The 285,809-nt window shown below is 42.3% G+C and overlaps 1 protein-coding gene across 3 annotated transcripts; it reads left to right on the top strand.

The window, feature by feature from the left end:
• Positions 1 to 62,111: 62,111 nt before the first annotated feature.
• Positions 62,112 to 267,247, top strand: LOC143935351 (agouti-signaling protein-like). Of its 3 annotated transcripts, none has more exons than XM_077459158.1 (4): positions 62,112 to 62,269; positions 231,790 to 231,933; positions 232,034 to 232,095; positions 263,618 to 267,247. In XM_077459158.1, exons 2-4 carry the CDS (start codon positions 231,792 to 231,794, stop codon positions 263,786 to 263,788), a joined length of 375 nt encoding a protein of 124 aa, XP_077315284.1. In that variant the 5' UTR covers positions 62,112 to 62,269; positions 231,790 to 231,791; the 3' UTR covers positions 263,789 to 267,247. The 3 variants fall into 3 exon arrangements, with proteins under 3 accessions (XP_077315284.1, XP_077315281.1, XP_077315282.1); XM_077459155.1 differs by lacking the exon at positions 62,112 to 62,269 and adding an exon at positions 172,563 to 172,962; XM_077459156.1 differs by lacking the exon at positions 62,112 to 62,269 and adding an exon at positions 173,855 to 174,183.
• The last annotated feature ends 18,562 nt before the right edge of the window (positions 267,248 to 285,809 follow it).

Below are 285,809 nucleotides of genomic sequence, written 5' to 3'. Positions count from 1 at the left end.
AGCCAGCCCACCTATGCTGTAAAAAGGGGGACAGCTGAGGTCCAAGGGTTCACAGGTAGTGGCGGGGTTACCTGTGAGTAGGATCGTTTTGCGCTGCTGAAGATACTAAGATACTGGGGTTTTCGGAAGAGATCCATCCATGGAGAATGCCATAATGGACTCTCTCCTAACAGAGGTATGCCTGGGCCACCACAATACTTTAGTTAGAATTAGGGGAAAGACATTGTTCATTTTGAACTGTTCTGACGTGTTTCATTAGCAAAAGGTACATTTAACTTTATGAGCCTGGTCTGAAGTTATTCAAAGAAGTGCATGTGGCATTTTAAAAAAACTTGGGTCTATAAAGCACTATGGAGTATGAAGTAACACTACTACAAAGGAGAGTAGTTGCTATAAGTAACCACTTGAAGAAACAAGCTAAAAGAAATCATTCGTTAAGTATGGTACCTGGTTTTCCAGTAGTGAGGGGATCGTTGCCTTGCTTACTCTCTACTGGTCAGTATCCAATAGTAGACAGATTCTAACCCACGTTACGGAGATCTATGGCCTGGTCACGAGGTACGGGAATGAACACACATGAGGTCCGTGTTAGGTGGTTGGCAGGACCCCATTCTGTTACTAGGAGTAAGGTAACGGAGGTATGCTGGACTGGTGGAGTGGGTGCAGGCTCAGCATGTCTTTCTTAATCGAACATACACTATATTGTCAAACATATTTACACGCACATGAACTTTTAGGACATCCCAGTCTTAGCCCGTAGGGTTCAATATTGAGTTAGCCCAACCTTGGCAGCTATAACAGCTTCAAATCTTCTGGGGAGGATTTCCACAAGGTTTAGGAATGTGTCTATGAGAATGTGTGACTATTTCTAATGTGGACGAGAAGGCCTGGCTCGTAGTCTCTGCTCTAATTCATCCCAAGGATATTCTATTGGGTTAAGGTCAGGACAAGTTTCTCCAGCCCCTAAACTTGCTCATTCATGTCTTTATGGACCTTGCATTGTGCACTGGTCCAAATCATTTGGTGGAGGGGGAATTATGGCGTGGGATTGTTTTTCAGGGGTTGCGCTTGGTCCCAAAGTTCCATGGAAGTGAGCTCTTAAGGCGTCAACATACCAGGACATTTTGGACTATTTCATGCTCCCAACTTTTGTGGGAACAGTTTGAGGATGGCCCCTTCCTGTTACAACATGACTAGAGTGGAGGAACTTGAATGGCCTGCACAGTTGATCCTAACCAGATAGAACACCTTTGGGATGAATTCTACAGAGTGGGGAATTCCCTGAGCATGGCTGATTGGGTGCTGATTTGGAGGGACAGTGACAACTTGCACCTGGGTTTGGTTTAAACCTATGTTCAGACCAAACCTATGCTCATCCTTACTCCATAATAGCTTGAAGCAACATTTTGATTGCATATAGTATTTTTATCTGTAACATATTTATATCACTGCAGGTAAATACCGGTAATCCCCTTAATGCTTTTCATTGATGTTACCCATTGTAACATGGCTATGCACATCCATCTCACCAATATCATCCGTGAGTTTACAGCAGATGATTGACATGGCAAGAGGTGTGCTATTTGAGGATGATAGGCGTGTAGGTAAATGACTCTGATCAAGAGGGTCCACCCCTAAAATGCATCAACTAGGATGCACCCTATAGACCAGTGATTCTCAACCAGGGTTCCGTGGAGCCCCAGGGTTCCTCCAGATGTTGCTAGAGGCTCCTTCAGTATTGAGCCATTTCTGCCTCTTGGATAAGTTCCCACTGACACCATTGATCTTTGTAGCTATCTGTAAAGAGGTAATTCTTCCCAATGACCACAAGTGTAAGGACCATTCTTCCCACTCACCATCACACTAATGTATCATAAGTTGTAGATTTCTCATTTTTAGCAGGGGTTCCCCGAGACTGAAGAACTATTTCAAGGGTTCCTCTGTGTTGAAAAGGTTGAGAAAGGCTGCTATAGACAGCTAATGTTGAGTTGGATGGACCAATAACCGAGGATCTCTTGTTTCCATATGCTTGAGGGGGTCTCTTTCTAGATTGTTTTATGTAATAAGTTGTGTTGCCAATATTATTTGCAAGTATCAAACATTGCTATTTAGTAACATCGTATTGAAGGTATTTTATGATGCTGGTGCACTTGCTATTTTTTTCTTTAGTGTTCACTTCTATCACACTATATTAAATACAGACCAAAATCCTTTAACTGCCTGACACCAGTGGTATGGTTATCCTTGAACTAAAGCATGTGCAGAGTTATTTGCCATTGCTTACCTTCTTCTTAAAACTAATCTCTGGGCTAATCCTTCCACTTCCCTCTCCACACACATTTTTACCTGCCAAACCCTGCTCTAGCTAATTCCGCACATAGATATTACAAAAAAAACGAAATTGCCCAAATGCTTACCTGAATCTGTAGTCAAATAACATGCTGGGTCCTGGGTCTTCTTTCTTCCGCAATGAAGAATAGAAGGGTCCTTCTTTGAGTGGCCACAACCAAACCTGGGGACATAGAAAGTTCATTTTGATTATCCATCTGCAGGTTCCTTACAGGCTCTTGAAGACTCTAGTGGCAGTATAATAAAGTCAGGACAATGGGATGTAATAAGACCAATCAGTGGCAGGCTCAGACAGCAGCAGGCCCAGATTGTACTGGTGGATCACCAGTCTCCACCAATGAAATAGGTGGCCCTAAGGGTCATGTCACACAAGATTTTAGTTAAGTAAAAAAGGGTGTTAGAAGGGTTTCTCGAATGTGATTGGTTGGAATAGGTATAGTTAGAAGGAATTAAGGATGGGTAATATATATGCCAGTAGCTAGTGGCTACTTTTGGCTTTAATACTTTAAATCAGTGACCTACAAAAAGCGTGCAGCCAGTGTAGTCAAAATACTGATAGGGAAATCAATAACCTCTACATTACTGTTAAAGCGGTTGTATAGTCTTTTTTTATAAGTTTAACCTACAGGTAAGCCTATAATAAGGCTTACTGTAGGTAAAAAAAAATATCTCCTAAACCTGTACGGTTTAGGAGATATTCCCCTCGCAATACGCCGCTGACACCGGCGCATGCGCACAGGGGACTCTCAGCTGAAAGTCCGGAAGATGCCGGACCCTGCCGGAAAGAAATCTCCCACGCACACACGCGCGAGTGATGATATTGCGGCTCCGGCCACTCACAACGCCGGAGCCGCGATACCTTGAAGACACGCCAAGGGAACATGTCAGCTCCCTCTGCGTGGATCGGGCGAGATGTCAGGGCCCCGTTCTAAGGTAAGTATTTCATAATGAGCTAATATGCGGTGCATACTAGCTCATTATGACTTTTCCCTTGCAGGTCATAAAAAAAAAAAAAAGTCAGCGGGTTTACACCCGCTTTAACAATATTGAAAGTTTATTTAAAGAGAAGTGTTACAAATTTAAAGTAGATGTTAGAAAATAGGGAAAATAACGTGTGTTTGGATGCCAGACATAAAGAAGATAATTGTGTAGAGACCAAGCATTTTTAAGCTTCAGTTCTAAAGTGTTGCCCCATAGGACCTCTCAAAATTTAAATTTTTTATATTTTTAATTAAAAGTTTGCACAAGTGACATATGCTGTTTATCAATTACAAGGAACAATAATTTCTGTTATTTTGGAACAGCTTATTTGCTTGGCCCAGAGCGTTGTAGAATGTTAGGATTGAACACAACGCAATTTTGGCAGCTGATTTCAGCCAAGGATTTTGCCTGAAATCAACTGATTGGCTGTGTCCGATCACACGCAGAGTTCTATGTTTTAAAAAAAAAGAACTATGGGGTTTTTTTCCATTTACGAAAGCCGAATCCACTACAATTGAAAAGTGTAATTGAAATTGCACTGAAAGTGCACTTGGAAGCGCAGTTGCTTTCAATCCGAGGGGGACATGCAAGGAATATAAAAAACAGCATTTTAGCTTCCACATGATTGAATGATAAAATCAGCAGAGCTTCCTCTTATTTCAGATCTACCCCTCAGATTTACAGCAACTGCACTTTCAAGTGCAATTTCAGTTGTAGTGCAAAGTGGATTTGTCTTTCGTAAATAACCCCCATTGTGTACTGTAAAACAGCAACAAGGCTGTTTCTTTTCCCTAAAAAGCAGGGAGAAAAAACTGCCAGATCATAAAATAAAAGGAGCAAAAATTACAGACATTACACATTGTTAGGCAAACGATTGCCCCTAAATGTTAACCCCTTCCCAGCCACTGCCATTAGTACAGTGCCAGATGGTTTCTATGCCAGATTGCCCACCACTTTATTACAGTACCACTATAAATCGCTGATCACTGGCATTACTGGCATTATCATAGCTGCATAAATTCCAGTAGTATTCCAGTTTGTAGGTGCTATATCTTTTGCACAAACCGATTAACATACACTTATTAGGGGTTTTTTTCTTACCAAAGACATGTAGCAGAATACATTTTGGCCTAAATTTATGAAGAAATTCAAATTTTTTTTTTTTTTTTTTTTTATTGGATATGTTGTATAACAGAAAGAAACTAGTTATTTTTATTTTTTGTTTATATTAAATGAAGAGTATAGCCTGAAGTAGAATATTTTGCTTGAAGAAATAACAAAGTACCATCATCCAGGTTGATAGAGAAAAGGGATGAGAATGCGAAGATGGGACAATTGCTGAATCAACTGTCCCATCTTCCCGTTCGAATCCCTCTTATCTTTTTTTGTTTATATAATAAAAAACAAAAAAACCTAGTGTGATCAAATACTACCATAAGAAAGCTCTTTTTGTGTGAAAAAAATTACATAAATTTAATTTGCATACAGTATTGCGTGATTGTGCAATTGGCATTTAACCGCTTGCCTGTATGTTGTCCTTTAAGAGGCAGCCAGCAGGTGCGCGCGCCTGCGGCAAGCTCCGTGAGTCGGGTTACGGGTTCCGTGGACTTGACGGGGATACCCACGATCATCTCATGGAGAGGAAGAACGGGGAGAAGCTAATGTGAACAAGTATCTCCCCGTTCTGCCTAGTAACAGTGGCACTAATCTCTGCTCCCTGTGATTGGGAGCAGAGATCAGTGACGTGCCACACGTAGCCACGCCCCCCCCACAGTTAGAATCACTCCCCAGGACACACTTAACCCTTACACTGCCCACTAGTGGTAAACCCCTTCACTGCCAGTGTCATTTACACAGGAATCAGTGCATCCGTATAGCACTGATTGCTGTGTAAATGACAATGGTCCCAAAAATGTGTAAAAAATTTCCAATGTGTCCGCCATAATGTCGCAGTCACGATAAAAATCGATGATCGCCACTATTACTAGTAAAAAAATTATTAATAAAAATGCCATAAAACGATGCCCTATTTTGTAAATGCTATAACCTTTGCTCAAACCAATCAATAAACGCTTATCACCAAAAATACGTAGAAGAATATGTATCGGCCTAAACTGAGGAACAAAAATTTTTTTTTATGTATTTTTGGGGGATATTTATTCTAGAAAATGTAAAAAATAATGCGTTTTTTTTTTCAAATTTGTCGCTCTTTTTTTGTTTATACTGCAAAAAATTAAAAATGCAGAGGTGATCAAATACCATCAAAAGAAAGCTCTATTTATGGGAAAAAAAGGATGTGAATTTTCATTGGGAGCCATGATGCATGACCGCGCAATTGTCAGTTAAAACAACGCAGTGCCGAATCGCAAAAAGTGGTCTGGTCAGGAAGGGGGTAAGTTCTTCCGAGGCTGAAGTGGTTAAATAGCGCAGTGCTGAATAGCAAAAAAGTGCCCTTGTCATAAAGGGGTAAAACCTTCCAGAGGTCAAGTGGTTAAACACAAATCAACATATTAACTTTTGTACAGGATGAAATACAGCACAAGCACTTTGGACTGTAAAGACAGAAGTACATATAAGACAAATGGATGAAAGTGATTTAATGCTTACAAGTTGGAGAGCTGTTCAATTTCCCAGAGTGCTAAATTCATTATAACGGTCATGAATTCTTCATGAAACACTTTGTAAAGCAGGTGAACTGGCCTTGGAGGCTGAGGGCGTGTGGTTTAGCAGGATCTATAAACTTTTTTTTTTTTTTAATGCCTGGTACATATCTCAGCACCTCGCTAATAAAAGGGATTTCTACATAATAATCAGTCTTTTTGTCTTTTTAATATAGCACATGGTTAAAGCGATTCTGTCACATATGAACAACATTGGAAGTCCCCCTTGAAACAATGTACACATTTAATTTTGTACTAACACTGCTCTTCCTAAGTGGCCAGCAGACTCCTATTAACCACTTCAGCCCCGAAAGAATTTACCCCCTTCCTGACCAGAGCACTTTTTGCGATTTGGCACTGTGACGCTTTAACTGACAATTGCGCAGTCGTGCGACATGGCTTCCAAACAAACATTGCCATCCTTTTTTTCCCCACAAATAGAGCTTTCTTTTGGTGCTATTTGATCACCTCTGCGTTTTTTATTTTTTGCGCTATAAACAAAAAATAGTGGCAATTTTGAAAAAAAAGCAATATTTTTTACTTTTTGCTATAATAAATATCCCCAATATATATATATATATATATATATATATATATATATATATATATATATATATATATATATATATATATATATATATAAAACGTCTTTCTTAGTTTAGGCCGATATGTATTCTTCTACATATTTTTGGTAAAAAAGTAATAGCGTCTATGACATAGGGGATAGATTTATGGCATTTTTATTATTGATTTTTTTTTATTAGTAATGGCGGCGATCTGTGATTTTGATCATGACTGCGACATTATGGCGGAAACATCGGGCGCTTTTGACACTATTTTGGGACCATTGACATTAATACAGCAATCAGTGCTATATAAATGCACTGATTGTTGTGTAAATGACACTGGTAAGGAAGGGGTTAACACTAGGGGGCGATCAAGGGGTTAAATATGTGTTCCCTGAGTGTGTTCTAACTGTATGGGGATAGGAATGAGTAGGAGAGGAGACCTATTGCTGTTCCTACTTAGCGTTCGGTGCTATAAAAAACACTGATTACTGTGTAAATGACACTGGGAAAGGGTTAAACACTAGGGGGCGATCAAGGGGTCAAGTGTGTCCTAGGCAGTGATTCTAACTGTGGGGGGGATGAGCTACCACTGACATGACAGCTATCACTGATGACCGGGAGCAGTAGATCCCTGTCATGATACTAGGCAGAACAGGGAAATGCCTTGTTTACAAAGGCATCTCCCCGTTCTCCCACTCCGTGACACGATCGTGAGCCCCCAGCAGACATCGAGTCCGCAGGACCAGTGGGCACAGTCACGGAAATTGCGGCGGGTACCCACAATGCTGCGATTTGAAGGGGGGTGTACCTGTACGCCCATTTTATATATATTTGGGGGATATTTATTATAACAAAAAGTAAAAAATATTGCTTTTTTTTCAAAATTGCCACAATTTTTTGTTTATAGCGCAAAAAATAAAAACCGCAGAGGTGATAAAATACCACCAAAAGAAAGCTCTATTTGTGGGGAAAAAAAAGTACATCAATTTTGTTTGGGTGCACGACCGCACAATTGTCAGTTAAAGCGACGCGGTGCCGAATCACGAAAAATGCTCTGGTCAGCAAGGGGGTAAATCCTTCCGGGGGTTGAAGTGGTTAAAAATGAAAGATAAAAGTTAAATGGTTGCCATGCACGGCTGCTCCAGTTTTGAAAAATTCTCCACATTATACTATGCTCGATTTAAATATCTCACCAATGAATCCCTTAACCATTTGGATTCCCAATTTATAAGGAATGCTACAAAAAGAAGGCATTCAACATCATGGGATCCAAAAATGATACTCATTGGCACCCCTGTCTGCAGAAGGTGCATCATGTCCTTCACAAGGGATGGAATTGCAAAGACAGATTCATATAAAAGTTTGTCAATTGGCCAACCCTTTCCATCAGGATATCTGCAGTCTATAAACAATAGAGAGGCAGAGATATGAATATGTATTATAAAGTGTACCTGGGACAGGGTCATGAGTGTAGACACCTCCCAGCAACCAACCCCTAAACAAGATGACCAGACGATTGGTCACTGGTCGCTGTCAACACCCCCTTTGATTTGACAGAAAAGAGGAGAGGCCAAGGCAATAGTCAGTTCTCCTTTTACCATCAAAGCAGGAACATCTGCCAAGTTTGAGAACCGATTACCTTTGCTCATCGATTGAACTCTGATCAACTCTCGGACATTAATTGCAAGTATTCTACCTTCTCAATTCTACCTTATTTCTTTGTGGCTGTATATTGTCTTTATTTTTTGAAACATCCTTTTTCTGTAAATGTTTTATTCGCACCAACCTTGACCTTTTCATAATAAATCCTTATGTTGAAAAGTGTTAACCTTGTCTTTAAAGCTCTTGATGCAAACTATAAACGAACCTGTCTCTTAAAAGGGCGCTACTGTGGTAGAGTAAGGCACTGAGCAGACCTGTCTGTGGTGGCAGTGTGTGTTGCAGGCGCTTATTCTAAACTTATAATTGGTATTGCTTAAATTACGAGTCCCCCCGGCTCTGTCTTTTAAACGGGGGTGGTGGCAGTTAAAGGGTTAATTGTGTAATTAGCCCGGTGACAATCGCTCTCAGGCTGCCTGCACCTAGATTGTGGTCCCGCAAGCTGGAAAATCTTTGTGCTGGGTGCAGCTGAGTGTGGCATTGTTACGTAAGTGACAGCGTGGTGTTAGGTTGGCCGGTCCTTTGTCGCCAGTTAGCGAGGAGGGCAGGGATCTGACACCAGCGTTCGTCACATACTAGGCTACACTGCTTCTAGATTGAGGCCTGCATTAGTGGAGTTTAGCCTGACATTAGGGTTTGTCTTGTGTTGTGTCTTGCAGACATGGACGGGTTTAATGACTACAGCTTCCTCCCTCTGTTCATCGATAAATATCGAGACATGCCAATCCTGTGGCAAAACACGCACCCTTTGTATAGTAACAGAGCAAAGAGGAAGGCAGCACTGTTGGAACTGGTTGAGTTTGTGAAGCCGGTGGTCCCCAGGGCAGATGACAAATATATCAAAAAGAAAATTGGGAACCTCAGGAGTACATATATGAAGGAGAGGAATAAGGTGCTGAAGTCCATGAAATCTGGTGCTTCAGCAGCTGAGGTTTATGTTCCCACCCTGTGGTATTATGACAGGATGAATTTTCTGGCAGACCAGGCTGAGGCCAGAGAATCCCTCTCCACTCTTCCTTCCACGCGTCCTTCTATGCTACATTCCACACCTGATGAGTCTTCCGACGCCCAACCTGGGCCTTCCACTCAGGAAGAACTGGAGGAGCCCAGCTTGAGCCAGGTATAGTATTGTTGTACATATTTGTGGAGTCAAAATGAATGATGTTAACTTGATTTCTGATCCCTAATTGGTGAGTTTAGAAAGTGTTTCACATATCAATAGACAGTAGTGGCCAAAACCTTTGGGTCAAGAAAGAAAAATGCTGGGCTCAGAATGATAGTATTTTCTATTGGTTAACAATTTGCAACAGTGTTGATGTGAAAATTGTGTGTGTTTGATGAACTAAAAACTCAAACTATGTCCCTTTCATACACAGGAAGACATCAGCCAGGAGGAGGGTGTGGAATGCAGCAGCCAGGAGGTGGCTGTGGAAAGTGGCAGCCACCAGGAGGCGGGGGTAAGCGGCAGCCAGGCGGTGGGCAGCCAAAGGAGCCTCACCGAATGCCAGGTCCCTCCCCTCCGCCTTCCACGCAGAAGGGCGAGAAAGGGGGGGAATGTTGAGGAGTCGGCCCTGAGGCTGATTGGTGAGGCTTCTGCGGCACTCCAAGCAAAACCAACCTACCAAGAGGCCTTGGCCGCCTTGGTTGTATGCAAGCTTGAGAAAATGGAGCAGGGGCAACAGATCTTGTGTGAGCAGGTTATTCTCCAAACCCTCAACATGGGTCTGTTGGGCCAAATGACACCAGAAACACACTTGTGTCATTTGGCCCATGCCCCTGCTCCTCCTCCTCCTTCTGCCACACCTCCAGCACCACAGCCACAGCCTGGAAGGAAGCGTGGAAGGAAGACCAGAGTGTGATGACCTGGGTTCAGTCTGGTCTGCCAGAAGATGCAGCCTGTTGTAGTACCACAGCCTGGGAACATAGATGTCATCTGCTGCTGTTCTGGGTTTCATTGACTTCAGGACCAGACTTCTCTCCCTCAGATATATACTCCTCAGGCCACCAATTTTTGCGTAGAAATATTTGATGTGTGCCCTGGGGGCCAAAGGCTTCACAAATCTCCCCAGTTTCAACATTGCTGCCTCCCTCTTTATCTGTTACTGACACCGAAATAAAGGTATTTTTTGTTTGGATGAAATACTTGTGTATGTGTTTTCCTTCCAAAAGGCCAGTATATTTGTGAGCAGGCAGGTACATTTCCAAAAAACAAAGTGAAATAAATAACAAGGGGTGTTAACACTAAACAACCTCCTGTAGATTAAAAAAGAAAAACAAAATCTAAAAAATAGAATAATGTTGTTGTTGTAAGTTTACACAAAAAAATAAAAAAAATAAGGAGAAATAAGCAAAGTGTCTTTAAAGGAGATTTTTAGGGAATCCCCCCACAAAAACTTCCAAAAAAGAAAAAACCTAATCTAAAATTGTGTAGATGTGACGCAAACTAAAATTGTATTGCTGAAATGGTTAAAAAAGAGTAATGAAATCCGTTCGGGAGAAGTGTGTGTGACTATGAGCATCAAAAGAAGTTGGTTCTTGCAGCATTGTAAAGAACAAGAGAATGCGCTTGATGAATGAATTTTTAACATTGCAGCGTGACGAATGTGCTATATCGCTTACGAGCAGTAGTTTTACCTGAACGAGCGCTTCCGTGTCGGAATTTGAATGTGAGCATGCATGGCACTTGGTCCGATCAAAATGCTCTACACATGATCGGATTAGGTCTGACCGGCCCAGTTGGTCGGGAAATATTTCCAACATGTTGGAAAATTGGGTCGGACGGAGATTCGGACGGAATCAGTCCGATGCATACCACACACAGTCGGATTATCTGACGACACGGTCCGATAAGACGCATTCTGATGGATTCTCCGACCGTGTGTACATGGCATAAGAGGGATTTGGAGACCTTGTTTCACAAAAAGAAGGTGTCTCATGATAGAGCTTTCTTCGACTTACAGAAAGACATCGGAGTAGAATAATCAATTTCTTCTTGGTGTGGGACTTTGAATTAGGGCAGTCAGCGTTATGACAAGTAAATGAAGTAAAAAAGTATATACGATCTTTAACCACTTGCTTACTGGGCACTTAAACCCCCCTCAGTCCCAGACCAATTTTCAGCTTTCAGCGCTGATGCACTTTGAATGACAATTGCGTGGGCATACAACACTGTACCCAAATGAAATTTTTATCTTTTTTTTCCCACAAATAGAGCTTTCTTTTGGTGGTATTTAATCACAGCTGGGAGTTTTATTTTTTGCTAAACAAACAAAAAAAGATGCAAAAAAAATAAAAAAATAAAAATCATGTTTAATAGTTTGTTATAAAATTTTGCAAACAGGTCATTTTTCTCCTTCATTGAAGTGCGCTGATGAGGCGGCACTGATAGGCTGCACTGGTGGGCACTGATAGGCTGCATTGGTGGGCACTGATAGGCTGCATTGGTGGGCACTGATAGGCATAGTTAAGGCGGCACTAATAGGCACAGATAAGGCGGCACCGATGGGCACAGATAAGGCGGCACTGATGGGCAAAGACAGGCACAGATAAGATGGCACGGATGGGTGGCACAGATGGGTGGCACTAAGGGGCACTGATAGGTACCACTGATAGATGGGACTGATAGGTGGCACTGATAGGTGGCTCTGATAGGTGGCACTGCTGGGCACTGATGGGCGGCACTGCTGGGCACAGATATGTGGCACTGGGGTGCAGCACCTTTGTTGAGGCAGATTGTGGGCACTGCTGGGTGGCACTGTGGGCACTGCTGGGTGGCACTGTGGGCACTGCTGGGTGGCACTGACAGGGGGGACACATTTTTTATTCATGTGGCAAAGCAGGGGGCAGGTGGGCACTGGCAGGGGGCAGGTGGGCACTGGCAGGGCTGGCCGTGATCGGGACTGATGTCCCGATCACGGCCGCCGGTGATCGGCTTTTTTTTTTCTCCTCGCGCTGTCAGCTCAAGGAGGAATAATAGCAGATTACCGGCTCCGTTATATCACATGATCAGCTGTCATTGGCTGACAGCTGATCACGTGATAAGGGGCCGGGATCGACCCCTTACACGGATCGGTGATCAGCCAAGTCTCGTAGACTCGCCGATCACAGAGCGCGCCGCGCGCGCCCCTCAGGGGGCGCGCAGGCCGCTCGTGCACGGGACTACGTCAATAGACGTAGTCCCGCCAAAGGAGATCCGCGCTGTAGCCGTCATTCGGCTATAGCGCGGGTCTCAAGTGGTTAATATAGATTATTTAACCACTTTAGCCCCAGACCAATTTGCAGCCAAAGGACCAGGCCCCTTTTTGCGATTCGGCACTGCGTCGCTTTAAGTGACAATTGCGCGGTCGTGCGACATTGTTCCCAAACAAAACATTTTTCCCCACAAATAGAGCTTTCTTTTGGTGGTATTTGATCACCTCTGCGGTTTTTATTTTTTGCGACAATTAGAGCGACAATTTTGAAAAAAAATGTTTTTGCTATAATAAATATCCCCCAAAAATATAAAAAAAAAAATTTTTTTTCCTCAGTTTAGGCCGATACGTATTCTTCTACATAATTTTGGTAAAAAAAATCGCAATTAGCGATTATTGATTGGTTTGCGCAAAAGTTATAGCGTTTACAAAATAGGGGATAGTTTTATAGCATTTAATCTATATTAAAGATCGTATATACTTTTTTACCTCATTTACTAGTCATAAACGCTGACTGCCCTAATTCAAATCCCACACCAAGATGAAATTGATTATTCTATTCCTAGTTTGAAGGGATGTAGAGCAGATCAGCACCTCCGGTGACATTCAGCACAGTTTTTTCAATTCTCTACAGAAAGACATCCAACACTTTATGGAGAGAATGGAGTACGTGAAGCAAACCTATAGTGACAAGACTACAAGACTATATCATTGCTTCAGGAGACTACCCAAATATAACAATCCTACACTACTGCTCTCTGGTCCCACTTCAAAGATTTAGAAAAATCCACTTTGTAAAAACAATAGGTAGCCTCCCAGCCCCTCTGATCTCCCTTGTTAGCTGCTGGGTAATGAATCTGGCCACATGCCCCTTAGCTCTTAAAACAAGCAGGCCAACCAGTATCATGTTGCCCCTAGGATTTATTATACAAAACTATATTCCCTGGAATTTCACCAGCAGACCCAAGAAAGAAGATTAGATGTACCATACAGCAATGAAGGAAACAAGATGGAAGCCACTCTGCAGAAGTCAGGACTGGTATAAGTATCCATAAAATGTAGAAAAGGTCAGCAAAATAATTAAACAATCCAGGACACAAGTGTACTAAATCAACAGAAAACAACGATGATGCCTCTTGTACCAGGCGCTAATCTGTGATCTGGGGTGCACATGGCCGAACACATTACCCTGCAGCTGACAAAGAAGAGCAGGGAGGCTGTCTAACAATCCCAGACGCTACAGGGCCCAATGACTAAGAAGTGTTCCTTCACGTTAGAATACATCAAATTAGGTACACAGAACACACAGGAGCTCTGAACCCTAACTCTGCAGAGTACATTTCTTTAAAGAAAAACAAAACACGTGTCTGAAGTCTAGAAAGAAAACAAACTGTTAATTTTTATGGTGTACAGATTACAGACTTTCTGGACGTATCCCAATGTATCATATTAATAGTTGTTCAACCAACAACAAGAATCCTACAAGATCTAAAGATTATATATCAATAGGGCTTTTACTTTCTCCTTGTGGGCAAAAAGAAATTGGAAATGCACCATAATAAGATCACCAAATCACCTTCCTGATGAGTAACTTTTAGGCCCCTTTCACAGGGGGCAGCATCTGCCTGCTCAGCAAGGAATCTCTCTGCTGATCTTTGCTGATCCCTGCTGAGCAGGCAGATGACAGGTCTGTGTCCGCTCCGCTATGCAGAGCAGAGACAGACACAGCCCCATTGTACTTGATAGGGCAGTTAGATGGAAACGGACCGCCTGTCCATTTCCATCAAACTTTTATTCGATCCAATCTGCCGGATGGATGGGGAATGAATCCCCCATCTGTCTGTTTTTGGCAGACAGGATCAGATCGGATAATGGCAGATATTGTAATGATGTGTATGCTTTATGTTATAATTCAAGTTCAATTGTTATGCCTAGTTCCTTATGCATGTTAGGAAACAGTTAACAGTTTTGGTCATGTGATCTGAGGGCAGGGAGCTGTGGTTTGTTCTGTAAGATGGATGCTGCTGAATAAACACCAGGCTCATGTTAAAGCTCATGCTGTCTGCCTATTATTGGTGTTAAAACATTACAGGTATCAGCGGACACATGTCCACCAACATCCGCTGCTCTATAGAGAACAATGGCTGGTCTAATCAGGCCTGCCTGAAAATCTGACAGGCTGGCCTGATTGGACCGCCTGTGTGAAAGCAGCCTAAAACAGAAAACCAAAATGTTGGACTTTTAAGTCACACAAACATATGGAAAAAATATATCAAACATATAAGATAATATTAATATTAAATATAATTTTTATAAATTTCATAGCATTTGGTGTACCAAGTTTTTTATATTTTGGAAGTACAGAAAACAGAAATCTATGCCAAACGCTACACCTTGCTTTCCCACTGACCAGCTTTTAATCCAGGAAGTATCACACTGTAACTTTGTTTTACAACAATTTATTAGCATGTAATCCACCATATCAGGTCAGCATTTGGATGGTATTTCATTGATTAATGGGCAAACAAAAGGCAAAACAAAAGATGTGCAATAATAGAAAGAAGATGAGCAGTAGGAATATGCAGGAGTCAAACGTAGTGCCCCATGGAGCAAAGCAAAAAAAGAAAAAGAGAAGTCCAGAAATAGGTTTCCAAGATGTCCTAGGGATCATAGGGATATGTCAACATAACAATTAAAACTAAATAGAATCAATATAGAAAATATATTGTTTTACATATAACCATTATGAACAGGGCAATACTTGGTGGCCTGGTAGATCTATGGATTAAATGCATAAAGCCTAACAGAGTGAGGAGAAGAAGACAACCAAAAAGAAAAGAGGAAATCTGGTAGAAGAGAAGAGGACAAGAAGAAGGGAGAAGAAAAGAGGAGGAGAATCCACGGGGTGTGTGCCATGGGAGCATTAAATCGAGAGAAGTGTACTGTCAAACCGAGATGGTTGAATATGAGTAATCCATGGCTACCAAACGCTAAGAAACTCAAAACTGAGCGCAGGGGTTTTCCATGCCTTTGCAATAGTTAATTTAGTTGCAGTAAAAAGATTTTGGGCCAACTACCATTCTGGACATAGCAATACAACAATTGGTTTACCAAGGAGGGCTTGATAGGGGTATCTCTTAAGGTTAATGTGGAATAAATTACAAAGAAGGGTATAGACCTGACCCATTGCCTGCATTCTCTCAGGAATGACCCCCAAATATGTGCCAGGGAGCCTTCTTGTGAGCAACCCCCAAAAACAGAGAGGAGAGTAAGTTCCCTGAGGCGATTCAGTTCGTATAGGTAGAGCTATACAAGTCATTCATTCATTCATTCATAAAATCCGCCAATCTCTTGTATAATACCACCTATATAGTACTTTATAGGCATTCTCCAATATAAGAACATTTCTTGAACACTTGGAAAGGGCTATGGTCATAATCTGCCAATCCTCTGGATCTAACTGCCTCCCCAGTTATTTTTCCCATTGAAGATGATAGGGCCTTAATGGAGGCTTTTTTTTGCAGAAATTATGGATGAATATTTCAATGATATCAGGCCCAGAGAGTGGGGTCTGGCTCTGTTGTAGGTAGCTATAGTGTTCTCGCAAGGGGAAATCATGAGAAGAGCGTAAGGCATTGCATGTCAGTATCTTAGTAGGGGTAAAAAGGGAATGGACTTCCGTGAACACATTCATGGTCCATCATAAAAATTGGGCTGGGTTTTCGCAACCTGGAGGGAATAATGGACAACAAAGAAATCGTAAAAGTTGAAGGTGAGGGGAAATCAAACCCACAGAGTCCCATAATCATAGAGAGTGGGCTAAATGAGGCCCTATTGTAGTCGGGCGATGAATAGTAGGGAGCAAGGGTAGACACGAGACAGGTATGGGATCAGAATCAACAAGATCAATTGTGGCCCATTAAGGCAGCTGATACATTTCATGAAGATGATAGTGCGCAGCTATGCTTTCTGCAGTATAGTAGGCCTGCAAATTAGGGGCCGAAAGGCCACCATTGATCCGTTGGGCATACAAAACCTGCTTGTTGATTCGAGGACGGGTAGTTCCCCATATAAACAGCAAAATATTACGCTGGTGTATACATAAAATACTGTATGTGAAGGGAGTGGAACAATTTTGGGAGATGAGATATACAGATAGCAGTTATCCTACCGAACCAGGACAATGGTAAATGGATCCAGGAAGACAGCATATCAGACAATCTTTTGAACAAGGGTGGTAAATTGGCCTGATACCATCCCACATATGTTGATGTATGGCGAATTCCCAGTTAGGGCAAAGATGAGTGCCACTCAAAGGGAAAGGAAGCTTTCAAATCTGTTAATACTGGATGAGAAAGGTTGACCCGACAGAGCTTTAGATTTGAAAGGGTTGACACGAAGCCCCGAAAGACAGGCAAAAGTGTCTAGAAGAGATTGTTAAAGAGATGCTGGGCAAGGTTAGAGTTAACAAGATATCATCGGTGAATAAGGATATTTTATGGGAAGAGCCAGCTACAGCAATACCCTTTACATCAGGATGGGAACAAACTGCCTCCGCCAATAGCTCTATAGCTAAAACAAAAGAAGTGACGAGAGTGAGCACCCTTGTGAGTACCCCTCCCAATATTGAGAAGAGGTGACTCAAATCCATAGTATTTAATTTTAGCCCGAGGGGAGTCATATAGGACTGTCATCCATCGCAAGAATGAGGCACCGAATCCATAATGACGAAGTACGGACATAAGATGACATAAGATGACAAGGTATCAAAGGCCTTATTCACATCAATAGACAAAAGCATTTATTCTAATGGGCTATAGGTTGTAACTGCAATATTCGCCAGATGGCATCCCCTGCCTCTGCGGTACAAAACATACTCGATCTTTCTTAATTTAGCAGGGAAGAAAAGAGTTTAAATGGTTAGCCAACATTTTGGTCAGGATTTTCATGTCTATATTAATAAGAGAAATGGGCCTAAAATTATCCCAAGAGGAGTGATCATGGTCAGGTTTAGGGAGCATCACAATATTAGTGGTCAAAAGATCTGTTGTCAAAGTTTGGCCATCTTAAACGGAATAATACATTGCTATCAGATGTGGGGCTATAACGACAGCTAGCTTCCTATAATAAAGTGCCATTTAACCATCCAGTCCAGGTCGTTTACCCACTTGTAAGTCTTTAATACTTTGGAGGACTCCTGAAACTTGAATGTCTCAGACCATAAGGGCCATATGAGCATCAGTCAGTGTGGGGAGCGAGAGATGACTGAGAAAACTATCAGTGTCTTGACTGCCTGACTGATCAGGGGCCGAATACAGTTTAGACTGCCTGGATTTTTTTCTTTACACACAGACATTTCCCTTTGATCTAAGAAGGAAGAGTTAGTTACAATGTTTAATTTTAAAAACTTGGCAGACTGCCCAGATGTTTTCTTTTGACAGCTGAGTGAGCAGATAAGTCTCTCCACTTGTTGTATGAAAGAATCGGCAAACTCTGCAAACTCCACAATAGAGATCGTCAGAGGGGTTGAATCAAGATTACGATTTTTTAATGATTAATTGTGCAGCCCTACATTATATTGAATACGCAAGGTGATAGGGGTAAATTTTTTTTTTTTTTTAATACGAACTTTTATTGAGACTTAAAGAGAAAAAAATAGGCACATACATTGAGCGACTGAGTGCTCCAGAATACAAACATCAAAGTACAGTACACCGAGTAAACAATAATACATTGCTTGCAGTAATGGAGTAGCAGTCATTCAAGTGTAAAACAGAGTAATGGTTGGTAAATAGCTGCCATCCAACACAGTAGTCATTGTTCATGGGGGTATAAAGAGCGAAGCATCAAACAGAGATAAAGTATCCCCCACTATACCAAGCACTGGGGTAGTGACTGTAACATCGAAAAACATCAAGCATGGAAATGCCAAAGAAAACCAAAGAAAAACAGGAATCATAACACAAGACAATAACTAAAACTGAAATAATGAAATAAATGCTCCAAAAGGGTACGGAACTACAAGATCCTCAACCTAGGTCTGAACCCCGTTTGGGGGCGAGCAAACTCCCAGATAGCCCCAGCCCGAAGGCATAGGGTCTCAGGGGGACCAAGACTTCCATTTAAGGTCGTATACCGGCATGGTGTCCAAAATTGTATGGGAAATCCTCTCCATTAACTGTATTTCAGCCATCCTCTTGAGCACCCGCTCCCATGCAACCGTAGGCGAACGCCAGAATAAGGCAATCGACCAGTGTACTGCACTAAAGAGAGTATGGGAGAGCTTTTGCTCTGGGGGGGTAGAGCCTGGGATATCAGCAAAAAAGAGGCACATTTGGAAGGTAAGCGTGACAGGGGTGCCAATGATACCCGACACTCTGTCCTGCACTTTCTGCCAGAGGGTTCTGAGAGCTGGGCAGCTCCAAAAAATATGGAGATGAGTGCCTGAATCAGGGCAACCCCGAAAACAAGAACCAGAAACGGTGGGGAAGAAGGTATGCAGCTTCACAGGGGTGTAATACCACCTGGTATGGAGCTTCAACACCGTTTCCTTCACCGCCTCGGACCTGGTACACTTATGCATGTTAGAAATTCTGCGAGACCACTCCTCCGAGGAGACTACCTCTCCCGTCTCCAGTTCCCATTTAAGTATGGCCGCAGATTTCTCCGAAAGGCCCACATCCGTAAGGGATAAGTATAAGATGGAAATACCGCCCCTATCTCTAGATCCCGGTCCACATAGTCTCTCAAATAAGGTGTCCGCCCCCCAGGTGGCCCTCGGGAAATAAGTGTTATAATAATGTCTAATTTGCAAGTAGCGAAAAAATTCAGAGTTAGGTAGGGCATGAGAGGACCGGAGGGATCCGAAAGACCGAAAGGTCCCCCTGACATGTAGGGAACCGTAGGTGATCAGATCCCCCTAGTCCATAATGCAAAACCAGCATAATCCTGGAGGGCCGCAGGGAACTCAGGGTTCCCGATAAATGAGGCCAGTTTTGGGTTAGGGGGACGAAGTGAGAATTTCCCACTGTACAGGGACCATAGGCGAAGTGACTGACTCACAACTGTATTCAGGGCTGAGAGCTCTTTAATGTGTAAGGATTTATTCCAGAGAAGACCGGGGAGGTAATAGGGGATCACCGAGGCCCGTTCAAAGCGCAACCAGGGCACTGATCTCGGGGAATAGTGCCATTGGGCAAGCTGGAGAAATCTGGCTGAAAGATAGTACAACCAGATGTTCGGTAAACCCAGGCCTCCCCTGTCTCTACTCCTGTATAACATATGTTTGCCCAAACGAGGTTTTTTGTTGTGCCAGACAAACTTATTAATATCACTTTGTAAAGATTCCAGGGTGAGACGGGAAATATAATTGGGCAGGGATCTAAATAAAAATAATAGTTTAGGGAGGATCGACATCTTAACCGCCTGAACCCTGCCCAAGAATGAAATATGGTAAGAGTCCCAGGTGTGTAACAGTTGTCTAACTCGGGAAAACATAGCCGGGTAATTAGCAAGGTATATTTTATGGCTAGAAGCCGCTAGCTTAATCCCCAGATAAGAGAAGGTCTGGCAATCCATAGGAAAACCAAAGTTCGCTTGAATCTGAGCTGCTATCTGTTGGGGAAAATTAATTGGCAGAGCTGAACATTTCGTGAGGTTAACTCCCAGACCAGACAGACCCCGGAAATCATGCAGGACTGAAACTAAGTTGGGTATGGAGACCATGGGGTCCGTCAAAAACAGGAGTACATCATCCGCATACATGCTCAGCTTAAATTCCTGATCGCCCTTAACATAGCCCCTAATATCAGGGTTGAGGTTGATCGCCCGAGCCAGAGGTTCTATGGCGAGGGCGAACAGCAAGGGCGATAACGGGCACCCCTGCCTGGTTCCACGACCCAGTGTAAAATAGTCTGAGTTGCAGCCTGGCAGCTTGATTCGGGTGCGGGGGTGGTGGTAAAGTGCCCTAAAGCCATGCACAAAGGCTCCGGAAAAACCAAATCTCCCTAAAGCCAGTTCTAGATAGGACCACAACACACTATCGAACGCTTTGTGGATATCAAGGCCCAACAGTAACACTCTACGGGAAAATAGATCAGCATCCTGAATGACATTAGAGGCAAGCCTGATATTATCCGTGATCTGTCTGGTCAATATAAAACCCGTTTGGTCAGGGGAGACTAAAGAGGTGATTATCTTAGAGAGCCTGTCGGCCAAAATGCGCCCAAAAATCTTGAGGTCGGTGTTGATAACCGAAATCGGCCTATAATTCTGTGGAAGAGTGTGGTCCCTGTTCGGCTTGGGGATCAGAGACATATTCGCCAAGAGCATGTCATCCGGGAAGGTATTACCCTCAAGGATATGATCGAACATGGCCCTGAGGTACGGTGTCAGGGAGTCCTGAAATTTCTTATAGTACTGGGCCGAGAATCCATCTGGCCCGGGGGTTTTGGAGGGTTTAAGGGATTTGATAACTTTAGAGATTTCCTGATCAGAGCACGGGGCATTCAATGCTTGAATCTGGACCGTAGATAATTTAGGGAGCGGTATCTCCTCCAGCCAAGCCTCGAGGGCCCGGTCCGGAGGGGAGGCCGGGGGGGAGAGAAGGTCAGCGTAAAACTTGGAAAAAATTTTAAGGATCTCAGCTGGGTGGGAAACTGCAGTGCCTTGAGCGTTTCTTAATCTGTATGTATGCGGTGCTTGAATAGATTGGTTCAACTTTCTAGCAAACATAGCTGAGGCCGAGCTGCTGTGTAACAGAAACTTGGCCTTAGACCAGCGCAAAGCTTTCTCTGTTCTGTCAGACAAAATTCTGTCAAGTTCTAGTCTGTGCGAGTTGATTTGTAAGAGAATGTTAGGGTCGTGATCTTGAGAATGTAAGTGATAAAGTCTGTCCAGTTCGATCGTGAGTCTGCGAATGTCTGCCAACCTTTGCCTATTCCTTTCTGCCGCTAACTGAATCAGGTGCCCCCTGACCACTACCTTATGAGCGGCCCACAGTATGGGGGGGGACACCTCATTCGTATCATTATGAGCAAAATACTCTGTAATATGGGAGGAAATCTGCGTTAACACGCTTGGGTCTGAAAGAAGTGCCTCATTTAGTCTCCAACCCGCCACTGAGGGCTTAAGGCCCATGTGGGACAGGTCTAGGGATACCATCTGATGGTCTGACCATGGGCAGGGGTGGATGGATGCAGCCGTGGAGTTTGCCAGGAGAATTGCAGAACAGAATAAATAATCCAGCCTGGAATAACTGTCATGAGGGTGAGAATAAAATGTATACTCCCTGGCCCCCATGTTATGGGCCCTCCAAGAGTCTGTCAAGTTATGGGAAAGAAGCAATGTTTTTAGAGACTTCGAGAAGGCGTTAGCGGAGCCTCTGTCCCTACTACGGTCAAGCACTGAGTGAGCTACCAGGTTGAAATCACCCCCCACTATCATGTGGGGAGAAATATAACCATCCAGGACCCGGAAGAACGCTTTAAAAAAAGCTAGTTGTGAGTCATTGGGTGCATAAACATTTGCTAGGGTAACCTGTTTACCTTGCAAGGAACCCTGAAGGATGATAAATCTGCTCTCAGGGTCCTTATACATTCTGTCCATGTTAAACTGAACCCCATTGCGTAAAAAAATAGCCACCCCTCGGGATCGGGATGCATAAGTGGAGTAATAACCACGAGAATAAGCCTTATCGAAAAATGAGGGGTGATTACCCGTAGAGAAATGTGTCTCCTGGAGGAGCAACACATCTGCCCGCAACTGTTTGTAGGCACTAAATGCTTTTTTACGTTTTTGAGGGGAGTTAAACCCCTTAACATTATGTGAGACTATCTTAATCCCCATTGATCATTTTGAGGGGAAAGCAAAACCCAATAGAGGCTATTAACTCCGATCCCGAGGGGGGGGGGTGAAAGATAAACATACACACATTGGACAACCCAATAGGCCGCACTGCAGCGGAAGACTACTAGCGTATATAAAGAAGTGTTTCCAGAGGATCTTAACCTTAGGTATTCTAATGATATAACAAAAAAGTGTCCCGTACCAGAAAATAAAAACAACCAAAAAAAACATAGTGAACATATAAACCATTGGGGTCGGGAGGGGATAGACCATCCCGACATAAAGATAAACCATATCTGCCAGGTGAGTGACCTTCCTGAACAGTAGGACCTCCTGGTCCAACACTCTCGGCCACCCGAGAGGAGACAGATGGCGGGGAGGAGCAGGGACTAACTTGCCTCCACTCACCCCAACCCTCAACTCTCCCGCGGGGACGCAAGAGTGGGGGGAAAAACAAGCGCGGGCCCAATATCTCCGCACAGCGGGGACTAGGTAGAGCCAATGGTGCATCCAGAAAAGCGCATTGGGCCATAGGGGGGAAGGGTGTCAAAAGTACAGTGTTCTAAGAAGAAAACCCCCCCAGCTGGCCTCCACACCAGTCCACCAGTCCCATCAAATCTCAGGCCGGGGGAAAAAAGAGGAAAAGAAAAGCAACCGGGCCAACGGGTTAAATATCAAAGTGCAAAAGAAAACAAAAATTACAAGACCCGTCTTCACATGAGGTGGGCTCTAAGGTTTTGCCTTTGCCTCCTGCGGTCTCTGTTCGGAGAAGGAGTGGCCCATATGGCCGAAGGGCGAGGTGTAGAGGGCATCCTGGGCAGGTCCTCCTTCGCCATGAGTCCCAGCTTGACCAGGAGCTCCTTGCCCTCCTGAATGGTGGTAACAGAGTACGTGGTGCCGTTATGGATAACCTGAAGTTTGAATGGAAATCCCCATCTGTACCGGATTCGTGCTTCCTGCAGGGGAGTCGTGATTTCTTTAAATTTGCGCCTCTTGTCCAGGGTCGCCGGGGAAATGTCCGGGTAGATTTGGATCTTGACCCCCTCCAAGGTAATGTTGGGGGTGGCTCGAGAAGCCCTTAGGATCTCCTCCTTCACCAAATAATCTTTGAGACACAAAATAATGTCCCTTGGAGGTTTGTCTTCAGGGGGCTTGGGCCGCAAAGCTCTATGCAGTCTGTCACAGGTAAATGCAGAGATAGGAGAAGCAGGCAGTAGGGATTGAAACAGCTTCAGCACGGCAGGGGCTATATCAGTTATGGCCTCCGGGACCCCCCTGAGCCTCAGGTTGTTACGTCTGTTTCTATTGTCAAGGTCCTCCAAGTGGCCCTGGAGCTGGGAGACCGACTCTGAGAGGGTTTCATGATCCCTGCGGAGGTCAGAGTATGCAAGCTGCAGCTCATCATGCTTTGTTTCCAGTAAGTCAGTTCTGCCTCCTAAAACAGCAAGCTCCTGTTGCAATGTGCTGGTGGACTTATGGAGTTCGGTTTGAAACTTCTCCGCCAGTTTTGTATACATAGCTGTGAGGCTGTCATCTAGGTCCGCTTTGGTGAGTTGTAAAGAGTACTCACCATCCCTGATCGAATGTGCAGGGGAGGCTGCAGGGCTGCCTCTGAGCTCCGGCGTGCGTCCCAGGTCAGCGCCATCTTGGGAATTCCCCGCCATCTCCCGGGCCCTGAGGAGATAGTTTGTGAGGGACCGCTGTGCTGGTTTCCCGCGACGGGACTTGGCGGACGGCATGCACCGATCTTTCCTCCGGGGGTGCAGGTACTTCAGGTGCTCAAACAGTGCGTTAAATGGCCCCGGGGAGTGAGATAGCGTCCCCGCTGAGACGGAGCTCCGCTCAAGTGCGACCTTCCAGGTTCGCGCCGCGCATGCGCCCCCCCGATAGGGGTAAATTTAGAAGTAAAAGTATGAAGCTTGTTGGCCCACATCTGATTCGGCCTATTCACTTTAGCATACCATTTCTGTCTGGAACAATGTAAGATGTGCTCAGCTCCATCTGTGAGACAGAGGTCCAACTCTGAGTGGGCTTGATCCAAGAGTTTACGATTAGCAGGGGTGGGGGATTGTTTAAAGGTCGTAGAGAGTACCCCCAGACAGGCCTGTAAATCTTGTTGTCTTAGACATCGTTCCTGTTTACTCTTCAAAGCCAACTGTATAATGTGGCCCCTGAGAACATCCTTGTTTGCCTACCAGAGAGTTATAGGAGATGAAACCTAACCTACATTAGTGCGGAAATAGTCTACAGAGGCTTTCAGAATATCAGCCTGAACCTCTTTGAGGTATAAAAGCGGGTCATTCATTACCCAGGGGGAGTGCTGAGGTTTATCAAGAATAGAGCAGCAAACTACCAGAATGGCGTCATGATCTGACCATGGGGTGGCAAGAATAGAAGTAGATACCATTAAGGGGAGATGCTTCCTTAACATAAACATATTATTATTATTATTATTCAGGATTTATATAGCGCCAACAGTTTGCGCAGCGCTTTACAATATGAGGGCAGACAGTACACTTACAATACGAATCGATACAGGAGGGATCAGAGGGCCCTGCTCGTTAGAGCTTACAATCTAGAAGGGAGGGTCAAGTTGAAACAAAAGGTTTTAACTGTGGGGGGATGAGCTGATGGAGAAAATGAAAATACAGTTAGGTGGGGGTAGGGTAGGCTTCTCTGAAGAGAAGTGTTTTCAGGGATCGTCTAAAAGCTAATAAAGTAGGAGATAAGCGGACAGATTGGGGTAGGGCATTCCATAGGATTGGGGAGGCTTTGGAAAAGTCCTGGAGGCGAGTATGGGAGGAGGTGATGAGGGAGCTAGAGAGCAGGAGGTCTTGAGAGGAACGAAGAGGACGAGTAGGTTGGTATTTAGAGACTAAGCCAGTGATGTAGCTGGGGGCAGAGTTGTGGATGGCTTTGTATGTAATTGTTAGTATTTTGAATTTAATTCTTTGGCTGAGCGGGAGCCAGTGGAGGGATTGACAGAGAGGGGTAGCAGACACCGAGCGATTGGTAAGGTGGATGAGTCTGGCAGCGGCATTCATAATGGATTGAAGAGGTGCTAGACTATGTAGAGGTAAGCCAGTGAGGAGGGAGTTGCAGTAGTCAAGGCGAGAGATGACCAGCGAGTGAATTAAGAGCTTTGTTGTCTCATTGGTTAGAAAGGGGCGTATTTTGGAGATGTTGCGGAGGTTGAGGCGGCAAGATTTGGACAGTGATTGGATGTGTTGCTTGAAGGAGAGTTCAGAGTCCAAGACTACACCTAGAATCTTGGCATGAGGGGATGGGCTTATGGTTGTGCCATCAATTTTGACAGTGAGATCAGGGGAAGGGGCATATGGGGGAGGAAACTGACTAACTGACTATCTGATTATCTGACTGTCTCATCTGAGAATCTCTTCTCTCACCCTACAGGTATGTGCTAACTGAACCATCTCCACCCAAAAACTGAAACACTGCTATCTGCTTTCATGTTTGTCTTTAAAAATGCTGGTATGTGCTAACTGAACCATCTCCACCCAAAAACTGAAACACTGCTATCTGCTTTCATGTTTGTCTTTAAAAATGCTGGTATGTGCTAACTGAACCATCTCCACCCAAAAACTGAAACACTGCTATCTGCTTTCATGTTTGTCTTTAAAAATGCTGGTATGTGCTAACTGAACCATCTCCACCCAAAAACTGAAACACTGCTATCTGCTTTCATGTTTGTCTTTAAAAATGCTGGTATGTGCTAACTGAACCATCTCCACCCAAAAACTGAAACACTGCTATCTGCTTTCATGTTTGTCTTTAAAAATGCTGGTATGTGCTAACTGAACCATCTCCACCCAAAAACTGAAACACTGCTATCTGCTTTCATGTTTGTCTTTAAAAATGCTGGTATGTGCTAACTGAACCATCTCCACCCAAAAACTGAAACACTGCTATCTGCTTTCATGTTTGTCTTTAAAAATGCTGGTATGTGCTAACTGAACCATCTCCACCCAAAAACTGAAACACTGCTATCTGCTTTCATGTTTGTCTTTAAAAATGCTGGTATGTGCTAACTGAACCATCTCCACCCAAAAACTGAAACACTGCTATCTGCTTTCATGTTTGTCTTTAAAAATGCTGGTATGTGCTAACTGAACCATCTCCACCCAAAAACTGAAACACTGCTATCTGCTTTCATGTTTGTCTTTAAAAATGCTGGTATGTTTTCTTTGCTCAACAGTCTGTATCCCTGTCCAAATCACAATGCTTTATTATCTGCCTTGTCTTACCCAAAATTATGGCCCCTCTAACTTTAGTGCCCTCTTTCTAGCCTGTTTCTGAAGTTAGAATTTAGCCCTGTTAACCATCCAAGCTTTATTGCCTCCTGATTGATAATTGAAATCCACCCACACCCCACCCCTATCAGTATAAAGCTAACCTTCACTTTGGGGGAAGCTAATGCTGGGGGTCTTTCGCCAAGTGGGGGATTTCAATAAGTGGAAGCACTTCTGACTCTGCACTTCAGCGAATGCACAAAGCAAAGGTACACAAGAAAATACTTTGAACAACGCTGCATAGACACCAGGTGACCTTGTTTAACCCTTTAGCACTTTCTCCTTATAACATGCATTCTCTACCACTCCTTCTGACAGCTCTGTCCTCTCTACTAAAATTATCTCAACTCCACCCCACTTCTCCCCCCCACAGCATATATATATCACCCTCACTCCTGTCCTCTCCTTATTACTGCACCCACCAACTCCTGCTAATTCTAAATCCACACACACTAAAAGTCTCCAAGACCCTGGGGCATGTCCCTTCATATAAATCACACTCCCATATTGCCTCCCTCACCCTCCTGCTTCTCCTGACTTCTGGAGATATATCCCCAAACCCTGGACCTCCATCATTAAACTGTACCCATCACCCTGCACCCTCTGGCAGCAGCCGCAATCAACACAATTTAATTCCGATTTCTATTCTTCCCAAGTCCAGACTCCCTTTCTCTTGTGCTCTTTGGAACTCCCGCTCTGTCTGCAACAAACTCACCTCTCTCCATGACATCTTTATCACCAACTCATTTAACCTACTCGCCGTCACCGAAACCTGGCTCCACGAATCAGACACTGCATCTTCTGCGGCCCTATCCCATGGTGGGCTTCTTTGGACTCACTCCCCCAGATCCAATGGACATAAGGGAGGAGGTGTTGGAATCCTTCTAGCCTCACATAGCACCTTCCAGGTACTTCAGCCACCTCCTTCTCTGTCACTCTCCTCTTTCGAAGCACACTGCATTCGTCTCTTCACGCCAATTTCTTTAAGAATAGCCGTGATCTACAGGCCCCCTGGACCAGTATCAACTTTTCTTGATGACTTCTCTGCCTGGCTACCCTACTTTCTTTCTTCTGAAATCCCCACAATCATTCTCGGGGACTTCAACATCCCTATTAATACTAACACCTCTGCTCCTTCCAAACTTCTCAGCCTAACCTCCTCCTTTGACCTGAAACAGTGGATACATGAACCTACTCACTCCGGGGGCAATATCCTTGACCTCGTTTTCTCTCACCTTTGCACTCCATGCAACCTCTCTAACTATCCATTCCCTCTCTCTGATCACCACCTTATTAGTTTCACTCTCTCCCTCTCTTTCACCTCCTCTCCCTCCAACCGCATTAAAGTTACCCGCAGAAACCTACGTCATCTCAAGCCTTCCCTTCTCTACTCTGCTCTTGACAACCTCCACGACAAAATCTCACCCCTATCCTGCACCAACCTAGCCACTTCTGTCTACAACACTTCACTTCTGGCCTCTCTGGACTCTCTGGCCCCCCTCACCACACACAGGATCAAGCCCCGACCCCTTCAACCTTGGCAAACAGATGTCACTAGAAGTTTGAAAAAACGTAGTCGTGCTCATGAGCGCCTGTGGCGCAAGACCAAGTCTCAGAGAGATTTCAACCAATATAAATCTGCCCTCCAAAACTACAATTCTAGCCTCCTCTCTGCCAAGCAGAACTATTTTATCACTCTCATCAGCAACCTATCATCCCGCCCCCGTCAACTCTTCTCTACTTTCAACTCTCTACTTCGTCCTCCACCACCTCCACCCACCAACTCACTCACTGCCCAGGAGATTGCTAATCACTTCAAACAGAAGATTGATACAATTCGCGCAGAGATCTCTACTGTTCTAATACCCCCCACGCTTTACACTTCATGCCCACAGTCACAATCATTACTTCCCTCTTTCAACCCCACCACTATAGACGAAGTTGCTAAACTACTTGGTAATGTCCACCTTACCACCTGCCCTCTGGATCCTGTTCCCTCGCAAATGCTACATTCACCCTCTGACTCTATGCTACACTCTCTAACTCACATCTTCAATCTCTCACTCTCTTCTGGCATCTTCCCCAACTCTCTAAAACATGCACTTGTCAAACCCATACTTAAAAAACCCTCACTGGACCCATCCAATCTTAACAACCTACGCCCCATCTCCTTGCTCCCCTTTTTATCCAAACTACTCGAACGTCTGGTCTACAACCGACTGAGTGACCACCTCGCTGATAATGGCCTTCTTGATCCCCTTCAGTCTGGATTTCGTCCCCAACACTCCACAGAAACTGCTCTCCTAAAACTAACAAACGATCTACTAACGGCCAAAACCAATCGACATTATTCTGTACTCCTCCTCCTGGACCTCTCTGCTGCCTTTGATACAGTTGACCACCCCCTCCTTCTCAAAAAACTCCACACCTTTGGTCTCTGTGACCGTACTCTACAATGGTTCTCTTCCTACTTATCCAACCGCACCTTTAGCGTTTCTTACAACTCTACTTCCTCCTCTCCTCTTCCTTTCTCTGTTGGGGTCCCCCAAGGTTCTGTCCTTGGACCACTCCTATTTTCAATCTATACCTCCTCTCTGGGTCAACTGATAGCCTCCCATGGCTTCCAATACCACCTCTATGCTGACGACACCCAAATCTATCTCTCTACCCCTCAGCTCACTCCTTCTGTCTCCTCACGTATCACTAATTTACTATCAGAAATATCAGTCTGGATGTCACACCACTTCCTCAAAATCAATCTATCCAAAACCGAACTTATAATTTTTCCTCCCCCATATGCCCCTTCCCCTGATCTCACTGTCAAAATTGATGGCACAACCATAAGCCCATCCCCTCATGCCAAGATTCTAGGTGTAGTCTTGGACTCTGAACTCTCCTTCAAGCAACACATCCAATCACTGTCCAAATCTTGCCGCCTCAACCTCCGCAACATCTCCAAAATACGCCCCTTTCTAACCAATGAGACAACAAAGCTCTTAATTCACTCGCTGGTCATCTCTCGCCTTGACTACTGCAACTCCCTCCTCACTGGCTTACCTCTACATAGTCTAGCACCTCTTCAATCCATTATGAATGCCGCTGCCAGACTCATCCACCTTACCAATCGCTCGGTGTCTGCTACCCCTCTCTGTCAATCCCTCCACTGGCTCCCGCTCAGCCAAAGAATTAAATTCAAAATACTAACAATTACATACAAAGCCATCCACAACTCTGCCCCCAGCTACATCACTGGCTTAGTCTCTAAATACCAACCTACTCGTCCTCTTCGTTCCTCTCAAGACCTCCTGCTCTCTAGCTCCCTCATCACCTCCTCCCATACTCGCCTCCAGGACTTTTCCAAAGCCTCCCCAATCCTATGGAATGCCCTACCCCAATCTGTCCGCTTATCTCCTACTTTATTAGCTTTTAGACGATCCCTGAAAACACTTCTCTTCAGAGAAGCCTACCCTACCCCCACCTAACTGTATTTTCATTTTCTCCATCAGCTCATCCCCCCACAGTTAAAACCTTTTGTTTCAACTTGACCCTCCCTTCTAGATTGTAAGCTCTAACGAGCAGGGCCCTCTGATCCCTCCTGTATCGATTCGTATTGTAAGTGTACTGTCTGCCCTCATATTGTAAAGCGCTGCGCAAACTGTTGGCGCTATATAAATCCTGAATAATAATAATAATAATAATAATCAGAGATCCTCTACTTGAAATTATAGGGCATCCTGGAAGATCTTTAGGAGATTTATGGGTTTTAGAGCATTAAAAGACTGGTGTGACCAGTTCAAGTACCATCATCCAATGGACTACCTCTCTTGTAATCAGGGCCGTTTTTAAGGCAGGGCAAAAGGGGCAGCTGCCCTTGGCCCTGTCATTGTTGTGGGGCCCAAAGCAGCTGCCTCATACTTGCCAACCATTCTAGTTTAAATTCCCTTGTCCTTTGAAGGTTTAGTCCTGTGCTCTGTCCCGATATCTCAGTATGAAGTGCTGCTACTAATGCTGCCCATCTTCTCCTCACTGCAGGGGGGCATGATATATATGAATGTCACCTTTATTTACATATCAATGCCACCGGCCTCAGCTACTTACATATGAATGCCACTGCTGTTTACATATGAATGAAGGTTATTCACATGACAACACAGGGTCTGCAGGTGAGTCACCCATACACAACAATAGGGCAGAGCTACCCTATTGTTGTGTATGGGTGACTCACCTGCAAACCCTGTGTTTACATGTGAATAACCTTCATTCATATGTAAACAGCAGCGGCATTTATATGTAAATATCTGAGGCTGGTGGCATTGATATGTAAATAAAGGTGACATTCATATATATCATGCCCCCCTGCACTGAGGAGAAGACGTGCTGTAACCTATAGGAACAAGCGAGCAGTATTACTGTACAGTAATCTCTAGCAACCAATCAACAAGCAGAACTCATGTGCTGTAACCTCTAGCGACTAATCAGTGAGCCGTAATGTGTGATGTAACTTCTAGCAACCAGTCAGTAAGCAGTAATGATATGCTGTAACCTCTGGCAACTAATTGCAATCGCTGCCCAATCTGATACAGTAAACTGATTTTAAGTCTAGCTGCTATTTATTGTATGTCTCAGAAAAGGTGGAGAGCAAAATTGCATGGGAGAGGGGACCCCAACAAAATTTTTGCCCCGGGTCCAGTCAATGTTAAAGATGGCCCTGCTTGTAATAATGCCTTTGTCAGCTGCTGCCTTAATGAATAGCATTTAAAATGTTTCCTCTTGAATTGTCTCTCTTGGCATCATTTTTGTACCATTTTCCATTGTCGAAAACTCTATGACATAATGGGGGGGATTTACTAAAACTGGAGCACTCGGAATCTGGTGCAGCTGCGCATGGTAGCCAATCAGCTTCTAACATCACCTTGTCCCATTAAGCTTTGATAATAAAACCTGTAAGCTGATTGGTTACTATGCAGAGCTGTACTACATTTATAGTGATCTCAATCTAACAGAACAAGGTTATTACCCTTGTCAGATGTTTTCACCACAACAGAATTGTCATTATGCTACTGTATGTCTGTAATGCTATTATTTCCCTTTGGACATCTTGTCCGTTCTTTCTTTCTTTCTATTAATTGTTTCAAGTTCTAAACAGATAAATCTAACAAATCTTTTTAAATACGAAGTCTGGGATCGTTTTTGATTTATTGCTAAATCTTCTACTTTTTTCCCTATTACTTGTATGTTCTATCTCCAAAATACCTGTAGCTGCATCCAAACATTCCTCAGCATCGCCCTTATTTTCTAGAAGGTCTCCCAAACATTTCAACACTATATAATCTGTTCGCAATAAATCTGTCCCCTCTTGGTAAAGGCAATCCAAAAAAACTATTTTGTTTTCTATTATAATAAATTTTAACTGCACATTCCATGCAAAACTATTTTTTTCAAAATTTTAGAAAGATTACAATTTGATTTAGGACAAAAGGTTAATCCTCTCTTTAAAACGGCTCCCATTACAGTACTTAAATTATGAGATAATTATAAATTACATACTTTATTCTTCTATTCTTGTCTTGTATTTTTGTATATAAATTGTTCCAGACCCACCCACTTGGGTATTGGAGTGTTCATACTTGTCAATACCCACCCTGTGACTCAACCTTGTGCCCCTCCTCTGTGTCCCTGTGCCTAAAAAAACACTAATTTGTCTTGTGTGGTTTGTATAGTGATGTTATGATGACCGGTTATCATGTGTATTCCTTGTCAATTTGTTGTGTTCCATTTTTTTTCTTTTATTTTTTATTGGTGGTTTCATCTTGACCCATAATCCCCTTGCTTTGTATTGAGGATTCTGAAAAACGACTCTCATTAGTGCTGTAAGTGGATTGACATACTGAACATATAAATTATTGGCAATTATATTTTGGTGTTTTGGGTCCTTTTAAGGGGAATTACTTACAATTTAACCACTTTGGCCCCAGAATGTTTTTACCCCCTTTCCTGACCACGGCACTTTTTACAATTTGGCACTGCGTCGCTTTAACTGGTAATCGCGCGGTCATGCAATGCTGTACCCAGATGAAATTTGCGTCCTTTTTTCCCCACAAATAGAGCTTTTTTTTTACACTATTTGATCATCTCTGTGGTTTTTATTTTTTGCGCTATACACATAAAAGGAGCGAAAATTTTGGAAAATTATAATTTTGCTATAATAAATATACCCAAAAATGTTTTTCAAAAACAACATTTCTTCAACAGTTTAGACCAATATATATTCTTCGACATATTTTTGGTAAAAAAAAATCGCAATAAGTGTATATTGATTGGTTTGCGCAAAAGTTATAGCGTCTACAAACTATGGGAAATATTTATGGCATTTTTATTATTATTCGTTTTTTTTTTACTAGTAATGGCGGTGATCTGCGATTTTTAATGGTACAGCTGTATTGTGACATTGCAACGGACAGATCAGACACTTTTGACAAAATTTTGGGACCAGTGACATTAATAAAGTGATCAGTGCTATATAAATGCACTGATTATTGTAAATGACACTGGTAGGGAAGGGGTTAACACTAGGGGGCGATCAAGGGGTTAAATATGTGTTCCTTCAGTGTGTTCTAACTGTATGGGGATAGGAATGAGTAGGAGAGGAGACCTATTGCTTACTACTTACTAAGAACAAACAACATGTCTCCTCTCCTTTGACAGCACAGGAATTTGTGTGTTTACATACACAAATCCCCACGTGCGCCCTCTGGTGGCTCTTAAAGGAAACTCATACGGGGTTTTGAGCAGGGGATCCATTCTGCCCCCCGTAAATACACATGAGCCAGTCGGGAACTGGTTAAAGCATAACTCAAGGGAAAACGTTTTTTTGTTTTGGATGAACAATGAGCAGCCACTGGCGCAGTGAAAAAAAACCAAGCTCCCCAGAACCTGTTCTACCGCAGAGTTCGTACAGGTAGTCATTAACTGCACATTTCTGCTGGAGCAGCCTATCAAGCATATAGAGGGTTGAGTTCCATCGTGTCGGGCAATCGCAAATAAGACTGACCGGCAGATTGTGTTGCCGCTGAATGTCAGCAAGGCGTGCCATGGCCGTGTAAGATCTTCTGAAATGGGGTGAGATTTTCCTTGCCTGCCGCAAGATGTCCTGGACCCCAGGGTATTTGACAACGAATCGCCGCACGACCAAGTTTAAGACGTGTGCCATGCATGGCACGTGTGTAATTTTGCCCTGTTTCAATGCACTAAGCAGATTGGCACCGTTGTCACACACCACTTTACTAACTGTCAAATTGAGTGGTGTTAGCCACTGATCTGCCTGTGAACGCAAATTTGAAAGGAGTGCAGGGCCAGTGTGGCTCTTGTCTTCCAAGCACAACAGACGCAGCATAGCATGGCAACGTCTCACCTGGTATGTCGAATAGGTTCTGGGGATCTTGGGCAGCGCAACGGAAGAGGCACTAGCAGCGGAAAAGGAGGAGTCAGCCGGGGAGGAGAGGGAGGAGGATTGAGTGGGAGGAGGAGAAGAAGAGCCAGGCCTGCATGCAATCCGTGACGGTAAAACCAAATCTACACGGGTGCCACGTGTTACATGCTTGACGGCCATTAGAAGTTCACCCAGTGGGCAGTAAAAGTTATATACCTTCCCTGCCCGTGTTTGCTAGACCACGTGTCTGTGGTCAGATGTATCTCGGCACCGACACTGTGTGCCAGAGATACATTCACTTGCCGCTGAACATGGCCATATAGCTCTGGGATGCCCTTCTGTGAGAAATACTTCCTTCCTGGGACCTTCCATTGTGGTGTTCCAATGGCCACACATTTTTGAAAGGCCTCCGAGTCCACCAGTTTATATGGCAGTTGTTGGCAGGCTATGAGTTCTGACAAGCCAGCCGTCAACCGCTGGGCAAGAGGGTTATGCGGCGTCAACATTTTTTTACGCTCAAACATTTGGCCCACGGAAGCGTGCCTTTTTCCAGAAAAACGTGAGGACGGCATGATGGAAGGTGGAGTGGAGGACAATTGTGAAGAGAGAGGAGAAGGAGAAGTAGAAGACGAGGTTGGATGGTGAGAGCCTGGAGTGTGGCTTTGTTGGTTCCGTTGCTCCCACTGGGCTTGGTGATGGCAGCTCATGTGCCTTCTTAAGGCGGTCATCCCTAGGTGAGTGTTGGGCTTACCGCGACTTATGCGTTGACTGCAAAGATTGCAGATGGCAACACTATTGTCAGCAGCAGACACGTTAAAAAAAGTCCACACTGCGGAGCCATGTGCCGGCGTCCTGGGAGTGCCAGATGTGACCGTACATGGTTGATGCCTCGCTCCTGATACATTAGCAGTCTGCTTTGTCCCTCCGGTGCAATCTAAGTTCCGTCTGCTTCTCCTCCCTATCTGCTGGTCCATATCTCCCACTGAACTCCCCTCCTCTTCCTCTCTTGTGGGCACCAACGTGACATCACTAGACACGTCATCATCGACGTCACCTTCCCCATCGCTATAATTAGAGATCTCGGAGTAGGCAGCAACAGCGAGGACCAATCTCCTTGGGCTGATCTGGGTACTGTCGTCAGACTGCTGAGTGGCGGTTGTTGCTACCTCCTCTTCCTGATCCAATGCCAAGAATGGCTGCGCATCGGAAATGTCTTGTGATGGATCGGAAAATAATTCCTGTGACTCAAGCTGAGGGTATATGGTGGTGGTGGTGGTGGTGGTGGTAGTGTCTTTGGGGGTGCACACAGCAGAGAGTGAAGAAGAGGGTGCAGATCGAGAGGATGAGGAGGGTGCAGAAGAGTAAGGCTGAGTGAGCCACTGAACCAAGTCTGGTGTGTCCTTTGACGTAATCGAACGCACCTTCTGCAATTTGCCACTTTGGCTCAAGCCTGTTGCTCCTGCCTTACCACCCCTGCGGAAGGGCCTGCCTCTTCCTCTGCCTGTCATTTTTTAAATGACCCTGTGACAAAAGTCTCTAGAGAAGTGCAGTATGTATGTGGAAGAAGGTATTTAACATCCCGCTTCAATCTGTCATTTTGGGGGGCCACTGGTCTATCACACCAGTTATAATACTTTTTTCTAATTGCGTTTGTCACTCTTTGTAGTATCGCTGCAGAACTGCTCAGCAGTCACAATGCTGCACAGTGGAAATGCACTATACTATGCTTTCTATATTTGCAAGTAATTATTATTACACCCCTATATACTGCACACCAAATAGTACACCTATACCAGTCCTTAAAAGGACCTTTGTGGACCTAATAGTAGCTAGGTAGTAGCTAGTGAATTGCAGACTGTCCCTGCTCCAAACACCAAACTGTCCCTCCCTACACTGAGAAATGACAGCTGCAGAATCGGTCAGCAGCACAGCAGTGCAGTGCACTATAATATACTTTGTATATTTGAAAGAAAGTATATTATACGTGTACAACCCTATATACTGTACACCTATACCAGTCCTTAAAAGGACCTTTTTGGACCTAGTAGCTAGTTATTTGCAGACTGTCCCTGCTCCAAAATACCAAACTGTCCCTCAGTCCCTACACTGATAAAATACAGCTGCAAAATCGGCCAACACTCAGCAGCACAGCAGTCAGCAGTGCACCATAATATACTTTGTATATTTGAAAGAAAGTATATTATACGTGTACAACCCTATATATTGTACACCTATACCAGTCCTTAAAGGGACCTTTGTGGACCTAGTAGCCAGTGATTTGCAGACTGTCCCTGCTTCAAAACACCAAACTGTCCCTCAGTCCCTACACTGATAAAAGACAGCTGCAGAATCGGTCAGCACTCAGCAGCACAGCAGTCAGCAGTGCACCATAACATACTTTTTATATTTGAAAGAAAGAAACCCTATATATACTGTACACCTATACCAGTCCTTAAAAGGACTTTTGTGGACCTGATAGTAATAGCTAGTGAATAAACTGACTGTCCCTGTTCCACACAGCGTCCTTTCCCTACACTGACAAAAGACAGCTGCAGAATCGGGCAACACTCAGCAGCATAGCAGTCAGCAGTGCAGCATACTATACTTTGTATATTTGAAAGAAAGTATATTCTAAGTCTACAACCCTATATACTGTACACCTATACCAGTCCTTAAAAGGACTTTTGTGGACCTAATAGTAATAGCTAGTGATTAAACTGACTGTCCCTGCTCCACACAGCGTCCTTTCCCTACACTGACAAAAGACAGAATGTAAAATGGCCGCAAGATCAGGTCTATTTATAAGGTAGGTTGTATGTCCAATTGTCCATGTGCTGAAATGTCTCAATTGGCTGTCCTGTACCCCATGATGGATGATGTGTCATGGGCCAAAGTTCACATTGTAAACGCATATCTCTGCCGCGCGAACAGCGCCAGAAGCCGGTTTGGCGAATCACGAACGACAAAAATTTGCCACGAATCGACTGCCGGGCGAACCGCAAGGCCATCTGTAGTCATGACTTCTTGGATGTATTTAGCAATCCCTGATCTGTGAGGAGAGGAGGGACAGATTGTGTGTGCCTACTAGTTAGGAACAACGATTTGTCATCTCCTCTGGTTATTTAATTCCCCCCACAGTTAGAACACACATGAAGGAACACAACTCCTTGATCGCCTCCTAGTGTTAACCCCTTCCCTGCCAGTGACATTTACACAGTAATTAGTGCATTTTTATAGCACTGATCGCTGTATAAATATCAGTGGTCCCAAAAATGTATCAAAAGTGTCCGATCTGTCTGCCATAATGTTGTATTCCCGATAAAAATTGCAGATCACCGCCATTACTAGTAAAAAAAAAAAATAATAAAAATGTCATAAATCATTCTCATAGTTTGTAGACGCTATAACTTTTGCGCAAACCAATCAATATACGCTTATTGAGATTTTTATTACCAAAAATATGTGGAAGAATATGTATCAGCCTAAACTGAGGAAAAAAATTAGCTTTTTTAAAAAAAATTGGGGATATTTATTATAGCAAAAAGTACAAAACATTGTGTTTTTTCAAAATTGATGTTTTTATTTTTGTTTATAGCGTGAAAAATAAAAACTGTAGAGGTGATCAAATACTACCAAAAGCATTATTTGTGGGAAAAAAAGGATATCAATTTTGATTGGGTACATGGGTTGCACAACTGCGCAATTGTCAGTTAAAATGACGCAGAGCCAGATTGCAAAAAATGGCCTGGTCATTAAGTAGGCAAATCTTCTGGGGTTGAAGTGGTTAAAAGAGTACATAGATGACAGCTTGAGCAAAGGCTTCATCCATCTCTCTACTTCACTGGCAGGGGCAGGTATCTTTTTTGTGGAAAAGAAAGACCACTCTCTCCAGCCCTGTGTGGATTACCGTGAGCTGAATAAAATGACAGTGAAGAACCTGTATCCCCTTCCATTCCAGAACTGTTTCAGAGACCTAGATCAGCAACAGTATTTTCCAAGCTGAATTTACAGGGAGCTTAAAATCTGATACGCATTTGAGAAGGAGATGAGTGGAAGACAGCCTTTTGCACTAGATTTGGGAACTATGAGTACTAAGTAATGCCCTTCGGGCTATGTAACGCACCTTCCAACACTTTTCCCAATATGGGAAATAGGGATGAGCCGAAAACCCCCCTGTTCGGTTTGCATCCAGAACATGCGAACAGGCAAAAAATTTGTTCGGACACGCAAACACCATTAAAGTCTATGGGACTTGAACATGAAATTTCAAAAGCGCTAATTTTAAAGGCTAATATGCAAGTTATTGTCATAAAAAGTGTTTGGGGACCTGGGTCCTGCCCCAGGGGACATGGGTGTCTATAGTATGCCTGTAAAGGGGCGCATGTTTCCCGTGTTTAGAAAAGTCCCTGCACAAAATTACATTTCTAAAGGAAAGAAAAGTAATTCAAAAGTACTCAAGGCTATAATGAATTGTCGGGTCTTGGCAATGCAGATGAAAGGAGGAATGCCAGGGTTACCCAGTGACATGTATGGGTGACCCCACCCCATCTGACGCACCGGGGGTTTCTTGTGAAGCTTCAGAGGGGGCGGGGAAACAAGAAACCCCCCCCCCCCCGTTGTGTCAGAGGGGCAGGGTCACCCGTAGATGTCACTGGGTAACCCCCGCATTCCCCCTTGTGTCAAAGGGGGTCAGGGTCACCCATCCACACGTCATGGGTGGCTTCATCCTCGGTTATTTAAGAACTGTCATCCGAGTCTCGCATCATTCTGCCAGGTGGCTCCTATGGAGGAGACTTTTTTTGTTGTTTTGTTTTTATTAAAGGACTTGTGCCAAGCTGTGTGTGTGTTTTTTTTACATTTTTTTGTCACTTTTTTGGGTGAAATGGTAGGAGTACAATGCCCCATTACCATTTCACAAAGGGGGGGCTGGGATCTGGGAATTCCCTTTGTTAAAAAAACGTACGTTACGTACGTACATGTCCCCTGGGGCAGGACCCAGGTCCCCAAACACTTTTTATGACAATAACTTGCATATTAGCCTTTAAAATTAGCAATTTTGATTGCCCCCATAGTGTTCTGCGGCTTTCGAATTTGCCGCAAACACACCAAATTGTTCGCTATTCAGCGAATGGGCGAACAGCCAATTTTCGAGTTGAACTCATGTTCGACTCGAACAGACAGCCCATCCCTAATGGAAAATAAAGCTGATCTGTGAAGGAACGGAAAGCAGTCCCCGGTCAACATTAGCAGTAATATATACAAAAGCGCCGCGCTAAATAAAAATGGTGTTAAACCATATATAAATGACTAATATTTAGACATTCAGAATATGTGCAAAATATACTTAAATCTGCAAAAAATATATAAATATAAAGTGCAAAGTTGTCAACATTAAAAGTCCGCACTGAGAATAGTGGTTGAAATATAGTCCAAAACAAGTGAAAGAAGTTTGGGTCGAGACTACTGTCTCCATTGCGTTACCAGTCTAGTTATACAAACGCTTGTTATTCTACTCAAATTTCTGCTCTTGAGATCTGTGTCCCCTGGAGGAAAGTGGGATTACTAACGATGTTCAAACATCTTCAAACGCTGACGTTTCCGATTATTAGTGCATTGTCACCACAAAGCTCTGACGACTCATTTGCCATATGCCTTATTGAGTCCATATGTTCCAGTAAGCCTCAGTTTTATCGGTGGTGGTGTCCCTTATCATTTTCACGCACCATTATGTATATATTCTGGAGGTTGATATCTATTCATCGAGATCAACACTTCATAAATCTTTTTAGTCACAAACTTCTTTCACTTATTGTTTTGGACTATATTTCAATGTTTTCAACCACTCTTCTCAGTGCAGCCTTTTAATGTTGACAAATTTGCACTTTATATATATATATATTGTTTGCACATTTACGTATATTTTGCACATGTTTTGAATGTCTAAATATTAGTCCAATATGGTTAAACACCATTTTTATTTAGCGCTGCACTTTTCTATATATTTTCTGTTATTTACATTTGTCATTTGTGGTGCTGGCAGCTGTTTTTTATTTTACTGCCAGCGCGGTATTCACCAAAAATTTCAACATAGCAGTAATACTGGGAAAGACAGTGTGAAAATCCAGACCATGGAGATCATAGCCAAACACAGACACTGCTGGTTAGGGTGCATGAAGGGGATCCTGCTCCGATCCAAAAGCTGATGTATGGTGCTGGATTAGACCCCCAGCCAGGTATCAAAAGGTTCCACACTATGAACTGTGTGCCCTGTGCTCAGTATGCAGCAGCTTAGATGGAACAGAGCAGAGTCGACAGGTGATGGACTCCCATGGGTACAGATAATGTTTAGTAAGGAGGTCAGAGTAGTGCTGGATGGAGGTAGGTGCAAGGGAAATGGCAGATTATACCGATTTAGTTAGTCTCACCACTCCTCAACAGCACTAAAGGATCCCCCAGTTTGCTCTGGGATCAGCCTCTGGAGCACCTCAATTGCCACCATTGTGGCATGGAGGCAATCAGCCAGTGGCACTGCTGAGGTGTTATGGAAACCCAGGTTGCTTTGATGGTGGCTTTCAGCTCATCTGCATTATTGGGTCTGGTGTCTCTCATCTTCCTCTTGACAATACCCCACGGATTCTCTATTGGGTTTAGATCAGGTGAGTTTGCTGGCCAATCAAGCACAGTGATACCATGTTCATTAAACCAGGTATTGGTACTTTTGGCAGCGTGGGAAGGTTCCAAGTCCTGCTTGAAAATGAAATCAGCATCTTCATAAAGCTGGTCAGCAAAGGGAAGCATGAAGTGCTATATAACTTCCTAGTACAGGCCTGCACTGACTTTGGACTTAATAAAACACAATGGACCAATACCAGTAGATGACATGGGTCCCCAAATCATCACTGACTGTGGAAACTTCACACTGGACCTCATGCAACTTAGATTCTGTGCCTCTCCACTCTTCCTCCAGACTCTGGGACCTGGATTTCCAAATGAAATGAAACATTTTCCACAGTTCGTCATAATTTTGGATGCCATTTCATCTGCTGATATTAGTCCACTATGTTTTATCAAGTCCAAAGTTGGCGCAGTCCTCTACCAGGAAATTCTAGAGCACTTAATGCTTCCCTCTGCTGACCAGCTTTGTGGAGATGCTGATTTCATTTTCCAGCAGGACTTGACACCTGCCCACACTGCCAAAAGTACTAATACCTGGTTCAATGATCATGGTACCACTGTGCTTGATTGGCCAGCAAACTCGATAGAGCAAACACCATAGAGAAGCTGTGGGGTATTGTTAAGAGGAAGATGAGAGAAACACTTCAGCAGTGCCAGAGGCTGATAACCTCCATGCCACGTCGCATTGGTGCAGTAATTCATCCAAAAGAAGTCATGACCAAGTGTTGAGTTCATACTATACTGTACATGGACATACTTTTTAATAAGCCAACATTTCTGTATTAAAAAATCCTTTTTTTTATTGGTCTTATGTAATATTCTAATTTTCTGAGATAGTGAATTTTGGATTCTCACTAGCTGTAAGCCATAATCATCAAGATTAAAATGCTTGAAATATATCAATCTATGTGTATTGAATCTATATAAAATATATGAGTTTCACTTTTTGAATTGAATTACTGAAATAAATTAACTTTTTGATGATATTTAAATTTTATGAGATGCAACTGTAAAACCCTTTATACGGTTGGAAAAAGATATAAGTAAATCAGTTCCATTTTTGCAATGTAAGGTCAGTAAGCTATTGTTGGCTGTTCAGAGCATAGCAAAGTTGAAGATATTTTAAAAAACATAGACTGCAGGAGGGAATACTTAGTCTGAGATCGCTGAAAGGATGTAGCAGCATGGTATAATTGTGATAAACAAGTAACGCCAGATATTTTGACAGCTCAGATCCATCCAAATCATGTAGTTTGGCTAAATACGTGTTGCTCCCATAGATGGATATTTCTTCCAAAGGCCTGTCTCCGTTACACTTTAAAGCTACAGCATATTAAACCCAAAAATAAAAATTGATATGTTGCAGTTTTACCAATACATAACTGTGGTGGCTGCATTCATTTTCTTTTTTTTTCTTAGGCTTTTATTTACCTTATTTTCACTGTGTGTTCCAGCCAATAACACAATTCCTGTCTTAGGGTGGCTATACTCTATAGAGGAGCAGTGGAGACACTTTTGGACAGTAGCATTGTCAGTCTAGGGAGAGGTCAATGTTAGATGCAGTAGCAAATTTAGATGAACTTAAATGGACTAATGAACTCCAGTTAACAGTTTTTAGGCAGTTACAACAAACAGTTTTTTTTTTCCCTTTGCGATATAAGTTTTACATAAATTGTATATAAGCTGACCATTGTAAGCACCGCATCAGTGGTAAATGGTTTATTCTCAGTTTTCTTCCTGACACTTTTGAAGGACAGCTTGGTTAGGTAAATGAAGCTGAAAAATAACAGTTACAGGACAAATCGCCAGTTGAAATTAACCGCTTAAGGACTGCCTCCTGCACATTTACGTCGGCAGAATGGCACGGCTGGGCACAAGCACGTACAGGTACATTGCTCTTTAAGTACCCAGCCGTGGGTCGCGTGTGCGCCGCCGGCGGTGCACTCGTGACCCGGTCCTGAGCTCCGTCACCGTGGCCATGGGACCCGATCGTCCGCTGGTGTCCCGCGACCGGGTACAGAGCTGAAGAACGAGGAGAGGTCTGTGTAAACAAACCTCTCCCCGTGCTTCCTAGTGTGGCTGTCACCGATCGTCTATTCCCTGTTATAGGGAAGGACGATCAGTGATGTCACATGCCAAGCCACGCCCCCTACAGTAAAAAAAACACACAACGTCACAACGTAACCCCTCCTCTCCCCCTAGTGGTTAACTCCTTCACTGCCAGTGTCATTTACACAGGAATCAGGGCATTTAAACAGCACTGATTGCTATATAAATGACAATTGTCCCAAAAATGTGTCAAAGATGTCTGATGTGTCCGCCATAATGTCGCAGTCACAATAAAAATTGCTGATTGCCGCCATTACTAGTAAAAAAAAAATTATTAATAAAAATGCTATAAATCCAATCAATACTCACTAATTGCGATTTTTTTTACCAAAAACACGTAGAAGAATACGTATCGGCCTAAACTGAGGAAAATTTTTTTTTATATATATATTTTTAGGCAATATTTATTATAGCAAAAAGTAAAAAATATTGCATTATTTTCAAAATTATAGTGCAAAAAATAAAAACCACAGAGGTGATCCAATACCACCAAAAGAAAGCTCTATTTGTGGGGAAAAAAGGACGCCAATTTTGTTTGGTAACCACGTCGCATGACTGCGCAATTGTCAGTTGAAGCGACGCAGTGCCAAATTGCAAAAAGAGGCCTGGTCCGTTGGCTGCAAATTGGCCGGGGCTTAAGTGGTTAAAGGAAACATTTCCTAAAAACAGGAAATGAATACAGCTAAAGATTCATAATCTGCAATGTAATACCGTTTTGTTTTTGGGCTTAATAACACTTAAGTTCTACCTAAGGCCCCCTGGAAAGAAGAATGCAGCCTTTTGACCTTATAAGCTCCACTACCTTTTCATTTCAACTTAAGATCCAGCAGTACTTCTGACCCAACTTGTATGTACACAAACATGTTCCAAACTGTGGATTTGTGTAAAATTTAATACCACTTTAATTTCTTCCACTGGTTGGTAGAGTGGTTTAGAAGCAACCTAGGGAAGATATAAACTCCACCACCTTCTCACCACAACTTAAAGTGGAAGTAAAGCCTCCTATTCTTTTCAGGCAATGAAGCTGCTATCTTGGCCTCTGTTTAATCTACAACTGCCATGACTGCTGTAGATGTGATCGGTTATGGCACCAGCTTTTGGATGGTTTGACAGTTTGGGTGAGAGCACAACAGATGGGGCAATTCCATGCATGCAGGAAATGTAACTGTTTTTTGGAACTGTTAAATGGATGGGTTTACTTACAGTTTAAGATCCAGCACCACTCCTGACCCAACTTATATATACAATAACATTTTATAAATTCTGCATCTTTGTGGAGGAAGCCATCTTAGTAGAAAAACAGGCTTCGTAATGGCAAAACAAGCCCCCTGTTGACCACCACTGATTTAAAAAATAATAATGGCCCAGATACTTACCTGAATCTGTAGTCACGTGAAAAGATGCCAGTGATATTGATGCTTCCTATTGGCTGCCATTGGTGGGGTCCTCAAGGGTTCAAAAGATTCCAGTGGTGGAGTGATGACATAGGGTGGCAGTCTCCTTGAAAGTGGTGCTGTGGAGAGTCATGTCACAGCAGACTCAGGTATGTAAAATCAGTCATTAGAGGGGTGTTTTTTATATTATAAATGGGTGAGATAGGGGTTGATAGGAGACTGAGATAGGGATACATTTGTCCATAGATAGGATTAACATTTATGTACATAGTGTATTTAGCTGTTTACCTGGTCCAGGCATGCTATGTAGCTTAGTAACAGGACTGCTGTTAGAAATCACCGGGCCCCATACAGCCTAGGTGACAGGAACATTGAACTATGCCTAACAGGCAGCTTCAGCCAAATGAACAAACTGCTCATTCATGCAACCAGAATACCTGTGAGAATTATTCATTGTTTTTTTTTTTTTTATAATCTTTTTCAATTGTTTAATTTTATTAATTAATTTATTTTTTGAACAGTCCTGTGGGGGTTGGTGAAATAGGGGCCTAAACAGACACACAACAGTAAGAGACTGAGGACACAGGTTCTTCAATCCTTTCTCTGCAGCTGAGGCTGCAGAGTGAATGGACAGGAAGCCTTCTGTATAGAGCAGCCTTTCTCAACCTTTTCAACTTTTCAACTCAGAGGAACCCTTAGAAATTGTCCTCTTGTCTTGGGGGGAACCCCTGCTAAAAATTAGAAGTCTACAACTCCTGATATATTGGTGTGATGGTCAGTTGGAAGAATGGTCCTTACACTTGTGGTCATTAGGAAGAATTACCTCCTTACAGATAACTAAAAAGATAAATGGTGTGAGTGGGAACATATCTGAAAGGCAGAAATGGCCCAATTGTGAAGGAACCCCTAGCAACCTCTTGGGGCTCCACGGAACCCTGGCTGGGAATCAGTGGTACAGGGGATCCCTTTTTATTCACAAACAGAAGAATTGTAAACACATGGAACTGGTTCTAGAAATTGTGCCCACTCCTACTGCTCTGGACCCCCTGTTGAACGTATGGGGCTTGGACCTCCTACAGGAGGGCAGGTGTTACCCCCTTATCAGTGGCCCTGCTTAATAAGTATTTTGGACACTCCCACAGCCAAAGATTCTACCATTTATGAGTTCTGATTGTGTCCACCTGCTGAATATGATATTTTTTCTGCACTAGAGATACTTACTTCTGCTTAGTATGAAAAGATTATGAAACAGGAACAAGTAATTGGATATAATTTTCGTTTACAATAGATATTCATCTTGATGGGCACTCACCTTTGGTCTTAAGTTTTTATTCCTTCTCAGCTTGAGTATAATCCTCAACTCTAAACACAGCCCAGCGGTCTCTATATAGTAGGGAAAATTCAATTCGTAAGAAGGGGCTTCAGAATAAATAACACAGCATGGCCTCTACAGTGTTTATATTGAAAGCGCTGTATTGACAGCTGAAATCCGCAGGTTACGCAAAAGAATGGAAAAAGAATTATAGATAAACTCTACTCAATATTTCTAAACTCACTTTTATTATCCAACAAGTTCCAGCTCTGTATGAGTCCCAGCTATTTTGTTAGCTGAACATCCTCCAGACATATTCAGACTATTTGTTCAACACTGCTTAAGAAAAGCAGTAGGAAACTTCAAAGAAGGAACCTGGGAGAAGTGATATTAAATAGATTTTTGCTGTGCAAGCAGCATTCTGAAAGGACAGAGGATATTGGTCGGGGTACTTTTATCTGTTGAGGGTATGCCTCACGCAGGCTATAAATTTCAATTTAAAGTTTTAAAGGGAAACTTTAATGGCATTTGATTGATCGTATTTTGCATTTCTTTTAAAGTTTATAAACTGATTCCACTTACCAGTATTCTTATTTCTTTTAAATACTAATACAATTTGAAGTGTTTTAATGCTTCAGTATGTGCAGTCCATCTTTGGCTGTCCATTAAAATGGGAGTAAACTCCCATGCATGAATATAGGTACTGTAAATATCTCCTAAATGTGCACCGTTTAGGAGATATTTACTGTACATGCAGCCGGTGACGTCAGCCACCCAGGCTGTTCCTTCAGAGTCCTGTGCCATAAACGTTAGCTCCCATGCGCATACGCGGAAGTGATGTCAATGTGGCTCCAGCCTCTCTTCCGTGAACCTGGAAGGAAAACCAGGTGAAGATGGAAGCATCATCTACCAGGCCACATAAAGTGTCAACATGGAAATAATGACAAGAATAAGCTTTGGGAAAACTATACTGGCAGTCGGGATCACCAGCAGAAATTTGCAACAATGTTACAAACATAAAAAAAGTCCCAATTCGTGGGTTAAAGAAGAAAGCTCGTTTGGCTGTACTTCTCCTATGGATCACAGGAGTGCAGTTCTTCCTGCACTCTTGGGACCTGTTTTCTGCAGACAGCGGGTGTCGGCTGAGAGCCTGATCCAGCTGCTCCTGCCCGTCCACGGCCCAGCACTCCAGTGAGCTGTGGGGATAGATCAAAGAACTGCTGACTGACAGTCAGCAGCTCTCTGTTCGGGGAGCCATGAGAGCTGAGCGATCGGCAAGACCTAGGCAATGCTGCATCCACCTAGGTAATTATGATTTTGGAAAAAAAACAATTCTCATACTCCTCTTTTATAGGCTATTCAGTGGGGGAGAAACGAGTTTCCCTCAGAGAGAACCCTATAGTTTATTCCAACAAGGTCAAAACATTTTCCCCATCTACATAACAGATGAAGGGCAGTTTGCATAAAAAAATATAAAAAATGGGGGGAAATAGGGAGGGGAGGCCCCCCATATAAAAATACTCTTAGGGAATAGATGGAAAGTGCAAGCAAAACCGTAAGAGAAAAGAGATGGGGGGAGGGAGAAGAAGAATTCAGAGTAGAAGAAGAGAGAGAATGAGGGAGAGAATAGAGTGCTCTGGCCACCACCAGAGCACTCTCTACATTGGCATTTGAAGATATTGTATCTGTGGATTCCAGACTCTCTCGAACCAGACTGTAGGGTCACGAAGTATGCTGACCAGCTTTTCCTTAGTCATTATCCAGGTGAGCTTACGCTTCATCATCGCCAACTTAACCACAGGTTTCTTCCAGGCAGTGGCGATATCTATTTTGGCCACCAGAAACACAAAAGTAAATTAGAGCCTGCGTATGTTGAGATATCCCCCCACAAGTTAGTTAAGTAAAACTATTTTTGGGTTATTTATAATATTCACCATGGTTACAGAGTATATTAAGGTGTGGACTCTGATCCAGAATCTCCTCCTTTTATCAAATGCCCACCACATTTGGAACACTGTGCCCACTTGTGCACAACCTCGAAAACAAAGAGCCAAAGACTGGTTACATTCTGTGTGGGCACGTGAGCACTAAGTACCAACGAAAGACATCCTAATCCAATTCAAGCTGTGGTTGCTTGGAAGCATGGTTGGACACTTTGTTCCTCGTGGTTCAACCACGCTGCTCGCAAGAAGGCTAACTTTGAGAGTGATAGCATTCGTCTCTGGTAGCAGGGGTGCTCTGAAGATGAACACAATTATTCACCACAGTAGGGAGAAGGTGCTTGTCAGTTCAAGTACTTTGGGTTTGCACCTTATGCATTACACAGCCTGCCTGCTTCTGATAAAAAAAAAAAGTGAATAAGCAGTGCTGAGACTTGTAGTTCCTCACAGAGCTGCTCATATACCTGTGGCCACCAGAAAGAGCATAGGGAACTAACTTCAAAACTGAGAACAGGGCTATCAGTGTGAAGTCCACCAGGGAAAGATAGCCAGCACGCAGGGGAGGTTGCACACCAGCAGAGGGTGCAAACAACGATCTTGTGCCTGTGATGAAGTAAGCTAAAACAATCCTAACATTTTGCATTATCTATTCATAGGCGCATTACTCAGAACACAGCACACAAAGGAGAGAGGACAAGAACTCAATACTGCCTGTATCTCCACCATAGTAACATCCATAATTTGGGCTTCAGCCTAGGGTGAAGCTACAGCCTGCACAAACAGAAAAAAAAATGATGTTCCTCATAACAACACAGATCTATTGTACCAGCAACAGGAATGCTGCACACCAATATGCAAAATAATCCTATTCTGACATGTTTCAGGACAAGTCTTATTCTGACGTTTTTTGACTATATTACAAATGATTTGAACCATGGTAGTGCTGTGGACATAGTATATATTGATTTCAGCAAGACATTTGATACAGGTCCACATAATAATCTAATACAAAAGTTGTACAAGCTAGGACTTAACCCTTGGGTGGTTCAGTAGATCTGCAGTTGGCTAAAGGATACATACCAGTCTGTGGTTGTAAATGGGGTTCACTCAGAACAGAGACCAGTCACTGTACTGGGTCCTGTTCTATTTAATCTCTGTAAGTGACATAACTAAAGGTTTGTTGGGCAAGGTATGTATTTTTGCTGATGACACAAAGGTGTGTAATAGGCCTGATATCCATGGAGATGTCTGTAACATAGAACATGAATTGGCATTGCTAGAAAAGCAGTGGAAACTGCAGATCAATGTTTCTAAATGTAAAATAATGCACCTAGGGAAAAACAATCCCCTGGTGGAGTACAGCATTGGGGGTACAGTGTTAGGCACCGCTACAGAAAAAAAAGATTTGGAGGTACTTATTTCAGATAATTAAAAAATGAGCAAACAGTGTGACCAGACAGTGGGAAAAGTGAATAGAATTATATGATGCCTCACTAGAATGATCACCAGCAGGAGGAAGGACATTCCGATAGATCTTAATGAGACCTCATTTAGAATACTGGGGTTGATTTACTAAAACTAGAGAGCAATGGCGGAATTATAGGGGTCGCTGAGATCGCCAAGGCGACCGGGCCCCATGCTGCAGGGGGGCCTTGAGGGCCCCCCTGTATATCTGAAGGAGCGGGGCGGCTGAGACCGAGCTCCCCGATATTCAGCCGAAGTGTAATCGGCACTGTGCGGGGAGCTCGGAGTCATCACACTGCTTATAACTAAAGTGAAAGCAGTGTGTGCTCTTTGTCTCCCCCTACAGTGCAGTACCCGGCAGGAAGAGGTAAGATAAAGCACTGCCGTTTTTGAAAAGACTTTATGTGTGTGTATGTGTGTGCATGTGTATGTGCATGTGTGTGCATGTGTATGTGCATGTGTGTAGATGGCGAGAGGGCAGGGGGGCACACTGGGGGCATTCAAGGGCACACTAGCAACATTTGATGGCACACTGGCAGCGTTTAATGGCACAGTGGCTGCAATTGATGGCACAGTTGTAGCATTTGAGGGCACAGTGGCAGGGTTAAATGGGCACAGTGGCAGCGTTTGGCACAGTGGCTGCAATTGATGGCACAGTGGCAGTGTTTGATGGCACAGTGGCAGCGTTAAATGGGCACAGTGGCAGTGTTAGATTGGCACGTGGCAATGTTTGATGGCACAGTGGCAGCGTTTGATGGCATGGTGGCAGCGTTTGATGGCACAGTGGCAGCGTTTGTTGGGCACAGTAGCAGCGTTTGGGCACAGTGGCTGCGATTGATGGCACAGTGGCTGCATTTGAGGGTACAGTGGCAGCATTTGATGGCACAGTGGCTGCATTTGATGATTTGGTTTATAAAAAATGTTGTGCCCCCCAAAAACTTTGAGCACCAGCCGCCGCTGTTTAGATGTATGTATGCACATTTTATGTATCTGCATTTAATCAAAGTACCAGCAAAAAAATGCTATTCCTCTGAAAAGCGATCTGTGCTCAGATCGCTTTTCAGAGGCATTTGACAGCTGGTAAAGGGGCAATATGTTGCCTCCTGACCACCTTTTTTTTTTTTAAATAACAAACATGTTATATTTACCTTCACTGTGCAGCTCGTTTTGCACAGAGTGGCCCCGAACCTTGTATTCTGGGGTCCCTCGGTGGCTCTCGTGGCTCCTCCTCTTATCAGACAACCCCCTAGGAGAAGCGATCTCCCGGGGGGTTACCTTGCAGGCGCCCCCGATGCCCGCGTCATTGGATTTTATTAACAGCAGTGGGAGCCAATGGCGGAGCTGCTATAAATCTATCCAATCAGGAGCCGAGAACCCCGGCAAAGGAAGAGCGCATCTCCACCTGGTGAAGTTCCAGGGCTCAGGTAAGTAAAACGGGGGGGGGGGGGGGTGCTGGGGTTCCGGTGACTGCCAGGTGTTTTTTCACCTTAATGCATAGGATGGATTAAGATGAAAAAACACAAGGGTTTACAACAAGGGTTTTGCAGGCGCCCCCGATGCCCGCGTCATTGGATTTTATTAACAGCAGTGGGAGCCAATGGCGGAGCTGCTATAAATCTATCCAATCAGGAGCCGAGAACCCCGGCAAAGGAAGAGCGCATCTCCACCTGGTGAAGTTCCAGGGCTCAGGTAAGTAAAACGGGGGGGGGGGGGGGGGGTGCTGGGGTTCCGGTGACTGCCAGGTGTTTTTTCACCTTAATGCATAGGATGGATTAAGATGAAAAAACACAAGGGTTTACAACCCCTTAAATGCATCATCACTATGCTGCAACTGCATGAAATGCACACAGTTGCAGGGGGGTTGCAGTGCAGCCCCATTCACCTAGGGATGTACTTAAAGGGTGCCCTGACTGGAAAAAGATTGAGAAACACAGACATAGAGGAACCGGTCTCTCCATTTTCCTCCTGCAGCCGCTGAATGCCTGTGGGAGGGAGAGGTGGAGAAGCGGCGGCAAATGGACAAAATTGTTTGCTTTACATGCAGCCACCTACTTGCAACCGGGTCCTGTTGTTCCACCACCAAACTCAGCGTAAAGGGCGCTGTCAGGGGGGCCCTTCATGGTTTCTTGCATCTGGGCCCTGAAGGTTATAGTTACGCCACTGCTAGAGAGTACAAAAACCGGTGCAGTTGTGTATGGTAACCAATCAGCTTCTAACTTCAGCTTGTTCAAATAAGCTTTGATGATAAAACCTGAAAGCTTATTGGTTTCCATGAAGAGCTGCATCAGATTATGCACTCCTCATTTTTAGTAAATTAACCCCACTGTGACAAGTTCTACATACCTCACTTACAAAAAGATATTGATAAGAGTCCAGAGATGAGTAACAAAAACGGTGAAAGGACTGGAGTGAAAAACACGTCAAGAGCGACTTCGGGAACGTAATATGTACAGTCTAGAGGAAAGAAGGGAAAAGGGAATTCATAAGTCAATACGGTTCAGGAGGGCAGTATTTTCAATATGGAACCAAAATCAAGAACACGGGAACATGACCTCAAACTAACAGGAGGAAAGTTCAAAGTAAATGTTATAAAGTATTTATTTAGAGGGTAGTTGATGCTCGGAATAAACTTGCAGCAGAGGTAGTGAGACAGTCAATAGTAAATGGTTTCAACTATGCTTGGGACAAACATAGATCTATAGTCAGACAAAAAAGTTAACGAAAAAACAAAACATGTATAAAAAACTTGTTTAAAAAAAAAAACAGGCAGACTCGATGGACCACGCAGTCTTTTTTCTGCCGCCACTTTTCTATATTTCAATGTTTCCTGCTAGGCACAGTGCTTTCTCAAAAAATGACAAAGCTACTACCCTTACATCATTATATGGAAACATTCAAGTTATTGTAAAGCTTTATTTTTTGTTATTAAATTATCAAAAATATTATTTTTGATAATTTTTGAAAATGTTTTAACATTTTTGAAAATGTTATACTTACTTTCTCAGCCCCAATCCTCCTCTGCTGCTTGCTGCTTGCTTTGGGGCACTCATGCGTGCTCGCTTCTGAGCCCCACTATGAATGTTCATAAGGAGAAAAGACTGTGGCATGCCGAGCTCCCTGTCCCCTCATCACTGGCTGTGATTGACAGCACTGGTAGATAATGGCTCCCACTGCTGTATTTGAGCCAATAAGGAGGGGGAGAGCCTCAGCTCTTGTGTACATCACTGGATCAAAATCAGGCTCAGGTAAGTATTATGAGGGCAGTCGGGGGGACTCCATGCAGAAGATTTTTTTTATGCATAGAATGTAGCAAGGTAAAAAACCTTCTATCTTTACAAGTACGTTAATTATTCCACATGATCATTAACCTCTTAATTTTTTTTTTTATTTGAAATGTTTAACACATTCAATTCCACTTTGCAATACAAAAAACTAAAAACATATTTTCATCGTAAATAATTTACAGAGCATTTGCAATGGAATGGAATGTATATTGCAATATATAACAAAAACATCCAATAAATGCAGAAATAAAAGGGTAGCAATAAAAAAAGCATTATGCATAACAAATGCAATTTGCTCAGTTTTACAGTGCGCCATCTAATGGCAGAACTGCTAAAATACAGCCTGTTATAATATTACTAAACTACTCCTTTTGTCAACATGAATACAAATACATACAAACAAATACCATACATAGAGACATACTCTAAAGCTATAAATGATATAAATACATGTATAGCATAGAGCTGTGCCACCGCACAGTCATACACGCTTTTATGGATATTAGCCCAGGTGCAATCCGTAAAAAAGTATGTGAAATATTAATATGAAGCAGGTAGCAGGTGCAGTCAGCAGTACTTACAAAAGGAGACATTTTCCAACGTAGTTTAATCATACCTACCAACATTTTGAGATGGGAATGAGGGACACTTGCTTGCGAACGTATGTAGGCATAGGACACGCCCCCCCGACACACCCTCTTAAAGGAGAATTAACCAAAAAAAGGTTAATTAAATCCACAAGGACTTTTTTTTACCACTACTATTCCTTTATATTGGCTTTTAAATTAACCACTTCAATACAGGGCACTTAAACACCTTCCTGCCCAGACCAATTTTGAGCTTTCAGCGCTGTCACATTTTGAATGACAATTGCGCGGTCATGCTACACTGTACCCAAATGAAATTTTTATAATTTTTTTCCCACAAATAGAGCTTTCTTTTGGTGGTATTTGATCACCTCTACGGTTTTTATTTTTTGCGCTACAAATAAAAAAATACCGAAAATTTTGAAAAAAAAAAATGTTTTTTTTTGTTTCCGTTTCAAAACTTTGTAAATAAGTACGTTTTCTCCTTCACTGATGGGCACTGATGGGGCTACACTGATGGGCACTGATAAGGCGGCACTGATGGGCACCAATGATGTGGCACCAATGAAGTGGCACTGATGAGGTGGCATTGATGGACACTGATATGTGGCACTGATAGGCGGCACTGATAGGCGGCACTGATGGGCGACACAGATGAACACTGATAGGTGGCACAAATTGTCACTGATAGCTGGCACAGATTGGCATGGATGGGCATGGATAGGCGGCACAGATTGGCATGGATAGGCGGCACAGATGGGCATGGATAGGCGGCACAGATGGGCATGGGTGGGCACTGATAGGCGGCACAGGTGGGCACTGATAGGCGGCACAGGTGGGCACTGATAGGTGGCACAGGTGGGCACTGATAGGCGGCACAGGTGGGCACTCATAGGCGGCATTGGTGTTATACTGTACTAATGGATGCCAATCAGTGCCAAACAATAATGCATGCCAATCAGTGATGCCCATTGTGGGCACTGATTGGCATCCATTATGGGCACTGATTGGCATCCATTGTGCTGACTGGCATCCCTGGTGGTCTAGGGAGGATTACCTTTTCCCTGGTGGTCTGGTGGCGTCCCTGGTGGTCCAGTGTGGGCATCCTCGTGGGGGCTGTGCTGATAATCGATCAGCACAGACCCTCCCTGTCAGAGGAGCAGGCGATCGGCTCTCCTCTACTCGCGTCTGACAGACGCGAGTGAGGAAAAGCCGATCACCGGCTCTTCCCATTTACACTGTGATCAGCCGTGATTGGACACGGCTGATCACGTGGTAAAGAGTCTCCGTTGGAGACTCTTTACCGAGATCGTAGTTGCCGGGTGTCAGACTGACACCCCGCAACAACGATCGCCGCGATGCGCGCCCCCGGGGGCGCGCAGCAGCTCATAATCCTGATCGCGTCATATCACGTCCGATCAGGATTATGAAACCACTTTGCCACCGTCAATTGCCTATAGGGCGGGCGGCAAGTGGTTAACAAATGCAGCAATTTAGAAAGTGGATGAAAGGTTTAGCATTGGGAAACAAATTTGAAAGATAAAAAGTGCATTTTAGATACAACTACATAGATCAGACCAAAATGAGGGACAAATGAGGGGCAAAGAGGGACAGAGGGACATTGCTCCAAATCAGGGACAGTTGGGAGCTATGGTTTAATAAATGTCAATGTTTTGGTGGGGCACAGCCCGATTTACTCAAGACAAATGCAATTGTGACATACACAGGTATAAATTCCCAGGTACATATATACATTTATTTATTTATTTTGATTATATTTTATGTTTAACCACTTGACCACTGGGCACTTAAACCCCCTTCCTAACCAGACCAATTTTCAGCTTTTGGTGCTCTCACACTTTGAATGACAATTACTCAGTCATGCAACACTGTACCCAAATGACATTTTTGTCCTTTTTTTCACACAAATAGAGCTTTCTTTTGGTGGTATTTAATCACCACTGGGTTTTTTATTTTTTGCGCTTTTAATCAAAGAAGACTGAAAATTCAGTAAAAAATAAATAAGATAAAAATTATTTGTTTCTTTTAAAATGTATTGCAGAGTATTGGCAGAGTATTAGCGAGTATTGGCAGAGTATTGGCATATTATTGCGGAGTATTGCAGTGTTGCAGAGTATTGGCAGAGTATTGCAGTGTTGCAGAGTATTGGCAGAGTATTGCGGAGTATTGCAGTGTTGCAGAGTATTGGCAGAGTATTGCAGTGTTGCAGAGTATTGGCAGAGTATTGCACAGTGTTGCAGAGTACTGGCAGAGTGTTGCAGAATATGGGCAGAGTTTGGGCAGAGGATTGTCACTGAGCAGCGCTGTGGGCACTACACATCCAGCCCACAGTGCTGCTGCCATCTCTCCCCCTCTCCCGTCTCACTGTACCAATCGGTACAGAGAGAGGAGGGAGGAACTGGCGTCCTGACGTGTCGCCGGTTTGTTTACAAGTGACGGAGCGATCACGTGAAAAACGGCCGCGGTCATCGCCCATTTACCGTGATCCGTGATGCGCCGGGTCCAGAGGTCATGGATATTCCCGGGTGCGCGCCCCAGGAGGCGTGCGGGATCAAGATTTTGTGAGCATGTCCATGGACGCCCTCCAAGAATAAGCGACTGCGCTTTAGCCATCTTTCGGCTATGGCATGTGGTTAAAGAGGAAGTAAACTTCCTCTGCAGACATGTATCTTTAGGTAAGCCTATAATAAGGTTTACCTATAGGTAGTGTAAATATCTCCTAAACTGTTTAGGAGATATTTACATTACATGCAACCAGTGACATCACTGGAGCATGCGCTCTGAAGGAACGGCCACTGGTGCCATTCCTTCCGAGCCCTGTGCCGGGAACTGCGGCTCCCTCACACATGCTCTGGCCACTCACAGCGCTGGAGCCCACAAACCTAGATGTAACTCCGGGAAACATGTCAGCCATCTCTGCGGTGTGTGGGTGCCTTTGGAAGGCTTTGTTCTAAGGTAAGTATTTCATAATGAGCAAGTATACAATGCATAATAGCTCATTATATTTTGTCTTTGTCTTACAGGTTTTTTTTTTTTGCGTTTACAACCTCTTTTTTTAATTACGTTTTGCATATATTAAAGTACAAAAGACAAATGTCCATAATGGACCAGAAAGGTCTAAACATATCCAAAACAGGAAAACAGACTTACCATACATATACCATATTTATCGCCGTATAACATGCACTTTTTCCCCTTAAAATCAGGGGAAAATCGTGGGTGCATTTTATACGCCATATACGACATTGACCGTGCCGAGCAGAGTGTACTGTGTACTCGGCTAGGCTCAGCTCCACTCGCAGTCACGCCCAGTCCCGCCTCCTAGCATTTACGTCCCGCCATTGGACTGGTGTTGTGTCCATCATAGGAGCCGTGCCAAGGGGCGGGACGGAGGTGTGACTGCGAGCGGAGCCGAGTACTAGAGTACACGAGTACACAGTACACACTTGCCCTCAGAGACAGCGGGATGAGCCGAGATGAGCCAAATATCTCGGCGGCGGCACTAAATTTAAAAACCAAACATGCTGCAATTTTGGGTAAGGCTGCAGATGGACACTGGGGAAGGCTGCAGTTGAACACTGCAAGGCTGTAGATGGACACTGGGGAAGGCTGCAGATGGACACTGGGGAAGGCTGCAGATGGACACTGCAAGGCTGCAGATGGACGCTGTGCAAGGCTGCATTGATGGGCATTTAAAATGTACGTTTTTTCCTTAAACTTCCCTCCTAAAAGTTTTTTCCTTAAACTCCCCTCCTAAACTTAGGGTGTGTGTTATACGCCGATAAATACGGTAAGTGCTTTACAGTGAAATCAGTAGAAATCGTAAAAATTTGGTCAAGAGAGAGGACGAACAAAAATCTCCATAGCAAAATCTAACGTACATACTAGGTATGGTGAAAAAGTCAAACAAACAGAAAATAATAGGTTCCCATTTATAACATAGAGGAGATAACATACATGGATGTCCATTTGGAAAACCACCTCAGTGTCTAGGATGATATCAGGAGTGTTGAGCCTGAAAACAGGATAACACAAGTAAAAAAAAAAAAAAAAAGAGTATCAAAAGGAGGGAGAGAGAAAAGAAAGGAGGGGGGGTGAAGCGGAGAGGTAACTTGGTCACTGAACATTTATAAGAAGTCATGTGCACCAAACCCGATCCCGGAAGTACGTGCGCACACAAACAGTAGTAGCTTTATTATATTTTATACATTGCTGTATACTACATACACATTCTACTTTATATTATATGCATTATACACCCTGCACTAGATTAAGGAATAACGCCACTTTTGTTGTTTTTGTTGGGTGATCTATGTACATTGCAGGAATTTTAACAAACGTAATTGCAGATTCCTACCTGTTTCTGCCCTGAATAAAGAGCTTTTTGTTCAAGTTTGTGTCTTTGGATACTGATTCTGAATGAGAGTGACTTTTTGATTATTAATCAGCTGATGCACTTGCAGTATTCGAATGTGAAAAGTTGCAGTGTCAGCATCCCTGTAGAAGTGATTTGCCCCTTGGAAGCATCTCACCAAAAATGAATTTTTTTGGTTGCAGAAGATGCCTAAAATAAAACTTATATCTTAGTGTTGACTGCTGGGAAATTCAGCAAGCCAATCACACAAGCAGGAGGTGACAATTCTGTGGGTGTTTATTACACCAATAGTTTAGGGAACGCATCGAGGTCACCATATTGCATTATATTTTCCGGAAAATCACAGCGCTGCAGATTGAAAAGGAAAGGTCTTTTTTAATTTAATTCACATACAATATGGCTTGTGTGGCATTTATATATATGATAATATTATTTTTTTATTTGCAACTAGTTTTTTCATGGAAGTGGAGTTATCCTTTAAATGACATAGATAGCCTGCTTTAAGTCACAAGTCAATCTAGTTCAACCAAGAAAAAAAAAAAAAAAAGCATGCCCCGGGACTTGATGTCATAAGAGGTGGGGTCACTGTGTGACATCACTCGGTGACCACGCCACATGCCTATATAAGTCATTGCACACCTTGCACGTGGTATTAAAGTGGGAGAGAGCGCCATGTCAACATTGGAAGAAGAGAAGAGGGAAGAAGGACAGAGAAGACTGGGCCACCGCTAGCAAAAGAGCTGGAAGAAGATAGCAGAGGAGCCCGGCAGAAGAACCGGAGAGCGGGACAAGAACCAAAGACCGGGAGAAGAGGCCGGAGACCGGGAGAAGAGGCCGGAGAGTGGGAGAAGTGGCTGGAGAGCGGGAGAAGAACCGGAGAGTGGGACAAAAGGCCGGAGAGCACGAAGGAGTCAGAAGAGACCTCCGAAGTCGGAAGAAGACCCCCGGAGCTGCCTAATAAATTACTTTGAAAATCTGTCTAGTGTGTTTTTTTATTGACACTTTTTTCCCCAGGTGAATGGGTAGGGAGACAATGTACCCCATACTCATTCACTTAAGACGGGGGGCCCGGGATCTGGGGGCCCCCTAATTAAAGGGGGCTCCTGGATTCCGATAAGCCCCCTGCCCGCAGACCCCGATAACCAACAGCCAGGGTTGTCAGAAAGAGGCCCTTGTCCTCATCAACATGGGGACAAGGGGCTTTGGGAGGCCACAAGGTGCCCCCCTTCCCCAAAGCACCCACCCCCCCATGTTGAGGGCATGCGGCCTGTTATGGTTCAGGGAGGGACGTTCGCTCGTCCCCACTCCCTTTCCTGACCTGTGTGATCAGATAATGGTCTGTTATGGATTTTAGGGGGACCCCCATGCTGTTTTTTTTGGCATAGGGGGTTGCCCTTAAAATCCATAGCAGACCATTATCTGATCACACAAACCAAAGACATGCAGGTAGGTTAATTGGCTCATGTCCCAAATTGGCCCTAGTATATGAATGGGGACCTTGGATTGTGGGCTCCTTAAGGGTAGGGACCAATGTGAATGTGTAATGTACAGGGATAGGGACAATTGTAGATGCTCAGGTTGAACTGGATGGACTGGTGTCTTTATTCAACCTTACTAACTATGTAACTATGTAACATAAGGGCCTGGTATGCCCCTGGAGGGGAACCCATGCCAGTTTTATTATTAGAGAGGCAACATTGCCGCTTCTTTCTCGCAAATGTGACATTTTCCTATTGCAGCCAGCACGAGGTGTGCAGTACCCTGTTGCCGAGAACCAGCGCGATGGGATCGCGCTGGAAACACATTCTCATGGTCAGGTACTGTAGCTCTTAACCACTTCAGCCATGGAGGGTTTTACCAACTTCCTGACCTGTAAATATGAGATCTGAGGTCTTTTTGAGATATTTAAGAGGTCCTGTCATGCTTTTTTTCTATTACAATGGATGTTTACATTCCTTATAATAGAAATAAAAGTGACACAATTTTTTTTATAAAAGAACAGTGTAAAAATAAAAAATAAAAGGTAAAATAAATAAGAAAAAATACGTAAACGTGCCCTGTCCCGCCAAGCTCGCGTGCAGAAGCGAACGCATATCTGAGTAGCGCACAGATAAAAAAACACTGTTCAAACTACATATGTGAGGTATTGCCGTGATCGGTAGAGCGAGCGCAATAATTCTAGCCCTAGACCTCCCCTGTAACTCAAAACACGCAACCTGTAAAAATGTTTAAGCATTGCCTATGGAGATTTTTAAGGGTAAAAGTTTGTCGCCATTCCACGAGCGGGCGCAATTTTGAAGTGTGACATGTTGGGTATCAATTTAGACTAACTTTACTGTTGTCTTAATTTTTAATTTAAAAAAAGTGTATTTTTTTCAAAAAAAGTGCGCTTGTGAGACCGTTGCGCAAATACGGTGTGACAGAAACAACAATGCCATTTTATTCTCTACGGCGTTAGAAAATATATATATAATGTTTGGGGGTTCTAAGTAAATTTCTAGCTAAAAACACAGTTTTTAACTTGTAAACAACAAATCTTAGAAAGAGGCACGGTCCTTAAGTGGTTAAAGTGAACCTATCATTTCAGATCCTTTATGGCAGCAACTGTTAGCGGGCGTCCACTCACCTGCTGCCACCACGTCCCTCACCTTGTTGTGTCACTGCCGCATCACCAGCTGTCCCATTAAAGTGAATGGGACTGTTGGCGAGTCAACAGTGGGTCAGAGGAGTTGCTCTTTAAAAATTATGATTTAAATTGAGTTGACTTAAATCAAGCCTTTTTACTAGTGATTTAAATCCTAATTTAAATTGACTTGATTTAAATCAAATGCCCCCTGATCCGGAGAAAGGCAAAAAAAAACAACAACAAAGCATGATCCAATTTGCTATAGCAGGGAAAAAAAAGTCCTTCCTGATCCCCCTAAGTGGCAATCAGATTTTCCATGGATCAACTTTACCTATTAATGTTAGTACTTAGTTATATTATGTCAATTAAAAAAAAATTAAAAAATACATTCTCCTGTAAACTATTTACACTAACCTCTTGCACTGATAATAAGTGTTTTTTTTGGTAGATTATTATTATTATTATTATTATTAGACATGATTTATATAGCGCCAACAGTTTACGCAGAGCTTTACAATGTATAGGCGGACAACACAATTGCAGTACAGTTCAATAAAAAAGGTACAGGAGGGCCCTGCTTGTAGAGCTTACATTTTATAGGGGGTGGTACAAAAAGGTAATAGCTGCAGAGAATGATTTGATGGGGGGTAGCTCGGGGACAGTTAGGTGGGTGTGGGATAGGCTTCCATGAATATATGAGTTTTCAGGGATCTCCTAAAGGTGGCCAGGGTAGGGGCTGATCGGATATACTGGGGCAGGGAGTTCCAGAGGATGGGAGAGGCTCTGGAGAAGTCTTGAAGGTGAGCATGGCAAAAGGTAACAAAGGAGCTAGAGAGCAGGAGGTCCTGGGAGGAGTGGAGGGGACGATTTGGGTGATATCTGCAGATGAGGTTAGTGATGTAGATAGGGCGATGTTATGAATGAAGTTATGAAGTTATAGGTATGAATAAGTTGCTTTGTGGTGTCATTAGTCAGGAAGGGTCGAATTCTGGAGATGTTGCGAAGGTTAAGGCGGCAGGATTTAGCCAGTGATTGGATATGGGGGCTGAAGGAGAGGTCAGAGTCAAGGATTACACCCAGGACCCTGATAATTTAGATACTTATAGGGGTTGATTTACTAAAACTGGAGTGCAATATCTGGTGCAGCTCTGCATAGAAACCAGCTTTCAGGTTTTTTTTGAACAAGCTGAAGTTAGAAGCTGATTGGCTACCATACACAGCTGCACCGGATTTGTACTCTCCACCCCACAATGTCTTTTATTGGAGAACTACAGTCTTTTTAAAGCAGACCATCTTGCTTTTGTTATTGAATAAAACTGATGTCCAACCCCCAAAATACTTTCCAGTTAACATCATGAGATACAAAACCTCCCCAAAATTAATTATGTGCCCCCCCACATTTATTTTTTTCTATGGTCACCCATCAGTGACCATATGATGCTTTACAAGTGGTCTCCCTTCTTTTCGAGCAGAAGTCTGTGAATCTAGAAAATAATGTCATGTCAAATATTTTTAATGCCCAATTTTTGGACCTTAAATAATGTTAGAGTATAGCCTATGTATAGCCAGCATATGTATTCTTCATTTCACAAAAGCAACTAAAACGGAAATACATAAAAACTTGGAGATCAAAAAGATTAATATAGAATCAGCATGGGCAGAGTAATAAGAAACGGGATAATAAGAGGAGGAATGGAGCAACATAGATACCTAAAATCTTTGTAGAGTCAGAGGGACAATAGCATATATAATATAAGTTTAATTTGAATAACTATTAAACGACATATGTACAATAACAAAATATACTTCAAATACTTTTTTCATCTTTTCAGAACCAAATTCCAATCATTTTATTATTCCTACAAAACTCAAAGCCAATAAATAGGTTTTATTCCAGAAACTGTACCATACCTACAGAGTTACATTTCCAAAAACAAATATTTGGAGGGTTTTCAAAGCAAGTTATAAATGAACATTGCCTGTTTCTGTAGGTAAACCAAAAAACAAACAAAAAAAACCCCCCCAAAAAAAACCTTTGCAATGATTAATTTATTTGTGTGTGTGTATATATATATATATATATATATATATATATATATATATATATATATATATATATATATAGATAGATATATATAGATAGATAAATAGAGAGATAGATACACACATACATATACATCTGTCTTGAGGCATATTTGTACAATGAGAAGGTAAAACATCCTGGAAAAAAAAAGCTTTAGGGGACTCTACAATTTTCAATCAAATCCTCAACCATGTTGACATGCCCTTTGCTCATACATATCATATCTCATTTGAAGAGACAAAGGGGCCCAGAGAAAGACTTGTTTCATCTTAATTATTTTTATTTGCTAAAGATACAGTCTATATATACAGCTCTTGCTGGATTGTTGGGTCTCTGTCCTATAGGATTACATTTCACAAAAGGAGAAAGCAGTTCTAGCCATGCCTAACTGCATACTAAATATCAGGTAAGTGTGAAATAAATTCTTCTTGTTTGTGGCAAAGCTGGATTTTTTTTTTTAAGATGATAAATTAATTGTTTATCTTTAAAAAAAAATATATTGAATTAAGTTTACGTAAGTCTTTTTATATGAATAATGGTTTTCAATTCAACCAACCTGCACATTTTCCATGTATTGAATCATTATAAATTAAATATTGGTTTTGAAAGAGCCTTTGAAGTATTCTGACATGTTTTTACCATTATTTAGGTTGTGCTGAAAATGCTTGTGCAGTACTGTCAATTTAAACATTTATTTATTTATTTTTATTCTATTTAGAGTCTGCTTAGCAAAGCTTTGGAAATTAATTGAGTTTTTTTTTTTTTTTAAGAAGCTATAACGTTTTTTCCCTACATAGAATGCAGTTTGTGGCAAACACATTACAAGAAAATAAACCTGCAAAAAAAAAAAAAGTTTTCTATTTTGTTAATCCGTGTCCAGCAGTTAATAGTTTGTGCAAATTAAAGCAAATATTGCAGTTGTTAATACTATAAAATAAATTTGAGACAAACCACAAATACAACCAAATAGATCAAATTAATATTTTAAAACAAATTTTGCAGTTGTTAATACTATAAAATAAACTAGAGACAAACCACAAATACAACCAAATAGATAAAAAAAAATTCAAACAAATATTGTAGTTGTTAATGGTATGAATTAAACTTGAGATAAACCACAAATACAACCAAATAGATAAAAAAAATGTAAACATATATTGTAGTTGTTAAGACTATGAATTAAACTCGAGACAAACAACAAATACAACCAAATAGATAAAAAAAAAAATTAAAACAAATATTGCAGTTGTTAATATTATGAATTAAACTCGAGACAAACCACAATATAACCAAATATATATATATATATAAAGAATTTACACTATTTAAAAAAAAAATAGCTAGAATTAACAAACAATCCAATTTGTTGCTTTAAACTGATTTGTCACATACAAGACAAAAATAATTTATTTGTAGAGTAGACTCTACAGAATTTTTATGATTTCATTTGAAAGTGTTTTTAATTGTGGTAGCCAATCAGTAAACTACAACAGCTAAATTGTAACTTTGAACAAAAGAAAAAGTTAAACAAGGTCATGCTTAATTTATTATTTTAAATGGTTTGGGGATCCTATTTCTTTTTCTTTTTATTGTTACAATCCAAGCAACTATTGCCATGCAATCAGACTTTTGGCATGTTTTGTTTAAATCTGCAGCACTTTTCTAGAAATTAGCAGAGTAGGAACAGCAGTGGTAACAAAGATCACCACTGCTCTGCATGCTCAGAATGATTAAACCTGACAGCACCCTCAGTGTATTTTGTGTTATGTTAGTGAAAACATGTTACTCTGTCTAATCAGTGCACTGACGTGTTTTTTTTTTGTTTTGTTTTTTGCACAGTGCCTCTTCGATAATTTAGCAATTTAAATATGTTACCAAGAGCAACACATCTAGTCAGCCTATAAATAACCAGCTTTAGGGGCAAATATTTTTGTCCCGAGAAATAATTTAGGCATGACAATTGTCCTTTTCAAGGCATGACAACATTTTTTTTTTTATTATTAAAATGTATGTAATCTTTTTTTGCTCCCCTGATCTGTTATATATAGTACTGAAAGAGTTCTGTTATATCTGTTCGGTAATTGAAAAAAATACCTGTTGATCCTGCCAGGAATATCATGAGTTGATACTAGGCATGGCAATTCGTTTAAAAACAAATAGAAATTAAGCTGAAATTTGAATCCTTCAGACATTCGGATGCATTCAAACGTCCGAAGAAAAAAATAAGGAATTTCAACGAATATAAAAGGAAATGTAACGGAAATGGCATGATTTGTTAATTCATTAAAGGTCTAATGAAACAGCAGGTCAACCCGTAATGGCATAATAAATGATCTGAATTAATTATATTGATTTGTTTTTATTCTATTAGTGAGCAACTGAGCAAGTGGAAAGGAATTGATACGTCCGTAAATTATAACGAATGAATAGTCTATTAAATTCAAATTCGTTCGTTATTCCAGATGCTCGAGAGTTACTGTTTTCTAGTCCAGTCAGTTGATTCGTTTTGTGTTGGGGGCTGAATTACTGGCATGGAATAGATCAAACGGAGTAAGTCAAGCGACTTTTCGAATTACGAACCGTTATCACGAATAAATATACATACGTAAATAACAGATTATCTGAAAATGAAACAATTAAACAATAAAACAAAATGATTCGTTCTAATGAATATCTATGCGCTACAGAAATAACAATTTATCCGAAACTGAATTAACGTAATATAACGAATATAAAAGAACTAAATAATGTATTTTATGCATGAAAACAAAACTAAACAAAATTTTCCATCATACACAAGTCTAGTTGATACCTTTGTGTGCTGCACATTTTACACATTTTGTCTGAGGACTGCAGAACCCCAACCCTCTATGATAAAGAGATGAGGAGGGGGAAGTGTTCTGAGTGGTTTCTCATGCTGTGTGCTTAATCCAGGTCAGTGACTTGTAAAGTATCCAGTGGGAACTAGCATTTTCAGAAGAAGGTCAGCAATGGCAACCTTCATATTTCTTTTAGCTCAGCTTGCTTTTAACTATACGTTGACAGGCTGCTAATTGCTTTCAAATGCTTTAGCATACCAAATGTAAAAGAAGACCCCTATTTTGTAATGAAAAATGCAGATATTTAAACAGTTTTTTCCCCTTAAAACAGTAATATTAAATGTATTTAACAAAATATTGAAGTCATTGAATCCTTCTCACAGAATGAATTGGCACATACACTTACAGTACATTATTTAAAAAAAAATATATACATTGTATTACAAATTCTTTAAAAAAGAGTAATTGGGGTACTCTCATTTTTTAAAGAATTTGTAATAAAATGTATACTTTTTTAAATAATGTAAGTGTATGTGCCATTTCATTTTGTGAGAAGGATTCAACACCTATAAAATCCCTATGCTTGTCGAAATATTTTTTTTCGACATCGTTTTCAGATGTGGTGCTGATTAATACAACTGGACTCATTCATAATCAACAATCTATTTAACAAAATATATAACTTGTGTTTACCTGGTTGCTACAAAATTAAAATTGATGTTAAAATAATTTGTTTTTGTTTTTTAGTTTTATTAATGAAACACAGTAATTATTGGAGGAATTTTCCATGGGAATAAAAAAATCGAGAATGTCTCCTCTTTATAAATTAAATAAAAAGGGTTTTGGAAAAAACACAGTTTATTTTTGTAAGAAAGAAGTCACTGAGAGAAGTACACATTATAAATGGTGGGTGAGGGTACTATCAGGGGGGGGGGGGTTCTTTCTGTTCACAGAAACAGGCACTTTTAAGGAGGAACCTTCAATAGGTGGTAATAAAAATTCACGGAAATAAGGAGTGTCACAAAGTTTTGCAAGTTTTACAAACTTAACAAGGATAATAACACAGTGGCTTAGTAGCCCCCCCCCTTTTTTTGTGGGGGGGGGGGGCTGGATGGTGGGAGACGGTGAGATATCTTTAACATGATGGAGTATATTAGGAGATAGATCCATGTTTGTGTTGATTGTATTTTATGTTTTGTATATTATGTATGCTATATATATATGCCTATATATACTTGTATGGTTCTGAAATTTATTGAAATGGAATGTTTTTATGTGTTTTATGTATATAACAATTTAATAAAAATAATTGAAAGAGGAAAATAATTTGCAAAAATAATTATAATAATAATAATATAATAAAAAATATAATAATTATTTAGTTTTAACATTTATCTAAAACCGATTAAAGGGAATTTGATCAATGCAAAATACCGGTGTGATAAGCTTTTTAAGCTAGCTGTCATTTTCTGACACTTAGGCCACACAGTAGTTCTGGGGTATTGAAACTGAACCATTTCAAGCATTGTTATGTCAGAACTGGCATGCAGTCCTGAAGTCATAGATTGGCAGCTTTTATGTGAGATATGTTATAGGCTATAATAATAAATGCTGTGTTGAGATACTTGTAATAGCTGTTGTAATATTTTCTGATATATTACTACACTCGTCCAAAGCAGAGCTTTTGTTTTTAGTTTATTTTTATTGCACAATATTACTTTAAATTATACTCTTTGCCATTTAATTAAAAATTTCATGTAATCGTAATTATACATACTTTAAAGTTGTTCTGCATTTTTACAATCAATAAACAGGAAATATTTGTTTTATAGATGAGAGAATATTAAGAATAACAGAAGGGATAAATATATGATTGCCAGTGATCAATATAACATAGTTTAGGTATTACTCTTTAAGTAATAAAACACTTAACCAGTTCTGGAACTTTGATATAGCTTTGGATACATGGTTTATATTTATAAAATAAATATTAATTATGCTATAAATGTATTATTTGTATTTTTTTAAGACTATTGTAGAAAATTCACATAAACCAGTGGTATTATTTTACAAGTTAATAATGCAGAAAAGTTTGTTATTTCACTTAAGTAAAAATCTGAATAAATCCTAAAAATCTGTTTACTGTATTATAAAAATGTTGAAGGAAAGAAAAGAGAAATACCTTTTTAATCTGGTCATCATTTGAAGTTTGCCTTTTTATTTTTACCACCATACTTGAAGTCTTTTTTTAATATTGCTTCCAAAACCCAATAACAATCTTTGATGTTTTGCTCAATCACGAGTGAAAGGGATTGTTGAAGAAAACCTTGGCTGTGTTTAAGCATCCAATCACATTTGGAGAATTCTATATCTGAAATTTGTATTAAGCATATCAACCGTCTAACAAAATAAATGGGCAAGTGCAAAGCTTATTATTTTAGTAAATCACTCCAAAAATTTCCCCACAGACATCCTTCAAGGATCTTGTCTCATTTTTCATCTAAAACTAGAATGTCATATATTATTAAGAAAATAAGAAAGATGCAATGTGATACTTCCTACGTGACACGGCCCTAAATTAATTATGACTCAACATGTATCAAAATTTCCAGGACAAAGGAAAGAATTTTATCTTTAATTTCTAAATATCATCTGGATTAAACTGTCACTGCTGTAAGCCATGTAAGCAATTATTCTATTTAAAGACTAATGCCGCGTACACACGACCAGACTTTTCAACATCAAAAGTCCGACGGAACAATTCCGGCAGACCATTCGATCGTGTGTGGGCTGCAGCGGACTTTTGATTTGCAAAAGTCTGACAGACTTTAGAAATGGAACATGTTTCAAATTTTCAAAAACTCTGCCGGACCCAGTTCCTACCGAGAAATCCTCTCGTGTGTATGCTAGTCCGACGGACAAAAACCGACGAGAGGGCAGCTATTGGCTACTGGCTATGAACTTCCTTATTCTAGTCCAGTCGTACGTCATCACGTTCAAATCCGTCGGACTTTGGTGTGATTGTGTGTGGCCAAGTCCGTTCATTCGGAAAGTCCGTCAGAACTCTGTCAGAACTCCGTCAGAACTCCGTCGAAAGTCTGTTGGACCTTGTCCCTCGAAAAGTCCGGTCGTGTGTACGCGGCATTAGTCTATTTATGACTGCTGACAAGATAAATAATTGTTAAATTTTTCTTATTTCAAACATTAATGCCATTTATGGAGTAGTGTATTTCGAATTTAGAAGTCACTGGTATATTTTCCTATAGGATTCAGAATATCCTTATAGTATTTTTTCCTGGTTGTCAGATCTCAGAAGTGGTGATGGCAACAACCTTTGTTCTGAAGTGAATATGCTTCAGTCAACTGTACAGTAAATTCATACTGTTACTGCTGGTGTGTCCAAAAATAGGATTAGCAGATTATTATGTTAAGTAAAAAAAAAGAAAAAAGAAACTTTAAAAGCATATAATTACTTAAAGTGATTGTAATGCCGCGTACACATGACTGGATTTTCTGGCAGACTTGGTCCGATGGTCTTCCTGACGGACTTTCGGCAGAGTTCCAACTGACTTTCCCGAATGAACGGACTTGGCCACACACGACCGGACCAAATCCGTTAGAAAGTCTGTTCATTTTGAACGTGATGACATAAGATGGGACTAAAAAAGGAAATTCAATAACCAGTAGCTTCCCTTGCGTCATATTTAGTCAGTTGAACCAGCATAGAGACTAATGGTTTTCCCGATAGGAATTGAGTCCATCAGACAGATTTGAAACATGTTCTATTTCTAGGTCCGTCTGATTTTTTTAACGAAAAACGATTGGATTAGCCCACACACGATCGGATTGTCCAACGGACTGATTCCGCCGGACCTAGTCTGTAAGTCTGGTCGTGTGTGTGCGGCATAAGGGTTGTTTTTTTTAAAATAACAAACATGTCATACTTACCTTCACTGTGCAGCTCGTTTTACACAGAGTGGCCCCGAACCTCATCTTCTGGGGTCCCCTGGCGACTCTCACGGCTCCTCCCCACATCAGATAACCCCCTAGGAGAAGCGGTCTCCGAGAGGGTTACCTTGCGGGCGTGCTCCCGAGTCCAGCATTAAGCCTCCATAGCCACCGTCACTCACGTCACTGTATTTGATTGACAGCAGCAGGAGCCAATGGCTGCTATCAATCTATCCAATCAAGAGCCAAGAACCCTGGGCAGAGAGACAGCGCATCCCTGCCGGGTCAAGTTCCAGGGCTCAGGTAAGTAAAACGGGGAGGCTGGGGGGGGTGGCGGTCACTGCCAGGAATATTTACAACCCCTTTAAAGTGCTACTAAACCAACAACAATAAAACTGTGGAAGAGGTTATTCCAGCTGTAAAATAGCTGTTTGATCCTGTCTTCTCTGATCCTCCCCTCATTCCATGGTCCACAATCCAACACCTGATCATTCAGAGCCTTAGGGGCACCCTGCACATGCTCAGTTTAGTGTGTATTGCAAGAGAGTTTTTTTTTGGGGGGGGGGGGGGGTGCGTGTGATTGGCACAGGGCAAATCAGCACTGTCCGGACAGAGGGCCAGGAGTCATGCAGCCTCATAGGACAATCAAGGGAGAATGAAAACTCCTCCTACAAGCTTTAGCCATTACTCTGCCGGCCACTGATAGAAGTCATAGAACTGTTATATACTGCTGATGAGAAAAGGTATTTAGCAGTTTATATTTACTAAAATATTTGTGTTTTCATGTTCTGTGTACTGAGGGAGACCAGATATATTGAATGCAAGCTCCTGGGTTTAGTAACACTTTAAAGTGGAACAGCACTTGATGGGACAGACTACCAGTCACGTGATCACTGGGACAGCCAATCATAATAGCCACATGACTGGGAAGTCCATGTAATGCTTCCGTCAGCTATAAAGGGCTATATATATATATATATATATATATATATATATATATATATATATATATATATATATATATATATATATATATATATATGTTTACTGTTTCATTTGTAAAATAATCTGTATATCTACTACTTACTGCAGTGCCCCGTACACACGATCAGACTTTCCGACAACAAAACTGTGGATTTTTGTTTGAAGGTTGTTGGCACCAACTTGTCTTGCATACACATGGTCAAACAAATGTTGGCCAACAATTACGAATGTGCTGACATACAAGACGTACGACGAGCCAAAAAAAAGGAGGTTCAATAGTCATGTCATTATGAAGGCTAGTTTTACAAGACTGAGCACTTCGGCTCGTACTTGATTCCGAGCATGCGTGAACTTTTGTGGGACGGTCTTGTGTACACACGATTAGAAAGTCCAACAAGAAAGTTTTGTTGGCGGAAAATCTGAGAACCTGCTAGCCAACAACGGTTGGCAGAAATTCCGACAACAAATGTCCGATGGAGCATACACACGGTCAGACTTTCAGACAACAAGCTCACATCCAACATTTCCCATCAGAAAGTCTGACCGTGTGTATAAGAGTTTAAAAAAAACATGTCTCATATATTTAGAATTTATTATAATTGTTAATAAAGACTTACCTGTATTTGAAATATATACAGGTAAACATATAAGTATAATCAGGATAGCTATTTTTTTTTTTCTTGATATGAAAGTGAGATGGCACTTTCTTGTTTTAGGACAAGTGATTGATGACAAATAAAAGGGATATTTATATTCAAGTATATTAGTCTCAAAGGTTTATATGTTTAATAACCTCATTCATGTGTTCAAATTGGAAGATTTTAGAGGTAATCAACACTGTAACTTGATATGATTTGTACTGAGGTTCACCAGCCTAATATTTGGTGAGAAGTTAAAAATAATATATTCAGTAGTGGCGTAACTGAAAAAGACCAATCCTCGTCCATTCTGCAATACTAAAAATCAGTCAGTGCTCATCTTGAGTTTAAATAACTCAATAAATGTTAAGTCCCAACTTTAAGAATTTAGGACTGGAAATTGCATCTATTGTTCAGGTGGAAGACAGAGTAAGATTTCAAGTCCCAAATGATTTGCTTTTTAAATATAACTGTCTCTGTGAAAGTTTTGATGACAGGATTCTATCAACTTTAAGTACATTCCAGGGTTTGGAAATGATTCATCTCACAAGATGCAATTGTAACAAAATCTCATTTATTTCCCAGATCATTCACACGCTCCTATCTTCTAGTAATCTATCCCTTGTCCTAATTTTTATACTTCCATCTATAAAGCCTTTTCTTCTATCCCTTTTCTACTGATTTGCTGCCCCCTAAAATATATAAATTGACTGAAATTGTGTTTTAGATGCATGAATTGATCGTTGGGGGTGTTCATAAATCATTTTAGATTGCAAAGGATGCTAAGAATATAGATATTACAATCAACTTGTTTTGTTTTTTTAAAGACCTATTCAAAATATGATTATTTTCAATGAAAAGTAGTCCATAAAATAAACTCTTTCTTTGCTGACAGTGTAAAACTTTTGATTATAATCTTCTCTATTACTATGACACTATAAATTGATCAAATGCATCCTTGGACCCACACCAAATAAAAAACGTAATGTCCATATACCTTTTCCACAAGCTATGAGCCTAGCTTCCGGTTCTGCAAAAGAAACCTAGATTACAAGCTGCAATATATAAGTTTGCAAAGCTGGATGCAAAATTAATTCCCATTGTAGTCCCGATAAGTTAAAGGAAAAAATATTTTCCGACACCAAAATAGTAATAGTAAACTAAATCAAATCAAGTCAATCTGTAAAGAATCTGCTCTCCCAAGTCTTCAGTTAATCAAAACACATACGTTATCAAGTGAAATACCAATATGCAGAGAGCTGCCTACCATCATGACCGGTCTGATTGCCTTCAGTAAATCTAGGATGTGTTTTGAGCCTCTTAAATAGGGGGAATTTGTACTTGAGCTTGTAAAAGTATATGCACTTATTGGGATAAGCTGAAAATAGAGATCCTATCAGTTACTAAATAGGATGCACTTATGGTTTCATGGGTCTTTACGCATTTTTGCCAAGAAATAAAATACTAGTATCCATGGATGTCCAATTATTAAATATATTGTTATTAATTTAGTTTCAAACATCTTGCCTACCTGTTTTACATTTAACTAAAAATGCCTGACATCAAACTGTTCTATAAAAGTGATCTTAAATGATTCTGAAATTCAGCAGTGGGATCTTGTTTTAGTTTTATATAGGTATACAGGTCTCCAAATTGTACTTCTGTACAATTTCTGTACCTATATATTGGCATTGTTACCACTCCCCCTCCCCCTACCCATTTTTGTCAGCAGGTTTAATTATTAGTACAGTTGATCTGTATGAATCTCTTGATGATTAAAGCAGTTCTCTATCTTTCTATTCATTATTAATTTTAAGATCCTACATTACCAATGCTAACACTGAGTGTATTTGCAGGAAATTGGATTTTGCTCTCTGCATGTTACTTTTTTTCTTTCAGAAAAGATTTTAACACAGTTTCTTTGTAAAGCGTTTTAAATTAATGAATGTCTCCAATGTACTTTTTTACAAGTAGGTGTAAACATGAGACCCTTGATCAGAAGGGAGATTTCATGTTCGTTAAGAATGAGTGGGCTTGAATTGAAAATCTAGGCTGTATCTATTGGTTGTACAAGCTTATGTGGTCTACTACACCCCCTGGACTTTTTCACCTTTTTACTGAATTTAAAAATGGGTAAATTTAACCTGATTACTAGATCTCATTTGAACATTAGTTCCTTTATTTGGTTCAGAAAGTTTTGACAGAAGCTAAAATACATTTTGTAGAACCACATATTTATTGAACCACCCATTATTTTTATTTATATCTTTATTTCCTCCCGGGTGCTTGGTGACTTTATATTTTTTTATGATGTTTGGAGTAAACTTTGCCTTCAGAATGATAAGGGCTTATCAATGTTTCCACTTCTAATCTGTTTTGTATTTCTGTATCATTTATACCCCTCCATTATCCCTCTGCTCTACCACCATCTCTGGTTGAAATTCTGTTCATTCTATAATGGGGACTCTGTCTCTCCGGAATCTCTTCTTTTTATAATCAATAATCATTTTTCCAATAGATGTAACCTGTGTTGTAAATGTTTATTTCTATATTCATATAGTTTTCATGAAGGGTTGTAATCTTTTAAGAATGGATTTAATTTTCTCATTAGTTTACAATTGTGCCTTCCTGGCCCCAATCTCACATTTGTTTCTACATGTAGAGAGAACCCATAAAGTAAAGAGCCCCACTTTTTTTTTAATAATGTCATCAACTAAGTCAAAAGATCATTTCTTTCGTACTTTAGCCCTATAAGGACTGGATTACACTGTAAATATTTCTCCAATGTTAATACGTTCCATAAATTCCTTGTTTCTTGCAATATATATTTCTCTAATGTCCCTAAACCAGGCATTATACTTTTTTAGTCATAATTATAAGAGGGCACCATCAGGTGGGTCTTAAAATTTATTCAATTTGCCCTTTGTTTCCATATGTCAATAGGTTTGCTATAAAACCCAAATTGGGAGCACGAAAAGGTAAAGAAATATACAAACTGCTTATTTTGGCTCAATTTAGAAGATAAAAATAATATAGCCAACAACAGCATAACTGAATGAAGTCAATCCTCCACTAATCTAGTATAAGAAACAAAACCACTGTATTAGTCAATGCTTATCTTGCATATAAATAAGTCTATCCATTGTCAAATATTGGCAAAGATACAACATAAAATAGCTCTACTTACTTATAATTGTGAATAAATCCGTATAGCTTAAAGATTCAGCTAAGAAGATTCCTTCCTATGGTAAGCCATCTGACTCCTTCAAGTTTTGCCAGACGTTAAATACCATGTACATCCAATAGTTAAAATCTCATAGGACTCAGTTCTAAAAAGTAGGCAGTGATTTCCAAAAGAAGTTTGAGTGCAATATACTGTGAAAACCAGGTCAGTAGCAAAATTACATGTAGGTGGTTTTGTGAACAACGCCTATCTAAGTTTAAATTACTCAGTGGGTAATGTCACTCAATTCCACAGCATCACTTCCGACACGTTTCGATAGGTCCACCTATATTTCTCAAGGAATATTGTGAATCCTGACCAGGAAGAGCAAGCATACTACAGGGAGCATTTATAATGAAAGCTCTGGTCAACTGGTATGGTGGCAGTTTTCTGTTGAAAATGTTGGGGACTGCATCACAGTGGGTTAATAAACTTGACTCTATTGTCTCTGCAGAGATTACTTGTGATACAGAGCTGTTTCTTTTCTTTATCTTTTTTATCGCAGCTACCCAAGAGTTAATTGTTCCAAGAAGGAAGCCAAATGTGAAAAAAAGGGACCATTCATATCCACAGTATTCCAGAGTATTTCATGTGAAAAAAGGGAGATACTTATGGAAATGCATTGAAAGTAAAGCTGTGGAAGGGAGTGATGTCCCCCGCATTACTGTTTAAACTTGCATCTTTCATGCAGCCACCAACCTGTTATTTGGCACCCACTCGGGGCTTTGGCAATGCATTACATTTGAACTTCTTTTCAGCATCACTGACTCATTTTAAGATCTAAGTCCAACAAAATGTTATTAACATGCACTGTCACCTATTGGATATACATGTTATTTAACCCTTGTCTAAACTTAAAGGAGCTGGATGGATTATCACAGCTGAATTATAACTAAGTAGAGCAATTTTATATTGTAACTTTGCCACTAGTAGACTACATATTGAGCTATTGAAACTCAAGGCAAATGCTGACTGATAGAGTACATTGTTATTGAATTAGTAAATCTGCCATAATGCATTTTATGGTTTGGAAATTAGCTTCCGGTGTCACCCTAGCTTGTCATGGTATAACAAATTGGCATGATTGCTTCTGTCCAATTAGCAATGAGGAGATCCAGAAGCAGTAGCACTAAACCAGCAAGTAGTAGAGCACTTTTCCTGGCTACGTGGGGTGTCAGATGTCTGTGTAGCTACACTGTATATGTCACTAACGCATTCCTTCAAAGCTGCAGGGGCACATTACTGACATAGCAGGAGGGTTGAACCATAGCATGCTTGAATAAAACACACCTGGTAGGGTTTAATGGTAAAGCTTTTTGCATTGCTTTAAACTCTGCAAACAAGTAAAGACAGGATTCAATGGAGGTGGTCGAGAGGTTTGCTGCACAGGGAAAGGTGTAGTGTTGCAGAGACATTCGCTCACTGGAGAGGTCAGCTGGATGGTATACAGTGTTTCGGGACGCTCAGGGTTCCAGTAGCTGCAGGACACCGAACACCCGGTAGCTGGGGCTGACGTCAGGTTGGAGGTGGGAAAGCAGGGTGTGGCTAGCATGATTTAGAGCCGCCCACTGCTCCTTTGTCAATTTTGAAGTGGACTATCTGGCACAGACTGACATTTTGATAGATATGTTTGTTGAAAAAGGATATTTTGGAGAAAAACTAGAAAGTACTAGGAGGTTGGTGGGTGGCATGGAAAGGGAAATCATGCTACAAAAAGGAACAGAATCTTTGGATTTGGCCATCATCATCACCTTGTTTAACACAATATAATAAGAAAGTATTAAAAGACACTGGCCTATTTTATGTCAGGATTCTACTCTAGGGAAAGTGTTACCCAAGAAACCCAAGTTCATGTATCGGAGAACCCCAGGACTTAAAAATAAGATTGTGTCCAATGTCCCTGATCCTCCACCAAAAATGATTACTTTTTTGATTAGGAAGAATATTTTAAGTGTGGGAGATGCAGGCCATGCAGAACACATAGAGGACTGAGGAAGAAATCGTGTTTTCAAATGTCCATCAATGTCAAATGTTAGAAATAACCAATATCCGGTAAAAAAAACATATTACCTGCAACATTACTCATGTGGTATATGTATGGGAGTGTCTGTGCGGCCTCCAATATGTTAGCACGCTATGCAATTTTCAGGTTAGAATAGGGGAACATGTCAATAGTATCCGGACGAATACATATAGGTTTTCCAACCATTGTCATTTAGCACACAACACAGACCTCAAACTACTTATTTTTTATGTTATAGACAGGTAAAGTAGATATACATCAGAAGAGGTCCAATATGAGAAGGGGGGTTTCACAGAGAGAAACCAATTGAACCTATGAGTTGGACACCCTTACCCCAAAAGAAGAAATACTGACATAGATTTAAATTGTTTTTGAACTATTGATTTTAGGAGTTCATAAATACTCAGTTGGGTTTTATTCATGTTTTTATTCAATTATAAATTTATATATACAGTATCTCACAAAAGTGAGTACACCCTTCATATTTTTGTAAATATTAATGTCTAAACCGCTGGCAACATAAGTGAGTACACCCCTAAGTGAAAATGTCCAAATTGAGCCCAAAGTTTCAATATTTTGTGTGGCCGCCATTATTTTCCTTCACTGCCTTAACTCTCTTGGGCATGGAGTTTACTAGACATGTGCAGAGTAAAATATTTCGTTTCGGAATTTCGTTTTCGTCTGAAAACTTAATTTATTTAGTTACTCCCGAAATTCGTTTTTATTTATTTTGTTTTTCGTTCAAAAATTGCATTCGTCCGAAAATCCACATGAATTACGGTCGAATCTGTCTTTGAAGGCTTATGGTGTCTGTCGAATGTATAAAGAAGATTCGACGGAGCTAGTATATAGCATACTTTAGAACCCTATTAAAGTCTATGGGACTCCAACGTTCAAAATCTAAAGTGCTAATTTTAAAGGCTAATTTGCAAGTTACTGTCCTAAAAAGTGTTTGGGGACCCGGGTCCTGCCCCAGGGGACATGTATCAATGCAAAAAAAAGTTTTAAAAACGACCGTTTTTTTCGGGAGCAGTGATTTTAATAATGATTAAAGTGAAACAATAAAAGTGTAATATTCCTTTAAATTTCGTAGGGGGGGGGTTGTCTATAGTATGCCTGTGAAGGGGCGCATGTTTCCCGTGCTTAGAATTGTCCCTGCACAAAGTGTCATTTATGCAGGAAAAAAAGTCCTTTAAAATCACTCGCAGCTATTATGAATTGTCGGCTCCCGTAATACAGAGAACACTCATTGAAAGTCATTGATAAATAAATAAATAAATAAATAAATAAAAAAAAAGCGTGGGGGTCCCCCAAATTCAATTACCAGGCCCTTCAGGTCTGGTATGGATATTAAGGAGAACCCTGCCTCAAATTTAAGAAAAAATTTGACGTGGGGTTCCCCCTAAATATCCATAACCAGACCCTTCAGGTCTGGTATCGATATTAAGGGGAACCCCGCGTCAAATTAAAAAAAAAATTGACGTGGGGTTCCCCCTAAAAATCCATACCAGACCCTTTATCCGAGCACGCAACCTGGCAGGCCGCAGGAAAAGAGGGGGGGACGAGAGAGCGGCCCCCCCTCCCTCCTGAACCGTACCAGGCCACATGCCCTCAACATTGGGAGGATGCTTTGGGGGTCCGTGACCCCTCAAAGCACCTTGTCCCCATGTTGATGAGGACAAGGGCCTCATCCCCACAACCCTGGCCGGTGGTTGTGGAGGTCTGCGGGCGGGGGGCTTATCAGAATCTGGAAGCCCCCTTTAACAAGGGGACCCCCAGATCCCGGCCCCCCCCTGTTTGAAATGGTAAGGGGGTACAAAAGTACCCCTACCATTTCACAAAGAAAGTGTAAAAAATGTTTAAATAAAACAAACACACTTTTTAAAAATTCCTTTATTAAAAATAAAAAAAAAGATTCCAGCGGCGGTAATCCACTCTTGCTATCCAGCGACGGACGGTCATCTCTCCAGCGATGTCTAATGTCATCCAGCGCAGCGCAGCATCCTTCTTCTGTCTCCTCCACGGAGACACTGCAGGCATTCCGGCGGATGACGTTTCTTATATACGGAGGGCGGGGCCACCCGTCACCTGACCCCGCCCCCCTCTGACGCAAGGGGAAACCCGGGGTTCCCTGTGACGTATGGGTGACCCCGCCCCCCTCTGATGTAACGGAAACCTGCCTGTGTTACATCAGAGGGGTGCGGGTCACCCCTACGTCACAGGGAACCCCGGGTTTCCCCTTGCGTCAGAGGGGGGCGGGGTCAGGTGACGGGTGGCCCCGCCCTCCATATATAAGAAACGTCATCCGCCGGAATCCTTGCAGTGTCTCCTCCACGGAGACAGAAGGACGGAGGATTCGCTGCGCTGGATGACATGAGACATCGCTGGAGAGATGATCGTCCGTCGCTGGATAGCAAGAGTGGATTACCGCCGCTGGAATCTTTTTTTTATTTTTTTATTTTTAATAAAGGAATTTTTCAAAAGTGTGTTTGTCTTATTTAACCATTTTTTACACTTTCTTTGTGAAATGGTAGGGGTACTTTTGTACCCCCTTACCATTTCAAACAGGGGGGGGGGCCGGGATCTGGGGGTCCCCTTGTTAAAGGGGGCTTCCAGATTCTGATAAGCCCCCCGCCCGCAGACCTCCACAACCACCGGACAGGGTTGTGGGGATGAGGCCCTTGTCCTCATCAACATGGGGACAAGGTGCTTTGAGGGGTCATGGACCCCCAAAGCATCCTCCCAATGTTGAGGGCATGTGGCCTGGTACGGTTCAGGAGGGAGGGGGGGCCGCTCTCTCGTCCCCCCCTCTTTTCCTGCGGCCTGCCAGGTTGCGTGCTCGGATAAAGGGTCTGGTATGGATTTTTAGGGGGAACCCCACGTCAAATTTTTTTTAAATTTGATGCGGGGTTCCCCTTAATATCCATACCAGACCTGAAGGGTCTGGTTATGGATATTTAGGGGGAACCCCACGTCAATTTTTTTCTTAAATTTGAGGCAGGGTTCCCCTTAATATCCATACCAGACCTGAAGGGCCTGGTAATTGAATTTGGGGGACCCCCACGCTTTTTTATTTATTTATTTATTTATTTTTTTATCAATGACTTTCAATGAGTGTTCTCTGTATTACGGGAGCCGACAATTCATAATAGCTGCGAGTGATTTTAAAGGACTTTTTTTCCTGCATAAATGACACTTTGTGCAGGGACAATTCTAAGCACGGGAAACATGCGCCCCTTCACAGGCATACTATAGACAACCACCCCTACGAAATTTAAAGGAATATTACACTTTTATTGTTTCACTTTAATCATTATTAAAATAACTGCTCCCGAAAAAACGGCCGTTTTTAAAACTTTTTTTTGCATTGATACATGTCCCCTGGGGCAGGACCCAGGTCCCCAAACACTTTTTAGGACAGTAACTTGCAGAATCATTTCTCTCTGTCAAATCTTGTTTCTCTGTCGAATATTTTCTCTATATAATCTTGGACTAATAGAGGTAAGGTTAAGCACATTCGACCACAGGTTCTATAGACACAGATTGTTGTCAGAGTCATGTCGAATCTCCTATTCTATATCGAACTGTTGTAACAATGAAAACGAAAATAAAGCATTTATTTATGTCGGATCTTTCGTTTTTTGGATTTTGTGCTTTCGTTATCGTTTGTCAAAACGAAAACGAAAATAGCTGAAATTGGGACGAAAATGCATTCGGACGAAAACGAATGCACATGTCTAAAGTTTACCAGAGTTTCACAGGTTGTCACTGGAGTCCTCTTCCTCTCCTCCATGACGACATCACAGGGCTGGTGGATGCTAAACACCTTGCCCTCGTTATCATGTTGGAATACTGCCCTGGCCCAGTCTCAGAGGGAAAGGGATCATACTCTGCTTCGGTATGTCACAGTACATGTTGGCAATAATGGTTCCCTCAATGAACTGTAGCTCCCGAGTGCTGACAGCACTCATGTAGCCCCAGACCATGGTGGGACCCAAATCTACTTGTGGGCCTGAAGCTCTGATTTTCAATTTTTTTTTTTTTACTGGCTGAATAGCACAGAAGAGCACTTCTTTCAGGTGGGTGGATGGTATTTTCATTATAAACACTAAAAAGTTACATGCATGGACACATAGGGGTTGATTTACTAAAGGCAACAAAATAAAGGTTTCATTCTGCAAATGTAGTCGCTCCAGAGATTAGTAGTGTAAATGAGGTAAATCTTCACTTTGCAAAGAATACCCAATCACATGCAGAAAAAATGAAAAAATATATAGCATTTTTCCTTGTACATGATTGGATGATGGACGTCAGCAAAGCTTCTGCTCGTTTACCAAGCTCTGGAGCAACTGCAATTGCAAAATGCACAGTCTATTTGCCTTTAGCAAATCATCCCCTTAATGTTGTGACATAATTGCTTTGTTGTATTGTGTTCCATTTTAATATTGCTGTTTAGATTCATTAACACAAGTGATTGTACGCGATTTACAGTGGTTTTTGAGGTCTATATGGTACATTATTGCACATAAGATAGCGCAGCTCTCGTATATACACGTATATACAATTTATTTTTTATACATTTCACTAATACTGAGTGCTTATTGGGGGCACATATTGAGATCAACATCTAAGTTATATTCAGATCTATAGAGCTGATTTTATCTATTTGTTTTCTATTCACTTTCAACTGGTAAATACCATACATTTATTTTAGAGACAACTGGGGTAATTATTATTATTATTATTATACAGGATTTATATATCGCCAACAGTTTATGCAATGCTTTACAATATAAAAGGAGATAATGCAGTTACAATACAATAAAATACAAGAGGATTAAGAGGACACTGCTCAGAAGAGCTTACAATCTAATAGGGTGGGGCAGGTGGTACAAAAGGTTATAACTGTGGGGAATGAGTTGATGGAAGTGGTAGAAGATTATTTGGAGACGTGATAGGCTTCCCTGAAGAGATGAGTTTTCAGGGATCGCCTGAAGGTAGCAAGAGTAGGGGATAGCCGGACCAGTGGAGGTAGTGAGTTCCAGAGGATAGGAGAGGCTCTGGAGAAATCCTGGAGATGACCATGGGAGGAGGAGATGAGAGAGCTTGAGAGTAGGAGGTCTTGAGAAGAGCAGAGGGGACGATTTGGGTGATATTTGGAGACAAGATTGGTGATGTAGCTCGGGGCAGAGTTGTGGCTGAAGGTTATTTAGACCAAATCAGTTGGTGTAAGGAACACAGAGAAACTAGTTCCCCATCAGGTCCGCCTTTCTTTTGATTAACAACAGTTGGCAGTGGGCAGATTCCATAGCTCCTATTCAGACCAGTAGCAGCTATGAAATCTGCTCACAGGCAAGGCAGAAATTATGGGGAATTAAGAGTTCCCTATCAGGCTCTACCAATCCCACAACAAAACACCTCAGCCATGCTTATGTCTATGGTTCTGAAAGACACACTGTCTATAACTCTTTTTATGAATTCCAGGATCTGTATTTAGAATACATGTATCCTGAAGGGTAGAATATTTAGATGTGTTATGCCATACCATTGCTTAAAGAGGAGCTCCACCCAAAAGTGAAAGCTCTGCTTATCTGCCTCCTCCCTCCCTTCGCTGATACATTTGGCATCTTTTGGATGGAAGCGGGTAACTGGTTCCAAAAAGTACTCCCACCTCCGGCTCAGTTCGCTGCGGCAAAGTGAGCCAAAAGTTTTCCCCCTCCTCCTTCTACCCCACAACCGCCCATTGCATGGTTCACGAATGCGCAGTAGATTGCGACTTTACAGCCAGTTTGCCTTAGTCAAGATTGTGGCTTCAGCACCCAAGAGCCGATTTAAGAACTGGCCCAAGTGAGGACACCACTGGATGCCTGGACAGGTAAATACCCTAACAGTAAAAATCAGCAGCTACAGTATTTGTAGCTACTGACTTTTCATTCTTTTGGGGGGCGGGGGGTGTGGTGGAACTTTAAAGCATATCTAAACCAAAAAACCAACAAAAATGTAATATATTGAAGCCTGCCAATCCTAATGCTGGCCATACATGTAAAGATTTTTGGAGGAGAACATTTGTACGAAGATTATGATTATGAGTTCTGGGAAGCCGGCAAAAGTAGACACTATGCAATAATGGAAATAGCTGTAAATGACTCTGAACAAACCAGTAGTGAAACTACCAAAACTCATCCAGAAGTGTTTGCAACTTGAATAAAAGTTTATTCACCTCCATATTTCGGGGCTTTGCCCCTTCATTTAGGCAAGAAGTGTAGAAGAGTTTTGGCAGTTTCACTCCTGGTTTGTTCAGAGTTATTCACAGCTGTTTCCATCTCTGCATACCACCTCTCCTTTTACCGGCTTTTCAGAAGTCAAGTCTTTGCATCTGTTCAGTGACCTGACATCCGATAGGAGTTAAATTTCTTAGTTACATGCTCTAATATTTGTAAGTGCAATTTGTCTCCATTTTATTTATTAAAGGGTGTCCTATCTGCACTCAGGTTTGTTTTACTCCCTCGTGTATACAAAAGACAATAAGATTGATTTACTAAAGGAATAGAAACTGATCGCTTTTTTTTATAAAGCCCAAAAATTATCCCTTGCAGTGGAACTGTGCCCATACTGCAGGGGTTAATTTCCCATATAAGTCCAAAACACTTTTTAAGTCTACGCTTCAGCATTCTATGGTCCTTATGCTATTAGGACCAAAGCAAGGTCAATTAGACTTGATGAAGCTGAGGGACAGTCCACCACTGGGGCAATGGGGAGCTTCATCTGCTAGGGGAGCAGAGGATCAGGTAAGTTTTAAGTTCATGTAAGATCTTTTCCCCTTCCCTAAACTAGGCGAGCGAAGCCCCACTGCAAGCAATAATTTCACATTTTTGAGTTGAGCTTTAAAGTGAGTATTATGCTATGTGAATGTTAGTAAATAAGGTAAACTCTAAATATACAATCACGTGCCAGAGAAATAAAAAAAAAGGATTATGCTAGCCCATGATTGGTTGATTGAGGTAAACAAAGCTTACCTTTTCTGTACAAAGCTTTTAAGAAATTGGTGTTCAAAGACAACAGGCCATACATGTTTTTCCCTTCAACCAGCTGGTTGAATGAAAAAATATGAACTGATTCCCCCCATCCACATCAAATCTGATTCACCCTCGTTGAGCTATTTATTCTGCCAGTGGGGAGTTTTCCCCAACAGCACAATACATTAATCAGTGTTGCTGGCTTTAGCCTGCGCCACTAATCGTTCCACGAAAACCCCACAGGCTGGTTGTACACAAGTTAATTGATAGGTCGACTTATGTACAACCAGCTGGCCTATACATAGATTGAAATTCAGCAGGTCCCTGCTGACCAGCTGGACAAATTTTGATCCATGTATGATCAGCTTTGGACTGACTTTTTGGTATATTCTTCAACAAGCCCAGTGCAAAGTGAACAGTCACTGTTACTTTAGTAAAGCATTCCCACTGTGTCTTTTAGCTGAGTTTAGCACTCCTTAATGAGGAAGTAAACCCTGATGGGTTTTACTTCCTTTCTTCGCCTCTGCAAAGTAAAAGCATACTAGCATCGTATACTAGCAGATTATGTGACATTATGTGACACTTACATGCAAACGAAGCCCGCACCGTCCCTGCATCCATGTTCACCCCTCTTCCTTCCGAGGCCGCGGACTCCGACTCTATGATTGGCCAGAGCCACATGGGCGCAGGGGCCGCCAGTCATGGCACTCACTCGTGAAGAAACAGCACGGGGGTGTTTCTTCACAGCGCATGCGCCATTGACATCATCGACGCAAAACACAGTAGATATCTCCTAAACAGTGTACATTTAGGAGATATTTACAGTACCTATAGGTAAACCTTATTCTAGACTTACCTATAGGTACAACTTCCACAGAAAATGCGAAAATTTGAAATTTCGTAAATTTGAAAATCCAAAATAAAACCTAACTAATAATAACAAACTATTAAGTCAAGGGTAAGCAACCTCGGCACTCCAGCTGTGGTGAAAATACAAATCCCTCTGCCTCTAGGAATCATGCCTGTACTGTATTCCCCCTGTATTGAATTGTATTGTAATGTCTGCCCGAATGTTGTAAAGCGCTGCGTAAACTGTCGGCGCTATATAAATCCTATATAATAATAATAATAATAGTAATGCCTGTGATTGTCAGGGTCTTGCAATGTCTCATGGGACTTGTAGTTTCACCACAGCTGGAGGGCTGAGGATGCCTGCCCCTGTATTAGGTTATAGGTATTGGAATTTCCTTTCAAATTTGGCTATTATTATCCAAATTACCTGAAATAATAATAATGCCGCATCTAAACAAATGGAACGTAACAATAAATTATTATAATTTTTTATTATTATAGTTATGTTCCATTTGTTTAGATGTGGCATTATTATTATTTCAGATAATTTGTAACGTAATAGTTAGTAATAGTTATTATTATTCATTAGTTATTTTGGAATTTCAAATTTTCAGATTTTTGTTCTTATTTTCAGATTTTTGTTCTTTTGAATTTTCTGGTTTTCATTCTTATTTTTGGATTTTCTAATTTACGAATTTTGTCATTTCGAATTTACAAATTTAAAAATTTCTGAATTTTCTGAATTTACGAATTTTTAATTTTTACAATTTCTAATTTTCATTTTTGGAAGAATCTGAGTTTTCGTTAATTCTATTATTTCCGAATTAACAAATTTGTTGTTTTTGTAATGTAGAAAACTTAATTTCCAGGAATGTTACCCTTCCATAATATGATACGGAACAGGGAATCTATTTTTTTAAACCATTTAAGAGGAATCCACAGAATTCTGTAGAATATAAATTAACTGAGGGCCCCAGAACATTTTAATCAAATTTGCACGTCCCACCAGCAATAAAGGTAATATTCTACTCTCCGTCCTAAATTTATCTAAAAGTGGCTTCAAAATCGGATTCAAATATTCCTTGGTTTTAAAGGAAACCCAGATACCGAGATACTTAAAAGACTTAGCTATTCTAATCTGATTTACCTTCTGTGGTAGGATTGGAGACATCTCATCTAGTGGGATCAATACGGATTTATCCTAGTTTATGCTGAAACCCGAGAAGGAACCAAAGGTCTCTATCAGGGTTACAGCAGAAACTAGTATCTCCCAGAAACAGCAGAGCATCGACTGCATCAGTGGCGGTGCGTCCATAAGGGCGCAGCCCCCCTTTCTATCACCAATAGATTCATGCATTTCAGCAAAGTGTAATTTCTTCAGTGTTGTCACATGAAAATATATAATAAAATAATACAAAAATGGGAGGGATGTACTCACTTTTGTGAGATACTGTGTGTATGTATATATATATATATATATATATATATATATATATATATATATATATATGATATTTACAAACTTTACATAGAAACAAGCTTTTTGAAAAACAATACCACATGTTACTAAGACTACTTACATCAAACTGATCTTTAAAAAAAATGTAGAAAAAAAATGAGGAGACTATACATTCCCTTCAAAACGTCAAACTTTTTTTTTTAAAAGATCTTGTTTTTATGGACACTTTTTAGAACTTCCATGTGCTCCCTGAAAAGTTTAAGCTTACAACCATGGACAAAATAAAAATAAGCGAGGCTTTAAGTTCTGCGGTGTTAAAAGCCTCCTTGCAACATGATGGAAAAGGCATATGGAATGCATCTTCTTTTTTGTTCGATTTCCTTTACAGAGCTATAATTGAGACCAGGATGCTATAGCCTAAATAAGCTACAGCCTAGGGACAGCTGAAGAATTGGGCTAATAGGCATTGGCTTGATTACTGAGGCCTGCCCAGGGAAATGCATTAGAGTGCTCTTTTAGTTACTATGGTCAGGTACACTCAATTACCTGTCCTATTTGAAGGGAACCTGGCATGACAAAAACATGTAGACTGCCATTCGTGGTCTCTTTCTGAAAATGCTGCTAGCATGGCTGTGTCTGGCTTTAAAGAAACATTGTACCTTTGCCCCTCAGAGCAAAGTGACAGTGTCTATTAAAATGGACCCCTCCCTCCTCAATAAACTGATAGGTGCCTTGAGGGGCTGAGCTAGCCACCACCCCAGTTATCACAGCGTGTGCTACATAGTTACATAGTCGTTAAGGCTGTAAAAAGACAATAATCCATCCAATTCAACCTGTAAAGGTGTATGTTTATCAGTGTCCATATCCCTGTATGTTGTGTCCTTTTAGATGTATGTCTAAAGCCGCGTACACACGTAGCCGTCTGTCCGACGTACTTAGTCTGGCAGACTTCCCGCCAGACTGTCCGTCGGACTTTCCGAACGGGCTACTTGCCCACACACGGCACTTTTTCAGCGGACTAATACGGAGTACTAAGTCCGCCGTACTATCCGCCGTACTTTTGAAATGAACGGACTCGCCCACACACGCGGAGGAAAGTCCGCTCATTTCGAGCGCGTCTCCAGGTAGATGGGGCCCGCGAAGGAATACGTCGCTGGCCCCGCCGCCTGGTATGGACTTAAAGGGGAACCCCAACGCCTAAAAAAATCGGCGTGGGGGTCCCCCCAGGTCCACATCAGACACTTGTCCGAGCACGCTACCCGGCCGGCCAGGAAAGGGGGGGGGCGAGCGAGCGCCCCCCCCCCCCCCCTCCTGAGCTGTACCAGGCCGCGTGCCCTCAACATGGGGGGTGCCTTGGGGAAGGGGGGCCGCGCGGCCCCCCCACCCCAAAGCACCTTGTCCCCATGTTGATGAGGACAAGGGCCTCTTCCCGACAACCCTGGCCGTTGGTTGTCGGGTTCTGCGGGCGGGGGGCTTATCGGAATCCGGGAGCCCCCTTTAATAAGGGGGCCCCCGGATACCGGCCCCCCACCCTATGTGAATGAGTATGGGGTACAATGTACCCCTACCCATTCACCTGTAAAATAAAGTACAAAAAAAACACAACACACAAGGGTTACAATAGTTTATTGCACAGCTCCGGGGGTCTTCCATCTTCGGGGGTCTTTTCGCCGGACTCCTCCGCTATCTTCTTGTAGCTCTTTTACTAGCGGAGGAGCCCGGCTTTCTTCCTCGCCGTCGCCCTTCTTCCGACTTCGGGGGTCTTGTCCCCCTCTTCAGTTCTTCTGCCGGGCCACCGCGCCTTCTTCTAGCTCTTTTGCAGGTGGTGGCCTGGTCTTCTGTCGCCGCCGCCGCCTTCTGTTCTTCTGTTCTTTTCTTCTTCTTCTTCTTCTGATGTTGCCTCGCGGAGTCCTCCTCTCACAATGACGGGGAGCGGGCACGCGGCGACTTATATAGGGACATCGCCGGATGATGTCCCCGCCTATTATGATGTCACAGTCCCAGCATCCTCTTTGCTTAGGATTTGCTTAGGAGGATACCGGAAGCGACGTCCGGGGTACGAACGAGGAGTCCGTTCGTTTTTTCCGTTGTAATGTTTGCTTAATATTGTGCTATTGAATGTGAGTACCCAGGACTATGTCCTTTCTATAATAAAGTTTGTCTAGCATTACTTCACTATTGGAGCCCCTTCTCTCTTTTTTGGTTGCGATCTATGGTCCATGGCTGAGTACCTAGAGGGGATTGCCTGGGGTGTCTGCACCAGCTGAGAACATACACTCTAACCGCTGGAACGTTTTGCTGTTTACCTGACAGCAGTGAGGTAAGGTACCCACTGCAGTCAGTGTGTGAGCACCTGGTTTGAGGATTTGGGAGATCACCGGTGGAATTATCCCCTACTTTCATCCACGGAATTAGTCCGCTACATAGCACAGTGTGGACCCACTTATTGCATGGCTTGATATGGATTGCCTTTTTTTCTATAAATAGAGACACTTTAGGAATTCCGTTTTTTTGGACTGTGTTTTTTTATTTTTATTTTTAATATTTTTTTTTTTATCCTATTAATATATATTTGTTTCACTGGATGCACTTTATGGATTGAGACACATCCCGGATTTTATATTTTTTTGTATTTTTAGTATCACTGGTTGAATTATATTTGTGATTTTGCTACTTATTTCACTTGCACTTTACTAGGAATATTTTTTATTACTTTGATTTGGAATATTTATACTGGTCACATTACACTGATTTTTATAATGTTCAAGTGGCATTGATACACTTTTATAGGTTGCACGTAATTAATTTTAAATAGTCACATAGAGTGTAATTTAGATCCTGTACGGCATTATTTATTTGTTATTTTATCACTATCTATGTACTTATTGAATTAATTTAATTTTCTTGTGGAGCGCAACACCACTTTTTACTTATTATCACATTTTGAGGGGAGGGTTTGCACCTTTGTCGGTGTTTTGCTGCAACCATACTAGCTATTGTGTTTAGCCATTGTAGCGCGAGGATAACCAATAATTTACCTATATTACTACATTACTATATTTATCGCCTCTCCTCTTCTCGCAGTGTGAGCGGAGGAGAGCCAATCAGTGGCATCTCGTCGCAGCGGAGACTTGTTTAGGTAATCAGGGCATGGATCATCAGTGCCCTGATTACAGTGCCCATCAGTGACACCAGTCTGTGCCCATCAGTAATGTCAATATGTGCCCATTAGTGAGGCCAATCTGTGCCTATCAGTGATGTCAATCAGTGTTGCCTTTCAATGCCCATTGGTGCCACCCAACAGTGCCGCCTATCCGTGTCACCTATCATTGCCCATAAGTGCTGCCTATCAGTGCCACCTATCAGTGCTGCATATCAGTGCCACCTATCATTGTCCATCAGTGTTGCATATTAGTCGCTCCTCATCAGTGCCAGCCCATCAGTGTCCTTCAGTGAAGCCTCATCAGTGCACATCAGTGATGGAGAAAAATTACTTATTTACAAAAATTTTCTTTTTTCATGTTATTAGTAAAAAATAAAAAAACAGCGGTGATGAAGTATCACTAAAATATATCTCTATATGTGGGAAGAAAATGAGAAAAAATTCATTTGGGTACAGTGTTGCATGACCGTGCAATCGTCATTCAAAGTGTGACAGCACTGAAAGCTGAAAATTGGCCTGGGCAGGAAGGGGGTGAAAGTGCCTGATATTGAGGTGGTTAACCGCTTCAGCCCCGGAAGATTTTACCCCCTTCCCTACCTGAGCACTTTTTGCGTTTCGGCACTGCTTTGTTTTAACTGACAATTGCACAACTGTGCGATGTTACACTAAAACAAAATTGCTGTCCTTTTTTTCACACAAATAGAGCTTTCTTTTGGTCGTATTTGATCACCTTTGCGGTTTTTATTTTTTGCGCTATTAACATAAAAAAACAGCGACAATTTTGAAAAAAAAAAGCAATATTTTTTACTTTTTGCTATAATAAATATCCTATAAAAATATATTTAAAAAAAACATTTATTTTCCTCAGTTTCAGCCGATATGTATTCTTCTACATATTTTTGGTAAAAAAAAACAAAAAAACACAAGAAGCATATATTGATTGGTTTGCGCAAAAGTTATAGCATTTTCAAAATAGGGAATAGTTTTATGGCATTTTTATTATCCATTTTATTTTAGTAGTAATGGCAGCAATCTGATTACTGTGTAAATAACATTGGCAGGGAAGGGGTTAAACACCAGGGGGTGATCAAGGGGTTAAATGTGTCCTAGGGAGTGATTCTAACTGTGAGGGTGTGGGCTATCACTGACATTACAGCGATCACTGCTCCCAATGACAGGGAATAGTAGATCCCTGTCATGTCACTAGGCAGAACGGGAAAATGCCTTGTTTACATGGGCATCTCCCCGTTCTGTGGCTGGCTCCGTGACACGATCACGGGACACCGGCGGACATGCTGTACGGGGTGGTTGCGTGCCCGCTAGCGCCACCATTTAAAGGGGACGTACAAGTACGCCCAACGCTGCCATTGTGCAGACGTATATCGGCATGCAGCGGTTGGCAAATGGTTAATGAATAAGGGTGGAATATGACTTGCAACAGTTCCTTATAATGTGACATTTTACCAGTTATCCAGAAGACTTGCTCAGTTCAAATAAATGTTGTGAACAAACTACAGCACTTAGACATCCATGAGCAACTCAATTACCTTAATCCAAACACCATGGGGTCATGGAATATGTCAAGGACAATGTAGATTGTTGGAAAATGTGGCTGGAAGTTTTAATCACTGTGAAAACATCCTGTTCAAATGAACATAATCCTATCAAAATAGTGCTACAAAGTCTGTGACAAGTGTTATTTGTTTGAGTTACATGACGACTTAAAGTGTGCAGTGTTGTTCAATTGCCAAGCTAAAGATGCAAAAACGTCCGTATTATATGGGGGACAGGTAGTGCCAAGGGCTCAGTCTGACATAGATGGACTCTTTTATGTCTTTTGTAATGCAGTTTTCCTCTCTATCTGAAATATGCACATCACACAGCTGCCTGCTCAGCACAAAGTTTCAAAGTTAAGTGCTTCAGTTTGTTTTGTCCCCGCTGAGGTACAACCCATTAAAAAAGGGGGAAATACCCACTTAGACAACTGTGTTCAAAACAGGCACCAAATGTATGAGACATCTGACCTCTTACCAGGCAGATTATTGGGAATAGCGCCAGAATGCTAGTCATGAGGGAAAAGGTCAGACTCCTCCTCTTCCTTCTGTCCCCTCCTTTTGCACCTCTGCCCCTACTCTACACAATTCCCTCTAGCCTCCAGCGATGGACATGACGGTATATCAAGGAATGTCAGAGGTCTACCCTATGGCTCCTCCAGAAGGTCTGCATAGAGCCACACAGAGTAGGGGCAAGCATAGGTTGCAACCTTGTTTTGATTCTGGCAACCCCACCCCACCAGCTGTAGCATTGGTCAGGCAAGTTTCACTGCCCCAGCTGCTAGGGCACAAAAAATAAAAAGAGAAATACAGTGCCAGGCACCTCCATGGCCAGCACCTGAATACCAGCTTGGCCACATTTCTGGCTTTACAATTCTGACCTTTCCAGCTAGTGGATTTTGCTCCCTTTCACAAATTTGTAGCCTCCATATAGTTTATTGTTTAAAAAGTATTAAACTCACATGTTATAAACTCAAATCAGGCATCAATGCAAAGAAACCAAAGTTTTCAACCATCAAAATGGCTACCGCGTCCTAGTGCACAATGATGTCACGACTCCTCCCTGCATGTTTTGTCCCTGCTGAAAGGACCTGACGACGTCAGTGATGATGAAATGCACCATGATGTGTAACGTCATCGTGCATCGGGACACAGTGGCCATTTTGATGGTTAGAAACTTTGGTTTCTCTGCATTGATGCCTTATTTGATTTTACAACAAATGAGTGTAATACTTTTTAAACAATAAACTACGTGGAAAATACTAAGCTATGATGTGCCCCTTTTCTCCTTCTATACCTTCTTGGGAGTGTTAAAGATTCTGTGGGCAGTGGATGAGCATCTTATTAGGAGGAGCTGGGTGATTTGATTCCAGTGACACCTTTCCAGGATCATTTTAAGCATGCTTGTCTGACATTCCTTAGTGGGGGTCCACATTGAGAGGTAAGAGGCAGTATGAACAGGTGCTGGTGACGGATCCTTTCTGGATACTCCTTCTATCTATCCATTGATTGCTACCTTTTCAACTTATTCTTGAAGCAGGATTGAGAATGATTTTATGTGGACTGATCAATAATATGCAAATTGGACTTTAAAATCTGAATTCTTTGCTTTAGGCGCTGCACCTATGTTATATTATTTTCTTATATGTTGTTATTCCAGCATTTATGTGCCAGCAGCGTTCATATTTGTAGCTCCTAACTTAGCATCACAGTACTCATATCCAGCCAGCAGGTGGAGCTTTGGGCTCCTATTTGCATTTTCCAGTTTCTCCATAGCTCCTTTCTTGTAAACATGTCTTTAGTGTAGCGGGAAAAAATAACATGGATACCATTTGAATGCTCCAATCTGTTAACCCAGCTGACTGCCCATAATGTTTGCACATGCTGGTCGGTTTGAATACTGGCTCGTCAGACATTAGTGGCAGCACCAGGTGGGTGCTTGGGGGTGTTCCCCCACTAATACTTTCAGCACCATATAACACCCCCCCAAAAAAATTGTCTGGAGCCTCCCCATCAGAGACACCAAGTGGTACAACAAAATGGCATCTGTCTGCACTCTACCACACCATGTAATCTGTGCTCCTCTACTCATGGTAAACCCCCCTCTGCCATGTTTTGCCTCTATGATTAAGCCCTGCTGGGCAAAATATGTTAAAGGGGGTTCTCCCATGAGTAAGAGACCAAGCTGAAGCCATTTTTTACTAAGAGGCGCTGACTGCATGGCAGTGTACAGACGGAGCGCTATTTTTCTGTAGTCCTCTATAATGTAGGGAGTTTATTAAGTCAAGCTAAAATTTACTTACACAAGTAAATGTGTCAGAGCAAAGATACCTCCCTTTACTCCTCCCGATCCCCTCCATCAGAGATTTCATTAAGAGATGGCATTACATGAAAGGAGAAAAACATACTGTGCTGTCTCTGTAAGTAACTTATGGATCTCTGGGAAGCTTTTGTCATGTATCCGCCTCCACAATTAGTATTCGCTATTGTCTTCCTGATTCTCTTCCCAGCCAATCAGGAAGTGGGTCCTGAAGCGGAGTGTTAAAACTTGCCACCCTCAGTCCCGCTCCCTCGTGGGGGGGGGGTGGTGTTGGTTTGCTGCCCCCCCTCCCCGAAATATTGAGCACCAGCCACCTCTGTTAGGAAACTTTAAAAAGGTGGAGCTGTACCTCAATAACATGTGACAAGTCAAAGATCACCCGTTGAAGTGTCGCCTCCTCATACCTGATTTAAACCTCTAATTACCATTCTACCATGTCGCAGTCACATTCATCGCATGCCAATTATGAGAATTATACGTTTAAATCAACATATCGACTCCTCAACACCTGTCACACTCCTAATGCTTTTTAGAGGAGCAGCAGAGCCTGCTGCACTTGTGAAGTAGCCCTTAGTTGCATTTGACAGTGGTATCCTTAGGGCTTGTTCACATATAAGTTGGGGAGTGGTAAAACCCTGCTGTTGAGTCACAGTTTTACTGCCCCCAATCCCTAACCTCTTTAGCTGTTGAGGCCAAAGATGTACACATGCCGCAGCAAGAATTAAACCCCCTGTTGCTTTTGGTGGGTGCTTTTGCCTGCCAATCGCGACCCATTCAAGTAAATGGGGTCACTCTCCAAGCACCCCGCAACTGCTTGCTTCTACGGGATCCAAGAGCAGGTGGTGAAAAAGCAACACTACACTGCCTGCTTTAACCCCTTATTTGCTGTACTGCACAAGGTTGCAGGCCACTTGCAGAGTGGCCTTGTTTACTTGAATGAGTCATGCTTAGCAGGTGCTACACCTACCAAACATGACAAGGGGTAGAACTCTTGCTGCGGCTGTGACATGTGTACACCCTAGCGACTAAAGCTTAAGGGGGTGCGGTTAGGGCAGGGGTGGTAAAAACACATCTTAACTATGGGGTTTTACCACACCCAAACTACAAATGTAAATTAACCCTTACTGTTCTGAACTCCCTATAAGGCTACTTTCACACTGATGTTCTGTGGTTTAACTGCACCGCGGCAGTGCATCTGCAACTTTTCTGTGTTAGCTGCACATTGCTATAGACTTCTGTTACAGTATATCCTGCAGATGTGGTGCACTTGCTGGAAGTGCACCAAAACTCCTGCATTCAGAAAGTGCACCAAGCCCACAGGAAAGCTGCAGGTATACCGCACTGCATCCGTGGTGTGGGTAAACTGCAACACATGAGTGTGAAATCAGCTCTATACAATTATGCCCAGTGTATTGCTTCACCTGAAGATTTCTTCTTTCCTGCTGCTGGCACCACTCTGGAGACCGCTAGCTGGGATAAGAGGTGGAGTGCAGTTCGTATCACTCTGCATGGCACAGGAGCCAGCACTACAGAGGAGGCATTGGCTTATGCAGCTCTTATTCTCTACTACAACTCCAACTTTACAAGTACTGTAGTCCATCTGCATTGCACTCTGTTTGATGCTCTGGGATCAGTCAGCAAACCTAAACCGAACTACCGGTCACCTGGTCGTGATCTATGGGTTGCTGACCACCACTCTAGAAGCTAAAAAACACTATAATAGACACCCCTACTAGAGTGATCTCCACTAACTTCCGACTCCCATGCCAAGTGACTACAATGATGCATTCTGAGCATGTTCTCCACCTCGTCCGATCAGGGAATGTTTTGGAGTGTTGAACAAAAGTTGGACCAGCCACCACTGTTCACTGGACTGATGGTACACTGCAAAAATATTTGCACAGGACTGCCTGGTAGAAGAAATCATATCACAGTGTTAGGTGGATATATCATGGTGAAACAGCTCGTAAGGGCTAGTATTCTAGAAGAAATTTTAAAGTAGACAACATATTAACTAGATGCTGACAGTAGAGTTGTCTGGGACATGTGGTACACATCTGAGCAGGCTTGGAAAATACTCGTTTAACATAATCTATTCCAGAAACCTCATCACTATGCTTCTAGGCAGAATTACTGCATTTGGACACATAATTCAAGGCTATTCAACTATCCTATCTGACAAATAAGGATACGATCAGAACATTTGGACTGCTTTTAACAGGTTCCAACTCCATGTATAAAATAACGATTCAATGAAGTAAACAATGACCACCAAGACCTTTATGTCTTAGTAAATATTAATGCAGCCCTGTCACAATCATGGGCAACCCAAACTGAACTTATGTTGAAAAGGACAAAAGCAGACAATACCTTCAGTTAAAAACTGAATTTTGAAACTACAAATAGATCTAGAGATATAACCGACTGAAACAAGTCTTGACTTGATTTTGTGAAAATGTAGCTTGACCCAACCCCTCATACCTCCTAATCCTCTCTACTTGTCATTTAATATTAAGGACACATCAACCAAAAAGGGACCAAGGGGGGGTGGGGGGACCAAGCCCAACAATTGCAGGGTAAGTAAAACATTACACATCATTTTAGCATTCTATATATCTGGATATTCTGATTAAGAGCATGTAAAACCAAAACAGTAAGGAATAGAGCCTCTATCAGGTTTATAGTATAACTAATAGCATTTTATTTCCATTTCAGACAGAGTGGGATTAGAACACCATCTTAATGTTACAATGTAAAAATTTTCTCTTCACTCATTACATTCAATGTTTTCTGATGATCTTTAATAAAATACTTGAACAAGAAAAACCCTGCTCCATTACTTCTGCCTTACTTCCTGAACAAACTTGAGGTCATGACACAGGAAGGTTGAATTGACCAGCTGAGGGTGGATGATGATGCAGGGTGTGTGCTAATGAGATCAGCTGGTCAACTCCTTCCTGTGTCATGACCTATAGTCGGTTCACTCCCCCCCCCAGTTCATACCAGGCTCTTTGGATCTTAACAACCAGCTTAAGATTCACACAGGCTTCGAATCTGTCAATCATTTTTGACTAATCCGAATTTAAATGATTCCGAAAATGTGGAATTTGTTCGAAAATTAATAAACAAAACAAAATGAAACTAAACTAAATTAATTCTAAAATGAATTAACAAAACTAAATTACTAACATAACGAATCTATCCAAAACAAAACAATTTTTTCTGTTCTGCATGTGTCTACTAAGCTCTTAAATTACGCTTTTCTTATCAGTGTAGCACATGTGACTGTAGAGTCACACATGTGAGCGTATATACAGTGGTAAATGAGCTGATGTCTGAATGTAGCTTTATGAAGTTGGAAGCTGTAATTGACTATTGCTTTTTGTACATCACAATTTTACATTCTTTTGTGAGTGTTTATGGAACATGTATGCTTGAAATGTGTCCAAATAAAACTTTCTTCTGATTAAAGAGCATAGACTTTGGATGCAACCTAAAGAACATAAAACTAAACATTATTAGCAACCTGGAAGCCAACCTAGAATCCCAAGGTATCCCATGTGAACTTGCTGACCTTACTGACAATGTGGATACCACAGAACTTGGAATCATCAGTTTGCCAGATCACAAACTTTAAAAAAACAAAAATAACAGCCCTCTCCAAAGGCCTTACATTTTGCTCAACCATCAAATTGGATACTTTACAGTTATTCTCAGATACGGAGAAATACTTCAGGAAACCGGAAACAAAAAAAAAATAAAAAGAGGCAGCAACTTCACACTTCTTAGCCCTTGTACACATGGTCGGACATTCTGACAACCAAATCCGTTGGATTTTGTCCGATGTATTTTGTCCAACGGATTTTGTCCGAAATTGTTGCATACACACGGTTGGACAAAGTTGTAACGTGATGACGTTATTTCGTTACGATGGGACTAAGTTCAGGCTAGTAGCCAATAGCTTTGGTCTAGGAATTCGATCTGAGCATGCCTGGCACTTTGTCTGATCGGAATTCTCTACACACAATCGGACAAAGTCCGATCGGATCATGTTGTCGGAAAATGTTATAGCCCAGCTGGAAAACTTGGTCCGTCGGATATTCCGACGGAAACAGTCCGATGGAGATCACACATGTTCGGATTATCCGACAACACGGTCCTATCGGACATTGTCCATCGGAATATCCGACCATGTGTACAAGGGCTAACAAGACGAAACCTTAAACTGAACACTAACACCCCTTTCACACCGGGGCGTTTTGCAGGCGCTATAGCGCTAGAAATAGCGCCTGCAATCCGCCCTAAAGAAGCTGCACCATTGTGTGTAGTGTGAAAGCCCCGAGGGCTTTCACACTACTGCGGTGCGCTGGCAGGACGTCAGAAAAAAGTCCTGCCAGCAGCTTCTTTGGAGCGGTGAAGGAGCGTTGTGTTTACCGCTCCTCCACCGCTGCTCCCCATTGAAATCAATGGGGCAGCGCTGTAATGCCGCCAGCAAAACGCCGCTATTGCCAGCGGTTTTAACCCTTCCGCTGCCGCTAGCGGGGGGTAAAACCTCCAGACCCTGCACTTTCTGCTTCCCAGCTTGTTCCCCACAGCAGCACAAGGTAAGGGTGTGCACTGTGATGTAAGGGAGGGTGGGGGACTCTTGAATTCTGATGGTTGGTGGGCTCTTGACATCTAATGTAAGGGGGTGGGGTGCTCTGGACATTTGCTTAAAATTATTCTGAAAATAATACAAGTCTATACCAGTTGAAAAGGAAGGTTGCACACCGCTGGTATCATCCACAAGAAACTTTATTGATGACTGTAAAGACAGAAGACCCTGGTAGAACCATGTTCTGTCTGAGCAGTCTCCAATAAAGTTTCTTGTGGATGATACCAGCGGTGTGCGATCCTCTTTTTCATATTTGTACCATCTGCTACATGAGTGTGAGTGGGCTCCATGCCCGTCTATACCTGCCCTTCAAAGCTTAAAGAGGAAGTACACCCTGATGAGTTTACTTCCTCTTTGTCTCCCTGCAAAGGTAAAGCATAATGGACTACTATGCATCGCATAGTAGCCCATTATGTGGCACTTAGCTAACACAGGAGCCAGCAATGTCACCGCTGTCCCCTGTAGCACGAAGCGTCCATCTGCTTCTGGGTATCACTGCTCCAGCCACTCAAAGCTCTGGAGCAGTGAGTAGCTGGAGCAATGATGACGTCACTCCCGTGCATGCACACAGGAGCCGCCACTAATGGCATATCGCCGTTAGCAGTGGCATTCTCAGTGCGCCTGCGGCGTAGACAGTGGTGCCTGTCTTTCTGCAAATATCTCCTAAACCATGTAGGTTTAGGAGATATTTCATTGACCTACAGGTAAGCCTTAATCTAGGCTTATCTGTAGGTCAAAGTGGTCTGTAAGGGTTTGCAACCACTTTAAAGCGGGAGTCCGCCGGGAGCTACGCCGTTTTTTTTTTTTACAAGCCAGCAGCTACAAATACTGCAGCTGCTGACTTTTAAAATAATGACACTTACCCGCCCAGCGCGCCCGCGATGTCGGCACCCGAAGCCGATCTCTCGATCGTCTCTTGGGTGCTGCCGCCGCCATCTTGGGTATGGGAATCAGGAAGTGGAGCCTTTCGGCTTCATTTCCCGGTTCCCTACTGCGCATGCGCGAGTTGCGCTGCGCAATAAGGATGGTCCCCTCTGTCTCTGGGATCTGTGTGTTTCCCAGCAGTCAGTGGGGGACTTTCAGAAAGGGGCGTAGATTCTGCGGAAAGGGGCGTACCTTCTGCAGAATCTACGCCGGAAGTGGGTGCAGATACCTGTACTGTACAGGTACCTGCACCCCCCTCCCCCCTGAAAGGTGCCAATTGTGGCGCCAGAAGGGGGGAGGATTCCAATGAGGGGAAGGTCCACTTTAGGGTGGACCTCCACTTTAAAGTGGTTGTAAACCCTTACAAACCACTTTGACCTACAGGTAAGCCTAGATTAAGGCTTACCTGTAGGTCCAACAAATATCTCCTAAACCTACACGGTTTAGGAGATATTTACTAAAAGACAGTGACTGCTGTCTACGGTGCATGCTAGCAGCGGCTCCCGTGCGCATGCGCGGGAGTGACGTTATCGCTGCTCCAGAGCTGTGAGTGGCTGGAGCAGCAATACCCAGAAGAAAATGTATACTCCGGACTACAGGGGACAGCGGTGACATCGCTGGCTCCTGTGTCAGGTAACTGACTCATAATGGGCTACTATGCTTTACCTTTGCTGGGAGACAAAGAGGAAGTAAACCCATCAGGGTTTACTTCCTCTTTAAGTGTTACGTTATTACCAAAATCAGTGATAATTGAATGCAGAGGCAAGTATTTAATATGATAAAGAGTAGATACATTTATATGGTCTTAGCCCTTGTACACACGGTCGGAGATTCCGACGGAATGTGTCCTATTGGACCATTTTGTCGGATAATCCGACTGTGTGTGGTCTCCATCGGACTGTTTCCGTTGGAGTATCCGACGGGCCAAGTTTTCCAACTTGTCCGTAAAATTTTCCGACAAAATGCTCCGATCGGACATACTTCGATCATGTGCAGCCTACTCCGATGGACAAAGTGCCATGCATGCTCAGATCAAATTCCTAGACCAAAGCTATTGGCTACTAGCCTGAACGTAGTCCCGTCATAACGAAATAACGTCATCACGCTATGTACAATCGGATTTTCCGACAACTTTGTCCGGCGTGTGTATGCAACAGTTATGGACAAAATCCGTCGGACAAAATCCAACGGATTTGGTTGTCAGAATGTCCGACCGTGTGTACAAGGGCTTACAGATACAACCCGCCCTGTGAGGTCAACCATAATGCTGATACAACCCGTGATAAAAAATGAATTTGACACCCCTGATCTAAAACAAAGAGTTCCAGTGCCAAAATAAATTTTATTGTTCTATACAAATCTGCTATCATGTACAAATCTTCTACATTACATATTTTATTTCTTCTCTTCACAAATGACATAATCTCCTTTAAATTTTATGTATACCGAGTGAGACAACAATGATTCTGACATGCAATGTCTATAGGTCTAGCCTACGCCAAGTCTTTGATGAAATTACAAAACAAAAAAATTATGCTATGGTAAAAGATAAAATCATTTCCTTGATTTTTTTTTTTTGCTAAATCACAATTTGACGATAGATAAGAAACATTTGTCTCCCCTGGTTTGCCCTCACTAGTTTTAAAAAGCAGAATATATTTCCTTGTTGGACAAAACTCAGAGCAATCTATTTCTCTGACAGTATTATAGTTGACTAACGGTGGCCACACACACTTTAATAAATAATTGATTTGTTTTCTGGTTGATCTCTTCCATTACTGAAAATTGATCTGTAATCGGCAACCGATCCGATCGAGATGCCACAGGGAGCTGGATTTTAATTGATAGTTAAGATACGATTCTATCCTACGATCTTAACCCTTTCAAACCTAAGCCTATTTCTGACATTTGTTGCTTACAAGTTTAACCACTTTCAGACCGGACCAATTTGCTGGTCAAAGACCAGACCACTTTTTGCGATTCGGCACTGCGTCGCTTTAACTGACAATTGCGCGGTCGTGCGACGTGGCTCCCAAACAAAATTGACGTCCTTTTTTTCCCACAAATAGAGCTTTCTTTTGGTGGTATTTGATTACCTCTGCGGTTTTTATTTTTTGCGCTATAAACAAAAATAGAGCGACAATTTTGAAAAAAACGCATTATTTTTTACTTTTTGTTATAATAAATATCCCCCAAAAATATATAAAAAAACATTTTTTTCCCTCAGTTTAGGCCGATACGTATTCTTCTACATATTTTTTGTAAAAAAAATCGCAATAAGCGATTATTGATTGGTTTGCGCAAAAGTTATAGCGTTTACAAAATAGGGATAGTTTTATAGCATTTTTATTAATAATTTTTTATTATTTTTTTTTTTTACTAGTAATGGCGGCGATCTGCGATTTTTATTGTGACTGCGACATTGTCGGGGACCCATCAGACATTTTTGACACATTTTTGGGACCATTGTCATTTATACAGTAATCACTGCTATATAAATGCAGTGATTCCTGTGTAAATGACACTGGCAGTGAAAGGGTTAACCAGTGGGTGGCAGTGTAGGGGTTAAGTGTTCCTAGGGGTGTGTTACTAACTGTGGGGGGGTTGGGCTTTCATTTAGTGTACACTGATCTCTGCTCCAATCACATGGAGCAGAGATCAGCGTCACTAGTTGCTAGGCAGAATGGAAAAATGTTGTTTACACAGCATTTCCTCCATTCGGCCGCTCCGTGAGACGATCGCGGGGATGCCCGCGGCGATCGAGTCCGCGGGTCCCGCGACCGGACTCACGGGGGTCCTGACCAGCGCGGGAGCGCGCCGCCGGCGGCGCGCTCCCAATGGCAGGGCGGCATCGAATATTGGACGTACCTGTACGCCAATATGCCTGCCTGTGCCATTCTGTCGACGTACATCGTCGTGCGCTGGTCGGGAAGTGGTTAAATCTGTATTTTGTGCTTGAAAATTACTTAGAACCCCCAAATATTATATATATATATATATATATATATATATATATATATATATATATATATTTTTTTAGCAGAGACCCTGGAGAATAAAATGGTGATTGTTGCAATTTTTTTATGTTTCACGGTATTTGTGCAGCGGTCTTTCAAATACAATTTTTCATTTATTCAGTTTTAACCTTGAGCCGACTATTTATGATATAGCTTTGTTTTTATGTTACTATTAGCAGCCGTACGGTGATTATCATGTGACCAAGACGCCTCTGATATGTACTCTTCTGCTGGCAACGGCAGAGGATACTCTGCATGCTGTTTGATAGGTGTGCGGCAGCATTGATGGCTGATTGGCTGTGATGTTTTGCCGTTTTACATAAAAAAACTACTTTTTTTTCCCCTTTTAGATGGACTTTTTATACAACATGTAGTCAATAGTATCAGAACAAAAAAATGTTACAATAGATCAAATTTATTCAAATTTAACATAGTAAAATCAGTATAGACGTGAAACAATGACTGAACACAGTCAGCAGGTATCACCATATAAATCTCAAATGATAGAGCCTCCTTACACCCAACGCGTTTCAGAGTTCCTTCTTCAGGGGTGCAACAATAAGGAGGAATTCATCTGAAGCATAAAATATACAGTTAGTAAGGACTTATATATAACATTGGTTTACATGTATAAAAGTCAATAAGCTTACTTACATATTATTGAAAAGAGGTTTTTTATCCCTTCACAGAGTTTCATTTATCAAACATTAAAAATCAGAGTCCAAAAACGCCTAAGACAGGTATGTCAATGAAGCCCTCAGCTAAAGAAGAAATGTTTCAGGCAGAGAGAACAGCAAGATATGCTGTAATAGTAGCCGTTGAAAGTAGTTCTCTTCAAAAAATTAATTTAAAGTTCTCTCCGATGCTTTAGATACCAGATGCGATGTGTATACTATACTTTTGATCAACATGCGTCTACATGTGTATCATCTAGTATATATATATATATATTTTTTTTACAATAAACAGGGAAACTGCTTATGATATTAAGACATAGTCAAAATATGTGCATCGAATTCCAAAAGGACATTCATGCATAGAAATATGTATTGCATCACAGAGTTGAATCTATAAATGTGGGCTCATTAGTACCTATGGGCCAGCACAAGGTTAATAGTATATCGTATAGATTTAAATAAATTAAATTAGAGAAAGGGATTCTTTGCTCTAAAAAACTTTGGATGTGGCACAAACTTAGCACTGGTATTGCCATTCACCTCTCTCTCTTTGCCGTTTTACATAAAGACCGGGCTACACGTCAGTAAATCACGCCCTCAGACAAAGTCAGGAAGGGACGAAACGTGCCAGTGATGTGATCTACGACATTGACCAGAAGTGACGTGTGCGCTCCATGGGCCAGGTTACCAGGAAGTGGATCGTTAGTGTACACAGCGGTTTCTCTCCTTTCATTACCGGCGACGGGGTGAATATACAGGCACATTGCACTTAATTAACTCTTCAAGTTAACTTGAATTCTGTACGCATAGCTTGTAAAGGGGGTTTTTTGGTCTGAATAAAAATTTTATGCAGTATTACACTATGTGGATCATTTATTGCCTTCACATGGTTTTACTGGAGTCCTATACAGCGTGACTGGTATTTGGTGGAAGCTTTGGTTGGAGCGGTGGAGTAGATTTTATAACTAAAGGCGTATTATTACTGTATTTCTGGTGAGTGTACCCCCAAAGGGGAGAATCTCCTCTCATGGTGAAGTGTATGGTGGAAGGTGTTTTCAACATATCACAACACAACAAGGTCTTTTACCTTCATGCATAGAATGAAGGAAGGCAAAAAAAAAACTTGTGCCTTTATAACCGCTTTAAGCCTCGGTTCACACTGCTGCGACCCCATTGTCATGCAACTATGCGGTGAGATGTGCTTGCGACATTGAAGTTGTATCAAAGTAATAGAGGACTTTAATAAAGAACTTTTTAAAAAGTTGCTGCAACTTGAGTTGCATTGATTGGAACTTCCACCATTGAAATAAATGTGTTTTCCCTGGAAAGTAAACATTTATTATATTACCAAGTATTAGATGTGATGGCTGCATTTTTTTTCTTTTTTTCGGGTTTCTTTGTTTTTTTTTCAGCAGTATTACAACGTTTTTCAACAGAACAAGCTGTCCTGCAGATGTAGCAGTTAGAGGGTGGGGACAAACCATTAACCATTGATGGGGTGCTTGCAATGATCAGCTTTCATTTACTTATGTATTTATTAACCACTTGCTTACTGGGCACTTAAACCCCCCTCAGTCCCAGACCAATTTTCAGCTTTCAGCGCTGATGCACTTTGAATGACAATTGCGCAGGCATACAACACTGTACCCAAATGAAATTTTTATCATTTTTTTCCCACAAATAGAGCTTTCTTTTGGTGGTATTTAGTTACAGCTCGGAGTTTTATTTTTTGCTAAACAAACAAAAAAAGATGCAAAAAAAAAAAAAAAAAAATCATGTTTTAATAGTTTGTTATAAAATTTTGCAAACAGGTCATTTTTCTCCTTCATTGAAGTGCGCTGATTAGGCGGCACTGATGGCTGCATTGGTGGGCACTGATGGGCTGCATTGGTGGGCACTGATGGGCTGCATTGGTGGGCACTGATGGGCTGCATTGGTGGGCACTGATAGGCTGCACTGGTGGGCACTGATAGGCATAGTTAAGGCGGCACTAATAGGCACAGATAAGGCGGCACCGATGGGCACAGATAAGGCGGCACTGATGGGCAAAGATGGGCACAGATAAGATGGCATGGATGGGTGGCACGGATAAGTGGCACGGATGGGTGGCACGGATGGGCACTGATAGGTACCACTGATAGATGGGACTGATGGGCACTGATAGGTGGCACTGATAGGTGGCTCTGATAGGTGGCACTGCTGGGCACTGATGGGCGGCACTGCTGGGCACTGATGGGCGGCACTGCTGGGCACTGATGGGCGGCACTGGGTCGCAGCACCTTTGAGGCAGATTGTGGGCACTGTGGGTGGCACTGTTGGTGGCACTGCTGGATGGCACTGTGGGTGGCATTGTGGGTGGCACTGTGGGCACTATGGGCACTGATGGGGGGCACTTACTTTTATTCAGGATGGCACGGCGGTGGGCAGGTGGGCACTGGCAGGGGGCAGGTGGTCAGCTGTATTGCTGGCCGTGATCGGGACTGATGTCCCGATCACGGCCGCCGGTGATCGGCTTTTTTTTTCTCTCCTCGCGCTGTCAGCGCGAGGAGGAATAATAGCCGATTACCGGCTCCGTTCTATCACATGATCAGCTGTCATTGGCTGACAGCTGATCACGTGATAAGGGGTCGGGATCGACCCCTTGCACGGATCGGTGATCAGGCGAGTCTCACGGACTCGCCGATCACAGAGCGCGCCGCGCGCGCCCCTCAGGGGGCGCGCAGGCCGCTCGTATCCGGGACGACGTCAATAGACGTAGTCCAGGAAATGTAGGTCCGCGCTAATGCCGTCATTTGGCAATAGCGCGGATCTGTAGTGGTTAAAGAACAAAACTGTTGCTGTAACTGCTTTAAAAGTGTTCACTGGAGTTTGAATTTAAGTCTTATGCCCTGTGCACACGATAAGATTTTCCGACAACAAAATCCATGGGATTGTTTCCAACGGATGTTGGCTCAAACTTGTGTTGCATACACACGGTCACACAAAGTTGGTTCGGAAATTCCGAACGTCAAGAACGTGGCCAGTGCGGCTCTTCTGCTTGATTCCGAGCATGCGTGGCACTTTGTGTGTTGGAATTGTGTACACACGCTCGGAATTTCCGGCAACGGATTTTGTTGTCGGAAAATTTGAGAACCAGATCTCAAATTTTGTGTGATGGAAGTTCCCATGGAAAATGTGTGATGGATCCTACACACGGTCGGAATTTCCGACAACAAGGTCCTCTCACACATTTTCCATCGGAAAATCCTATTGTGTGTACGTGGCATTAGTATATCTAAATGAGTTGGTACTTTTAACACTCCCCTCTCCACAGACTGACAATACTGCTGTGCAAAAGTGTCTCTATCGCTTCTTCTATAGAGTGTGGGCAATCTAACACAGGAGGTGGGTTACTGGTCAGATCACCGGGTGAGTATATATAGGAATTGGAAAAAAATTGAATTTTCAGACTTATTGTTTAAAAATCACGATCATAGGGTACATGATTGGTATAGTGCACTTCAGTTCATAAATGGAAAAAAGTTCATTTATATCCAATAAAAAAAAAAAAATGCATTAAACAATTCAAAATGTCTAAGGATAAGGCAGCCTTCATGTTTTTTTTTCCCTGTGGTTGGTTTGTGCCCCAGCGAAACTGAGGCCCACCACATGGCTCAAAAGCAAATAATACTATAAACACAGGCATTGTATATGACACAAGTACTGAATCTGATTCCTCTTTATCTTCTCAGGCTTCACAGAACGTAAAAGGAAATCCACTGCAACCTCATGGTCACAATCATTCGGGTACACGTAAGAGGAATCTTTATGGTGGCGGGTATGCTAATCCGCACAAGCGACGATCTGATCACTTTCCGACATTTCACAAAGATAGGAGCCACCCCAAAATGAGTGACAATTCCAAAACAAACACACATTTAGGCCCTATATTTGCACAAGCACTGCAAGCAATGACTTCTCAAACCACTACTAAATCTAAACAGGGCACCTTGGTGGATTCTTCCAGCCTTCAGAACACAAACACAGGGTTCACTTTCACCCCCACAATCCTATTGCAGAATTAACCAGGTTCTTTACCGGGAAACTCGCCCCCAGAGGGGGCCAAACAGAGCACATTGAATCCACATGTAGCGGGCACGCGTTATGTTTTTCAAAGTTAAAACTTTACCCAAACTACAGTTTGGTTTGGGTCTATTTGTCTAAATTTGACTTCTGTGTCAGTCTGACTGGACTGTGAGATGTTCAGCCTGGCCACGGGGGGCACTGTCTCTGGTGGCAGGCATGGAACTATGGTCTGGTCAGGCGCTTAAGTTATTCTCTTTCGGACTCAGGTCAGTGGGAATGGCCCTCTCGCTATGCCCTCTGGGAGAGGGTATTTAAGATAAGAACGTTACGTGGTTCGGGGTTCCGGTGATTACATGGTCCTAGTCCTCCTGACCGGCCCCCGGGAAGGCTATGGCCTTGGATGCGGTTCCACGTGACTTTAATGCCTCGGGGCTGGTTAGCCCAAGGCATGGAAACTAGAGGAGGATTCTGAGGTGGATGGGTGCTGTCTCCGGTTCGGGAGAGACCCATTGAACTTCGAGCATTCCTGGGGAAGACTCTTTAGAAGAACACCAGGTGTGAGTTTGGTTTTCTTAACAAGAGCCTGGAAGGGCTGAAGGAACCGAGAGAATCCGGTCTTGTGGATATCGCAAAGTGGGCTGAAAGATCCAGGTATCCTACAAGTGTTCTACAGCTTAGTTTCTCACGTGTTCTGTAACAATGTCTGTGTCAAAGACTTTGCTCCTGAGTAAGTACCTTGTTGGCTGCTAGACCTTGTGAGAGAGGGACTGTCCAGTTGCGAATGGCTAATCTCTGGATGCAGTCGAAGTAAGCAAGTTGCTTAACGTTTATAGACTATGAAATTGAGAGTATCTGAATTCCTTCCCAATCCTCTGATCCCAAGTTGAAAGACTGTTCAATGGTTGAAGTTTGCAAATAAAATCCATTCAATTGGATCTATTGACAGTCTAAAGTTACTGGGTCATCTACCACGGGACATCCCCTAGACGTGCAACAAGAAGAAGCGGAAGGTAACTGTAAGCCCAAAAATAACCAGCAACTCCTTCGGGGGTTAGTGCTACACACATCTTGTACGTTTGGGATACCCATTGTTAGTACTTCCCTCAACCCCAATGCCGAATCACAATCCACATCCTACACTGAATTAAGTGTGCTGAACCTCACCCTATACCAACTGAGTCATGAAGAAATTAATGTTCTTAAACTAGGTTTAAGCTTTTGTCCCACCGCCCAACTCGATAGGTACGATACTATCAAAGACATGTATCTATTTGCACAAAAGTTAACATACAAACACTTTTTCAATACTGATCATATTAGATCAGTACAAGATAAAGAACTTACAGAAAAATATGAAACACTTCACCATGGATGAGTTTCAGGCTCTCTGGGACCTTGTCTTCCTATTGGAGGAGAACGAGATATCCCGTCATAGCCAAATACATGTTGCACAATCTAATACCATTTTCAGTCCTTCGTCTTCACAATCTTTTAAAAACAAATCCCAAAAGTTTCCTGATGTAAGCTCAAATTCTATCTTCTGTGCCTTCCTAACCTCCATGGTCAATGAAATCAAAAATATGACCATCACACCTACCACGCAGAACCTCACTAGGAAACAAACACAAGCGATCCTAAGGCTATGTTTGCACTATTGTGCCCCCAAGGTTGCACGATTTTGCCGCAATTTTTTTCTGGGACTTGAAGCAATGCCTGTGTATTCTTGAAGTCTATGGACCTTAAGTTGCATCAAAGTGGGACCAAAGTAGTGCAGGGACTACTTTGAAGTCACTGCATCTTGAAGTCACACAGATATGAACAGTACTCACTGGAAATCATTGGGTATGACTTGTCATGCGACTTTTCAGTCCCAAATCACATGAAAAGACGCACTAGTGGAAACCTATCCTAAGTCTTAAAAAGAAACAGGATATAGTGATTAAAAGTTCAGATAGAGGTGGAAATGTGGTCATTATGACACAGATCCAATACAAACAGATGTGACAAGATATTTTAAAGTGGAGTTCCACCCAAAAGTGAAACTTCTGCTCATCTGATACCTCCCCCCCCCCCCGGTGCCACAATTGGCACCTTTCAGGGGGAGGGGGGTGCAGATACCTGTATAATACAGGTATCTGCACCCACTTCCGGGAATATACTTCTGCGGGAGTCACGCCCCTTCCCGCACCCCCCCTACTGTTACCTGGGAAACACACAGGTCCCAGGAGATAGCAGGGACCATTAACGACACGCAGCGCGACTCACGCATGTGCAGTAGGCAACTGAGAAGTGAAGCCGCAACGCTTCACTTCCTGATTCCCTCGCTGAGAATGGCACCAGCAGCAGCCAGGAGCCGAGCGATTGCTCAGATTCGGCCGCCGACATCGCTGGACTCCAGGAAAGGTAAGTGTCCATTTATTAAAAGTCAGCAGCTGCAGGATTTGTAGCTGCTGGCTTTTAATATTTTTTTTTTTAGGTGGACTCCCTCTTTAAAGAACAGAGATTGGTATTGTCCTCTCCCGAGTTCTAAGATTATGGTATTTATGAATATAAAAATCTCATCTACAACGTATTAAGAGAAGGACTTATTGATCAAGACATGTATGACTTTTTGAACACAAATTTTTCTACAGAGGCAACTTTCTACACCCTCCCGAAGATTCATAACTGAATGATTAACCCCGCCCCCCGGTAGACCGATTGTTTAGGGTATGGGGTCTCTTACCGAGAAAATGAGTGAACTAATAGATTGCTATTTGATGCCACATGTTATTAGGCTTCCATCATACATTAAAGCGGAGGTCCACCCTAAAGTGGACCTTCCACTCCTTGGAATCCTCCCCCCCTCCGGTGCCACAATTGGCACCTTTCAGGGGGGAGGGGGGTGGGTAGATTCTGCAGAAGGTACGCCCCTTTCCACAGAATCTACGCCCCTTTCTGAAAGTCCCCCGCTGCCTGCTGGGAAACACATGGATCCCAGAGACAGCGGGGACCATCCTTATTGCGCAGCGCGACTCGCGCATGCGCAGTAGGGAACCGGGAAATGAAGCCGAAAGGCTCCACTTCCTGATTCCCATACCCAAGATGGCGGCGGCAGCACCCGAGAGACGATCGAGAGATCGGCTTCGGGTGCCGACATCACGGGCGCGCTGGGCGGGTAAGTGTCACTATTTTAAAAGTCAGCAGCTGCAGTATTTGTAGCTGCTGGCTTTAAAAAAAAAAAAACGGCGGAACTCCCGGCGGACTCCCGCTTTAAGGATACACAGGATCTTTTGAGGCGCATTGAGGGAATGTCTGTGTCGACTGGGGCACTTTTGGTGACACTTGATGTTGAAGCACTATACACAATATCCTCCACGAACGGGGAGTCAGTACAATGCAGATATTTCTCAGGGAAATAGACCATACACAATGGAGTTACAGTGAATTCGTTCTTAGCTTACTGTACTCCATTCCTACTCAAAATTAGATTGTCTTCTCAGACACCCATTACCTCCAGGTACAGGGGGTCACTATGAGCACTATGAGCACACAATGTGTTCCTGCCTACGCAAACCTATACCTGGGGGGGTGGGAGCAGGATCTATTTGCAAGTGAAATATTGACCATTTATACTGATCATGCCCTGCGCTGGTTCCATATCATCTATGATATTTCTATCATCTGGAGTGGGTGGGTCGATGATGCAGGGTGCATCATACTACATACATACATACTACCCACCTCCTTACACTCTGCACTCCTCACCTGCACATACTACCCACCTCCATACACTCCACACCCCTCTCCTGCACATACTATCCACCTTCTTACACTCCGCACTCCTCTCCTGCACATACTACCCACCCTTAAACACTATGCACTCCTGTCCTGCACATACTAGCCAACTCCTTAAACTCCACACTCCTCTCCTGCACATACTATACCCCACCATACATTCTGCACTCATCTCCTGCACATACTACCTACCTCCATACACGCCACACTCCTCTCTTGCTAATACCTCCCACTGCCATATACTCTGCACCCCTCTCCTGCACATACTACCCACCATTGTACACTCTATACTGTACATTTCCTATTTAACATGACCGCATTCTGCACACTTTTTTTTTTATCAATGACTAGGGCTCACTCTTTATCTTGCACATGGGCCCACTGATTTCATGATATGCCCCTGTTTCGAATGCTTTTACCAATGAATGGTACTGAGAACATGACCAGTTTATTTTAGATGTATAAGTGTATGTACATACCTCCCAACTTTTGGAGATGGAAACGAGGGACACCTATTAGTAAAAGAATGTAGGCATAAGACACCCCCCCCCCCGCCATGTCCCCTTTACCACCTCCTACCATATAGTAAAAGGACGGCGGGCGGGATCCCCTCTCATTTTGGGATGATGTCACGTGATGTCGCCTCAGTCTCACATGTATTACAATATATGTGAACTAAATATGTGAACTATATGTGAACTAAATATTCCTATTTTTCATTGCATAGTTTGCTGGAAAGGGTGTAGCAGTGTGGAGAGGTTGCATGCAGAATTTGCAGTGTTCCTGGGACATAGTGCGACCCCGATCTTGGTAAAGAGCTGTCAACGCGGCTCTTTACACAAGTGATCGGCTGTGCCAAATCAAAGCCGATTACATGTAAACACGTAAGTGCTCGTTATTGGCTTGCCTTACACTGACAGAGTGTGAGGAGAGGAGAGTCGGCTCACAAGGGAGACTGTACAGGTAATCAGGCCACTAATTATCAGTGCAGCTCCAGCAGTGCCCCACAGTAATGCCAGTCAGTGACCATCTGTGATGCCAATCTGTGCCCATCAGTGACACCAATCTGTGCCCATCAGTGATGCCAATTATTGTTGATCAGTAATGCCAATCTGTGCACATCAGTGATGCCAGTCAGTGCTGCCTTTCAGTGCCCATCAGTGCCATCTATCTGTGCCACCTATCTGTGCCGCCTATCATTGCCCATAAATGCCGCCTATTAGTGCCCATCATTGCCACCTATCAGTGATCCTCAGTGCCGCATATTAGTTCCTCTTTATCAGTGCCGCCTCATCAGCACACATCAATGAACGAGAAAAATTACTTACTTACTTGTGACAGCGCTGAAAGCTGAAAATTGTCCTGGGCAGGAAGGGGGTAAAAGTGGCCAGTATTGAAGCGGTTAATTGAGAATTATACAAAAAAAATTGTTTGTTGAACCCAAAAGCGCTTTTTTTTTTCCTTTTTATGTTTTGTTTTGTTTTTTGCTTTTTTTTACTACAGCTCTGCTTCACCTAGGCTGTCATGTGATCTTGTCAAATGCTCAATCTATGCAAAAGAAGGTAAGGTACGAAACAATCGATCAGCAGAGGAAGACACTGGCTATGTATTTAGTGAGAAAGGTGCTCACTAACAATGTCTGCATTGGAAAAGCATGTAAGTACAGAGGTGGGCCGGAGCAATTTCCTGGAGGGGGAGTGCAGGTACAGGGTGTGTGTTAATGAGGTCAGCTGCTGAAGTACTTTCTCTTACTCGGTTTTCATGTCCCAAGGATGTATACCTGGAAGGAATGGAGGAGTTTTCAATGGAAGAAACTAGAGGCTGCCACTGTGACCCCCCCGCCAGATCGCCGCCTCCCAGCACTTAGCCTGTCTCGTGGGGCAGCGGGTGACGGCGATGAGCGATGTTCTCTATGCATCTCTTCCCATCCTCTCCTCCTGTTAGGCTTCCAATCACAGCGCCTGTTGTTTCAGCCAATCAGGTGACGGGTAACAGACCTGAGTACCTGATTGGCGGAGAGGCGGTTCAGTGTTAGGAAAGCGAATATTTATTTGCACACCTGGGTGAAGTGCGAGCGCCAAGCATGGCACTAGCATGTCACCTTTTTTGATGCCTATTAGAGCCCATGGCTCTAGTCAGGTGCTTCAAAAACACCCCCCCCCCCGAATAGGTGGCAGCGGCGGCTATGCATGAATCTAGCCGTTGGTCATAGAGGGGAAGGCTGGAGAGAGGGGGCAGTGCCCATGCGCCCTCATGGACGGGCTGCCATTGGCTTTCAATATATATTTGTTTGAGGATTTATTTGAATGGGCTGAAATTGCGCTGGACCATATCAAAAGTAGTGCATGCACTACTTTATAGAACAGTGTTTCTCAAACATTTTGGTCTTGCAGCGCACCAAAAAGATCAAAAAAATTTCGCAGCACACCTGAAAAGATTTAACAATTTTTGTGGTCAGCAGTAAATATAATATATACAAAAGCAGCAGTCTTGTGTGATGCGTCAATGCGTTGTAAGCAGAGTGTGTGGGGAGGGAGACGAGAGAAGGGGACAGTAGTAATCACTATGCTGACCCATTGTACTCCCACTGGATCTCCATGAGATCAATTCACGTGAATCCCTTGATGGGATGGATCCTAGTTAGGAAAGTGTTGTAAGGTACTACTCATGATTAAGTGGGTGGGGAGGGGGGTCACCACAAAATGCAAGGCCATTTCAGTGAGGATCTCTGGATGTTTACCAGTGATGTGCTGGACTTACCTCCCGGCCAGTTGAGGGTATGCCTACAGGTACCTAGAGACGATCTTTCATCTCTCCTCTATGTTTCCCATGGCAGGTCTTCCTCTTGGCTCAATGTTCCGGTGAGTCACTGGGCAGAGAGTAGCGGACGTGTGGGAACCTCAAGTGATTCCGTGTGAACCTCGGTTCACATCAGATGTGTCATGGATCGCCCGACTCTCTCCTGCTCGGCTGAGCTGCTTGCGAAGGGTGGCTAGGAGCAATTGCTGAGAGGTGAGGGGTGACTAGTGGGAGCCACACCCACGACAATACATGCGGCAGGTCCCTCACACTTCCTTGCTGAGCAAGGTGGCTAGAATGGCTATGGGTAGCCAGTAGATGATCCGTGGAGAGTGGTGGCCCTGGTGCACATGGAGACGGGGTGTGCTGGAGCAGGTGCAAAGAGACCCTCCCTAGGCAGCAGTGTGGGAGTGCTGGCCCTGCCCACGGCAAACCTACATTTCTCCCACGGCACACAGTTTGAGAAACACTGTTATAGAATATATAACTAACCAACCAACCAACAAAGCAACAACCAACAGTAGTACCATGTGATCCAGTTGAGGCAAATGCACTGCATTTGCAACCTGTGATTGGGGTATTGTTAATTAAACAATGATACCCGCTGCAGATTGCAAGTATAGTGCATTTTGAACACATGGAAAGCTTGTTTGCGGTACTGCCCTGTGGTGTGATCTGGCCCTTAATGGTTTCTATACAAAAATGTATAGATCCTGTCTCTAGTGGCCTTATCCTATTTTATGCAGTCACAAAGTCGCTCTGCTTAAATAAAATCTGAGCCATTGCATTGTTTGTAGTGTGTTAAGCTGGCCATACACTAGTAGAATTTTGATTGATTTTTTTATTTTTTTTAAGAGCGTTAGTTTGATTTTCTAATCATTAATGGGGTGAAGTCAATGTTTGTTTTCAACCACAAAGATGAGAAAATTTGTAGAAGGATAGAAGTTTTTTTCTTGAAGGAACATGTGTTTAACAGTGTACGTGGTTTTCATTTGGGAAAGTTCATTCATTCCAAAATTGAACACATTTTTTAAAGAGGAAGTAAAGGCACTTTTAAAAAAATGCAACCTGCAAGGCAAAGGCATAATGCATAGCATACTAGCTCATTATGAATAACTTACCTGAGAACGAAGCACCCGAAGCGGTCCTCCTCCTTTATCTTCACCACTTCCATGTATCCCGGAGTGACTTCCATGTCTCGCTGCTCCGGTGCTGTGATTCGCCGGAGCCGCGATGACGTCCCTCCCACGCATGTGCACGGGAGCCAACACGAGCGGCATATCGCCGTGATCTGTGGCGTGCTCAGTGCGCCTGCGCGCTGCTGTCAGCGGTGCCTGTCTTTTTGTAAATATCTCCTAAACCGTTTAGGTTTAGGAGATATTTCTTGGACCTACAGGTAAGCCTTAATCTAGGCTTACCTGTAGGTCAAAGTGGTTTGTAATATGTTAAGTTATTGAATGTATACATTTGCATTGAATGTTTGTGTGAATGTTAGTTTGAAAATCTACTAGTTTATGACTAGCTTGCAACTAAGTGGCAGTATTACCCTCATGATCAAAACTTTCAGGGAAAAATATAGGATAAAAAAATATAGTATAATATATATAAGGTATTATAAAGGCGAAATTATCTATCAATCTATCTCTTTCTAATTTGGCGCAAACACTGGGGTTGATTTATTAAAGTCAAATAGACTGTGTACTTTGCAAAGTGCATTTTAACCCTCCAAGTGCAGTTCCTCCAGAGCTTGGTTAATACAGTAAAGCTTAAATTTGCAAACAGTACCCAATAACGTGCAAGGAAAATTAAAAAAATGCATTTTTGCTTGCACATGATTGGATGATGGAAGTCAGCAGGGCTTCTGCTCATTTACTAAGCTCTGGAGCAACTGCTTTTGCAGAGTGAATTTTTGTCTAGTATCCTTTAGTAAATCAACGAAAATGTATCTAATGCCGCGTACACACGACCGGACTTTCCAGCAGAAAAGGTCAGACGGAATAATTTAATCGGATATTCCGATCGTGTGTGGACTTCATCTGACTTTTTTTTTTCAAAAATTCAGACGGACCTGGAAATAGAACATGTATAAATTCGCAAGTGCAATGTCAGGGCTGGCTTAGCCCTTCCTCCTCTGGGCTGGGCGCTCAGCTGTTGGCTAATTGCCAGCTCTCTTATCTTTCCACAGTTACCAGTTGTTCCCGATGATGCTCGTCTGACCTGCCTATTTAAAGCCTTCCATCTCACTTTTGCTTTGCCTCCACGTTGGTCACATCACAAGGAACAATCTCCCGCTGTTTGTTTCAAGACTGGCTTGCTGACATCCCTCCTGGCTTCTTATCCTGCTTGCAGTTGCTCTCCTTGGATCCCTGACTTCTGACCTGGCTGATTTCCCATTCTGGTTAATGAACTTTGGACTGGCTGACTACCCGATCTGGCTACTGGACTCTGGCTATGCTTGACTACGCTTTTTTCTATTTACCTTTTTATTTTTATTAATAAACAAGTGTGATTTGATTGTACTTCTGTCTGTTTCATTGTTTCTGACATGCAGCTATTTGCTACTGGCTATTGAACTTCCTTTTTCTAGTCCCGTAGTACGTCATTGCGTTCTAAACAAATGGACTTTGGTGTGATCGCGTGTAGGCAAGTCAGTATCAGTGGAACTCAGTCGGAACTCCATTGGAAAAACCGTCAGAGTTTATTCTGAAGGAAAAAACGGTCGTGTGTACGCGGCATAACCCTTCTAGTGGGAAGTTTGCTCTATCTGTATATGTGAAGAAAAATATAAAGGCATGTTAAATAAATTCAATGATTTGAGTGTATTTATTAAACACGTACGGTTTTCACAATATATTTTCACAACAGTGGTCTTTAAAGCTAGCCTAGTGGACTAACCCATAGAATCACTATGCATTTTAGTACACAGGGGCATCTACACTGTCCATGAGGATCATTGTGTTGAACAAAGATAGGCTTCCTTAGATATTTCAATAAATAATTCCCAGTAGAAACTGGAGAGTTGTAAAAACCTTAGGGTTCCCAAGGACCAAGTGAGTTGTGTATTAGAATAAACAGAAACCGTCTTGACATTATCTGATACTCTCTGGCTCCATTCATCATATGTTAACAAATAAAGCTAACTATATTAAATATAAATAGTATAGACAGCTCATGTGTTTCTCATAAATGTGAGGGACCATTGGCCTTAGTTTGTGTCTCCCAATAAGTGACAAGGTTCCAATGTGTTACTGACAGCTAAGAATAATTCTGGGCTGGATTTCATTATAACATTGATGATGAAAGCATTCCCACAGGGAGAGATGAAACTAAAGAGCCTGGGTGTAATATTGAAACTTGGACCCACTCTTGGCTTGTACAGAAATTGCAACTGTTATTCAGTCTTGTTTATGATAATTGTTAACCACTTGAGACCCCAGGAGTTTTTCTTTCTAAATCTCCTTAAATCCCCAAACTTTTTTATTTTATTTTGGTGATATCTCAGTTCCACACATTTTACATTTTAACGTTTGTAGTCTACCCCAATCTAATTTCTTTCAGGACAGATAGGGCTTTATTTGGTAGCAAGTTTGAATGAATATATTTGTATTTCCTTGGTTTTTACTGGGGAATGAATAGTAAAAGAATTTGAAAGAAATGCATTGTGCTTTAAGTTTTCTGAATGCAACATTTACATCATTTGCTAACCCCCATATATTTACTGCAATTAAATTAAATTGATTAAAATGATAGCACATTAGTATGACTTTTATGTAACATAGCAGAATGGTAAAGCTCAAAGTGAATGTATTTGTATTACTTTGGGAGAACTTTATTCCCTTTAATGCTATATTGCATCTCATGCAGGGGAAAAAAACTGTATGTGTTGTGTAAATTGTTAGCATAACATTAAGATAGGATTAAAGAGGAAGTAAACCCTGATGAGTTTACTTCCTCTTTCATTCCCTGCAAAGGCAAAGCATAATGGACTACTATGCATCGCATAGTAGCCCATTATGTGTCACTTACCTGACACAGCAGCCAGCGAAGTCACCGCTGTCCCCTGTAGTCCGGCGCATCCATCTTCTCAGTGGGGTCTCGCAGCTCCGCCACTGTCATTCGGCAAAGCCGCGATGACGTCACTCCCGCGCATGCGCACGGGAGCCGAGATGCGCAGCATTGCGCGGCATCTTCGTCATCGACGATGCCACGCTCAGTGCGCCTGCGCACCGCTGTCTACGGCGCATGCGCCGTAGACAGCGGTGCCCGTCTTCGGGCAAATATCTCCTAAACCGTATAGGTTTGGGAGATATTTCTTGGACCTACAGGTAAGCCTTAATCTAGGCTTACCTGTAGGTCAAAGTGGTTTGTAAGGGTTTACAACCACTTTAAGTTTGGCTGAGGACAGAACAAATAAGTATAACAGTGACATCTATATATATAAAATTAGCATAGCAGTGACTCTACACAGTGCTTTGAAAATTTATTCATACCCCTTGACATTTTCCACATTTTGTCAAGTTGCAACCAAAAAGGTTAATGTATTTTATTGGAAGTTTATGTGATAGACCAACAGAAAGTGGCACATAATAGTGAAGTGGAAGGAAAATGATAAATGGTTTTCACATTTTTTTACAGATAAATATCTGAAAAGTGTAGCGTGCATTTGTATTCAGCCCCCTTAACTCTGATATATCTAACTAAAATCTAGTGGAACCAATTGCCTTCAGAAGTCACCTAATTAGTAAATAGAGTCCACCTGTGTGTAATTTAATCTCAGTATAAATACAGCTGTTCTGTGAAGCCCTCAGAGTTTTGCTGGATAACCTTAATAACTAGTCCTGTCACCTGGTATGGGTTTTAAGGAGTAGGGGTCCCCCCAAAGTCCATACCAGACCCTTATCCGAGCACGCAGCCTGGCCGGTCAGGAAAGGGGGTGGGGACAAGCGAGAGGCTCCCCCCTCCGGAACCGTACCAGACTGCGTGCCCTCAACATGGCCTTGTCCCATGTTGACGAGGACAAGGGCCTCATCAACATGGCCGTTGGTTGTCCGGGTCTGCGGGCGGGGGACTTAGCGGAATCCAGGAGCCCACTTTAATAAGGAGGCCCCCAGATCCCGGCCCCCCCACCCTATGTGAATGAGTCTTCTTCTTATTTCTTCTTTCTTCTTCCATGCCGGAAGTCCACTTGAAAAGTCTGTTCGTGTGTGGTCGTGTGTGGGCAAGTCTGCTCGTTCGGAAAGTCTGGCGGTCTGATCGTGTGTATTCGGCATTAGAATGGCCCAGTCAAAGTCCAGACCTAAATCCAATTGAGAATTTGTGGCAAGACTTGAAAATTGCTGTTCACAGACACTCTCCATCCAATCTGACAGAGCTTGAGCTATTTTGCAAAGAAAAATGGGCAACAATGTCACTCTCTAGATGTATGATGTAACTAGTAGGGTAGAGTTTATGTCCAATGATACCACACTACTCTGATCTGCAGATTTTTATGTGAGAATCTTTTTATCCACTTGTTACATTGTATTGGGCCTGTGATCACTTTTGATAGAATTTTTTTAAAGTGGTGTTGCTACCAAAAAAATAAAACTACTTAAAATTCGTAAAAAAAATCAACAAAAAATAATTGGCAAAAAAAAAATTTTTTACTCACCTCTAAATACCGGTTGCTAGGGGGTCCCTCGTAGTCTGCCTTCTTCATTGCCCGGGCTGGTGACATCACTTCCCCTCGCGCCGCACATTCACCTGGGACCTGTCATGTGTCCCAGGTGACTGTACGGCGTATCACGGCGCCCTGCGCCGCTCGCGCATGCGCAGTGGGTGCCCGGCTGTGAAGCCACAGCCGGGTGCCCACAGTATGCATGACGGCGCCGCGAGCGGAGCGGGGAGCGAGGGGGGGCTTCGTTCCCCCGCATCGCTGAACCCTGGGGCAGGTAAGTGTCCGATTATTAAAAGCCAGCAGCTGCAGTATTTGTAGCTGCTGACTTTTAATTTTTTTTTTTTAGGGGGTACCCCACTTTAATAAAACCTCCCTGGTATTAAGCTATGTGGTGACTTTTTTTGTTTTTTAAAAAACCTCCATGAGAAAGAATGACTAACCAGCACCAATGGCCGTGATGCTACCCTCCTCTACCTCCGGTGGATGGATCATTTATTATGTGTGATTCCATGTGTGATTAGACTCCTATCATGTGGAGTCTAGCTATCTGGTAAGTGTACATCTTGTATCCATACAGTGGAAGGCGCACTTGGGTGTGCGGTCGCTCACTATAATTTGGACACATGTTAAAACAATATATCACCTTATTTCTGTATGGAGCTATATGGAAATCTTATGGACTGACTACTGTCACTATACAAATGCACGCCAAACTTTTCAAATATTTATTTGTAAGAAAATTGGAAATCCATTTATCATTTTCCTTCCACTTTTTCTTCCACAATTATGTGCCACTTTGTGTTGGTTTATCACATAAAATCCCAATAAAATACATTTATGTTTATGGTTATAACATGATAAAATGTGGAACATTTCAAGGGGTATGAATACTTTTTGGGGGCACTGTATATACATTATATAAAATGTTTTTTTTTCTATTTTTTTTTAAACTTTATTTTTCATGGGGGTCTGGGTCTAATTAATGGAGACCAGTTACAGATTCCCCATGCAACTGTGAATCATCAGGTCCTAATAGTAACTGCAATCAGCTGGCAAAAATTTGCTATAGCAGTGATCTGTTACTGCAGGTAGAGGCTGGACAGAATTACAGCAGCTTTGCCTGAGCCTCTATACTGACAGAAAGTGTTGGGACATCACTCTATCACATCTATTCTGGAAAAAAATGGAACATGTTCTACTTTTGTTGACTGCACTGGTATGAACTAAGGCATTTGGAATCCATGTTCATCACTGTTCTGTTAGATGCAGAATAAAAATGCATTGGCCTGCATCTGGTGTGAAGACAAAGAAAGATGAGGGGAAGGATGATGAATCATTAGACTGATTATTCAGCTGTGATTATAATATGCACTTCAGCTATTGAGCTTTGTAAGCAACATACTATTTTTCAGCAGTTACATCTTGCTGGTAAATATCTAAAAATATGCAATATTTAACCACTTGCCGCCCGCCATATAGCAAAATGACGTTGGCAAAGTGGTTGCGATATCCTGACCAGACATCATATGGATATCATATGGACGTCAGGGTGTCAAGCCGCTGCATGCCCCCGGGGGCGCGCATCATGGAGATCATTGTTGCGTCGTGTCAGTATGACACACCACAACTCCGATCTAGGTAAAGAGTCTCTGACACGTGATCAGCCGTGTTCAATCACAACTGATCACAATGTGAGCCGTTGATCAGCATTTCCTCACTCGCATCTGACAGACGCAAGAGAGGAGAACCGATCGGCTGCTCTCCTGATGGGGGGGGGTCTGTGCTGATTGTTTATTACCACAGCCCCCCCTCGAATGCCTGCCCAGGACCACCAGGGATGGCCACCACACTGGACAACCAGGTTTGCCACCCTAGACCACCAGGGAAATGCCAATCAGTGCCCAGGCAGCTGCCAATCAGTGCCAATGAAAAATGCTTGCCAGTGCCAGTACCACCAGTGATGCCTATCAGGGAAATCTATCAGTGCCAGCCATCAGTGCCCATCAATGCCCATCAGTGCCGCCTTTCAGTGTCCATCAGTGCTGCTTATCAGTGTCCAGTGTCCAGCACTGCCATCTATTAGTGCCACCCATAAGTACCCATCAGTGCAGCCTTTCAGTGCCCATCAGTGTCACCTATCAGTGCCCATGAGTGCTCACCAATGCCACCTATGAGTGCCCATCAGTGCAGCCTATCAATGCCCATCAGTGCAACATATAAGAGCTGCCTATCAGTGTCCAACAGTGCCGCCTATCAGTGCCCATCATTGCCATCTCATTGGTCAAACCTTTTTTTTTCAACATTTTCGGTCTTCTTTTATACGTTTAGCAAAAAATCGCAGATGTGATAAAATACCATCAAAAGAAAGCTCTATTTGTGGGAACAAAATGATAAAAATTTAGTTTGACTACAGTGTAGCATGACCGTGCAATTGTCATTTAAAAAGTGACAGCACTGAAAGCTGAAAATGGGCCTGGGCAGGATGGTGCGAAAGTGCCCGGTATGGAAGTGGTTAATATTTAGCAGATAAAAATATGAACTTTTTTTTTTTTTCAAAATGTATTAAAAAGAAAATATATACAAAACGCTACACAATAATTTCTAGATGATATTACATTTTTATTTACCTTCAACCACATCTAGAAAATCAGTACTAAGAGTCCAGATGGAAATGGTAGAAATCAGTTGAAAAAAAAAATGAGCGTTCATTGCCTTTATAGGTTGGCATGTAGAAAGCTGAGGTGAGGAGAGTTTTTTACAGTATGGCTTTAGGCAGAAGAATGTCTAGAACAAGCTTTTTATACATGACCACTAGTTAAAACTGATTTGCTAGGTAGCCCCATATAAAGGTAGCCCAATATCTAATATGTACATGTTATCATGCCAATAGCAATAAAGAGAAAAACAAAAGCAGTTACTCAATAAATCAGTAAATATTCTGGAAAGGTATGTAGCCGGAAATTACTAAGGCATAATTGGAAGCAGAAAAGAGAAAACTGGTATTGGTTTTGCACAGATGCCTTTACAAAACACCTTGTAAATAATACACCTGTCTAATACAGATGACAGCTAAGCACTGATCTGGTAATCATGGACAAGACAACTGATAATGTTCAATTATATGTTACTCTGTTGACTTAAAGTGGTGTTCCACCCAAAAAAAAAAATGCATGAATGTGTCAAAAAAAAAAAACATTTGGAAATTATAATTTTTTTTACTCACCTCTAAATGGCTGTTGCTAGGGGGTCCCTCGTAGTCTGCCTCCTTCAGTGCCTGGGCTCTTGATGTCACTTCCCCTCAGCGCAGGAAGGGTTCAGCTCTGCCTCCTCCCTCTTGTCAATCATCTGGGACACGTGACAGGTCCCAGATGACGGCCAATCGCAGCGTGTGACGCCGCTCGCGCATGCGCAGTGGGTGCCCGGCTGTGAAGCCATAGCCGAGTGCCCATAGTTACAATGCCGGTGCCCCAAACGGAAGGGGAGACGAGCCGGCTTCGATGCCCCACATCGCTGGACCCTGGGACAGGTAAGAGTCTGATTATTAAAAGTCAGCAGCTGCAGTATTATACTTCATTTTTAAAAAATTATACTTATTTTATTTTTTTTTGTAATGGGAACACCTCTTTATTTTTTAATTGTTTTCTGTTTTATGGCTAAATGGTTTTATTTCTGACTGTGACATTTTAAAGCCCTAGTAGCAGCCAAATGTATTTTTTTAAATTTTGGATAACGTGGGAAAGAATTAAAAATTTTCTGTTTTGCCGGTGAACCCATTGGTGGGATTTCCCCTCAATTTCTCTCCCTGTGTTATCTGTATAATAAACAGTGGTAGAGTGCAAGGAGGCACTGACAGCAAAACAAAGTACATGCATGTAATATAGATAGATAGATAGATAGATAGATAGATAGATAGATAGATAGATAGATAGATAGATAGATATATATATATATACCACTGTTTATTATACAGATAACACAGGGAGAGAAATTGAGGGGAAATCCCACCAATGGGTTCACAGGCAAAACAGAAAAATTGTAATTCTTTCCCATGTTATCCAAAATTTAAAAAAATACATTTGGCTGCTACTAGGGCTTTAAAATGTCACAGTCAGAAATAAAACCATTTAGCCATAAAACTCTTCAACAGAAAACAATTAAAAAATAAAGAGGTGTTCCCATTATAAAAAAAAAATGAAGTATAATTTTAAAAAAAATTAAGTATAATACTGCAGCTGCTGACTTTTAATAATCGGACACTTACCTGTCCCAGGGTCCAGTGATGCAGGGGATCAAAGCCCGCTCGTCTCCCGTTCCATTTGGGGTGCCGGCATTATAACTATGGGCACCCGGCTCTGGCTTCACAACCGGGCACCCACTGCGTATGCGCGAGCGGCGCTACACACACCGCAATTGGTCGCGCAACAATCATCTGGGACCTGTCACCTGTCCCAGATGATTGGCAAGAGAGAGGGGGCAGAGCTGAACCCTGACCTCTACCTTATCTCTTTACTATCCTTGTTGTTCCCGCCTGCTGTTTCCTTCTCCTGTAGTCTTCCGTGAGCGTGAGCTGTGAGACCCTGGGGTCGTGACCTGGAGCCAGACTGCAGCGAAGTCCATCCTCACCACTGGAGGCTCTGGTGAACACCTGCTGGCTCTTAGACTCCGCGCCATGGGGAATCTATGCTCTAGCTCCCACTGGGATCTGTTAGTGATCCAGTAGACCTGCATCCTGAATCTCCCTGGGTACAATCCGCAGCAGTCTGTCCTAAGGTCCACTACCTTAGCGGTACACTTCCGACTCCTAAGAAGTGCATCTGTCACTTGGTTTCAGGTGACCTGACACATAGAAGGTTAATAGATTGGTTTGGCAAGAATGATTCTTCATCAATCCATGCTGATTACTGCTAATGATGCCGTTCTTATTACTAAAATCTTGTATATAGTCCCTTATCATCCCCTCCAAGAGTTGACATACTATTGATGTTAGGCTAACTGGTCTGTAATTTTAAATATTGGTGCTACATTGGCTTTTCTCCAATCAGCTGGTACCATTCCAGTCAGTAGACTGTCAGTAGAAATTAGGAACAACGGTCTGACAATTACTTGACTGAGTTCTCTAAGTACCCTCGGGTGCAAGCCATCTGGTCCCAGTGATTTATTAATGTTAAGTTTCCCAAGTCTAATTGTAATTCTGTCCTCTGTTAACCATGGAGGTGCATCCTGTGATGTGGTCATGAGGATAAACACTGCAGTTTTGGTTACTGAAGCCCCTCGATTCCCTCGTGAAGACTGAGAAGAATAAATTCACTACCTTTACCATCTCCCCATCCTTTGTAACCAGATGTCCTTCCTCATTCTTTATGGGGCCAGTATGGTCTGCCCTCCCTTTTTTACTGTTTACATACTTAAAGAATTTCTTGGGATTTTTTTTGCTCTCCTCCGCTATGTGTCTTTCATGTTCTATCTTAGTCGTCCTTATTGCACCTTACATTTCCTGTTGCATTCTTTATAAAGTCTGAATGCTGTTGCACCCTTACATTTCTTGTTGCATTCTTTATAAAGTCAGAATGCTGATGATGATCCCTCAACCTTGTATTTTTTGAAGGCTTCTCATTTGCTTTTATATGCATTTTTACATTGACATTAAGCCATCCAGGACTTTTGTTCGCTTTTTTAAATTTATTACCCAATGGGATGCATTGACTAATGCCCTTATTTAATATGCTCTTAAAGCAAACCCATCTCTCCTCCGTGTTCTTTATTCCTAAGATTTTATCCCAATGTATGCCTTCTAGCAAGGCTCGTAGTTTAGGGAAGTTGGCTCTTTTAAAATTCAGTGTCTTTTTATTCCCCTTATGTTTCCTATTTGCATGATTTATACTGAAGCCAATTGACCTGTGATCGCTGTTACCTAAATTGCCCCTTATTTCCGCATCTGTTATCAGGTCTGTATTGTTGGTAATCAGTAGATCCAGTAACGCTTTACTTCTAGTTGGTGCGTCTACCATCTGACCCATGAAATTGTCCTGCAAGACATTTAGGAACTGGCGAGCCTTAGATGAATGCATGGTTCCCTCCTTCCAGTCTATGTCTGGATAGTTAAATTCCCCCATTATCATAACACTCCCCATCCTTGCTGCTAATCCAAATTGTGATAGGAGATCTGTCTCCCCTTCCTCCCTCAGGTTAGGGGGCCTATAGCATACTCCCAGTATTATTTCCCCCTTGGATTCATCCCTTTGGAGCTCTACCCATAAGGATTCCACCTCCTCCCTAGCTCCCTTAGTGATGTCATCTCTCACATTCACTTGTACATTATTCTTGATATATATGCATAACCCTCCGTCTTTTTTACCCTCTCTATCCTTGCAATAAAGGGTATACCCTTGAATGTTTGCCAGCCAATCATGAGAGCTATTGAACCAGGTCTCTGAAATTCCCACAAAATCCAAATCCTCCTCGTACAACAGTATCTCTAGTTCACCCATCTTGTCTGCCAGGCTCCTGGCATTGGTAAACATGCCACATAGTTTAGACCGGTTGCATTTTATCCTCTTATTAGGTGTTCCAAGATTGCAACTAGGACTTGCTACTATACGTACCTTGGGTTTATGTGCTTTGGTTAACCTACCATTAATGCCCCCAATACTACCCTCTGGAATATGTTCTGTGCTGACTGACTATCTCTACCTCTACCTCTGGACCCTCCCCCTCATTGCCTAGTTTAAAACCCAAATAATTGTCCCCAGTACAGGTGACAGCTTCCTGAGGATCTTGCTCATGTGGGTTTGGTCTAAGATCCGAACATGCCCAAACTCATCCCCAGTATGCATTTCCAAAAGCAATGTATTTGTGTTCACTGCAAACCTCACTCTGCACTTGTATTTAGTGCAAACCTTCCTTTGGATTGGTGTTTAGTGCAAACCTAACTCTGCATCAGCCTTTAGTGTATTAGTTTCCCTTTTTTAAAACATATTGCCTGTCTCAATTACCAGAACCAACCAATAAGCAGCAATTACCAAATCAACCATCAAAGTTAAAGGCACTTAGGCATAAACGCAAACGCAGCTCAATAAAAAACAATTTTCAGATTGTTTTGCCTTGTGTTGCTTGTCTGAATGGACTTTGCTGCTGTGTTTAACTCAAGCAGTAGATCCAGTGCTGTTGTGAGGACCACTCTTTTCATCCCACCCTGCTCACTTTGGAGAGTACTGTCAGGCTGATATTAAGCCACAATTGAGTGGACATAAATCTGCTGCAGCAGTGGATCATGGCAGAACCTCTAGGCAGTTGAGAAACCTTGGTCTCTCCTATTTCTAATGCAACTATAATAAAATGTAATCACATATATCAGAATCTCCAAACTACGGCCCTCCAGCTGTTGTGGAAGTACACGTCCCTTGAGGCATTGAAAAACTCTTACATTCACACACATGACTAGGCATGATGCGAATTGTAGTTCCTGAACAACTGGAGGGCCATAGTTTGGAGACCCCTGAATAATATAGAACAGTTATCACCCAACGTTACAACTAAGGTCAGTAAAATTTAAAATTATTTAAACTTATGATGACTTCCCTGGGCATACTGCATTCAGCCCGTACAAGCATTTTTAATGTGCAATCACAGCCATGGATGTCATTAAAAAAAAAACCCACAGATTTTTTCATAAGCTCATGGGAAAACGAATATTTGCTTTTCTGCCCAAGGTTAAAAGAAAGTATTTATGATCTGTTAGATTGGAGTAACGATTTGCTCAGCTAGTATTCACCCCGCTGAGAATATGCATTTAAATTTACTATATCAAAGCCCAGAGAAAGGGTGAACTTTCCCAGGGAAATGAAAGACAGAGTTCCTTTGGACTGCATTGAACACATATTTGGGTTATACACAATTCTGATTTACTCAGAGCACTGATATGACCTGGTTCCACCAAACACAAAATTTTATGAATAGAAACATAATTTTCTAAACCGGAAGACATTGTGTATTCTTGGGGAGTCCCAACTTATTATAATATTTACCTGAATTTTTATATAATATTCACAGTCTAGCTTGCTTGATAAGATATGTTTCATGATATTATTTTATATTCAGATCATAATTTTAGCATCAGCACTGCATGTCGATGCTAAGGAATAAGGATGGGTCAGGTCTTCTCTGCCTGTTAGATTGATAGACTGATAGATTACTATCAATCGGTTTGCACTGCTTCTCCTACCCCCTCCCCATTTCCGGCTAAAGTGCTGCTACCTCTTGCTTTGATCTGTAGCAGGTATTCTTGGAACCATTGCATATTCAGTTCATAGAGAAGGGGAAGAAGGACCATATAAAGGTACATCAAGCTTGAGGAGGAGTTAATAGAAAACGTTGAGGTGTTCATCAACATTTTTGTTAATGGGTAAAGTGATTTGTAGTTAACCACTTGCCCTCCGTTACTTTAACTGACAGTTGCGGGGTTGAGCAAATAAAATTGATGTCTTTTTTTCCCCACAAATAGAGCTTTCTTTTGGTGATATATGATCACCTCTGCAGTTTTTATTTTTTGCGCTATAAACAAAAAAAGGCAGACAATTATGAAAAAAAAATAATAATAATTTTTACTCTCTGCTATAAATCATATCCAATAAAAAAATTGAAAAAATTTAATTTCTTCATCAGTTTAGGCCAATATGTATTCTGCTACATATTCTTGGGGAAAAAATCCCAATAAGCATATATTGATTGGTTTGCACAAAAGTAATAGCATACACAAACGATGGGATTTTTTTTTTCTTCTAGTAATGGTGGCGATCATCAATTTATAGTAGGACTGTGACATTACGGCTGACAAATGGGACACTAACTGACACTTTTGACACTTTTTGGGGACCAGTGACACTAATGTAGTGATCGGTGCAAAAAAAATGCACCAATGACACTGACTAGAAAGAAGTTAACATCAGGGGCAAAGGGTTAACTGTGTGCCTAACCAGTGTTTTACTACAGTGTGGGAGATGCTTGTACTAGGGGAAGGCATTAATCAGTGACCCTGCTTTGCAGAGACACAGGATTCATGACTACTGTACTGACAGAACGGCGATCTGCCTTGTTTACAGGCAGATCGCTGTTCTCCTTCTGTACCGAGTGCCCGCCAATCAGGTCCTGCTGTATATAATCAAAGGGTCGGCGGCGATGCATGTGTGCACCCCAGACTCATAAGTTTCAGATCACATACTAGGTATGTGATCTGACACAGAGGGGACCCTGCAGTATATCTACAGTGGCTGGTCCACAAGTGGTTAAACTTCATCTCAGATTTCTAAGCCAGCTGGGAAATATGCTATTTTCTGCTCAATTATTTATTATTTCACAAAGACATAATTGAAGCTAATCATGCACTTATAAGAAATCTTTATTGAAAATTACCTTTATTTAAATGTAATTATGCAATATTGATCACCACCATTTATTGACATCTGTGATTAAAATTAGGGTTTCTCCATATCTACCCGCACCCATTACAGAACAGGGTATAGTTGTTATATAAACTTGTATTTTTCAATTTTTCAACTTAGGAGCTGCATCTATAAATTGTAAAACATTTAATCCAACTATATAAATCACAAAGTGAAATATATATAATACAAAAATGGACCAACTGGCCGTATTACAAATTTCATTTTTTGGATCCCACTGCTAACACACATAATGCTCAATTAAGGTTTAAGATAAGGATAATACTCTAATTAAATCATATGACTGCAATCAATAAACCTTATTGGATGTAAAATAACTGTCACTTTTTAAAACAGTAGACACATCCTGGTGTGTTAATGGTGACGAATTGACCTGTTGTAATCTCTCATGTTCCAGACTATTTCCAAAAATAAGTGCTCTGTTCTGGGGGCTGACACATCTGCCCTATCTAATTAGGATTCCTCCATGGATCCATGATGTTTTGTGTTTGTTTTTGTAGTTCTTATAATCTTTGTAAGTACCAACACTTCTGGATGCTGGTTAATACTTGAAATCATTTTGCACATCATGCTTTATATGTGCTGGATTATGTTTTATGCATGTATTGCCATTATTTGTATGTATCTCATCCAAGTAAACATTTTTGGGCCCTTGTTATTATTTTGATTTTAACATTTATACCAATAAAAGTGTCATAGGATGCGCACGGGTAAAGCGCTCTGGTGCACAGCTGTGTGCAATAGGAATAAACTAAAGCACACAAGCACACACACACAGGGTGTGACCCCTCGCTGACCTATAAAGGAAGTGAGGTCATCCAAACACACTGCTGGTTTGTCTTCAGCTTCCTGTGTTTCCCATGTCTGTTCCTGTGATCTGCATTACCCGTTGTGACCCAGATTGCCTCATCGACCTCGTTGATCTTCTCCTGACCCGACCTCTGGCTTGACCTTGGACTCCCGCTTTCTGAACGTGTTTGACCCTCAGCCTGCATCTGGACTTACCTGCTATCTCCTGTGTTCGACCCCCGGCTTGTCTTGGATTATCCTTCTGTCTCAGCGTTCCTGGTACCTGTTGTCTTCTGATCTGGACTGTGTTTGACCCCCGGCCTGTCTCCTGGATTCTGCCCTTGCCTTACGGACTTGCTACCATTGCTTCTGGACCTTCCCACGGGACATCACCTTTCAGCTCTGCTCAAGCTACCTGCTGATCTACTAGCAAGTGACTGTCCTACTGGTAGCTTGTGCATCTTGGTGCAACCACCCCCTGTGCCACCTTCAGGGGTGGTCTGCGAGAGTCGCAACAGCGACCACTCTCTGCATCTTGGCCTCGGTGAGTACATTTATATGATAAAATGTGGCATTGTTGCTTTTTAATGCATTTATGCTTTCACCCATATTTTCTGCCTCTAAAGTCCAAAGTGGTTGGTTTCCTGCTGCACTCTGTTGTACTCCACAAATATTATTCTTCGGATGTTGGCAGTCTCATACATCCAGCCCCTAACACCACCATTTTCTTTCTTCTTCCTTTATTTTCTTCCTAAAAATAGAGTGTATATACATAATATTTAAAGCTGAAAAACATCAGTTCTTGCATCCATGACAGGTAATAGGAATCATTCAAATAATTAAACAGAGGATAGGTTTAACTTGAACTTTACTAAACAGGTGCATTCCCCAGGACTGTGAAATCATAAGGGGCGGGGTCGCCATGTGACATCTCCCGGTGACCCCTCCCCTTATGCCTATATAAATCACCGCGCAACATGTCCCTGCCATTACGGACCGAGAGAGCGTTGTGTCAACATGAGAAGAAGAGAAGAAGAGAAGAAGGGAAGAAGAAGGCGGCGACAGCAACAAGACCGGGCTAATGCTAAAGAGCTGGAAGAAGATAGCGGAGGCCTGGCAGAAGAAGCGAAGAGTGGGACAAGACCCCTGAAGTCAGAAGAAGACCCCCGAAGACAGAAGAAGACTCCCGGAAGGCAGCGATGATGAAGAAGAAAGCCGGGCTCCTCCGCTAGTAAAAGAACAGTAAAAGAGCAGAATATAGGATAAGGGTCTGGTATGGACCTTGGGGGGACCCCCACAACATTTTTTCAGCGTAGGGGTTCCCCTTTAAATCCATACCAGATGACGGGGCTTGTGAGGTGTCAATCTCGCCGATGGAGGCGGCGACATTGACTTCCTTCACTAGTCCCGTCTACCTGGACTCACGTTCAAAGTGAACGGACTTTACTGCGTGTGTGGGCAAGTCTGTTAATTTCAAAAGTCCGGCGAACCTCTGCCGAAAGTTCCGCTGGAAAAGTCCGGTCGTGTGTGGGCAAGTCCACTCGTTCGGAAAGTCCGCCGAATAGTCTGATCGTGTGTACGCGGCAATAGTCTGTCACGCTATAACAAGAAGTGCCTGAACAAGGACCTTCATAGTCGGATAACCGGGTATTGTTTCATTGAAGCTGCAGATTTGAAAAATTTTTAAATGACTTTTAAAATTACATAAACATGTTAAAAGATTATGCAAGATCTTTGTGATTGGTTTTAATGCTGGCTTTTCCAAACTTATTTTATTAAATTTGCTGTTGTAAATTAAAAAGGTGTATTTTGGCAAAAAATTTGCCATATGAACAGAATACCGAGGACAAATATCTTGAAACATTGAAATTGTTAGAGATCTTGGTCGGAGCTCCCTCTGTTGGTTTTAACAGAAAACACAAACCATTAGTAGTAGAGTACACGACAGCTATACTGTAGATAGACATACTAACAAAAAGCTACCCCTGGTTCATCTCTCTGATCTCTGTTTTCTCAAAAAGATAAAAAAAATGCCAGGGTTTTTTCAGAGGAGACACAGAAGAATATTGATCTCCCAAAGCAATAAACATTCACTAACATATTTCTAGAAAGGTGCAATAAATGAAAATATTATGGGAGGAATGGGTGACATGCATATTTAATACATAGGTCTGGAAGAAATGCACAACACATAGTTGAAGACACTGTACACTTTCAAATGTTTATGTTTTAAAGTGATTTTACGACAAATGTTTTTTTTTTTTTTTTTTTACCTTAATGAATTCTCTGCATTAACCGCTTTCCGACTACCTCACGCAGATGTACTGCGTACAGGCAGATTAACGTACCTGTACGTGGCCCTTTAAGAGGTGGCTTGCGGACACGCGCGTGCCCGCCAGGAGCTCCGTGACCATGATCATGGGTCCCATGAACTCGATGTCCGCGGGCATACCCGCGATCGTCTCACAGTGAGGAAGAATGGGAAGATGCTAATGTAAACAAGCATCTCCCCGTTCTGCCTAATGACACCGTCACTGATCAGCTCTCCCTGAAATCGGGAGCGGTGATCAGTGACATGTCACACACAGCCCCTCCCCCCACAGTTAGAATCACTCCCTAGGACACACTTAACCTCTACAGCACCGCCTAGTGGTTAACCCCTTCACTAACAGTGAAATTTTTACAGTAATCAATGCCATTTTTTTAGCATTGATCGCTGTATTAACGCCAATGGTCCCAAAAATGTGTCAAAATTGTCCAATGTGTCCGCCATGTCGCAGTCACAATAAAAATCGCTGATTGTCGCCATTACTAGTAAAAAAATGTATCAATATATAACTTTTGCACAAACCAATCAAACGCTTAATGCGATTTTTTTTTAACCAAAAATATGTAGAAGAATACGTATCTGCCTAAACTGAGGGAAAAAAGTTTTTTTATAGATTTTTTGGGGATATTTATTATAGTAAAAAGTAAAAAATAATGAATTTTTTTGAAAAAGTGTCGCTATTTTTTTGTTTATAGCGCAAAGTCAAATACCACCAAAAGAAAGCACTATTTGTGGGAAAAAAAGGACATCAATTTTGTTTGGGAGCCACGTTGCATGACCACGTAATTGTCAGTTAAAGCGACGCAGTGTCGAATCGCAAAAAGTTCTCTGGTCAGGAAGGGGGTAGATTCTTTTGGGGCAAAAAAACCTTCTGGGTTCAGCTCCCCCCCAGCCACGCAACCCCTATACATACCTTAGTCCCATATTGATCCGGAGATGTGCGCAAGAGCAGCGGCTTTCCCGGGTCTCTCTCTCCTTATTGGCTCACACAGCAGTGGGAGACATTGGCTCCTGCTGCTGTCAATCACAGCCAATGAGCCATGCTCTGTGTGTGAATGGACAATAGAGCAAACCTTTTTGAGTGCCCCCATAGCAAGAATCTTGATCAGGAAGTACTTTCTCCCGAAGGATACCCGACACCGTGCATTCCAGGTGTAATATCAGACTACTAAGCTGACTAAAAAAAGAGTGCCCAAATCAAATGCTCCATACACCCAATCAGCATAAGACATGCTAGGCAAAAAAGGAATATTCAGAGCCCTCGCCACCTTTTTATAGACCTCTCTATTGAAAGGGTACTGAAGCAAGAAGTGGTCCATGGTTTCCACTTCACCCTGACACTCCGCTCTTGGACAACCACGATTGTTCAAAGAGTGGCACTTCATGTTCCCCCTCACATAGAGCCTACTGAGGAAAACGAGCCAGGCCTGGTCCCTAAATTTCAAGGGAATCCGCTCAGAATTGATTAAACGTAAACCCTCCCTCATAATAGGACCTGGGCAATCCCTTAAGGCCAGTGGCACATGAAAGACAGTACCCACGATCTTCTCACCCAGGAGTCTCCTAGGAAGGGACCTGATATCCTCCCACTGTCACATGCCACCATTTAAGAATTTTCAGGCACGGGACAACATAAGCCGGGAGCTTACCATGCTTGATCCTTAGGCCTTTCACTGGCCTGCCACTCTCCCAACAGCCCAGAAAAGGTCTAAACCAGATCTGGAAAATACCTACCTATCCAGGCGGTCTCTCTGCTAGCATGTTATCAAAATTGTGTTTCAAAAACATCAGAGAAGAACACAACCGGGTTGACTATCCCTAGGCCACCCTTCCACCTAGATAGGTAAGTCACATTCTGCTTCACAAGATTCAGCCTGTTCCCCCATAGTAATTGGAAGAAACAACTATAAATCCTGGTATAGCAGGACTCTGGCAAGATGCAAACAATGCTGAAGTACAGAAAGGTAGGAATCAGGTAGGTCTTAATCAAGTCCACCCTTTGGCTCAAGGAGAGTCGCCACCCTTTCCAGCATTTCACCTTGACATCAGCATCATTCAGCCTGGCTTCCCAATTTGACTTACTGTAATCATCAGGGCCAAACTCGATGCCTAATACTTTGACTTTCTGCTGAGGCCTCAGGAAGGTGTTCAGAAGTGCAAAGCTCTCACCTCCCTCATTCATTTATTTTTTAAATTTATTATATTTTAATTTTTTTCATTTTTATTTTTATTTTATTCATATGATTTTCATATACAATTTTATCAAATAATTTTCTGATAGGATATACAGATTGAAGGGTTTGTACATATACTGTATACTGAATATTAGCATTGTTTCAATATTGGGGTCACTGTTATATCATAATGTTTAAGGATGTGCTATATATGGTAGCTACCACTAGATGGTGTCTGAGTGGTGTGCCCTGTCTCTTTGTGTATACAATTCGATTTTAATAAGTTTTAATTTAATTCATTTTCATTTTTATGATTATAATAAAATTATGTGTATAGTGATTATATGGATATTATCGGCAGCCAACATCAGCACTTTACAGCGTAAAAATAATATGATGACCGTTGTCACCATAGAAACCAGGATGCCAGCACGATATAAACATGAAGGCCCTAGTGTCACATGGCTATTCCTTGAAAAAGTCACGTGATGTGTGATGAAACGCGTAGGAGGAGCCAGTGACAAGGATCAGTGAGGCTGGTGTCAGCAATAGATGAGTGGTGTGTGTTTGTAACACGCTCTAGCCGGCTGATTATTTTTACCTGGAAGTGCAGATTACACCTTTTGCGAGTGGAACCTTTGCTTTTTTACATTCGTAGGTGAATTTTATACACATTGCGCAATGATATGGGTCTCTGCTTTATTGTATGAATCCGCATACAGGGACAGCTGCCAGTGTTAACTTGGGAATCCAACATATCATAAAGACCGGTCATAATTAATAGTGGTTTTGAGAGATTGGTACATTTGTATAATGGAATGAGCTGAAATAAGCCTAATTTGGAAGCTACACCAGGAGATTGGACATTTCTATTTGTATCCATAATCTGTGATTTCGATGTATTGGACATTTTCCACGATATTGGAGTAACACACATATGAGTTTATGTAGTATCCATTGTCTGCTCATCACGTTATCAATTTCATTTTTAATATATGGATTTTTTTTTTTGGAGCACACTGATTGGAGTATACCAAGCACATCAGCACTTTATTGATTTAGCACATATTTGATCAATTATTAAGTATATTTTGGAATATACCTATATATTCACCTTTAGCTGGGCCATTTACCAGGGCTTGGCCTCTTAGTTTCAGTGAAGGGAACACTTAAAATGGTTGTAAACCCTTACAGACCACTTTGTGTTGCAGGTAAGCCTATAATAAAGCTTACCTGTAGCTACCCAAGATAGCATCGGCACATGCACACTGACACAAACTGAAGCATTGGCATGTAAGTTTCATTTCATTTAATCTCTGAATTTATAGATATTCAAGTATTGACATGTTCTTATCAAGCTGTAAACAAACATTAAAGCAAGCCTTTATTGACCGCTGTAGTTTCAGGAACTGTGGAGAAATTCATCCTCAAGATTCATTATAAAAGCAGTAACGTTGTTCAAATCAGATTTTAACACTCTGCTCTCACCCTCTGCCTGTTCAATGGACATGTGCAGAACAGAAAAATTTGCTTTATTTCTGGTAAACGCATTATATAACTAATTTTGTGTCCTTATGGAATTCGTTTAGTTTGGTTTCGTCATTTGTTTAGTTTTGTTTTGTTATCATTATATTTCGTTTCATTTTCATCTAGTGATTTTTGAAAGAATTCCAACTTTTTAGGATGATTAGAATTAGGATCGGTCGAAAAACGATTGTCCGATTCAGATTCTGTGTGAAGAAATAGCTGGTTGTTAAGTAGGGGGTTGGGAAGCCAGCCTTAACAACCGTGAGTCATCATCTGTCAGTGGTCTTCCCCACTGACAGATGAATGTAAAAGAAAGAATGCCAGGATTGCCCGGCAATAGAAAAATGTTAAAAGAAATGGTGTAGGGCCCCCCCCCCCAGTCCATACCAGGCCCTTCAAGTCTGGTATGGATTTTAAGGGGAACAGTTCTTATATAAACAATGTCACCTGGTGGCACCGCCCCTTCTTACGTCATGTGACATCAGAAGTGGCGGCACCACTGGGTCACGTAGGCTGGTGGCCCTGCCCCTTGCCTATATAAGACCTGTCAAAGTGCAGAGCGGGCATACAGCCGGAGGCCTCCCAGGAGGCAGAGTGTTTTTACAGTTTTTTGGTCTGGCGGTGTCTTGATTGTACATCGAGGGGCACTATTTATTTTTATTTTTTTTAATAAAGGATTGGTCAAAAACTGTCTCGTGTGGTTATTACTTTTGTACACTTTTTTGGTGAATGGGTAGGGGTATGATGTACCCGATACCCATTCACATAGGGTGGGGGTCGGGATCTGGGGGCCCCCTTATTAAAGGGGGCTTCTAAATTCCAATAAGCCCCCTGACTGCAGACCGCCTCCTGACCGCAGACCCCAACAATCACAGCCCAGGGTTGTCGGGAAGAGGCTCTTGTCCCCATCAACATGGGGATAAGTTGCTTTGGGGCCCCAAAGCACCCACCCCCCCATGTTGAAGGCATGTGGCCTGGTAAGGTTCAGGAGGGGGGCACTTGCTTGCCCCCCCTTTCCTGATCTGCCAGGCTGCTTGCCTGGATAAGGGCGTGGTATGGATTTTAGGAGGGGCACTGCACTGTTTTTTTTTCAGTTTTTTCTAATTGGCGTGGGGTTCCCCTTAAAATCCATACCAGACCTGAAGGGCCTGGTCATGTGTCATCAGAAGGCCCTTGCCTTGGTAAGAACTGTCAAAGCACAGAGCGGCATGTGCAGGCGTTGTGATTGACGAAGGATGTACATCAAGGGAGACTATTTTTTTATTTTTTTAATAAAGGATTGGTCAAAAACTGTCTGGGTACTTTTGTACACTTTTTTGGTGAACGGTTAGGGGTACAATGTACCTGATACTCATTCATCTGGGGGCCCCCTTCTTAAAGGGGGTTTCCAGATTTCGATAAGCCCCTTACCCGCATACCCCGACAAACACAGTCCAGAGTTTTCAGGAAGAGGCCCTTGTCCCCATGTAAATGGGAACAATCTGCTTTGAGGTGGAAGGGCAGCCCACCGCCCCCAAAGCACCCACCCCCCCATGTTGAGGGCATGTGGCCTAGTATGGTTCAGGAGGAAGTGCACTCGCTCGTCCTCTCCCCTTCCCTGACCTGCCGGGCTGCATGCTTGGATAAGTGCTTCCCGGCCCACTGCTTAACAACCAGCTATTTCTTCACACAAAATTAGAATCCAGCGATCGTTTTTCAACCGATCTAAATTCTAATTGTTCTGAAAAGTTGGATTTTTTTAGTAAACAAATAAACAAAACATTTTTTTACGGATTTCAATGAAATCCATTATTATTCATAACTATTTCATTTTGCGATACGGATACATCCGAATCTCCAAATAACATATATCCCGAACTCGATCGCCGTGGGCATACCGCAATCGTCTCACGGGGCGGCTGAACGAGGAGATGCCATTGTAAGCAGCATCTCCCCGTTCTGCTTAGCAACAAGTGACGCTGATCTCTGCTCCATGTGATTGGAGTAGAGATCAGTGTTCACTTAAAAAAAAGCCCAGCCCCCCACAGTTAGTAAAACTCCCCTAAGAACACTTAACCCCTACACTGCCACCCCCTGGTTAACCCCTTCACTGCCAGTGTCATTTACACAGGAATCACTGCATTTGTATAGCAGTGATTGCTGTATAAATGACAATGGTCCCAAAAATTTGTCAAAAATGTCTGATGTGTCCGCCATAATGTCGCAGTCACAATAAAAATCGCTGATCGCCGCCATTACTAGTAAAAGAAATGATTAATAAAAATGCCATAAAACTATCCCCTATTTTGTAAACGCTATAACTTTTGGGAGATATTTATTATAACAAAAAGTAAAAAAACAATGCTTTTTTTTTAAATTGTCGCTCTATTTTTGTTTATAGCGCAAAAAATAAAAACCGCAGGGGTGATCAAATACCACCAAAAGAAAGCTCTATTTGTGGGGGAAAAAGAACTTCAATTTTGTTTGGGAGCCAGGTCGCATGACCGCGCAATTGTCAGTTAAAGTGACGCAGTGCCGAATCGCAAAAAGTGGTCTGGTCTTAAGCCAGCAAAATGGTCTGGTCTGAAAGTGGTTAAGGTGAGCTTCAAAAATAAAACTTTTCTGCATCAAATTTGGAGCATGAATTGCCCCTCAGTGCTTGCAGCTACAGAGGTTAGCAAGAGCTTGATTTAAAGTTAATTTGCCAATTGTTAAGAAATATTAAATGCTTTAAATATTAAATAGTTTAATGAATATATAACTGCATTCATAGTTTTTTTAATATCTGCTTGAAGTTCACCTTTACTTATATCAAGATATTAAAGAACAGAAAGGAGTTGCTCATTCAAAAAATACATCATGTGAAGATAAAAAGTCCTCTTGTTCTTGGAAGACTGAAATATAATGAAATTAACTTCAAAAGGCAAATGATTAATTTTCTCAAATATTACAGAAGACATACCGGAATTATCTTTTCATGAAATAAATCATAGTAAAACTACAATTCCTCTTAGACTTTGAAGATTCATATATGATGAAATGAATATCAATGAAGATATTGAGCATTCCTGGCAAATAGAGCAAGACACACACACATAAAAAGGAACCTGCTGCCTCCAGGGGGTCCAGCCCACCTCTACCCTGCCTCTGCAGCTCATCTGCAAACCAGCCACTTTAAGTGCATGCAGTCTCTAAAGAGATGTGGATCACACAAAGTTAAAGTGGTTTTTATTATGTTATAAATCTGAAATTGTTAAGCATGGCCATTGTAGCCCGTTGGATGAAGTCAAACTAGGAAACATCAGGGAACATTCCTTTTGCTACTGTACCCTATCATCCATACCTTCCGCCAACCCAATACACTTGCCACGGCCCTCTCCAAAATCTCTGTGAAAGACCTAGGTTAGCTTATAAAGGTTTAAAGCAGAGTTCCATCTAGGAAAAAAAAAATGCAGCTACAAATACTGCAGCTGCTGACTTTTAATACAAGGACATTTACATGACCAGGTAGCCCACGATGTCTTCACCCGAAGCCGACCCATCCCTCGGCTCCGGGTGCAGGCACTGGCATCCTTACTAAGGGAAACAGGAAGTGAAGCATTGTGGCTTCACAGCCTGTTTCCTACTGTGCATGCTCGAGTCACGCTTCACGATCTGAATGGTCCCTGCTGTCTTCTGGGACCTGTGTGTCTCCCATATTTCAAACCTACAGAACAGGGTCCAAGCCAAATAAGTTGTCATCATCCTGCATGGTTTAAAGATACATTAAAGTCAATTTACCTGTGAAAAGTATGATGACTATTCCCAACAAGAAGAAGTCATTTGAAAAAGGTTTATTAAAAAAGGGGTTGATAAATTAACATTAGATAAGGGGTTGAGAGGTTTAGGAATATTGATAGGGATGAGTTATTTGTTGAAAAATATAGAAATAACGTTAGGCATTCTAAAAGAAAGGAGGAGGTGGTGTTTTTTACTAATTTATACATTTTATTATATACACTAGTGTCACAAAACTATAGGGAATTTTAAAGAAGGATAAAATGTTATCCATGTTATTAACAGAATGTCCAAATGATAGTATATAAAAAGCCTTCAATGTTATAGATAAATGTAAAGTGTGGTTTTGATTTACCCTCTAACGCATGGGTCATCATACTATGACCCTCCAGTTGTTCAGGAACTACAATTCCCATCATGCCTAGTCATGTCTGTTAACGTCAGAGTTTTACAATGCCTCATGGAATGTGTAGTTTCGCAACAGCTGGAGGGCCGTAGTTTGAGAATCCCTGTTCTAATGGATGTGGCACTTGGAAATGAATAGGAGTAATATACAGTAAGTTAGAAAATTTTGCTCATATTTTTTGCTTTAAACAGCACCTATAAGATAAATATCATTGTTACCAGCCCTCTGAGGTTTGTGGTCTACTGCAGTGTCCCTGTGGTCTACAATAAGTGTGGCAGCCTATATATACAGCATATATTTATATACGCAGCCTGGTACGGCTCAGGAGGGGGGCGCCCCCTCGCCCCCCCTTTTCCTGGCCAGCCGGGTAGCATGCTCGTATAAGGGTCTGATGTGGACCTAGGGGGGATTAGGTGTAGGGATTCCCCTTTAAGTCCATACCAGGAGACGCGCTCAAAATGAGCGGACTTTTCTCCAGGCGGGAAAAGTCAGTTCATTTCAAAAGTACGGCGGACTGGCACACACACGGCCGGGTTGTCCGCCGAAATGTGAGACCGGTGGACAGATTGGAGTGCAAAACTACTTTCTAAGTCCGCCGGACTTTTGGGTAAAAAAAGTCAGCCGGAGCCTACACACGAGGGATTGTCCGGCGGACTTGAGTCCGCCGGACTTTTCCACTGGATTGTTTGATCGTGTGTACGAGGCATAACAGTTATTAACCATGTATATAAAATCTGTAAAGATCACAAACATGTGTCAATGTCCGCCAGGGGACCGCGATCGTGTCACGGAGTGGAAGAACAGTGCCTAAACAAGGCATTTCCCTGTTCTGCTTAGTTTCATGACAGGGATCAGTAGACTGAACCCTGTAGATCAGGAGCAGTGATCGCTGTCATGTCAGTGGAAGCCCATCACCGCCACAGTTAGAACACCTCCCTAGGACACCCTTAACCCCTTGGTCGCCCCCTAATGTTAACCTCTTCCCTACCATTGTCATATACACAGTAATCAGTGCATTTTTATAGCACTGATTGCTGTATAAATGACAATGGTCCCAAAATGGTGTCAAAAGTGTCCAATGTGTCCACCATAATGTCGCAGTCATGATAAAAATTGCAACTCACCACCATTACTAATAAATAAAAGTATAATAAAAATGCCATAAATCTATCCCCTATTTTGTAGACGCTATAACTTTTATGCAAACCAATCAATATATGCTTATTGCGATTTTTTTTTTAACAAAAATTTGTAGGAGAATACATATCAGCCTAAACTGAGAAATGTGTTATTTTATATATTTTTTGGTTATATATATTATAGCAAAAAGTTGGCTGTAGACTTGTGACCTCTTGGTAACACTAAGGTCTAAAATTCCAGTGAGTGTATTGGTAGTTGGTTCCACTTATTAAACTGGCACAGCAGGTTATGAGCAAGATGTTGAGAAAGCGCTACAGATAGTAGACATGTGCAAAAGGAAAAAATTTGTTTAGTTTCGTTTCGTTTTAATTCGTTAATTCATTAATTTCGTTTAGTTATATTCGTTAACTTCCTTAAATTCGTTTTCGGATTTCGTTTAGTTTTCTACCGAATTCGAAAAAATCGGCCACATTCGAAAATATTTCAACCAAATTCGAAAATATTTCTACCGGATTCGAAATGATTTCAACATGATTCGACATTATTTCAACCACATTCGAAAATATTTTGTGACCCAACTTTAGGGCCATGTATCTCGGGGTCACTTGGTGCTAGAAACTCCAAATTTGGATATGTTGTAGTGCTAGTATTATTGTGTTTGCATACCAAATTTGGGGTTTCTAGCTATAAGTGACCCCGAGATATGTGGCCCCAAAATCGGGTCGCAAAATGTTATTAGTTAATAGAGCAGAGAATGACATTTTGCGACCCGATTTTGGGGCCACATATCTCGGGGTCACTTATAGCTAGAAACCCCACATTTGGTATGCAAACACAATAATACTAGCAATACAACATATCCTAATTTGGAGTTTCTAGCACCAAGTGACCCCGAGATACATGGCCCTAAAGTCGGGTCACAAAATATTTTCGAATGTGGTTGAAATAATGTCGAATCATGTTGAAATCATTTCGAATGCAGTTGAAATAATGTCGAATCATGTTGAAATAATTTCGAATGCATTCGAAATTATTTCAACATGATTCAACATTATTTCAACCGCATTTGAAAATATTTTGTGACCCTACTTTAGGGCCATGTATCTCGGGGTCACTTGGTGCTAGACACTTCAAATTTGGATATGTTGTAGTGCTAGTACCATTGTGTTTGCATACCAAAAATTTGGAGTTTCTAGCTATAAGTGACCCCGAGATATGAGGCCCCAAAATCGGGTCGCACAATGTCATTCTCTGCTCTAATAACTAATAACATTTTGCGACCCGATTTTGGGGCCACATATCTTGGGGTCACTTATAGCTAGAAACCCCAAATTTGGTATGCAAACACAATAATACTAGCAATACAACATATCCAAATTTGAAGTGTCTAGCACCAAGTGACCCCGAGATACATGGCCCTAAAATCGGGTCACAAAATATTTTCGAATGCGGTTGAAATAATGTCGAATCATGTCGAATTCATTCGAATTCATTCGTTATATTTCTTTCGTATTCATTGTAATTTGTTATTTTTTTATTCGGACATTCGGATGCATCCGAATGTCCGAAAGATGCAAAATTCGGCCGAATTTTGATTTGTTACAAAACGAATTGCACAAGCCTAACAGATAGTATCTTGCTTGTTATTGGGACTGTAAACTGTTGCACCCTGCTGCTGACAGTGTCTTTATCCCCAGAATAATTTAATTGTATTGGACTGTATATAACCTATAACTGGCAGCATTTGAATAGTTGCCTACCTTTGGCGTCTTACAAAAACCATAAAAACTCTGTACACAGGGTGTCTCCTGTATGCACTGCAGTTTCTTATGTCAAAAAAAGGAGGTTATAGGTGCAGAGGCTTGGTCATAATACCTAATATGCAAGCAGTGTAACTATAAGTGTAACGGCGGCTCCTGAAGAGCACGTGTATGCGTTTTTCAAAGTTAAAGTTATGCCTGAACTGCAGTTTGGTTTGGGTACAATTGTCTAAATTAGACTTCGGCATCAGTCTGACTGGACTGTGAGATGTTCAGCCTGGCCACAGGGGGCACTGTCTCTTCTGGCAGGCATGGAACTATGGTCTGGTTAGGTGCTTAAGTTATTCTCTCTCGGAGCCCGCCCAGTGGGAGTGGCGCTCTCGCTGTGCTTTCTGGGAGAGGGTATTTACGATGCGGACGTCACGTGGTTCAGGCTTCAGGTCCAGAATGATGTACGGACTTCATGGTCCTGGTCCTCCTGACCAGCCCCCAGGAAGGCTATGGCTTGGGGTGTGGACCTGGGGTGCGGATCCACCGGATTTTGATGTCTCGGGGCTGGCTGGCCCGAGGCAAGAAAACTAAAGGAGGATTCTTAGGTGGTTGGGTGCCCTCTCTGGTTTGGGGGAGACCCAGTGACTTCAAGCATTCCAGGAGAGGACTCTTCAGAAGAAGACCACGTACGGGTTGATTTCTTAGTGAGAGCCTGGAAGGGCTGAAGTACCCAAGAGAATCTGGTCTCGTGGATATCACCAAGCTGGCTGAAAGATCCAGGTATCCTACGAGTGTTCTTCAAGTTTAGTTTTCCTACGTGTTCTACAACAACGTCTGTGGCAGAGACATTATCTTGTACGTTCTACAACAATGTCTGTGGAGGAGACTTGACTTGCTCCTGAGTAAGCACCTTGTTGGCTGCTAGGCCTTGTGAAAGAAGGACTGTCCAACTTGAGTGAATATCCAGTTGCGAATGGCTATTCTCTGGATGCAGTCAAAGTAAGCAAGTTCTTCAACATTTTGACTTTGACACTAAGAGTACCTGAGCTACCTTTCCAACCCTCTGATCCCAATTTAAGAGACTGTTCATTGTCTACATTTTGCAAATAAAATCCATTCAAGTGGATTTGTTGTCAGTCTCTCGAGTTAAAGTTAAAGTTGAAACGAGGAGAGCAGAAGGTAACGGTAAGCCCAAATCTAACCAGCAGCTCCTTCGGGGGTGGTGCTACACAAGGTATAAGTCTATAATAAGTCCAAAAATGTCCAAGGCACTAGGGCAGGCTTCTTGGTGGAGTTTAGCAGGCACGGACCAAAACAAAAGCAGAGAAGTGCTTCTAAGTGCAGTAAGACTTTGTATATTAAAATACCTCCACAACAGGACTACTTACAATAGATAGGTAAACAACAGGCACATCAAAAAATAACAACATTCTAATTTGCTTGGGAAGGGAGCGCGCAGGCCACTATGTGGTATATGCATGCTTCGAAACGCGTTGTATTCTGGTCCTAAGTCCTGTCTACATCATCCTGCTTCTGGCTGCCCACCCGCTTCTGGAAGGGCTTCAGCCAGTATCCCCACGTGGACTTCTGTCACATTCCATGGCCCGCTTCACCTGGTGTTTCGGAGCTACACTTATTGAGCCCTGTTGTGGGGTCTTTTAAAACACAAAGTCTTACTGCACTTAGAGGCACTTCTCTGCTTTTGTTTTAGTTTCTTATGTCCCCTGCTTGTTCCTGTGCACAGCCCCCTGAGACCTGGTGTCTATAGAAAGATGATCTGATGACTGGGAGCCAATCAGAAGCCTTCCACATTGAATGATTACAAAATTATTACAATAGATATCTTATCTCCTCCATTCCCTGTCAGAAGGATGTATGCATGAGAGAGATGAAGCTGACAGAAGACTGTTTATTGTGTGCACAAGGAGTTAGTTAACTCTTAATAAACCCAGACATGCTCTCATTTTACTACTTAACCTATTCATTTCAACCTGTATAGGCACTATTTAGCAATTTCATCTCCTGTTCCATGCTTCTATTTTAAATTATTTGCTGGAAAAAAAATATTATAAAGCACATATATACATTGTTATCTTTATGGATTTACTGTTAAAAATATGTGGTTTAAGGTTTTATCTGTTTTATTTTAAAACAGTAAGGCCGCGTACACACGGGTGGACTGTCTGACGGACTTGGTCCGCTGAAACGTGTTTCAGCGGACAATCCGCTCGTGTGTGGGCTTCAGCGGACTTTTTCAGCGGACAGTCTGGCGGACTAAGTCTTTCGGAATTTCCGTAATATTGTCCGTCCAAACTTGGTTTCAGCGGACAGTCCGCTCGTGAGTAGGCTAGTTCGACGGACTAAGTATGGCGCATGCTCAGAAAGGATTTGCACGGCTGAAGGTTGCATTGCAGTGTATTGGACGTCGAATTTCTAGTCCCGTCGTACGTGCCGTACACGTCATGGCGCAAGCTTTCAGCGGACTGTCTGTTCGTCGTGTGTGGTCAAGTCCGTTCATTCAAAAGTAGGACGGACTGTCTGTCGGATTGTCTGACGGACTTAGTTGGACGGATAGTCCGCCCGTGTGTACGCGGCCTAAGAACTTTAAATTACTGGTTCATTATAAGAAAAATGAAATGTATGCCAAAAAAAAAAAAAAAACTGTATTTATTTTATAAATAACTTTAACATGCTTTGCACCAAAAATTTTATTTTAACCGCTTGCCGACCAGCCACCATCATTATACTGCAGTAGGTTGGCACAGCTGTGCAAATCGCCGTTGGTGTACGTTGGGTGATTTAAGATAAATAATAGGCAAACGCCTGTGGCGCTACTCCTGCTATAATGCGCGTGGCAAGCGGCCGGGATGTCTGCCGGCTACCCGCAATTGCTCCACAGAGAGCCAGAACGGGAATCTGTCAATGTAAACAAACAGACCCTCATTCTGACAGGGAAGGAGAGAGAGATCTGCTGTTCCTAGTGATCAGGAACAGCGATCTCTATCTACTCCCAGTCAGTCCACTCCCCACACAGTTAGCTACACCTCCCTAGGGAAACTTAACCCCTCGATCGCCCCCTAGAGTTAACCCCTTTCCTGCCCATGTCATTTATACAGTAATCCATGGCTATCACCGCCATTATTAATAATAAAAAAAAATAATAAAAATTCTTTAATTAACCACTTTCAGACCGGACCAATTTGCTGGTCAAAGACCAGACCACTTTTTGCGATTCGGCACTGCGTCGCTTTAACTGACAATTGCGCGGTCGTACGACGTGGCTCCCAAACAAAATTGACGTCCTTTTTTTCCCACAAATAGAGCTTTCTTTTGGTGGTATTTGATCACCCCTGCGGTTTTTATTTTTGCGCTATAAACAAAAATAGAGCGACAATTTTGGCAAAAACTCATTATTTTTTACTTTTTGTTATAATAAATATCCCCCAAAAATATATAAAAAAACATTTTTTTCCCTCAGTTTAGGCCGATACGTATTCTTCTACATATTTTTGGTAAAAAAAAATCGCAATAAGCGATTATTGATTGGTTTGCGCAAAAGTTATAGCGTTTACAAAATAGGGATAGTTTTATAGCATTTTTATTAATAATTTTTTTTTTTTTTTTTACTATTAATGGCGGCGATCAGCGATTTTTATTGTGACTGCGACATTGTGGGGGACCCATCGGACATTTTTGACACATTTTTGGGACCATTGTCATTTATACAATAATCACTGCTATATAAATGCAGTGATTCCTGTGTAAATGACACTGGCAGTGAAGGGGTTAACCAGTGGGTGGCAGTGTAGGGGTTAAGTGTTCCTAGGGGTGTGTTACTAACTGTGGGGGGGTTGGGCTTTCATTTAGTGAACACTGATCTCTGCTCCAATCACATGGAGCAGAGATCAGTGTCACTAGTTGCTAGGCAGAATGGAGAAATGTTGTTTACAACGGCATTTCTTCATTCAGCCGCTCCGTGAGACGATCGCGGGGATGCCCGTGGCGATCGAGTCCGCGGGTCCCACGACTGGACTCACGGAGGTCCCGACCAGCGCGGGAGCGCGCCGCTGGCGGCGCGCTCCCGATGGCAGGGCGGCAAATTTAAAGGGACGTACATGTACGCCCATTTGCCTGCCCATGCCATTCTGTCGACGTACATCGTCGTGCACTGGTCGGCAAGTGGTTAAATCCCCTATTTTGTAGACGCCATAACTTTTGCGCAAACTAAATCAATATATGCTTATTGTGATTTTTTTTTTTGTTTACCAAAAATATGTAGAAATATGTAGATGAAGAAATTTTTTGGGGGGATATTTATTATAGCAAAAAGTTAAATTACTGTTTTGGCTGTCTTTTTTGTCTTTTTTTGTTTATGGCGCAAAAAATTAAAAACAAGGGGTGATCAAATACCACAAAAAGAAAGCTCTATTTGTGGGGAAAAAAGGACATAAATTGTTTGTGTACAACATTGCATGACCGCACAATTGTCAGTTAAAGCGACACAGTGCCGTATTGCAAAAAATGGCCTGGTCATTAAGGGGGTAAATCCTTCCGGGGCTGAAGTGGTTAATGTTTTCAGTAAATATAACAAGCAGCAGAATAAAATTATTGTTTTCTCAACAGTAATGGTGTTCAAAATATTACTCATCAAACTTGAAAAAATAATTTTTTTTCTGATTTTTACTCTTTTTTTTCCCCTTAAAATGCAAATAAATTAAAAAAATTTCTCAGAGGATCGTTTAGGGTCACAAAAAAGCCCTGATAATAAGCAATTACAAAATGAAAGACTTATGATCAGGCACATAGCAGAAATGTGAATATTTGGTCTGGTCCACAGGGGTAAACAGGTGTGAGAGCCGAAGTGGTTAAAGATCTTCAGAAAATATTTTGCATGCCCTTCTATTTCAACCATATGGCCAAAATAAACAATATTGTACTAGATTGCTTGATCAAAGGATATTTGCTCTTCACATATTTGAAAATCTAAGCTATATTTTAGACATAGTTCTCCTGGCTATTTTGTGGCCTTACGAAGTACCACACTTACAGTAATCACTATATTGAAACCAGATGGATCTTCAGATATCACCAACAAACTCTAAACATCATGATATACAGCAGGTCACTAACAAGCCCAAAATATTTCCAGGCATAAAAGGACTGCTTTAATCTTTCCGAAAAATGCAGGAAGTTACCTTTAAATAGTTTAAAGGATGATACCGAGGTCATCAAAGAACTTGCAGGAGATAGAATGTTTTGACTAATGCTGATCACCATATGGCATGGCAAGGCAATATTAAGATGATGCCAATATATAAAATAAAAGGTTGTACATTTTTGAGTTAAAAGAAATCTCCCCAAAGGAATCAGGGCAACTTGGGATTTAGGTGTCAATTTATACCGGAGGTGGGTCAGATGGGTTGCCGACTGCTTGTAGACCTGGAAGCAGCTTACTTCTTTTATGCTGTCAGTTGATACACAAGGGTATAAATATTTTTACTTAAATTATATTTAAATGGGAGGTTTAAAATTTGGTATTACACATGGGCTCCTTGGGGTCTATGTCAGCCACTAGGCTTAAAGCCGAGCTCCTGGAAAACAGATATATACACAAATAAATATGTGAAAAGTGTGGCGTGTATTTCTATTCCGCCCCCCATTAGCCAATACTTTGAAGAGCCACCTTTCACAATTACAGCTAAAAGTCTTTTTGGGTAAAACTTTTGCCCATTCTTTGCAAAATAGCTCAAGCTCTGTCAGATTGGATGGAGAGCATTTCTGAACAGCAATTTTCAAGTCTTGCCACAGATTTCCAAATGGATTTAGGTCTGGATTTTGACTGGGCCATCCTACGTGAATAGGCTTTTATCGAAAACCATTCCATTGTAGCTTTGGCTGTATTTTTAGGGTAGTTTACTGGAAGGTAAACCTCCGCTGCAGTTTTACGTTTTTTGTAGACTCTAAGGCCGCGTACACACGCGCGGACTGTTGGCCCAACTTTGTCCGTCCAACAGTTTGAGCGAACAGTCCGCTCAAACTTAGCATGGACGGACATGGCCACACACGACGGACGAACAGTTTGCTGAAACCGTGCGTGATGACGTGAACGGCACGTACGACGGGACGAAAAATACGACGTCCTATACACTGCAATGCAACCTTCCGACGTGGAAATCCTTTCTGAGCATGCGCGAGACTTAGTTGGCCGAACAAGCCTACACACGAGCGAACAGTCCGCTGAAACAAGGTTTCAGCGGACAGTTTTTCGGAATTTCCGTAAGACCTTGTTCGGCCAACTGTCCGCTGAAACTGTCCGCTGAAGCCCCACACACGAGCGGACTGTCCGCCCAAACACTGTTCAGCGGACAAGGTTGGGCGAACAGTCCGCGCGTGTGTACGCGGCCTAACAGGTTTTCTTCAAAGATTGCCCTCTATTTGGCTCCATCCATCTTCCCATCAACTCTGACCAGCTTCTCTGTCCCTGCTGAAGAAAAGCATCCCCAAAACATGATGCTGCCTCCACCATGTTTCACAGTGGAGATGGCGTGTTCAGGGTGATGTGCAGTGTTAGTTTTCCACCACAGTATTTTGGTTGTAGGCCAAAAAATTTAATTTTGGTCTCATCTGACCAGAGCACCTTCCTCCACATGTTTGCTGTGTCCCCCACATGGTTTCTCACAAACTGCAAACGGGACTTCTAATGACTTTCTCTCAACAATGGCTTTCTTTTTGCCACTCTTCAATAAAGGCCAGATTTGTGGAGTGCACAGCTAATATTTTAATATATATATATTATATATGGACTCTCTAACCTGAGCTGTGGATCTCTGGAGCTCCTTCAGAGTTACCATGGGCCTCTTGGCTTCTTCTATGATTAATGCTCTCCTTGCCCGGCCTGTCAGTTTTGGTGGATGGCCATGTCTTAGGTAGGTTTACAGTTGTGCCATACTCTTTCCATTTTTTGGATGATGAATTGAACAGTGCTCCATGAGATGTTCAAAGTTTGGGATATTTTTTTATAACCTAACCCTGCTTTAAACTTCTCCACAACCTTATCCCTGACCTGCCTGGTGTGTTCCTTGGCCTTCACAATGCTGTTTTTCACTAAGGTTCTCTAACAAACTTCTGAGGGCTTCACAGAACAGCTGTACTTATATACTAAGATTAAATTACACAAATGTGGATTTTATTTACTAATTAGGTGATGTCTTAAGGCAATTGGTTCTACTAGATTTTAGTTGGTATGAGAGTAAAGGGCGCTGAATACAAATGCACACCACACTTTTCAGATATGTATTTATTTGATCATTTTTTAAAACCATTTCTCATTTTCTTCCACTTAACAATTATGTGCCATTTTGTGTAGGTCTATCTCATAAAATCCCAATAAAATACATTTACGTTTTTTGGTTAAACCATGACAAAATGTGGAATACTTTTAGGGGTATGAATACTTTTTCAAGGCGCTGTATGGTGTCCAAGAGGAAAATGAAAGCTATAAATTTGCCTCTTTGCTGACAACCTTCTTCTCATTCTTTTGCATCCACGTATTTCTCTACGCAACTTTTTTTCTACTCTGTAATTTTCTTTTCATCATAAATCTCTAGCAAATCCCTATGTAGGCTTCTCTCCCCAAGTGGAAGAGAAGCCTACATACTTCTAAATCTGATGAAGATTGTTTGCATGTTTGGGCCACAATAGCCACCAGTGCCATCAATTGTTAGAATCTTTCTTTAAAATCCTTACCCATTGATACACTGTGCCATGAAAAATACATGTTAGGATCTATTGATGAAAACAGAGTTGTTCAATCTGCCTCCAGTACACTTTGTTTTTCCACCATGTTAAGCTTTCCTTTAAAGTGGTTGTAAACCCTTACAGGCCACTTTGACCTACAGGTAAGCCTATAATAAGGATTACCTGTAGGTACTGGAAATATCTCCTAAACTTGCACGGTTTAGGAGATATTTACCATACATGCTTGCGCCAACCTCATTGGTGCATGCACACTATAGAAAGGGCCCGGTTGTGCCGTTTCTATAGGGCCCATGCCGTGACCGTCAGAGAGCCGGAGTCCACGACACGGGAAGGAAGAGGGGTGCAGAGGGATACTTCCTTATGCAGGGATATCACAGACATCGCGGGCTTCATTTGCAGGTAAGTGGAACATAATGGGCTAGTATGTGATGCATGCTAGACCATTATGCTTTTGCTTTGCAGGGGAATAAAGAGGAAGTAAAACCCATTAGGGTTTACTTTCTCTTTAAGAAAGCCAAACACAATCTGCTAACATTTTGATGTTTTGACTGTCTCTTTCTAACTGAAAAATCATATAGTGCTGAAAGAGCCAAGCAAGGGAGGTGTGCTCACCTGATTCACTGTGTTGTGTGTGTGTGTTGTGAATAGAGCAGTACTTCAGGTAATCTCCGGGCTATTCACATACTAGTAGTAAAACCGATTATTTGTATTTTCTTTTCAGTTTTCTTCTTTTAAACTGCTTTCCTGCCCCACTCCACAAGGTGGCAATTGCTGTCTACAGCATGTAAATGAAATAATGACATTTTTAATACTGCACTTGTCCCATCTGTCACATTTGGTGGCCACTTTGATAGGAACCAAGATGTGGCAGACTTCCTTAATGAGCTGCTTCTGACTGGGAAGGAATAGCAACACTAGTTGGCTACCCTGTTAATTAGTTACTCTTTATCAACTCTGCAATAATGGTAAAGGGACTGGGGCTTTTAGGAAGTGGAATTCCAATTGACAGAACAGAAACAGAGAGGCCTCTGTAAGGGTAGGCCTTATTTTCTTTTGAAATGCTGAGAAAAAATTAATAATGTGAACCATGCAGGGTGTTTGAATGAAGTCTCTAAATCTCAGGAAAGTGACGATACCGGCACATTTGTTGGTAACCATGGTACCGATGTGTAAATATTGAGGGGAAATCCAGTGGCAATTTGCTGTTGGTATCAGGCCAACATACTCCTGCTCGCAGGGGCGTAACTACAGGGGGTGCAGCAGTCGCGACCGCAACCAGGCCCTATGATGCAGGGGGCCCATGCAGCCCCCTCTACATATGGCTGGCAGCAGCATAGGCAGCTAGGGGTACCAGTGCACCATGCACACGGGTGGCTGGAGGTGGAGGGTGACTAGCAGAGCTCCATGCTCCACTATCGCACTGGCTGCTCTTTAGTTGTGCATTCCCCACATGACCTGTGTCCTTGGGCGGCTCCTCAGAGTACCCCTCTCCTGCTCCATGCATTGCCGCTCAGTCCGGTGTCTGTTCCGAGTCCAGCCCACACTGCACTGCATACTTCTAAACAAACTATAAGCGCACAGATGCAGTGCAGCCCTATGAGAGCCCCCTGGAGGACACTGCAGGCTTGCTTGTCAGCCCCCCTCCTCCCCCATCATACACAGATGATGAAAGGTCTTTCTGGGAGATATGCTGATCACCCATCCAGCACACTGGATGGAGCCCAGGCCAACATGGATGAGTGCGCGGCCTACAGCTTGGTCATGGTGAGTGAGAGGACCCCATCCCCCACACACCATTACATACCCCCTCCATCTCCCCCTGGGGACAGGGACCCCTTCTCACATGGGGACAGGGACCCCCCACCTCCCCTGGGGACAGGGACCCCTTCTCACCTGGGGGAAGTAACTTCATCTGCCCTGGAGAAAAGGATCTCATCTCTTCTGGGGACGGGGACCCCATCCTGCCTAGGAACAGTCCCCCAATGGGGCACCTAAAAATTTAAAAAATAATAGTAAAAAAAAAACTACTGATACCAGTGGTGGAACTACAGGGCTCACAAAGGTCATACCTGTGACCACGCCCTGGAGTTCCCCCGCCGGACTCAGAGGGAAGGGTCATGGCTGGGGTTCAGGGGGGCCCTTCATGGTTTCTTGCATCAGGGCCCTGAAGGCTCTAGTTACGCCACTGCCTGCTCGTCTCCCAAAAGCATGTTGCATGTCTCACCCACCACTTCACCATCAAGACCACCAACAATTGAGCCTTAATCTAACACAGTATGATGAAAACCAGTTGTATGTCTACCCTGTCTACCTAATTGGAGTTGTCATGAATCAGAGCAAAACAAACTACTGACATATGAATATAGTGTACATTTCATGTCTACCACTGATGTTGGTACTGTCACAGCTAGGGATGTCTGTCAGTGATTATTGCAAGCTTTAATTTTATTTTCCCAAACCTTAAATTAGTTTTGTCACTACTCTCTGAAGTCCCAGGTTGTCTGACGACTCAGCACAAACCAGCATGAATGTGATACTTGGGAGTAGTCCTGTTTTTGATTGATAACCTGCTCCAGACCCCCTGTATTTGGTTTACTCCAAGGATCAATTTATCTGCATCTGTGATGTTCTGTTGGGACAAAAGTTGTATTGCTTCTGTATGGTTTGACCATGTTTGGCATATTTTGTCTTTGTAATTTAGAGTATTCCTTTCAACTGCTATTGTAATTATTCAATATTTCTGACTAAAATTGATGGATCTTTTCATATTTGGAACTCTGTTGGTAACCTCAGGTTCCTCTAAAAAAATTGTCAGATTGTATTTATAATTCATTGATCCCTCCAAATGGCATTGCTCCACTAACCAGTAGCTTACAATATGACATATATAAGAAACAGTGACAACTAGGCTTTTGCAAAAGTCTGAACATTTTGTGTTAGTTTGATGTCATTTTACAGGTTTAGTCAGGAAAGATTTATATTTAACCACTTACAGTAGCTGTACTTACTTTGGATGAGGATGACCCTCTTGAAAGGCCCCTTGGATCTGTCAACTCTCTGAACTCATTGCTTATATTACACTCTGTCTTTCAGCCTTAAGTACCATAACAGTATTAAACACTGCACTGTACATCACTTATGACAGTAGGGTTCTGTTATATGATACAGTTATATACATTAAGGATTCTATTATCTGCAGGTTTTATAGATGTCTTGCCCTCATTAGGGAGTATCTACTTACTTCCTGTGTGATATCAGGGAGAGGAAGTAACAGGAAATCTCTCCAGTTAGGGAGCATACAGCAGTAACAATGTTGTTATTGCTCATTCTATCCCCCAAATTTTTTGGTAAAGTAGTTAACCACTTGCCGCCCGGCCACCATCAAATGACGGCTGGGCGTTGCGGCTCTCGTTCTGGGTGGTCGTCAAATGACAGCCTCCCAGAACGACCGCTCTCGCACGACCCCATGAGATGGTAAGACGTCGCGCTACCCTGATCTGTGTAAAGAGCCGTGGCCACGGCTCTTTAACCATGTGACTGGCTGTGTCCAATCACAGCCGGTCACATGTAAACATGGAGATGCCGGTAATTGGCGCTCCTCGCCTCACACTGACAGAGTGTGAGGAGAGGAGAGCCAATCAGCGGCATCTCCTCACAGGGAACAGCTAGGTATGTAATCACCACTGATCATCAGTGCCCTGATTACAATTAAGTGCCCACCAGTGCCAGCAATGATTGGCCACTGCTGCCAGCAATCTGTGCCCACAATTGCCACCAATCTGCTCCCACAAGTGCCAGCAATCGGTGTCCACAAATGCCAGCAATCAGTGGCCATTAGTGATGATAGGCAGTACTGGCTATCAGTGCTGTCCATCAATTCCCATCACTGTTGCCCATCAATGCTCATCACTGCTGCCCATCAATGCCACCCATCAGTGCTGCCCCTCAGTGCTGCCTACCTGTGCCCACCAGTGCTGACTATCTGTGCCCAATAGTGCCACCTATCTGTGCCAGCCAGTGTCGCCTATCTGTGCCAAGTGCCCACCAGTGACATTCATCAGTGCTGCCTATCAGTGTTCATCAGTGCCACATATCAGTGCCACCTATCAGTGCCCATAAGTGCAGCATATTTGTGCCTCCTCATCAGTGCCGCCTCATCAGTGCCCATAAGTGCCGCCTCATCAGTGCCCATAAGTGCCACCTCATCAGTGCCCATTAGTGCAGCCTCATCAGCGCCCTTCAGTGAAGGAGAAAAATTACAAAAATTTACAAAATTTACTGACAGAACTAAGAAAAACTTTTTTTTTTCAAAATGTTTTGTCTTTTCTTTTTTTTTTTTTGGAAAAAATAAAAAATCCAGAAGTGATTAAATATCACCAAAATAAAGCTTTATTTGTGTGTAGAAAATGATAACAATTTCACATGGTTACAGTGTAGCATGACCACGCAAGTGTCATTCAAATTGTGACAGCGCTGAAAGCTGTTAAATGGCTTGGGCAGGAAGCGGGTATAAGTGCCGGTATTGAGGTAGGTAATGGACCTAATTGACCAAAAAACGTACATACATGATTTATCAGTAATAACAGGAAAGAACTGGTGAACTTGCTACAGGATTTAGCCAGCACAAAACAATATATTGAAAAAATGGCTACTTAGCAGAAACCAATTATAATACAAACAAGATCTTCCACTGCATACATTATTTCATTATTAAGCGAGGCATTTATCTAGTACAAGCATACACACAGTCAAGTCTTAAAACTCTTAAAGGGGTTGTAAAGGTAAATGTGTTTTCACCTTAATACATTCTATGCATTAAGGTGAAAAAACATCTGACAGTGCCAGCGCCCCCAGCCCCCCCCCCCCCCGTTTTACTTACCTGACCCCTCGAAAGTCCCGCACTCGTCCCCCGAGGTCCTCTTCGCCACTCAGCCTGGCCGCTGATTGGCTGGAGTGGATGGATTGAAAGCAGCGCAGCCATTGGCTCGCGCTGCTGTCAATCACATCCAATGACGCGGCGCGCCGGGGGGATGCAGTTGCTCCAGAGCTTTGTAAATGAGGTAAAGCTTCATTTTGAAAAGAGTACCCAAACATGTGCAAGAAAAATACAAAATACAGCATTTTTGCTTGCACATGATTGGATGATAAAAGTCAGCAGAGCTTCTGCTCATTTACTAAACTCTGGAGCAACTGCTCTTGCCTTTAATAAATCAACCCCAATGTGTAGTGAAGCCAGGATGAAGTTAGCAATGACAGTCCTCATATTGTTGCTTTAAAAGGTCCTCTATATTAGTGGTTCTCAAACTTAATGAGATCAGGGACTGGTAAATTCTTCCAAAACTTTCCACACACCAACAGTGCAAAAAATTTAATACCCATACAATAAAAGTATAGGAATGCAAGAAATGTATTTACACAGTAGTAAAGAGAATAATCAGTTATAAGTCAGAATTTTCTGTACTTTAAATAAACAAGATGACAAAGTGGAATAGTGGCTCCTGTGTTAGAAAAGTCCCCCAAATCATTAGACTCAGTATGATAGTTTCCCTCAGTGGCAGAATAGCCCCCAAATTTGACATGCGCAATTTGTTTTGTTACAAATTAGTTTTCGGATGAATTTTGGCAGATTTATTCATTTGGAAGCATCCAAATGAACGAAAGACTCTTGACGAATGCATACAAAAAACTATTTTCAGAAAGAACAAAAGACAAAATAATAAAAATCCTAAATAAGCAAAATCCAAAAAACGAAAATACGAAAGAACAAAAAATGATTCAACCTACAAGTTAAACAAATCAATTACATTCAGATCATTTTTTTTTCTTATTTTCTATTATAATTAAATTATTAACTAATATTATACCAGATTAAATCCGGATTAAAGCCTGTTTGACCCCCAGACTGAAAAGCTGTGAGTCCATGATTTTTGGTAGGGACACAATAGGGGTGTGAGTCACATCACAGAGTGAAGTTTTGAGCACTTCAGCACTTTTATGAAGATTGTCGCACAAGAGCACATTATTTGGGACTTCATTGGCATTATTATCCAATTTTGTATCAATTTCTGATTTGTTTATATTTGTAAGCACTGTAGTTATTTCTTATTGTCTTTGGGTGACTAGCACTTTGTCTACAGCAGCTGCAAATTCAAGTTTTTTACGTTTATACCTATATTATATCTTAGCGCAAGTATATAATAATGTTTGTTACCTATTATAGTTTTTATTATTATTTATTATTCATTATTATATTATGGTTACTATATATAATTATAGGTATTGGAATTTCCTTTCAAATTTGGCTAAAGTAACTAGTAATAAACGTAACGAATACAAATGCCTCCGAAATCACAAATTATCCAAAGTAACGAATGCTGCATCTAAACGAATGGAATGTAACGAATATGAATGCATCGAAATTAAGAAGTAACGAACGCCAATCATAAAGAATGATCTGGGAAATGATAGGGTAACTCCCAAATATGGAATAGCTTTAGTCACCCAATAGAAACAAAATAGTTGTTTAAGTTTGTCTATTTGGTTTTTTTTTTTAACATTTATAGGTAATATACATGACTTAGTGACATTGAGTTTGTAGTATGTGAGTTTGTGAGTGCACTCTGGTCAAGGAAGAAGCCGAAATGGTAAGCATGAGCACTACATCATCCACAAACAACCCTATCTTGTGATTGTGTCTTGCCACATCTATTCCAATGATAGTGTTATCATTTCTAATGGCCTCCACCAGGGGTTCCACCGTTAGAGAAAATACGAGAGGGGATAACGGGCATCCTGGTGGGTTCCATTTGTAATATAGAATTTATCAGATATGGTGTTGGATGTAAAAACTGTGGCTGAGGGTTTAGTATACAATGCAGATACCGCTAATGCCCTGTACACACGGTCGGAAATTCCAACGGGAAAGGTCTGATCGGATTATGTTGGCGGAAAATCCGATCATGTATGGGCTCTATCGGACTTTTTCAGTCGGAAATTCCAACGTACTCCCGTCGTACGCAACAAACGTCAGCTCATTCCAAACTATCGGATTTTCTGACAACTTTGTCCGACCGTGTGTATGCAACTCAAGTTTCAACCAAAATCCGTCTGAAAAAATCAGATGGATTTTGTGGTTGGAAAAAAATCTGATGGATTTTGTGGTCTGAATGTCTGACTGTGTGTACAGGGCATTAGAGTATAAATTCTTGAAGCCCAATTTTTGAAGCGTTGCACTGAAATAGCTCCAGTGCACCATATCAAAGGCCTTTTCAGCTTTTAGTGTCAGGATCACTGTGCGCATTTTCCTATTTTCCACAATTTTCCAAGGATTAAACAGTCTTTGTGTGCCATTGGGGGGCCAGTCTTCCTTTAAGGGATCCCACTTGGTCTGTTTTGACTAAAGAAGTGGTTATTTTGGCCAGTCTATTTGCGAGTATGTTAGCATATATTTTTAAATCTGTATTTAAAAGAGATATGGGCCTGAAGTTTTGCGGGCAATCCGGCTTCTTCCCTGGTTTTGGCAGTGCTATAATGGTGGCCTGTAACATTTCCTCAGGGAAAGAAGCAGATGAGGCTACTTTGTTGTAACAGAGCTCTAAGATGTGGAAGATTTGAGAGCATGCTTTGTATTATTCTGATGAAAATCCATCAGTGCCAGGTGACTTTTGCGCTGGTAAAGTGTGAATAGTAGCCATTATTTCTTTACCTGAGATCATGACGTTAAATGCTGTAAGTGCTTCAGTGTTTATCTTGGGCAATGTCACTGAGTTCAAAAATTTATCAATATGTAAGGGCTTACCTAGATTGGAGTCCATGTTGCAGAGATGTAGGCTCACCCTTGCAAATAAACACAGCCCACAGTAACAAACAGATAAGCTACCTGGGCTGTGAATCTGTGCACGGGGGCTTGACAGGAATTTGCCAAAGGATTGTCCAGGTAAAGCCGTAGTCAGGGATTCCAGAAGACAGAATAAACGATATACAAGCCAGGGTCGGTAGCCGGGGTCAGTCTTGGAACTCAGGAACTCAGGAACCTTTGGCAACAAGAGACAATGAACTGACAAAGCCCTCAGAGTGAGGCAGTGTTTTATACCCTAGCTGATTAGGTAACCTGCCACAGCTGATCCAAGAGTGAAAGGTACAAACAGAATTGCCCACAGTACTAATGCAAAACTAGACATGGCTGGAAAGCAGGCAGAATAGAACTGAGGTGTGGCTCAGAGGTAAGGTAACGGGAACAACTACTGGCAGTCATGAGTTCAATACCACCCAGAGCCACTTGAGGCGTGACTACACCTGGCTGTCCAAAATACACGGTAGGGACCGTGACAGTTCCCTCCCCTTAGGAATGCCCTCAGAGCATGGAACATCCTATTTCTTTTGGGCTTTCTTAGTTTTAGAAGTTCCAGTTGGGTAGACTTTCGTCGCTCGCAAGGCTCTTTCGAAAGTCTTCAGGTCCTGCTTACGGACTATGGTGCCATTTGAGGCATACGTACAGTCAGGAGATAGCGGGGTCACCGGCACAGGAACTTCAAGCGGGGTCACCGGCACAGGAACTTCAAGCGGGGTCACCGGCACAGGAACTTCAAGCGGGGACACCGGCACAGGAACTTCAAGCGGGGACACCGGCACTTCAACAGGAGAAACAGGCACCGACACTTCGAGCTGGATAGCAGGCAGAGATTCAGGGACAGCAGGAAGGATCCTAGAAGTACCCACTTGGAGAACCTTAGACCGAGGTGGGCGAATTGGACAGAGAGATATAAGATGCCCTCTCCCCCCACAGTAAAAACAAAGACCACAGTCTCTCCTCCGCTCTCTTTCACCTTGGGATAGCTTGAGCCGGATGGCCCCTATCTCCATGGGTTCTACATCTCCCAGGGAAGGTGTGCGTGTGACCTTAGGAGCGTCTAGGCTTTGTGGGGTAAGGACTTCAGCTTCATGACTTGGAACATACTGTGATGGCATGGAGTCGTATCTGTACCGGGTACTTCTGTCCTTGGATTCCCGCAGGCCACGTGAGCAAAGAGTAGACTTGGGAACTCTGGTCTTAGAAACACGAATGTAAGAATCCAGAGCAAACATGAATGCCTCCCAGCTATCCAAGACTGGACTCCTTTCCTGCAAAAGCTGATGAGCCCATGTTTTGCATTGTCCAGTGAGCAGGTTGATGGAAGCACGAATCTTAATAAAGTCAGTGGCATAGGTCCTAGGCTTAAGGGCAAACAACAGCTCACAATCCATCTTAAAACAAAAGAAAGATGCACGATTACCATCAAACTTCTCAGGCATCAAAACAAACGGTTCTGGACATGCAGGTTCCAGGGTTGGGTGTACTGTGCCTCTAAACAAACGGACTTCTTGCTGCAGCTCAGCAATGGTCTGGCCCAAGCTGGAGATTTGTAGAGCAAGGGAGGTGAGCATCCTGTACATCTCTGCGGACTCCCTGTTTGTCAGTTCATTATGTAAGGGCTTACCTAGATTGGAGTCCATGTTGCAGAGATGTAGGCTCACCCTTGCAAATAAACACAGCCCACAGTAACAAACAGATAAGCTACCTGGGCTGTGAATCTGTGCACGGGGGCTTGACAGGAATTTGCCAAAGGATTGTCCAGGTAAAGCCGTAGTCAGGGATTCCAGAAGACAGAATAAACGATATACAAGCCAGGGTCGGTAGCCGGGGTCAGTCTTGGAACTCAGGAACTCAGGAACTCAGGAACTCAGGAACTCAGGAACTCAGGAACTCAGGAACTCAGGAACTCAGGAACTCAGGAACTCAGGAACTCAGGAACCTTTGGCAACAAGAGACAATGAACTGACAAAGCCCTCAGAGTGAGGCAGTGTTTTATACCCTAGCTGATTAGGTAACCTGCCACAGCTGATCCAAGAGTGAAAGGTACAAACAGAATTGCCCACAGTACTAATGCAAAACTAGACATGGCTGGAAAGCAGGCAGAATAGAACTGAGGTGTGGCTCAGAGGTAAGGTAACGGGAACAACTACTGGCAGTCATGAGTTCAATACCACCCAGAGCCACTTGAGGCGTGACTACACCTGGCTGTCCAAAATACACGGTAGGGACCGTGACACAATATTCAAGGCCAATGGTTGGGGGAAAATATATATTCATGGATGTTGATCTAAAAAAGATTTCTGATGATAATGTACAGCCTAATCCTGTATATGTGTTGGAAATAACATAGTGTATACCTGCAACTAACACTTTTTTGGCATGGATATGATATGTAAATACTATGTACTGTATTATAGGAAGTAGTCCTGCATGGGGAGTGGAGAAGGGAACTAATATTATGTGAGGAGTGATAATTTCACATAGCTGCCCCTTTTAGGGAATGGGGTTGATCTCCAACAATGAGAATGTTTTTGTTTTAGGAGAAGAGACTGAGACTAGCAACCATAAGGAGTATGTGTGAGGGTTCCCCCTTTGGGGGAGGAGTGACAGATTCCCAAAGTACAGCAGGAGACTCTTACAAACTCTATGACTGCTTATGGCGTTTGTGGACTTTGCCCTTAGATAGAGTTTTCCGGGGATGAACAGGACAGAGTTTTCATCTTGTTAAGAGACTAAATAAGCATTTGTGACTGTTCTGTCCATCAGAGGTTTATACTGACTATTTGTACCTGTGTTGTTAAATTGAAATGTATAGTGTGTAATTTAAATAAGACAATCATATGTGGTATGCAGGCTTTGGTATTACTGCAGTTGTTCTGTTTATTTAGAGTTACTATGTGTAGTTAAGGATGTTGGTAAAGAGAAGGGAAAGGGGGCAGAAACGGGCAGCGGGACTTTATATGAAACAAGATACTTGGGGTAAATTAATGCAATCAATATAATATATTAAATTACTAATTTATTGGGAGCACATAGTTAAGGATGTTGTCAATAAGCAGGGACTTCTGGATAGAATTTTCACAGGAAGTGAACCAGTCACCATTTTTACAAGACATTGCAGGAAGCAAAACATGTCTTTCTTAGTCCATCACCCCTTAGAGAACTTAAAAAGTACGTTTTTACTATCTGATCTTTTATTGTATATCATTGTTTCTGCAATGTATTCCTGTATTGTATGCAATATTGTAATTATTGAAGTCTATTCCTGTTATTTTGTAGTTTCATCTGGCTTGTTCTAATAAAACTGATAAAAAAAACTGATAATAAAACTGAGATCAAAGAAATATGGTATCTGAAGTTATTGGGACAAGAAGGTTAGCTCTATGTCCTTGAGACAGACCAGTCACCTTGTAAGCACCTGAGTTCTAACAACTCTGAAATATTATTATTCTATTGAAATTTGCCTTAAAGTGGTTGTAAAGGCAGAAGTTTTTTTTATCTTAATGCCTTAAGATAAAACGCCTTCTGTGCGCAGCAGTCCCTCTCAGCCCTCCTAATACTTACCTGAGCCCCATCTCTATCCAGCGATGTCCACGAGTGCCTCGGACATTCGGGGACTCTCCCTCCAGTTGAGACACAGCAGTGGTGCCATGTCAATCAAACCCAGTTAGTCAATCTGAATGGATACACAGAGCTTTAGCTGCTTGCTGTGGGGGCACCCAACAGGAGTGAGGGACCAGAAACTCCAGCCAGGGATCTGAGAAAAGGAGGATCCGGGCTGCTGTGTGCAAAACCAACTGCACAGAGCAGGTAAGTATAACATGTTTGGTATTTTAATAGAAAAGGAAAACAAGAATTTACAATCACATTATACAACCACCTTGGAAATAACTCTGTGACTTTGTGAAAAAAGATTGTTTTTTAAAAATTAATGCTAAAGCAAAGCTATTAAAGCACATAACAAACCAACAGGACATTCCATGTCTTCAATGGGTTGGGGTGAAAGTTAAAAGTGATCGGTAAGTAGAAAAGGTGCCTATTGTGGGCTCTGATTTACAATGGGGTAGTTGGCATTCCAATGGGTCACTACTGTGTCATGGGGTGATTAGGTTAACCACTTCAATACAGGACATTTATACACCCTTCCTTCCCAGACCGATTTTTAGCTTTCAATGCTTTCACAATTTGAATGTCAATTATTCAGTCATGCAACACTGTACCCAAACAAAATATAGAGCTTTTCTTTGGTGGTATTTAATCACCACTGTTTTCTTATTTTTTGCGACATAAGTGAAAAAAGAAGGAAAATTTTTTAGTTGCTATGAAAATTTTTTGCAAATAAGTAATTTTTGTTCATAAATATGGGCCTAAATTTATACTGTTACATCTCTTTGGTAAAAAATAACCTAAATTAGTGGATATTATTTGGTCTCTGTGAAAGTTATAGAGTCTACAAGCTATGGCGCAAATCATTGAAAATTGATTGCATCTGATCACAGCCTATCTCATTTCTTGAGGCCCTGAAATGTCACGAAAGTACCCCCCAAAATGATCCCTTTTTGAAAAGTAGACAGTCAAAGGTATTTAGCAAGAGGCATGGTAAGTTTTTCGTCATAATAAGTTATTTCTCACACACAGCATATGCATACTTCCAATTACACCCCAAAATACATTCTGCTACTTATCCTGAGTATGGCGATACCACATGTGTGTGACTTTTACACAGCCTGGCCACACAGAGAGGTCCAACATGCAGGGAGCACCATCAGGGGTTCTAGGAGCATAAATTACGCCTCCAATTTTCTAACAACCTATTACATATGGAAGGCCCTGGAGCACCAGGACAGTGGAATTACCCACAAAATGACCCCATTTTGGAAAGCAGACACCCCAACATCTATTCTATGAGGCATAAGGAGTCTTTTGAACAGTTAATTTTTTTCCACAAGTCTCCGTAATACGTGGAAAGAAAATTAATTTTTTTTTTGTACACAAAGTGGTCAGTTTATATGATATTTCTAACTCAAAGCATGTATATAGCAAAAATGACACTCCAAAATACATTTTGCTACTCCTTCTGAGTATGACGATACATCATGTGTGAGATTTTTACACAGCCTGACCACATACAGAGGCCCAACATGCAGGAAACCCCATCAGGTGTTCTTGGAGAATAAATTACACCTCTAATTTCCTAATGACCTATTACAATTTTGAAGGCCCTAGAGCACTAGGATAATGGAATTACCCACAAAATGACCCCATTTTGGAAAACAAACACCCCAATGTATATTCTATGAGGCATTATGAGTCTTCTGAACGGTTCATTTTTTTTACACAAGTCTTCAGAAAACGTGAAAAGAAAATTAAAATCTTTTTTTTTTTACACAAAGTTGTCAATTTATAAGATATTTCTAACACATAGCATGTATATAGCAAAAATTACACCCCAAACACATTCTGCTACTCGTCCCGAGTATGGCGATACCACATGTGTGAGACTTTTACACAGCCGGGCCACATACAGAGGGCCAACATTGAAGTAGTACCTTCAGGCATTCTAGGAACATAAATTACACATCTCATTTCATTCCTACCTATCACACTTGTGAAGGTCCTTCAGCACCAGGACAGTGGAATTACCCACAAAATGACCCCATTTTGGAAAGCAAACACCCCAACGTATATTCTATGAGGCATGGGTTGCAGATAGGTACTCGGGTATTCTGATGGGCTGGTGACAGGTACTCGAGTACTCTGATGGCCTGGTGAAAGGTATTCGGGTACTCTGATGGCCTACAGATAGGTACTCGGGTAATCTGATGGGCTGGTGACTTGTACTCGGTTACTCTGATAGGTGCTGACAGGTACTTAGATGGGCAGTGACAGGTACTCAGGTGGGGTGTGAGAGGTACTCAGGTACTCAGATGGGCTGTGACAGGTACTCAGATAGGCTGTGACAGGTATTCGGGTACTCCTGTACTCAGATGGGCTGTGACAGGTACTTTGATGGGTGATGACAGGTACTCTGATGGATGATGACAGGTTCTCTTTATTAGGGGGGCAGTCAGTGTGGTTGGTGTGTACTGTAAGCGGTAAAAAAATACGTGCAAATAAAAATTGAGGTAGTTGCGCGCTAATATGGTGTGAAATGTGAAACTTAGAAAAACATATAATAGTGCTTTTTAACCACTCGGATACTGCACTACAGGAGGCACTTTCTATAGTTTTTTTTCATGTGTTGCTGAACTTACCGGTAGTCATTGTGGATTTAACATTTGAAGCAGCACAGTAGCTACCTGCTTTTGATTACTTTCATCCTTTGAGCCACCAAGATTCTCTGACGATCCCTGGGAGGGAATGTTTGCACAGGGTGCAAGGCGTGTTTGACCCATTGCAGGGTCGTTTAACCTCCCTGGCGGTACGATTATTTCAGCTTTTAGGTGCTAAAAGCAGTACCATTATTTTGCATGAACATTTGGCGTTTTATATTGTAGTCCTGTAATTCTTAGGAATAACTCACTTAAATCTGTCCAAATCACAGTCTAGCAGACATCCCGGGTATGATAAAGTTTGAAAAATGTAATCATAAATTATAATATAATAAATAATTATAAATAATTATACCAAATAATAATATAATAATAATAAAAATGATTCAATAAAGTAATTAAATCAAAAACACTGAAATTTGCTCAGTTGCAGAATTGTCGCTGTCATTACTTTTCAGTATTTGATGACGGACCTCCCCACAAATCGATATCGCTCAATTCTGCGAGTGATTCTAATTTATTATCGCTGTTTTCTAGCTGGTCTAAAACCTCTTTTGATGTAAAGGGACAGTTTTGGTTGCTATGGACAATCTCCAGTTTCCAGTCAGAAAGAACAGTTTTTATAATATAAAACTGCATGCAGGGCACTGGGCAGACCACTAGGGACAAAGGGGATATGAAATAATTTCATACAGCAATGTAATCTGTAAGATTACATTATACTGTATGTATAGTGTGTGTTTTACTTTTTGAATTTGGTGGCGATCTCCCCGGCAATGTGATACATCGAGCGGAGGATGAGCTGTACGGGGGGGACATTGCTGGATCCAGGGGACAAGGTAAGTAAACTCATCCTGGATCCAACAATGCGATCTCGAGTCTGGCTCTGGGTTACCGCTAATGGTAGTGAATTTTCACCCTGAGCCAGACTCAGGAATACCGGGGGGTTAAAGGAGGTGAGTGAGTATTTCATGAGGTGGTGGGAGCACTCCGTTTATGGAGGTTGTCTGAAGATATCACACAAGCTTGTTTTTGTTTTTTTGTTTTTTATTTTTTTGTTTTTTTGCATAATGTGGATTCATTCATTTTACGTTTTTGTACTTTTTTCATATTATTACAATATCAGTGTTTATCACCATAATTGTTTATTTCACGTTTACAGCGCTGTCACACCTATATTGTTTTTTATTAAAAATAAGTGGCTATATTGTTTAAAATCCAGTAATACACTGTCTCTCCCTGCTTTGTACATACTCAGTTAATCTCTATATTGTTGGCACTATGCCTATTTACTGTGCTATTTACTGTTGCTCAGAGGCTCTGGGTTTCAGCAAAATAGCTGCCTCCAGCAAGAAGAAACAGTAACACTGCTTAACCGCTTGCCAACTGCCTCACGCCGATATATATGTCGGCAGATGGGCTTGTACAGGCAGAATCACGTACCTGTACATTGCCCTTTAAGAGGTGGCCAGCGTGCACGGCAAGCTCCATGAGTTATGTCGCGGGTCCCGCGGACTCGATTGCTGAGGGGATACCTGGGATCACCTCACGGGGAGGAAGAATGGGGAGTTGCTAATGTAAACAAGCATCTCCCCGTTCTGCCTTGTGACAGTGTCACTGATCTCTGCTCCGTGTGATTGGAGCAGAGATCAGTGACATGACATACACAGCCAAAACACGCCCCTAGGACACACTTAACCCCTACACTGCCACCCAGTGGTTAACCCCTTCACTGCTAGTGTCATTTACACAGGAATCAGTGCATTTGTATAGCACTGATTGCTGTATAAATGACAATGGTCCCAAAAATGTGTAAAAAATGTGTCCAAAAAATCTGTTTTGTGTCCGCCATAATGTCGCAGTCACAATAAAAATCATTGATCGCTGCCATTTTAAAAAAAAATTATTAATAAAAATGCCATAAAACTATCCCCTATTTTGTAAATGGTATAACTTTTGCGCAAACCAATCAATAATCGCTTATTGTGATTTTTTTTTACCAAAAATATCTAGAAGAATACGTCTCAGTCTAAACTGAGGAAAAAAATAGTTTTTTTAATATATTTTTGAGGGGTATTTATTATAGCAAAAAGTAAAAATAATGCATTTTTTTCAACATTGTAGCTCTTTTTTTGTTTATAGCGCCAAAAATAAAAACCCGAGGGCATGATCAAATACCACCAAAAGAAAGCTCTATCTGTGGGAATGCCGAATCGCAAAAAGTGCTCTGGTCAGGAAGGGGGTAAATTCTTCTGGGGCTGAAGTGGTTAAGACAATTTACAGCACACACTATTTATGGTTGCAGAATTAATAATGTGGAATATATAGTATCTTCCTTGCTAAAAAAACACAATTTTTTATCAAGTTGTTATGGGTAAAGTTCTGCTTTAAGCACTCATTCTACACATGTGTAACCATGTTGGGAACCACTAGAGAGAACATCCTGAAATGTTAATTGTGAATAAGCAGTACCCTGGAATTATTATCTTTTGTCTGGAATTCCTGAAAATAACAGTGTACTTTCCGATACGTGAGTGTGTCCTGCCTCTGCCAAGATGGCCACCTCCACACAGAGATACAGTACATAGCAAAACATGGTAAATTAGCAATAGGGAAAATCAGCTGCAGGGAAACTGTGGGTAATTCTGGTGACTTGTCCTTTGTCCTACAGCTTTCAGAGTTTAGTTCTGTTTTTTTGTTTTGTTTAATCATGTTTTTTATAATATATATGATTAAGCAAAGTTGTCTATTACTATTCTGTAGAAATGAACAATGCTGGTGAACTCATACATGGGAATGGGACAAGTGGTGACAACCGTCTTAGACAAAAAAATGCTATTGACAATGTACAGTATATGGTTCTTGCAGGCTTAATAAAGCTTCAGGATTAGCTATCGTTATACCTGCTGTGTGCATTGTGGATACCTTTTCTACAGTTGTCATAAATCAGACCGACTTCTGTTTTTTATTGGCAATAGTCATAAAACACTGAGTAGGCAGTAAACCCTTTACCACAAAAGAAACCCATTCAGCAATCTTGCATATTATTTCATAGCACAAAACAGGAACCATACCAAACTCTCATTAAGGATAAGGGTCTGGTATGTATTTTTAGTGGAAACCCCATGTCATTTGTGTGGTCATAAAACATTGACTAGGCAGTTAACCTTTTACCACAAAAGAAGCCTATTTAACAGTCCTGCACATGATCATATAGCACAAAACAAGAAACATGTCTATAGCAAAATCTGCTACCTGTTTGGGTAATGACTCTCGGGCCAAATAGACAATTCTTAGGTGTTTTTGCACACAGTAACCCATTAACATCTATATTAGACACTCATCTATGATAAGGGTCTGGTATAGATGAAAGGAATGCCTGGCTGATTTAGTTACAATTAGAACGAAACAGCTGGGAGCTCTCATTTTCCAGCAATTCAATTGACTTTAGGCCTAGATAATGGACATTAATACAGATTTCTAAGACTCCACTCCCGTTGATTTCAATTGGATTCAGATTCAGCACCCAAACTTTAGTAGAGCATGTCAAGCCCATCCCGACTGGTGCCCAGGTGCATTCAGCTCATCGCTACAGCTCTACCAACAACTGTGTAACAGATTACTTTACTAGATATAAATTATATGGATTCTTTGGATATACCTTCACACTAAATATAACTTCATAAACCTAACAGTGATTATAGAGATTGCACATTCAGATTGTAATGTCTGTGGCCAGCTTTAGATGTTTTTTAACTTAAAATTGTGTAAAACTACAATGGGGGAGACAAAAGCGCCACGGACTTAAGCCGGGTACACGCTATTCATTTTTTTTCATTGGGGTTGAACGAAAAAAAAACTCTCAGCTCCAGTCGGAACTGCTTTACTAACTATGCAAGATTATTTCAGCAATCTCCCCTGCTGAGCTATTGTGTTCTCACAGGGGGACGCCCCCCACCCCCTGCCAGAACACTCCGTTCATCGCTCTCTGCCATTGGCTGAGAGTGCTGATCGGGAGTCAGTTGGATGCTGGTTTTCCAGCATGCACCTCAGGCAGAAGTTGGCCAAATGGCTTCTGTTGGACAGACCGGCATACACACGGTCCGAATGTCTGCTGTTTATTTTTAACCGGCCATTGTCTCCCAAAATTTGGCTTGTGTGTTCCTGGCTTAAGCGTAGTAAATTTATTGGAGATAAAATAAAAAGCAACTATACACTCACAATGATGTACTTCAAAAAGTAAATATATTCAAGGCCAGTAGATGGGAGCTTTTCACAGCCAGGCAAAGTAGAGGAGGATACCCCAATCCAGTACTAAGAGGAGAAGTTGCTGATGTTGACAGTGTAAACCCTTTAGGCTCCTAGAAGAACTTTCAGCTGTTGTGAACGTTGCTATGGTCATTTTAAAGCATATTCTTTTGCATATTTTTATATAGTTTCTGAATTCCCCTTGGAGGCTTGGCATACTTTGCTCAATTAGGAGTCTGGGTGCTCACTTTGCACTCCACACACATATTGTTTTGTAATTTAATGTGGTTGTAAAGCCTCAAGGTTTTTCCCATTAATGCGTTCCATGCATTAAAGGGAAAAACCTTCTGTGCTGCCAGACCCCCCTCCCCCTTTTATTTTCTTACTTGAGCCCAAATCGATCCAGTGATGTGCAGTGGCTCCAGCTGCTGTCTTTCTCCTCATTGAACAGATTGATAGCAGCGGGAGCCATTGGCAAAGAGTGACACATGTACAGGGGGGGCGGGGCTGAGTCCCACTGAGTGACCACATTTCCAAACTGATATTCAGGGACAATTTTCCAAGGACCGGGAAGGGTGGGTCAGGGGGTGTTGAAGTGTTGAATGTAGTCTTGGAGTTGACGGGGGTTTCAGAGGCGAGTGATTTGTCAGGTGAATGGCTGGTTTTAGCACTTATATCATCCCAACACCATGCTGGATATGGTGTCAGGATGATCAAATCATATTATTTCTATTACCAGATTACTAAATTGTAATATATAATGAAACAGTTCAACTCACCATAATGCAGAATCAGTGGGAACCCTGAGCTTGTCACTTGCCACAAGATGCAGCATGCCACGGTGGTCTGCTACCAGATGCAGTGTGTCACTTGCCATCGTCACCTATCACTAGATGCAGTGTGTCAATTGCCACCATGGCCTTGTGGCCTATGGACCTGTTTTAGAGCATGCTGGAGTGGGCCCAGAGAAGATAGAGAGAGTGGGTGGCAGTGGCTTTGCTAGGGTTGGTGTCGGTGTAGTAAAACATGGTGTCACCCCCTGCCAAGTAAAGTTCGCCCTCAGTACAGACCCCCGTTCATTAAGTATAGACCCCCCTCCCTCGGTATAGATCCCCCTCCCTCAGTACAGACCCCCCTCCCTCAGTACAGACCCCCCTCCCTCAGTACAGACCCCCTCCCTCAGTACAGACCCCTCTCCCTCAGTATAGATCCCCTCCCTCAGTAAAGACCCCCTCACCAATAAGTACAGACCCCCCACTAAGTACAGACCCCCTTCCCTCAGTATAGAGCCCCTCCCTCAGTACAGACTCCCCCAATAGGTATAGACCCCCCAATAAGTACAGACCCCCTCAGTATAGACCCCCGCTAAGTACAGACCCCCCTCAGTACAGACCCCCCTCCCTCAGTATAGATCCCCCTCAATCAGTACGGACTCCCCCAATAAGTATAGACTCCCCTCAGTATAGACTCCCTCAGTACAGACTCCCCCGCTAAGTACAGACCCTCCTCAGTACAGACCCCCTACTGAGTACAGACCCCCCTCAGTACAGACCCCCGCTAAGTACAGACCCCCCTCAGTACAGCTCTCCCTTAGTACAGACACCCCTCAGTACAGATCCCCTTCAGTACAAACCACCCTCCCTCAGTATAGATCCCCCTCAATTAGTACGGACTCCCCCCCAATATGTATAGACTCCCTCAGTATAGACCCCCTCAGTGTAGACCCCTTCAGTACAGACCCCCCTTCAGTACAGACCCCCCTCAGTACAGACCCCCCTCAGTACAGACCGCCACTAAGTACAGACCCCCGCTAAGTAAAGACGCCCTCAGTACAGACCCCCCTCAGTACAGACCCTCGTCTCGGGCAGGCTCGGCTGTGCTCAGGTGGGGGAGGGCGGTCTCAGCTCCCCTCGGCTCAGGCTGACTCGGCTGTGCTTTGGCGGAGGGGTGGTCTCAGCTCCCCTAGGCTGGAGGCAGATGGAGCTGGAGGCAGAGCGAGCACCAGTGCTATAGCGGGGTTTGCTCACTCTGTCAATATCACTCCGGGACACTGTATTGTCCTGGAATGAACTTGCCCAGGACCCGGGACAGACCTGCTAATTGCGGGAATGTCCCGGACAATCCGGGACACGTGGGCACCCTATACTCTAATTCATACACCTGCAACAAATGGTTAAAAAACAGCTTCTTAGGTCTAAAAACACAGGACATGCATTATTTTTTTTAAAATTTTAAAATGCTATGGTCTTTTTGCACTGAATGCATTAAGAAAACATGGTGTACATACACAATATTACCAACAGTATTGGGGCACCTACCTTCACACACACATTAACTTTAATGGTATCCCAGTCTAAGTAAGGTTCATAAAGACATGGGTGAGCAAGTTTTGGGTGGAGGAACATGACTGGCCTGCACAGAGTCCTGACCTCAACCCGATAGAACACCTTTGGGATGAATTAGAGCGGAGACTGTGAGCCAGGCCTTCTCGTCCACATCAGTGCCTGACCTGAACAAATACGCTGGAAGAAGCCTTGTAGACAGCCTTCCCAGAAGAGTTGAAACTGTTGGCCAACTTGATATTGAACCCTATGGACTAAGATTGGGATGCCATTAAAGTTCATGTGCATGTTAAGGCAGGTGTCCCATTACTTTTGGTAATATAGTCAACAGCCAATTATAAGGTTTCTCCAGTCAACCATATGTTTGTAGCCTTTTTGCAATAAAGAACTCTAGTGTTATGCATTTCTGATACCCCGTAACGTGAACCTGCCAGGTTTTAATTGCTGGATTTCCATTGAAGAGAAGTGTTCTCACTTCCTGTCTTGGTGAGACATAAGGGATGCAAATAGCAATGAAAACCTAGACCTGTAAACCTGCATGGCACTTTTCCCCATGCTCTTCTAGTCCTACTGAGACAAGAGCTGAGCTACGGCCCTTATATGTGGAAACATAGTACAAATACCCCTCTTGGGAATGAGACTATAAAGGCACAAACTGAAGAGTATTACCAATAAAAGGTTTTGGTCATTTGGTCATTTATTGGTACGAAAAGTGAAAAAGCTTTCTAGAATACACATCCTAGAATACATATTGTTCCTAGCTATTGAGATATATATATATATATATATATATATATATATATATATCTTACAGAAAATAAATAAAGGAACAGCGATTATAGGGGAGCAGTCCAAAAGTGACATAGATGAAGACAACTGACATATTTCGAGGACTCTCCTTAGATGTGTCTGTAGCAGGAAAACACTGCCTACAATATAGATGTAAATATAAGTATATCATCAACATATATACATAGTGATATTACAAAAATAGAATGCCAGGAGGGGGATTTAACCACTTAAGGACCGCCTCACGCTGATGTACGTTGGCAGAATGGCACAGGGGGGCACAAGCACGTACCTGTACGTTGCTTTTTAAGTGCCCAGCCGTGGGGCGGCGCGCTCCTGACCCGGTCCTGAGCTCCGTGATCGTGGCCGTGGGACCAGCAGACCCGATCGCCGCTGGTGTCCCATGATTGGGTCACCGAGCTAAAGAACGAGGAGAGGTCTGTGTAAACAAACCTCTCCCTGTGCTTCCCCGTGTGGCTGTCACCGATCGTCTGTTCCCATTTATAGGGAAAGACGATCAGTGACGTCACATGCCCGGCCACGCCCCCTACAATTAAAAAAAATAACGTCATACATAACACCTACACTGCCCCCTAGTGGTTAACTCCTTCACTGCCAGTGTTATTTACACAGGAATCAGTGCATTTAAATAGCACTGATTTCTGTATAAATGACAATGGTCCCAAAAATGTGTCAAAAATGTCCGATGTGTCCGATGTATAAAAATGCTATAAAACTATCTCCTATTTTGTAAACGCTATAACTTTTGCGTAAACCAATCAATAATCGCTAATTGCGATTTTTTTTTTTTTACCAAAAATATGTAGAAGAATAGGTATCGGCCTAAACTGAGGAAAAAAAAAGTTTTTTTATATATTTTTTGGGGATATTTATTATAGCAAAAGGTAAAAAAATATTGCATTTTTTTCAAAATTGTCACTCTATTTTGTTTATAACGAAAAAATAAAAACCGCAGAGGTGATCAAATACCACCAAAAGAAAGCTCTATTTGTGGGAAAAAAAGGACGCCAATTTTGTTTGTTAGCCACGTCGCACGACCCCGCAGTCAGTTAAAGCAACGCAGTGCCAAATCGCAAAAAGGGGCCTGGTCTTTTGGTTGCAAATTGGTCCGGGGCTTAAGTGGTTAAAATGGATAACGAAAAACAATGGAGATATATGAAAGGATATCAAACGCTGCATATAAAACCAGGGATAGTTGCTGATGCCACCACCGTGAACAATTCAGCTACCAGAGGGTGGCGAAAGGCACGGGGGCCCACCCACTGAGGATTCCCATCAAGCCCATAAAATGTGAAGCTTAATTGATATTGGTGTAGTATAAGAAACTGTAAAGGTATTTATAAGTAATAAACAGTACTTCACTAATTGTTCCTATGTCAAAGAGACACAGGGGGTTATTTACTAAAGGAAAATCCACTTTACACTGAAAGCGCACTTGAAAGTGCATTTAAAGTGCACTTGGAAGTAAAGTCGCTGTAGATCCGAGGGGGACATGCAAGGAAAACAAAAAACATAATTTTAGCTTGCACATGATTGGATGATAAAATCAGCAGAGCTTCCCCTCATTTCAGATCTACTGCTTAGACTTCCAAGTCCACTTTCAATGCACTTTCAAGTGCACTTGCAGTACAAAGTGGATTTGACTTTCGTAAATAATCCCCACTGTGTTTAACACAGGTGTACTATATACAAACAAGGACAAGATGGCAACCAATGGATGGTCTTGCATTGATAGATGCTAATAGAAGGCTATGAGGATCTGAGAAGAAGCCAGCTGGTCGGGACACCCTCTCAGGTAGTGAGTCAGGTCATATATGGATAAAAGACCTCCAGAGCAGATATCTTCAGGCTATGAGATAAAGGATATGGTAAGGGGGCATATCATGTGCTGCTTCATTTCCACAGAGAAAAAGGAAAAAAAGAAAAAAGAAAATATCTAAATCATAATTGAAATCGGAACTCTGGTTACCTTATGGAAGATCTTTTAGGTAGACATGGCCATAGACATGTCCCTTGTCCACCAGACAAGACACCCCATCAGGACTCACAAAAATAAGACCATGCACCTTCTTATCCAGCAAAAAAACTATGAGAGTTATTTCAACCCTTACTTCTATCCGAAAGCAAAACGTTATTTTGACCAGGGTTCAACTTTTGAAGCTTCAAGTTTGTGCATGGGCGCCAGCCTTCACGAGCCACCTTGGTATACATTTCAAAAGCTTTCACAGGGCTGTGTATAACCACCTTATTTGTGGGTACATTGGGTTGTGTCTGCCCTTCCACAACATCTTGGCTTCAGAAAGCAGCAGTGACACAATTAAATTAACTTTACCTCTTATCATTCTCACCTTGTCCCCAGTTTATTTCACTTTTCTCCTTTCTTTGTAGTTGAGATTAGCATCTGTTCTCTGTTAATCTGCCTTGTTTTTGCAGTCCATCCAGTCAGATGTGAGCTCAGGGTATGCATTGATGATGATGTGAGAAGTGATGCATATGACACAGGCCATCCTGTGGTCAGAAAAAAAAAGAAAATGTTTTACAATGACAGGAAAATAATTTTGTTTTGAAAGACGGTCCAACAATACCTTGTAGCAGAGACCCAATGCATATTGACAGATACTTGATCTCACATCTATAGACATACCATACTTAGACCTTTTTGAGAATTAGTTTTACTTCACTGAGTGTCTGTTAGCTCTTCCAAATCAGGATTTTTCCATGTCTGTTCCTGAAGAAGAATAGCTTGTACAAGTCGGCCTCTGGCATGTATAAGCCTGCAAAGCAAAGAAAGTGGACTAGGAGGATTCTTCCTGGGGGAAATAAAAGTGTCAGCGTAACTTATATTCTACAAAAACATCAGGATGGCTTTAACACCAGAATTACGAACTATTACCAGGTGGAGACGGGTCATATACTCTAAGTAAGTATAAAACTTTTTTAACTTGTTAGTTATTTTTGAACCCTTCCCCACTGTGACAATACAGCCTGTGTCTGAAGTTCTGTAAAGAAAGAAAGAAAGCAATAAAATAAATAAAGAAAATAATTTAAAAAATCTAATTAAAATATGTTCATACGGTATAACAAATCAGAAATATGTATTTAATTATAAATCAACTCTTCTATGTTTTTGTTATACATCTGACCTGAGTAAAACATACAAAATTTAAAAAGCACATGTCATAATTATACTATTACTGTTTTTCGTGTCTTAATAAAGTTATATCATTTAGATTCCCTAATATCTTCTCATTGTTCCCTTTAATTGAATAGAAAATTTAAACTTAATTTTGTGAATAAATATTTAATACAATCAAATACATTTTTAAAAAAGTTTTTGGATGGGCAACATTTGTGATATTGTGGATTTATGTTATTATACAAAATAATTGCACTGATTGTAATTATCACTTATTTGTAAAACAACTAATTTTGCTTTGTATTTAAAAAAAAAAAAAAAAAAAAAAAAGCTATAACGAAATCAGGAGCAGACTGTAGTCTTTTAATGCTGTCACTCTTCTATAATAAAATAAAATAAAATATGCGCAGGTACAATCTCAAAATTCCGCTAAACACAGTACCTACACATTAATAGCGCTGAATTTTTTTTTATCAGAACACATCAAAGTACTGTTTAAATATAAAATTAGAGTTGACAAATACTACCGATGGTAGTAACGGTAAGTGATACAACTTTTCATAGTTACCGTAAGCTTTCTAAGATTTTCTGGTCCTGCATATGCAACCAATTATTTGTGACATATCAATCAGTTTCCATATCTATAGCATTTACGCACAACAGAAACCATTATCACACTGAAAACAGCTTGAACGTGGAGCCATATTTGTGAAGCGTTTCATACGGGAAATGTTTAACACATAAAATCTTGTACAACAAAGGCAGGGATTAAATAAGCAGCCGAGCATAAAATAATTAGCAATGGAATAGGCATATAGCAAAATAGCTGGTTCCATAACATGGAAATAGAGATGACAGGACTGAAGTTTTACTCCTTATTAAGGAAACCCACATGTGGCTGAATGCCCGGCATGACTCTATTTAAAACATAGGCAGGTCCAGTGCTGGGTACAATGATAGCAAGGACCAGCTACAAAATAGTTATTCAAATCTGCAAATAGACAGGTAAGAAGCTTAAAATTTTATTTAAATGGGAATATGATAATTGCAATGTTAATTATTGGTAAAATTAATGTATTTAATATTAATATTGTATGTGTTAGTATATGTATATATGAATATATATATATATTGTTATATATTGTATACAAATGTAAGCACTTGCAAGTGAATATATTGTTTAAACAAAATGCAGTAACATTGAAGAATTACATTGTTATATATATATATATGTATATATATATATATATATATATATATATATATATATATATATATATATATATATATATTCTTGTATATGTTATAGATCAATACATACAGTAACAATGACATGTCTTATGCACATATTATTACAAGGGTAATTAGAATTCAAGGAATTGATTTTAACTAAAGAATTAATATTTCAATTTTTTTTTCTTTGCACTTTTTTAGTAACTGGATATGTAGATCCATTGTATTGGTTTCAACTGTATTAAATGTGACTTTAAAAATATTTTGATTTTTATCACTTAGATTCAGTATACAGATTTACATTTATTGAAGTTTTCACGGGTTATAGTAAACCAATACAGTCAAACAAAGTAGTTCATTATAGACAAGGGAAGTTATCACCAACAAAAGTCGAATTCTCATTATAAGGTTCTTGTTATTGCAAAAGGTTATCAGACAGAAAGGGACAGGACTGTAAAGTTAAAAGGCGCTTTTACACGCATCAGCAAGAGATGGCCTTTAATATACCATATACGCAGACACCAAATGGTGGTAAATTCACAGCTAAATTACTTAAATTGACATAAAATAATAAGGAAATTATACAATTTATAAGCATATACAGTATTTATAGAAAGTTATTGTAATTTAAAATAAATCAATTATGATTTTTTTTTTTTTTTACATTTTTTACTTTCCTTTGATTCATGTTTAAAATAATAGCAATCTTAAATGTTAGTTTGGCCTGAATTTTACAATACATCTATTGTTTAGTACATTTTATGAAAAAATATCATCAAAGGATGAGATATTACATTTTGCTATGGTTGTGTGACACTGCATCCTTCTCCATTCAGAAGAACAATGGGAGAAAGATAGATGACATACAATGCTGTCATTCTTTATGCAAAGACCTTTTTGCTGCATATATACCAACTGCCAACATGGAAACATAGAAAATCACCTGGATAAAAGCACAAAGTGCTGCATTTTTTTCTTAGATATTTCTAATAGCAGTTTATGGAAGTCCAAAGTATGAGTAGAAATACATTTTCTACATAAAGCTTCTACACAGTTAGGGCATCTCCCATCACGTATCTATTCACAATATATGTATCTATTCACAATATATATATATATATATATATATATATATATATATATATATATATATATATATATATATATATATGCATATGCACATAGATTAAACTTGCTGCCAAAAATAAAAGCTGGTTCACTAGTGTATATACTGTAGTATAAACATTTAGCATAACTATTGAAAATACAATGCAGAGAAATCTAATATAAATTAAAATGAAGATCAAATATAATAATAATATATAATAATATATATTTTATATATATATATATATATATATATATATATATATATATATATATATATATATATATATAGTATATAACATAATAATAATATAATAAAAGATATTATTGGTAATGACTTATGTCTACTACTGCTTAATGTTGAAATTTCATTTTGCTTCACCTTTCCCAAAAAAAAAAAAAAAAAATGAAAACAGATTAACTTGAGCATGTTTACCTAAAGGTTTGGCCCAGCTTTCTCCATGCTTATTTCAAATGATTGATCATATTAAGGCAAATAAAAGCATTATTTTTCAAAAAGGGAAAAGCAACTGTCCATATAGCAAGGTGAATGTTTACTAAGTTTAGTAAATGCGGCAAAACTGATCATGTCAGCCATCTGATTATGTGCTAGCAAAAATATTTTTATTTTCATTTTCCTTGAACATAATTGCCTATTCAATGTGAACGCAGCTGCTCCTTATTCATAAGCTATGTGAATATTGTTTTTATTATTATTATTATTATTTTAGGTACTTGTATAGCACCATCAATGTATGCAGCGCTTTACATACATATATATAAAATATATAAAATTATATGTATAAAATATATATAAAATTATATATATATATATATATATATATATATATATATATATATATATATATATATATATATTATACCGTTTTAGATTTTTATTTTATTTTGCTCCTTTAGTAAATCCATCCTCATTAAGCAAGCACAGGTGAAATGTCTGGGTGAAAATTTGCTGAACCTCTCCTATTGTTTTTATCAAATAAATAAAAATTTAATGGCAGATTCATAAACTAGAAATACATACCTGTAAAGCAATACATTGCTTCACCACACCACTGCTTAAACATAAATCGGTAAGGCCACGTCTACTATTGTTTTTAGATTCTGTGCTGAAAACCAAACCCACAAAAAAAATAAAAATTCTAAGGTATAGAAACAAATTACCCCCATTAAGCATTAAAATTAGAGCATTAATTCTAATTGGCTTGCTTATTTCACAAGATCAAAGCTTTTTGTTATGATTAGAGTTACCCTTTACGAAAGAATGCAAAATACTATTGAAATTATTTTCATCTATATGTAGCATTCCAGTTATTGAGTATCAGAAAAAAATATATATATTTAGGGGTTGGTTTTGTTGTTTCATACCCTAATAAGACTAAGCTTAGAGATGTTTGCATTTCTGAATGTAAAGGTACATACATATAAAGAAAGAACATGGTATAATTTTTCACACTGATAAGGCTAAATTAACCTAAAATACAATGGCCATGAATCTTTGAAATAAAACTTAAAAAAGAACAATTACAATAAATAAAGTTTAACATCTTTAATTTTGGGTGCAGTTTGGCAGGTCTGCATGCATTACTAATTTTGTATCGTGGTCCGTGATGCCAGTGGGGTGATCGGTCTAATTTTCAAAGAAAACAAAGAAAAAAGGAATGCGAGATATCACAAACACTAAAGTGACTAATTAGAGGATATCTCAGATATAACCAGGTCAAAATGGTGCCATCATCCTTAGTGAGTAGCTATTACGAGAAAGGACTGGATGGGGACTTTAGGATTTTAAAGGCACCAGTAATAAATTTGAAAGGAGTTTCTTTCTAAACAATCAATATTGGTTTTATATAAATGTATTCAAAAAATAGAAAATCATACAGATAGAAAGATTAAAAAGACTGTTAGACATGGGAAAAGGATCTATACACATAGGACAACTGCATCAGTATACATATCAAGGTGCAAATATTACAAAGATTCCATATCTATACAGGGGAACTAATCACCCACAGTAGAACCAAGATAGGTCAGTAGATATTATGATCCTGTATCAGTTTTTCATCATAATATCTACTGACCTATCTTGGTTCTTCACCACAGCATGCATTTAACATGTATTTCTACAAGGGTCCATTAGTGCAGAAGTTTACAATATAGTTAGGTGTACATCTAGAGTACCTGCTGGAGGCGCTTCGAACTTCCCCCAAAAACATCATAAAGGGTCCAAATTTACTAAATTGGAAATTTCACAAAGTTGGTAGGCATATTGCACTGGGGTCAATAGAGAAGAAAAAAAATTAACGTGGTTTAAAGTGATTGTAAAGGCTCGTTTAAAGAAAAAATTTTAAATAACAAACATGTTATACTTACCTCCTCTGTGCAGTTGGTCTTGCACAGAGCAGCTCTTCTGGGGTCCCTCTTCGCTGCTCCTAGCCCCTCCCTCCCTCAGTGGCCCTCAGCCAGCAGCTTGCTACGGGGGGCACCCAACACAAGTCAGAGCTCCATGCATCCATTCCGACACGGAGCCTCAACCTGGCTCTGCCCCTCTCTCCCCTGATTGGCTGACTGACTTTGATTGACAACCATGGGAGCCAATAGCACCGCTGCTCTGTCTCAGCCAATTAGGAAGATTGTCCTGGATGGCTGAGGGGATCGTGGACATTGCTGGAGAGAAGAGAAGGGGCTCAGGTGGGTAATTGGGGGGTGCCGGGGAGGCTGCTAGACACCAGGTGGACACGTGGGTGAGAGAACGGGCAGCTCCGCGGCGGGTGAGAAAGCGGGTGGGCTGGGCTGCCGGGTGGCTTGGTGTCTGAGTGGCCCGGTGGCTGAGAGAGCGGGCAGTCAGCTGGACTGCTCGTGTGTGAGAGGGTGGCTGGCCAATCAGTGAGCCGGTGGGCTGGGGGATCATCTCTCACCACCATGTGCCCACCCTGCATCCCTGTATCCCTGCAGTAACTTCCGCCCTCACTGTGCAGGCATTTCTCTGCTGCCTGACTCTGGGTGGGACAATGCAAGAGACAAGCAAAACACCATCTTAGCAGGCAAGTGACAATCCGCAAGGTGTGGCAGGTGACGTGGCAAGTGACAACCAGCAACATGTGGCAGGTGACGTGGCAAGTGACAATCCGCAACATGTGGCAGGTGACGTAGAAAATGAGAATCCACAATATGTGTCAGGTGACGTGGCAAGTGACAATCTGCATCTGGTGGCAGACAAGTGACAATCCGTAACATGTGGCAGGTGACGTGGCAAGTGGAAATCCACATCTGGTGGCAGGCGACGGTGGCAAGTGACACCCACAGGGCTCCCACTGATTCTGCATTATGGTGAGTTGAACCATTTAATTTTATATTACAATGTAATAATAGTAATAATGCGCTTCAATCATCCTGACACCATAACAACAATGGTGCCAGGATGATTGAAGTGCCAACACCAGCCAATTGATTTTCTGCCACTTGACCTCCAGAAGATTCAACCCTCCTTCATGACCAAGCCATTTTTGTAATACAGCACTGCATTACTTTAACTGATAATTGCAGTCATTCAAAACTGTACTCAAACAAAATGCATGTTCTTTTTTCCCATAAATAGAGCTTTCTTTTGGTGGTATTTGGCCACCACTGCATTTACATCTACACTATAAACAAAGAAAGACTGACAATCTTGGAAAAAAAGACAATATTTTTTACTTTCTGCTATGAAACATATCCAATAAAAAAAATGTAAACATTTTTATTTCATAATAAATGTATGCCAATATGTATTCTGCTACATGTTTTTGGTTTAAAAAAAAAATTACCATTAAGTGTATATTGATTGGTTTGTGCAAAAGTTTTAGCATCTACAAACTATGGAATATATGCTGTATTTTTTATATATTTATTTTTTACTAGCAATGGCGGTGATCAGCAACTTATACCAGGACTGCAATATTGCGGCGGACATTTGGGCACTAACTGACACTTTTGACACTTTTTGGGAACCAGTGACACTAATACAGTGGTCAGTGTTAAAAATATGCACTTTCACTGTACTAATGACACTCTGCTGGGAAGAGGTTAAACATCTGGGGCACTCAAAGGGTTAAATGTGTGCCTAGCCAGTGTTTTGCTGTTTTACTAGGGGAAGTAATTGATGTTATTCCCTGCTTTATTCCCTGAAAATCTATTATTCCCCAGCTGACAGAACAGGACTCTGCTTTGTTTACATAGGCAGGGCTCTGTATTTTGTAAATTCAAAATGTTCTCCGGGTGCCGGAGGCAATTCATTGGCTGGCACCAGGTGATCGACATCTGGTGTGTTTAATCACAGCATGGACGGGTTGCGGGCGATGCGCGCACCCCTCCCCGTAAAGGGCCAGATCACATACCAGGCAAGTGATCTGACACAAGCGAGCCGGATTATATCTATGTTATATGGTTAAAGAGGAAGTAAACCTTGATGGTGTTACTTCCTCTTTGTCTCCCTGCAAAGGTAAAGCATAATGGGCTACTATGCATCGCATAGTAGCCCGTTATGTGTCACTTACCTGACACAGGAGCCAGCGATGTCACCGCTGTCCTCTGTAGCACGGAGCGTCCATCTTCTTCCGGGTATCGCTGCTCCGGCCACTCACAGCGCCGGAGCAGCGATGACGTCACTCCCGCGCATTTGCACGGGAGCCGCCACTCATATCACCGCTAGCAGCGGCATGCTCAGTGCGTCTGCATGCCGCTGTCCAAGGCGCATGTGCCGTAGACAGCGGTGCCTGTCTTTTTGTAAATATCTCCTAAACCGTGTAGGTTTAGGAGATATTTCTTGGACCTACAAGTAAGCTTTAATCTAGGCTTACCTGTAGGTCAAAGTGGTTTGTAAGGGTTTACAACCACTTTAAGCGGTTAAACTATGTTAAATACTCCACCCCCAAAAACACAACCTCTAAGTAAAAGAGGAAAAAAGATTAGGCATTCATCAAGTGAGCGTGAGAGTCTCTGCTTCTCAGTTTTTGATCATTTTGCTGGGACCATTAATCTGGCATTAGGCATACCACAAGCCACCAGATCGACATCACCATGTATATGTTCACTAAAAAAAAATTTTTATTGAAGGTTCCGCAGCAGGACACAACCTTGCATACATACATACTTTGGTGGCCTTTAGTCATACCAGATTCAAATTCAAAAGGAAGTAGGGTGTCTCAATGGTGTTAAATAATGATTTATAATACAGTTTTTGAAAAAAAATATAGAAAAAAACTTTATTTGCCATCCATGCCATCCATGTGGTATGCCTGGTTTAGTCATGCCAGGCCTACCACTCCATGATTTACTAAAAACAATCAGGATTTGCATAGTTATTCACAATAAATATAGAAGCATTTTACTTTTGTGAGTTAAACATGCATGCTTATATTCTTCAGAGGAAGACATTTCAGAGTCTATATCCATATGCAGGAGAAACACAAATTTTCTGATGCAAAAAAATCAATTTTATTTATTATTTTCATTAAATGTCAATATTGGATGATTTTTTTTTCTTCTAATTAATGTAACTTGTTAATTGACTGTTAATTCATGGAATTACTATTAATTAAAAAATAGATAAATATAGTAATTTCATGTTTCATTTTACCCATGTTCACAATAATATAAAATAAATCCTAAAAAACTTTATTTATGGTTAAAAATAAAAGAATTCCTTTGTTATTCCTTTGTAATGCTGAAAATGTAAAACATCAGCCATACATCTCTAAAATCCTGATACAACTCTGCTATGCGACTAAATAAATATATTTAACATATTCTGACTGCATTAGTTATTCACTTTCATAATGCTGCATTGTGCCCCCACAAATGTTCATTATGATGCACCCAGAGGGGCTTGCAGTTCCACATCACAACGTGGTATGCCTGCAACAGTACTTGTAATAAGCATGTTTATCAGAGAGATCCACCACCACCTGAATGTACTTACTAGACTTAAGCCTCGTACATACAATTGGATTGTTGGCCAACAAATCCGTGGAATTTTGTCCAAAGGGCATTGGCTCTCAATTGTCTTGCATACACACGGCCACACAATTGTTGGCCAACCATTACAAACGTAGTGACGTACTACGTTGTTTTTCAGCTCTTTAGCGCCACCCTTTGGGCTCCTTCTGCTAATTTCGTGTTAGAAGTTTGGTGAGTGTTGATTCGCGCTTTTCTTTTCGCGTTTTTCATTTATCGCTTTTCGGTTCGCATTTTTCATTCCGTGCTTTTCAGTTCGTTTCTGAACGGCCGTTCGTCAACCAGACATGTTGCGGAATCGGAGGAGATAAAGTGTTATTTATTATTGGCCTTGGAATTATTGCTTTGACATTATTTTTTGGTTGAATAATGATTTGATTTGGTGTATTTTCTAGATTTTTGGATGCATAGAAAGCACTTTTTGGTTAAGTTCTATTGGCAGATAGCATGTCTAATTTTATTTGTTTTATTTTTTTTAATGCACAATAAAAAAAAAAAATTGTGTAGAATAATACTTGGCTGTGTGTTTTACTTCAAATGACAGTTTGGGAGTAGGCAGTTACATTTAAAAAAATACAATGTAAAATTGACAAGGGACACCAACATAGTTGTATCTTTGATCTTAAAGTGGAGGGCCACCCTGAAAAAAAAAAATACATTAAAAATTTGAAAAAAATCTGAAAAAAAAATGAAAATTTTTTTTTTTTAACTTACCAGAAATGCCTGTTGCTAGGCACATCATCCTAATCTGCCTCTTCCTCCTCCGCAGAGATCTTCTGTCTTCTCTCCTCCGTGCGGCGTCTTCTGGGTAATGGGTCACGCTGTGTTCTGGGAACTGTGTGTCCCAGAACACAGCGCGCCCCATTCACAAAGCGCTGCGCGACTCGCGCATGCGCAGTAGGAAACGAGCAGTGAAGCCGCAAGGCTCCAATGCCTGTTTCCCTTAGCCAAAATGGCAGCGCCGGGACCCGAGAGCCGAGGGATGGGTCAGCCTCGGGCGGCCGCTATGATCGTTCTTATGGTGTAGGAAATCGCTGGCTGAAAAAGTAGATTTATTCATTCAGATACTGTATACACGCACAAAGTCAAGGACGTCATATGACGTACCTTGGGTGGGAAGAGGTTAATCCCCATGACTAAGCTTAGCATTTTGAATATTTTGAAGTGCAGTGGAGGGTTTGAGGTCTTTTAGAGTACCTGTCATAAAGAGTACCTGTCACTGCCTATTACTGTCACAAGGGATGTTTACATTCCTTGTGACAGCAATAAAAGTGATCATATTTTGTTTTTAAAGTGACAGTGTAAAAATAAATAAATAAATAATAAAAAAAGTTTTAACCCCTTCAGCACCGGAAAGATTTACCCCCTTCCTGACCAGAGCACTTTTTGAGATTCGGCACTGCGTCGCTTTAACTGACAATTGCACAGTTGTGCGACGTGGCTCCCAAACAAAATTGATGTCCTTTTTTTCCTACAAATAGAGCTTTCTTTTGGTGGTATTTGATCACCTCTGCATTTTTATTTTTTGCGCTATAAACAAAAAAAGAGCGTCAATTTGGAAAAAAAACACATTATTATTTACTTTTTGCTATAATAAATATCCCCCAAAAATATATAAAAAAATTTTTTTTCCTTGGTTTAGGCCAATATGTATTCTTCTACATATTTTTGGTAAAAAAAATATTGCAGTAAACGTTTATTGATTGGTTTGCGCAAAAGTTATAGCGTCTACAAAATAGGGGATAGTATTATGGCATTTTTATTAATAATTTTTTTTTACTAGTAATCAGCGATTTTTATCATGACTGTGACATTATGGCAGACACATCGGACAATTTTGACAAATTTTTGGGACCATTGACAGTACAGCGATCAATGCTATAAAATTGCATTGATTAATGTAAAAATGTCACTGGCAGTGAAGGGGTTAACCACTAGTGGGCAGGGAGGGGTTAAGTGTGTCCTAGGGGAGTGTTTCTAACTGTCTGGGGGATGGGCAGTGTGTGACGTGACACTGACCGCTGCTCCCAATGATAGGGAGCAGACGATCAGTGTCCTATCATTAGGCAGAACGGGGAGATGCTGTTTACATCGGCATCTCCCCGCTCTTGAGCTCCGTGACACGATCGTGGCTATCCCCGCGGCGATCGAGTCCACGGGTCCCGCGGGCATGGTAACGGAGCTTACGGCAGGCGCGCGCGCGTGGCGGGAAATTCAAATTTACATACAGGTACGTTATTTTGCCCAGCCGTGCCATTCTGCCGACGTATATTTGCTGACATCGGTCGGCAAGTGGTTTAAGCTCTTGTGCACTAAAGAAAACACATACGCAAGTCACACCCGCAAACGTAAACAGTGATAAAATCATACAAATGAGGTATCATCGTGATCGTCAGAGCGGGAGCAATACCCGATAACCGTAAAAAAAATTTAAAGCGTCACCTATGGAGATTTTTAAGTACTGTGGTTTGTCACCATTCTACGAGTGAATTTTAAAACGGAACATGTTAGGTATCTAACATCGTCTTTCACACTAAACAAAAAAATTGGGCTAACTTTACCGTTTATATTTTTTTTAATTCAGTGATGTCTATCTATACAAAAAAAAATTGCATTTGAAAAACCGCTGCGCAAATACCATGTGACATAAAATATTCCAACAGCAAACATTTTATTCTCCAGAGTCTTTGGTAAAAAATAGCAATTGCAGCACCATAGTTGCAGATGGTTATTGGGCAGCAAAGAAACATGGAAGGCAGATCAAAAGAGGAAGACTGATCATTATAAGAGGCAAATTAAGGGCAGCTGGATACCAGTCTTTACATTTTTCATTCTGATACTTTGCTCCTGGGAGCATAGCCTCCTTGATGCACAGTAAGTACTTTCATATGCTCTTCTAGATAAGGAGGATACCCTACACCAGGCAATCACGTAGCAGTAGGCCAGTAGGCCTGCCTATGTGGGTTTGAATTGTGGTCTGGGTGAGTAAATGACGCTTGAAATAGTCTGTGATGTTAATATTCTAATCTAAAATACATTTACAAGTAGCTCTGTTCTTTTCTTCACATCTGTGCACCCTTTTTGGAGGTAGTACAGACTGCTAAAAGTTCTATAGCACTATGCGCAACGTTGAGCGGTACTCCCGTCAAATCCTGCTACCTTAGAAACCCATTCTAACTTCTACTTCATATCCATACAGGGCACTACTCATTTTGAGATCCTACAGAATGTCTACTTTATCTTTTATATCTCTGCATGGACCTACTGACTCCAAGATGCTATAGAACTTCTACTTGACCTTTAGAATCCCCTTATAGGTCTATCACTTTAACACACAACAGAACTTCTTTTTCATCTTTTATATCTCATATTCTAAATATTCCTCTTCACATTGAATTTATGTAGAACTTATCTATGATTATAAATATCACTATGCAGCGCTACTTACTTTAAAGTATAACTAAAGGCAATTTGTTTTATTTCGTTTTGGATAGAGGGGAGAGGGATTAGAACGTCTGTTAGTTTTTATTACTGTCTGTGCTCCCTTTAAGGCAGTGGTTCTCAACCTTCTAGTGCCGTGACCGCTTAATAAAATTTCCCAATTTCCCAAGTTGTGGGGACCCCAACAGTAAAATTATTTTCATTAGTCCTTCATTGCTGTAATTTTGCAACTGTGATGAATGGAAATATGTGATATGCAGGATGTATTTTCATTCTTACAAATTTAACATAATGAAAGCGTAGTGATGAAGCGCTTCCTGATGACGCATATTTCATGCAAAACGAGGCTAGTGGAGCGACGCTGATGTCACATCTGGCCCTTGACCCGCACCAAAAAACGAGGCTTGAAATACATGCCAGCTTCCTACCACGGAGCGGCGTATACAAACTGTCGGATTCATATTCCATACTTTTAGCACTTAATTTCATCCTCTAAGCATGCTCCAACCAGCCTGGAATGGATCTTCTCACCAGCAGGAACTGTAGGGTGGTAGGCTACTACTCTGTCCTTTAGTCCTTCCCTAATCGTTTCTAGTGTGATATGCAACCGGACCTCTAACTGCCAGGAGTGGCCATTGAATGCCTTAACTTGCTCTAGCCTAGGGGTGAGCAACCCATCAATCACGATTTACTGGTCAAAAGTACACAGGTGACAGGTAGACCGCATTCAACTCCCTGCCTTGCAGACCCGCAAGTCCTTTGTCAGGAATCAGCAGCTGAGATAACCAGATAAATGTATTTACACAAGGAAACTGGAACCAGACCATGTACTGTATGAATATTTTTGAGCGAGATTTATTTAGAGTGAATGAAAGATAATCACACACCAGCAAACATGAAGCATGAGAAAGCATGAAAATCCTAACCACATTTAAATATATGTGTGTGTGTATATATATATATATATATATATATATATATATCAGGGGCTGACTGACAACTCATGGGGCCCCCGGGCAATAGGAGATTATGGGGCCCCCGGGCAATCAGAGATTGTGGGGCCACACAGTATACACACACACACAGTCTACAATCACACCGTATACAAATACATGTACAAACAGTATACACAGACATGTTTCTATTGCCTGAGAAGGTACTGGAGAGTTGGGGCAGCTATAATCTCACGATTTTTAGACCAAAAGGAAGTCGGAAAGGGACATTTCAGAGGCAGATTTAAAAAAAACACAGATTTTTACATACTGTCCCTGGTTTTACTGATGCTGGCAACCCTGATGGGGCCCCCTAGTAGCCTGGGGCCCTTGGACAGTGCCTGAGTGGCTGAATGGTCAGTCCGCCCCTGATATATATATATATGTGTATATATATATATATATATATACGGTATATATATATATATATATAAAGGTACAAATGAGAAATACAGAAGGCAGGGGAGAGCAGGGAGCAGATGGGAAGGGGAAAACTGGGATGGGAACAAGGCAGCAGGATACTGGATACAGCCCATGAACAAGATCAAGAGAAAGTGTGAAGTAAGTACACTCCCAGCAGGCCAGGTAGATCGCTGGAATCTACTGGCTGCTGGGAGACACTTGCTGGTGGACACTAAAACTGCAACTTTCTGCCCAGAGCACCACAGTGCCACCATAAAGTGAACTCGGTCTAAACTCGGTTGCCTGAGCTCTGAAGAAGCTGCCCAATCCTAGGTGGCAGAAGCATTCCAGGCCCTGCAGTACACTTCTTTGATAATGTGCAGCTGCTAGGTGGGGAATGCTTATGCTTCCTATGACAGCTTTCAGACAGGGCAACTCAGGCAGGTATGAGCTCTTTTGCTAACGCACCTCAGCTCATTCCCGGAGTGTACTGCTCTGATCCCCACCAGCTCTCCTCACCAGTTCATGCAAGGCACTTGTAGGTGACATAATGTGGGATAGACAAGAGGGGAACGCCAACAGGGATCGACTCAGCACAATAACTACAACTTCTGCAGCAGTTTCTCTGCACTGCTCTGCATCAGGAACCCACTTCTGTGCCCTCCTGAGCCCCCTGTGGTGTACCTTCCTGATGCTGCCCCTGTGGTAAGCCCTCCTGACAGCCTATGTTATGTGCCCTCCTGATACCCCATAGGTGTGCCCTCCTGACAGCCTATGTAATGTGCCCTCCTGATGCGCTCTCATTATGTGCCCTCTTAATGCCCTCTGTGGTGTGACTTCCTGATGCCCCCTGTGGGGTACCTTCTTGAAGCCCCCCTCCCCCCGTGGCATGCCCTCTTGACACCCCCCACTACTGACCTCTGTACACTGCCCTACATACTACGTACAATGGCCAGAGCTCAGAGCAGACAGCCAGGCCTGGAAAGCAAATCATCAGTTTTGTGAGGGCAAACAATTATTCCCCAGACAATTCTGAATGAAAGTGAATACTGAGTTTCTTGCTGAAGCTAGCATTAAAGGTAGGCTAAGTTTATATTTTACACTGACATTAATTTTACTACATTTTAGAAGTTTGCTTCATGCTGTCCAGACTTTTTATTGGGGGCTTGCTAGTAGAGTTCTTAAAAAAAAAAAGGGGGTGCCACAGTGATCTTTGATCTCTTCAATGTTGTCTAGGTAGAGCTCCAGCTCTCAAAAGTTTCCTAACCCTGTGATTGGACACGGGTTGGGCCTTATGCATTGGGGCATGGTTCTGGGAGGTCCTCTATGGACACCCTCGCAGAACAACAGAGACGTGCTTTAGCTGTTTTTTGGCTATAGCACAGTTATGAAGTGGTTAAACATTGTCAGCAACACAAGAAGGGAGGGGACATCTTACCAATAGAAACCTAGATAGCAGACAGGAGTCTGAAAACATCCTCACTCTATCCAAAATTACAAAAAATAGGTTTTGGCTTGACATTCACTTTAGCATAAAGTATGCATAACTTTAAATTAAACTCACACCACAATTAAATCAAGCTACCACCATCTCATTGTCCATAACAAAAAATAAACCAACCCATATCTTTAGTCTTATGATTTGTACCCTTATCAATGCCATAAAATTGTTATATTATTATTATTATATTCATAAGTTCATAAATATTGCACACAAGTCATTATTTATGTATCTCCTTGGACCCAATCTGTCTGGACAGACCAGGGAAGCCATCTGAAATTTTTGGGCCCCTTACACAGCTTTAGGCCTGGGACCCCGCCAGGGCCTGACCACCAACATTCTCCAGTCCAGTCTGCCCACTGGCCATCCCATTGAATCTGCCCACTGGTCCCCTTCCCCCCCACCCGATTACTTCACTGCACCCACTTTTATTTTAACAATCTTACAACTTAACATTTGAACATTTAAAATATATTCCAAGTCATCAGTTCTTTCAAGATTTAACAGTAAGCAATTGTATTCTGTCCAAAAAATATGAATCCTTATCCCTCAAAATTGTAACCTCATCATCCCCATCCGGAGCTCCCCTCTCCATAACTTCATCCCTAACTTCCTTCTCCATCCTCATCCTTTTCCACACTGTAGTCTTCCTCAACCCTGAATTCTTAATACATATCTGTCCTCATCCCTCACCACATTGTAACCTCATCATACTCATCCTCAACACCCCTCCATAATCATCATCCTTGTCCCTGTCCACAGTCATCCTTAAACCCACATGATAATTTTCTATCTATCCTCATCCCTCTCCACATTGTAACCTCATCATCCACTTCAGTCTCTATTGTCATCCTCATGATCTTCCTCATTCCTCTCCATAATAGTCCCCATCATCCTCATCAGAATCATCCTCAGCCCTCTCCACAATGTAACTCCATCATTCTCATTGTTCTCCATAACCATCTTCATCCCCAACTTCACTCTCCATAAACATTATCCTTTTCCTTCACCGCACTATAACCAAGTCACCCTCATCGCTGGATTCTTATTGCACATCTATCCTAATTATCCTCATCTCGGACCTTCCTCTCCATATCATCCCTCATCCCTTTTCAGAATTGTCCTCATTCCTCTCTGCTTTGTAACCCAGCCATCATTCTCAACCATGTATTCTCTATGTGCTCTTTTCTCATCTCTATATTATCACCCATGATCCATCGTCACCCCTCTCTCCATCATCATCCTCCCCCTCATCCCTCCAGTAGCCTCTATCCTTCCCTCTTTTCATAATCACTCATCCCCACCATCCTTTTCCCATCATCTTCTTCCTCCCGGTACTTCCCCTCATTGCTTATGACAGGGGACACTCTCCTGATGTTAGGGTGTATGCCTGTAGTACAATATAATGTGGTGTATGATCAGGGAGGTTAGTACAGTCAGAGTCCACAGCACACTTACCTCCTTCCATGCAGCTCTCTCGAGTCATGCACCAGAGAATGCGGGCTGGGTGTGATCATTTCTGAGGCTGGCCACACCACCTCCTTGAGTCCCACCCAATCAAAATGCAAGCCTAGCAGCAGGCTCTGCCTCAGGGATGTTCTGAGGAAAAGTGAGCGCCTCATCAGCTGCTGGAGAAGGTACCGGAAGGTAGGGGGAGGAGGTAGAAAGAGGAATCCGTGTCCCCGGCTTGTGTTCTTCTCTGACTCTGGCCAAGGTCTGTTCTTTTTGGGCGGCTCCCCCATCCTGGCATCCTAACAGCTGCCAAAGCCACATTATGCTGTTGGCAGCGACCCTGGGTGTGGGCCCCTACAACTGCATGAGCTGTCCCTCCCCTGATAGTGGCCCTTTGGCCAATATGGTCACCTGCTGACTTGGCATCATCCATAGGCAGCTTAACTCTTCAATAAGACACAGAAGTTGAATCCAATGCAATTTTACTTCATCTAATTGCAGGATGTTTTTCCAGTCTTTTGAAGTGTAAAACGATAATGACTTGTCTAAGCCCAGTCTTTGTGAAGTACTAACACTTACTGATTGGACTTGGAAGAAATGGGAAGGGTCTAGCTAGGACTGTACTAACTATCAATAAACAGGAGGGGAGAATATAGTTAGAAACCAAATCCCATAGTAAACAAGTTGTTAAACAGATTTTTTTTGCTTGGCCCTTTAAAAAAAATCAGTGGATAAAACGCTGTATCAGGTAGTAGCTGCACGGCAATCTTTAATGGCACTGCAGATTATCCTGGAGGTGTTGCTGAAGATGTGTGGGGTGCTAATTGCACTGCTAAGTGATCAGCTGGGACATATGATATGCCTTTGACATCTTTATGTTTGTAAGCAGTTATTAGATGTTTTAATACATTTTAATGTTTTTTTTTTATGGTAATACACTATGCCAGTTTCCAATTCTTTGCCCAATATCTGAGGAACCACCAGATTATCATTCATGCCAGTGTATGGGAAGACTCTTCAGAATGAGCGCTGCATTCTGAGCGATTTATGCCAAGCAATGTATACAGTATGTGAGGCGTAGCCATTTGGTGAGTGAGACCCACATAGGGTAAGCACTTGAGGTGTTTGCTTGTAGAATGGAATAATCACATCATCTTTCCTACATGATTGGAATATTTATTTTTAAGTCATATTATGTGTGGGACTTTTGCACGGACTTTCCATTTAACTTGAACATGATAGTTGTAAATACTGGATGGCTTCCTTTCAAGCCATTCATTGTGTACAATTGATTTGCTAGATGTGATTGGTCACAGTGATCACATGGTACAGACTGTGGCAATTATAACCCATCTTTGCCATGTGAGCACCTGTGGCCAATCACAGCTAATCACAGCAAAACAAACTGAACAAATCAATTTCATTCAGTAAAATGCTTGCATATAGCAATAAAATGAGTTGCTATATGCAAATATTATATGTAAAAAAAAATACTGATCACTTCCCCAAAGTAGAGCAATGTAATTATGGCAAAATTACATTGCTCTGGTCAAAGTGTGTTAAAAGAAATTGTAAAAATAAAGAAAAACTATGGAAAAATTTTGATGGTTCAGCCTCACACAACACCTAACAAAGATTTTTTATTTTTTTTATTTTTTTCTCTCTGCACTTATGAATTTTGTGATATATTCTATTACTATTTTTGTATTTTTGGTTTAGATTTTGTTCAAACATTCACACATCCCCTGAAGAAGCAATCCAATGCGAAACATGTCGGGACTATGTGTGCTTGACGAGAACAACCACTGTATTGCATTATTCTGTACCTTTTAAGCATATATTGCTACTGATTTTAACTTCAAACTTAATACATTTTTGTACTACAAATTTTGTACTTTAATTAATTGTACTTTGTTAACTTGCACCGCGAAAATCCCTAATTTCCCTTCCTGTCCTTTGATTTATGTTTCAAAGAAAAACTATAATGAAAAAATGAAAAAAAAATTGAGAAAATTATTTTATTTTATTTTCCATACTGGCACCAGTCAGTGTCCCTGATCACCACCACACCAGTTATATGGTGACACTGTACTGCACTGCAACAGTATGTAAAAAAAAATATATTTTTTTTTAATTTCTTAATATTCCAAAAAATTATGACAAAAAATTACAACTTCAAAAACCTCACTATGCCTCTTAATAAATACCTTGGACTGTCTACATTACAAAAAGGGGTAATTTGGGGGATAACTGTACAGTCCCGACACTTTTGGGTCTCAAGAAATGAGAGTGTCTGTCAGTACAGTGCATCAGGGTTCCCAGATATACTGTATATATTCTTTTCTATTTAAATATATATTTATGGTTGGACTAGATCAGGCATGTCCAAAGTCCGGCCCGCGGGCCAATCGCGGCCCGCAGTCTGGTTTTGAACGGCCCGCCTGGTGTGCTGCGGGATCAGGGCTGTCAAATGAGCCGATCCCCGGCACTGTGTGAAGCTCCGTCGGCTTCAAAAGTGAAAGTAAAGTGCAGAGGAGTGTGCTGTGCTCTCTGCTTCCCCCTACAGTGCAGTACCCGGCTGAATGAGGAAATGGAATGGAAAGGTACTGTACTACAAGCTAGATTCGTTTTAAAAAGGCTTCATTTATGTGTATGTGTGTGTGTGTGCATGTGTGTCTGTATGTATGTATGTGTGTGCATGTGTGTCTGTATGTGTGCATGTGTGTCTGTATGTATATGTGTGCATGTCTGTCTGTATGTATGTGCATGTGTGTCTGTATGTATGTGCATGTGTGTCTGTATGTATGTGTATGTGTGTCTGTATGTGTGCATGTGTGTCTGTATGTGTGTGTGTGCATGTCTGTCTGTATGTGTGTGTGTGCATGTCTGTCTGTATGTGTGTGTGTGCATGTCTGTCTGTATGTGTGTGTGTGCATGTCTGTATGTATGTATGTGTGTGCATGTTTGTATGCATGTGTGTGCATGTGTGTCTGTATGTATGTATGTATGTATGTGTGTGTGTGCATGTGTATCTGTATGTATGTGTGTCTGTATGTATGTGTGTCTGTGCATGTGTGTGCATGTCTGTATGTATGTGTGTGCATGTGTGTCTATATGTGTGTGTGTGTGTGTGCATGTCTGTCTGTATGTATGTATGTGTGTGTGTGTGTGTATGTGTGTCTGTATGTGCATGTGTGTCTGTGTGTGTGTGTGTGTGTGTGTGCATGTGTGTGTGTGTCTGTGCATGTATGATTGCATGTGTGTGTGTGTCCATGTATGTCTGTATGTATGCGTATGTGCATGTGTGTCTGTATGTATGTGCGTGTATGTCTGTCTGTATGTGTGTGCATGTATGTGTGTCTGTATGTGTGTCTGTATGTATCTGTGTGCATGTATGTGTGTGTGTGTGTGTGTGTGTGTGTGTGTGTATGTATGTCTGTATGTATGTGCGTGTATGTCTGTATGTATGTATGTATGTATGTATGTACGTGTGTGCATGTGTCTGTATGTGTGTGTGTGCATGTGTCTGTATGTATGTAAGTATATGCATGTGTCTGTATGTGTGTATGTCTGTGTGTATGTGTATGCATGTGTGTTACTTTTAATCCAGACCCCCCCCCCATTCTTGTACCATCAGAACTGCTTTTGTGGTGCTTGTGTGTGTGATAGCAGCCAGGATTGCTGCTCCTCTGAAAAGCAATCCATATACAGATCGCTTTTTAGAGGCATTTGAAAGGTGGTAAAGAGGCATTATGTTGCCTCCTCACCACCTGTTTTAAGCCCGTAAATGTAGCATCACTATACCGCAACTGTGCAGTCCACACATTTGCGGGGTAGTTGCAGTGCAGGCCCATTCACCCTGAGCATACCTCCAGCTGCAGCCACAGCATGTGTACACCCCCAGCTGCTCCCTCTGCAGCTAAAGGGGGAGAAGTTGGGGGTGGTAAAAACAGCTCAACCATGTAGTTTTACTGCCCCTCCAATAAGCCCTTGGCTCACATCTGCATGGCTGCATGCTGTGTGTAGGGCAGCCCATGCATTTCAATGGGCTTCCATACCCACAAAAATGCAGGGAAAGAAGTCCCAGAGCTTTTTTTTTTTTTTATTGCGCTGCACCAAAAGCACCCCATGTTTCCAATGTGTGGGGTACCATTAAGACTTAACGGTACCCCTAAAGAACAGAGCATGCGTCTGTGTGTCGGGCAAACGAGCGCGACAAAGGCACAAGAATTTTTGTTGGGCCAGGTATGAGTGCTCGAATGACCGAATTTTAATGGTTCAAAGAATGTCAGGCAAAATGGTCGGCCCTCACACATGTTCACTTCATCGAATCTGGCCCTCTTTGAAAAAAGTTTGGACACCCCTGGACTAGATGGACTTGTGTCTTTTTTCAGCCTGAATAACTATGAAACAATATACCATTGTTTGTGGACTTTTTTTGTTTATTTACCAAAAAATAAAAAGCCAAGTAAATACCAGTAAATTAAGGGCCGGTTCACACAGCGAGGCGATGCGAGGCGACACGGCTCGCCTCGCCTCGCTCCCGCAAGTCGCCCCCGTTCTGTACAATGGAACCGTTCTGAGAGGAGCGACTCGAGTCGCTCCGACTCAGAAAAAAGGTTCCTGTACTACTTCGGGGCGACTTCGGGGGCGACTTGCATTGACTTCTATACAGAAGTCCTCTGCAAGTCGCGCTGAGGCCCCCGCAGGTCGCGGCGAGGCAAGTCGGAGACGCCTCGCCGCGCCTCGCCGCGCCTCGCTGTGTGAACCGGCCCTAAAGCTCTAGTGGTGTGAACAAGATGATAAAAATGTAGTTTGGCTACAGTGTTGCATGATGGCGCAACTTTCAAAGTGTGACAGCTCTAAAAGCTGAAAATTGGCCTGGGCAGTATAAAAGGGTAAAAGTGCCCAGTATTGAAGTGGTTAGAAAAGACACTAAAACCAATCCTAAGAATAAAATTATGTATATATATATATATATATATATAGTAGCATTCAGTTAGTGCAACTCTACTACCAATAATCAATGTAAATAGATAACACATGATACACATTAAAAACTATGAATATAGCATATAGTGGGGTTGATTTACTAATACTGGAGAGTACAAAATCTGGTGCAGCTGTGCATTCTAACATCAGCTTGTTCAATTTAGCTTTGACAATAATGTCCCATACACACGGTCGGATTTTCCGACGGAAAATGTGTGATCGGATCATGTTGTCGGAAAATCCGACCATGTGTAGGCACCATCTGACTTTTTCCATCGGAATTTCAACTCACAAAGTTTGAGAGCTGTATCTAAAATTTTCCGACAAAAAAATCTGATCGTTTAAAATTCCGATCGTGTGTAGACAATTCCGACGGACAAAGTGCCATGCACGCTCAGAATAAATTACGAGACGAAAGCTATTGGCTACTGCACTCTTTATAGTCCCGTCGTACGTGTTATACGTCACCTCGTTCTGAACAATCGGATTTTCCAACAACTTTGTGCGACCGTGTGTATGCAAGACAAGTTTGAGCCAACATCTGTTGGAAAAAATCCAATGGATTTTGTTGTCGGAATGTCCGACCGTGTGTTTGGGGCATAAAACCTGGAGGTTTCTATGCAAAGCTGCACCAGATTTTGCACTCTCCAGTTTTAGTAAATCAGTCCCAGAGTTTCAACGTAAACCAGCAAACCTCAATTACAACATCTGCCCATTCTCACCAAATGCTCATATAATGTTGGTACCCACATGTTTTTCCAATGCTAACTTCCAGTCTCTATTTACTGAGACTTTTTCCTGAATCTATAGAGCATTCCTTCACTCCTCACTTACATATTCCTTTATTAGATAGATCTATTGCTTTTAATCTCCTCACTCTACTCTTTTTCCCGTGCATTTATTACACATGACTCTTCCTTATGCCAGCCATTAAACCCCTAAATTTTAGATCCATTTTTTCAGACAGTGAGGCAAGTGCATTGCAAGTTTTCTAAAACATGGTTTATGTCTGTGTTTTAACTCCATCAGCTATGTATTACATCATACTTCCTATTGTTTCTTTAGTTTCTGTAGTTGATCCATAGTGTTTAAAGCAGAGTTCCACACATTTTTTTTAACCTGCAAGCATTCCCATTCCCATCCGTAATGCTATTGTAATTGGCCAAAATTATTGCTTTTTTTCTAAATACCTTTTTTTTTCGTTTTCTTCTTGCAGCCCTTGTAGTCCAGGCACCTAGGTGATTACATCACCAGGCGATTCCCATGGACTCCTAGGATATCAGCGCCATCTTTCCCAGAAGTCCGTGGGAATTGCCTATTACTGTAATCAGTGTTGCACAGTCACATTACTGCGCAGCCGTGAGATCGTAAAGTGCATGCTGGGTAGCCAGTTGCACCGAAATCCCAGAAATAAAGACTAGCGGGCTTCAGATGCCCACAACCACGATGGACTCTGCCTGTTTCCTAGATCAGGTATGATTTAAACTATTTAAAACAAACAAGAAGGAAAACATTATTGACTGTATCTAAATGTTAATGTAGGAACAATGACAGGGAGCATTAAAAAAATAATAATTATATTTGGGGACTGGAACTCCACTTTAACCACTTCCCGACCGGAGCATGACAATGTACGTTGGCAGATTGGCACAGGCAGGCAAATTGGTGTACAGGTACATCCATTTGAAATTGCCCCCCTGCCATCGCAAGTGCACCAACGGCGGTGCGCGTGCGTGCCGATCGGGACCCCCGTGAGTCTGGTCGCAGGTCCCACGGACTCGATCACCGCGGGGATACCCGCGACCGTCTCACGGGGAGGCTGAACGGGGAGGCGCCAATGTAAACAGCATCTCCCCGTTCTGCCTAGCAACAAGTGACACTGATCTTTGCTCCCTGTGATTGTGAACAGAGATCAGTGTTCACTAACACACAGCCCAGCCCCCCACAGTTAGTAACACTCCCTAGGACACACTTAACCCCTACACTGCCACCCCCTGGTTAACCCCTTCACTGCCAGTGTATTGGAATCAGTGCATTTGTATAGCACTGATTGCTGTATAAATGACAATGGTCCCAAAAATGTGTCAAAAATGTCCGATGTGTCTGCCATAATGTCGCAGTCACAATAAAAATCGCTGATCACCGCCATTACTAGTAAAAAAAATTTTTTATAAAAATGCCATAAAACTATCCCCTATTTTGTAAACGCTATAAATTTAGCGCAAACCAATCAATAATCACTTATTGCGATTTTTTTTTACCAAAAATATGTAGAAGAATACATATCGGCCTAAACTGAGGAAAAAAAATGTTCTGCTCTTTTCTATATATTTTTGGGGGATATTTATTATAGCAAAAAGTAAAAAATAATGTGTTTTTTTTCAAAATTGTCACTCTATTTTTGTTTATAGCGCAAAAAATAAAAACCGCAGAGGTGATCAAATACCACCAAAAGAAAGCTTTATTTGTGGGAAAAAAGGACGTCAATTTTGTTTGGGAGCCACGTCGCACGACCGCGCAATTGTCAGTTAAAGCGACGCAGTGCCAAATCTCAAAAGTGGTCCGGTCTTAAGCCAGCAAAATGGTCCTGTCTGAAAGTGGTTAAGGTGCCTATGCTACACCTCCAGCTTCTAATGAAAATCTACATCAACTCTATTTTCCATTCAAAGCTGATTTTACCTCCTATTTGCAATTTAACTTTCATCTATACCTTTAATGTAAGACTTCATATTTTGTAATTTCTACCTCATGTTGAAAGTGAAAATGCCTTAAAGTGATTGTAAACAATCACCTTGTAAAACAACCCATTTGGTTTAAAATAGAAATTAAAGGCAAAACATTTTTTGTATAGAAATTAGACATGTGCATTCGTTTTCGTCCGAATTTCAGGTATTTTCGTTTTCGTTTTGACAAACAATAATCAAAGTGCAGAATCCGAAAAATGAAAGATCCGACATAAATAAATGCTTTATTTTCGATTTAGTTGTTACAACAGTTTGATATAGAATAGGAGATTTGACGTGACTCTGACAATAACAATCTGTGTCTTTAGAACCTGTGGTCGAATGTGCCTAACCTTAGCTCTATTAGTCCAAGATTATATAGAGAAAATATTCGAGAAAAGATTTGACAGAGAGAAAAGATTCTAAAGTGCTAATTTTAAAGGCTAATATACAAGTTACTATCCTAAAAAGTGTCTGGGGACCTGGGTCTTGCCCCAGGGGACATGTATCAATGCAAAAAAAAGTTTTAAAAACAGCCATTTTTTCGGGAGCAGTGATTTTAATAATGATTAAAGTGAAACAATAAAAGTGCAATATTCCTTTAAATTTCGTACCTGGGGGGTGTCTATAGTGTGCCTGTGAGGGGCGCATGTTTGCTTAGAACTGTCCCTGCACAAAGTGTCATTTCTGCAGGAAAAAAAGTCCTTTAAAATCACTCGTGGCTATAATGAATTGTCGGCTCCCATAATACAGAGAACACTCATTAAAAGTCATTGATAAAAAAAAAAAATAATAAATAAAAAAAAAGCGCAGGGTTCCCCCAAATTTAATTACCAGGCCCTTCAGGTCTGGTATGGATATTAAGGGGAACCCTGCGTCAAATTTAAAAAAAAATTTGACGTCGGTTCCCCCTAAATACCCATACCAGACCCTTCAGGTCTGGTATGGATATTAAGGGGAACCCCGCGTCAAATGTAAAAAAAATTGACGTGGGGTCCCCCTAAAAATCCATACCAGACCCTTTATCTGAGCACGCAACCTGGCAGGCTGCAGGAAAAGAGGGGGTCGAGAGAGCGCCCCCCTCCTGAAGCGTACCAGGCCACATGCCCTCAACATTGGGAGGATGCTTTGGGGGTCTGTGACCATGTCCCCATGTTGATAGGGAAAAGGGCCTCATCCCCACAACCCTAGCCGGTGGTTATGGGGGTCTGCGGGTGATCTTCTGTCTCCACGGAGGAGACACTGCGGGTTCCCGGCGGCCTGACGTTTCTTATATGCAGATGGCGGGGCCACCCGTCACCTGACCCCGCCCTCTCTGACGCGATGGGGAAGCCGGGCTTCCCCAATGACGTATGGGTGGCCCCGCCCCCCTCTGATGTAATGCAGGTTTCCGTTACATCAGAGGGGGGCAGGGTCACCCGCACGTCACTGGGGAAGCTCGGGTTTCCCCTTGCGTCAGAGGGGGGCGGGTCAGGTGGCCCCGCCCTCCGCCTATAAGAAACGTCAGGCCGCAGGGAACCCGCAGTGTCTCCTCCATGGAGACAGAAGATGGATGGATTCTCTGTGCTGGATCAGATCAGCAATCGCTGGAGAGATGATCGTCCGTCGCTGGATAGCAAGAGTGCATTACCACCGCTGGAATCTTTTTTTATTTTTTTTTATTTTTAATAAAGGACTTTTTCAAAAGTGTGCTTGTCTTATTTAACAATTTTTTACACTTTCTTTGTGAAATGGTAGGGGTACTTTTGTACCCATTTACCATTTCAAACTGGGGGGCCGGGATCTGGGGGTCCCCTTGTTAAAGGGGCTTCCAGATTCTGATAAGCCCCCCGCCCGCAGACCCTCACAACCACCAGCCAGGGTTGTGGGGATGAGGCCCTTGTCCCCATCAACATGGGGACATGGTGCTTTGAGGGGTCACAGACCCCCAAAGCATCCTCCCAATGTTGAGGGCATGTGGTCTGGTACGGTTCAGGAGGGGGGATGCTCTCTCATCCCCCCTCTTTTCCTGCAGCCTGCCAGGTTGCGTGATCGGATAAAGGGTCTGGTATGGAACTTAGTGGGACCGCCACGTCAATTCTTTTTTTAAATTTGATGCGGGATTCCCCTTAATATCCATACCAGACCTGAAGGGTCTGGTATGGATATTTAGGGGGAACCCCACGTAAAAAAAAAAATTTGATGCAGGGTTCCCCTTAATATCCATACCAGACCTGAAGGGCCTGGTAATTGAATTTGGGGGAACCCCACGCTTTTTTATTTATTTATTTATTTTTTATCAATGACTTTCAATGAGTGTTCTCTGTATTACGGAGCCGACAATTCATTATAGCCGCGAGTGATTTTAAAGGACTTTTGTTCCTGCATAAATGACACTTTGTGCAGGGACAGTTCTAAGCATGGGAAACATGCGCCCCTTCACAGGCATACTATAGACACCCCCCAGGTACGAAATTTAAAGGAATATTACACTTTTATTGTTTCACTTTAATCATTATTAAAATCACTGCTCCCGAAAAAAATGCAGTTTTTAAAACTTTCTTTTGCATTGATACATGTCCCCTGGGGCAGGACCCAGGTCCCCAAACACATTTTAGGACAGTAACTTGCATATTAGCCTTTAAAATTAGCACTTTAGATTTTGAACGTTGGAGTCCCATAGACTTTAATAGGGTTCTAAAGTTCACACGAAGTATGCTATATACTAGCTCCGTCGAATCTTCTTTATACATTCGACAGACACCATAAGCCTTCAAAGACAGATTCGACCGTAATTCATGTGGATTTTCGGACGAATGCAATTTTTGAACAAAAAAACTAAATAAATAAAAATGAATTTCGGGAGTAACTAAATAAATTATAATAATAAAATAAATGAAATATTTTACTCTGCACATGTCTAATAGAAATAAGAAAAAATTAAAAATATGTATTTTCCTTTTTTTATAAGTGATCACATTCCCTCTGTTCTCAGCTGCATAAGAACTGGGAGGAGGAGAAGCAGCAGCTTCCCAGTGAATGGCTGAGCAGCGGGGGCATGTCAGGACAAGTCTGATCATTGGAGGAGAGCATAGCTAGAGAACTGAACACGATGTGTTCTCCTGCCCAGTGTGGTCAGTTTTAATAGAAAATCAAGGAGACTAGCAGGAACACCAGGGATTTCAAACAAAGGAAGCAATACATAGCCACTTAAGGACCGCCGCATGTAAAAATACGTCGGCACAATGGCACGGACAGGCACAAGCACGTACCGGTACATGCTTGCCTTCCAGCGGGTGGGGGGTCCAATCGGACCCCCTCCCGCTGGCTGCGGTGGTCCGTTTCGCTTCAGGAGCAATCCGGGATGAGGGGATGGCCATTGGTTTCTGGCCATCCCCTCTCGATTGCTCCTGGCGAATGAGAAGCTTCCCCTGCCTGTGTAGTGTAAACACAGGCAGGGAGGAAGTGATGTCACTCTCCTCGGGGCGGTCTTTTTGACCGGACTGCGAGGAGAGCAGCGATAGTAAGTGTGCACCAACACTACACTGACATGTAGGTACACATAGGCACACAAATCACCCCCGATCACCCCCCGATCCCCCCCAGCCCCCCACCTCCCAGTCACAGTGTCACTGATTGCAGTGATCATTTATTTACTGATCACTGCATTTAGTGTCAGTTGTGACAGTAAAAAGTGTCAGGGCAGTTAGTGTTAGGTCCAGGGTAGCCCCCTACCCCCCCCCCAATAAAGTTTAACCCCCTGATCACCATATAAGTGTCACTGGTGACGCTGGATAGCCAGTTAGTTATTTCGTTATTTAGGTTCCCCGTCAGGTTTTTATATAGCGTCCGGGACCCCCATATACTACCTAATAAAGGGTTTAACCCCCTTATTGCCCCCAGGTAACCCTTTCACCCCCTTTTGCCAGTGTCACTAAGTGACATAAGTGTCACTGGTGACGCTGGTTAGCCAGTTAGTTATTTAGGTTCCCCGTCAGGTTTTTATATAGCGTCAGGGACCCCCATATACTACCTAATAAAGGTTTGAACCCCCTGATTGCCCCTAGTTAACCCTTTCACCAGTGATCACCGTATAAGTGTTACGGGTGACTCTGGTTAGTTAGTTTGCTTTTTATAGCATCAGGGCACCCACCATTTATTACCCAATAAAGGTTTAACCCCCTGATCACCCGGCGGGTGATATCAATTAGGTTTTAGGGTCAGGGTCTGCGTCGCCCCAGGCAGCGCTAGGTTAGTGCCAGTACCGCTAACACCCACGCGCAAAGCATACACCTCCCGTAGTGGTATAGTATCTGAACAGATCAATATCTGATCAGATCAGATCTATACTAGCATCCCCAGCAGTTTAGGGTTCCAAAAAAACGCATTGTTAGCGAGATCAGCCCAGATACCTGCTAGCACCTGTGTTTTGCCCCTCCGCCCAGCCCACCCAAGTGCAGTATCGATCGATCACTGTCACTTACAAAACACTAAACACATAAATGCAGCATTCGCAGAGTCAGGCCTGATCCCTGCGATCACTAACAGTTTTTTTTTGGTAGCGTTTTATATTTAAAATCCTGAAGGCGGTGCTTGGTTTTTGGGGTCCCATACGCGGCTAGGCTCCCATAAAGTCCCCCACATGTGGTATCCCCGTACTCAGGGGAAGCATCAGAATTTATTTTGGGGTGTAATTTCCCTTATGCCTATAACATGTGTGAGTAATATGTAATTTAGTGACAACTTTTATGCAAAAAAAAAAAAGTTTGTAATATTCCCGCAACTTGTGGCAAAATATAAAATATTTCATGGACTCAACATGCCTCTCAGTAAATAGCTTGGGGTGTCTACTTTCCAAAATGGAGTCATGGGGGGGGGGGGGGGGGTTTGTGCTATTTTGGCATTTTATGGCCTTCGAAACTGTGATAGGTAGTGAGGAGTGAAATGAAAAATTTGCACCCTTAGAAATCCTGAAGGCAGTGATTGGTTTGCGGGGTGCTGTACACGGCTAGGCTCCCAAAAAGTCCCACATTTGTGGTATCCCCGTACTCAGGAGAAGCAGCAGAATATATTTTGGGGTGCAATTCCACATATAACTATGGCATGTGTGAGCAATATATCATTTAGTGACAACTTTCTGTAAACTTTTTTTTTTTTTGTCATTATTCAATCACTTGGGACAAAAAAAAAATATTCAATGGGCTCAACATGCCCCTCAGCAATTTCCTTGGGGTGTCTACTTTCCAAAATGGGGTCATTTGGGGGGTTTTGTGCTATTTTGGCATTTTATGACCTTCAAACTGTGATAGGTAGTGAGGAGTAAAATAAAAAATTTGCACCCTTAGAAATCCTGAAGGCAGTGATTGGTTTTCGGGATGCCGTATGTGGCTAGGCTCCCAAAAAGTCCCACATATGTGGTATCCCCGTACTCTGGAGAAGCAGCAGAATATACTTTGGGGTACAATTCCACATATAACTATGGCATGTGTGAGCAATATATCATTTAGTGACAACTTTTTGTAAACTTTTCTTTTTGTGTCATTCAATCACTTGGGACAAAAAAAAATATTCAATGGGCTCAACATTCCCCTCAGCAATTTCCTTGGGGTGTCTACTTTCCAAAATGGGGTCATTTGGGGGGGGGGGGGTTTGTACTGCCCTGCCATTTTAGCACCTCAAGAAATGAGATAGGCAGTCATAAATTAAAAGCTGTGTAAATTCCAGAAAATGTACTCTAGTTTGTAGACGCTATAACTTTTGCGCAAACCAATAAATATACGCTTATTGAATTTTTTTTTACTAAAGACATGTGGCTGAATACATTTTGGCCTAAATGTATGACTAAAATTTTGTTTATTCCATTTTTCTTATAACAAAAATTAGAAAATATCTTTTTTTTTTCAAAATTTTCTGTCTTTTTCCTTTTATATCGTAAGAAATAAAAATCTCAGAGGCAATCAAATACCATCAAAAGAAATCTCTATTTGTGGGAAGAAAAGAACGCAAATTTCGTTTGGGTACAACATTGCATGACCGCGCAATTACCAGTTAAAGCAGTGCAGTGCGAAATTGTAAAAAGACCTCTGGTCCTTAGACTGACAATTGGTCCGGGGCTTAAGTGGATAGAGAACAGGATACTTTCACATACAAATGCATGGTACAGCAGGCATACAGTATATTAGGAATATGAAGTGCTGGGGTAACAAACGCTCTAAGGGCTTTCTTTAAAAATGAAAAAACTCAGCATGTTTTGTCATAACTTTACCCAACTTCCCTAAAAAAGTGAAAACACAAAGCAATCTGGGACTGTAGACCTCTTTTTTGGTTCTGGAAAATCAAAATAATCAGCCAAGAACTTTCATAGTGGTATGGTATGGTATGATCCAAAAAGTATAGACAAGGTCAAGTGGCTTCAATGCTTTTCCTAAATATTAACCAAAACATGACCTGTTAGGGCGCCTTGAGGACTGGACTTGAGAAACATTGAGTTACCGTACATGTTAAACAATCATAAACTAAAAATACATTAAATATAATAGGTTCATAAAACCTTTAGCCTTTTATTATTATTCATTGTGTCCAAATTCCAATGAGTTCAATAACACCACATGGAGTTTGCTTGTCCATCCTGCTATCCGTCTGTTTTTTTTTATTTTTTTTACCCTCTCTGTTTTACAATAAATTATATTGAGTTTTACTAAAAAAAAAAAAAAAAAAACAGAGACGAAAAAAAGTACAAATCTGGAATTATTAAAATGACACAGATGGAGAATAATAGATGAATTAAATAAAAAAGAAAAAAAAGAAAGTAGAATCAATATCAATAAGTTATACAGTATTAAATGTATAGTACATTTTGGCAAATAAGAAAAATTAGTTCATAACAAAAAATAAAAATGTAAGAAGTATCGAAGAAGATCCAAGTCAATTAAGTCATGTGAATCAGAAATGTAAAAGAACAGTGCCTTGAAAAAACATATGTTATCTTTCTTTCTTTCTTATTTTCACTATCAACTTGATAAGTGCCACCTTAGTGAAATTCGTCCGTATAAGCCTCAACCCCATTTAATCATTTATCAAATATCTGACAGGTGTGTCCTTTTTGTCATATGGATATATATATATATATTTTTTTTTTTTTTGAGTATGGCCATTTTTTGCATACCCAGTATATGAATTGCAGATATATACTATCAGCAATTTCTTTTGTTATTTTACTCATATACCATCCTTTTCTCCATCTATCTCTGACAGTTCACTGTCTATTTGTACATCTTGACTTGGCTCCCACACTTGCCCGGGAGGCTGGCCTTAGGGGCTTTTAGACGCTCTGGTGTCTTGGTCTGGTGCAGTCTTGGTAAGCTCCTTGTTTTCACTCTACATGGGAAAATTTATGCCTGGGGAAGCACATTATACTTTATAGTATTGTATTGGATTGATGGATTTTGAACCGGTCCATCTCTATGGCAGATTTGAGTTGGCCTCTGTTTCCATGTTCTAATCCATGCTATCTGTATCATCCATATGTGTTTTATTTACCCTTGAAGTTTGATTATATACTGTCTACTTTTTGTAGAGATATCTACATATATTATCTTCTGAAGCATGCACCTGAAGAAGCGGTCACACACCGCAAAACATGTTGAGGTTGAACTGACATGGGACGAGATCCATGGTCCCTTGGTGGATTGATACCCATCCAACTGTCTAGTTCCTCTTCAGAGAATTAATACTATGTATTGTATATTTTCTTCTTGTTGGACTTTTTTAAGATGATGTTGATGTCTTAATAAATGTATACCTTTTTAAACACTTGTTTATGTAAGTCTTTGCCGTGCCACGAGAGTCCATATATATGCCTCCAAATGTCTGGCCCAATTTTTTAGTTGTTAGAATGATGGTACATTATGCTTATGTTTTCAATTTAGTAGCAATAATTAATAAATATATTCAAAAATAACATGTTAATCTAGCATAATAACAGCCATTGGTTAGAGTTGAATAATTTGCTATAAAGGTAGCTTCAGTAAATGTTACTTCCAGTAAATAAGAGGTTTCTAAAAAGTTTCCACCCTACGTTTACTGACATGTGTATCTGTCAAATTTTTCATCAATTATCCATCACCATTATAATGAGGCTCAGCAAGCAAAGCATAAATGATGTAATGTCTTTTGCATACAGTCCTTACAGCAGAAGTAAAAGTGGGTGAGCTTTTGCCAAAATCTGCAAGTATGCGCAGATGCAGGAAAAAAAAAAAAACAGCCCTGCCAGTAACATATTTGTGTCTCAAATCTTTATAAGTTCTTTATCCTTAATAGTTGGTCTGCACTCTGCACATAAGGGTAGCTTATACTATTCAGTCCCTGGGCAATGTCCTTTAGTACCCAAAGTTAAAAGACAAAACACATAAATAAATAACGTTATTCTGTATTTGTTTTGTTTTTTGGTGGATTGTATGCAGTAATGAATGTACTTGAGAAAAGTTCTTCAAGTGGATGTAAACATAAAATTTGACCTGGGCACATGTTTATTTGTAGTGTTTCCTTATCTCTCTCCAAAGCACTGAGTCCCGCGTGTTTCTGCTGATTCATTTCTCTGTTATCAGCATTATAACTTCTGACAAGTTCTCAGAGATGGTAGATAAAAGCAGCCTGAAGTTCGTGTTGGCGGAGGTTGAATATAAATAGATTAGCAGAGAGCTTATCTTGTCACAGCACATCTCTGCAAGTATCTACCTATGTGTGTGTGGGGGGGGGTGTCTGGGACGGCAACAGCTGGTGATACCTAAAAGCAAGTTTAATACTAAAATCACAGTGTATATATGGGCATATGTGTTCTGCAGTGGTTACTGGGCTGCTTTCAAACTGATCCGCAGGTGCAGTGCAGAACACCTGCAGGTTACCTGCACTGAGCCATAGACTTCTGTTATTACCTGTGGATTGGTGCACTTCAGAAAGTGCAACACACCTGCAGGATATAATAGAAGTCTAAGTTCAGATAACCTGCAGGAAAGCCACAGGTGCACTGCGCTGCACCCTCGGTGTGGGTATACTGCAGTGCATCAGTGTGAAAGCAGCCTTAGGTCCCTTTGACACGATCAGTCAGACACAATTGGACCCTTCGTTCACCTCTATTGAGCCACAGATGTAAACGGACTTGTGGCCATTTGCACCGACCTACCTCTAATTTGATCTGCTAAAAAAAAAACAGAAGGGGGGATCCGTCCCCTTCCATCTGGGCAGATCGGTTTGGAGGGCCAATAGAATAGAGTGGGCTGTGCACCTGTCTGCTCTGCATATGCAGAGTGGACTTGGACCTGTCATCTGCCTGCTCTGTTCATTATGGCCCGCGACCAGTTACCAAGTCGTTTAAGTGGCCCTTGCGCTTCAAAAGGTTGGGCACCCCTGATATAAAGGAAGTAGAAATACGGTGGCAAAAAAACAAAAAAAAAGAGGGAGGGTGCGCTGCTGTAAGTGTAGTATTATTTATTTAAAAAAAAGATAAATTACAAAAATGCACTCACATTTAGTAAGTAAAGTAACAGGCAATATACCAAAAACTTCCAGGCGGTGGTCCTGTCATCTGCTTGCTCTGTTCATTATGGCCCCCGACCAGTTACCAAGTCGTTTAAGTGGCCCTTGCGCTTCAAAAGGTTGGGCACCCCTGATATAAAGGAAATAGAAACACGGAGGCTAAAAAAACAAAAAAAAGAGGGAGGGTGCCCTGCTGTAAGTGTAGTATTATTTATTAAATAAAAAGATAAATGACAAAAATGCACTCACATTTAGTAAGTAAAGCAACAGGCAATATACCAAAAACTTCCAGCCGGTGGCATTATACCATGGGTCACAATGAATAGTCAGTCCTGGATGGTCATCAGTGGATATGTATGCCAAGAAGCACTATAGTTTCTCAAAGGATGAGAACCAGGAATAACCAACACTGGTGTGTATACTGGAGCTCCAGTCATACACACCAGTGTGGTTTCTTCCCGTTTCTCATCCAATCAGAAATGAAAGTGCTTCTTAGCATACTTATCCACCTATGACCACCCAGGACTGACTATTTTAATGTGTCAAACAAACATATAGGCTAAGCTTGCCATTTTCATCTGAAAATTACGGTAATCAATATTAAATACCATAAAAATTAAAAAAAATAAGTAAATACATTTACTACAGTATTGATGTCAGAAATTAATAAGAGCTTTAAAATGTGATAATATGTCTGGCTTCAATTTGCTTTTCTGGGCCGCCTTTGCACCCATCGTACAGGCTGACATGTAGAAGAAGGTAGGACATCTTACACCCTCTGTCCTATTTCTTGTTGCAGAAAAAAACACACTGGACTGCATCTGGTGTGGAAGTTAATCACATGGTGCAGGGTGCTGTGATTGGCCCAGGTACCATGTGATAGCTGTGGGCCAATCACAGCACCCTGCACCATGTGATTAACTTCCACACCAGATGCAGTCCAATGCGTTTTTTTCTGCATCAAACAGTAGGTTACATGGTTTTCAATGGCATAGTTCACACCAGTGCAGTCAGTTCCAGGGCACTCCAATTCCAGAAAAAAAAAGTAGCACATGCTGCATTTTTCCTGCACTGGATTTTTTGTGAAATGCGGTAAAATGCATAAAAAAATGCACCAGAATGCATTGGAATGCAACAAAAATGCACTAGACCCCAGTATTCGGCACTGCGTCGCTTTAACTGACAATTGCGCAGTCGTGCGAAGTGGCTCCCAAACAAAATTGACGTCCTTTTTTTCCCACAAATAGAGCTTTCTTTTGGTGGTATTTGATCACCCCTGCGGTTTTTATTTTTTGCGCTATAAACAAAAATAGAGCGACAATTTTGAAAAATTATAACAAAAACTTTTTGTTATAATAAATATCCCCCAAAAATATATAAAAAAACATTTTTTTCCCTCAGTTTAGGCCGATACGTATTCTTCTACATATTTTTGGTAAAAAAAAATCGCAATAAGCGATTATTGATTGGTTTGCGCAAAAGTTATAGCGTTTACAAAATAGGGATATTTTTATAGCATTTTTATTAATAATTTTTTATTATTTTTTTTTTTACTAGTAATGGCGGCGATCAGCGATTTTTATCGTGACTGCGACATTGTGGGGGACCCATCGGACATTTTTGACACATTTTTGGGACCATTGTCATTTATACAGTAATCACTGCTATATAAATGCAGTGATTCCTGTGTAAATGACACTGGCAGTGAAGGGGTTAACCAGTGCGTGGCAGTGTAGGGGTTAAGTGTTCCTAGGGGTGTGTTACTAACTGTGGGGGGGTTGGGCTTTCATTTAGTGAACACTGATCTCTGCTCCAATCACATGGAGCAGAGATCAGCGTCACTAGTTGCTAGGCAGAATGGAGAAATGTTGTTTACAACGGCATTTCTTCATTCGGCCGCTCCGTGAGATGATCGCGGGGATGCCCACGGCGATCGAGTCCGCGGGTCCCGCGACCGGACTCACGGGGGTCCCGACCAGCGCGGGAGTGCGCCGCCGGCGGCACGCTCCCGATGGCAGGGCGGCAAATTTAAAGGGACGTACATGTATGCCCATTTGCCTGCCCGTGCCATTCTGTCGACGTACATCGTCGTGCGCTGGTCGGCAAGTGGTTAATATGCATACAGTGCTGCATGCCTTTGCTATTGCAAGTTAAAGTAGCACAGTGCTAAATAGCAAAAAATTACCTGGTTATGATGGAATTAAAACCTTCCGGACGTCAATTAAGAAGTGAAAAGCACATGATTTAAAATTCATTGGACTGCTTACAGCACTGGTACTTTGGTCTTAAATACACTGATTATACAGTATCTCACAAAAGTGAGTACACCCTCACATTTTTGTAAATATTTTATTATATCTTTTTATGTGACAACATTGAGGAAATTATACTTTGCTACAATGTAAAGTAGTGAGTGTACAGCTTGTATAACAGTGTAAGTTTTCTGTCCCCCACTCAACACACAGCCATTAATGTCTAAACCGCTGGCAACAAAAGTGAGTAGACCAAATGCCCAAATTGGGCCCAAAGTGTCAATACTTTGTGTGGCCACCATTATTTGGGCATCAAGTTCACCACAGCTTCACAGGTTGCCACTGGAGTCCTCTTCCACTCTTCCATGACAACATCACAGAGATGGTGGATGTTAGAGACCTTGCACTCCACCCCCTTCCATGTGGGGATGCCCCACAGATGCTCAATAGGGTTTAGGTCTGGAGACATGTTTGGCCAGTCCATCACCTTTACCCTCAGCTTCTTTAGCAAGGAAGTGGTCATATTGGAGGTGTGTTTGGGGTCGTTATCATGTTGGAATACTGCCCAGTCTCCGAATCATGCTCGGCTTCAGTATGTCACATTACATGTTGGCCTTCATGGTTCCCTCAATGAAATGTAGCTCCCCAGTGATGGAAGCCCCAGACCATGACACTCCCACCACCGTGCTTGATTGTAGGCAAGACACACTTGTCTTTGTACTCGCCTGGTTGCTGCCACACACGCTTGACACCATCTGAACCAAATACGTTTATCTCTGTCTCATCAGACCACAGGACATGGTTTCAGTAATCTGTGTCCTTAGTCTGCTTGTCTTCAGCAAACTGTTTGTGGGCTTTCTTGTGCATCAACTTTAGAAGAAGCTTCCTTCTGGGATGACAGCCATGCAGACCAATTTGATGCATATGGTCTGAGCACTGACAGGCTACAGATACCTCTGTATCAATGCTGGCAGCACTCATACGTCTATTTTCCAAAGACAACCTATGGATATAATGCTGAGCACATGCATTCAACTTCTTTGGTCAACCCTGGTGAGGCCTGTTCTGAGTGGAACTTGTCCCATTAAACAGCTGTATGGTCTTGGCCACCGTGCTGCAGCTCAGTTTCAATCTTCTTATATTGGAAATCTTCTTATAGCCTAGGCCATCTTTATGTAGAGCAAAAATTATTTTTTTCAGATCATCAGAGAGTTCTTTGCCATGAGGTACCATGTTGAACTTCCAGTGACTAGTGTGAGAGAGTGAGAGCGATAACACCAAATTTAACACATCTGCTCCCCATTCACACCTGAGACCTTGTAACACTAACAAGTCATATGACATCAGGGAAGGAAATTGGCTAATTGGGCCCAATTTGGACATTTTCACTTAGGGGTGTACTCACTTTTGTTGCCAGTGGTTTAGACATTAATGGCTGTGTGTTGAGTTATTTTGAGGGGACAGAAAATTTACACTGTTATACAAGCTGTACACTCACTAACTACTTTACATCGTAGCAAAATTTTAATTCTTCAGTGTTGTCACATGAAAAGATATAATAAAATATTTACAAAAATGTGAGGGGTGTACTCACTTTTGTGAGATACTATGTGATGATTTTTCTGATGCAGCACTGTGATTTATGGATGGTTCTTTACATTTTGAAAAAAAATGATATGCTCAAATTCTTGCAGCACTGATATTTTGGTGGTAATGACTACACAAGCACTTTGTAATTAGTTTATTAATTGGTTTATTTTTTATTTTTATTTTATTTTTTCTATGTATCTTTGAACAGCACTACATTATTTACGATCTGACCTTCTGTTTTTTGGGGGTTTTTTATGTGGAAAGAGGTGTTAGCAGCAGCTCTTCCAAATATTTAATATTGAGGGTCGGAGTGGCAGCGCAGGGGTAATCTTATATGCATTTAGCACTTAGTATAGTGTTCAGCCCGGTCCAGCTGCAATCTGCCATATACTTTTGACAGACTACAGGTAGTAGGGCCGAACACTGTACTTTAGCCTTTTAGGCACACTAAAACACCATAATTGGATGCATATGGGCTAAATGCCTAGTGTGCATGTGGCCTTATGTGAAATATTCATGGCATTGGTAAAAAGTTATATACATAAATATTTCTTGGCTAGGTTATGATTATCAGGCGTGTAAACTGATTATCTGGTTGGTTATCTGTCTGGGAATTTAGAGATATAATTAAGGAATTTAGGAATATAATTAAACATTGAGGTGTATTCAGTTGTTACACACAATGTGCAAGATACAAGACAACAGGTTGGATGAATTCCTACTGCCAGGTTGATGTCTGAGTCATTTATCTAAACCAGTGGCCTCCAAGCTTGCTTTTACCTGGCCCTTGAAACACTATTTCATCAACTGATACCAACAGTCGGATATAATTCCCCTCACTGACACCAATAAAGGAGCACAATTCCCCCCCAACGACACCAACGATGTGGCACAATTCCTTGAAATTACACCAATGATGGGACACAATTTCTTCCAAAGACATCAGCAAAGAGGCCCAAAAACACCAATAATTCTTCCCATTGGCACCAATTATGGAGCACAATTTCTCCCAATGGCACTAACAATGGTAACTGGTAAATATACCACTGGTAAATTTGGAGCTCCTACGACCTATGGTTCCGGGGAGATACAGGGCTCATTGCACAGCCTGTCATCCAGACATACAGAGCGGCCAGTTTAAATATAAGCTGGCACACTGTTTGTAGCAGACTGAGAGGTTGAGCTCAAAGTGCCTCTCCTGACTAACTAACTAAGATCAAGGGACAGCTTGGCATCTTGGTAAGTGAAAATAAAGCTTTGCCCCATCTAACTGACTGGACTGCCTGTGCGTCCCATCCCTGCATATAGTTAAAGAACAAGATTCCTCAAAGAGTGGGACTTTGAATGGACGCAAGGCAGTAGTAGTAAAAAATTACAAAATGTATTAACAATCAATCAATTGTAAATATGAAATACATAATATTGATGATAAAAAACGTATAAGGGGAAAACCAGCTGAAGAAAAGGAAGGAGCTTGCAAATGAATTTCCGACGTGTTTCAATTGCACCGTAAAGTGCAGCACTTGGAGTTTGCGATTTGCAAACTCCAAGTGCTGTAGTTCCCAAACATAAAATTATTTCACCAGCAGCTGAAGGAAAACACTCAAGTACTGTGAATGAGGCATTCATCCGGGCCAGACCGGGAACATCACCCAAAGACAGCCCTAGATCCACCCGTACTCCCAGAGGTTGCTCGTGATCATTAGGAGGGGATTTGTAACTGCCAAGGTAGCGTCCAACTTATTTGTGAAAGCCTAGTGGGTATATATATCTCTCATGGAGGGTATATTCAATCCGAGCAGGGTTCTCATATTATGCAATGGAGCTGTGTCCAACCTGCAATTTATATGCGATAAAACCCCAAAGTTTTCATTCTTATGGCCAATTGCTTGAAAAATGGCAATTGTCACCACCTTGGTAGATGAAGCAGAGATGTGTAGTCAATCGGCTGCAAAGTCAAGCAAAATGTTTTAATCACTTATTTTATGTATCATTAATCATTTAAGTGAGGTACTAGAAATAGCCATGTCAGGAGGCAGGGCGGAACTTTAAATTTAAAAAAAGATGTGAACAAAAGAAAAAAAACACAAACAAAGCCCTATTCCTGCAGAGGAAGCGAGGAGGGGTGAAGAGGTGGGATGATCCTCGAGAGGCTGAAGGTGCACTTTATTAAAGCTTTGTTACGGGGGATGAGGAAAAACAAAGACTGATGTGTTAATGCTATTGACAAACTGCATCATATATTTAAGTTTTAAAATGAAAAATAAACACAAAAGCAATGAAAACCCTGATATATGCGGCACAACTAACTCAACTTTATCAACTTCATAGCAAATGTTATAGGCCAGACTGGGTGACCTTAAGCCCCATACACACTATCAGTTTTTCTGCTGAGTTTTTCCTTCAGATTTACCAAAACCATATAATATGAGGTCAAACCTTAAGAGTTTCAATTTGTATGCAATCAGACAGGCCCTTGTTCTACATGGTTTTGGTAAATCTGAAGGAAAAATTCAGCGGAAAAAAATGATAGTGTGTATGGGGCATCAGAGGCCCAAGCTTGTTCCCCACTTCCCATGGATCTGGTACTTTGGTCTCCCTCATGATATCGTAAAGGAGATATTATGCCCTACGCTTTCCCACTCTATCCATCTAAGGGACACAGGTTGTAGGAGATGGCCCTAACGTTCACCACATACACCAGTGTAACCTCTTGTTTCCACCAGGGTTGCAAGCTGTAGGCTTTGACAGGTGGTTAAACAAAGGCATTTACTGCATTGGGGCCTATATTGATCATAGAGTGTTATGAACTCTATCACACTTTGTAAACAGTCTAGAGATGCCTCCCTTGGAAAATTTCCATCTACAGCAAATTTATAATTTCCTTAAAGCGCTACAGAAAACCAGACAAGACCTAGCAGTATGCACCATGTTAAAAGATGGGTACATGCAGGAGGTCTCTATGCGGGAAGGGCATCTTCAGTTATATAAACTATTCTTCAATCCTACAGTCAAGTTGAATTATCAGCTGGCCTAGGAGAGACACCTGGACATATCCCCTGAGGCGGAGGACTGGCACAAATGGAGAACATGGATTCACAAAGGCATTTTAAACATGGCTTTGTTTGAGGCTAGCTACAAAGTACATGCTACATGCTTCCTGGAACCGGAACGCCTCTCGAAAATGTTTCCAGGCTCGTCGACCTACTGCTTCAGAGGATGTGACCAGATAGGCATGCTTTTACATACATGGTGGACTTGTCCTAAAGTGTGCTGTTTTTGGATGAGAGTGCACTCATTTTATTCTTTCAGTTACATCTGTCAATATTATTAAGTATCGCTCTACTGAATAAATCAGTCGAAAACGTCCCAAGGCACACACAGATCTTAATATAGTTCATATTTCTGCCAGCCAAAATTGCAATTGCAAGCCCCAGGAAAAGTCCAGTTATAGACCTATTCTTAATGAAGCATAAACTTACATGGATAATGCTAAATGAAAAAATGGGAGACAAACAGCGCCTTTTCGACAAAATATTTGCAAGTTCCAGACATAAGGTACTAATTCCAGAAATGGTTGGCAGTAGACTCCTGGACAGACTCACCTTCTTTTCTTCTCTATCTTTCTCATTGTTTTTCTCTTTTTCCATTCTGCCTCTTTTACCCCTTAAGCCCCATACACACTATCAGATTTTCTGCTAAGTTTTTCCTTCAGATTTACCAAAACCATGTAGTAGAAGGGCCTGCCTGATTGCATACACATTGAAACTCTTAAGGTTTGACCTCATATTATATGGTTTTGGTAAATCTGAAGGAAAAACTCAGCAGACAATCTGATAGTGTGTACGGGGTTTTACCATACCTATTTTTCACAAATGAACAGTAGTGGGAGTTGCATTCCCCATAAAAGACTGCATTGTGTTGTGACAATGGAGAGAGTAGCTGCAGCCTACAACATAAGATAAAAGTTTAATTGTTTGAAGAATATTTCATAAAGATTTTGTGATATTGTTGCTCAAAGCTGTTAGGATTATGGGTGTATAGTGGACGAACCTGTAGGGCTACCCTGAGAAGGGCCCCCTCTTCCATCCATCCTTGGGTTTCCTTTATGCAACCACTTACTTAATGTCTGGTCCTCATGTTTGTTCTTGTGCCTATATCAACCACCAAGGTTGCCCTGTCTTATTCGCGTAGCCTCAATTACGTTTTTCTCTCTCCTCCCTCCCCCTACTTTCCTCCCTTTTGTCCTTATGTATTTATATTGTTGAATGATTTGAGCATGGCAAGGATTGTTTTCTGCTCTATCTTGTGATGTTTATAAAAATAAAAAAAAATTCAATAAAAACTATTGTAACAGAAAGCCCTGAAACTTACCCCTCTAAACAAAAGTCCACTTTTTTTAAAGGGAAGCTGTTTACCAAAGGAAAAAAGCAGTTCAATTTAAAATAAAGGCACTATCTACAATATTATAACCCCAAATAAATGAAAACCCAAAATACCAGGCCCTAAAACAAAAAGTGATAGCTGGCCTTAAAGTGTTTATTAACAAAAAAAAAAGATCCTGTTCCTATAAAGCATGTTATACAGTACAGTGCTTGTGCTGTGTCATTTGGCCCCCTGTATCACCTGAAATACCAGGCTGATCCTGCTTGGTTCTGTCCTTCCCTTTGTAAACTGACCACAGTTTATCATGGCTGCTGAGCCCTGGTACCATGGTCAGTTTACGTGCTTCTGTCATCCGTAGCCCTGTGCTCTCCTCCATCCTCTCCCCCCTCCCTGCCTGTCAGCTCAGTGTCCGCATGCACTTCAATTCCCTCCTGCTGCTCAAATTAGGGTTAAAATTACACCATCCTCTCTGTGTATTCCTGTAATGTGCCTTGTGACTGTGCCTTATAAAGATAATGCAGCTGTATACCTGTGTACAGAGCGCAGATCAGCACTCACGTGATCCACCGCCTCTCTCCTCTCTCACATGACAACTGCAGCGGGCAGGGACGCCTCTCTCCTCCTCTCCTCCTCCCCTCCTGATTGATGTCAGCAGGGGATCTTCGGCCCCACCCACTGCAGCTGTCAGGCCAAGAGAAAAGAGAGGCGGTGGGTCATGTGAGTGCCGATCTGCGATCTGTAAACAGGCATATAGCTGCGTTATTTTTATAAGGCACAATCACAGGGCACATTACATGAATACACAGAAAGGATGGTTTATTTTAACTTAGTGGATTAACAACCACTTTAAATCAACAACAACATAAAATGAAAAAATAAATAAAAATAAAAAAATATAAAAACAGGCAAAAAGGAGGTTAGTTACTCAAAGAGATAGCAATCAAATTTAAAGTACAGTTTTCTAGCAAAACCACAATCTCTCCAACTTTGTCAGCTTTCCCTATGCTTTCCATACAACAGTTTTCCCCTTACAGCAGGTGTGTTTTGCTTTTCTTTTCTTTTATAGTTCTTGCAGCAAACCCAAGGAAGCTTAGAAAAAAAATCTCTGTAGTGTAACAAAGGATAGGTTCACCTTTTTAACAAAAAATAATAAATGCTAATTTTTGGGGGGTTTAGGAGCCTGTAAAGCATTGCACTATCCATCAGCAGATCGCTGATGCCATGCATGCGTCCTGCAGACTGTCAGTGTATCTGCTTCCTCATACCTATCCTTTAATATGCTTTTACTAAACAGAAACGCTGTACATACAAACTATTACAATTATAGGAAAACAATACATAGCTGACAGATATGCATACAACAAGCAAGTTGCTATCTACTGCCTAGGAAATCAGCAGAAACCACGGTCTGTATACAATAGAAATACACTAAAAAGTTATAGCAGCTTCATGATCTCCATATGCAACGAGGACCCCAGGTTTACTTAAGAACACCAGACAAAAAGCGTCATCAGGTGAAGTTTCTTCTGACACAGACCCTCTTTGGTGTTCTGCTCTTCATAGAGTCTTTGTTGTGTATGGAGATAGTGAGGATGAAGAAAAAGAATTTGATATGCCTGATGATGATCTCTAGTGGGAAGAAAATGATGATGATCTCTATGTGGCCAGACCTCACATTACCAAGCAAAGGAAAAGGCAACATGATAGGAGAGGCTATGGCAGATGGGGAGGTGCATCACCGCAACCCCAGGGATGTGGAATTTGAAGAAGTAAGGAAGTTTACTGAACTCCATGAGCTGGCAAAACAATACAAGCAGAGATTCAGGGAACCCCTATTGAATTGGCTCCTATGTTTGTGGAATGAAGGAATGGGCAGTGTTATTTAGTCGGGAAAGCAAGCAGTGGCAATGGGAGTGTTAACCCAAGAATTGAATCGAGCCATGCAAAAAGCCAGAAAGATTACTGCAAATTTTTCACTGTGACCTTGTGAGACATGGGATATTCTGCGTATACGCTAATCCTAATGACCTGGAAAATACTTACTTGTGGAGAACAATAGGAGAGGGTATTTCCAGGTTACGTGAAATGGGTTGTATAACTGGATTAACTAAGTCTTCAGTCTTCATAATGGATGGGTCCAGATTGGATCGTGCTTTGCTGGGGTTTTTTGCCTTCCTCTGGAACAACTGTGGGTGAAGGATTGTGTATATGGGATTTTTTTTTTTTTTTTTTTTTTTTTGGTTGAACTAGATGGACTTGTGTCTTTTTTCAATCTGACTAACTATGTAACTATGTAGAACCATTTACATCTAAACTAATGAAGTCTGTGCCACTTAATCTCAGGGCTCCTTTATTGTCTTTAATAAGAGGCCTGGAAATTAAACATCAAGATTCGTGAAGCCACTATAACTTGAGCTAAGTAACTTTTTAGTGTATTTCTATTGTATACAGACCAAAGTTCTTGCTTATTTCCTAGGAAGTAGGTAGCAATTTGCTTGTTGTATATATATCTGTCAGCTTTGTATTGTTTTCCTATAAATGTATGTATAGCTGTCAGTCTTCTATTGTTTTCCTATAATTGTAATAGTTTGTATGTAAAGCATTTTTGTTTAGTAAAGGCATAATAATACACTACAGAGGTTTTTTTCTAAGCTTCCTTGGGTTTACCGCAAGAACTTTAACCACAGTTGTACTGCGGCAGAATGGCATGGCTGGGCAAAACAACGTTATGAGTATGAACAGAGTATGAACAGGGATCTGTTAGTTTCCCTGCACAGTCCCCATCCCCCTTCAGCTAGAACACAAACTAGGACACACTTTAACCCCTTCACTGCCAGTGAAATTTTTACAGTAATCAATGCATTGATTAATGCCAATGGTCCCAAAAATGTGTCAAAATTGTCCGACGTGTCTGCCATAATGTCACAGTCATGATAAAAAAATTGCTGATTACCATTACTAGTAAAAAAAATAAAAAATTTATAAAAATGCCATAAAACTATCCCCTATTTTGTAGATGCTATAACTTTTCCGCAAACCAATCAATATACGCTTATTGCATTTTTTTTTACCAAAAATATGTAGAAGAATACGTATCGGCCTAAATTGAAGAAAAAATGTTTTTTTATATATTTTTTGGGGATATTTATTATAGCAAAAAATAATGCGTTTTTTTTTTTCAAAATTGTCACATTTTTTTGTTCATAGCACAAAAAATAAAAACCGCAGAGGTGATCAAATACCACCAAAACAATTTTGTTTGGGAGCCACGTCACACAGTGCCGAATTGCAAAAAGTGCTCTGGTCTTTGGCCAGCCAAATGGTCCGGGCTGAAGCGGTTAAAAGATGCAAAGCAGGTGTCTCCATCACAGTGCTCCCTTACATCAGGTGTCCCCATCACAGTTCCCTCTTACATCAGGTGTCCCCATCACATTTCTCCCTTACATCAGGTGTTCCCATCACAGTGCCCCTTTACATATTTTGTCCCCTTCAGAGTGCTCCCTGATATCAGGTGTCCCCCATCACAGTACCCCTTTGCATCATTTGTCCCCCTCAGAGTGTTCCCTGATATCAGGTGTCTCCTTCAGAGTGCTCCCTTACATCAGGTGTCTCCAGTACAGTAACTGGTTGTTAAGATGTCAACAGTCATAGCAACAATAACTGCAGAGAAGGCATGGAACCTGCAATGGGGACTGGCTATCTGATTTCAGGTCTAGATCGTGGTCCACCATTTAGTGATGGCTGGTTTCGAGCATGAAAATTTGGACAATGGGGAGGTATTAAATGAGCAGCCAAGCAGAAAAAGGCACAAACAAAATTAAGGAATGGAAGAAACGTAGTACATATTTCATAACATGTTAATGGTATTGACAGGAAAGGAGTTCTACTCCTTATTAAGGAAACCCACATGTGGCTCAATGCCCAGCACAACTTTATTTAAAACACAGACATGTCCAGTGCCTTGTACAGTGAAAACAAGGACCAGCTACAAAATTGTTATTCAGCTCTACAGATAGACAGGTAAGAGACTTAAAATCCTATGTGAATGGATATGTGATAACAAGTAAAATTAAGTTATTTAATATTAATGATTATATTATACTGTAAACTGTGTATATTATGTCTAGGAGTTTTAGTGCTTGCAAGTGAATTTATTATTACAGAGCCAAATGCAAATGCAAATAGAATTTAAGAATTCAAGATATCAATGCCTTTGTTACTTAGTATGACAGATACCTGGGATCTGCATATGTGTTGGCCCCTGCATGTACCTCTATTAAAATTTTATTAAGCAGAATTCAGGAAAAAAAAATGTTTTTGATATTTCTTTTGTACTTTCTTTTAACAAATTTAGCATTTCTGTTGTGTCTGTATATATATATATATATATATATATATATATATATATATATATATATATATATATATATATATATAAATCCAAGACCAGCTAACAATAAAGATTCATATATATTTCTAAAGTTATTCCCAGGAAAGTAAAAAGCCATACTGTATTAATTCTAAATGACAGTAATTTCCCACAATAATATGAGAATACATTGTATAATGTCAATTTAAGTCATCCATTTAGGAATTTGCATTGCTTGTACTTGCTATACTTTCAATGAAAATCAAGCTTCACAAATAATTTTTAATATTTATTTATCACATGACACAAGCAATGCAAATTCCTAAATGGATCACTTAAATTGACATAGGCAATTATACAATGTATTCTCATATTAATGTGGGAAATGACTGTAGTTTAGAATTAATACAGTATGGCTTTTTACTTTCCTGGGAATAACATTAGACATTTATATGAATCTTTATTGTTAGATGGTCTTGGATTTTAAAGTACAGATATCTTTTTAGAAATATGATTTAAAAATCCTCAGAAGATGATATGTACAGTTGTGCCATGACTGTCTCATTGTTCTCTTCTTTAAAATGAATGATGATAGAAAAATGTATACCAGAGTAGTATAATATAAAGAGTTATTTTTCTTTATTCTCTTTATGCGAAGATGTGTTTGCTGCACATATAGTATATAGGCTGCCAAAATCAAACAGCAGAAAAACATCAGGATAAAAGCACAGCATGTTGCATTTTCCTTTACATATTTCTTACACTAGTTTACGGCAATCCAAAGATAAAATGTAAGCAGAAAATGTCGTTTTAAACAAAGCAGCACTGCAAAACAGAAGAGAAAAACCTCAATGTTAAGATCTATAATATCATTATCTAAGGATTTTTTTAAAAAAAGGTTTGGAATATTTAATTGCAAGCATAAACAATTTTAAATTTAAAAAAATACACACACACATTTTTATTTAATACTTGAAAGCATATTTAAAAAATAATCAGAATAAACAAGACAGAAAATCTAATACAAATTACACTAAAGATTAGATAGAATACAAAATATATTACCATAAATGATTTATATCTGATTTATTACTGATTACTGTCAGCATTTCATGTATATTATTGCTTTAATTGTTTCTACTGCTACTTCTTGACAGGAACCATTAACATTGCACAGGTTATGTCTACCATTATTTTTTCATTCTGTCTTAAAAACCATCAAGATTGTTGCTTAGAATGACAAAAAAAAGCTTAGAAATTATTGAAGGGTATAGAAACTAAGCATTAAAATTACATTGTCAGTTCTTGGAAGCTTGCTTAGTTCACAAGAGCAAAGCTTGTTGTGAGATTAGAGTTAGCATTTGTGAAACAATACAAAGTAATATTGAAATTATTTATCATCTGATTGAAGCATTCCTGATCTTTGTAATGGGAAAGGAATCATATTTAGGTTGCAGTGGTGTGGCTTCATACTTTCTATAAGTGTTCATTAGCGCAGAAGTATATTTCATAGTCAGGTATGTCTTTAGTGTTTTGCTGATTGCGATGATTTAGAACAATCTCCCCCTCCCCCCCTTAAATAATCATATAAGGGTCCTGATTTACTAAATTGGTCATCTCGCATGGGGGTCTGGGTATGAGCAAAACTTTGTTTTCATTTTACCAAAATTTCTGTGACAATCAAACTTTTGCAAGATTTCACACTTTTGCCAAAATGCATTGTAATTAACTGGACTTTGACTGAGCCATTCTAACACATGAATAGGCTTTGATCTAAATCATTCCATTGTAGCTCTGGCTGTATGTTTAGGGTCGTGCTGTAAGGTGAACCTCCGCCCCAGTCTCAAGTCTTTTGCAGACTCTAAAGCCCCATACACACTATCAGATTTTCTGCTGAGTTTTCCTTCAGATTTACCAAAACCATATAATATGAGGTCAAACCTTAGGCGTTTCAATGTGTGTGCAATCAGGCAGGCCCTTGCACTACATGGTTTTGGTAAATCTGAAGACAAAAATCAGAAGAAAATCTGATAGAGTGCATGGGGCTTTACAGGTTTTCTTCTGAGATTGCCCTGTATTTGGCTCCATCCATCTTCCCATCAACTCTGACCAGCTTCCCTGTACCTACTAAAGAAAAGCATCCCCACAACATGATGCTGCAACCACCATGTTTCACGTTGGGGGTGGCGTGTTCAGAGTGATGTGCAGTGTTAGTTTTCCGGCCACGCATAGCGTTTTGCTTTTAGGCCATTCAATTTTGGTCTCATCTGACCAGAGCACCTTCTTCCACATGTTTGCTGTGTCCCCCACAAGGCTTCTTTCAAACTGCAAACGGAACTTCTTATGATTTTCTTTCAACAATGGCTTTCTTCTTGCCACTCTTCCATAAAGACCAGATTTGTAGAGTGCACAATTAATAGTTGTTTTGTGGACAGATTCTCCCACCTGAACTGTAGATCTCTGCAGCTCTTCCAGAGTTATCATGGGCCTCTTGGATGCTTCTCTGAATAATGCTCTCCTTGCCCGGCCTGTCAGTTATGGTGGACAGTCATGTCTTGGTAGGTTTGCAGTTGTACCATACTCTTTCCATTTTCAGATGATGGATTGAACAGTGCTCTGTGAGATGTTCAAAGCGTGGGATATTTTTTTATAACCTAACCCTGCTTTAAACTTCTCCAAAACGTTATACCTGATCTGTCTGGTGTGTTCCTTGGCCTTCATGATGCTGTTTGTTCACTAAGGTTCTCTAATAAACCTCTGAGGGCTTCACAGAACAGCTGTATTTAAACCGAGATTATATTACACACAGGCGGACTCTATTTACTAATTAGATGACTTATGAAGGCAATTGGTTCCTCTAGAATTTAGTTAGAGTCATCAGAGTAAAGAGGGCTGTATACAAATGCACACCACACTGTTCGGATATGTATTTTTTTTTAAACGTTTAAAACCATTTATCCTTTTCCTTCCACTTCACAATTGTGTGCCACTTTGTGTTGGTCTATCACATAAAACCATTTACGTTTTTGGTTGTAACATGACTAAATGTGGAAAAATTTTAAGGGGTATGAATACTTTTCCAAGACACTGTATTAATGTCTACATTTATATTATCCAAGCTTTGTGTTAGGAAGTTCTTTTAGAGTGAATAGCTCTTGCTTTCCTATTTGGTAAAGGATTACCCACTGTAAAACTTTCCACCGATAGTCCATTGGCTAAGAAATTTAATTCTGTGCAGACATGAAGTGAGCATCATTATAGAGGTGCAAAAGAGTGGTGAAAAAGGGTGGACTTGGGTCAGTAATATTGATTCTGCACTGTAGTTTGTGTTAGATTTCCACATTCAGATCAGCAAGAAAATGTTCTGAAAAATACACACACTAAAGGTAGGATAGCTGGTGCAAATAACATATATACATGTCTGCCTCCAAGCTTTCCTCCTCTCCTCCTGTCAAAATACTTTGATGGACTTCTACCATAAAGTGTCACTAAAGGCAATTTTTTTAGTTTTGGATAGCGTGGAAAGGGAATACAGGCATATCCCACTTTTAAGTACACAATGGGGTTTATTTGCTAAAGCTGGAAAGTGCGAAATCAGGCTCACTTCTGCATAGAAACCAATTTGTTTCCATGTTTTATTAGCAAAGCTTAATTAAACAAGCTGGGGTTGGAAGCTCATTGGTTTCTATTCAGAAGTGAGCCGAATTTTGCACTTTCCAGCTTTAGTAAATAAACCCCATTGCGTACTTAAAAGTGGGGCATGCCTGTAGAACTTGCCGAGTCAGTTGCCGACGACACATGTCCTGGCAGTGTAAGCACATTATCCAACGGTGTCTTCCTTGTCCCACAGCAGCAGTTCTTCAGTGGCTCTGATATAACAGCCCCAAAAGGAGCTGCGCTCTGGTTTTCCATCTCCATAGATGTCCAGACTGCACACTGATTTAAGTGACGTTGGGGGTTATTTACAAGAGGCAAATCCACTTTGCACTACAAGTGCACTTGGAAGTGCAGTCGCTGTAAATCTGAGGGGTAGATCTGAAATGAGGGAAAGCTCTGCTTTTTTTATCATCCAATCATGTGCAAGCTAAAATGCAGTTTTTTATTTTCCTTGCATGTCGCCCTTGAATCTACAGTGACTGCACTTTCAAGTGCACTTGTAGTGCAATGTGGATTTGCCTTTAGTAAATAACCCCCGCTTGAGTGCACTTTTTTTTTATCTCTACAATAAACCCACTTACTACACTATGTTCGGCTTGGCAAGGTAAAGCCAATGTCACCCAAGCAATCTTATGGCTGGCAATAACTTGTCAACGGTAATCCATTAACCTTCTTTCCGTCACTTCCACTCTTGCCAAAAATGAGAGGTGTCACTTCATCTCTGTTCCCTTGTGATTCAACACAGACAGTGGTAGCAGGATTTGGATTTTTTTTTTTATTTAACAAGCCAGGAAAATAAAATCGCCAGTGATTAGCTGCACACTTCCTTTCTATTCCCTTGACTTGATACTTCTGTCATTTGCATGTTACTGTGACTGTGATGAGCCCGATGTTCGAGTCAAATGTAAGTTCAACTCAAACATCGGGTGTTCGCCTGTTTGCTGAATAGCGAACAATATGGAGTGTTTGTGGCAAATTCGGAAGCCACGGAACACTCTTTAAAAGTCTATGGGAGAAATCAAAAGTGCTAATTTTAAAGGCTTATATGCATGGTATTGTCATAAAAAGTGTTTGGGAGCCTGGGTCCTGCCCCAGGGGACATGTATCAATGCAAAAAAAAGTTTTAATAATGGACTTTTTTTCGGGAGCAGTGATTTTAATAATGCGTAAATTGAAACAATAAAAGTGAAATATTCCTTTAAATTTAATCCCTGGGGGTTGTCTATAGTATGCCTGTAAAGTGGCACATGTTTCCCATGTTTAGAACAGTCCGAGAGCAAAATTACATTTCTAAAAGGAAAAAAAGTAATTTAAATGTAATAGCAGCTATAATGAATTGTCGGTCCTGGCAATACACATAAAAGTCATTGAAAAAAACAGCATGGGATTCCCCCACAGTCCATTACCAGACTCTTTGGGTCTGGTATGAATATTAAGGCAAACCATTTTTTTTTAATTGCGTGGGGTTCCCCCCAAATTCCATACCAGGCCTTTCAGGTCTGGTATGGATATTAACCCCCCCCTGGCGGTATTCCCGAGTCTGGCTCGGGGTGAAAATTCAGTACCATTAGCGGTAACCCTGAGCCAGACTCTGGATTGCATCGCAGGATCCAGGATGAGTATGCTTACCTTGTTCCCTGGATCCAGCGATGTCCCCCCGCTGTGTGAGTGGCTCATCCTCCGCTTGCTGTATCACGGAGCTGAGCTCCATTCCCTGCGAGCGTTGCGACTCATGGGCACTGAGAACTGCGCCAAATTCAAAAAGTGAAAAACACACATTACATACAGCATAATATGATCTTAAATATTACATTGCTGTATGTAATTATTTCACATCCCTTTTGTCCCTAGTGGTCTGCCCAGTGCCCTGCATGTAGTTTTATATTATAAAAAAACTGTTATTTCTGCCTGGAAACTGGAGATTGTCCATAGCAACCAAAACTGTCCCTTTACATCAGAAGTGGTTTTAGACCAGCTAGAAAACAGCGATAATAAATTAGAATCACTTGCAGAATTGATCGATAGTGATTTGTGGGGAGATCCGTCAACAAATACTGAAAAGTAATGACATTGACAATTCTGCAACTGAGCAAATTTCAGTGTTTTTGATTTGATTACATTATTGAATATTTTTTTTTATTATTATTATATTATTGTTTGGTATAATTCTTTATAGTTATTTATTATATTTTCATTTAGGATTTTTGTTTTTCAAATTTTATCATACCCAGGATGTCTACTAGACTCTGGTTTGGACAGATTTAAGTGAGTTATTCCTAAGAATTACAGGACTACAATATAAAATGCCAAATTTCCATGCAAAATAATTGTACCCCTTTCAGCACCAAAAATCTGAAATAATCATACCGCCAGGGACGTTAAGGGGAACCCCACACCAAAATGGTTTTTAAAAAATGGAGTGGGGGTTCCCCTCAAAATCCATACCAGACCCTTTAGGTCTGGTATGGATTTTAAGGGGAACCTCATGCCAAATTTTTTTTTTTAAATGACGTGGGGCTCCCCCCAAAAATCCATACCAGACCCTTATCCGAGCACGCAACCTGGCAGGCCGCAGGAAAAGAGGGGGGGGCGAGAGAGTGCCCCCCCTCCTGAACTGTACCAGGCCACATGCCCTCAACATGGGGACGGTGCTTTGGACTGTGGGGGAATCCCATGCCCTTTTTTTAAATGACTTTTATGTATATTGCTCTTTAAAACTCTTTTTAAATTACTTTTAATAATTTTGCTCTCGGACTGTTCTAAACACGGGAAACATGCGCCACTTTACAGTCATACTATAGAAACCCCCCTCAGGTACGAAATTTAAAGGAATATTTAACTTTTATTGTTTCACTTTACAACAAAGAAGAGGGGGTCCCCTGAGGGTGGACTTTTAAGGTACGTACAAATTATAATAGTATACAATTTTATTACATAAAACCAAACAAAGGGTAATTGAATATACAGTATACATTAGAAAGTACACCAACAGGTATATATACAACCAGTATTGATGCTATGTCGTATCATTCATTTGAACAGAAACACCCTACGCGTTTCGGAGCTTGGAAAAGCATGTCCTTCTTCAGGGGTGTGTGGATACAATGTTTCTGTAGAATCTAATAAATGGCAAGGAACAGGGTAGCACAGTTATATAGTATCTAAACAGGTGGTGACACATGGGTACAAAAAAAAAAATTGTTAAACAGACACAATTTCAAAATACTTACAATACTGTTAACATATATAACAATAGCCGCTGGGCACCATTTGATAAAAGAACAAACAATTGTACAGGACCATATGGGTATATTTGACTCCGCCAATGCTCGAGGTATATGCCCCAGTCTATCTCTATTCAATAAAGTGTTGTAGAGATCCTGCAGGAGTGGTGTGAAAACAGGTCTGCAGTCCCCTATTGGGGGAAGAAGATTTTTTTTCCATATAAACTGGGACTTTTATAGTTTTACCCAGAACAACACCTGGATAGGAAAAAATGAGAAATAAAAAGTAATGATAGTAATTTGAATGGGGTAAGAATAAATATATATAAATACTGAAAATTAAACATTAAACAATGCAAAAAATAAATAAATAAATAAATAAATAGAAAATAAAATAAAAATAAAAAGTAAAAGGTTTGACCCCATCGGGTGAGCGGCGCAAGTGGGGAAACACTGGGGCTGACAATTACAGTGCAGGGCAGAAACTAGCGCGTCATTTAAAAAGTACAAATACAAAAAAAAAAAAATTTAATTAAAGTATAGGTTGCATCTGAGTAAATTAAAAGATGACAGCCAGCATATAGTAACAAAAGGTTCGGCACTGACAGTGCTGTAAAAGGGGGCCTCGCTATATATTATGTGTATCAGACAAATCTGCTTATTATGTAATGGAGTAAAGAGTATTGAGATATCAGATATCATCTGTATAAATAAACAAATATACACTGAATAGCACAAGCAGAATTCACCTTAGAAGTATAGAACCACAGGGAAAAACTATACCTGCTGTGATCAATATTGCATAGGAGTAAAAAACGCAGGGTGAACCGCACTTTGATAACTTACTTCACCATATGGAGTTATAGGAGAGGATGAGAGGTCCGTCCAGCTGGCATCCTGCAAATAAGGTCTGCAGACACCGGTCAGGGCGGCTCTGATAATAAAGGCCCCTTTAACTATCAACAGCTGATGATTGCAGTGCATCAGCTGTTGGTGAGCACGTATCTCCCTGCTACAGGTCAGCCCCCTGCGCGGTGTGCGCGGGGCCACGCCCCCCACGCCACCCCGACCAGTCCACAAGCGGCGCCGGGCCGGGGACCCGCCCCCGCACCCGGTGCCATCAGAGCATCCATCCCGGGGACAGCGCATGTGCCCCGGGAGTAGCAAGATGGCGCAGGGCCGGAGACACACCCACCACACCCGGAGCCATCAAAACGGCACCTCCGGGGGACAGCGCATGCCCCCAGGGAGTAGCAAGATGTCGCCGGCATACAGGACGCAAGACCACGCCCACGACACCGGCAGAGAGGCCCGAAAGCGTCGGAGCGAGGCCCCGCCCACTCCCCCCACCGGCACAGAAACTCCAGCGGGCAGAGGTGTCCGCAGGAGAGACAAGATAGGTGATAGGCAGCCCAAGAGCACAGGCAACCCCATCGCCATCTTTTCGGCCGCCCGTAGGAAAAAATTCCCGGGCGGCCGGATGTGCCGGGCGAACCCCACCCGCACCCGCACAACCACTATGGGAAAAAAAAATTATTAAATTAAAGTAGAGGTTGCATCTGAGTAAATTAAAAGATGACAGTCAGCAATGTAGTAACAAAAGATTTGTCACTGACAGTGCTGCAAAAGGGGCCTCCCTATATATTATGTTTATCAGACAAATCTGCTTATTATGTAATGGAGTAAAGAGTATTGGGATATCAGATATCATCTGTATAAATAAACAGATATACACTGAATAGCACAAGCAGAATTCACCTTAGAAGTATAAAAACAACAGGGAAAAACTATACCTGCTGTGATCAATATTGCATAGGAGTAAAAAACGCAGGGTGAACCGCACTTTGATAACTTACTTCACCATATGGAGTTGTGGCAGAGGATGAGAGGACCGTCCAGCCAGCGTCCTGCCAATAAGGTCTGCAGACACCAGTTAGGGCGGCTCTGATAATAAAGGCCCCTTTAACTATCAACAGCTGATGCTGATTGCACAACCACCATGGACAAAAAAAATAAAAAATAAAAAAAAAAGGGTAAACTTTACTGATGGTAATATTTATAAAAGCTAGTATAATAGCTTAAGACAAAGGGTAGTAACCATGAGCATAGGCAGGGTCAAGTACAATCAGAAAAGAGATGAACATTTTTTTGAAAACAATAGACAATAAAAATTATAACATTAAATATACAGAATCCACTACTTCAAATTTAGTGGACCAGAATAGGAGAATACAAAGTTTTGTAGAAACACAAAGGTGTCCTCTAAATAAAGAGGTATTACAAGAAATATTTATTTAATGGCCTATATATTGTTCCCTCCCCCCTGATACAAAGCCCTCCAGGAAGGGTTTAATTGGGTATATGTGTTGAGACTGTCCAGTACTGAGGGGGTGCCTGCTAGAATGCATTCTAAAAAAGACGGGTCGTTAGAGATAGTGTCAGTGGAGGTTTTAATAATAGGATTGTGGGATGTGGTGTTAGTGTGGGTATGGGAAGGATCCCCTGCAACTGCTAGGGGTGTCGACTGCTCAGAAAGTGCTACAAGAGAAGGTGTAAATTGGGAAGAAGTGGTCATATCAAAAGTGAGTTTCTTGGCCTGTTGCATTTCAGTGAGGTCACCTGAATGTAGGCGCTTGGTGCTAACTGTGGGTTTAGATGTCTTATTAGAGTGAGAAGATGATGATTGTGGGGGCTGTGTAGAGTTAGAAGTAGAACGTGACCTAGAAACATTGTTTCTATTTAATTGAGTTTCACTTTAAGCATTATTAAAATCACTGCTCCCGGAAAAATGGCAGTTTTTAAAACTTTTTTTTTGCATTGATACATGTCCCCTGGGGCAAGACCCGGTCCCCAAATACTTTTTATGACAATAACTTGCATATAAGCCTTTAAAATTAGCACTTTTGATTTTTCGATGTTCACATGTTCGAACAAATTTTTTGCCTGCTCGCATGTTCTGCTGCAAACCGAACCGGGGGGGTTCTGCTCATCCCTATGTCTCACCATTGTCCATTAAATTCATAATAATAAAAATAAAATATAATATGGGTTAAAGCTGAACTCTGGGATACACAAATATTGTCTAAATGCATTCATCATTTGTATTCCTAATTGAATCTTGGTATGCTTTGGGTATTTTTTCCATAGAATATAGTGTAACCTGGGGTAGCTCTGTAATAACCGCCAGCCAGTTTATTGAAAGCAAACAGTTCATTTATTTCAATCAAAACTAAACAAAACAGCTTACTTCAGCCATAGTAAATAACAGTCCAAAATCCTGGTATTGATAATTTAAGCATGCTCTCCGCCAGTTTTCCTTTGGTCCCATAACTAGGCTTGGTTAGGCTTCTCCAGAGCAAGGGTGCCAGGTAGGTCAGCCAGAGGGGGTCAGCAGCCTGTGTCTCCGTAGGTCAAATTGCTCACACTGGCTGCAAAGCTTGTGAGACACTCTCTCACTTCCTTGACACAGGTGCATATTATCCTCTACTGCCTTTCAAGCCTCCATCCCCTGGGACTTAACCCCTTCAGTACCAAAGTCCTAGTAGAAGTAGAAGACTCTGCAACTGCCCCCCTTAAAGGGACCGCAACTCAAATCTTGGGAGAATGTACCTGCCATCCAGGACACATTCCCGGTGTCCTGTACAATAGAAACATAGAAAATTGACGTCAGAAAAAGACCAAGTAGTCCATCGAGTCTGCCCATTTTTTTGTCTATAACAATCATGTTTGAAGCCATTTACTGTTGACTGTCTCACTACCTCTGCTGTAGTTTATTCCAGGCATCAACTACCCTTTCAATAAAATAATACTTTCTAAGATTAGTTTAACACTTCCCTCCAGTTAGAGGTCATGTTCCTGTGTTCTTGATTTTGGTTTCATAGAAATAGCCGCCCGTGCCATTTTTTCAGGGCCCTGCGCCGTGATTGCCGGCTCTCGCATGCATGCACGGGAGTGATGTCTTTGCGGCTCCAGCCAATTACAGCTCTGCAGTAATCCAGTGTAAAAAATTACCTCTGTGCAGGAACTTTCTGAAATAGAGACCGGTCACTGTTGATCTCTCTCCTTGTGCAGGATGACTGGTATTGCTCTGCCCTTTAGTTTCGTTTTCTGCAGGCAGTCTGTAGTGGGTGGAGGCTGCATGATGTCACTGCTACTTTTAAAAGTAATATATAGGTTAGCAAATCATTCAATTTACACAAAGTGGCTTTATAACCTTTTTGAATATTGAGGAATATATTTATAGCTTCATAGTTAGTAAGGTTGAATAAAGACACCAGTCCATCCAGTTCAACGTGAGTGAGTGTCTACAATTGTCCCTATCCCTGTACATTGCACACTCACAGCAGTCCCTACCCTCAAGGAGCCCACAATCCAAGGTCCCCATTCATATACTAGGGACAATTTTGGACAGAAGCCAATTAACCTACCTGCATGTCTTTGGACTTATATGAAAATATTTATGGAGAATGGAGCTCTGTTTTAAAGTGTAATTAAAGCCCCCTATCGTTTTTAGCCAAGCAAGCTGCCATCTTTGCCTCTGTTTAATCTACAACTGCCATGATGCTGCACATGTGATCAGTTATAAAACCAGCCATTGGATGCACTGGCCGGAAATGAAGCAATTGAAAAATTTATGGATGGGTTAACTTCTGTTTTAAAGATGAAGTAAAGTCTTCCTTTTTAATTGTACCTACAGGTAAGCCTATAGTAAGGCTTGCCTGTAGTACTGTAAATATCTCCTAAACTTGCACCATTTAGGAGATATTTACAATATACGCCAATGTCATCAGCACATGCGCTCTGAAGAAATAGCCGCCCGTGACGTTTTTTCAGGGCCCTGTGCCGTGATCGACGGCTCACGCACACATGTGCGGGAGTGACGTCATCGCGGCACTGGCCAATTACAGCAATGGAGCCCACAAATCCAGAAGGAACACCAGGGAAGATGTTGGCCATCTCAGCAGTATGTGGGCTCCACTGAGAGAGCTTCCTTCTAAGGTAAGTATTTCGTAATGAGCTAGTATGCGATGCTCATTATGCCTTTGTCTTACAGTTTGTTTGTTTTTTATAAGGTTTACAACCTCTTTAAAAGATAACAATAATAGTGTTTTATGTTTTTTTGCTTCTTAAGCAACGCCGTAGTAATTGTAACAAAATAAATCTTCATGCACATTTACCCATGCAGCGCAACTACGTTGGATATTTATGGTGACCAGGATGTCCTGGAGCTCTGTACAGTGGCCCATAGGCAATGTATGGATGAAGATAGCTGAACACAGCTATGCACTTCTATTAGCACAGAGTAGCCCACAGGCATAACGTCTTGAGCCCCATACACACTGTCAGATTTTCTGCAGATTTTTTCCTTCAGATTTACCAAAAACACGAAGTGCAAGGGCCTGCCTGATTGCATACAAATTGAAACTTCTAAGGTTTGACCTCATGTTATATGGTTTTGGTAATACTGTAGGAAAAAATCATCAGAAAATCTGATAGTGTGTATGGGGCTTTGAACATACGCTATCTGCATTCGGGACATTATGTCTGTGTGCATGTGCTACTTTACCCTAATAGCATAGCTGGGCACAGCTGCCTTCACCCATGCATGTCTATGATCTGTAGGTAGCTCTAGGATATCCAGGGCATGAGAAATATGAAGCGTTTTAATGCTGCACAGGCAAATGCACCCATGTGCATGTAGCTTATGCAGTAAGGATACAGTGATATAGTAATATAATAATATAATATAATTTTCCTTGTTGCAGACATGAATGGGGTGTCTCTAACTCTCCTTCTAATAACTATAATATGGTTGGTCCATTCTCACGTTATTCTAGAAGAAAAACAAGAAAGAAGCAGCGGCATAACTATGGCTCATTTTCCAGAAATTCTCCCACCAATCATAGTCGGTGAGTAGCAGACACAAATGATACAGAAGATTGGTATTATTCGGCTAAGTAAGGAAATGCAATTCATTGTTGCTTTATAATCCTATATTTTATCTTGCAGATTTAAAAAAGTCCTCTCGGAGGGTGAGCAGGGTGGATGCCGAACAGAATAAATTAAAAAAGGTAATTTATCTAGTCTATTGAACCTGTAAGCAACTGTTATATTAGATGTTAACGGGAAAATATCTTTTTTTTTTTTCAGTGCGTGCCCATTTAGAGTTATATTGTAGTGTAACCCTTAAAGTTGAGCTCCGGCACAAAATTTTAATAACCACAAAAGATATAAATTCCTTTCTTTATGTGCACCAAATACTTTGAAAACAAGGTGTTACCTTGTAAAAGAAGTAGAAGTGACATCATTACTGTGCTGCACTAAACTAGCTTGAAATGCACCAGCTGCTGAAGGGGGCCGAGATTTTTTTTACAGTTGTCCAGTTTTTATCTGTTTGAGTTCAGAGGTCAGTAGTAAGTGACGCAGAGCTCAGAGATCAGTAGTAAGTGATGCAGAGTTTTTTGTTTTCTTAGTTCTTTTTACGCCAATAAGTACAGTGTGTGAGGAGAGAAGTGCCCACAGTGCCCATCTGAAGTGCCCACAGTGCTGATATGTGCTCATGCCTAGCTCATTCATTAATCCCTGGTTCATCCATCCCACCCCATGCTCATCTATACCCCATCCCTGGCTCACCATCCATCCCTGGCTCATCCATCCACATTCATGCTCAACCATGCTCCATCCCTGGATCATCCATCCTCATTCATGATCATCCCTGGCTCATCCATCCACATTCATGCTCATCCATGCTCTATCCATGGCTCATACATCCACATTCATGCTCATCCATTCCCATCCATGGTTCATCAATGCTCATCCATGGCTCATCCATGCCACATCAGTGATCATCCATGCCATATCCATGCCATATCAGTGCTCATCCATGCCACAGCGTGTGAGGAGAGGAGGGAGCCGGTGCAGCAGTGGTGTGGGCTGGATCTGAAGTGCCCACAGTGCTGATCTGTGCCCATCCCTGGCTCATTCATGTTCCATCCCTTGCTCATTCATTCTCATCTATGTTCCATCCCTGACTCATCCATCCATCCATCCATCCCTGGCTCATCCATCCACATTCATGCTCATCCATGATTCATCCCTGGCTCATCCATCCTCATTCATGCTCATCCCTGGCTTATCCATCCACATTCATGCTCATCCGTACTCCATCCCTGGTCCATCTATCCACATTCATGTTCATCCATGCTCTATTCCTGGCTCATCCATCCACATTCATGATCATCCATGCTCCATCCCTGGCTCATCCATTCACATTCATGTTCATCCATGCTCCATCCCTGGCTCATCCATGCTAATCCATCCCCATCCATGGCTCATCCATGCCACATCAGTGATAATCCGCACCACATCCATTCCATGCCATATCAGTGATCATCCGTGCCATATCAGTGATCATCCGTGCCACATCCATGTCACATCAATGATCATGAATTGCCACATCCATGACACATCAGTGGTTATCCATGCCACATCCATGCCACATCAGTGCTAATCCGTGCCACATCCATGCCATATCAGTGTTCATCCGTGCCACATCCACGCCACATCAGTGATCATCCGTGCCACATCCATGCCACATCAGTGATCATCCATGCCACATCAATTCCACATCAGTGCTCATCCAGTCACATCAGTTCTCATCAGTGTCACATCCATGCCACAACAGTGCTCACCCATACCACATCAGTGCTCATCCGTGCCACCTCCATGCCACTACAGTGCCCATCAGTGCCTCACAAAAGTGTAATAGGTAGTCAAATTAGATTTTACATTTTGAAATGTATGTCCCTGGAACACCTGATGGTGCTTCCTGCATGTTGGGCCTCTGTATGTGGCCAGGCTGTGTAAAGATCTCACACATGTGGTGTCGCCATACTCAGGAGGCGTAGCAGAACGTATTTTGGAATGTGATTTTTGCTATGTACAGGCTATGTGTTAGAAATATCTTAATGGGGATGTGTGACTTGATGGTGAAGCGAGCAGCTCTATAGAACCACTGCTCTGGCTGACAAACCTCATCCTGCAGTGATTCTGGGTCGGATTTCCCCAGGAATGGTACCATACTCTTCCCCACGGTGGTGGGCATCTTACAGGCTGGAGTCCATTGTGAAATAAGGGCCCCCCGCGCAACCATTTGAGGTGGAGAAACTTGCACATTTCAGCAGGCAAGATGGTGCAGGGCCATCTGACATGCTCAACCCCTGCTATATTTGCCACCCAGCCAGACTCCCTGCATTCCCAGGACTCCCCTCAAGATAGTGGGAGCTACCAGGCTGCCGATCTTCCCCAGATAAACCTACAATGGCCACAATCATGCTAGCAATCCAGGATTGCAAGGCCTTCCTTTCTATTCAGATAGCATCTATTCGCATGGACTTTTCACTGTTGAAAAAAGATGTTCAAAATCTGTGTGATAGAACAGGGGCCACTGAGGAACGTATAAGCTCCCTGGAGGATGTTGTACACCCCTTAGCTGTTACAATGCAGGACAACACAAGTGAAATGGTGGCTCTCTGTGAAAAATTACTATACGCTTGGCTAAGGGACATTTTTGGCACAGACGCACCTTCTTTGGCCGCGTACACACGGGCGGACTGTTCGCCCAACTTTGTTCGTCAAACAGTTTCGGCAAACAGTCCGCTCAAAATTAGCATGGACGGACATGGCCACACACGGCACTTTTTGAGCGGACTGTTTCAGCGAACTGTTTGCCAAACAGTTCGCTCAACTTTTGAAATGAACGGACTCGCCCACGTAAGGCGGAGGCAAATCCGCCCATTTCGAGCGCGTGTACAGGTAGGCGGGGCCCGCGAAGGAGACGTCGCGGGCTCCGCCGCCTGGAATGGACTTAAAGGGGAACCCCAACGCCGAAAAAAATCGGCGTGGGGTCCCCCCAAAGTCCACAACAGACCCTTGTCCGAGCACGCTACCCGGCCGGCCAGGAAAGGGGGGCGAGCGAGCGCGCCCCCCCTCCTGAGCCGTACCAGGCCGCGTGCCCTCAACATGGGGGGGTGCCTTGGGGAAGGGGGGGCCGCGCGGCCCCCCCACCCCAAAGCACCTTGTCCCCATGTTGATGAGGACAAGGGCCTCTTCCCGACAACCCTGGCCGTTGGTTGTCGGGGTCTGCGGGCGGGGGGCTTATCGGAATCCGGGAGCCCCCTTTAAGAAGGGGGCCCCCGGATACCGGCCCCCCACCCTATGTGAATGAGTATGGGGTACAATGTACCCCTACCCATTCACCTGTAAAATAAAAGTACCCCAAAAAAAAACACAACACACGAGAAAAAATATTTTATTGCACAGCTCCGGGGGTCTTCCGTCTTCGGGGGTCTTCTCGCCGGACTCCTCCGCTATCTTCGTGTAGCTCTTTTGCTAGCGGAGGAGTCCGGCTTTCTTCCTCCCCGCCGCCGGCCTCTTCTCCCGACTTCGGGGGTCTTGTCCCCCTCTTCGGTTCTTCTGCCGGGCCACCGCGCCTTCTTGTAGCTCTTTTGCAGGCGGTGGCCCGGTCTTCTGTCGCCGCTGCCTTCCGTTCTTCTGTCGCCGCCTTCCGTTCTTCTGCCGGGCCACCGCGCCTTCTTGTAGCTCTTTTACAGGCGGTGGCCCGGTCTTCTGTCGCCGCTGTCGCTGTCGCCGTCGCCGCCTTCCGTTCTTCTTCTTCTTCTTGTTCTTCTTCTTCTTCTCCAGGAGATGTTGACACGTCGCTCTCTCCGGCCGGAATGCCAGAGCCGCGCTGTGCGGTCACTTATATAGTGACAATGGGGCAGTGTCACATGGTATATGTCACATGGGTTGGTCACATGGGTTGATGTCACATGGGGACTATGACATCGTAAGGGGGCGGGGTCACCATGTGACCAACCCATGTGACATATACCATGTGACCCCGCCCCATTGTCACTATATAAGTGACCGCACAGCGCGGCTCTGGCATTCCGGCCGGAGAGAGCGACGTGTCAACATCTCCTGGAGAAGAAGAAGAAGAACAAGAAGAAGAAGAAGAACGGAAGGCGGCGACGGCGACAGCGGCGACAGAAGACCGGGCCACCGCCTGTAAAAGAGCTACAAGAAGGCGCGGTGGCCCGGCAGAAGAACCGAAGGCGGCGACAGAAGAACGGAAGGCAGCGGCGACAGAAGACCGGGCCACCGCCTGCAAAAGAGCTACAAGAAGGCGCGGTGGCCCGGCAGAAGAACCGAAGAGGGGGACAAGACCCCCGAAGTCGGGAGAAGAGGCCGGCGGCGGGGAGGAAGAAAGCCGGACTCCTCCGCTAGCAAAAGAGCTACACGAAGATAGCGGAGGAGTCCGGCGAGAAGACCCCCGAAGACGGAAGACCCCCGGAGCTGTGCAATAAAATATTTTTTCCCTGTGTTGTGTTTTTTTTTGTACTTTATTTCACAGGTGAATGGGTAGGGGTACATTGTACCCCATACTCATTCACATAGGGTGGGGGGCCGGTATCCGGGGGCCCCCTTCTTAAAGGGGGCTCCCGGATTCCGATAAGCCCCCCGCCCGCAGACCCCGACAACCAACGGCCAGGGTTGTCGGGAAGAGGCCCTTGTCCTCATCAACATGGGGACAAGGTGCTTTGGGGTGGGGGGGCCGCGCGGCCCCCCCTTCCCCAAGGCACCCCCCATGTTGAGGGCACGCGGCCTGGTACGGCTCAGGAGGGGGGGCGCGCTCGCTCGCCCCCCTTTCCTGGCCGGCCGGGTAGCGTGCTCGGACAAGGGTCTGTTGTGGACTTTGGGGGAACCCCCACGCCGATTTTTTTCGGCGTTGGGGTTCCCCTTTAAGCCCATTCCAGGCGGCGGAGCCCGCGACGTCTCCGTCGCGGGCCCCGCCTACCTTCACACGCGCTCGAAATGAGCAGACTTTCCTCCGAGCGGGAACAGTTTGCTCATTTCGAAAGTAGCCTACACACGGGCGGACTGTTCGCTCAAACACAGTTTCAGCGGACAGTTTTTCGGAATTTCCGAAAGACTTTGTCCGTCAAACTGTCCGCTGAAACTGTCCGCTGAAAGCCCACACACGAGCGGACTGTCCGCCCAAACACTGTTCAGCGGACAAGGTTGGGCGAACAGTCCGCCCGTGTGTACGCGGCCTTACTCCTATGTTATTGAACATGTACACCGCACACCTCCATGTCCCCCTCCCGCAGGAGCTCCCCAACGCTCCCTAATTGCACGGATCTTTAACTTCCAAGACAAAGTGGCCATTCTATGCTTTGCCAGGGAGAAAGGGCCATTTAAATACAACAGCAACACTATCTCAGTATATCCTCACTTTTCCGCTGACGTTCAATGCCAACGCATATCCTTGAAAGCCAGCCTGCGTACAGAAGGCCTTCCCTACTCTATGCTTTTCCCCGCCAAGTTGCGTGTTATCCATGACGACAAAGCCCACATCTAAATCAACCCTAAAGAAGCCACAGTGTGGCTGAAAGATAGCTATGGAGTTCTGCCCAAGCGCAGGGGTGACCAACTGTGGCATTTCCTCCCTGGAACCCCTCCTGTTACCTCATCACGGATCCTCTGCCCCTTGCACTTGCAGGTCGTCAACTTGTTTGCTGCCAATGTTCCTCAAGAAGATTGCTGCCTTCTTCCCTGCAGTTTGCAGAAATACTGCCCTTCTGTACCTGGCCCTCCTATACTGGATCTTTCCATAATCCTAATTGTTGTGCCTACCTATGGAGGGCCTGGTGCTTTTTCTATATCCTCTTTTGTGCAGTAGACTCCAAGATAGGCATCTTGTTGGTTCTTAGGGGAGGGCCCTTAAAGCGGGAGTAAACGCCCTGACATTGTATTTATTTTTTAGACCTGCACGGGAAAGGCATAATGAGCTAGTATGCACCTCATGAAATATTTACCTTAGAACGAGCCCCCGACCTCTCGCCCCATCCACGCCAAGGGAGCTGACATGTTCCCTCAGCATGTCTTCCAGGTATCGCAGCTCCGGCCATGTGAGTGCCCGGAGCCGAGATATCATCACTCCTGCGCAGCCGAAAAATCCCCTGTGCCCATGCGTCACTGCAGTCAGCGGCTCATTGCGAGGGGAATATCTCCTAAACCATACAGGTTAGGAGATATTTTTTTTACCTACAGGTAAGCCTTATTATAGGCTTACCTGTAGGTAAAAGTAAAAAAATTATACAACCACTTTAAGCATTCATGGCTAGCTCAGAACTATCATGCTACCCATACGGCCTACTCTAGAGGGGTCTCTATTTTACTGGCCAAATCTCTCCCTGCAGAGATACTACAAATTAAATCAGGTCCTGAAGGAAGGTACATTGTACTTATAATGCGCATTGCCTCTGTGACGCTCACATTAGTAAATTTTTATGTCCCCCCTCTACTTTCCAAATATGTGCTAACCAAATTGTCACTTATGCTTTTATCTAGGCCCTCTTCTTTATGTGCGAGACTTTAATGTTGTAATGAACCCAACCATGGACCGCTTGGGGAGTGGTGGTAGATCTTTACCTCCTTTACTGATTGGGCCCAGGTACACGGGCTCACTGAGATATGGCAAAGGAAATACCCGGATGTAAGGCAATACTCATGTCACTCAGACTCTTTCCACACCATGTATCACATAGACCTGGCATTGGCCATGGGGGACACTCTTCCAGTTGTCTCTGCTGTATCATACCTACCTAGGGGTGTTTCTGACCACACACCTCTGTCTGTAGATCTCCATATTCTTCCAGGTTCAGGCCCAACTTTGTGGCACCTGAATTCACATTGCCTGTAAGATGAGGTGGTACTGGGGGAATGCAGGAAGGGTATTGTTGAATATTGAAATAAGAATTCGGGTACAGCAGACCCAATAACAGAATGGGAGGCCTTCAAGACCACATTGAGGGGTACTTGTATGTCCATTACTGGCATTTTACGTAAAAATACTCAACAGTATACTGTGGAATTGGAGACAGCTATGACCTCTGCAGAAACTGCCTATGCCTTTGACCCCAGGCCCACTACATACAATACTTGGTTACAGTGCCTCAGAGAATATGAGCTCCGGCTATTGTACCTTACACAAAAACGCATGCTACATATTACCCAAAAATCATGGTAATAAAGCTGGATGCCTTTTAGCTTGACCTGGACACTCTCCTATTTCTATTCCTCATATCTTGACTACACAGGGCCAGATTAGAGACACCCCTAGGGACATTATGGAAACTTTTCTGGACTTCTATAAAGACCTGTATTTCAACAGAGTAGACTACAGTCACTCTCAACTATCCGATTACTTGGCCTCCCTATCGGTTGAGGGACATGAGGAACTGGAGGTGCCTCTCTCTGTTGAGGAAATCGCTGTAGCCATTTCGCAACTGCCGGCACATAAGAGCCTGGGCCTAGACAGATTCCCAGGTGAATGGTTTCAGCACCTAATATGCCCCTTTTTTTGCATAACTATAACAAAGCCTTAGATATTGGAACTCTTCCCCCCACTATGCGGGAAGCCATGATTATTTTGTTAATAAACCATGTAAAATGCACTTCGTACCGTCCGATCTCTCTTATTAATGTGGATGCTAAAATCCTAGCCAAAGTTCTGGCCAATTGTCTGAACACTGTGGTTGCGAAACTGGTCAAGAGTGATCAAGGAGGCTTAATTCCTGACAGGTCCACAAGAATGAATATTTGCAGACTGTTCCACAATCTACAATATCCCCATGACTGTCCTCCTTCCCCTGTCATTGTATCTTTGGATACATGTAAAGCCTTGATAGCATGGAATAGCCATATCTTTTCAAGTACTACAGGGGTACTAGGCAAGGGTGTCCGTTGCCACCCCTCCTATTTGCTCTGGCCATGGAAGCCCTTGCAGTGCGCATTCAATGCTCACCATTAATTTAAGGCCTTTTTCTCATTTATCATGTGGATTGATTTCCTGCACAATTTTTTGAATTGTTTTTTCACCACTTGAATGATATATGGACATTCTATATTTATGCACTGAGTGCATCAAGTCACATTGAGTTTACATTATTTCACATTTATTGCTTGTGATTAGCGTGACTTTTCTGATGAGTGTATGTTTTACTATGTTTATATCACATAGTGAGCCGCTGCAGTCGTTTAGTACACATGTATTTGCTTTTTGATTTTAGTGTGGTATATTTTTTGGAATAGATTCAGAAAGAGGCTTGGCTAGCTTTCAGCCAGTGGACGCGCATGCCTGCCGCATTCTCCGTGACGGCGGTGCCCACAATCGTGTCACGGAGAGGAAGAAAGGGGAGATGCTTTTGTGAACAAGGCATTTCTCCGTTCTGCCTTGTGACATGACAGAGATCACTGCTCCCTGTCATCGGGAGCAGTGATTGCAGTCATGTGAGTTGTAGCCCACCCCCCCCACAGTTAGAATCACTCCCAAGGACACACTTAACCCCTTGATCGCCCCTTAGTGGTTAACCCCCTTGTCATTTACACAGTAATCAGTGCATTTTTATAGCATTGATCGCTGTATAAATGACAATGGTCCGAAAATAGTGTCAAAAGTGTCCGATATGTCAGCCATAATGTCGCAGTTACAATAAAAATCGCAGATCGCTGCCATTACTAATAAAATAAATTAATAATAAAAATGCCATAAAACTATCCCCTATTTGCAGACACTATAAATTTTGTGCAAACCAATCAATATACGCTCATTGCAAATTTTTTTACCAAAAATATGTAGAAGAATATGCATCGGCCTAAACTGAGGAAAAAAATAGTTTTTTTTATATATTTTTGGGGGACATTTATTATAGCAAAAAGTAAAAAATATTGCTTTTTTTTTCAAAAATTTTCACTCTTTTTTTGTTTATAGCGCAAAAAATAAAAAATGTAGAAGTGATCAAATATCACCAAAAGAAAGCTCTATTTGTTGGAAAAGAAGGATGTCAATTTTGTTTGGCTATAACGTCGCACAGCTGCGCAATTGCCAGTTAAAGCAATGCAGTGCCAAATCGCAAAAAGTGCTCTGGTCAGGAACGGGGCAAATCTTTCCGGGGCTGAAGTGGTTAAGATGCTTTTGCAGGCACGCAGCTTGTCCCTGGAGCCCATGCGTGTGCCCGGCAGGCCCAATGACCGCCGGGCACGAGACCTGGTGACAGAGCAAGAACCGGGATCTGTGTGTGTAAAGACTTGACCCCAAATTTACTAGAGATGAAGGAGCACAGGCTGGGCTTTTACTAGAAAGATTAATATACTATAGAGCACAGGTGGCAAACATGTGGCCCGCGCAGTGGCCGCCACCTCTTTTGTCACCCAGGTAACAAGAGTAAACATCCCCTGTCACACAAGCGGCACTGGCTTTGTGTGAGCACATGTGCGGCCAGCCTGTCTCCAAGGGAACATCTCCCGCTCTCTATCCTCCTCAGTCCCTCTAGTAGCTGTTTCTGAGCTAAGTGCATGCACGGTCGGCCCATCAGTGTCGGAGGTTCCTGACAGCTCCGACGGCTATGTATTGTTTTTTTTTATCCAGCGGGCTGCAGCCTAAGAGCAGGCTATTTGAGGATTCGCTGCAGTGTTGTTTTTGTGCTGATTTTTTTTTTTTAAGTATTGGTGAAATAAGACATAAAGGGCAGAACATTGGTACTGGTTGCTGAACATGCTGAACACGGATATCCTCCTACACCGGGTGGTACCAACTATAGCTCAAAACACAGGGAGGTACCAGAGCTGAGCCAGGTAGGAGAGAGCACAGATATGAGAGTTTTTTTTTGAGGGAGCGGCTGTGGAGGCAGAAGTGGAAGTATGGAAGGAGAGTGGAGAGTGGATGGTGCAGTGGTCATAACCGAGGAGAAGGGGTGGAAATAAGATGCTGCACACTGTGTATAGCACACTCCTGAACCCTGCACTCCATACGCAGTGCACTCCTGAACCCTGCACTTCATACGCAGTGCACTCCTGAACCATGCACTCCATACGCAGTGCAGTCCTGAACCCTGCACTTCATATACAGCGCACACCTGAACCCTGCATGCCATACGCAGTGCACTCCTGAACCCTGAACTCCATACGCAGCACACTCCTGAACCCTGCACTCCATACGCAGCACACTCCTGAACCCTGCACTCCATACGCAGTGCACTCCTGAACCCTGCACTCCATACACAGTGCACTCTTTGGCCACCGAAGCTTGCTTTTCCCTTTTTTAGACATAACCCAGCTAAAAAGCTTATACTCCGTCACAATAATGAATATGTATAATTTGTGGTTTGTACACGCTGTCTTTTATCTAATTTTTGATTTGATAGTATGGCATCTGGCTATAGTATATCAGTCGGAGTTCAGGAAATAAAAAGCAGAAGTATCTGAATACTGAACTACGTGTGTGTCAGTGTTTGACTTCAAGTGTGCACACTTACATTAAGGATTAATTTGGCCAGGGGGACAGAAACAAGATACCGGGCTTTTCTAGTCCAGGTCCAAAACACTCTTGAACCCTGTTTTCTATATGTAGTGCACTCTTGAACCCTGCACTCCATATGCAGCGCATTCCTGAACCCTGTACGCCATAGGCAGTGCACCCATGAACACTCCACTCCATAAAATCAGTAATAAACAAATGCGGTGACAATTATTTATGATAATAAAGTCGACACATAGTTCTACATATACAATTGGCCCTTTAAGGGCAACCATACTGCTGATGCGGCTCCCGATGACTTTGTAATCAGGGATATTAGGCCTAACTGGTGTATGCCTAACTTTTTATTTTTTCTTTAGGGATAGGGTGATGAGGTGAATGTAAGTGATATAATGTGAGGTAGATTAGGTGCTCTTGTGCTGCAAATAAAAGGAAGCAAGGTGGCCAGTAACAAAGGGAATCACCATTCTGAACACTTCAAAATTAAACAAAACACCCCTTCGACGTAACCCACAAACAAAATAAAAATACCACCCCCAAGACAAATGCCCATTCCCCTTTATAGGGAAGCACTGCAGCAAAAAAAAGAAAAAGAAAAAAAAGTTATTGGTGCAAACTTTTCTATGGTTGAGCACCACCATACATTGTTATATGCTGCACTGGTCCTTAACCATGTGTAGGTTCTTATCCGGTTGATGTGGAGCTTATACGGGACTTGTGGTCTCTGCGTTATTTTTTCATTTTCACCAGGTGATCCTGCCAGTAACATACTTCCTGTCCTAGGGAAATAATGATCAGTTACTGAACTGAATCTATGGAGGAGCAGCGTTGTCACTCCAGGACATGAAGTGTGTTAGGACTACAAAACACCACCCCCTCTTGTTTTTTCCTCAGGGTAAAGTGAAGTATATGCAAATATGCAAAATGGCATCCCCTGAATACAAATGCTAAATAATGTTATAATAAATAAAATTATAAATAAACCACATGTTGAGGAGTTAGCTTAAACCTGTGATACCTAGTATTTGTATTAGTACAATTATCAACACAATCATAAAAAAGCATCAAAACTAATTATTGCAACATAAAAACTTATAACAAATGAAAATCCTGTTATAGTGTATTTCTGGACAAAAATCTTCTATTTCGCCATCTTTCTTTCATCTTCTTCACACTCAATAGTGCTCCACTACCTCACTCACCAGATATCTTTGGGCCGCCAGGGCCTTCATAGTTTAGATAATTACAATCCTGAAAATGGTGTGTGCTTAGTATCCACCTCCTCTCCTCTCACATCCACCAGTATGGGAAGTTCCAGAATAGAAAACAATAGTGTGATAATTGTGCAATACATTTATTTGAAAACATCCTTATTAAAAACATATGCCAATGCACTTGTATTGCCAAAAGCGGCACCAGCTAAATTTGCCTGTAAAGTTATAATCCTTGCTGCACATCTATTTTAGGTCTATTATCTTTCAGATACTATAATTCCTAAATTTTTATTAATTGGAATAGAGCTGGATAAGGTTTAACAGCAACACGTGAATCGGACGATCGCAATTAGAGCAATATTATAATTTATATTGGATTATTATTTTATTTCTAGCATTCATTGGCAATTTAAACCCAAATGTACTATTAACATCAATAGCATCGATATCCCCTATGCTCCACTAGTAGCAACAGTGAGACGCTTAGGGAAGTTGTTAACCAATAGGATAGCATAAGTGGGTATAAAGGGCTCCTAAAAAATTGCCGCCACACAACTTCCTGATGACGCTTTTCTGGTGAAATGCATTGAGGTCTTGAAAGTGGCTGAACTTCCAGGTCTTGCTGACGTCACGTCCAGCTCAGGTAGAATGCACGCCGGCTCCCAGAGGCAAGCTGTGAGGAATATAACTTTACAGGCTATTTTAGCTGGTACCACTATTGGCACATGGAAATGTAAGTGCATTGGCATATGTTTTTAAATAAGTATGTTTTAAAATAAACTTATTGCACGATTATTGCACTATTGTTTTCTATTCTGGGGCTTCCCATACTGGTGGATCTGAGAGGAGAGGAGGTGGATACAGAGCACATATCATTTACAGGATTGGAATTATCTAAGCTGTGAGGGTCTGACTCCTGGAGGTCCAAATATATCTGGTGAGTGGCCCCCCATATAATAGGTGGCGGAGCACATAGCAATGTGGAGCACTATTGAGTGTGCAGAACATGCATCATTAGTTTTCCACGTGGTGAAGGAAAGATGGCAAAATAGAAGATTTTTGCTAAGAACTACATTAAAACAGGATTTTTCACCTGTTATATGTTTTTGCACAAATTAGTTTTGATGTTTTTATGATTACGTTGATAATTGTACTAATACATATACTAGGTGTCGCAGGTTTAAGAAAGCGCCTCAACACATGGTTTATTTATAATTTTTAGGGTAAGGCAAGGTGATCTCTAATCCGCAGAAGAGACCTTGGAACAATGCTAACTGATAACACTGCAAAGAAAAAGGGCATCAGTATTCAAAACTTCTGGCAGGTATTTTTAATTCACTTATTTCACAGATAAAACACAACACTTTCAATTGTATATTAATGAGATCAAAAGAGATAAAATAACAGGAATTTGGGTTTACATATATTTTAGGGCTTCAAATATATACTAAAACACAAAGAGAACCATCAGCATGTAGTGCAGAAAATGGTGCACTTTAAAATAGGCCTGAATGTCATAATGAGTGCTCTCTTTGACATCTAAGGTAAAAAAAAAAAAGGATTTCAGAAACAAAATAGCTTTGGTAAAAGGACCTATGGCAAATAGGTCTGACTCAGTTAACATCAATGCATTGTAGACATGTTCCATATTGAGTGACATTGTTGTCATGCATGGAATCACATTTTTCAAAGGCCATTCCTAACCCATAAATGGTTGGATGCTCATGTGTTGGGTTTTTTTTACTCCAAAAGTTTACTTTACCAGTACTTTACCAGTTTCATTTGAAGCTGCTAATATTTTATTTCCCCTCTTTTAACAACAAAAGAATCTTACAAGCAACATCTGGTCTATTTCAATATTGTTTTTTTAATACTTTCTCTAGTTACACCTCCAGCGTTGGACTGTGGTATATGTATTCAGACAGTAAAATCAAGTCTATGGTCACAGTAAAGTGAAAAATAATATTCTTGATGTCAAATATATGTGGGAATGTGATTCATTAGTTAGAAAGCAGTGTTTTCCAAATAAAAGGAGTCCATAAGAAAATCAAGTCCATGCTTCTGTCTTTGATCTCCCGCATACACAGAAAGTAAACTGCAATAGGAGAAACTACATGCTCAAGAAAAAAAAAGGGAAGACAGTGATTTCCCATATACACAAGTGCAAGAGGAAAGATAGTGGGATTTGTATTACAGAACACACAGCTCACTATCCAGTATAGTAATGTCTTTAGTAAGCTCTATCTTCCATCACATGCAGATTACTTCCCATTATCTATGTTACCAGTGAGATCTTAATTTAAGGGCGATCAACTCAGTATTTACGCTACCTGCAATATCTGCTAAAGCATGCACAAGTCATACCACCCAACAATAAGGGATTGTGGTGGGACTGTTCTGCATTTTGACCCTGCTCCTGCTGTCCCCTGTACTCTAGGCACACAGCTGGAGTCATTTATATGCAAATTGCCACTGGCTAACTGTGAAATTTGCCTATCAATGAGTTTTACCGGCAGTATGCTGTGTTTGCATGGGTTTCCTACCCAATAGGTTAATCAGTTCTTGTCTAAATTGGCCCTAGTTTGTATGAGGTGTGACAATTTAATCCACAAATATTTGTACAAGAGCATTGCCATGTTGGAGAATCAACTTGTCAGGGCAGAATTCCAGTCTTTTCCTTCAAAGTAATAATGTTGGTTGACTGCGGTACCATGCTCTATGAACTCGTAGAGAACTATCCCTTTGTGATCAAAGGGTTTGCACTCTGTCCACATTTGCATCCGTTCTTTGTGTTTTTGGCTTAACACGTCTTGTGTCATCGTGGACATATTCCCGCTCCTCCTTAAACCGCCTATGCCATTCAAAAACACTTGATTTCTTTAAAGAATGTTCATCATAGACCTGTTATAACATAGCTTAACCACTTGCTTACTGGGCACTTAAACCCCCCTCAGTCCCAGACCAATTTTCAGCTTTCAGCGCTGATGCACTTTGAATGACAATTGCGCGGGCATACAACACTGTACCCAAATGAAATTTTTATAACTTTTTTCCCACAAATAGAGCTTTCTTTTGGTGGTATTTAATTACAGCTGGGAGTTTTATTTTTTGCTAAACAAACAAAAAAAGATGCAAAAAAATAAATAAAAATCATGTTTAATAGTTTGTTATAAAATTTTGCAAACAGGTCATTTTTCTACTTCATTGAAGTGCGCTGATGAGGCGGCACTGATAGGCTGCACTGGTGGGCACTGATAGGCTGCATTGGTGGGCACTGATAGGCTGTACTGGTGGGCACTGATAGGCTGCACTGGTGGGCACTGATAGGCATAGTTAAGGCGGCACTAATAGGCACAGATAAGGCGGCACTGATGGGCAAAGATGGGCACAGATAAGATGGCACGGATGGGTGGCACAGATGGGTGGCACGGATGGGTGGCACTAAGGGGCACTGATAGGTACCACTGATAGATGGGACTGATGGGCGGCTGATAGGTGGCTCTGATAGGTGGCACTGCTGGGCACTGATGGGCGGCACTGCTGGGCACTGATGGGCACTGGTAGATGACACTGATGGGCACGGATATGTGGCACTGGGGTGCAGCACTTTTGTTGAGGCAGATTGTGGGCACTGCTGGGTGGCACTGTGGGCACTGCTGGGTGGCACTGTGGGCACTGCTGGGTGGCACTATGGGCACTGCTGGGTGGCACTGACGGGGGCACTTATTTTTTTATCATCTTTATTGATGAGGGGGCAGGTGGGCACTGGCAGGGGGCAGGTGGGCACTGGCGGGGCTGGCCGTGATCAGGACTGATGTCCCGATCACGGCCGCCGGTGATCAGCTTTTTCCGATTACCGGCTCTGTTATATCACATGATCAGCTGTCATTGGCTGACAGCTGATCACGTGATAAGGGGTCGGGATTGACCCCTTGCTCTGATCGGTGATCAGGCGAGTCTCATAGACTCGCCGATCACAGAGCGCGCCGCGCGTGCCCCTCAGGGGGCGCGCAGGCCACTCGTGCACGGGACTACGTCAATAGACATAGTCCTGGAAAAGGAGATCCGCGCTGTAGCCGTCATTCGGCTATAGCGCGGGTCCCAAGTGGTTAAGTTCCATTCATATTTTTGCCAATTTTCATGCAAAATTTGATGTTAATCCACTGCTTGAGATTCCTGTCACTCATTTTCCACCAACAGTGCGACACATACACATGTTATTTCTTCTACTACTCCGTAAAGACTGAGTCAACTGGTCTGTGACCCAGGCGAGTGCAAGCTAGAACAAGTCAGAACACGTTCAAGTGTGATTGGCTGTGTGACTCACCACCATAGTACTACAACACGGGCATTTGGGGAATGAATTTGTAACACCTCATATGTGTGGTAGGGAGCTAAGCTTCTTGAGGACAGGGACTGATGTGAATGTCCAATATATGTAAAGCACTATATAAATACCTGTAATAAACAGTGTGCCTAATGCCTCGTACAGACGATCGGACTATCCAGCGGACTTAGTACGGCGGACTTTGCAACGGAGGTCCGCCAGACTTTCCCAAGTGAACCTGTCCACACACGACTGGACTTTTCCAGCGGACAACCCGCCGGACTATGGTGGGAATCTGCCAGAATTTTGAAATGAACGGACTTGCCAACACACGGAGAAAAGTCCGTTCATTTTGAGTGCAGCTCCAGGTAGACGTAACTAGCGAAGGATGTCAATGTCGCCGCCTCCATCGGCGAGATTGACACCTTGTGAGCCCCGTCACCTGGTATGGATTTAAAGGGGAAGCCCTACGATGAAAAAACAGCATAGGGGTCCCCCCCCCAAAGTCCATAGCAGACCCTTATCCGAGCACGCAGCCCAGCCGGTCAGGAAAGGGGGTGGGGACGAGTGAGCGCCCCCTCCTGTGCCGTAACCAGGCCGCGTGCCCTCAACATGGGGGGGTGCTTTGGGGAAGGGGGGCCCCGCGGCCCCACCACCCCAAAGCACCTTGTCCCCATGTTGATGAGGACAAGGGCCTCTTCCCGACAACCCTGGCCGTTCGTTGTCGGGATCTGTGGACGGGGGGCTTATCAGAATCCAGGAGCCCCCTTTAATAAGGGGGCCCCCAGATTCCGGCCCCCCACCCTATGTGAATGAGTATGGGGTATGTTGTACCCCTACCCATTCACCTGGGGAAAAAAGTGTACATAAAAAAAAACACAGGTTTTTAAAATACTTTATTAGACAGCTCTGGGGTCTTCTCTTCTTCCGTCTTCAGGGGTCTTCTCGCCGGACTCCTCTACTATCTTCTGCTAGCTCTTTTACTAGCGGAGGAGCCTGGCTTTTTCCTTCATCGCCGCCGCCGTCCGGGGGTCTTCTTCCGACTTCAGGGTCTTGTCCCACTCTTCAGTTCTTCTTGCCGGGCCTCCGCTTTCTTCTTCCAGCTCTTTAACTAGCGTTGGCCCAGTCTTCTGTTGCTGTTGCCGCCGCCGCCTTCTGCTTCTTCTTCTTCCTTCTTCAGATGTTGACACAACGCTCTCTCCGGCCATAATGCTGGGGACACGTTGTGCGGCGACTTATATAGGGACAAGGGGTGGGGTCACCAGGTGATGTCATGTGGTGACCCCGCCCCTTATGATGTTACAGTCCTGGAGGATGCTGGGACATTTTGAGCCAAAACTTCTTTCTAAGTCTGCCGGACTTTTGGGAACAAAAAGTCCGCCAGAGCCCACACACGGATCGTGTGTACGCGGCATAACTCCTTTTCACATCTCTAGCATAGAACGGTAATTTTAGGGGAGATTTTGTGAAGCAAAGAAGGAGTTCCTTACCACCATGATCTTAGTTTACATCCATTTTCCCTGTGCATTAATGTTTAGTGGACCTTTACTAATCACGGTGTTGACCAATTCTAATGCTCTGCATACATGGTTGGACATTCCCACAACAAAAGCCATCAGATTTTTTCTGATGGATTTTGTGCCAAACTTGTCTAGCATACACAAGGTGGGACAATGTTGTCGGAAAATCCGATCGTTCTTAACGAGGTGACGTACAACACATACGTTGGGTCTATAAACGGCCAGTAGCCAATAGGTTTCGTCTCGTAATTTATTCTGAGCATGCGTGGCACTTTGTCCGTCGGAATTGTCTACAAACGATCGGAATTTAAATGATCGGATTTTGTTGTTGGAAAATTTTAGATCCTGCTCTCAAACTTTGCATGTTGGAAATTGCGATGTAAAAAATCAGATGGAGCCCACATACGATCGGATTTTTCGACAACACGATCCGATCACACATTTTCTGTCAGAAATTCCGACCGTGTGTACAGGGCATAATTCTTCCTCATTCAGGGTAAGACTTAATTCCCTTTCCTGTGCTTTATACGCTGCACCAACTTTAGGACTGGCAAACATGCACATATAAATTGTTGATATGTGTGGGGTGCCCTGGTGTTTTCTAGGGCAATACAGTCCTTTAGAGTTGAGTGTAAGTGCACGTTTACCAGTCTCGTGATCTGCAAGGCCCAGAAGTACTTAGTGTCTGGAAGACTGATGCCTCCCTTATGTTTGGGTAGGGTCAAATGCATCATGATAATTCTCTGAGCTGTACCCTTCCTCATGAAATAGCGGATTATTTTCCATACAGATTGAAGAAAGGAAACAGGCAGTTGTATGGGGATTGTGTGCAAAACATTAATTTATTTTGGGAATGTGCTCTCAGGAGCATACTCATCTTTAAAATTGCAGCTCTCCCAAACCACGAAAAAGGCTGCTACACTAAAAAGGTTGGCTGGTAGTTACATTTCCAAGTACATAATTGTGTCCTCTTGCCACATAAAAGGAAAATTATGTTAACATTGTGTCATTATCTCAGTTGAGCGGTAAATGTTTAGAGCAAATAATTCTGCGTAGTTCATTTTTAGGTACATTTAGAGACATTAAAATTGCTCCAAGTCTTGCTTTAAACTAGGGAGAATGGTGTGTGGTTCAGACAAGAATAATGCTGGCCATAGATGAGTCATTGGGTTGAAAGAAACAAAGGGTCTCGATTCCAGCATCCACGCATTCAAGGTGGATGGGGACATCTTCTCGCTGAGCTATTGTTTTCTGACAGCGAGGAGTCTTCAGAATACACTGAGCAGTGCTACCAGCTGTAGTGACATTGAGCAGCAAAAATACAACAGGGCAGTAGTACAGTAGTCGATCAATAGATCAACTTCTGTACAAACTGCCTGTACATGGATTGAAATTCAGCCAGTTCAGCACTTCCATTTCAATCCATCTATGGCAGGCTTAAGAGTACATCACCAGCAACCACTGCTATCTTATATTCTCTTGATCCCACTATATATTTGGGTTGAAGCATAAGCAGTAGAGCAGTGGTTCTCTACTCCTTTCCTCAGGACCCACTAAATGGCCAGATTTTAAGTATTACCTTGGGAAGATACAGACTCTCTTCATTCATATGTGATAGGAACAATAGACCAAAACCCCCCTCAGAAAAAATCGCAGAGGGATATTGTCCTGTGCCTTAAAGCAGAGTTCTGACAATTTTTTTTTAAGGTCAGCAGCTACAAATACTGCAGCTGCTCACTTTTAAAATTTGGACACTTACCTGTCCAGGGCACTGGCACAGATGCCAATCTGTCCCTCAGCTCTCGGGTGGAGGTGCCGCCATCTTCGGTAAGGGAATCAGGAAGTGAAGCCTTGCAGCTTCACTGCCTGGTTCCCTACTGTGCATGCGCGAGTTGTGCTGCACGATCCCACTGGTCCCTGCTGTCTTCTGGGACCTGTGTGTCTCCCAGAAGACAGTAGGGGGGACGAAGGAGGTGCCGAACATGGTATAGATATCAGTGGATATTGTGGCTATCTATGCCCAGAAGTGGGAGCAAATACCTGGATTAGACAGGTATCTGCTCCCCCCTCCACCCTGAAAGGTGCCAAATGTGACACCGGAGGGGGAGAGTATTACGAAAGTTCCATTTTTGGGTGGAACTCCGCTTTAAGGACTTTTTGGTTAAAGGAAGAAATTCTCCGGGCCTCTCACACTAATCAGCCTATCCAAATGGAAGGGGCCCCCATTCAGCTATATCCGGATATCTTCCCTGCTACTCTGGAGAAACGTTGTAAAATGAAGGAGATCACATTGGTCCTGCAAGAGGCTAGGATCCGCTACATGTGGGGCTTCCCTTTTAAATTACAAGTACCTCATAATGGCACCACTTACACTGTCTTTAATGTATCTGAGGGAAAGTAACTGCTGGTGAAGCTGGGTCTACTAGATGCTGAAGCGTTGCCTCGTGTACCATCTACCCCTCAACCTTCAGCCATCTGGGCTATGCTCTCACCTAGAAGAGATCGCTGCAGACAATGCAATGATGCCAGAGGCTAGGCGACCTAGATGCTTCTATACCTTAATATCCTGGGATCCTTGTTTTAAAGAGCTTGATTATATACCACTATTGCGTTTCTGTTTTGGGCTCCCTTTCTTCTAATTTTGATTCCTTATCGCTTACGGTACTCTACTGGTTCCCATGAGAACATGAGAACAGGTCTTAAGGGCAAGTACACTCGATTTGGGACTTGTCCCATATAGGATGGAAGACTGGATCTGCCCGCTTGACAGTCCCCCTACTCTTCATTTGTTCCCACCTAGAGTGTGAGCTGTCCAGACTCGAGGACTGTATTCTCCTTCCAGGAATTCCTTGGAGGCAAACTTTTCTTGCTCCACCATTCCATACAGATCCTCCCAGGTCTACATTATAATTATACCATTTGCAGAGTAATGGACTGTGAAGTCCAACAAAAAGGTTCTGATAGGTCGGGAATTCCCTTATCCACTGACCCTTCATCTTTTCACAACATTTTTATGTTTTTTTTTTTTTTTGTTAACTATAAGTTTCCTTTCAATCACATTTACCACTATATGTCTGATACCAATGAGGTTTTACAAGAAATTGTACCTTAGGTTACCTCAAACGTGGTTCTATGCTGGCCTTTGGTTGATATGGGTTGGGTTTATTTTCCTCAAAAAAGAAAAAAGGCTTTTCATGCCTATCTGGGGGCCAATATACTCATATTTCAGGAAACAAATTTCCCATCCATCCTATTTCGTTAAATCTTTTAGACAGTTTTTTTTTCACAACGTATGAGAACAAGTTGAGGGGTGTGGCAATCTTCATTAAAGCGGAGGTCCACCCTAAAATGGACCTCCGCTCATCGGAATCCCCCCCCCCCTCCGGCGCCACAATCGGCACCTTTCAGGGGGGAGGGGGTGCAGTTACCTGGATAATCCAGGTAACTGCACCCACTTCCGGGCTAGCTCTCTGCGGAACGGGGCGTACGTTACGCCCCCGTTCCGCAAGCGCCCGCCCCCTTCAGCAAGTGCCCCGCTGCCTGCTGGGAAACACACAGCTCCCAGAGGCAGCGGGGACCGTCCGGATTGCGCCGCGCGGCTCGCGCATGCGCAGTAGGGAACCGGGAAATGAAGCCGAAAGGCTCCATTTCCTGATTCCCATACCCAAGATGGCGGCGGGACCCGGCAGCCGAGCGAGCGATCGGCTTCGGGTGCCGACATCGCGGGCGCGCTGGACAGGTAAGTGTCACTATTTAAAAGTCAGCAGCTGCAGTATTTGTAGCTGCTGGCTTTTAAAAAAAAAAAAAAAAACGCGGAGTCCCGGTGGACTCCCGCTTTAAGAATTCCATACAGTTTGAAGTTATAAATATGTACAAGGATCCTGATAGCAGGTTTTTCATTCTCAAAGGTTGCCTTGAGGGAAAAGGCATTACGTTTGCTGCAGTTTAGGTGCCCAACGAAAGGCAAGCATAATTTTTTCAATCCTTTTTTTTCAGTCTTGGATAGATATAATTCCTCACATTTGGTGGTTGGAGCTGACTTTAACTTAGTAGCTCACTCCAAGCTAGACAGAAGCCGTGATGTATGGCATGCTAATGCATTCCCTAAGACCCTCCAGAAATGAATAACTTTTTCCCAACTCATAGACTCCTGGAGAGCTCATAATGTCGGGGCCAGAGAGTACACATTCTACTCTCCTGTCCAAGACAGGTACTCTCATCTAGACTACATTTATTGTTGCCCAATTCTTCTAGCCAATTCATCTAAAGCTTTCATACAGGTATGCCCTTGGTCAGACCACACTATAGTGGTATTCCAAACTTATTTTGTATGTCTCGCTTGGGAACTGCTTCTTGGCTATGATTAAGCACCACTAATGGTGCGAAATGCGTCAACTATCCACACTGTACCTGTGTCTCTGTTGGTGAATGGATTACATTTTACAATAAAGGTGTTGTATTGGAGTGCGGGCATCCATCTTCCTTTTCTACGAACTGCTTCTTGGCGCCTAAACGATTCTCTCCTCGCTGATGCAGCTATTCTAGACCAAATTTCAGAATGTTTAAGCAAATATTTCTGCCTCAGTGATACAGAAGACATTTCTCCCTCCACACTCTGGGCAGTTCAAGGCAGTAATGTGGGGCCATATGATAGAGATAGCATCTGTAAGGAAGAAACAGAAGTTACAGAATATTCGGTCTCTTACACAAGACCTGGATAAGCTTAATCATACTCATAGTTCTTCTCATTCTCCTGGTGTCTTAACCCAAATTAACATTAAGAAGGCTGCATTAGATACTATCATGTCTGTAGACACAGAAAAGTCCATTCGATTTTTGAAAGCCCGTTTTCTTTTATATAGCAATTCGGCCTCCCCATGTTCACAAAAAAATTACACCATTGCCTCCAGCCACCTCATGTATATAAGTTAAGAAACAAAGCAGGTCCAAATTTTTACTGATTTTTATAAAAGGTTACTCTCACCACTATCAGGCCAGCCTTGTCCTGCCTCTCTAGCCTGCCGGAATCTTTCCTTTCCTCGATTGTCTGATGCACAGTTTGGTTCTCTAAACGCCCCATGCTCCTCTGCTATTATCTGCTATTCTGCTATTATAGCATCATTGAAAACATCTAAAGCCCCAGGCCCAGATGGATATTCCACCCTATACTATAAGAAATGTGTAGGTCAACTTGCCCCCAAACTTTCAAAAACGTTCTCGTATATACTGAAAGGCCACCAGTTGCCAGACAATATGCTATTGGGTAACATGTCCCTCCTGCCCAAACCGAACAAAGACCTACCCTCTCTCAAAATTATTGTCCCATTTTGATCATAATTAACAACTTGAAACTATTTGGCCGCTTAGTAGCTGACCACCTTGTCACCTCCTTGATTTCCCCAGATCAAACGGGCTTCATTCCTATCAGGCAAATAACAGATAACATTCGTCTTGCCTGTAACATTATACAAGATGCAAACCTTTATTCCCGTCCGGTTATGATGCTGAGCCTGGACATACACTTTTGATAGTGTAATATGGCCTTACATGGAACTCGTCTTAGCCAGGTTCGGCTTTGGGGGATAATTTGTGCACAGTATTCGGGCCTTATACACTCATTCATGCACTAAAATAAGGCTAACAGGCTACTATTTGGAATACTTTGCTCTGGGACGGGGAAAAAGGCAGGGCTGTCCATTCTCCCCACCGCTTTGCCCTGACTATTGAGCCATTTGCTTATTCCATAATATTGAATACGGATTTTTGGGGCTACACTAAAGGGGACCAACAAGTTAAATTAAAATTATATATATAGATGACGTTTTAATTATTTTTGACTAATCCCATGATTTCCCTGCCTAACTTGGTGGCTACTTTAAAAACCTTTTATGATCTTTCAGAGTTAGGAGTAAATTTCTCCAAATGTATAGCTATGCGTATTAACCTGCCTTCCTCGTTTTCTGCGAGACTGAGAGATAACTTTCAATCTGCATGGTCTGAGGGTTAGGTGTCATATTTGGGAATCCATTTAGCCCCTTTGCTGCAACATATGAACCAGATAAATTACCCTCCGGCGTTTGCTTGCCAGGATCCAAGCAGTGAAGATGTCAATCCTTCTCAAATTATTGTTTTACTTCCACACGCCATCCCTCTCTATGTCTCCCTGTCCACGACAGATACTATTAAATCTGAGGTTAATAGGTTTATATGGTCAGATAAAAAAATCTTGTTTAGGTAACGGGATTCTATATACAGTATCTCACAAAAGTGAGTACACCCCTCACATTTTTGTAAATATTTTATTATATCTTTTCATGTGACAACACTGAAGAAATTACACTTTGCTACAATGTAAAGTAGTGAGTGTACAGCTTGTATAACCATGTACATTTGCTGTCCCCTCAAAATAACTCAACACACAGCCATTAATGTTTAAACTGCTGACAACAAAAGTGAGTACACCCCTAAGTGAGAATTTCCAAATTGGGCCAAATTAGCCTTTTTCCTTTCATGTAATTCGTTAGTGTTACAAGGTCTCAGGTATGAATGGGGAGCAGGTATGTTACATTTGGTGTTATCGCTCTCACTCTCTCATACTGGTCACTGGAAGTTCAACATGGCACCTCATGGCACCTCATGGCAAAGAACTCTCTGAGGATCTGAAAAAAAGAATTGTTTCTCTACATAAAGATGGACTAGGTTATAAGAAGATTGCAAAGACCCTGAAACTGGGCTGCAGCACAGTGGCCAAGACCATACAGCAGTTTAACAGGACAGGTTCCCCTCAGAACAGGCCTCGCCATGGTCGACCAAAGAAGTTGAGTGCATGTGCTCAGCGTCATATGCAGAGATTGTCCTTGGGAAATAGACGTATGAGCGCTGCCAGGATTGCTGCAGAGGTTGAAGTGGTGGGGGGTCAGCCTGTCAGTGCTCAGACCATACGCCACACACTGCATCAAATTCATCTGCATGGCTGTTGTTCCAGAGCCTCTTCTAAAGATAATACACAAGAAAGACAGAAAACTGTTTGCTGAAGACAAGCAGACTAAGGACATGGATTACTGGAACCATGCCCTGTGGTCTGATGAGACCAAGGTAAACGTATTTGGTTCAGATGGTGTCAAGAGTGTGTGGCAGAAACCAGGTGAGGAGTACAAAGACAAATGTCTTGCCTACAGTCAAGCAGTCAAACATAGCTCCAAGATGATCACTGCCTTGCTAAAGAAGCTGAGGGTAAAGGTGATGGACTGGCCAAGAATATCTCCAGACCTAAACCCTATTGAGCATCTGTGGGGCATCCTCAAATTAATGGTGGAGGAGTGCAAGGTCTCTAACATCAACCAGCTCCGTGATATCGTCATGGAGGAGGACTCCAGTGGCAACTTATGAAGCTTTGGTGAACTCCATGCCCAAGAGGGTTAAGGCAGTGCTGGAAAATAATGGTGGCCACACAAAATATTGACACTTTGGGGCAAATTTGGACATTTTCACTTAAGGGTGTACTCACTTTTGTTGCCAGCAGTTTAGACATTAATGAGTGTGTGTTGAGTTATTTTGAGAGACAGCAAATTCAGACTGTTATACAAGCTGTACACTCACTAATTTACATTATAGCAAAGTATAATTTCTTCAGTGTTGTCACATGAAAAGATATAATAAAATTTTTACAAAAATGTGAGGGGTATATTCACTTTTGTGAGATACTGTAGACCTCAATCACTTGGGGGCTTAGGGGTACCCCACTTGTGAAAATATTATATAGCTTCTAGAATGGTGCAGCTGGCTCAGTGGCATGCTTCTCCTGCTCAGATACCGTGGCTCAAATTTGAGAGGATATCTTTTGAGCCCTATCACCTTCCTGGTCTCCTTTGGCAGGGGTCATTCCGTTTGAGAGACGTACCTACCCAGAATGAGATAGTCAGTCAATCATACCATCTTTGGTCCCTGTATAAAGACAAACTGGGCCTTATATCATCTGTTGGCCACTTATCTGGGAGATCCAAACTTTTCACCAGCTTTCAACTCCTCTGGCAATTTCTCCAGATGGATAGAAAAGGGCCTAGTGACATTGGAATCCCTATTGCATGATTCCTCTTTTAAATCTTTCTCCAGCCTACAACAACAGTATGACCTTCCCCATGCAGAATTCCTATAAGTATCGCCAAATTAGACACTATTATTCAGAGAACTACTTGCTGGATGCTAGGAATTCTGCCACTGTGTTTGAGCGGATGTGCAATGAGGCTACCATTTCATTGGTATATAAACATATTAATGAGTGGAGCCTTCTCTCCAAATCATCAGCCATGATGCAGTGGGAGGATGAAATGGGCCAAGAGTACTCTGCGCAGGATTGGCAGGATATGGTATCCAACATGCACAAAGGTACTAAATCTATTGCGGTTAAAGAAGCAGTTGTCAAACAACATACATGTCTACATTATACCCCTGTTAGGCTCCACATGATGTACCCATCGGTACCAGACACTGTTTTAGGGGATGCTCAGACAGAGGTACACATCCCAACATTTTTTTGGAGCCCTAAGGCCATTAAACCCCAAGGCCAGCAAGCCTCCTCAGCTGTAGCCCAGATTACAGGGTCAATTATCACTCTCACTTTTCTCATATGCTTGTTATTTGCTGATCTATCTGAGGTCCCACCTCCTGAACAGAGATTAGGTCACACATTATTTAGCGCTATCCACTGGGCAATAGCACTAAACCGGAGATCCCCTTCAGTTCCCTGGTCTCAAGTCATGCAATGCATGGAATTGGTCAAAATGATGGAAAAGATCCACCATACAGTTATGGATACCATACACATATTCCACTGCGAATGGTCAGCTTGGTCTGCCTATTATTAGTCCCTCACACATTATTACCTTGGTGCATTACAGAGGCAGGAATATTCTTGTCTATACAGATTGATGACTCTGCAATTAAATCTCTGACAGCTCCTGATTTATTTTAAACAGAGGGCGATTGTTTTTCTTTTTTTTCTCTCTTTCTCTTGTTCTCTCTTTGTGTGTTCTTCTTTCTTTAACCCTAGATTTTTTACTTTGAGTCCGTTTTAGATTCTTAGTTACTAATTTGCACGTTGTGAGACAATTATTGCTTGAGAAAAACTTTAAATGAATATGTTTGTACTTATCACTGTTTTGATGGCCTCAATGCTGTGAGACTTGTTTGTATTCCTTAAATCTACTAATAAAAGCATTTGTAATAAAAAAAAAATAAAAAAAAAACAACAAGCATCTCTAAAATGCATACTTTCTGCTGTAGTAAAATGGGTAGGAGGTGAATTCTGGCTATTGGTTCATGCGTTTTGCATGCTACCTTATTAAAGGTGTTGTGATAGGTGAAATATTTCTATTTTAATACCCAATTGTTATCAGTCTTTACTACAAAAAACTTTACTAGATCTTAAAAAAAAATATGATTGTAAAACATTCTCCTTGTTGCTTTTTTATTTATTCTCATCTATGCTCATAGCTCTCTTTGATATTCCATAGAAAATAACAACTTTTCACAAAGTTTATCTGGGGATCTTGTGTCAGGACCATCTAGAGCTCCTTCTCCTCATTCCATCATCCTGGGTTTGACTGTGGCATCCTCCTTATCTGTCTGTCACCTGCAAGGTTATTAATGTGGCCAGTCTGGGTGGAGACCAAGCCTGATTTAAGCAAGCCAAGCATGCAGTCTCATGCTTGTGATAGTTTGTGTAATACCTGATCAAGATGCCTGTTTGTCTGCCCTGCTCTGCTAGATTGGATTACCTCGTTAACGACCCCGGATCGGAGATCGACTATTCTCTGAACTACTCTGCCTGCCTTTGGATTTTGATCCTAAATATTCAGAACCTTGCTTGTCTGCCAACCGCAAGTACCTGTTTGCTTTGCTCAGTTTGCGTATGCCCTGGCATGGTAGCCAGCCACTATAGTTTTGTGTATAAGTCCTGGGGGCAACTGAGTACCACTAGGCAGGGGAGGGCTGGCAGCCTTAAGCCTGTGGGGCAAGTCCAGTCGAGTGGCCCATTGTACCACCAAATCAGCTCACCATCCATGCCCACTGGGTTTTATAACATGTATGAAGCAAGACAAATATGACACAGCAATGACAGCATGCCCCCGGTCTTGGTAAAGAGCCGATGACGTGGCTCTTTACCCATGTGATTGGCTGCGTCCAATAATAGCCAATCACATGTAAATGACAGGAAGAAAGGAGAGCCGATTAGCAGCAGCTCCTCGCAGGGAAGACTGTACAGACAATTAGGCCACTGATTGCAGTGCAGCCCTAGCATTGCCCAGCAAGTGACGCCAGTCTGTGACCATCAGTGACACCAATCAGTGCTGCCTTTCAGTGCCCAGTGCCACCCATTAATGCCTATCAGTGCCCAACTATACTGCCCATAAGTTCCACCTATCAGTGCCGCCCATCTGTGCTGCCACCTATCAGTGAACTTCAGTGGAGGAGAAAAATTATTTACAGTGCCTTGAAAAAGTATTCATACCCCTTGAAATTTTCCACATTTTGTCATGTTACAACCAAAAATGTAAATGTATTTTATTGGGATTTATGTGATAGACCAACACAAAGTGGCACATAATTGTGAAGTGGAAGGAAAATGATAAATGGTTTTCATTTTTTTTTACAAATATGTGAAAAATGTGGGGGGGCATTTGTATGGTGCCCCCCTGAGTCAATACTTTGCAGAACCCCCTTTCTCTACAAGTCTTTTTGGGGATGTCTCTACAAGCTTTGCACATCTAGAGAGGGACATTTTTGCCCATTCTTCTTTGCAAAACATCTCAAGCTCTGTCAGATTGGATGGAGAGCATCTGTGAACAGCAATTTTCAAGTCTTGCCACAGATTCTCAATTGGATTTAGGTCTGGACTTTGACTGGGCCATTCTAACACATGAATATGCTTTGATCTGAACCATTCCATTGTAGCTCTGGTTGTTGGTTTAGGGTCATTGCCCTGCTGGAAGTTGAACCTCCGCCCCAGTGTCAAGTCTTTTGCAGACTCTAATGCCCTGTACACATGATAGGACTTTCCGGCAGAAAAGGTATGATAGAATCATTTCATTGGATATTCCAATCGTGTGTGGGCTTCATCTGACTTTCTTCTTTCGAAAATTCTGACGGACCTAGAAATAGAACATGTTTCAAATCTTTCCGGCGGAATCGATTCCTATTGGGAAAACTGTTCGTCTGTATGCTATTCTGACGGACCAAAAACAACACAGGGCAGCTATTGGCTACTGGCTATTTAACTTTTTCTAGTCCAGTCGTACGTGTTGTATGTCACCACATTCTAAACAATCAGACTTTGGTGTAATCGTGTGTACGCAAGTCCGTTTCAGCAGAACTCCATCAGAAAAAACGTCAGAGTTTATTCTGGTGGAAAAAACGGTCGTGTGTATGCGGCATAACAGGTTTCCTTCTAAGATTGTCCTGTATTTGACTCCATCCATCCATGTTAGTTTTCCACCACGCATAGCATTTTTCTTTTTAGGCCAAACTTCAATTTTGGTCTCATCTGACCAGATCACCTTCTTCCACATGTTTGCTGTGTCCCCAACATGGCTTCTCGCAAACTGCAAACCGGAATTCTTATGACTTTCTTCTTGTCACTCTTCCATAAAGGTCACATTTGTGGAGAGCATGACTAATAGTTGTCCTGTGGACAGATTCTACCACCTGAGCTGTGGATCTCTGCAGCTCCTCCACAGTTACCATGGACCGATTGGCTCTTCTCTGATGAATGCTCTCCTTGCCCGGCCAGTCAGTTTAGGTGGACGGCCATGTCTTGGTAGGTTTTCAGTTGTGCCATACTCTTTCCATTTTCCGATGATGGATTGAACAGTGCTCAATGAGATGTTCAAAGCTTGGGATATTTTTTTATAACCTAACCCTGCTTTATACTTCTCCACAACTTTATCCCTGACCTGTCTGGTGTGTTCCTTGGCCTTCATGATGCTGTTTGTTCACTAAGGTTCTCCAACAGTTGTATTTATACTGACATTACATTACACACAGGTGGACTCTATTTACTAATTAGGTGACTTCTGAAAGTAATTGGTTCCACTAGATTTTAGTTAGGGGTTTTAGAGTAAAGGGGGCCAATTACAAATGAACGCCACACTTTTCATATGTTTATTTGAAAAAAAAAATGTTGAAAATAATTTGTTATTTTTGCTGTTCACAGATGTTCTCCATCCAATCTGACAGAGCTTGAGATGTTTTGCAAAGAAGAATGGGCAAAAATGTCCCTCTCTAGATGTGAGGCCCCCCACATTTTTCACATATTTGTAAAAAAAATTGAAAACAATTTATAATTTTCCTTCCACTTCACAATTATGTGCCACTTTGTGTTGGTCTATCACATAAATTCCCAATAAAATACAATTACGCTTTTAGTTGTAACATGACAGAATGTGGAAAATTTCAAGGGGTGTGAATACTTTTTCAAAACACTGTATTTACAAAAAAATATATATATATTTTTAAATTCGTTTTTTTTTTTTTCAGATTTTAGCAAAAAATAACCCCCCCCCAGTTGTGATTAAATACCACCAAAACGAAAACTCCATATGCGTGACAAAAAGGACAACAATGTAATATGGGTACAGTGTTGCTTGACTGCGCAATTGTCATTCAGAGCCTAGGTTCACACTGACATCGGGAATGAAATCAGCTGAACTATTGAACGATTTCATACTCGCATGTCAGTCCTGACTTTGGGGTGTGATTTCAAAGACATCTGTGCAGGCTCCTGTACAAATATCTATTGAAATTGCACTCCGAAGTTGCCAAAAGTAGTACAGAAGCTATTTTTGGGAATTGGTTTGACACTGCAAGTGGAATCGATGTGGCGTTGCACCGATTCGGATGGTGCCATCGCCGGTATTTGCCACTGACTTAGCATATCAATCGTTCAATAGTTCAGCTGATTAAATTCCCAATGTCAGTGTAAACTGCCACTCTGCCCCCCCCCCCCCCCCCCCGGCTCAGCCCGCCCCTGCCACTAGGCCTTCTTGCCTTATGGTAAAGGGAGCTGCTATAGGTGCAGAACACAAAAGCTAGCTATAGTTAGTGTCTGGCCACCTGTGTTTGGGGTAAGCATGGCATTGCCTAAAAGTGGTCTAAAGAATCTTAGACTCCTTCCAATAATTGAATGTGATCATTTTGGCAGATCCATGGAAATATAAAAGTTAAAAAAGTGAATTTTCCTTTGCTCTTCAGGTTTAAAGAAATATCTAGAAGTTGGATTTGACTACTTCTAACTATAGTATGAAGAGAGAAACTTTTATACACAATTTGCAACACCTATTCAGATAGCAGAACATGGTTCTATGAAATTAATGTCCTATTTTGTAAACCTATGGATGTTGCTGGGGAGGTGATAAATGTGCAGGAGGCCTGAACAGTGTGGTCTTTTGCCTCAAAGGAGGGTTCCAGTTCTCTTGGGGTTGCTGCTCCTCCCCATACATATGATATTCTCTACTTGCTTTGCATGTTGGGTACAATAAAGACCACATTGGCCACAGTTATTTTATAATAACGCATCCAATTTTATTGCATGTGTTCTTTATTAGGTATACTGACTATTCAAAAAATAAATGTTTTTAACATGTAATTACAGCATATATTACATTGTTGTACTTCAAGGTCATGCTGGAAGTTTATACAAACTTTCTCTATTACTTCCTATACTGTTGATACATAGTTACATAGTTAGTAAGGTTGAATAAAGACATCAGTCCATCCAGTTCAACCTGAGTGAGTGTGGGTGCGTGTCCACAATTATCCCTATTTATTTAAGGTACCCATAGAGCACTGTTAATTTACTCAGCGCTCCACACATACATTGCACAATCACATCTGTCCCTACCCTCAAGGAGCCCACAATCCAAGGTCCCCAACTCACATTCATATACTAGGGCCAATTTTGGACAGAAGCCAATTAACATACCAGCATTTCTTTAGATGACACTGTATTGTTCTGTACTTGTTCTGTTGTTTGGATGAAATTCTGAACACTGAAGAACTTTGTTTCTCAACAATAAAGAACATATTGATGAAAGACAGTTAGACTCTCAAAATGTATCTTTTGATATAAACAAATAATTTTCATGTGTCTTACAGAAAAAAGAAATCCCAAAGAAGAAGCCCCAAAGACTGCCGCCTCCAAATTGTGTACCTCTTAAGTCCAGCTGTAAACCTCCTGCTCCTCCGTGCTGTGAGCCATGTGCATTTTGCTACTGTCATATCTTCCAGACTGTCTGCATATATAGGATGGGCAACCCAAATTGCTGAAACAGAGCCTTATAGCCAAGTGGGCATGGATAAACTACAGAAGGGCACCTAGTGGGTGCAAACAGATAAAGCAGTTGTGGTTTATGCAATATTTTCTGCAGTCTATGTTGTTATACAACTTTCAACAGTCTAAAATCTACAATACTGGTGTCGTTTATGCTTTAGTTCTCTTTTATAACACAACACATGCCTTTTTCCATTAAGGCTTAATATCTCATTGCATCATAAGACCTTCCTCTGTCACATATTGCTGCAGTCGACTTCTTTATAGAACATGGAGCGCATAATAAATTAGCTATAACTTCCAGCATTCTTAGCATTACTTAATAGTGTAGCTTACAGAAGTGAGGTAATAGGGGTCAAAGCCGAGCTAAGGAACTGCTTGACACTATTGACGCTCCAAAGCTGTTGACAGACATCAGGTTTTCTTACGCGTTCTATCACCTTTTCTTTTATCAATTTAAATACTGTATACATATACTGTATAGCTGTTTTACAAATCAGTTGAATAAATGAACATTAACATCATACAAGAACAGGCATGAAGCAGGTTAACAAGCACACTCTGAGAACACTGTACCCATTACCTGCTAGATCATTTGATAATGTTCACTTGTGTTATAAAATAACCTTAAACAGAATATTACATTTTCAAATATTCAGCAATAAAAATGCATACTGACCTGACTATAAAATTATTCAGATCCATTTGTATGGGCCAGCTGTTTCTGATAATCCTTTTATCCCAAAGTCACACGAAAAGTTGAACATTTTAAAAATTTTCCACAGTGATGCAAATATATATTAGGAACAGTAGTTCTCCACACCCCATAGGATTTTTTATGACACGTGTTCCATAGTAAAGGGTATCAAGTAAAAATAAACTGTTTGATTTATTAGACCCTAGAGAGGTAGGATATAAAATTGAATTGGGTCTTGCCCATATTTGATCCTAGTAAAGAATCAACTACGGAGGTCATACCAGGCTTCAAAATCCTTAAAGGCACATATTTGGTGATTCACTGCAAGGGTCTCCAAGGGTCTCCAAACATAGCAAGGGTCTCCAAACTTTCTAAACAAAGGGCCAGTCATTCTTTTAGGGAGGCAAACTGTGGCCACCAGCAGAGAAAATTGTATTCAGTAGGAGTAAACATCATCACATTTGGTATTAGGGAGAGGAATAGTGCCCAATCGTTGGTATCATTGGGAGGAATAGTGCCCCATCGTTGGTATCATTGGGAGGAATACTGCCCCATTGTAGTGGGAGATATAGTGTCAGTTGGGAGAATAGTGTCTTGTATCAGTGGGAGAAAGGCAATCAAAGAGACACTGTTTGGTAACCACTGGCATATAGGCTAGGGGCCTAAAAGTGGCAGAAGAGAATGTTGGGAAAGCAATAGTACCAGGCAGTGTTGGGATGTATTAGCAGTGGGCAATGTTGGGTTGCACACCCCGAGGTTAGTATTATGACTTTTATTGCCACTTGTGTGCGGCTAACATATATTGATAACATAGGCAATTATTATCACCAGCAGGTCTACATTATATTCTTAAATACACTAGACATGGATAGAAATATTCCCTGAGATTCAATGCAGGAATATTATTTTTTGAAGTATCTAATGTCAGCAATATACACTTACTTTTACCACCAGTTGCCAAGTAGCATGAGAGAGGTCAGTAATGGATTAATATAATCATTGTGCATTGCTCAGAGTGGCAGCCAAGTTATAGAGTTGTCAGAAGGAGGTCAGCAATGGTAACATTTCTCTCATTATTCATCTATAAGCTACACTTTGCAAGTATTGCAGCGACAATCAAAATCCCAGTACCCATTTTTGCATTTATTGGGGCACCTGCTGTATGTGTACAGCAATGGCTGTCAATCAGGGACGTGCAATCAGGGGAGGTAGGTGAGGCAGAGACCGAAAATTAGCCTAAGTCCTTCCCCACCACTGATAAAAACTTTAGGACTCCTACGACCTATGGTTCCGGTGATACGGGGCTTCTTGCGCAGCCTGTCAGAAGCTACATACAGAGCGGCCAGTTTAAATACAAGCTTGCACACTCTGTTTGCAGCAGACTGAGAGGTTGAGCTCATGGTGCCTCTCTTCACTTCTTATCAAAGGCACTGAGCTCAATGGACAGCTTGGAGTCTTGGACCAATGGTAAAGTACCATTAGCCCCAGCTGTCCAATAAATATGCTGCAGTAGAGGCACGCCTCTCACTGCAGTGTCATAAAAGGGGCATGTGTCTAATTCCGCGTACACACGACCGGCCTTTTCGACGGACTAGGTCCAACGGTCTTCCCTGACGAACTTTCGACGGAGTTCCGACTGACTTTCCGAATGAATGGACTGGGCCACACATAAGCACACCAAAGTCCGACGGATTCGAACGTGATGATGTATGACTTGACTAGAATAAGGAAGTTCATAGCCAGTAGCCAATAGCTGCCCTGGCTTCGGTTTTCGTCCGTCAGACTAGCATACAGACAAACTGATTTTTTGACCGGACTCGAGTCTGTCGGAAAGATTTGAAACATGTTTTATTCCTAGGTCTGTCTGACTTTTGGGGGAAAAAAGTCCGCTGGAGTCCATACATGATCGTAATATCTGACAGATTGATTCCAGATTCCAACGGACCTAGTCCGCCGAAAAGTCCGGTCGTGTGTATGTGGCATTAAAGACAAATGCTCCCTTCTAGCCCAGCCCTCTTAACTAGAAGGAAATAACATGGGTTTATGTGTATAAGATTTACCCACAATTCCATGTTTTTCTCACACAGCTAAGAGGGAGAATGAGAATCTGCTGCTGTTGAAAAGGCACTATTATGCTATATGTTATAAGATAATAATGTATTATTTATCTATTTACTGTGAAATTACTGGTTTGAAATTATAACTTCAAACTTCAGTAATATGTTCGTTAAGCCACCTGCTTGAGTACAGTTTTTGAAAATATAGTAAATTACGTTAAAAACAATATATAATAATTATTTGTATATTACTTATGGTAATTAACCCCTTGCCACCCAGGCCAATTCTGACACTTCTCTCCTACATGTAATAATCATAATGTTTTTGCTAGAAAATTATTCAGAACCTCCAAACATTATACATATTGTTTTAGCAGACACACTAACAAATAAAATGGTGGTTGTTGCAACTTTTTATGTTACACAGTATTTGCGCAGCAATTTTTCAAACTTGTTTTCTTTGGAAAAAAAAAAAGCACTAAAGATTGTAATAGAATCTATAAACATCTGACTCCATGTTAGATTCCCCTCCATTTTACATAAAGTATAAATTAACCTTTTGTGTGTGTAAGTTTTGCCATGGTCAGTTTGACTAGCAGTTTTCATAGACTCACACCCTATGAGATATTGTGGTTAAGCCGAATCTGTGTCAGCAAGTCATCAGCTATTTCTTGTTATCTAGTCAAGCAGCCTAACTCTTATGCCCCGTACACACGAGAGGGATTAAGTCTGACAGACCTCCAAAGGAGTTCCGCCGGAGTTCCGCCGGAGTTCCGACGGAGTTCTGGCGGACTTTTCGACCGAACGGACTTGACCACACACCATCACACCAAACTCCGACGGAGTCGAACGTGATGACGTACGACTGGATTCGACGTAGGAAGTTCCTAGACAGTAGCCAATAGCTGCCCTAGCGTCGGTTTTAGTCCGTCGGAGTAGCACACACACGAGCGGATTTTTCAAAGGGGACCGGGTCCGGCGGAGTTCCGTCGGGAAAATTTAAAGCATGCTTCATTTCTAAAGTCCGTCAGACTTTAGCTTCGCTAAAGTCCGTTGCAGCCCACACACGATCGGATAGTCCGCCGGACTCAGTCCGTCGGAGTTTGGATGTCGAAAAGTCCGCTCGTGTGTACGGGGCATTAAAAAGAAAGTAATGAGTGTAAAGTTTGAATAACCCTTAGACATGTATTTTTATCGGTATATATACTACTGTTGTATTCAATAAAGATCTTACGAACACATACTCAAGCCTGTTTCCCGTGTCTCATTTGGTCTCTCACAGATCCGAGGGTCCCGGTGGTCTGCCTGCATAAACCACGGTGGTCGTCAAGGTGTATAATTCCTTTCAAAGAGAACCCGATTTTTTTGTATAATGTGAAAGATGACGTAACACCAAGTAACAAGATGCCTAACATGTCACGCTTTAAAATTGTGCACACTCGTGGAATGGCGCCAAACTTCAGTACTTAATATTCTCCATAGGCGATGCCTTACATTATTTTACAGATTACATGTATAGAGTTACAGAGGAGGTCTGTTGCTAGAATTTTTTGCTCTCTCCCTAACGTTCGTGATGTATGTAACCTGTGTGTATCTGGCACTAATACTAGTCAGTGCCTCACCAGCCACTGACCTCACCGCACGTCCTTGCTGTCAATATCTAAATATGAAACCCACAAAAGGAAGAAAGCTGAGCTCTAGGCAGATATAAAAGACACACATTATTGTAGCTCTATATAGAGCTTACTGTGTAGTCATTTTGTCAGTTTATTTGTTCTCAAATATTCTGGGAAGTGATTTCCTTTACAAGGCCTATTTGGAACAAAGAAACAAGAATGTTCTAAATACTCTACATGGCTAATTGGACATGGATTTGTCTTGAAAAATGAAGGTAAGGAAGGCTTTGAGACTTTAAATATACCCCGGATGTCACTTATATATGATTCAACAGAGCATATAAGTTAAAGTGATTGTAAAGTCTCTTTTTTTTATGTTATACTTACCTGCACTGTGCAGTGGATTTGCACAGGGCAGCCCGGATCCTCCTCTTCTCGGGTCCCTCTTTGGCTCTCCTGGCCCCTCCCTCCTGACGAGTGGCTGCATAGTAAAAGCAGCAGACATATGCAGTGACAAAGCACATGTTAGGAACACATTTAACCCTTTGATCGCCCTTGATGTTAACATCTTCCCAGCCAGTGTCATTAGTACAGTGACAGTGAATATTTTTTAGCAATGCTCATTCTATTAGTGTCATTGGTCCCCAAAAAGTGTCAAAAGTGTCAGTTAGTTTCCTGATTTGTCCACCGCAATATCGCAGTCTGACATGGACATTCACCGTACTGTTCATTTAAGCACAGGAGACTCCATTTTGTTCTCACTGTTGAAATGTGTTCTGTAACCTTCACCTAACACACAGACACATCTCCTACAAAACGCTCTCTACTCCCCCCTCCCTTCTCAATGTTTTACTTTTGCAATTGTTCTATTCACTAGCTTTTAATAATATATTTCTATTTGTTAGCTTTTAATAACATATTTCTATTTATTAGTTTTTAACAACATCTCACACCACCCCTTTCTTATCTATGTATAAAATAACATGTAATAATAAATTTTGACACTGAAAGGACATTTTAAACACAGTGATTGAGTCCTGTGAACCTGTTCCTGCATCTGCAGTATTTAACTTTGCTTTAGAGTCCCAATCAGAAATTAGTCATAACAATTTGGCGAGTCAGATATCAGGAAGTTGGCAGAATTTCCAGAAGGAACCGCCTTTGATTGGGATCATCGGGAATGCAGACATCTAAATGCCGGATAGGTAAGCTGTCCTTAAGCTTGCTATATTTCTGCCTTTCCTATGTATCCTATCTGTCGGTTCTCAAGGAAAGCAGACCACTCTCGGACCTTTCTGGTTGGGTACCGTGTGTGTGGGAATGTGTTTGTGTCCCCCTTCATGGGTTGGACTGTGTGTGGATAGGATGAATCCTCTGCAGTTCCCCGCGTTGACTCCTTGTGGGCGACCTGGGTCAGAGGCGCATGGTAGGGTCAGATAAAACTCACAGAGAAGAGAAGAGATGAGGAGGGTCTCTTAATGAGTGTTTTGTCTATTGTCATAAACCCTTTCTATCCACGTAGATAAGTGGAGACTATTCTTGTAAATCTGTAGATTTGCTGTACTATTTATTTTAGAGGCAAGAGGGTATAGGCACAAGTAGAGAAGACTGGCCAGTCATTATGGGCATTAAATTAATGAAGAGAATGAAGGGAGAGAGGCCTTCAGAAAATGCCCAAGATGAGCACTAGAGAATATATGAATCAAAGGTACTGTTCCGCCTATACTGAGCCCCTAGATAAATGGCTAGAATGGACAAAGGGAACAGCTAAACCTTTAAAATCTGAAGGGACTTTTGATTTACAAGTATGGCAAACTTTTATGCATGATTATGGCCCACTACTGTGCAGTGAAGGAACGTGGAGAATAGCTTGCACATGGGAGACAGAAGCTAAAGTATCAAATCAAACTGGCTTGATGGAGATGTTTAATCAAAGTACTGCCCAAATTTACTACGTTTGCAAAACTAGATCTCTATGGACTTAAGGTTTTGGCCAGAGAAAGAGAGATAGAGTCTGAACTTCCAGAGCAAACCATGATTTCAAAATTGTCACAGCAAGATGAAGAGAGAAAGAAGGGAGATGCCGCCCCTTCTGCCCCGGTCACAGCGCAATCTGTTGCAGTTTATCCTGTCCGAACCCAATTAATTTTTGAAGGTAATGCTGTTGACAATAAGTCTCAAGTTAAATGGCATGTACCTTTTAGTCCCCAAGATATGAGAGCCATATTAGAAGGATTGGGAGATCCTAGAAAGAATCCAATTGGGTTTGCAAACAAACATAGCGCTGCACAGGAAGCATGTGAGGCTTCTGCTACTGACACTCATCAGCTTCTTATTAAAGCAGTGGGAAGCAGCATGTCTGGCTATATAGAGAATGCAGTATAGATGTCAAAAATCTAGGTAAGATGGTTAGTGGATGGGAGGTTTGTGAGAAATTGAAGGAAAAATTGCCCCAAATATATGGACAAACCAGACATGCTGAATTTGTGAATGCTAAGCAAGGGAAAGAGGAGGCATCGGGGCTTATTGGAGGTTAAGTGATATGGCTGAGGAAGTAGGCATTAAAAATAGAGGTAGAGAATGCAGGAGAAACTGCAAGTCCATTTACACAACTGGTGAAACAAAGGTTTCTTGATGGTTTAATACCCCAGTTGAAAGAAAAGTTGTTCACAGCAAGGCCTGAGGCAGGGATTGTGTCTATTCGAGACGTCCTGCCTATCCTGTGATCCATAGAAAACAGGATTAACCAAAAAGACAGCAAACCCAAGGTTATGTACATGGGGAAGCAGAGAGGAAGAGGAAGAGGCAAAGGGAATTTCAGAAATCATGGCAATCGGGGACCAATTACATGCTACAATTGTAATGGGGAAGGACACATAGCAAAATTCTGCCATCTTCCTGACCGTAGACTGGAAAAGAGCTTAGAGGCTGATCCCAGTTCTCTGCTAAAAGCAATGGATCAGGCATAGGAAAATGGCATGCCAGTAACAATCATGTTAAATAGGGGAGACAATGGTCCCAAGGCCAGAGTAAAAGTATTTTTACAAGAACTCCCCTATCCTGGAAGAGAAAAAGAATTAACCTGTTTAATAGATACTGGTGCAAGCCGAAGTGTTTTTAATATAGAGGACTTACCTCCAGGATTATTATCTACAAATGTTATCTCTGGTGTTGGCCTAACCGGGACCTCTACTGATTTGGTTGAGTCCAAGCCACTTAAACTCAGGCTAGGACAGCAAACAGAAATTGTCACTAAAGTGTTCGTTTCAGACACAGTTCCTACCAAGCTTTTGGGAGTTGACATTTTGAACCAAATTTTAGCAAACATAGACTACACTTCTACAGGAGTCCAAGTGGTCAGTAGTCCGACAGGAGAAGTTTTAAATACTCCACTCCGCCATTTCCGCCAGAATTTAAAGTGATTCCTGCTAAATTATGGCCCACCAGCAAATATGATGTAGGTCTGCTGGATTGCACCCCAGTCATGATAAAAATTAAACCAGGAGCCCATCTCCCACAGATTAAACAGCACCCACTGAGTATTGCTCAGACTGAGGGGATAAAGGATCAAATCACTCAACTGAAAGCAGCAAGGGTTGTTGTACCAATTAAGTCCCAAGTAAATACACCCCATTCCCAATTGCAAAGAAGCCAGACAAGAAGGGTGGGCAGGCGACATACCGCATGGTGCATGATTTGAGAGCCATTAACAATATAATTGAAGCAGATACCCTGATTGTGCCCAATCCCCACACTTTATTAAGTGAAATACCTGCCTCCAGCACCTGCTTTACAGTGATTGATCTTGTAAATGCTTTATTTTCAGTGCCCCTGCACCCAGATTGCTTGCTTTTCTTTTACCAACGATGACCAAAAGTTAGCATGGACAAGACTGCCCCAACGCTGTGTGAGTAGCCCCTCTGAATATAATACTGTGTTAAAGCAAGTATTGGACCAATAGTCCCCCTCACTGTCACGACCGCTCGGGCACCTCGGTCGTATGTAAGAGACTTACCTGTAGAGTTCCGTCGTGGAGAGGCCGTCGTTTCCCTTTGACGCGCGCTAAAGCCGACGAACGCACTCGCGTCGACCCGGACGAACGTGCACGCGCTCGTGGGTCACGAACGGGAACACGCTCCCTTGCGGGGACGCGCTGACCCGTCGTACGTCTGTTTGGCGCCCTAAGGCCTTCTTTAGTCACTGGCTCCCTTCCACCCGTGCTGTCCAGTCTACAGCGTGTCCGTGATCTTGTTGTCTGAATCTGTACCCGTTACTCTGGTTTCCTGATACCCGGCCTGTTCCTTGACTCCGATCCATTGCTGCCTGTCTACGACCTCTGCTTGCCTGACCACGTCTCCGCCTCATCCCTTGTACCTCGCTGACCGACTCCTGCTGACCCGGCCTGTACCCGATACTCCCGCTCCTGTTTACCCATTGGGTTCCTGGTGCCTCCTGACGACTACCTGCCCAGCGGTCCATCCACGGGTGCCTGCCCGCTACTGATCAATCCTACCAGCTCTACCAACCCGCTGTCGGTGCCCAGCTGATCATCTGGACCAGTCTCCATCTGCCAGGCACTTGTGCCCCCTGAACTTTTGAATACCTGTTCCCCATCTCCAGGGGTTCATTAGCCAGGGGGATACGAGAGGCCGATCCCTGCATTCCAGGCTCTACAACTAGGTACGTGACAGTACTGGACAGCCATGTCCGAGCCTGCGCAGGGAGCCTCCCCCATGGACGAGCTCTGCCATCATCTGGCCGGCCTTACTCAAGCAGTTAAGAGTTTGCAGGAGGGCTACGGAAGACTGGAAGAACAAGTTCAGGCACTATCTGCCGCAGCGCCAGCCGCTCCAGGGGCTCTTCCCCCACCTTCAGTAGTCATGCTGCCACCTGAACCTAGGGTTCCAACCCCGGAACGATTCTCGGGAGACCGAAACAAGTTCAGGGCCTTCCGCAACTCATGCGAACTTTACTTTGCTTTGCAACCCCGGACCTTCTCCCTTGAAGCGACGAAGGTGGGATTCATCATTTCCTTGCTGACAGATGAACCTCAGGCCTGGGCACACCGTCTGTTGGAGCGGAAAGACCCATCTCTAGACTCTGTGGATACCTTCTTCCAGGCAATGTCCAGACTCTACGAGGACCCCCAACTCGCTGCAACCGCAGAAGCAGCCCTACGTGCTCTGCAACAAGGTCGTAGACCTGTGGAGGACTATGTATCAGAATTCCGGCGATGGAGCGCGGACACAGAGTGGAACAACGCGGCCCTGCGCTACCAGTTCCGCTTGGGTCTCCCCGAGGGCCTGAAAGACGAGTTGGCTCGTGTGGGTATCCCCGAGACATTAGAAGCCCTGATAGATACCTCCATCCAAATTGACAGGCGTTTGAGGGAGCACCGCCAGGAACGTTCTTCCGCAGCTACTCGTCCAATCTGGATGCTACCACGGGTGCCTAGTCACCCAACTCCTCCTGCTCCACCCGCATCCACATTGGACACCTCGGAACCCATGCAGCTGGGACTACTTCGCCCGTCTCTGACCCCAGAAGAACGCCAGCGTCGCCGGGTCAACAACCTCTGCCTGTACTGCGGGGAGCCAGGGCACTTTGTTCGTTCCTGCCCAGCCAAGATACGTAAGTGTCTCCTTGTACCACCTGTCCCCTCATCTGTATGGACTGATAACCCTTCTCATCTGGCTGTTCCTGTCCTTTTGCAGCTCCCAGGAAGGACTATCCAAACCCACGCGGTTATTGATTCCGGGGCTTGCAGTGGCTTCATCGACTCGTCCTTCGCCCGAAGGAATAGCATTCCCCTCAGACCAAGAGAGAAGGGACTCTCAGTATACCTAGCTGACGGGTCTACCTTGGGATCAGGACCAGTGATTCAGGAGACTAGTCCCCTACCCGCTGTCATTGCCGGAACTCACCGAGAACTCTTGTGCCTGGACGTCATTCAGTCTCCCCTGTTTCCAATCATCCTGGGTATGCCTTGGCTGAAGGCACACAACCCGCGGATAGATTGGATCACCGGAATCATCGAATTTCCTTCAGATTACTGCCTCCAGCATTGCAGCCGGAACCCCGACGGGGACTCTTCGGTTCTTCTCTGTTCAGAGTCCGATGACGAAACCCGACAAGCGGTACCCAAGGAATATCACGCCTTCCTTGATGTCTTCAGCAAAAAGGGGGCAGAGACCCTTCCTCCCCAAAGGTCATATGACTGCCCAATAGAACTGCTCCCGGGGGCAGAAATTCCCTTTGGAAGGATCTTCCCTCTTTCCGAGTCCGAACTGAGTGCCCTGAAGTCATATCTAGATGACAGTCTAGCAAAGGGATTTATTCGGCCCTCCACCTCCCCGGCGGGCGCCGGAATTTTCTTTGTAGAAAAAAAAGACCATTCCCTACGCCCATGTGTGGACTATCGGGCCCTGAATAAAATCACAATTAAAAATCGTTACCCCCTGCCGCTGGTACCTGAACTGTTTCAAAGACTGGGGTCCGCTAAGTTCTTCTCCAAGTTGGATCTTCGAGGCGCATATAACCTCGTACGTATCAGGAGAGGAGACGAGTGGAAAACTGCCTTCCGCACCCGCTTCGGGCATTACGAATATTTGGTGATGCCATTTGGATTGTGTAATGCCCCGGCCACTTTCCAGCACTTTGTTAACGACATTTTTAGGGACTATCTAGATTTATTTGTAATTATTTACCTGGATGATATTTTAATTTTCTCTTCCACCCTAGCCAATCATCGGGAACACGTGAAGAAGGTACTGACCCGTCTCCGTCTCCACGGCTTGTACGCCAAACCTGAAAAGTGCATTTTTGAACAGCAGAGCATACAGTTCCTCGGCTTGGTCATCTCGGTAAGAGGGGTAGAGATGGATCCACAGAAGGTCTCGGCAATCCAAGATTGGCCTGCTCCCTCAGATAGAAAGGGAGTCCAGCGATTTGTAGGCTTTGCAAATTTTTACCGCAAATTCATAAGGGGTTTTTCTGCTATTATCGCTCCTATTACCGAGCTGACCAAACAGAACCGAAGGTTTCATTGGACTCCAGAAGCACAAGAGGCCTTCCAGTCCCTGAAGAATCTATTTGTCTCAGCCTCGGTCCTGAAACACCCCGATCCTGCTCTCCCATATACCCTCGAGGTTGACGCCTCAGAAATAGCTGTCGGAGCAATACTCTCCCAGAGGCAGGGACCCAAGTCCTTACTCCACCCGGTCGCCTTCTTCTCCCGCAAGCTATCAGAGGCCGAAAGAAATTATGACGTCGGAGACCGTGAGTTATTAGCCATCAAGTCCGCACTCGAAGAGTGGCGCTACTTACTGGAGGGGGCTACCCACCCAATCTTGGTCTATACAGACCACAAAAATTTAGAGTACCTGAAGACAGCTAAGCGACTTAAGCCTCGTCAGGCCAGGTGGGCCCTCTTCTTCTCAAGATTTGTATTCCATGTCACCTACCGTCCCGGATCCAAAAATACCAAGCCGGATGCTCTATCCCGCATGTTCAGTCAGCCGGAGAACTTGCCACCTACTGATACCATCCTCTCTGCTGGGAATTTCCTCCTTCTCCAGGGAGACGTGGTGTCTCAGCTTAAGCAGGCGTCCATAGGCGCTATACCTCCATCCGGTACCCCATTATCCTCCAGGGATGGCCTTCTATGGCACGAGAACAGGATTTTCGTCCCCCAGGCAGCTCGGACTCTGGTTCTGGCCTCCTGTCATGACCACCCCTTGGCTGGCCACTTCGGGATACTCAAGTCCCTGGAATTGCTCAGGCGCACCTTCTGGTGGCCACAGATGAAGGACGACTGCAAGAATTACGTACAAGCTTGCACCACCTGCATCCGAAGTAAAAGCAACAAGTTAAAAGCCTGGGGTCTACTAAGACCATTACCCGTTCCCGACAGGCCATGGAGGATGATCTCCATGGACTTTATCTTGGAACTCCCCCCTTCCGAAAATCACTCCACGATTTTCGTCGTAGTTGACCGACTTACCAAGATGGCACACTTCTTGCCCATGAAGGGCACCCCTTCAGCCGCGGAGACAGCTAATGTTTTTATAAAGGAAATTGTGAGGCTCCATGGCATTCCTGCCAACATTACATCCGATAGGGGGGTGCAGTTCACCTCAAGGTTTTGGAGGGCACTCTGCGAAGCATTGAAGATTGACCTTCGCCTATCCTCAGCCTACCATCCGCAGACCAACGGCCAGACCGAAAGGACGAATCAAACACTGGAACAATACCTTCGTTGTTTTTCGTCCTTCTCTCAAGACGACTGGGTCTCTCTTTTGCCAATGGCAGAGTTTGCGTACAATAATACTATTCACTCGGCCACCAAGCAATCTCCTTTCTATGCTAACTTTGGATTCCACCCGTTGTTCCTGTCTGGCGACCTTCCGGAGTGCTCAGTGCCAGCGGTTCAAAAGAACCTGAATTTCTTTGTTGAAAACAACAAGCTTCTGCAGGAAACTCTGACCAGATCACAGGAGCGCAGTAAAGAAATCTTCGACCGAAAGAGGAGAGGGGAACTGGACCTTAAGGTTGGGGATCGGGTCTGGCTGTCCACCTTGAATCTTAAGCTCTCCTGCCCTTCTAAGAAGTTAGGCCCAAGATTCATAGGTCCTTTCCCGATCAAGAGGAAGCTAAACGATGTGGCGTTTGAACTCAAACTTCCTGGATCCTTCCGTATCCATCCAGTTTTTCATGTATCACTCCTCAAACCCACAGTCATGGACCCCTTCACTGACAGAATCTCCAGCCCTCCGGAGCCCGTGTTGGTCGATGGGGAGATCGAGTTTGAAGTGGAGGCCATTCTGGACTGTAGAAAGAGGCAGAACCAGACTCAGTTCTTGGTCAAGTGGAAGGGGTACGGACCCGAGGAGAACTCTTGGGAGCCAGAAGCCAATATCCACGCCAAGAGACTCATCCGTGCCTTCAAGAAAGCCCACCCGAATAAGTTGGCCCGGTTAGGCATCCGGAGGCTGCCCCTTGGGGGGGGGCAATGTCACGACCGCTCGGGCACCTCGGTCGTATGTAAGAGACTTACCTGTAGAGTTCCGTCGTGGAGAGGCCGTCGTTTCCCTTTGACGCGCGCTAAAGCCGGCGAACGCACTCGCGTCGACCCGGACGAACGTGCACGCGCTCGTGGGTCACGAACGGGAACACGCTCCCTTGCGGGGACGCGCTGACCCGTCGTACGTCTGTTTGGTGCCCTAAGGCCTTCTTTAGTCACTGGCTCCCTTCCACCCGTGCTGTCCAGTCTACAGCGTGTCCGTGATCTTGTTGTCTGAATCTGTACCCGTTACTCTGGTTTCCTGATACCCGGCCTGTTCCTTGACTCCGATCCATTGCTGCCTGTCTACGACCTCTGCTTGCCTGACCACGTCTCCGCCTCATCCCTTGTACCTCGCTGACCGACTCCTGCTGACCCGGCCTGTACCCGATACTCCCGCTCCTGTTTACCCATTGGGTTCCTGGTGCCTCCTGACGACTACCTGCCCAGCGGTCCATCCACGGGTGCCTGCCCGCTACTGATCAATCCTACCAGCTCTACCAACCCGCTGTCGGTGCCCAGCTGATCATCTGGACCAGTCTCCATCTGCCAGGCACTTGTGCCCCCTGAACTTTTGAATACCTGTTCCCCATCTCCAGGGGTTCATTAGCCAGGGGGATACGAGAGGCCGATCCCTGCATTCCAGGCTCTACAACTAGGTACGTGACACTCACACTCAAACACTGTTTTGCTTCAGTACATAGATGATTTGCTTATTTGTTCTGATACAAAGACGTTTGTAACAGAGAAACAGTAAGCCTTCTCATGTTTCTCTATAACAGTAACCACAAAGTTAGCAAAGATAAGCTACAATACTGCCAAGAGAAAGTGATCTTCCTGGGTCACTGCATTTCACATGGAATCCCTCACCTAACCCCAGATAGGATTAAAACTCTACAAAAATTTGAAAAGCCAAGAAATGTACAGCAATTACGTGCCTCCCTGGGGTTAGTGGGATATTGTAGGGACTGGATTCCAAATGCATCAGAACTTATGGCTCCTCTATATATAAAACTCACATGGGACAATGAATTGCAGATGAAGGAGCTTATTAAAAATGTTGTCTGAAGGTCCCGCCATTGGACTTCCTGACTATACTAAGACTTTCTCGTTGTTCTGTCGTGAAGTCAATGGATTTGCTACAGGTGTACTCGCCCAGCTACATGGAGACAAACAGAGGCCTGTGATGTATGTATCAGCCTCATTAGACCCTGTCATCAAAGGCTCCCCCAGTTGTATGCGAGCCATAGCATACAACTGTGACATGTGTCTGCCAGTAGATTTGACAAGTACCAGTCTGCTCTTTTTGCTCCATCAAATTTAACAAGCAAACAATGTGTTACTTTAAAGCCGGCAACTCTTCTTCCTATAATTGATGAGGAAGATGCAACAAATGGTACTGATGTAGAACCTGAGTTTTTCTCATGATTGTATGGCTTTGATGGAGGTAGAAAGGGCCTCTGTCACACCAGCAAAAGATGAGCCTTTATCAGATTGTGACACACACGTATTTGTAGATGGTTCCAGATTTTACACTGATGATGGTCAGCCACACACAGGGTTTGCTGTAACCACTACAGACACCATTTTACATCAGGAAGCATTGACACCCCAGATGTCAGCACAGGAAGAGGAGTTGTGTGCTGTAGTCAAAGCACGTCATCTCCTGGAGAATCAAAGGGGAAACGTTTACACTGACCGCAGATATGCGTTTGGAATATCCCACGATTTTGGGCCTATTTGGAAAGCACGAAATTTCCTGACTAGTGCAGGGAGGCCAGTGAGACATGCAAAACTCATAGAGCGGCTATTTGAGGCCTTTCAGAAACCAGCAGAAGTTGCCATCTTGAAGGTAAAAGGGCATGCAAGGGGAAATGACATGACAGCCAGAGGAAACGCTTTAGCGGACCAAGCGGCAAAGGATGCTGCCCTTATGGCATTTGGAGTCACACCCACTGTAGGGGTTGCCCAGGTAGCGGGGACAGATACCCCTCATCAAGAGCAGTGGGATGTATAAACTCTAATTCAGTGCAGAACCAGGCCCCTGATGAAGAGAAGGATAAGTGGATCAAGTGTAATGCTACCCAAAATCAGCAGGGCCTGTGGAGCGCTGACAACAGGTGGTGTCTACCCAGCAGTTTGTAGTTTTAGCACAACTGGCACATGGTGTCAGTCATCTTGCTAAGGGCGCGATGATGGCACTTACTGACTGCTATTGGATAGCACCTGGATTTAGTGCATTTGCAGCCAGGTTTTGCACTTCATGTCTCACTTGTGCTCTGTACAATGCAGGGAGGCCTGTCCATGTTCCCCAAAAGCATTCTCCTAAGCCAGATTTCCCTTTCCAAAGAATTCAAATAGACTATATTCATATGCCCAGAATAGGCACCTATGAGTACGCTTTAGTTTGTGTTGACATGTTCTCAAGTTGGCCAGAGTGCTGGCCAGTAGCTAAAGCAAATGCAAAAACAACAGCAAAGAAAATTTTGAATGAAATAGTTTGTAGATATGGAGTTCCTGAAACTATTGAGAGTGACAGAGGAACTCATTTTACTGGGGAGGTAATGAAAGAGGTAATGGAAGCCCTTCACATACAGCAAGCTTTCCATACACCTTATCTACAAAGTAGTGGTAAAGTTGAAAGACTTAATGGAATTAAAGATGTGCAAAAATTAAAGCAAAGAGAAGAAAGAACAGGTGCGCCACACTAAGTGCAGTATTTAAAAACACACTATTTAATCATTAAAAATCAAAGCCAAATGGCTATTCACAAAAATGGTATGAATAAAGGCATGCAAATATTTCCAGCATGACACAGTGCTTCTGCGGTCCAAGCTGCTGTCCTGTTGGTATACAACCAGGCTGGGTGCAAGGATGGTCCAGGGGTGCTAGCAAAATCGCTGTTGGTGCTGCTATGGTGTCCTTATAGTATCCACTGGGGATGTCCGGAATGTCCAGGATACTAGCGTCCTATGCTTTATTCGGGGACCGGAAACTGGAACCGGAAGTGCGTTCCAGCCTGGGACGCAAACATCGAAGGACCGGAAGTCACGTGATACGGGTGGCCAATGGGATGATGCACTTCCGGTTCACTGTATTGTTTATTTAAGCAAAAGAGACTCCATTTTGTTCTCACTGTTGAAATGTGTTCTGTAACCTTCACCTAACATACAGATACATCTTCTGCTAGAAGCTCTCTACACCCCCCTCCCCTCTCAAGGTTTTACTTTTGCAATTGTTCTATTCACTAGCTTTTAATAATATATTTCTATTTGCTAGTTTTAAATAACATCTTACACCACCCCTTTCATATCTATGTATAAAATAAAATGTAATAATACATTTGGGCACTGAACGGACATTTTAAACACAGTGATTGAGTCCTGTGAATCTGTTCCTGTAGCTGCAGTATTAACTTTGTTTTAGAGTCCCAATCAGAAATAATTCCAGAACAATTGTTCGGCAAATTCGTAAATACTGAATTAGAGATCGCATCTCTTATGTGCTATAAGGTACACGTCTGGCTTATTTTGCTATAAGTGCCTATATTATGAAAGAAACTGCTACTTGGACATGTTATACAGCCTGAGTTACACTCTGAGTCCTACTAGATTTTCAGAACGATCCACAAGTGGCCCACCGGGCACTGCAGTTTTTGGGTTCTCCCAAGTACTTTGTTTCCATTCTGGGACTGGGAATGGTGATAAATGTCCCTGTTGCCATGAATATAGCTGAGGTACATTATCGGGGGAACATACCCCCATTTACATGCACATAAGACCTTTGGGAGGGGAGCAGAGCTGCTTAAGAAATTACTTAACTGATGACCTTAAAATCTATGCTCTGACCTTTGAGGGTGAATTTCTCCACAGTTCCTGTAGATTCAAGGTCAGTAAGGACTTGTTTTACAATTACTTTCTTTCTTCATGCTGTAACTATGTATAATTGAATATCCTTAGCCTGGTCAAATGTTCACTATGGAGGTGGAAAAGCACCAACTTCAGGGGTTCTATATTTATCAGGGAACACTGTCATAGTTCTTAAATGTTACAGTACTAGAAAGTCACTGATTCTCATGACTATTCTGCAAAAACATAAAATTATTGAAACATCATGGCTACAACTTTGTGTTTTACCATCTTCTTTTGTTATTGTAATTGGTAGTTAACGTGCTCTCATTGGTGACTCATCCCTGCTTTTCCTACAGGCCAAAAATAGACAGCCATTGTGAGCCAGTGCAAGCTATGCCAAATTGAGCATAACCTGAAATGTCATCTGGTGTCCAGGGCATATTTGAAAAGATGTTTACAAACAGCCATAAAAAATCATTGTTCAGATTTTCCTACAGATAAAATATTAACCACTTCATTACCCACGTATAGTCATATGACATCCGCAGATGGGATCTCCCATCCTGGGCAGGCTTCATATGACGGCCTCCGCTTCCTACCGACATAGTGGCACGCCTGGCAGCTGCGATGTCGGCTGGGCACCCACGATCGTTCCTGAAAGAGCGGGAACGTGGATCTATGTGTGTAAACACACAGATCCACATCCTGTCAGGGGAGAGGAGACAGATCGTGTGTTCCTAGTATATATCAACAGTGATCGGTCTCCTCCCCCAGTGAGTCCCATCCCCCCCACAGTTAGAACACACAGTCAGGAAACACTTAACTCCTTAATCTCCCCCTTCCCCTTCACCCCTTCCCTGCCAGTGACATTTATATAGTAATCAGTGGTTATTTATAGCACTGATCACTGTATAAATGTCAATGGGTTCAAAAAAGTGTCAAAAGTGTCCAATCTGTCTGCTGCAATGTCGCGGTCCCGATAAAAAAAGCAGATTGCCGCCATCACTAGTATATAAAAAAAAACATAAACACAAATAACCTATTTTGTAGGCGCTATAACTTTTGCACAAACCAATCAATAGACACTTATTGTGATTTTTTACCAAAAATATGTAGAAGAATTCATATTGGCTTAAACTGAGGAAAAAATTTGTTTTAAAAAAAAAAAATGGGATATTTATTATAGCAAAAAAGAAAATAATGTTTTTTTTTTCAAAATTGTCACTTTTTTTTGTTTATAGCGCAAAAAAAACGCAGAGGTGATCAAATACCAACCGAAGAAAGCTCTATTTGTAGAAAAAAAGGAACGTCAATTTTTTTTGTGTACAATGTTGCACAACCGCGCAATTGTCAGTTAAAGCGATGCAGTGCCATATTGCAAAAAAATGGCCCGGTCAGGAAGGGGGCAAATTCTTCCATGGCTGAAATGGTTAATAGTTGTTTTGGGTAAGGTATAACCCTCAAAAACAAATGCATGTCAAGTGCATTATAATAATACAAAAATCCCCATTTTTTTTTTACATCTTAGCACTGTACACAACACTGAAGCTTTCTCCTTGACATCATATTGGTTCATGAAAGGATGCAGTTGCATCTCCTTAAACTATGATGCAGGGGCGTACCAAGCAGGGGGCGGGGGGGGGCGTTCCGCCCCAGGTGCCACACATTGAGGGGGGTGTAAGTGGCTGGGTGGCATTGCTATGGGGTTCACTCTGCACTCAGACACTGTCTGACAGTATCCTGAAGGGAATCCCTGGCTCTGGCTGCTCTGTTTTTTGTGAGTTTTTTTGTGAGCTTGAACACCCCCAGCACTGTGGCCAAAATAGTATGGTCTAGTTTCTGTTTTCCCCTGCTAGCTCCACCCACCACTGCTGAGCAGCCGAGCTGAGTGTGTCATCATTCAGCGCGGGGGTGGTTGCTGTTACAAACTGTGTCCACAACATCTTCTGGAGTCTAAACCTCCCTAGCTGAAGCTGAGAGCCAAGGTGAGCTGGTGATAGGGGATGTGTGAGCTGTGAGAAGACATTGGAGTGTGTCTGTCCTGCCATCCTTACTGTGCTGCTCTGTCATAGAAGGGGAAGGGGGGGGGTTGCTGTGTAGTAGGTATTGTGTAGCTGACCTGATGGGGGGGGTGCAGAATACAGGCGTGTGCTATGTACAGGTTGTAGACTCCAGATTTGTGCTATGTACAGGTTGCAGAATACAGGCGTGTGCTATGTACAGGTTGCAGAATGCAGGCGTGTGCTATGTACAGGTTGCAGAATGCAGGCGTGTGCTATGTACAGGTTGCAGAATGCAGGCGTGTGCTATGTGTAGGTTGCAGAATGCAGGCGTGTGCTATGTGTAGGTTGCAGAATCCAGGCGTGTGCTATGTGTAGGTTGCAGAATCCAGGCGTGTGCTGTGTGCAGGTTGCAGAATGTAGGCGTGTGCTGTGTGCAGGTTGCAGAATGCAGGCATGTGCTGTGTGCAGGTTGCAGAATGCAGGCGTGTGCTGTGTGCAGGTTGCAGAATGCAGGCGTGTGCAGGTTGCAGAATGCAGGCGTGTGTAGGTTGCAGAATGCAGGCGTGTGCTGTGTGCAGGTTGCAGAATGCAGGCGTGTGCTGTGTGCAGGTTGCAGAATGCAGGCGTGTGCTGTGTGCAGGTTGCAGAATGCAGGCGTGTGCTGTGTACAGGTTGCAGAATGCAGGCGTGTGCTATGTGCAGGTTGCAGAATGCAGGCGTGTGCTATGTGCAGGTTGCAGAATGCAGGCGTGTGCTATGTGCAGGTTGCAGAATGCAGGCGTGTGCTATGTGCAGGTTGCAGAATGCAGGCGTGTGCTGTATACAGGTTGCAGAATGCAGGCGTGTGCTGTATACAGGTTGCAGAATGCATGTATTTGCTGTATATTGCTGTGTGACTACCACTCACCTATAGTAGCTGAGCTGTGAGCTTACCTGGTTAGGGGGGGGGGTGGTGTTGCTGTGTTCACAAACCAGGTATAGAGTAGATGAGTTGATCTGATAAAGGGGGGACTTACACCCACATCTTGCAGCCATCAGATCCATCCAGCAAGCAGCAGGTCACTGCAGCATCTTGCCATCTTCCCTGCGGCCATCAGATCCCATCCACGGTCCAGCAAGCAACACGCCTTGTCAGCAGGTCAGTTCCTAAATCTGAATCAAATCCTCAATGCCAATGCTGTCCTCAGGGACAGATCCGATCCAGAGATCGCTATACAGTGGGATCTCTGAATCAGATCTGTCCCTGAGGACAGTAGATAATGCAAAGTATGGGCAACACTTTGTATTGTCAGCTGTCTCACTCTGATGTCTCCCTCATAGCAGCTCTAGTCCAGCTCTCCACTTTCCTGACCTTGGCACAATCTGTCCAAAAATGTGGCATCTCACACCTGAGTGAGTGACACCTCTATCCTTTCCCGTCTATTGTCACTGGCTACCATGAATGAACAGCATCGGCTGTTATTACAAGGAGCAGGAGGGGACGTCCCCATCCCCACACAGCTTCGCCCAAGTCTCCCATCCCTACCACAGACCTGAGCCACCAGCCAGCTGGCCAGAAACCCGGACAAAGCCGAATTTGCCTTTGATTAGGTCTCCGATGTAGAAAACTGGAAGCGACAGCACAGTGTCACTTCCGGTTTACTCGTTAGCCAACAGCGCCATTTAAAAAAGAAAGCAGAATTGAAAAACGCTGATCTTGGCAGAGGAGGGTGTTTTTTTGTGGGTGTTTTTACAGTTGGGGGGGGGGTGCCAGATATAGGATGGGCCCTGGGTGCCAAATGCTCTAGGTACGCCCCTGCTATGATGTGACTGGCTTGCTCTTTCCATCACTGGGGCTGTGGGCAGTGCTGAAGCTGTAAGGCTGTCCAATAGGCCTCACTGATAACTTTCTAGGTAAATATGTTTGTGTTTTGGCACATCAGTTTGTAGACCACAGAAGGATTGTGTGTAACGGAACGCCTGGCACCCTGCTTAGTTGCTTCCGCCAAACAGTTCTTCCTGCTCTTCAAACCATTTTAGCAGAGCGAGAGCTAATACCAGCCCTTTTATCCCAAGCATCGCACACAGACAAGATGTTGAGGTAGAACCAAAGGATTGTTTATTGAACAGAAATACAGGTTTTTATACACTTCAAAAGTAGGTCAGTCACCACATGAACAATAAAATATTTACCCAAAACATCACACAATGGTTAGATAACAAGTTAGAGTTGACACAATGGAACCTCCAAGAGTTATGCCCTGTACACACGGTCGGATATTCTGACGGAAAAGGTACGATCGGATTATATTGTTGGATAATCCGATCGCGTGTGGGCTCTATTGGACTTTTTCCGTCGGAAATTCAGACGGAAAAAATTTGAGAGCAGGATCTAAAATTTTCCGACAAAAAATCTGATCTGACTTTTTCCGATCGTTTGTAGCGAATTCCAATCAGACAAAGTACCACGCATGCTCAGATCAAATTACGAGACCAATGCTATTGGCTACTAGCCTCTACGTAGTCCCATCATACGCAATGAATATCACCACATTCCGAATGATTGGATTTTCCAACAACTTAGTCTGACCATGTGTATCGGACAAAATCCGTCGGAAAAAATCCGATGGATTTTGTGGTCAGAATGTCCAACCATGTGTACAGGGCATTAGCCTAATTAGCCAAAAGAAAGAAAAAATGGGGGACTCAATTAACGTGAATAAAGATGGAAATTCACACCTAGGAGGCGCACA

Source organism: Lithobates pipiens, unplaced genomic scaffold (assembly GCF_037356315.1).
Source record: "Lithobates pipiens isolate NorthernLeopardFrog02 unplaced genomic scaffold, aLitPip1_a1.2 Scaffold_28, whole genome shotgun sequence".
NCBI lineage: Eukaryota > Metazoa > Chordata > Amphibia > Anura > Ranidae > Lithobates > Lithobates pipiens.
The sequence above is the reverse complement of the archived record's forward strand: the minus strand, read 5'-3'. Positions and strand labels throughout refer to the sequence as shown.

Coding starts and splice junctions, on each gene's coding strand:
- LOC143935351 (XM_077459158.1), top strand. CDS start 231,792: ATGAATGGGGTGTCTCTAACTCTCCTTCTAATAACTATAATATGGTTG. Junction 231,934..232,033: donor TCTCCCACCAATCATAGTCG/GTGAGTAGCAGA, acceptor TTTATCTTGCAG/ATTTAAAAAAGTCCTCTCGG. Junction 232,096..263,617: donor AACAGAATAAATTAAAAAAG/GTAATTTATCTA, acceptor TGTGTCTTACAG/AAAAAAGAAATCCCAAAGAA.